Raw genomic sequence first — 267,965 nt, 5'->3', positions numbered from 1 at the left:
ACTCAGTAACTTTGTGTTCTTGTGACAAAGACTGCTTTGAGAGAAAATAATTTAGGTTCACCACACGAATAATAATTGCAGTAACGCTGGAGTGCTACATTTGCGTTGAATGAGATTAAAAATAATATTTAAGCTTAAAGAGGGGCTTGAATTTATTTCTTTGAGTTTACAAATACTTAAGTGCAAAAATGTACTCCTCCTACCCCCAGTGCCCCAACAAACTCATTCATTTTGTGTTCAGAATCAGCCTCTGCTGGTTTTGAATAATTTTAGGTTTACACAAAGAAAATCAAATTAATTTGGTATTTTTTAATTGCATTTGTGAACAACTAACATAATTTGCATGTGTTCTTTGAAAGGAGGACCTGAATCTGTTTTTTGAGTGAACTTGTGAAACTCTGCAGCTGAAGTGTTAAGGCAGTAATCATAAACTGCAATGACCACTGTTGGAGATTGCATGGATGCCTCATTCCCTAATTTGTTGTCTACTAGCATCTAATGGAGGAATTAAATGCCCAGGAGCTAACCAGGGGTCTTCAAAAGACAGATTTCTGTGTAAGGGATGTGCTACCTTTCTCTAGAGGTGGTCGCTGTTGCTTCTAGCAAACAGCAAAGAAATAGTGAAGCCAACACATTAAGTGTGTTGCTATGATGTACATGCATTTCTGTTTTAATACTGGTTCATAGGGGTTTTTATTCAATCAGCATGAACAAAGAAAGTAATGGGCAGACACAAAACTAGATATAAATATCATCACCTTGCTAGTGCTGGGACAGAGGCTGTTGGAGGCTATTTGAATAAAATGAACTCACTGTAATGTTCAAGGAACCAGTCTGAGATGATTTGAAGTATGTGACATCACTGTGGTCATAAAGGGATAGACATAGACAGCAACAATACTCAGGTAGGCTGTCATTTTTAAATGATACTGAACGGGTAGTAAGGTGTCCAATACAATATCCCGCATACCATTAAATGCTTGAACCATTGATACAAGGCAGGATGGATTCGTGCTTCCGTCTATGTCAAATTCTGACCCTGTCATACGAATATTAGCAGAAATCAAGACTTGTGTGGTCCTACAGTGCAGACTGTGGCTTCAGTTTATGTTCTGAGGTGACACCCAGTATGGTCTTCTGCTGCTATAGTCCATCTGCATCAAGGTTTGATGTGTTGTGCATCCTGAGATGCTTATCTGCATACATTGGTTGGTTATTTGAGTTACTGTTGCTGATCTCTGACATCAACAAAGCATTTTTCCCCAGAGAAACTGCTCACTGGATAGTTTCTCTTTATTGTGCCATTCTCTGTAAACCCCAGAGGTGGCTGTGTGGGAAAATCCCAGAAGATCAGCAGGTTCTTTCAATGGACAAGCTTTTTTTTGTTGAAACATTTAATGCTATAATAAGCAAATATCAAAAATAAGAGCGACAAACAGAACACTTGTTATGTTATATTAAAGAAAAGATAACATGTGAGATATGTAGGGGAGGATGAACGAGGTTCCCTGAGACGGCACCCACACAGATTGAAGCACAATTTAAAGTCCCTGCGCAGTAGTCACTACTCTGTTAATAGCAGGCTGCCCCAGCTTTTGCCCAGCTGCGGCCCACTTTCACTTTCATGTTGCGCAGCCACACAATCCGCGAAGCCCCTCCATCCATCCATCCATCCTGCATCGCTCCCCGTTTTTCTCTCTCTTCCATTTCATATCTCTCATGTTTGATTTCTCTCTATCTATCTTGCTCGGCTCATCTACCTCCTCGCTACCTCCCTCTCCCGCTCTCCCTCTCCTTCTCGACTGATCAGAGAGTTGGTTGATCTCATGTTGGTTATGAGACAAGCCTGCAACAAAGCGCTACAGAAGAAAAGGGAGCCATTGTATTGTAAATACAATGGCTGACACAGCCAATATGTGTTGTTTAGAAGAGACAAGAACATAGAATTTGGAAACTATTTGACAAATAAGCAACTACAGGCCATAACAATCATCCTTTGTTGTCTTCACTTTATTACAAATGCCCAGGACTGAACTCACTGGTGTGATAGCAACCACACAAAAGCAAACAATGACTGGCATGACAATATCCAGCCACACAAAAGTGAACATGAAATATGAGATGATAAATGATTGTCCTGTTATTATTACAGATGTCAGGGCAGAGCGAGCTGATATTAAACCGATATGCGCACACAGAAATGCACAGCGCTTTTGTCAAATGCATTTTTTTTTTTATTGAATTAAAATGCAAATGAAAAAAATGTGTGAATTTACTGTATATGTGATACTGTTTTGAGAAATGCGAAAAGTATATGCAGAAAAATGTCCATGTTATAACCTCTTAGACTGATGTAGAAAAACAGAGGATGAAACAAGTAAAAACAGCTCACTGACTCATTGTGTTCTATCACAGCTGCCAAGGAAAGAGGTAGGAGGGCTGGAATAAATGATCAAAGGCCCCGTGGATTCACCTGCATTCATTGCACAATTTGTCCAAATTTAACTACATAGGGTAGTGGGATGATGTTGAAATTATGCACCCCCAGTTTTTTCATCCAACAAAGCCAACTGACATATACAGTAAACTGTCAAATCAAAAACATGTGAAATGTTTGTGTTCGCACGGCTAGTTAGATATCATATATTGTTAGTGGCGGGCACAGTGGTGCAGTGGTTCGCGCTGCTGCCTCACAGCAAGAAGATGTAGGGTTCCAATCCACCAGCCATCTGCCACCCCCTCCCCCCACCCCCCTGCATAGAGCCTGCATAGAGCCTGCATAGAGCCTGCATGTTCTCCCTGTGCCTGCGTGGGCTCTCTCCAGGTACTCCGGCTCCCCACCCCCACAGTACAAAGACATACATGTCACCATGTGACAGCTGGGATAGACTTCAGCCCACCTGCAACACCAAATACAAAAAAACCCAGCATAGATATAATATTAACATTTATGGTTGCATTCATAGCTAAGTTAAAGCTTACTCAGCTTGAAATGAAGGAAAGAATGTTGAAGTGGTATTTTATGTAAACCTTCAGGGGATTTTTTAAGTTATAGAAAGGAAAGTCAACAACTTCCTGAACTGCATCCATAAAGTTTAAGGATTTCCTGCAACCTCTGGAAACAGTCCAACAACCTGTTCTTACAAAATAAACCTTTGGGAAGATGTTGTTGTCTCTCTCTGCCTGAGATGTTACAGCTTCTCGTCTCTGTAAAGTTCTTTTCCCCCTCCTGTATCACTGGCTCTCTAAAGTGAATGGCAATGGGCTGATTGCTGACCCTTTCTATGACTCATCCCTAATCTGTTAATACATGAGGAAGCAGCTATTTAAATATCAAGAGGCCAACATCCTGGGTAATAGATGTTCTCATTGATCCTGATGGAAATATAATCCTAACTTAAGTATGCAAAGGCTTATTAAAATCAACTAAATATAATGCATTATTTCATTATGTCTCTCCATCTGGACTATATCAAACAACAAAAAATAAGTGATTTATTCATAGTCAAACACCATGTTAAGTTTATATTTTCCCACTTTTCATATCAAAGCTAACTTCTGAGTCAGCAAACAGACAGCAACACTGAGCATGGTCGACTCAAAGTAGTCCACAGCAACCTGTAGTAATTAGAGACCACAGCAGAGGGCTCTGTTCCTACTAAATGTCTGACATGTATTCATACTCATATGCACTATAATATAATTGATGTATGGGGTTGAAGAGAAAGCCAACAGTAAAAGTTTTAAAGTCAGTCCTTTCAACATCAACACAACCTACAGAGAGGCACATTTATCTTTACAGCATAATTTGGGAGGAACCTGCTGGTCTGATTACTACTCTAAACAAATTACCAACTGCAAACAATCATAGAAAGAGAGTTTAGCATCTCAGGCATAATTTTGTCAATGCAGCAGTGCAGTAGTGAAAAACAACATGTGACAGCCACAAAATGTTAAGCTGTCTGTCAAGGTAGGCACCAAGTTTTTTCCCATCACTGGATGAAAAAAATCTTTTATAACCTTTCAGTATGTGCCTTTTGTAAATCAAGTGGTTTGAGGAGTAGCTAGATTCCTCTACTTCCTTGGGGCTATATTTTCAAACTTTAGAACATCTACACAGTGGCAAGAGACTCACTCATTCACATGTCTTTTCAGAGCAGCTCAGAAAGCAAGAAATGATGGTACAATGGGTGTAGCGCGGGCCTTTCATCTAGGAGAGCATGGCGTGAATCCTATATAAAGCCATAACTCAGAACTAACTTATTAGACTCATTATTGGCTTTTTACCTTACCCAAGCAGGTGCACTGCTGCACTCAACTGGTGGCTGAGCAGCAGGATGAGAGTTTACTATTTTCAATTCTGGCTGTTTTTTCTAGCTTTCTGCCTACTGCAGCTGTAAGATGAATATAGCTGACGAGAGGGTCCCAAATGGCGTACCCCGAGGAGAGCGCTGTTAAGCCTCTTTAAAGCCAATGTAAAGCCTACATGACAGTATTGTGCCACCATCCTTTCTTTGTTTAGGTTTGTGAGGATTACAGTCATCTAAAAAAGATTTTTTTTGCTATAGGCCAGCAATGCTCCACTTTCAGCTTACAAGACTTGGATACAAATTATAACACAAGAATGGCAGAGACCAGGTATTATTCACAGAAATAAAACCTACAATATACGACACAAACAGAATGCATTATAATCAAAGCTGCATTAGATAATACCTCTAAAGTGGTAAATCCTCAGAACTCATTTTACTTTAAGCTCTTTGTACTAAACCTATTCAAGTACAATATAGGAGTTCTTTGATCAGACGTCAAATGAAAAGCGTTCATGAAAGCAACAACAACATAACTACCCGCCTAGCTGAAATTTATAGAGCAACAAATTGCTTAATAAAAAAAACCCCAAAAAACAAATAAAAGACAAAGCTAACATAAGTTACTGAAATTTCAACAAACATTGCAAATATGCTGATCATGAAGAATGAAAATATAGGCTTTAAATGATTTGCAAATCATCTGTTTTCACATTTGTCACAAAAAAAGAAACTTTTTTTCCAGAAAGAATCACTGTAGAAAAATTTCCCCCACTATGCTTAATTATATTTATACTTGTGCAGAGTTCTTTTTCACTAAGACCTCATGATGTGGGGTAATAGTTGCACAGTGACTGTAATTACAGACTATAACTGGATTGGTCCAGTGTATCATGAGGACATTAAGCTGAATGGGAAGGATTACATTTGAGGGAAATGTGTGTGCTGTCACGCATTATATGTTAAGCACCCTGGACTTTTAAATGGACCATATAATATGGAGAGAGGAAGAAAAAACTAGGAAATAGATTCTATGGGAATAAACACTGACAGACTTACAGTTTCATTAGACTGTAAAAAGTTCAGAGATTTTGAGGTTGTACAGACCGTCCTGAGAAGGCTGGATAAGTAAGGCGTAGGTTTTTAGGAGGACGCTTTAGAGGAAATGTGTTGGCACGGTGTTGAGTTGATGTCATACCCAAGCTGAGCCTTTTTCCTGAGTTTTATAGACATATGGTTGATTGTGTGGATGATGATACAGAGGTACCAAACACTAAAGCCCAAGATAAAGTTAAAGCAATCTAGTGGGTTGGCCTCCTTCCTATTCCAAGGCATCAACATTAGGATTTGGCATCAGCGACATGAGAACATGGGTCCAGGCTAGTAGTGATGGTGTAATGTGTGGGGGATATTGTGGGCATCTTGGTACCAGCCAAGCAGCATTTAGAAACCACAGTCACAGCCATGCTCTTAAAAGTATATCTGAGTATTGTTGCTGACCATGTCCATCCTTTTGTGAGGACCCATCACAAAATTCATCCTGCTTCCAGCAACATCATGAGCCACAAAACTCAAATCATCTCAAACTGGTTTCTTGAACATGACGATGAGTTCACTGTACTCACATCACCTCCACAGTCACCGATTCTTAATCCAAGAGAGCATCTTGCATGCTGGGGAGCTGAGAAATATGGAGTAACTGTGTGATGTTAGCTTATAAACCAGCCAATGAGTGTATGGTGACCTTTGCCAAAAAAAAAAAAAAGTGGTCAGTTATAGTATGTAACGTTGTAGCACTTTCAGCCGAATTCTGTTTGTACCTACCTTCACCTTCATGTCAAGGCCAGCTACACACTTACGTTTATGACTGATTATGCTGAAATACTCACACATACAAATACAGAGGTACATACAGTGGTGTCTTTAATCATTTTCATTTTGCAACTTTGCGATGAATAACAGTCCTTTGGAAAACTGCTTACTCTATGTTAGGCCATCTGTTTATGCCTGAGTGTGACTTCTATACTGTGTGACTCTTGCTTCAATATAGAGCCCAAATAAATTACCAGTTTATATGGGTTTAAAAAAATGCTTTTATGTCATAAGTGCTGAGGTCAATGGGTTTTGATCTTACGAATGATATTGTACCAGTATTGTACCAAAATATAGTAAAAAGCAATTTTCCTCTGTGTTATGGCCATTCATAAGAAAATAATCACAGAGTGTGTTCTTTTTTTTCTAATTAATCAAACACACACACACACACACACACACACACACACACACACACACACACACACACACACACACACACACACACACACACACACACACACACACACACACACACAAATGAAGTGATCCTGAAAGGTAACAATAAAGCTGCCAAGGCAGGTGCTAAACAATCATTTGCTTGCATTGACATAACTGCTGGGATTTGAGCCACACATGAAATGTTAAGCCCACTGAGGCTGGCTTCAATTTACAGATTATCTCTAAGTGTTGCTGAAAATGGCAGTCCATTTGGAAATTACTAGGTTTCATGTGAAAAAGGTGGGAATGTAAGACTGTGATCGCGTGCAGCTGGTTCACAGCTGCACAGCAAAATCTCCAGTGTTAAATTAACACTGGAGAGTGTCTATATGGGTCCACACCTCTGAGTGTTAAATACAACACTGTTGAGTGTTAAATTAACACTTTTGACAGTGTTTAAAAGTAACCTAGTCAGTTTTGAAGATTAACAATGGCTAACACTGAGCAGTGCTGATTTTCTAACACTGGAATATTTCTAACATTTTTAGTTATTTTCCAGTGTTAGAAAATCAGCACTGCTCAGTGTTAGCCATTGTTAATCTTCAAAACTGACTAGGTTGCTTTTAAACATATAACACTGTCAAAAGTGTTAATTTAACACTGGAGATTTTGCTGTGTGTATACTTGTGTATATACAGTACATGCTAAGGGCTACGTAATGAGAAATCAGTGTTTCGATGTGTCTTATGTCATCATAGCTGTTGAAGAAGCCACTTTGAATTATTTTTCTGAATGAAAAAAGAAGTAAAAATGGACTGCTCTTTAATCAAGTGCACATATTCCACTATTTGAAACACACACACACACACACACACACACACACACACACACACACACACACACACACACACACACACACACACACACACACGCAAAATAAGGTAACCTGAGAGGCTGCGTGCTAGGGAAGCCTCATTAATCATGCTGAGCCAATGAGGAGACAGACAGCATAGAAATATGTTAAATAGGAGGTAAGTTCCTTCCTTGGGTTTTCCCAGACAATTGAAATTGTGACTATGATTGAGTGTGTTTGCTTGCATGCGCGTTGGTGGTAAGTGAACTCCTTTGAGAGACCCTCTGATGTGTTGGCATTTACCAAGAAAGTAACACTCCTAAACATCCATGCCCTTGAAGTAGTAGCGTAGAAGAGCGAAGAGAAACGTGCATCAAAACTGATGATTGACTGTATTACTTTTTAATACATAGCATCTGAGAGTTTATTAATTTCCTTTGTCTCTTAATCCCCTTTCTCTTCTATGCTGATTTTGTTTTGTCATGTAGAATATAATATTTTCAGATTATTACTAGAAAATTGTTTCCATTCAATAGTTTTTCCTCCTCAGCCCCTTTTCTCTTTTCGCCCTAGGTCAGAGAGGTGGCTTTGTTTCTGGGCCCATCTTTTGGTTAGCAGGAAGGAAAGCCATCTAACCCAAGCAGCATCCCAAGCTACTGGCAGGAGGGAAGAAATTATGTACCCATAATTTGCTTATGCTTTGCAAATTGAGGGGTGAATTTGCTTCTAGCTCTATACTGCATCTGTCTCTTTCGTTCTTTTCCCTATTCTCCTCCTTCCACAACACCGCTATCCCTTTTTCCTCCATTTTTTTTAAAGAACAGTTGTGAGGAAAGTAGGCTATTAAATCCTTGGATATATGAAGCAGAGAGGGTATCAAGAGCTGATGTAAATTATCCCAATATTTGCATCTGGGTTTCCTTGCAAAAAGGTCCCCATCACTTTTACAACCCAATTCCAATTTCATCTAGCGGATAATTGTCAATTCAACCAGGAGTGTAAATTCTATCAATACGTCCCCCATCAATCGTCCCTCTCACATATACGCTCATATTTCCTCTCGCACATTGGTTTTCCTGAATTGTTTCAGAGAGAAGGAGAGAGGTGATCCGTTTTCTGAATTTGCTCTTCTCATTGCTGCTGTTGTTATTCCTCCTTACTTACATATGAGAGAAGACGATAGAAGTGGAGGGTTTGCATGTGTTTCTAAATCAACCCAATATAGCAGTGTCAGCAGGGCATGGAGTATATTAATATCTTTGCCATGAGGCTTTTTTGTCTTCCCCTGTCTCTGTCCTCTCCTCTGTTAAAAAATAAATAAATACATACATACATGCTTACCAGCCAACAGATATACAGCTATAGCTTGGGTCCACTGTATTACAAGAGTATGACAGTCTAAATATAATATCTACTGATGTCCTTCTGCTGCATCAAATTGTCACATTGGCAATGACACATGCACACCCACACTCACAAACACACATATGCATTCCTAAGAGCAACATCCTAATTGTCTGTCTAGCCAGCTGACCCTGAATGCTATAGATAAAGTGAGGGAGGAGTGGCATGAGGAGGAGTGAGTGAGATAAAATGAAGTCAACTGCCTGGTCTATTGGGACCAGACAAATGGGTTCACTGGGATGCACAGAAGTCACAGAGGATTCAATGACACTTATGGGCTAAATTTGCAACGGCTGCACCTAATGTAAGTGATGTGTCTGACTATATTAGATGTGATGTTTGGTGTTAAATTAGTAAAGGGAAGGAAATGATTACTCCAGATGACAATACAGTGGGGAAAAAAAGTATTTAGTCAGCCATCGATTGTGCAAGTTCCCCCACTTAAAACGATGACAGAGGTCAGTAATTTGCACCAGAGGTACACTTCAACTGTGAGAGACAGAATGTGAAAAAAAAATCCATGAATCCACATGGTAGGATTTGTAAAGAATTTATTCGTAAATCAGGGTGGAAAATAAGTATTTGGTCAATAACAAAAATACAACTCAATACTTTGTAACATAACCTTTGTTGGCAATAACAGAGGTCAAACGTTTACTATAGGTCTTTACCAGGTTTGCACACACAGTAGCTGGTATTTTGGCCCATTCCTCCATGCAGATCTTCTCGAGAGCAGTGATGTTTTGGGGCTGTCGCCGAGCAACACGGACTTTCAACTCCCGCCACAGATTTTCTATGGGGTTGAGGTCTGGAGACTGGCTAGGCCACTCCAGGACTTTCAAATGCTTCTTACGGAGCCACTCCTTTGTTGCCCGGGCGGTGTGTTTTGGATCATTGTCATGTTGGAAGACCCAGCCTCGTCTCATCTTCAAAGTTCTCACTGATGGAAGGAGGTTTTGGCTCAAAATCTCACGATACATGGCCCCATTCATTCTGTCCTTAACACGGATCAGTCGTCCTGTCCCCTTGGCAGAAAAACAGCCCCATAGCATGATGTTTCCACCCCCATGCTTCACAGTAGGTATGGTGTTCTTGGGATGCAACTCAGTATTCTTCGTCCTCCAAACACGACGAGTTGAGTTTAAACCAAAAAGTTCTACTTTGGTTTCATCTGACCACATGACATTCTCCCAATCCTCTGCTGTATCATCCATGTGCTCTCTGGCAAACTTCAGACGGGCCTGGACATGCACTGGCTTCAGCAGCGGAACACGTCTGGCACTGCGGGATTTGATTCCCTGCCGTTGTAGTGTGTTACTGATGGTGACCTTTGTTACTTTGGTCCCAGCTCTCTGCAGGTCATTCACCAGGTCCCCCCGTGTGGTTCTGGGATCTTTGCTCACCGTTCTCATGATCATTTTGACCCCACGGGATGAGATCTTGTGTGGAGCCCCAGATCATGGGAGATTATCTTGTATGTCTTCCATTTCCTGATGATTGCTCCCACAGTTGATTTTTTCACACCAAGCTGCTTGCCTATTGTAGATTCACTCTTCCCAGTCTGGTGCAGGTCTACAATACTTTTCCTGGTGTCCTTCGAAAGCTCTTTGGTCTTGGCCATGGCGGAGTTTGGAGTCTGACTGTTTGAGGCTGTGGACAGGTGTCTTTTATACAGATGATGAGTTCAAACAGGTGCCATTCATACAGGTAACGAGTGGGGGACAGAAAAGCTTCTTACAGAAGACGTTACAGGTCTGTGAGAGCCAGAGATTTTCCTTGTTTGAGGTGACCAAATACTTATTTTCCACCCTGATTTACGAATAAATTCTTTACAAATCCTACCATGTGAATTCATGGATTTTTTTTTCACATTCTGTCTCTCACAGTTGAAGTGTACCTCTGGTGCAAATTACTGACCTCTGTCATCATTTTAAGTGGGGGAACTTGCACAATCGGTGGCTGACTAAATACTTTTTTGCCCCACTGTATGATGAATTATTTTGAAACTTGATATATCTTGGTGGAATGATTTGTGTTGGGTTTACTTCGCTTTGGACTATTAGTAATACATAACAAAATGAATCACCATTCACCATTCAAAAGGTTCCAGTTGATCTGTTTCCCAAGCAATCTAATGTTTCAGCAATTATGTAACAAGAAAATAATGACTCGGTGGACTGTTTAAACAAATTGTCACTCACTTGACACAAAGGCCAGAAAAAATGGTCTAAAGACAGTCAATGGAACAGTCAGCAGAAGGCTAAGTGACACCTTCATGTGATAGCGTCTAACTCTACTGGAACACAGTTCAAGCCTTAGTTGTTTCATTTAAACCTGTCCAAAACACATGCAATTCCTTTGTGTATCGCAACACAGAGGCAGGGGCAAGACACTGTACTGCAATGAATTTGTGTCCTCTGAATGAAATTTTTTTTTTTTTTTTTTTTTTTAAAGGTTAATGTGCTCAAGAAAAGCCTTAAAATCTTTCATATCCAGTGCTGGTAATAAGATTTGTTCAGTCTTTTCTCTCTCTCTCTCTCTCTCTCTCTCTCACTCTCTCTCTCTCTCTCTCTCTCTCACACACACACACACGCACACACACACACGCACACACGCACACACACACTTAAGTTGCATTTTTCTTGTTTAACCTTGACCCTAACCAGGGTCCCTCTGGGGACCTGAAGAATTATTTACTGCTGGAAGCAACTATAATAGCAAAATAATAACAGCAAAAACTATTTATCCTCGAAGCTTTATTAATAATGTGATTCATATGCAAAAGAAGACGTCACACACAACGCTCTCTGTTTAGACCCAGACCAAACAGCATATCAAGATTTGTTTCTGACTTTACGTTAAGTTATAAAGTTATTTTGTTAGTTACATATGGCCTAATAATGATCCTTATTGCCGTTTTAGAGAGGAGCGGTGCTTCAAAGAATCGTTGCAGATTTCTGTCAGAATCTGCAGATTATACAGTACAAGTAAAATGTTCCCGTTACTCCGACGTTGTCTTCCCAACAGTTTCACTGGATGGCCAGAAAGCGTTCACGATGTCTTCTCAGGCGCTTCTCCGGAGCTGATAATTGGCGTCTGTCTTGTGTCAGTGACGTAAAAGATGGATTTAATGCAACATGACCATTCAAACAGCAGTCGCTTTCTAAAACATCAGATATGTATCGGATTCAGTACCACATACGAAAGTGACCCAGATCGGATTTGAAAATATCGGATTTGTGCTGTTCACACCGTCATACCACGATCGGATATGGGTCGCATGGTCAAAAAAGTCGGATTTGATGCGCTTTCGCCTGCAGTGTGAACGTAGCTTTAGACTCCAGTGGGATCCCAAAATATTTGTATTTAAACAAACAAACAAACAAAAAAACACTAATCCGAGCAGAAATAGAAAGATGTGACATCATTAGGAACAAACTGACTAACAGAGTCATAAAAAATAGTGACGGGGAAAAAACAACCTGACACGACCTGCCCAGAATCCAGTCGGTAGAATGAGATTTAAGGCACGCTGGGTTGTATATTTCTTTTAATTTAACTTCTGATATCGTTTTGTTTTTTTGTTCCTACATAAAACAAATTACATGGAACCAAGACCACATCCAGAATTTTTTCATAGGCGTGGCCATATGGGGTCCACTAAAAATATTGGAGTGGCACACTGTTACATCCCCCAGGAGGATGTCTCTTCTCCCTACTAACCCTTTGTTTTGTCCAGGCTCCACCTCCTCTGTCCTGATTGGATGCTGCGCAGAGTCCGGCTAATTGGTAATCAGCAGAGCACTATTTAAGGCCTGTGGAGCTGTGCTTCTGTGCCCTCTGGCCATTTTGGTTGCCATACTTGTGCAGGCTTGCATGCCTTTGTATCTTGTATGAGCATTGTTGTTTTCATGTTCGGACTGCTTGTAGGGGAGAGCTGCCTTTTGTTTTGACACCCTGTTTTCTCCTGTTTATGTGTTGTTAGGTAGGTTATGGTTATAGGTTGTATATTTTGTTTCTTTGGAGTTAGGTAAGTTTTTTTTATTTCTACATCAGGGATGTTTTGTTTGTTATGTTGGCCTTGGCTCTCCCTGACGTTATACCTCAGTCTGAACCCAAATCCCATCACCAGTATTAAATAAACCTTCTAAAATTACCATCTTGGCTCCTCCTTCTCTATCCACCTTTATGTTCGTCCCTTCAACCCCCTAGACTAGCCAGGGGACGTAACACACACCAAAAGCAGAATTTCCAGTTTTATTATGCTGGTGTCAAATATAGAATTATATTTGACAAGTGAATTATATGCCTAGTTAATTTCCTGCTATTAAAGTTGATATCACTGAAAATAAGATTTTGAAATCCATAATAATCACCACTGTATGTTGGTCCTGAGATACAACAGTGATCTGTACAGGGATTGGCACCAGCTTATTGTTATTACTAACACAGGACAGTCTTGCCGGGGGGATGGCCAGTTCCCCCCCTTTGGTAGTGCCCCTGCTTGGAACTAGTCATGGCAATGGGAGGATCCCAGATATTAAATAACTTTTTTGACTTTTATAAGAAAAAAAAAACACTTTCTCTCAACAAAGTTGACAAAGTTTACAACCATACCATAAACACACTATTTAAAGCCTGTTTCCACTGCAGCATATTATGTATCATCATCAGTAGTGCAATAATGTTCCAACTTTGTCATGGCTACTTACCTCCATTTTCTTAAGGTCAGTGAAAATTGAAACAGTAAAAGAAAGACTTATAAGATTGGTTTTTTTTCCTACAAACAATCACTGTGGGTTGTGAAGGGGAATGATGCATGCCTTTGAAGCCTATCAGCATATACTCTACTTAGGTTTGGTCATTTGGATGAACTGGCCCTTTAAATAGCCAAAATGGTGAGATACCACTGTTTATTTGATAGGAGATGTCACTTTTGTGAAGGGAGAAGTCCAGCATACAGTGACAGTGCCCAGTTCAGTCATTCATTCATTATTAACAACCAATTTGTTGCATGTTTTAACACACTCTTTATGATAAACACTCATATGCACAACAATAATAACATCATCACTGCTGACTTTGATTTCAGGAGGAAACCACAAAAAAGAAAATTAATCTTGCTAGTTTTTTTTTTCTTACCTTAGTAACCTTTTCTTACCTTAACAAGAAAAACTTAGCTCAGACTTAAAATAACTATCCTGACCTTTGAAAAAGCAGCCAAAATGTGACAAAAGTGTAATTTTACAGTGTGCATGTGACAGTTCAACTGTCTGAGTTACTCCTGACTGATCCAGGTTGATCCTCCTGACTGATTCGACTAATTGAATGAATGAATAAAGTTTTTCCACATGTTTAATAAAAAATCAACATGATCTAGCAATCCTGAACTTGTTACCTGAAATTATTAAAAAATAAAGTCATGTCTTCTTCTGCGTGTGGCACAGTAAGACTCACTTCACACATTTGGAGAGTCTCTTCATAGCTGCCATGAGTTGTGCTGCACCCGATCTTTTAAGAGCAGGACAGAAGTAAAAGCTTTCTGTCTTCTTTGGATCTTGTGGTTTCCTTGTAAGACCAGAGGGGTGTACTATCAAACGAGATTAATGGATTAACTGGGTATGTTGAGCTCAAAGTTACTGTTTGCAGTGCCAAGGAGGATAAGTCTGGATAGATCACCATGGTAGCTTATTGCTGACACCTAATCTGGTCCAGAATTTGGTTTAAAATTTGCTGCGAGAACCACATTTTCACCGATTCTTCTGTAATATGCTCTCTAGCGTGTAATAGACTCTCTGCTGAAGCACTACAATAATGCATGCAACAAGCTGACATGTACCTCAATAATACCACTGAATGAATCCCTGAAGTAAAGTTACAGCAGATGTGTAGTAGTTCATGTATTTTATGTATTTCATTATCACAGGAATTTACTTTTACATAGTTGGTGATGCAATAAATTTTAAAATGTTTTCATGCTTGGTCCTAGTGCTGCTAATTTCCACTCTGAAGTGAGAGCATGTGATCGGTTCAGATTGTTTGTCCGTTAGTAGTCTAGTATCCAGTTTTGATGCCCTACAAAGGCATATCAGTCATTAAATCAGGCTTTTTACAACAGTTCTCAGAGCAAGAGACTCAAGAGTTAATTCAGATTGTTTTCGGTCTATGAATTTAAACGAGAGGTGAACTCTCTCACTAAGAGGGAATTTGTCTTAACAAGTGATTGTCTTTGTTTCTATATGTTTTCTATCTGTAATACATCTGCTTATATTGGTCAATAGACTATAATCAACAGGATTCATGCAGGGGTTACATATATAATGAATTAATTACCTTTTTGACAAGTATGAATCTGCATTATTGTCCCTAAGCTATAGTCAATCCAGTCTTTTTGGCCACTTAGGATACCTTAATAGAACTTTAATGTTATATTTGTTAAAATGTCTGTTTTTATGTCAACGACACTTTTTACCTGGATAAATAAAGGTCACTTTAAACTGATTGTTGCTTCAACCTCGTAAGAGGAATTTTGTTTCGGGCTCAAAACGACTTGATATAACACGTAAGAGACATGTTTGACAGATTATATGTTGAAGTCATACGTTTGAAATCATTTCCGACACTTTAAATAGGGCCAGTCTTTTTTTGGCAAATATCAGAAATCACTTTTTGGCAGACGATCACTATTTGGAACAACACCAGTACTCAGACCTTAACTCCCATTCCAGAACATAAGTCTGTGATCCCAGGATTGAACAGCTAGGCAGTTTCCAGGTATCGTATGTGATGGGGGAAAAGCTTCAGCATGTAAGATGTAAGCAAACAGAAACCGAACAAATGGCGAACACATGCTGTCAATGACTGTCAATGACAGGCTGGTGGATTTCCTGATGGGAGTAACAAGACTGCACTGTGTCTTTTTTCTGATTATGTGATATGGGTTGGGTGTGTATGTAATGTGTCATGGACACATGTGGCTTCAAACTTACAAAACACAGTACCTATTCATTTACTGCTCTGTTTTGTCAATGCAGTCTAAAGTTTGCTGCCACATGTCGTGGTTTGTCTGGCTGGAGTCAAATGCAGGGCTCAGGAATGAAAGTTCAGTGAGTTTATTTACAGTATTGGTGCAGATAGTGCTATATACAAAGCCTTTGTGAAGTGCTCAGTCCAAAAGTCCAGACGCACAGGAAGACTGGAGTAGCATGGCACAACAAGAAGCCAAAAGGAAGGGACTCCCTCAAACCAACAACTGAATATGACTAAGTTATGGAAGCCTTAAAAATCAGGCTTTCAGGATAGTTTCTAGAACTTTGACTTACTCCCAAGTAATTTGACATTCTAACATGTATATTAACAGAGAATCAAAGTCTTCTTGGTGCCAGTCAGATGTGTTAATCATATTTGTATAATCAGCATGATATCAAAATTTCATATTTTAAATGTCATGGTTATAATCAAAACCACTATTATATTTTTAGATATCATTGGATTGCACATGAGCAATATTTTACATAGTGACATTTGCTTTTTTTATTTTTTACATATTGATAATATCTATTTATGCACTTGAACTTTGGCACTCTATTTCCTGTCTGAAAAAGGTTCGCTAGATGGCAGAAACTGAGCCCAAGACAAATATCCCCAAGGAGCAGCATAACATCGGTCTTGATAGCAGCTAATAAACCCGTCTGACTTAAGAAAACCCAACAAAAAACAACACATTACTATAGCTAGATTGGCTGTTGAATTTCAACTTTACACCTGGACTAAAATTAATAAAATGAACTAAAATTTTGCTTCGGTGGTGAGTGAAAGACAACACCTTTCAAAAGAATAAGTTTACAAAACTGCAAGATCCAAATGCATCAGCAGCAGGGCACTGCAAACACACAAAAAAACATACACACAATGACCAGCATAGGCACTCGGACACACGCACGCACACATATGCGGGCAAAGATACACACAAACACTAATTCAGTCACTCACGTAGACACACATCAGATTAGTGGAGCCACAGGCTCTAAAGCCACAAACAGCAGGAACTTAATTGAAGCAGGCAGGAACCAAAGAATGTCCTGAGCGTGTCAAATGCGTTCTCTCACCACTGAGATTGTGACACAGACTTCTGAACCAATGGGTCATCATTATCAAATAGAGGCATGACTCACATGCTTACTCTCTCTTTCTGTATTACTCTCTCCATCCCTCTCTCTCTCTCTCTCTTTGTTTCCCCCGTCTTTCATTATCAATGAGACACATGACTGCTCACAGCTGCAATGCATCGAGGGAGCCATAAAACAGGTCAAAATAAATATTCTCTAGACACGCTTTAGACTCAAAATAGGATAGGCTCTGATGGACTAAGGAGAGAGAAAGGTGATGCAGAAGAGAAAGTTTTTTGTGTTGCTGTGTGCCTGTGTACACAAAAGAGGGTTTATTGCATATCTCAGAGGTTTTTTTCTTTTTAAACAGCTTCACTGTTTAAGTTGAGGGTTGCATATTTGACAGGTATACAAATTCAAAATATTCAAATCATTGACAGCACAGAGGTGCTCTGTCAGTATTTTGTCAGCTCAGTCTGCCAGGGTACAAACCCAGAGGTTGTTCAGATTTTGGCCGATGATGTACCCTCGGATTTCTCTCCTTCCTTATTTCTCCAGGGAAAAGTTTATCATATGCCATGTAGTTACTTATTGTGTCTTTTCATACTTTTTACTTATCATTTGCATGTTTTCTTTAGATTTCACTTGAATGCATTTATTTTGTAATTTGTTTCCATAAATTTTTACTTCCTACCCGTGTCTTCCCAATCAACAGATGAATCGAAAGACATACACCATGAGGCACACAGTAAAGCAAGAGGAGCTGGACAGCAGAGCAACCCAGCAGGGAGCCTAACGGAAAGTGGATGATAGCAAACTTTAATCAGCAGCCATGGTGGAGTGGCCATGGAGGGGTTCAGTTTAGTGAAAACGCCATGGAAACAGGAGGAGGAGCTCAGAGAACAGCCAGTTATTGGTTATGATGGCTGTGATACTGTTTTGTTTTTGTAAATATTCCCTCTCTGTCTAGTTAAGTTACCTTTTTATAATTTTATCTTGCCTATTGCCTATTGTTTTTTGTATGATTATTTTAATTAATATTATTAGTATTGATTTATTGTAAACAGAGATTCTTAATGTCATTAATTTAGCCTGCGTCAGGCCCCCCGTTGGCATCCCTCTTTCTTCCTGCTCCCCAGCTGCTTAAAATAAGTTGTGCAATTTTTATTAATATTACACTAGCCCATATTACAGTCCCATTTTGATTGCTTTTGATTGTGTGTGTGTGTGTGTGTGTGTGTGTGTGTGTGTGTGTGTGTGTGTGTGTGTGTGTGTGTGTGTGTGTGTGTGTGTGTGAGTGAGAGAGAGAGAGAGACTATTGTATGAGGTAACCACAACAACAGACAATATGTCCTTTACATCAAAATGTAACACTGTGAAACACACACATTCATTTTGTCATTGGATTTTATTTCATTTTATCTGTATCAAATTGTGTATTGTGTAATTCTACTAGTGGTGGTATCAACTAGAAAATCTCTGGTATTGTGACATCTCTACATTGTACAAAAAAAATAAATAAAAATGGCTGATCATTGTCAATTTTATATTGGAGTCACAGTCAAAATGAAAACACAATGCCACCGCCCATTGCATGAAATTACATGTATCAACTGTAGACCCCAGGGCTGGTATGAAGCATCACCATGCAGCTCTGCAGAACACACACAGTGAAGTACAACCATTTAAAGTGTCTGTAGAGACAATAAAATATTTGTTTGCTTGCTTATGGATTATCTGCCTTCATAAAAGAGCTGGTCGATGTTCCACCTCATGTTTCCACCTCTTCACCCTCCTCTTCACCCTCTACACCACAGACTTCAGCCACTGCACAGAGACCTGCCATCTTCAGAAGTTTTCTGATGACTCTGCGGTGGTTGGATGCATCAGCAGGGATGATGAGACAGAGTACCGGGCTGTGGTCGACTCCTTTGTCACGTGGTGTGAGCAGAATCATCTGCAGCTCAACGTGGCAAAGACTAAGGAACTGATCGTGGACTTCAGGAAGACCAGGAAACACTTGACCCCTGTTTCAATCCAGGGGGTCAGTGTTGACATTGTGGAGGACTATAAATACCTTGGAGTACACATTGACAATAAACTGGACTGGGCTAAAAACACCACAGCACTTTACAGGAAGGGCCAGAGTCGTCTCTATTTTTTGAGGCGACTGAGGTCCTTCAACATCTGCCAGAAAATGCTGAGGATTTTCTATGAGTCTGTGGTGGCCAGTGCGATCCTCTATGCTGTTGCATGCTGGGGGAGCAGGCTGAGGGTCGCAGATGCCAACAGACTTAATAAACTGATCCGTAAGGCCAGCAATGTTGTGGGGATGGAGCTGGACTCCCTCAAGGTGGTGTCGGAGAGGCGGATGCTGTCCAAGATAAAGACAATGTTGGATAACACCTCCCACCCACTCCATGACATGTTGGTCAGTCACAGGAGCACGTTCAGTGAGAGACTGAGATTACTGAAAAGCACCACTGAACGACACAGGAAATCATTCCTGCCTGTGGCCATCTCCCTGTACAACGCATCCACTTAACACACTGTTTGCTGCTACAACTACACATGTTTCTTTTCCAAATATTTATTTATAAGTGACTTATGTATGTATGTATGTATATATATGTATATATTGTACTATTCTTAGTTAGCATATTGTCTGTCTTGTCTTAATGTTGGTTTAAAATGGAGCACTGTAACAAAAAATAATTTCCCCCAGGGATCAATAAAGTATTCTGATTCTGATTCTGATTCTGATGTTTAACACAATTAACTGTGAATTTCACACTTAGACGTATAACACTGAGGTTGAGTTGCTCCTGTTATCCCATCTGCTGGAATCCAATCTAACATTATGGTGGTCACTAAAGCAGATATTGTAGATCATCTTCAGTAAATCTCTTTACAAAATAGATTAGTGAAGAAAACTAAAACAGCTTGAGGTGTGGCAAAATTATATAACAAGCAATGTAGAGTGTTACTGCTGCTGTTGCAGAGTAATACAAATCTAATAATGTTTTTTAATGAGTAGCATGTAATAAGACATTTTTGTTGTTTATCACTAATAATGTTCCCAAATGACCAGTGCTGCAGGAATACAAAATGATGGTGCAGACACAGATATAATTTTTATCCTAGAAAGACCATCAGCATTAGGAAATAATAATAATCCACAGAAGCCTTGCAGTGCCCCATTTTCAACAAATTCAAAGTAGGCATATATTATATGAAAAAAATGAAATCAATTTTGGTTAAACTCCAGACTAGAGATTCCCAAATTTAGCACCAAAAAGTCATATTTACTCTACAATAACTGTTTATTTCTGGGTCTGTGGTATGTGTTGACATGTGTTTGTCATTTACTATGATACTTAATTGAATTCAAATTTAATGATAGGATAAAGTCTGTTTTAGCAGTTTAGAGCCTGGCTGATATATTGGTAGGCTAATATTATCAGCTCGTGTAAGCTATTTACCGATGTGCCGTTATCAGCACTTAGACGACAAATGAAAATGTAAAAAGTAAAGAAGAGATGAGAGAAACATCCTTCAGCCCGTGTTGAGTGTTGACATTGCATAGTTTATCTATCAGAGAAATCTCTGATTAAACACCAAATATTAGTGTTGGTGTGAATAATCCTGTATTGGTCAGGGTCTATTAGATACGCTTGTAAAAAAGCTCTGAAAATCTGTTGATAGCTGCATGATTAACAAACAAAAGACCTAGATTTACTAATCAAAGCTAACGATTATCATAAAATAAAACTGTATATTGTGACTACTTTACACAGTCATTAAGGTACTGAATGTAAGAGACACAGCAGCACAGAGACATTCACTCTCATCATTTGGCAGCAAGTGAACCTTCACTCGAGGTAGGGACAATTTTAGGTCGTTGGAAAAGTGGCAGGTACATGTCCATACTAGAGCTACCTAAAATTACACTGCTGATTGCAGCCAGTGCCTGCGGGGTATATGAAGCAAATGGAGGGTGGTGGAGAGTAGTAAAGAATGTGTGGCACAGGGTACCTTTTGTTAGACTGCCCAGCAGGGTTTTACATGATGTATTTCCTGTTTCTTTTCTAACAAATTGATATTAAGCAGAGAAAAACAGAAATAGATATTTCACTCATGCAAGTTGGCTGAAATGTGTGATTGCATGACATGACAACATCACAAATAATCATTAAAGCAGGAGGATTATCAGAGAAGAGGAGATATATGATGAAGTTTTATCCCTACATAATATCAGTTGGTACCAGGAATAAGAAAACTATGAGGAAAAACTACCAAGCTGAGCAGAATCCTTAAGGTCAAACATGATTATACAGGGCATAGCCTGTATCAGACATGTGGGATCTCTCAGAATATAAATGCAAAAGGGGAGCATACTCAGAAATTCTTGCTGATGTAGTGCATGTTAGAACATTTTTTTCACATCGAGAAAACTAACTATTTAGGTGAAGTGACCTTCACCTGACAAGAAAGACACTTCATCTTTTTTTGCATACTTTTTTCCTTTTTTTTGAGTTGAAATAGCACGGACAGTTGCTTTGATGATGCAAGGACACTATGTGCCTGAGCCCTGCACTCTACAGTGGTCTCAGGGACCCATCCAGCTCTCACTGTCCTCGACTAATGCCGTCCTTAAGCATATTTAACAAGAAAGTGACGAGGATAGATGCATACAGACATAAAATTAAGTGCAAACAAGACTTGCTGATTAACTAATAAAAGGGCAAAAGTAGCCAGTTCAGATCCACTAAAGATAACTTTGTTGACAGTATTTATTGCCGCCGTGACACAGCCTACTGCACTGCATACTAAACTCCTGTCTTTACAGGGAGCAGAAGGGCACTGCCGGGGCTTTACAAGTGAGCGCAAAGACTAAGGGAATAAGTTAGACAAAGGAAGAAGTAAGGATGTTTCCTTCTGAGCATTTTTTATTCTGTTATGTAACATTTTGGCTTCTAAAAAGGAGATGAGTGGGAAACCACACGTAAGATTGGTATACTGCATCAGCCAGTAGTCCATCTTCATAAGGCTGCAAAAATTGTATCTTCAGCCAAACACTCAATAGGCTGTAATGTTGTTTTATTATTTTCACCTTCACTTGGAAACATTTCACTTCACATATTAGTGAATTCTAACAGCTCAGCATGTGGCATGTGCCTACATGATGTTTTGTGCTGTACTTGAGTAGTGTGTGTGTGTGTGTGTGTGTGTGTGTGTGTGTGTGTGTGTGTGTGTGTGTGTGTGTGTGTGTGTGTGTGTGTGTGTGTGTGTGTGTGTGTGTGTGTGAGGAACTACTTGCATGATCTTGCCTAAAGCACAAACATAACTAGGACCACAGCATGGATGGTGGTACAGGTAGTTTAAGCAGTGTATGGTGTCGATTATTACTTCTCCAGTTTTTTTTTGGGCTGTGCAGGCTGTAAAGTAGTTCTGGATTTATAAGGTTATTTAATGGCCCTAATTATACCTCACATCTATTCCACCCATTGACATCTGTGTCCTGTGTCCTGAGGTGTTTATGAAGAGTTATTGGTCTTCTTTTCCATTTTTTTTAGCTCTGCAGATAAGTGTTTTGGCTCGGAAAATACCAATAATCATCATTATCCAATATCACAGACACGCAAACCCATGTCAGACTACACTGAGTCACAATTTAGCTGCTAAAATGAGTGGTTCATCTACACCCATTCATTTGCTTAATTTTCTTCGCTGGATACGGTGACTGTCGGAGGTTGGGTGCCAGATCTGTAGGCTGTCTCAGTGGTAGGGTTTTCCAAAGCAAACAAATTTATTTACAAATGCTGCAGAATCACCTATCAGCTACTGAGGTTGAATTTTCTCTTGTTTCCATACTGTTATTTGCTTCATGAAATATTTAGTAAAACACTTTAATACGTTTCCATCGAATTGTCTTTATAATTTTCAAGTAATGTAACTCTGAACTGTAAAACTGAAAACAATCAAATTCATTCAACCAAAATCATTTATTTCCATTAATAATACAATGTACTTGTTCTTTATACTGTGCCGAAAGATAAAAAATAAATAAATTCAACATTTTAAAAAAAATAATCAATGCACTGGGAATCACAACACTAGACCTCAGTGACCTAATCAGTCCTGAAACGTAGTTCTGCTCCAATCACGCACCTCTGTCTCCAATAACAGGTTGTGTTCCAGGCCAGACATTCAACTTGAAGCAAGAACATCTCCAAAAGAAAGAAAGGCAGATAAAACTTTAATAGAAAAATATGATGCTCTGAAAAACTGCAACAAAACAAATCTCATATCTATAAATGGGTCTGCTCTGAAATACATTTATATTTACTGGATTTTAGAATTTCACAAATACATCTTTTCATAAATGATTTTTTCCAACATGTCATACTTTTGAAGGTAAACATTTGACTTAAGAGGAGTAGGAGTCCATTTCTCCAGCATACTAAGATTTTATTTGTGGTGACCTGTATACATGTGCAAAATTAGACATATGAGCTGCAGAAAAGAAAGAACTAATTACTTTGATAAATAAAAACATATTTTAAAAAAAATCAGCTGCCTTTCCAGACAGTCTTTTATCCCACAGATGACCTTCAATTCTATGGTCTTAGAGTGCAGCTGGCATCTGTGGTCCTTGTTCTGCTCTACAGGCTCGGTGAGCTTGCTGCGGAATAACATAAAACAGTTTTCCTACTGTTTAAAGTGGCCCTCAACCTTCCAGCAGATCTTCAGAGCAGGACAAGGACTATCGTCACCAGCTGCAGTACAACTGTGGGAGGAGAGACTCTCTAGAGAGGCAATAGAATGACACTGACGATTGGCACACCAGCGATCGAGCCACTGAACTGGAGAAAGACGAGACAAAAAGACAAAAGACAAAAAAACCACTAACTGGTTAGTGCTAACTAAACTTTTAAGATGAAAGTGAATAGATTGCTTATTGAAGGGATAAAGCTTCTTATTATTATTTTTAAGTGATGCAACACGAGAAAAGCTGGCCAAAGAAGCAATCTGGCTTCATACAAAAACAACTAAGTAATCACGCAATTACAAACAACAGGACTTTCAAATATTTCCAGTGTTTGTTATCTTAACTTCACTTTTGGCAATATCTCTCAAAACTATGCCTAAAACAGTTTCCTGAATAGTTTCTCATGTATAAACTGCAAATAGAAAGCACACTATTTTGCCCTAAATCCTCACCCAGCAAACCTCTCAGAGAGCAAAACCCCCACTGAGTGGAACCACGCAATCCTAGTGCTGAAAATTTGTCCCCTTGGTGATGTTAGTGATACTTTTCAATCTTTAGCCTGTTACAATAATGTTGTGTGGATTGTGATCTGGCAATAATTTCGTTGAAACCTTGTTAAGACTTTATCAGAGGCAATGTATTTGCTCGAAAATTTGTTAGAAAAATGACCATGAACTGATGGGATAAAGCACACAAAGGAAAGTTCTACAAATATATTCAAACAGCTTTAGTCATACTGTCATTACGATCTGATCATGTTAACACATTACCATGCATGTATGTAACAAAAGAGCTTTATGACCTTCACACTTCAGTATGTATGAAAAACCTTCTACAACATGGGCCTTTAATGTGTAATCTTTTCATTATGTGTAGCAAAGGCTATGATGGCGTTTGACTTTGAATTTTTTTTTTAGTAAGTGAGACAAGGCCTTGCGCCTTATTGTTAATGTGGAATTTGAATTAATGTGGAATTTTATAAGAAGAACATTTCTTAACTAACTCCACTGAAATTCTAAGGGGGCTTTTCAAAAGTGTCAAAAGGTGGATTTCTAATATTTATCAAATAACGGAATTATAATAATGGAAGAATGAAATCAGTCCACTTAGAGTAATGGGGGAAATTTAAACACCTGTGACTCTGTGCCTGCCGAGCGCTAATGTTTTTCCGTGAGAGGAGTCAAGACCCTCAATCAGACACGCACATTTTCCTATGACTGGAATTGTATCTGTCACAAAGTCTAAAAAGTTAAGACCGTCTTGGACTTGCTCAACTGACCTTAATGTCACAATATCAAAAGGATGCATGTGACCACACTCACACATACATGCACACAGACATCACACTGTTTTACACACATCAAAGCAAAAGCACAAGAGCCTGCAGACCCTCTTCTTCTAAGGCTGGTGCATACTGATGTGTGTGTGAGTGAGTGTGTGTGTGTGTGTAGCAGGTTGGAGAAGGTGTGTGTTGTTTTATTCTTTTTTCTTTTTTCTTTTTAAACTCTGTGGTCTTCTTAAGCCGGGGGTTTGCTTTTCTTTTCAACACATCAAAAAAAAAAAACAAAAAAAAAAACAAAACGAGTGGGCAGTCCATCATCTCAGAGAATTTCATGGATTCCCCTTAGTGTTACCAGAGGTAACGGTCATTTTTAATAGCCAAAAAAACAAAACCAAAAAACCCAAAAAAAACCACACAGCAATTTTAATTATTTTCTTCCTTGAGATGAAGAATAAATCAGATTTATTTGATAAAACAGCTTAAAGCCTCATTTTCAAGAACAAAGATGCTGAATTGCTGGTGATAGAAAGTGCTTTAAATGAATATGTCTGTGATAGTTCTCAGTCATCCAGGTAATCATAGTCTAAGCGACTCTTTTTAGTTGCTTGAAGACGTTTCACCTCTTATCCGAGAAGCTTCTTTAGTTCTAGATGATCAACTGGGGGTCCATATCTCTCCCATAGGGCTTAAATCTGATCTGGGACTTTCCACCATTTGACCTTAGAACTGAAGAGGCTTCTTGGATGAGAGGTAAAACACCTTCAAGCAACTTAAAGGAGTCCAGACGCTTTTCTTTCAAAGCTCCTTGGACTTTAAATGAACTAATAAGTGTATAGAAACTAATAAAATAATAATATCAATAATTGTACTGGCCCATGTTGCAAAAATATAAAAATTCTGGTATTTTCTTTTTTTTTTCTTCGCTTGTTGTACGCTGTTCTCAGATCTGTGTGACAACAAAAGACCAAATTTACTGCTGAATTGTCGCTCAACTAAACAGTGCAGCAGTGTCCCCATGTGACATTGCAGAACTTTCCAATCCATTAATCCACAATGGATTATTGTGGAGGTAGTGCTGATATCATTACCCCAAATTGAAAGCACGTTTTCCTACTTACGCCCTTCAGCTGATCTGTGTATATAGGTCGCTGAATGTCCGTCAGCCATACAAAACAAATTCCTCTTTGACCAATGTTAAAGGTCATAAAATGGAAATTCATGAAATACAAGATAACTGAGAGATAAATAAATAAGTATGTCCTTTGAAGCATCATCAACACGTTACCCCAGCAGTTGCCTAGACAGTGCTAGACTGTTGGCACTTGTTAAAATTTGTCTTTCTTCTTCATCTGCTTTGTGGCCTTAGGCTGGAACCGACTTTGTGTTACAATGACACCATCCGTGTCCACGCAATCTACACAAATACAGTTTCTGAACTAGCAGCAGCCATATGGCAGGTTACTGGCCTGCATAATTGGCTTAAACAAGAAACAGAGTGTGCAGTATCTGTGTGTGCATGCGCGTGCACGCATCACAGGGAGTGTGTGCGTAGGCAGCCTTTCCTCTATGTCGCAACAACTCTGTCGATAATCATGCAGCAAATGAGCCTGCTGTCATTGCTGTGGTCCCTTGACATAGCTGCTGCAGCCAGAGAGCACCCTCCTCTCAGAGACACTCACGCCCAAGACACACACTGAAATCTGAACACCTAAACTTCTTTATTCGTGATGCCAAGTCATTACGCATCATCATCATAATCATGGCGTATCACTTTTCCCCTTGAAGTTCTCTACTGGGGTATATAGTATATTCTTCTTTCCCCATCATATTTTTTCTTCTGGAAAAGCCCAACCCATCATCTCCTAACACATCTCCTGTCTATGTTCCTGTCACTGACACCGCCTCATCTCTCAGATGATGAGAGCGTCTCTCACTTTCTCACTATCCCGCCATATTTTTCAGTGGGAATAAACTCAAAGGTGGCATTAAGAATTGATACAGAATAAATGTGTAAATGTATAAAAATCATTTTAGATACACTGCATAAATCATGACGTACTTAAGCTCAGTCAGATTTTGGAGAACCAGATAATTTGATGATGGAAATGCTATTTTTAAGTTCAGACAAATTTCAAAATGAAACTATGTAACAATGTAACAAATGAAATTTCTAGCTGTTGTTGGGTTTTTTTTAGCTTTGACTAAGATGTGGACCTTTTGTGTCTTGGATCCAGGCCAATGTTGTCAGATCAACTTTTAATCACTGTTCCAGTTTCCAATACGTGGCTTTTCTTGTACAGCTGTAATAGAAAAAGAAAGAAGGAAATCTATTTTCCCAAAACACTGTGAGAAATATAAATATAACCAGATGTGGTGTATAATGAAATAAGGATATTGAAAATGGCACAAAAATAGCAATTTATGATATGACTGGATATACAACGGGTGGCGTAATGTGCTTTAGATGTGGGAAGTACTGATAGTACAGATACTTGTGTTAAAGAAAAAGACTCCAGTCAAAGTTGAAGTACTGATACAACTTGTTTACTCAAGTAAAAGTTAACAAGTTCTCTACCAGCGATGTTTTTACTAACTAAACCTCATGTCATATTAATAGCATAATGTCACCATCCTGTTACAACCACAATGTACCTATCTTCAAGATTACCACAAAAATTCACCTCGAAATGATTTCTTGAACATGACAATGACTTCCCTATGCTCAAATGGTCTCAGTCATAAGCCCAGTCACTCCATCTCAATCTAATAGATTGATTAGATTTTGGAGTGCGGTGAAGATTGCATCATGCGGTGAAGATCAGCTTAAAATCATTTTTGGCTAATTCAAATTGTATGATGTCAACATGGTCAATTTATGATTCAAACCATCTACTAAAGAAAAACAAAGGTGCAGTGAATGCAGTAAAGTGGATAATGGATATGAAAAAACAGTAAAATAGCTAGCTAGCATAGTATAGGGTCCTAGCTAACCTAACCCTACTATCATCTAAGCTGGCATTCATGTTCGCAGGCTAACATCATTAAAGTGTCTAATAATGTCCACTGTGACAGTCACAAATCTACAGATGGTATCACAGCATACAGCACTCAACAATGTACATAAACTATAACGAGTGTCAGGAAGCACTAAGTCCTTCACTATTCGCCAAAATAGAAGCAAAATGTTTGGTGTAAGTTACCCAGCTTAAACCTCAGTGGCAGCTACCTTGTCTTGCCGGTAAAAAGGAATCCACCTCAAATGCAGCTCTTTTAAAGGATCTGAGCTGGAAAGAGTAGGTATTTGGTAGGTCAGCTTTTTGCAGAAATTTAAAATAATTAGAAGTGTGAAATGACCTTTAAATTGCATTAAATTGTATATGACATGTCTGCTTCAATTTTTGACAAGTGATTGATAATGTTAGGATTAATTGTGAAAACTAATCTTCTTTGTTCTTCTTTTCCCTCTCTGGAAGGATTATGTCATAGGCCAGTTTGAATTGAGAAGGCGTGGTAAGAGAGTATATAAAGCTTAGAGAGATGGATAGGTGGCCATTTTGGAAGTTGCTGTGTGTGTGTGTGTGTGTGTGTGTGTGTGTGTGTGTGTGTGTGTGTGTGTGTGTGTGTGTGTGTGTGTGTGTGTGTAAAAGATTGGCCAATAAACTAAAGTTGTTCTCTGTTCAGTCAAAACAGAGTGATGTCTGCTGTTTTCACACCACACCCCTCTGCGTAGCACGGGGTTAAGAAATATATATCATAAAATTAAAATATTACACTATAACAAAACGCTTACTTGACAAAATTCACAGAGGAAACCTCTGGGGTGGAATAGTGTCATCTACCGAAGGATCATCTTCCTGTCAGCTGTAACATACATAATACTCAGTACTGCAACTCACCAAGGAAAAAGAGCTGAGGTGATGTTAGTGGCCCTGAATATGACTGGGTGTTTAGTAGGAAGGTCTTTGTTGTTGTTGTTGTTTTTATCCAGGAACTTTCTTAGAAGATTCAACTGATCAATAATCTGGTAATTACATTTATTTCAGAAGCTAAAAGGGTCAGAAGACTGGAGTGGTGAGTAATGACTGTATCTGTTGAAAGGTGACATTTACAATGAAGTCTTCTTGATGAGTGGGGGATTATGACTTTTTCTAAGTTATGGCTACAGCTGGGAAAGAGACCAAGAAAGCCTGAGTTTCATCTAGATTCTTATTTCATATATAAAGATTGCATCTTCTTTCTTTGGCTGCTTACATAAAATTCCTGCAGATGGAAACCAAACAACACAAGCACATGATGGTAAATGAAGGAGCAATAGAGATCTGTGTGGCTGAAGGAGGAGAGGGAAAGTGGAAGAAATTAAAAGAGAACAGTAGAAAAATTAATCTCAGTGAATTTCCTCTTACAAGCCAAAAAGGCCCGTCATATTTGATATTTTGCATCTCGGTGGAGGAGGAAAAGAGCAGAGATGCTGAGTGGGCTCACTTGAAGAGTCATCAGTGGCAAACAGTATCGCCAGTATGATACCATACAATCTGCTTCCAGTAAAAGCCCAGGCTAAATTTGTCTTGTGTTGTACACATGGTAGTCAGGTAGCAGAAAAGCGGAGAGACACTGAGTGGGCAACATGAGCCCCGATGAGTATGCTCGCATAAAGCTAAGCCAACTGTTACGCCAACTGCCTAGTTCAAACACAAAAAAGCCATTCTAAAAATGTCAGCTGAAATCGAAATCGACTATCTGCTCATTTTTTTTTGGGAAGACAGCGGCGTAGTGGAGAGTCAAACGATGCTTCTGTGTTATGAAGTCAAACCATATCAGAAAAATCTCTGGCTTCACACGCAGGACCAGAGAGGGATTTCAGAGAAACCCACTGCAGGCTGACAGGCTCTGTGAATGTGAATCATGATTAGAGGACGATGCAAGCCAGCACATGCCCTAAACTGAGCGTTCAGGCTGGTGAAGGATTGCTGAGCTTCCATGTGACCTTAAGCAAGGCATAAAGGCCTCCAGGAGTTTACATATATTTTCAGATGTCTACAAACCTGTGTACTATTTGTGTAGTTGTACAAGTGAGTTTATGTGCTGTATGTATGAGATACAGATTTGTGTAGGGAACCTCGAGTGACCCAGGAGCAAAATTCTCCGCAGACTTGAGTTCAGGGTTCATTTCCCAACATCTGTGCCTTCAGCTTGGTCCTGTGGTCCAACAAACAGAAACTGGCAGTGTTCCAGTGTGAGCAGCCAATAAGGGATCGTGTCCTTGTCACTGAACCACTGACTCCTACTGGGTAGGTTAAGGTCTTCTAGAAATGGCTGTGTGGGGCACTGAATCTGAAACCTCTAGTTGCTTTTGGTGAGGCTCTCCACTAGAAGCAAAAAAAAACAAAACAAACAAAACCCACTGCATGTGAATCCATTCCCAAACTATCTGGAGAGTACATTATGCAACAACAATCACTGTATGTAACTGAGGAAAGGAGGATAGATAACAGTGTTAAACAGTATTCAACACGCTTTCAGGACTATTACAATTACTCATTGAACTGAGTCGACCCAACATTTTCACTCATCTCAACATTTGAGCCACAACCCAGCAAAGATTCTTGAGGCAGTGGTGCTGTGTGCCTGGACAACAATAGCCGGGGGCAGAAAGCATAAAATTACAACAACGTCATTATTACCAGAAGGGACATTGGTCCCACTTCCACTGGTGTTCTACTCACTCACTCTCTGTTCTGCAAAAGCAAATGCCACTGTGTAACACATGTTTTTGTGGACTAAGAGAAGGTATTCAATTACATCCTTCACGGCTTTTTGATCCATAAAACTGTAGTGAATTCTTGGTTAATAATATTAAATAAGTAATATTTAAATAAGTAATAATCATTAGCTGTGGATCTTAGATTTGCGAGGACAAGGACTGTCCATTGTCACCGAATTGGTTCAAAATCTTTTAGGAGCAGCCAAAAGGATGGAGAGTGAACTGTAAAGGGCGAATGGTGGAGGGTTCAGTGGTCTCAGGATATTATCTCAGCTTTTTATGGACAATGCAGTGCTGCTGGCTTCATTGAGTAATGAGCTCCAGCTCACATTGAGGCAATTTGCAGCCAAGTGTGAAGCAGTAAGGAGGGAGAATTAACACCTCAGAGTTTGGAGTTTCCAGTTGTCAGCAGAAGAAAAGGGTGGACTCTGTGCTCCAGGTTAGGGATGAGTTGTTGCCTTGAGTGGAGGAGTTCAAGTATGCTAGTTTCCTGTTCACAAGTGGAAGGAGAGTAAAGCTGGAGATTGACAGATGAGCTCTAAATCAACGCTGTTAATTTATCAGTGCTCCTAAACTCACCTGTGGCTCTAAAAGAATACGATCACAGATACAAGCAGCAGGTTGCTCCAGTGGGTGGAGTAACACAGAAGACCCACTAGTTAGTCCTCCACATCAAAAGGAGCCAGTTGAGGGGGATTGGGCATCTGCCTGTGCTTCAAGGACACCTTCTGAGGAATTTCACTGATATTCAAATGGATGGAAAGAAGCTCTTTAATCAATGTTTCTCTGGAATTTAAAAGCAGAGACAAGATTTGTAACATTAATTTTGCCCATTACCCACTGTCATTAGATGAAGAGCAGCAGGGATGTTTAAATTAATTTGTCATAAAATGAAACCAAAAGCAAAACTAATTTGACCATGACGTTGGTAAGAAAAATATTCTGCTGATAGCACAAAAGTAAGTGATGGCGAGAAAGGGAAAAAAATGAGGGAAAAAAGGAAAAGAAAAGCTTCCAAATTGCTACACAACTCTGTAAAAGCTCCTCTGCATGTGTTCCCACTGGATGCAGAAGGAATGATTTCTGTAGAAAACTCTGAAAAACACTTTTCCTTTATGCACTGCATGGTAATTTTTATATGGCCAATAATGACTGAAATGATGGGGAAACTGTTCCAATAATCACCATTATATTTAGATGTCTGTCTATGAATCATCTGTCTTGAACATCAGTGAGATCTTGGCTCAGCGTAGCACGCTTTTCTCTCGCAAGACTGATGGATCGCTGTGGCTTGCATGTGTAAAACAGCCAAGATTACTCATGTGGACTGCAATCATCCAGCTCCACAATAGGCACGTTAAGGACAAAATAATCATTCACACTTCATCTTCGTCTTGGATCAGAAAACTTAGCCAAGAGCTTACAGATGGGCATCTCCTCCTGTTTGTGACTGACAGAAAAAAGGCAGCTCTCTACAACCAAATGGCCAGTGAGCAAAATTTTAAGCAAAACAAATTGTGAGTCAAAGCTTAAAAGGGAAAAAGATAAAGTGATTTTGAAAATTATTAAGCTCATTTTCAAATTCTTTTGGGCTTTTCTCTTCTAATCTAAATGGACCAGGACACAGCTACAGCAGATATATGAAGTCGTTCTTTACCAATATTTTTGTTTCAAAGCAACCTAAACCCTAAATGAATAAGACAAATGGAGAGGCTTCAGGAATAGTTATCCAGGCTTCTTGAAGGACATTTAAAGCTCTTCTTTGGATCTTGGCTGCCTTTTGTTCCGTTTTACCTCAAGGTTATCCCACACTGGTTCAGTAATACTGGAGGTTCCATTGTGTGTTTTTATATCATCATGCTTTTACTGTATTGAGTGTGTTTGAAATCATTGTCATGCTGAAAAATTAAGCCATTAAGAAGGAGAAACTTTCCAGATGGTATTTCATGTTGGATCAAAATCTGACTGTGCTTTTCTGTGTTCATAACTCCATGAATTTTGACAAGATCCTCAACACCACTCCAAACCATGACAGCACGCTGGAGTCTCCAGTGTGCTTTGCAGATGGCTGTAGGCACTCAGTGTTGTACCTCTCTCCCGACGTCCTCTGTACATACTCACAACAATTTGAACCAAAAATCGCAAATTTGGATTCATCACTCCATAAAATCTGTTGCCACTGAGCTTCAGTCCAATTCTTGTGTAATTTGGCATACCTCAGTCAAGAATGGCTTCTTGACAGCCGCCCTTCCACTGAGAGCATTTCTGATGAGGTTTCAGTGGACAGTAGATGGTTCAGATGCATCTCTCAGGTTGTGTGACAGGTTTTTGCTGCATTTTTCTCTCCATTTCTTAAGGACATGACATTCAGTGAATGTTCATTGTGAGGGGTTTTTTTTTTTTTAGACAGACAGACAGACAGACAGACAGACAGACAGACAGACAGACAGACAGACAGATAGACAGACAGACAGACAGACAGATAGACAGATAGACAGATAGACAGATAGACAGATAGACAGATAGACAGATAGATAGATAGATAGACAGATAGACAGATAGATAGATAGATAGATAGATAGACAGACAGACAGACAGACAGTGTATGTGTAAATGAATGGTTCTAAATGCTGTGTATTTATAGTGTATGATTAATCTCTGTGAGCCTATTTTTCCTTTTCTTTTTTTAAGACTGTCACCTACGGTACAGTGCATTGGTGTGAACTGTGTCTGATTTTAGTTCTCTAATTTATGGGCAGCAAACTAGACAAGAAATAAGCTTGATTTGAAAATAAGGGAGCTGAAAAGATGTGTTGTTTTGTACGCACACACGTGTATGTATGTGTGCATAATCTCTGTAACTTCAGGGAAGAAGGTTGTGACTGAACACCAAATGTGACTGGCTGCACGCTGCAGTCAGTGCATGTCTCAGTGCCTTTGTGTCTCAAGTCTAAAAGTCTTTTGGCCATGAAATACAATAATAAAGTTTGCTTTAGACAGTTTTGGGGGACAACCCGAGTTATTTGCACAGACAGACAAAAAGAGAGAGGGGGGGGGGGGGGGGGGTTGTTGCACACAGACAAGATGGAGGAAGAAGGAGCAGAAGAGCGAGCAAGAGACAGATGGGGGACAAAGCTAAATGGATCCAACACATCCCCACTGATTCTGACAAATGGCAGAGTGACAGAGTGAGGCGACTGCAAGACACACGCGCTCTCTGTCACAACTACAGGCATCAATAGTCGCGTGTCACAGTGGCAGTGGTTAGAATCCAAATAAGTTTAGCCAGAAAAAATAAAACCGATTCAAGTAGCAAATAATTGAGAGCAGTCTGAGTCACACACATATATACCAACACATACACAAACACCACCCACCTCTTTTACCCTTTCACTGCAGGCTTGCAGACATAAGGGAAGCATGCCTGTCACAGCATACTAAGCCAACAGCTAGAAGCGACAGTCTGACTGAGTGGTCTGGCAGCGCTTCAAATGCTGTTATTGATCTGTCTAGAAGTCAAGTTATATTGAGAAATGCAAAAGACTTGACTAGTTAACATCAAATGCTGCTCCTGAGCATATGCTACTACTGTATGATGTATGATGGACATGTGATGACTACAAAGTGAACAAAACAGCAGGCATCTTCTGACGTTTTCTTGTTTTTTCTTTCATTGCTGATGTCGGAGATAAAACCTCAGTCCTTGACAGGTCTGTTCATTTTGTTCACTTTACACTAGAATATATATGTTGAAGGTTAAAAAAAAAAAGAAAAGAAAAGAACCATATAAAAGACACGCTGATGTAAGATTAATTACACACAAATAAAAGTATTACATAGAGTCTGACTATATTAGATCACATATAGATTATATTTATTTATTTATTTACAAAAAAATAAATGTTCAAAATCAGTCTTTATCAGTAAGAAAAACTGTAAAACCTTTGAATTCAGGTAAAAGTCTAAAATGTATATCCTTCACATTTTTTAGTTGTGTCCAGTGGGCCAGATTAGAGTCTTTGGTGGCCTGATTTTGACACCCCTGATCAAGAGTTTATTTCCCTATTAGATGACTTTCTCACATCAGATCTATTGCGAGCAGTAGGAAGAACGAACTTCCTTTTAACACAAAGTGACCTCCATCTGAACCAGGCTCAGGGAGAGTCAGCCAGGCTGGCGGTGAGGTGAAAGAGAATCACATAATAAGGAGTATGGACTAGCTATATCACAATCACTTAATTTCTTTTAGATACTATGTTCCTAATTTTGGCACATATGAAAAAAGGAGCTCCAGAGATTTTTCGAATGTGTGAAATGAAAGACATACCCTGGCCAAACATTAGTCTAACATTCTGGACAGCATTATTGCAGCCTAAAGGAATGCTAAATACAATAAATGTAGTTTTGCCTGAAGTTTATAAAGTAGGCTTTATATCTTTAACACATGCTCATACTTTAACTGATTTGTGTCATGTGGGCTAATAGTTAAATATACCTGGGTGGATATCCACTGGGTGGAAAAGTCTGCAGTGGGTTTTTTGTTTATTTGTTTTTAAAAAAAATATTGCCTAATGGAGTTTTATATTTTTCCAGGCTTCCCAGCAGTTCTGTCAGTCAGATCAGTTTGTTCCTGGCCTAATTTCATAAAAGCATGGGTGCATTGTGTTCTTGGCAACCTCTAAAGTCTTTTGTCTCTTACAAGTTGGGCTGATATTCTGAGTTTCTTTTTGTTTTGACTGGTGGATAAAGTGTGATGGCCTGGAAAGTTGTTTTCGTGAGTCCTGATCAGCGACTCACAGGTTTGTGAAGTGGGAGGCAACAGTGAATAAAACTGCAGGATTAGTTTAGCCGCCTGTGCGTGTATCCTTGTTGCTTTTCCATTCATCTTCTTAACTGTTTGTTCAGTTCAGGATCACAAGGGGGGCTGGAGCCTGTCCCAGAGTTCAGGGGTACACCCTGGACAGATCAGCAATCTGTTGCAGGGCTAATACATAGAAAACCATTCACACTCACACCTAATACCAATTTAGAATCAAGATTAACATAATGTAAAGTCTTCGACATATGGGAGGAAGCAGAAGTATCACCCAGAATCTTCTTGGTGTGAGTGCTGGGCTGAGTATCTGACTTGTGTGTGGGTATAATACCATATGCTCCTGGTCTGAAGTATGTCCACACCCTTCAGTGGTCATTACCTACAATAAGGTGTGAGGAATTTTGATCACATGGCATTTGTGGATGTGTATTTGGTCCATGGCGTCTTTCCAACAACTGTGACATTGACTGTACATCTGCACAGAAGTTTTCAGTGCGAAAAGAAAAACTACTAAAAATTACCAGAACTAGTAAAGACAGTACAACGTGTGCACACACCGCGCTTTAAGTGGATTATAATTGTAAAGAAAAAGGAGATTCTTGGTTACCTGCAGGCCAACAGTGCATGTAATGCAGGCCAGTCATTTATTTATTTAATAGTTTCACCAGCTGCTGTGTGCTTTTGCACAGATTATTATCCTGTATTTGATTTAATTCACAGTTTCCAGTGCATTTTAGACAGACCTCATCTCACAGTTGTTTGCTCCAGTTAAACAGAGACATACACAAAACACAGAACAGATCAATACCTTAATTAATATGAACACTAAGTCTGTGTAAGACAGTGGTGTGGGTGCGTATTTAACTTTAAAAGGGAAAAAACAAACAAACGCTAGCTTCAAAACAACATAAGATCAGTATGGTGCGATCAGATAATTATTTATTGGTTGGTATTTAATGTGTCTTTTTGGATTGGTAAGTCTGTGCTTTGAAGCAGGATTTTATATTATCCACGTAAGGTCAAGTTTAATCCTGGCTTTTCCGTATTTCAAAGTATAAACAGAGAACAAAAAAGTATAGACACGCAGTATATTGCCATATGTTACATTTTAGATTAGCAATCAACAGGTAAAAATGACAGCCTACTCACCAATAAATTCTCCAGAAAATAGCATCACCATTCCTAGAAGATTCCTCAGACCAGTGAAGATTATCTGATGTCACCTCATTGGTACTCTAACCCAGTGTTTCCCAACTTTTTGGAGCCGCGGCACATATTTCACATTAGAAAAATCACAGGGCACACCACCAAACAAAAATGTCACTAAAATCATATTGATCATTTTCCCCTGTGCACCAGGCAGAGCGGAATTGGCTGGATTTGTCCCCAATATACATTTTTTGCTTTCCTCTGACTACTACTCATGATTGGGCTTTCATCTGGCTCGAAATTTTCTCCAGGTCAGACTGACTACTTACAAAAAAATCTATTACTATTTCGCGCTGCGTTGTCTCACTCGCAGCATGACGGGATAAATTCTTCTTCGTCTTCTTGTTATACTGGCAGTTAGCGATACATTTAATTGGAACAATAAGTTGTATCGCCCTCTAGTGGAAAAGAATGTAATTGTTCTGTCCGTTACTCACGCCGGCCGCTGGGACGCTAAGCGACTTCTTGCTCCAATTAAATTATTCACTTTGTTGCCAGTAGAGCTGTGATTGGTCAGAAGATACCGATGAGCAGAAGAAACCCTGGTTTACTTTATAGCCATTTTTGTGATCGCCAGTTTTAGGGTAAGTGAATCCATATAATTGAATTATACTCTGGATATCTTACAGGTGACACTGTCCAAAACATCCCACATATACTTCAGTTGTGAGGATGGAGTGAGTGAATGAATAAACGAATTCATGAACAACCTTTGCCCTGTGATAGATTGGGATAGGCTCGAACCACCCCGTGACCCTGAACTGGATAAATAGAAGAAAATGGATGGATGGATGGAAGGATGGAATGGAAGTCATTTAAATGTTTAAAAAAGACACATTTATCAGAGGTTAAGGTTCAGTTACATTAGACTACTCTTTATAAGCCATCTATCATGTTATACGTTAATGTTTTTGTGGAAATACTGCAGAAAAATTCAAGCGAAGTCAACAAGAATGTCAGGAACCATAGTTTAACTTTTACATCTTCTGTTAATCATGTTAATAAGTCTGATGCAACTATAATCCATATTTTCCTAATAGCTTAATCCAACTAGTGTTACGTCAGACAGTTTGCAGCCTGGACAGATCACCAGTCCATCAGAGAGCCAACACAGAGAGACAGACAGCCATTCATGCCCACATGCATACCTACAGCCCATTTCCGCACACAGAAATGCATACGTGGGAGGAAAGTGGAGTACCTAAAAGAAACCCACGCAGTCTAAGAGAGAGGTCCACACAGAAAGGCTGCCCGCCAACAGGAATGAACATTCTTGCTGTCAGGAAACGGCACTGACCACCACAAGCCGCCCGCGCACACACACACACACACACACACACACACACACACACACACACACACACACACACACACACACACACTAACTAATCAGAATACAAGTGTCTTAGATTTATGTGCTTTGGCACATGGCTAAGAAAACAAGCAAGACATATTTAAGGGGTTATCAGTTGTCAATATTAGCAGATGATTCATTTTCAGCTTTTCGGTAAGATCAGTCATCTAAATTTTTTGAACTGAATATCAAACACCAGAAAGGCTTATTGCACAGCCTCCGGAGGATTCAGCAGCAGCCGCAGCCGCACAGATACACATCCTGTCAATTATGTGAGCTCTTTGGACTTCAAAGCTCTGTTAATCAGTAGCCTGTTTACTGATGTGCTGACCTCCTGTCCTATCAATTACAGCAAGTTAGTATCAGAACTGCTGTCTTGTGTGTGTGTGTGTGTGTGTGTGTGTGTGTGTGTGTGTGTGTGTGTGTGTGTGTGTGTGTGTGTGTGTGTGTGTGTGTGTGTGTGTGTGTGTGTATACTCCTCAACCAGTCATAACATTACCAACACTAATTGAGTGAGTCCAGAAATGAGGAGCGTGCACAGGTCCTCCCTAAGGGGTAAACAGTAAAAGCCTACATTCCCCCCCCCCCCCCCCCCCCCCCCCCCCCAAAATAAAAAAAAACAAACCCACACACACACACAAACTTGTGCTAATGTAATTGATTTTCTAAACACTTCCATACTTTACGGTCACTGTCAAATGAAAACTTACTCAGATAGGTTGGAGGCTGATGTCAAATGAGGTAGAATTACTTCTGTCTGCACCCACTGCCGTGCACAACTCTTTAAAAGTCCACTCAAATGTTGTTGCTGGAAAAGTTTTTCCTCAGTCAATCTTGGCGAGCGATGGCCCCTAAGATTCTTTATTCATTGCTTTGTTGTATGTTCTACTTTCAGTCTTTGATTTCATTCATTCTTTTCTTTAGAGATTTGTGCAGCACAGTCTACCCAGTCTGAGAGAGGGAACATAGGTCCCTGAGATTTATTGCTTTATTGAGATGCACTTTTTAATGGAAGCAGAATCCATCACTCATTCTCACAGCTCAAGTGCATTCCAACCTTTCTTCAGATACAACTGACTTTGCACCACTGGTAATAGAAAATGGAATGAAAACATAAAACAGTAACAGATTCCACCATTTCTTTTTACTCGGCAATTTTAATTATATTAAATATTAACAATAAGGACACAGTGGACAAAAAATAGTTCTCATATGAAGAAAGAAATGTGAGGGTGTGGGGGGAAGAAAAATACTTTGGGTAAACATATACAGCAAAGCATACCGACCGCCAGTTAGTCCTTTAAAAGAAGTCCTTGTTAGAGAGATAAAATTCCTAAACTTTAAAGAAGGATCAAGCAAACTCTGAAGAGTTTCTTTTTCTTCTTCCACATCCATGTGGGTGGATTATTTCTAATAAATTGGTGGACTAACTGGTCAGGGGTTCACAGCACGTGTCTACCCGAGAGTTTTGTACACTTAAGACATACATGTGGACCTGAAGAGGAAAAAGCAGTTTTAACAGATTATCATCGTTCACTTTCTGGAGCAAAAGGCTGAAGCAGGGAGAGAGAAAGTAGAATGGCCTTCACACTTATTAAAACTGTCACATTTGCTTTCTGGCGTGTAACCAATAGTAACCTCTAATTACCTCTCGTTAATGTAAAAACAAAAACAAAAAAAAACAAACAGTTTTTGTTATATTTTAATCTTCTGTGTGACAGCAAACAACACATTTGACCCCTGTTATCAATAGTGATCATATGAGAACACAAACTGTTCGTGACAAATCACTAATTTATGTACAATTATTCATTCAAAAAGAAAAAAACAAAACATGATTTAAATACAATAAGCACATTGAAGAGCTAGGACAGCATAAAAACTCTTTAATTCAATAAAATTCTAACAAGGACAGTTTTATTATTACTGTAATGTCCGTTGTGGTTATTATCTTCACTAATATCTTTATTTATTAGTGCCAAGACACTTCTTATTAAACTGCTCCTATGGTGATAAACAGATAAATAAGGCAAAAATACCCAAAACAATAAATTACTGCACAACAAATGTTTGTAGTGTCTTAAATCCACAACATGCTGCTAGGTGAAAAGAAAAAGATATTTAGAGGTACCACTTTTGCTGATTCTAGTTTCCTAACAGTTTATTCTTTTAATCTGAAAAGGAAAAATGTCTTCACATAAGACAGGCCCACGCCACATTTCAACTGCTGTCTTGTGTTTTCAGGCATTGACATATGACATTAAACAGCAGAGTACCTCTGTGGCAAGTTTTAAATTCAAACACGGTGGAAATGAGCGCAGCTGTGTGTGGAAAAAAATAACACCTGAGTGGGCAGTGGAAACGGGGTTAAACACTCTCCTAAGACGTTTCACATGCCCTCAGCTAAATTATGATCCATGCATAGATGAGGGATGTAAATAGAATTTCTTAAGAGGTCAGCCAGCGACAAAACATTGTTCCCCTCCACCTGTAAACAAACCGAGCAGGGAGTGTTTAGATCGCATTACAGCTGCGGTTTTTCAGTCCCGAGTCCTCAGGAGCCATATTACTGCCGCCTGTCTATCCTACCAGGTAGTTAATTGCATTTACCATGTGTAAAATTACTTCCCAACTAGGAAACTGGAATGAAAATCGGCAGCGCCGCGGGTCCCAAAGCTCAGGACTGAATGCCACTGCAACAGAGTCTGTAACAGACACGCTGTATGACAATACAAGCTGGGCTAGAGGAGCGAGCTAGAGTGGAGAGACCAGGGGTGCGACAGAGGGGCAAGGAGGATGAAAGGAACAGAGAAATAAAAGCAGCTACAGATCACATGCTTCACGAGAGGGACGGAGGAGAATAAGCAGATTGCATACATGACAAAATAAGAAAATATGTAGAAGGTTGGAAAAAAAAGGAGAAGAAAAAAAACAGACAGGAAGGAGAGTTGTAGCTTCCTGGCTGGGAGCAGAGCTGCCATCCTTTAGGCTTTTCTTCACCTCTACCAGCCCCTTGACTCATGAGGTGTACATTACAAAACACACATGATTTATACAGCTACCCTACAGCCTGGTGCTGGGACAGGAACAGACAAGGTCAAGAACTTCTCTGAAATCTGTAGACGCTGGGAGCGGTGAACTAACCGTCTGCACTCGGCAGATGTGCAGGCTCCCACCGCCCGGCTAACATTGTGTACTCCAAACCTGTCGGGAGTGGCAGGGCTGTTTGATAAGTCTTGCCGGCAGAGCAAATATATGCACCAGCGGCAGACGGAACAGGTCGTTATGCAGTGCAGTTGTAAAAAGTTTCATCACTTATTAAAAGTTACATGTCTTGTCCCCAAACTGTGAATAATGTATGACTCAGCAGGTCAAGGAGGTTTCAATTAATATCAATTTCAAAACAAAATGTGTGTGTCGCATTGTTCAAAACAGCTAAACTGCCGTTATACCAAAAATGCCATCTCATTAGGTCAGTTCTTTAAAGTGTAAGCAACAGAACTGAGATCAGGAAGATCTAACAAGGCTAACATATGAGGGCTGGGTATCAGAGGAAAAACCCGGTGCTCGTGCTTCTGACAAATGAGTTTGTAAAACAGATTTTTGTTTCTTTCCTTTCTTCACTTGATCAAGTATATACACTTCAACACCACATTTGTTTCCTTATCTGCTTCTCTAAAAAATAATCAGACTGTTTGATTCCATCAGTGATGTAGTTTTTCTTCCTGAATCCCCAAAAACTGAGAAAGCACCAGTAAGTTTAATACCCAGCCCTGAAGAAGACTTGAAGGGTTTCATTCCAAAAACTGACACCTTCTTCCCTCTCATTATTTGAAGAAATGCATCAAATCGCTTGTGCCAAATTGAAAAACCGCGCTCTGTTTGAAGACCTCGCTGGGATTTTGCGAACTTTATATAGGTGTCATATTGTTCATGTCGCAGGCATCTCGTTTTTAAATGAAACCCTTCATTTCAGCTTTTGCACTCTACTAATCTAACATTGTAGGTACATGTTGATTCTTGTATATAATGCAAGTAACATCGCAGCATGGTATTTGCACAAAAACAACAGTGGTCCAGATTGAAGCACAGAGTAAATCTAATTATTTATGTGAGCAGAAGGAGGGACGTTTCTTTCTATACAAACGGGGCTCTTATTGGTTATGATTCACTTCTTTAAACACCGACATCAATCTCCACACCAAGAAATTGTTATGAAAAGACTTTAAAAAGTCGCCCCAATCCCGGTTTTGTTGCGGTACAAAATGCTCACCTGTATCGTTTCATAAATCTTAGAAAGCATGCAGTAAAAGGGTCGCATCTGTTCGTCTAAACATGTTCCTTAATCTGGACCTTAAGTGGACGTCACGCAATGAGGATTTGATCTGATGCAGGATTTGGCAATGTGAGAACATATATATATATATATATATATATATATACTTAGAAGCGCAATTCATGGCAAGTCCCATAGTTCCTTAAGCAGCAGATGGTTTTCACTTTAAAAAAAAAAAAAAGGTTAGATAAATGGATAAAAAATACAATCTCAACAATGCACACATCTCATCTCTGTTCACGTTCACCACCCTCTTATGTGTGCAGATAGTGAAGCGGAGATATCACAGATGATGTCTCTGTGTGAGGAGTGTGTATTTTAATGTGTGCATGACAAGATTTGCGTATGTGTGCATGGATTTGAGGTTGTGAGTTTGTGTGCACTTTGTGTGTCTGTGGGCGTAAGCACATCTAAACTGTCAGCATGACACAACGTGGGAGGTCTGACAGACGGGTGAGTGCCTTTTTCATACTCACAGCTAGATGTGTGTGTGTGTGTGCACTTGTAGCTAAGTGTTTGTTTATCAGAGCAAATTTATGAACAAAATGTCAGCAAAGGGCTCGTCTGGATTGCAAAGAGAGACAAATGTGATTGTAAGCGCGCACGGTTCGTGATTCAGGGCGATACTGAGGCAGTGAAACATGGACAACTCGTACTGAAGGAGCAGCAGTTTTGCTTTTAAGTCACTATGTTGTCACTTAGGTTGATGATATGGCTGCTTATAGGTGGAATAGTGTGACTGTGTGCTCTCAACTGTCTCTCTGTGTCAGAGCTTGCAGTTCGGCAGTATGTAGGGAATGTTGGAGGAAGACATTTTTGCGACTGTAGCTATGCAGAGACAGCGGGCCTCGAGGTGGTTGTCCCAAACGGCCGGTAAACGTGGAGGATGAGGAGGAAGAAGAGGAGGTGGAGGAAGGAGTAGGAGGCGGAGGGGAGACTTGCTCAGATGAAGAGATGCTAGCAGAGGGGCTCCCTCTGCTCACAAGACTGTGGAGACTTGAAGAAGCACTGGCCCCGACTGCACGAGGGATCTGGCTGGGGGGATGGTGATCTCCTCCTCCTGCTCCTCCTCCTCTCCTCCCTCCACCTGGCAGACTTGCTCCTCCTCCTCCTCCTGGAGTTAAGGACTCTGCAGAAGAAGAGGATACCCCCTCCAGTAGCTTGGAGGACAGTGATGTAACTGGAGAATGAGTACCGGCCACCGAATTGGACACTGGGCATTGATTCTGACTGAGGCCCGGGTGTGAAACTTGGAGCTGGGCCGGTGTGGTAGACGAGCTTTGGGCCGACGCTGCAGAAGTGGCAGAGGACAGGTTAGAGGAGCCTGGAGCCAGGTATAGAACAGGGTTACGGGCCACCGACTGTGCCAAGACCCCCTGGTGATGGCGCTCCTCCCTGGCAGTGTGCCGCTCAGAAGCAGAAGGCCGGCTATGCAGAGGTGGATAGTGTTGTGGGAAGTGCTGGTTAGAGAGGTCCCCTACGAGTGCACCCCGTACCACCCTTCGGTCCCTTGGGGCCAGACTGGTGCTGCTGCTGTTGCCGAGTCCTGACCACCGGCCTGGATGATTGATCTGAGAGAGAAGCAGAAAAAAAGGGAAAGGGCAGAAGTTAAACAGACTTTATAATTTACTCTGTCAGGGAACGTGTGATGTGAATCTGCCATTTTCCAAAAATTATTTACTGAGCATGTCTCGAGTGCAAAGGAGAAGCAGCGAGTAAAAACACAGACAGACAGAGACAAATAGTGAGTCAGGGAACACGAGACAAGGAGAGTGCTGCTGTGTGCTCAGTATAGATTGTTAATTGGGTGACATTTGGCGAATGATGTCTTTGGGTTCCTGCAGCTTCATCTAATTGTTTCTAAACGAACCGGAACCCTGCTCACTAAAAAAAGTGAAGAACAGACTCACAAATACCACTGAGAGACACGCACACATTAGCACACAAACAGGACGCGGTAACGTGTGGACGCATGGAGATATCCACTCGAGGTATGTGCAAATCCCCACTCACGAAGCAATGTGGTGCCATTGTCTTTCTATCACACGTACACACACACACACACACACACACACACACACACACACACACACACACACACACACACACACACACACACACACACACACAAGCTCAATGGGGAAGATGGCACATAAAGTTAGATGGCAGAAACAGAAGCCACCTGTTTTCTTTCACACTCCACTGCAGCCCCTTATGCAACATATCTCATCACTGCCCCCTTCTTTCTCTCTCAAACTCTCTCTCTCACACACACACTACTAAAATAACACTGGGACTAAGTGCGCAATGTTCACTATAGAAATGCAATCTCATCCGACACTGAACCTCAGGAGAAAGTAAGCAGAGTTGACATTTGCCAACACGATGGTTGTGTGTGTGTGTGTGTGTTTTTCCTGTGTATGGCATGCATATGCATGAGCGTGTGCACGTGCGCACGTATGCCTGCGCAACATGACGTGCATGTGCTTTCCTCATATTTCCACGCAACCACACACGCAAATTAACACTAAAAGAAATGTAATTACTGCGCCGAGGTTGTCGACAGGAATTTGGGGTGAAAGGTAGAAATGCAATTAGCCAGAACATAGCTAACCGAATAAATGCGGTATAACAATGGAAACGCTAATTCAATGAAACAGTTTTCATTCATGAGCTAATACGGCCTGAAATGAAATTTTTAAAAATTAAGGGGGAGCGAAAGTGGAGTACTTTCTAAGAAAGTGAGAAGATGGAGGTCCGTGTTACAAATTGTGCTTATTAGGCCGCTGTTGGTTATAGAGTATAGAACGAAAGAATGAGTAAAAACTGTGAAATGAGGAGTCTGTGTAGGTTTATAGCTGTGTCTTAGCAAACTCCAGCCAAATTAAAATGTAAGTCCTTAATCAAATTTAGGAGATGATCGTAATCTAAATGTACTATTATGATTCTTACACACGCTGGGGCAAAAGGTAACACATGCCAAAGGCCACTCACCAGCAGTGTCAACACAAAGCCTTTCAGGTCAGTCCCACTGTCCTATTTTCCAGCACTGACATGCATCGACGATCCAGCAGAGCAGCAATTTTAATCAAATTTACTCCCCACACATTTGACCACTGTGTGTCCACAGTGTGCCATTGGTGTCAATTTACATCCAATAAAGCAAAAGTGTGTGATTTTCACTAAAATAACATATTATTGTAGTGCTGATGTCAACTCAAATACAAATTAAGGCACTGGCTTTACTAAAAGCACATGTTGGGTCATTAGTTTAAAAAATCCAAACCTTTTAGCACATGGTACATACATTTAATGAGTATTTAGAGAGACATAATTAATGAAGTAGCCCTTTTATAACAGCAAAAAAAATGAAATAGCCCTGATTACAATATGTTGTTGGAAATTTCAGCTGGTGAAATGGCATGTGAAAGCCTCCAGCTACTGAACATCACCAGATTTTTAATATCTTACTTACTAAGGTGCTATATCTAGCTTCTTTTTTAAATTTCAAAGTATTCTATGAGGATTTAGTTGTGACTGTGCTTGGCACTAATTTAGTCTGAGGGGGTGTAGAGTATGATGTGGGTTAAATATGATAAGAAAACAAATTCCTGAGGGGGGGAAACTGAACAAAACTGAAGTCGACCTTTCTTTGAACGTGTTTGTTCTTGCTACTGATTTTCAACACTGGAACTTGAAGATAATGTAAAGTGAATTTCTTTCCTTTTTTGGTTTTAATAATAATTTAATTTTACTTGCATATACATAACAAATGTGACACAGCCACTGCTTTCAGAATAGATGGGATGCTTGAAAACAAACAGCATGTAAAAATGTGAAAATCTTTAAATCACACATTTCAATCACAGTTTGTCTTTCGTACTGACTACTCTCCTGAGCTTGGTTCTGCTGGAGGTTTCTTCCTCTTAAAAAGGAGTTTTTCCTTCCCACTGTTGCCAAATGATTGCTTATAGTGGGTTCTTGGGGTTTTGTCTCAATTAAGGCACTTTACCTTAGAATACAAAGCATCTTGAGGCAAGTGTTGTGAGTTGGGGCTATATAAATCAAACTGAATTGAATTAAATGACTATATTAAATGAAAGCAGTGCAAACCAATAACAAACAATAGATTTTGTCAGTTTCAGTTGATTTTTTTTTAACAACTTTCAATTAAATTCTGGGGAAAGAGTCACAGCTTGATAAAAAATGTTGACTACAAAAAGACTGTTACACTCTTAATCTGTCCATGCGGCCTGTCTCTAATGCTTGTAATGCTCCACCTACAGTATACAGAAACATAAAAGCAGTAGCTGACAGACTCACTGGGTTCAGAAATCAAAAATTGGAACTGAAGCCAAGCAATCTCCATTTTAACGGTTCCGTCTATATGCTTTCATGTCCAATGGTGAAAAAAAACTACAACAACGCTCAGCCAAAATGTCAGACGCTGTCATTGTCTATACAACTTACTTAAAGAGCTTTGGGAGTGGATCGCAGCTTTCTAATGGGCTTTAATGGGTGGATAAATAGTACAAGACTCCTTGTGAATTCCTTGATCTAATTAAGAGTGAGAATTTTCATTCCAGCCAAATTTTCTACACGGGGCGCTGTGAAAAACATGAGGGAATTGCAACAGCGTTGAATCTCTACTGTGGTGTTGCAGGTTTATGTGGGACGACTTAATTAGGGCTAAATCGCCAATCTTATAAAAAAAAAATCTGTAGTGTTATTCCACCCTCAGTCATTTGAGAAAACAACAGAAGGTAAAGCGAGAACAGTAAGATAAAAATTGGCAGGCAACTTTAAAGGAAATAATTACCAGGCACAGTACAAGAGTTAGTTGTAGAGACATATGCTCTCTATCAAAGAGACTTTTCTTATCCAAATTAGAAGGACAGACACTTTAGAGATAATCAATGACAATGACTCAAATAAAAGCAAACTGGTAAAAGTTGGCTGTATGTGAGTGTACAGGAGGGACATGCACGGGGGGGGGGGGGGGGGGGGGGGAGGTCAAGCAAAAAAGTAAACAAAAGGAAGGAAAGGGAAGAAATGAGAAGGTGATTGAAAACAGAGATAAAGAAAAATGAGACCAAAAGTCGAGTGGACAGGAAAGTGCACAGAGAAAGTGAACAGGATAGATTTACAAACTCAGGTGTCCTTTCTCAAGTACACGCTCTGCGGCAAGCAAGCTACCTCTTTGCCACTGACAGAACAGCCTGTGTGCGCGCAAACACTCTGGAGAGTCTTTCTTTCACACACTGTCCTAAAAATACACATACATACACCCACACGCACACGTACACTAGTCATTGGTAAATCAGAGTGATTTAAAGGGGGCCCTCTCCTGCGGGCTCGGTTTTTATTGGGCAGTGAAGAATGGAGCAATGTTGTAAGGGCCAAGTTTGCATAAAAGACTTCCTTAAAACCCTAAAACAACCCTATACAATGTTTGCTATCTCCTGTCTTGGTAATTTTTATATTGGGAGAAGAGCCAGTGCGGGAGATTTATTTTATGACTTTTGCTTGCCTTGCAGCGCAGCAAAGTAAAAGCTAAATTCAGGTGTAACACAGGCCCAATGTGAGGAAAATACTCCCATGTAATTGCCATCAATCACACACCACGGCCCAGTATCCCGACACCCACACGCCTAACTCTAATGAAGGTCCAGGGGGATGAAATGCATCGGACCCCAAAACTTTGCAGCTTGAGATAAGAGAGGCAAAACTTTGTCACTGTGATTTCTGTATATTCTGTGACACCCACATACTTTGAACAAAGTAATCCTGTGGTTCTTTGGATGTGTGAAACGCTGGGGTGTTTGGTACAGATACAAAAACAGTGCAGTACACCCACATAGATGGTACTCTAAATCCTATTTAGACTATAACCAAATACATTCTCCAATTGTGATGCAGTAGCCGAAACCATCCAACCTTTCCTGTGCTGCATGCTCGACAGTCTCATATATATTTGCTTGAATATTTATGTCCAGCGTGATGGAAAAGTAGAGTTGGAAACGTGCAAAAAACAGTCAAATGGATCCTTATTATGGGATTTTAGAAAGCGAAATAAAGTGCACCGAGGCTTACAACAAACCAGTCCTCATGCACTAACAGTACTACCCACAGGTTTACAACCATGTTTGAAAGTGGAGTAGTAATAGAAGCAGGTCAGACAAGCTGAGAAACATGATGTCAGCACTCGTGAAATCCCACAAAGCCCTAACTAGCATTTCCTATGCCCTGATAGAAATATTGAATATTCACAGACAAGGTGTGTGCAAGAAGAGTCTCCGCGGGCACTTTGCTGGATAAATAATCAACAATCAAACGAGGGGTGAAACTAAGCCTGGGCTGGTGTCTCAAGGCCATAGCCTACCTTTACTTTGAAGATGCTGGTTTTCATCAATACACACCCCCCTAAGGAGGTGAATCTCTTGCACAGCTTGTAGCGGCAAGAGAAAGCCTTGCTTTCCCTCACTCAGATTAGTCTTCTTTCTTTGTCTCACCTCTGATCCTCGTCTCTCTGCACCAGTTCTCTATACAACTTTACCAATTTCGAACTGCTCACTCGCTCTGCAGCTCACCTCTCTTGAACTTTTATTCAAAAGATGGGCAGTAAATCCACATAATCATAGCAGTAAGAACAGCAGTGGACATGGCAAAACGAGTAAATAAGATTTTATAGGTATATCGCTTTCGTTGAAATTAGTTCAGACGAATCATAAAACAGGAATGGAATTTTTCTGTTGTTGGAGTCTTTTAATTAAGCTATAAGTTTTAACAGTTGAACATTTAATAGGTTTACCCAGCATTTGACTCTTTGCCAGTGCCTGCTCAGGCCCACGTTTCAGTTTAATTTCTCATTCAGTGAATGCTAATGCTTTCAACTGTGTGATTATTTGCATTTTGGAGGTTACCTCTCTGACAGCTTGCTCTGGACTGCTGGCAAAATACACAGAGTTTGTGGACCATCCCAGGATGCATGATAATAACCGCCAAATATGCTCTCTTTCCACGCATTGTTATTCTTTACTTGTCTCTCACCTTTTGTCCCCCCTCTTGACCTCCCTTCTTCTCTTATTTCTCACCTTATTACCCACTCTGTCCTTTCTTTTGTCCCTTCTTTTCTCTCTTTCTTTTGTTATGTAACTTGCTGGTTAAGAGTGCCAGTGGCAGCCAGGCTGAATAGGACTTGACAGCCGGAGGACTGATGGTTTGCTACAGCAGTCTGGAGACCACAGCGACAGAGAGAGATTGGAGGTAGGAAAAGTTTTCTCCCCCTTCTAGGTGGTGACAGTTGGGGTGGGTATGGGGCTGAGATGATGAAGAAAGATGGAGAATAAGAGGGGACTAAAGTTGAGCTGTCACTCCAACCCACACTGCAGCACACTGCCAACCAGTTGGCTGAATGTCACATCCTGGACCTTCCCAACAGAGGCGCATACTGAGAGGCAGACCACTAATGTGATGCACTGCACAGCTAATCGGCTCACAGTGCCACCAATCTTCAATGCCGTCACAGTGCTTTTGTAAAATTATCGACTTTAGGCTGATGTTATATTGAGTAACAGCATCCCGACACACTGCAGCCCATATCAAAGAGGGTTGTCTGTCGGTAACTTGATAAATATTTAGATTTACAATATCTTAGGCAGGGCAGCTTCACTGCATATCAGTGTGGCTGAAGGCCTGAATATATTACAGTGTCTAAAGCTTAGTCATCAGTTGCCTATTTGCAAATTTGGGAAAGAAAACAAACTTGGCTTCAGGGAAAAGTTGCAACTTGTAACCATATCTGAATGCCCCATAAACCATTACAAGTACACAACTACTAGCTTGATGCCTCTGTAATATTCAAGATTGTCTGTCCACTGGCTTGCTTGTCATTATTATAGTGTTAATGCACACAAAGAAAGTTTGCTTATCTGATCTAAAAAATTGATGTTAATCAGCTGGAGAGAGCAGGAGTAGCCATAAACCATTTAAAGCAACTAGAAACATTGATAGAAATGCTACAGAGAGAGAAACTTTTCATGAATGCACCAATTGGATGGATTTTTAGATTCGTTTGTTTATGGTATTGTTAGGAAATGCCGCTGCTTGTAATAGTTGACTGACTGACATTATGTGTTGCCTGGCAACAGAAGGGCTCATCTCACTGATTAAGTGATCGGGATCACTGCGGGGAATGGGACCATCAACATTCACATCAGTTTAAAGACCTCCGATGTGATCACGGTCAAATACTGGAGTTGCTGAACAAGCGTCTGATCAGTGATTCTATGTCACTACTTATGATTGTGGGTGTTGAAAAGTGCATAGCGCTAGGTCTTCAAATTCCTCTCAGGGCAAAAAAAGAAAAAAGAAGCGGGTTGGCGAGTACCGAAGCCAGTACCATGCTGCGGACAGGAGGCCTAATGAGGTTTCTTGAGCAGCTCTGATAGGCACGGATGCTGAGAGTCTGGCATTGCTCATCAACCACCATCTCCAACAGGTCTGTGCGTGCAGGCACATAGGCATGTGTCTTGCGTGTGTGTGTGTGTAATCATGGCAAAACTCATCGACCACCAGCATGTGCCAATATGCTTGGTGAACACTGCCCAGAACCACAAGCAAGAGGAGTGGGATGTAAAAGCAAAGGGAGTGAACAAGTAAAGATGAGGGGAGGAAACGAGTGAGGGGGAAAAGTGGGGGTGAAGAAATGAAAATGAAACAGTGAAGTGGACTGAAAGGGTAGAGTGGAGGAGGAGATGTAGAGGGGAAACGAGGACAAAAATGTGCGAGGAAAAGGTAAAAGACAAAGATAGAATAAGGAGCTAAAATATGGAGAAAAGAGGGGTCATAGAAAAAAGGGGATGACACAGTGCTAAAACAGGTGGTGAAACAACAAAGGAACAGAGAAGAGGCCAAAGTGTAGATGGGTCAGATGGATGAGAGGTACTCTAGGGGACAAAGTGAGAATAAAAGGTGCCAGCACTGACCCAAAGTTACAGAAGACAATTGAGATAATTAGGAAATGCAGAGACATGGTCAATGTTAGAACAGTGGCATCGATATGAGGCAAGAAAGCAACGTGGTGGAGCAGAACATTCACTCCTCAACAGGAATTATGTGTGAATGCCAATTTCTAGTTCCCATTGGTATCCACACAAATAAAAGGCTTTATTTCCCAATGAAATGCTTCAGTAAAAGTCATAAAGGCTAGCCCGTGTACACCAACACCTCAACATATATCATGTGGTGGTAAGTAGTGGTTTTAGTCTAAACAAGAGCACAATTATATTTGAAATAATTGCTGGGGCATGCATGCTCGTCATGTGCTGCTGCTATTAATTGTGGCTCAGGGAGGATTATTTTGTTACCTTTTTGGTTGCAAGCAAAAAAAAAAACCAACCAAAAAATCCACAACTGACTGATTTTTAGTTTCTCTCCTGTATATGAAAGTATCTCTCCTTATGCTCTCCAGTTGGATTGATTGCTGCACTTGGCTGCCCCCTCCGGGTGTCAACATGGTCCCCCCTGATGCTGTCTAATTATTGCAGAGACTGTGATCTATGCACCATTACTCTGTGCCTAATACGTTCCTGTAAGCTGTCACTACTGCTCACTCTGTAAGTGCACAATACTTACTGACTGTGTACTTCGCTGTCAGTGCTAACCCACTATTCCCAAACTGCATTTCACTGAACTTCTATCCGGTTGTCAAACTAAGTTGACAGCATTGCATTACCAGGGGCTTTCCTCAAAATGAGGATCCCTGGCCATACCTAAAGCTGGACTCTTGGCAGTGTCCCTTCTGTTGGCCCCTCGCTGAGACCTGGCAGAAGACCTGGGATTATTCCACCTTAATCAGGCTAGCACTGTAGGCTTATCATTCTTCTATCAGTCTCACCCTCGAGGCTGCGGGGGTGTGAAAGCCGTACTGTCTTCCTATATGCCCAAGGCTTGTACTGTTACCCTTAAAGAGCCTGCGTGCATGGCGATTAATCACTACACATTTCATTGCACTGCTCAGTAAGCTCTGTAAGCGTTTAAACTTGGCTATTTCACACCCTTACATCCGCACAAGAAGCATCTTCAGGACGGCAGATTTAAATTCTCAAAATGTCATCAGGCTAGAATATTTCCTCCTCCGGCCAAATCACACAGACATAAACACCTATCTGCCTAAATGCTCACTTATATGTCATTTCCTTCAGCATTTACAGAGCATCCATCCTCTCCCAGTTTCACTCAACAGTCACTGGATCAAAAGAGCGTTAGTGCTGCTTCAATTACATATACTATCGACCTATTTGGCAACGCTGGCAATGCTTCGATTTAGCATAAAAGCAAAGCGTCTCTCGTCTTTTACTCCAATAATGTAATTTATGCATGGGAGACCTGGCAAAGTGGTTGGTTTTAATTTTTCCAGGAGTCATTTATCAATGACTCATTGTGCATGTGATGAATGTAGACAAACAGAAATATGAGTTCTAAAGTCTGCAATAAAGAATGGTGGCTTGACAGCTTAGCAGAATAGATCAAAGAGTGACAGTAAGGAAAATAATGAAGACTGTAATAATGACAGTGTGCTGAGGACTGTCAGAGCGATACATCATGTGGGAGAACTTAGCGGTGGTGCTGAAAGTGTGTGAGTCTGGACATCTTTACAGAGATGTGCACCTTTATAAATATTGTGTGAGGCCGCAGAGTGGCCTGCAACACAATTGTGGGCAGTAATGGAGTATGAAGATGATGGCAGAGGTGTGCACCAAGCCACACTCACACAAACACACACACACACACACCCTCCCACCCTTCTGTCAGTTGCTGCTGCTGCTGAGTTCCTTTCCCAGTTTCTCATCTTGCTCTGTGTGACAACCCAGGTGGGCTGAAAGAATACAGGAAATCGGAAAGGTGAGGGTGAGGGGGAAAAATGATGGATGAAGAGAATTCCAAACAGGAAGAAGAAACAGGTAGATTTTCCATTAAATGTCTGGGAGGCCTGATGATAACAGTGCATCTGCCACCTGTGTCATCACGTTGAAAACAACTGACTGCCCTGCTGCTCCCACACTCCACTCGATGAGAGAGAAGGAAAAAGGAGGGCGATCGAGCGTTCTCCCATCACATATTTACAAAGGTTACTTAGCTACTTATCACATTTGCCAAAAAATGCAGAATAAGGAGGCAGATTATTAGCACGCGGAGCTTCAAAGGATAATAAAAGCTTTATAACTGTGCAGTGAACACCCGTGCTTTTTTTGATTGTTAAAGACAGATGCCACAGACTGGCGTACTGTGCCTGACGAGCTGGAGCAGCCACACGCTGGCAGAGAACCAAATATTGTTTCACTGGCAGATGTGGGAATGTGGCCACACCGACAGGAAAGTAAATAATTAATGCTACCGATTTTTGAGAAGAGATTTGTGGTAGAAATTTGCGTCTGCAAAGGAACTCTTAGCAGGATAAGCGGAGCAGAATTGCAATTCCAGAGCTCCTGGAAAGAATCCAGAAAGACATAATTTTTCCAAATGAGACACATTTTCCAAATGAGGTTGGGCACAGAAAATGAGTTTGCAAAAGTTATTTTGTTCTAATTATGTTTTAATGAACTATTTTTGTTCTGAATAATTGAATCTTTTCTCCTATAAAAGCCACAGAAATCATTAGCCTACATTCTACATTGGTGTTGTCATTGTTTCTGCACCGTGTCCCATTTTTAGTCTTGTTATCAGCAGATACATTAAAAGGCACTATTTAAATCACTACCCATTCCATAGCAGTTAGACCAACCAGCCTCACTGGGAAGATTATCTGCAGGGAGCCACAGTACACCAACCCTAAATTTGAGGAAAACAAGAGCTGAATTTGAAGCAGCTAGAAAACATAAAATGCACTCTATTTATACAAATGTGAAAAGACCGAGCACAAAAATAAATAAATACATTTTAAAAATTGCACCGTTTATTTGCTGCCTCAAAAAATGCCATTTGGCTCAGAAATAACCTTATTTGAAAAGAAAATGGAAACAGAGCTATATTTTAGAAATATCTGCAAAACTGAAGGAAGCTGACAGCTGGATGGTTAATCAATTTATTATCGCATATCAAATATCTCAGTGGATACAAAGAAAAAGTGAGGGGAGACGACTGAGAGAAGAAAAACACATGTGGCCTTCAGTGACTCCTGGTGTTCATGTATTAATCGTGAAAGTTCTGCATTAGATTTGTGCAATCGTGAGTCTGCGCTGTGGAGGCTAAGTATGTTTGCCGGTTCGTGCATCAGAAAAAGGTCTTGTCATATCGCTCCGAGTACCTGAGGGCCTCAAATCCAACACTGTACGTCTCTCCTTAATTATTAAACATAAGGAGAAAGAGCAGCAAAGAGAACACAGAATGAGGAAAGAGGCAGAGGGACGACACAAGCAGAGGACAATAGAGGACTTGAAAGGGAATGGCTGTCCGTGAATACAACGTTACTGGTGTAAGAAAAAGAACAAAGGAATGAAAGGACAGAGATTCATTCTGTGATTAATTATCCTCATTGTATTCTCAAAAAGCGCTGAGGAAAGAGAACCAGAGGCACGCACAGAGACACCGACTGACATACACAAACACACAATCGAGCAAAGTTTGAACAACAGTGTTTCTGAAAAGTCGTTAGATTCCCCTGAAGTTATGAGGACAGGGCTAAAATTACATTTTAACTGAGGTGGACTGCCTCTCGGTTTATGAAGTTATTAACTACAGGCTGTGTGTAAACACTTTCACTTTCTCGCTCTACAACTAGAGTTTGAATTCTGTAATCTTTTATGAAAACAAATTAGACCCATATTTGATTTTTGATGAGACTGCCCTGGAGTTTTAAAAAGGCTTTAAAAGTTTGATATGTGAAGGCTAAAACAGCCTGCAGCACAGAAAGACAATTTCCCACATTTGCAACTGCCATCAAATAGAAAAACACACACACACACACACACACACACACACACACACACACACACACACACACACACACACACACACACACACACACACACACACACACACACACACACACACAGAAAGGAAACATTCACACAGCCACAGTGGTTTGATGGAGCACCCTTCTTTCTACTTATTTCTTTGACAAGCACCAAATTAACTATGTAATGAAACTTCCATCACTTACGGTTGTCTGTATACATATGAACACAAACATAATAAAGCCCAGATTAAAATGGTCGATATTCAGGTAACAGCTCTGCATTTTCGGAAAATGTGCCGCTGCCTTGGCAACCTAATGGTGAAAACATCACTGCATCATCGGAAAAAGTCCCGTTTAAAACCCCGCCGTGCCACTTTTGCTCTTTGCTTTTTGTTCAGATTAAATAAACATGACAAAATGAGTTAATTAGTGAGATTTAAAGGTGCTGGGAAGCAGGTGGGCCGCTTATGTGAGCAAACAGACATGAAAGTGGTATTGATCTTTTTCATCTAATTTTAACCAAGAAAGTCAATAAGCACGCTTCACAAAACATCAATTGTCAAATATCATGTGTGTGTGAATAATTAAAAAAGAAAACAAACAGCCGTGTGAGCGTACCTAGAATAAAATGGAAGAGAGAGAATTACACAAATTGGAGTGTCTTTGTGCCGTAAAACAAAAGAAATAAATAAAATAAATAAATAAATCACACATTAATTGAGTATTGTGGTGGTGGTGGTTGGGGGGGGGGGGGGGGGGGGGGGCTAATAATGCAGCAGTTCTTTTTATTACTTCTGGGTAAAGCTGATACAAATACAAGTTGTGTAGGGTTCTTGGACCAATGCTTACAACAATCTTTCTGGTAAAATATGGAAACACGAGACAAAAGAGAGCAACACCTGCATTTAGCTAGCTTGCAGTGCATTATGCTCCAGTCTTGCTTGCAGGGCAGAGCACATCCTGATCTTTGTCTTGGCTATCTCTACTTCTAGAGCTTTAGCCTGTTATTAGTTATGTTCTTATGAATGCAGACAGGCCATGAAGGTTATAACCTCCAAACTCCAACACCAAACTGCAAACTAACTTCAGATAACACACGGACTGGATGCCACCTTCTATCTAACATCAGTCTTTCAGATAACATTTAGTCACAGTTTTGAACTAATTCCAGATGGAAATCATAAACTGAAACTCAACATTGATTCAGTATTAAATTAGCTGCACTGTCAAAAAAAACAAAACCCACTGCACATTCAGGGGAAAACATTATTAGATTTAGGGATAATAGAAGATATAAATCTTTAAATCTACATTTGGTTTCAGTCACACAGATCTGTCAGCAACTACTTGTGTCAACAAGTAATTTATGGCTGTCTCAAAGTGAACTAAATGACAAAGACAGGGCTGCACTAAAGATCTCCTTCTGATTGCTTTGGTTGCTGGCACATCACCATCCATTTCCAAGTAAAAGTTATACCTTACCTCTGCGACCAACATGTTTCAAAATGAGCAAACTTTACTTTGAAGGTTGGGACCCAAGGCAATGTCAATGATTTTGGTATAGCAAACACTTGCCAACCGGTTATGAGATATACATTTTTCTCTATAGCACCTTGCTTTAAGCAGCAGGTTGCTGAGTGACTGGTCAGGTGGCTACAGGTTGCTAACTGTATGATTTTAGATGTACAAAATTTGAAGACAAAAGAAGCAGTTAATCACAATTAACAGCACCATTGTTCACTTAATTTTTTTTATATTACAAACACTACAGCAGGGTGCCGGTTTAGCTCAGTGTGTTGAGCAGTCGACTACATGCCGTACAAAGAGCAGCCAGCCCAGGTTCGAGTCCAACCCGCGGCCCTTTGCCGCATGTCTGCCACCGTCTGTCCTCTGTTCACTGTATCTATCAAATAAAGCTGAAAAAAGCCCCCCAAAAAAGCGGTCAAAAACACTACAGCTGACACTAACACCTAACTTTTCACTGAATACGATTCTTCAGATGAATGGATCTTTCAGACAAATAAAATCAACACAAAGAACAGGAAACACAAGGAGGGGACATTAAAGGACAAAAAAAGACGACAGCTATGTGCGAATACAACACAAACTGTAGCTATCGTATGCGTGTGTGGTTACAACTAAAAAGAGTGTATGTGTGTTAAAGTAGATAGAATGGCCTTACTTAGAGTTGGAAGACATGAGAAACCCTGACAACTTTACATTCCATGTCACTAAATATTAATTTGCAACATTTGTCAGTGAAATATTCCATCTTTTGTGGGTTTGTGCATGTGTGTGTGTGTTTGTGAGGGTGTACGCGTGGATGTGTCGTACAATTTTGCCTTCAGGCCATCCGGAATGTGCAGATTGCAAAAGAATAGCTCATCAATATTCATGTGAGTTTATGCTTTCATTAATGTTGCAGCAAATTGTCTCAGATCAAACTCAGGGCTTGTATATGCGTCCACTAGTGTATCTCACAGACTGAGAAGGAAAAAGAGTGAAGTGAGAGAGTTATCAGAGGGGGATGGAGCTGGAGAGAACAAAGAGAGGGCTGGAGCTGCTACAGATGGCCCTATGTTTCCAGCAGATGAAAAGGAAACTTTGAAAAAAGAAGGGGAAAAGATCATACACATGAGGGGAGAAAGAGAAGAAAAAAGTGGGAGGTCAAAGGAAGAAAGAGACAAAACAGAAGAGTGTAAAAGAGAGGAGGAGAGAATGAGTAGGAGGGAGGAAGAAGGAAAGAGAGAAGAACAGAGGAGAGTTAAGTTCTAAAGGTATCTGTCCTACTTTGGTCTGACTAATGAACCTGAAGTGTCCCGAATCTGTCCTGAATCACCGGAGGCCCGGTTAGACCACCCTGTGCTCGGAGTGAGTGCACTTTTATTTTTTCTGGCATGGGTGTAAGCATGTGAAACATCTTGATGTGTGTTTGAGCCAGCGCGACACTGAATGTGCACTTGATTTAATATGCTCTCTCTACTGTACGCTGTAGTTGCGTGTGTGATCTCATTGCCCTGCCTGTGTTCAACGAACCCCTGCACCTTCTAGTCATTTGACTTCACAGCGACATGTGTCAGTGAGAAACACATGCGCGCACACACTCTTGCGCAGAACGGTCATGTATCATCTGACGACAGATTGTTGTACAACCTAAAACGGCAAATTTAAAGTTGCGGTGCCACAAACATACACGCTGTTTGGAAACAAAATTGTACAATTGTCTAACATCAAGAGAAAGAGGGAATACATCAAACAGCAGACACGTCCTTGTGATGTGAACATCCAGCAAATGTTTTGACGTTGAAAAACCATTGCCTGGCGGTTTTTACTTGACATCTAGTCATTGCTGAAAAATAGTTCCAAGATTAAAGCTGAAATATTATTTGTCTTTTCTTTTTTTAAACAAAGACAAATGCTCGTAATTCCTACTTTGCAAAAGTATGATCTATATTTCTCACTTTGTAGGAGACTGTCTAACCATCGACATCCATCCATTAACAGTCGGGTTTTTGGCATCCAAGGAGAGAGCGTCTGGGTTTCAACCAAGTTTTCTGGGTAATAGCAATAAGATGGGCATAGACACTAGCTCATAGTTCAAATCTCATTCTGATTCTCTGGGTAAGCAATATCTAGACCCTTTACATGTCTCAGCCTATGTGTTATCATGTTTAATCTCTATCCTCCTGCCACTTATGCATGATTAAATATGCTCACAGGAGACAACTATGAGTAAGCAGGAGTCATTAATGGCTTTCAGTGTGCTACATGAAGGTGCGATCCTCCAAGAAAGAAACATAACAAATGAATGTATGACCATATGTTTAGATATAATCGCTCGGAGATAACATTGGCCTAATGTTGGCCTGGTTTTTACAGTTCATTCTCTGAGTAAAGTTGATGTAACTGTCTCACAGTGCTAGAGCCAAGTTGCTATTGTAGAAAATGCTAATTACCATTAGCAATTTTCATTTATTTTCCCTACCAATGCAGGGATGTGTGGGTAGGGAACAGGAGAAAAGTGGAAGAAGAGACTGTAACAAAAAAATACAAGTTTTTTTGACAGTATTATGTAAAATGTATAAAGTGAGGTATCTAAAAGTTGCCAAGGTAACATTTTTTATCGTTTCTCCAAGAGAAAAGCTTTCACCTGACATTCTACTTTGTATAAATGTTTGAAAATTCTTTGATTTGAGAGGTCCTGGGTTTTTTCTCCTGGTACGCCGGCTTGTTCCCACTATCCAAACATGGGACAAAGAAAAACTGACCCTTAGCCCTGTGATGGACTGGTGGCCTGTCCAGAGTGTAACATGCCTCTAGCCAAGTGACACCTGGGAAAGGCTCCAGCTTTAAGAGGACAGATGGATGGATGGATGGATGGATGGATGGATGGATGGATGGATGGATGGATGGATGGATGGATGGATGGATGGATGGATGGATGGATAAAGAACACACTATGGATTCATACAAGTCTACATCAGCACTGCATATGTGTCTGCAAAATAGTCTAAAAAGAGACACAGTTAAAGCAACTTTCATCATCAAATCTCCTAAAGAACAAATTAATTATCATTAAAACAAACAAGTGAGGTGAGGCACGGTGCTGACGTTCACGCTGTTCATGCTGAAGTCAAAAAATTTCATTGTTTCAGTTCTTTTGTTTTCTTAAATTTTTAAAACTTCCCAATTCACTTGGAAAAAACAGATTTGATTTATCCATCTGTGTTTACTTTCTAAGGTTTCTTGATGTCGAACTGTGTCCGTTCATTAATTATTAAGGTTTAGACAATACTTTAGACAGACTCACTTTTAGCATGTTTGTAAATGATTAAACATCTGACAAAAATCCACTAGGTTTACAATCCAAACAGAATTCTTGCCACAGGCTAGAGACCAAAAAGTTGCTAGCATCAGAAAGGCGGTAAATTTCTGTGGCTGACAGGTGTGTGGTGTGTGTGACTGTGCTGAGCAGGGTTTTCTCTAAAAGATGAGAATTTTTCCCAGATGAAGATTTGGCAGAAAATAGTTTGCCCCAAAAAATGTATGCACTTTATGCAACAGAAACTATTTAATAAACATTTTTGATGTACCTTTGAGAGATATTTGCAGACAGTGATGTTAAGATATTTGAAATACGTCTGGTTGTTCTATACTGCATTACTGCTTGGACTTTTTTTTTGCACAACTGGGATTTTCAGTTTGTGTCTTAGGTGAGCTTCACTCTTACTGGCTTTACTCGTATTTTAGATATATGTAAAAATGTACAGTGCAAATTCAGAGTTAATACTAACTGAACCTTATCTGGCTTACATTCAGCTTGGTAATATCGTAATGATAGTAGTAAAACAATGATAATTAGATTAATAAAGTAGTAACTACTTAATTATTACCTTTTCATTAAGCATTTCCAAGTAATTACACAGTAATAACCAGGTATTAGCTTGTTATTAATGATGACAATTTATTTATTAATAAAGCTAGAAAATATTTGCCAATATAGCAATAGTCTGGTAAAAAATATGAAAACCTGTCACGAGAATAATAGTTTAATATCAGTATTTGGATTGTAAATGGTACAGGGTAACATCAAAAGGGAAAACTGATCCTAATGAGGTAATAGCGGCTGATGTTTTTACATTTGCACCAATTTCCCTCAGCCTAATAACTTCAAAGTGACGTGAAAATTTATGGAAGTCATAATTACCATAAAAATACTACAATAAATAATTCCTTATGTTCCATTTACACATGCTTCTGTTATAACCAAACTGCTCTGCTACCTGCTTCTATTAGAATTCAGAGTAAAAATAGACAAAACCGAATGTGGAGAGACATAATCACTGAAAAGAGTGCTTCCAGGTAGCAACTTTCTTTGTAATCCCAAAAGTGTTTGGCACTTATTGAACGATAATAGAAATGTAATTACATCTAATTAGACTCCATGAACCCTGTATTTAAAAAAAGAAAAGAAAAATGAAGGGTAAAAATGGATAAATGAATAACAATTTCTCCTCCCACATTACAGGCACTGTAGAGGTAGATGTGCTTGCAGGTGACAAATGATCTAAACGCTGTCATTATAACTTATTCACTACATCCACTAAATATTGATTTAATTAAATTTACTACTACATTATCAATTCAGTCTTTTAACAATTTAAGCATATCTAAATTGTCCTTTGGCCACCAGAAAGAAGAAATGTGACCTTAATTTTATGCTGCAAGGCAGTTATGATCAACATGTGAAAAGCACGAAATACAAATACTTGTCCTTTATTGTTTGTCTATAAAAAGCTTCCAGTTCGGAAAACTGGATCTGACTCTATTTAGCAATAACAGCCCATTTACATTCCTCTATGTATTTTATATATGGATTAAATAAATATCTTATATCTCTGTCCTTTCCAATAACACAGCCTCCTGTTTTTATTATCTTCCTCTTCTTTCCACATATAGTGGCACAATCTTCACAGCTCAAAGCTGTAGAGGCTATATTTTCCCCTCTCTCCTTCACAACCCTCTGCAGACCTCTCATTCTATAATCTACTTGATTCTCACGTATGAAGCCAGGAACTAATTGCTTTTTTAATAGCTTGGATCATGGTTTATTGTGTGCCAGTGTGCGTCCCCATGCGTATTTGACTGTATAGCTGTGCACACGGGCATTCGTAGAGCGATGCGATGAGGAGCGTTCTGCAAACGTTTTTCTCTTCTTATCAATAAAGATATTTGATGTTGGTCTCAAGCCTCACTGAGATGTTTCCATCATTCATTTACCTTATTGCAAGGACTAACGTGGGAAAATATAGTTTTTGTTTTCCCACATTTTTAATGTTATTGAATGTAACTCTTGGGCATGTCTATATATCATCTGTTGGATGAAATAAAGCTGAATAATTATTCCAATCATGTTTGTGTTCTTTACAACTCTTTAGGGAAATATAAAATTGGTTACTTGTCTTAGCGCATGTATCTACATTTCAATAACAATACAGCACTTGAATAATTATAGTTTAGCTAGCTGGAAGTGAAGTATTTATGTAAAAAATAACATTTGCACCAGTACAACATGCACCAGGACAATGACGCACAAGGCAATATCCTTCTAAAGTAAGAATGAATATATATATATATATATATATATTTTTTTTTTAAATTAAGCCAAATTTCTTTTTAAATGACAAAAGGAAAGATGAATATGGTTTTAAGCAGTATGCAGAGAAGTGAAGATATCTGATATGGGCCTCTCTTCAAAGGAAAATGACCTTTCATCTCAGCTGCTGAATTTCACAAGCATTTCTGGGCAGGCATACACACACGAACAGACACGGTTCCTAAAAAAAGAAGTATTCATCCCCTTTGGACTTTTTTTCTATGTTACTGTTTAAAACTTAATCACAGGGAGTGTAATTATAGGCTTTAACAAAAAAAAAAAACATTAAAAAATAAAAGAGTCTTTATGTTGTGGAAACAAAAAATATACAAGTCAAAGGAGCTTGCAAAGAAAAGTGTCTGGACTTCTTTAAGTTGCTTGAAGACATTTCACCTCTCATCCGAGAAGCTTCTTCAGTTCTAAGGTCAAATGGTGGGGAGTCCCAGATTTAAACCTAGTGGGAGTTTCCCCCCACAGTGGGACAAAAGGACCCCCTGATGATCCTCTAATCGCCTGAGCCAAGGTGTGAAACTGGGTGTGGGTCCCAATCAGCCAGGGTTTCGGGTGAGCTCATTGTGAAACCTGGCCCCACCTTATCATGCGAAATGATAAGGTGGGGCCAGGTCCTTTTGTCCCTCTGTGGGGGGATACTCCCACTAGGTTTAAATCTGGGACTCCCCACCATTTGACCTTAGAACTGAAGAAGCTTCTCGGATGAGAGGTGAAATGTCTTCAAGCAACTTAAAGAAGTCCAGACACTTTTCTTTGCAAGCTCCTTTGACTACGATGACCTGGATGACCGAGAACCTTCACAGACAAAAATATACAAGTTAAGTCAATGAGAAAAACAAATAGAAAACATAAGATAATTAATTGATAAGTATTTGTCTTTTTAAAAATGAAACACCTATCCGTCTTCCACATATAGGCCATCTGTCTACTTTTATGCCCATAATAATAAGTGTGTGTGTGCCATCAATGTGTCGGACCTTTTTTATGAGTCCACGTTACAGTGATGACAGCTTCCATTTTGCTGTATCATACCACGTCTGTCAGTTTCTCATTGTCAGTCATCGTTTCTTCTGTCTCTCCATTACATAGACCATCAATTTCTCTTTCTGCCTATGAGTCATTCAACCCTGTATTTCTTTCTACCTTCCTTTGATGATCAGTAAAAGACTGCTTTGAAATATTCTTCAGGTAGTATGAAAGTAAAAATGACGTAAAGTGATAAAGTGTTACACTGTACCGTATAACATTGATATAATGCATTGTAGAGACTCTATGTAGAAAATATAAATAAAATTAGAATATACACACACTGGCCACTTCATTATCTACACCTTACTAGTACTGTGTTGGACCCCGTGTTGCCTTCAGAAATGCCCTAATTCTTTGTGGCAAGCTTTCCTCAGAGATTTTGGTCTATATACAAATGACAGTGTCACAGACGATGTCCAACTCCACCATATCCCAAAGATCTTGTATTAGACTGAGATCTGGTGACTCTGCATAGCATTGGGGTACAGTGAACTCACTGAAACACGACAATACATTACACCACCACCTTGAACTGTCGATAGAAGCCATGTTGTCAGGATTAAGTCAAATTCTGAATCTAACAACTGAATGGCAGAGCAGAAATTGAGCCCAGGCAACTTCTCAATACTTTTCTGTTTTACAATTTTGATGAGTCTGTGGAAATGGTCGCCTCAGTTTCAGTCTGGCTATTCTCCTCTGCATTTTTCACTCAATGGATTTTTTCTCTTTTCCAGACCGTTCACTTTAAACCCTTGATATGGTTGTGTGGGGAAATCCCAGCAGATCAGCAGTTACAGACCAGTTACAGACCACTGGTCTGAGTATTCCGTTTTGACGCCATCAAACACGGCATGTTCAGTCACCTTTCTCTGTCATTTTGACACCTGATTTGAACTTTAGCAGGTCATCTTGATAAAAGCCTACAGTGGGGCAAAAAAGTATTTAGTCAGCCACCGATTGTGCAAGTTCCCCCACTTAAAATGATGACAGAGGTCAGTAATTTGCACCAGAGGTACACTTCAACTGTGAGAGACAGAATGTGAAAAAAAAATCCATGAATTCACATGGTAGGATTTGTAAAGAATTTATTCGTAAATTAGGGTGGAAAATAAGTATTTGGTCACCTCAAACAAGGAAAATCTCTGGCTCTCACAGACCTGTAACGTCTTCTGTAAGAAGCTTTTCTGTCCCCCACTCGTTACCTGTATGAATGGCACCTGTTTGAACTCATCATCTGTATAAAAGACACCTGTCCACAGCCTCAAACAGTCAGACTCCAAACTCCGCCATGGCCAAGACCAAAGAGCTTTCGAAGGACACCAGGAAAAGTATTGTAGACCTGCACCAGACTGGGAAGAGTGAATCTACAATAGGCAAGCAGCTTGGTGTGAAAAAATCAACTGTGGGAGCAATCATCAGAAAATGGAAGACATACAAGACCACTGATAATCTCCCTCGATCTGGGGCTCCACGCAAGATCTCATCCCGTGGGGTCAAAATGATCATGAGAACGGTGAGCAAAGATCCCAGAACCACACGGGGGGACCTGGTGAATGACCTGCAGAGAGCTGGGACCAAAGTAACAAAGGTCACCATCAGTAACACACTACAACGGCAGGGAATCAAATCCCGCAGTGCCAGACGTGTTCCGCTGCTGAAGCCAGTGCATGTCCAGGCCCGTCTGAAGTTTGCCAGAGAGCACATGGATGATACAGCAGAGGATTGGGAGAATGTCATGTGGTCAGATGAAACCAAAGTAGAACTTTTTGGTATAAACTCAACTCGTCGTGTTTGGAGGAAGAAGAATACTGAGTTGCATCCCAAGAACACCATACCTACTGTGAAGCATGGGGGTGGAAACATCATGCTATGGGGCTGTTTTTCTGCCAAGGGGACAGGACGACTGATCCGTGTTAAGGACAGAATGAATGGGGCCATGTATCGTGAGATTTTGAGCCAAAACCTCCTTCCATCAGTGAGAACTTTGAAGATGAAACGAGGCTGGGTCTTCCAACATGACAATGATCCAAAACACACCGCCCGGGCAACAAAGGAATGGCTCCGTAAGAAGCATTTGAAAGTCCTGGAGTGGCCTAGCCAGTCTCCAGACCTCAACCCCATAGAAAATCTGTGGCGGGAGTTGAAAGTCCGTGTTGCTCGGCGACAGCCCCAAAACATCACTGCTCTCGAGAAGATCTGCATGGAGGAATGGGCCAAAATACCAGCTACTGTGTGTGCAAACCTGGTAAAGACCTATAGTAAACGTTTGACCTCTGTTATTGCCAACAAAGGTTATGTTACAAAGTATTGAGTTGTATTTTTGTTATTGACCAAATACTTATTTTCCACCCTGATTTACGAATAAATTCTTTACAAATCCTACTATGTGGATTCATGGATTTTTTTTTTACATTCTGTCTCTCACAGTTGAAGTGTACCTCTGGTGCAAATTACTGACCTCTGTCATCATTTTAGGTGGGGGAACTTGCACAATCGGTGGCTGACTAAATACTTTTTTGCCCCACTGTACATGCAGGAAGTTGCTGCTGTGTGATTGGCTCATTAGATATTTGTTTTATAAAGCATTTAAACAGGTATACCTAATGAAGCAACCAGTGAATGTATATCTCTTGTTTTCTTTGGACTGGTTTAATGAAATATAGGGTTAAAAAGACTTGCAAATCATTGCATTCTCATTTTAGTCTAAATATTGGCCTAAATTCTTCACTAAATAGTTTGTAGATGTAGATAGAAAACCAAAATTTCTCAAGGGCACAATCCCGCAGCCACACCTGTCCATATTTTCTAACTAGACTTTTCCAAAATTTATTTTTAGGAAAAGTTCAACACATTTTGCTCCTTTTTTGCTCAATGAACAAACGCTACCCTTTTAAGTCAAAGACACTCTAAATGACCACGAGGGTCTGAATCTGCCCGTTCAACCTCACAGTTGTGGATGGCTACTCGCTGCTTTTCACTTGTTTGGGCTATTCCACGATACACTTGACTCACAATGATGTGATACAGCCATCAGTCACGCCTTCATGTGCACTGATACCATTACTGATGCTGATTTAAAGGATGGACAAAGGACATCTTGACCTCAAAGCATTTAACATGGTTACACACAAATTACATTGCTGCATCACCCTTTCCTGGCTTTCTAAATAAGCCTGCTTCCAACAATTAACGGCAAATTCCTCAAAATGCGGATTAATGAATTCAAGCAATTTTCTAGTTTATTCCTCATTAAGGTAACAAAAATTGGGCGAAAATCTAGCAGTGCACAGTGAAACTATCAGGGCTAACATTTTAAGTAAACACGTCCAATTAACACTGACTCATTCGGGAAACTGTGAAGTGATGTAACAGTACATTCAGTGGCTCCTATCATTATCTGTATTGTTGCACATTGCAGTGCCTACTGGAGGAAGTGTTCCTGACGGCCTTCGGGTTAAACGCCTTGGAGAATTTTACAAGCACTGTATGCTTACACTGCAGGGACTCCTGTTTCCTCTCTGTTGGTACCCATGGCAACTCTGAGATATTCTATCTATGTCCCAATTCTCCAGCTCCTTCTAAAGAAATGTCCTAAATTCTCTTCCTTCCTGACAAACTGTTAAATTACCTCCACTGCTACTGTATTTTATTTCGAATAAATGCACCCCCACGCTAAAAGTCAATGAATGTGTCAGACATGAGGAGCCACGGCCATCTTTGGAAAACTCTACGGTAAAACATAAAATGCATCGGAAAGTCACATGTGTCCAGTTATCCTAAAGATAATCAGATGCTGCTGATGTATCACACACACACACACACACACACGCCTCGCTGTCTGCAATACATGCAGTTAAAGCTAAACCTAAAATATCTGGATGCACTTCTGCAGGGGTCCATTTTTTACTTATTAGCAAATACAGGCTTTGCTTTAAATAGAATAAAATGCATCCTAACAAATCAAATATTTGCTCGCCATATTCACCATTATTTCAATAAACATATACACTTTTGAATTTATCAAAGCTGGAATGTGAGGTACACTATTTCTCAGTATTACGTTGGTTGCTAATTCAGGCATAGTATGATGATGACATAGTAGTATAGCTTTTTAAAGGGCAGCTATCTAGGAGCTGCTTTTTTAATAACAATAGCAGTGATGAGCTGACCTTTTGCATTTTTCTTTGTCCATTATGGAACAATGAAAAACTCATTAAAGCTGTTGAGGCCCATTTGAGCTTAATATACAGAGACCGACAGCAGCCGATCTAAAACACAGAGAACTGACTCATTGTAGTAAAAAATTTCATCATTTTGAGTCACGCAAATAAATCCCAAATCATGCAAATTTAAAAGCATCCATCTTTCCACATGGCAATATGAAGCTGTAAATGGATATATGCTACAGAGGAATACATTTTTTTAAGGCCATAGTGACTATTTTAGGAATTCTGACTGGGAAAGATTAGCACAGCAAGATTTTTTATTCATCACCTCTCATAGTTTTCTCATTTAAGCAGAAGTGTCTCACCTCCTCTATTAGGCAAGTCTCCCTCGTTGCTTTATTATACTGATTTGCATCAAAGTTACTGCATGAAAAGAAAAAAGACTCAATGAACTCGATAGACAAGGTCACACCACGTATAACGCTCATTAGAAAATTATTAGGTGACTCAGATGGATCAACACGACTTTTAAAATAGACTTCCTGATGTGTGGACAGGTCTGTATATAATAACCATGGCGACGTAATGCAAAATAGTATATAAAGTCCAGTGAACTCTGGGAACCCTAGAAAGTTTAGGCAGAGCATCAACTATTGTCTATCAGCTACACAGCAAGCTAGAAGGCAGAGCTGGATGGTTTTTGTTCTGTGACGATTCCAATAAAGTTTAAGCTACCAAGGTGACTGTGGCATAATTGTGGACAAACAAAGATATGGGCAGTGTTATTGCATTGATTAACATTGCATAATATTTAATATTTGCCTGGTTTTTTTTTTTTTTTTGCTTGTCTCCGGTTTTACAGCTTTTCATCTGTTCGTGCATAAAAACACAGTTAAGAGCTGGCTAGTAAGACACACTGGCTAACTTCTGTACGGTCAGTTTGCAGAAAATTGACAGAAATTCTGAATGTGTCAATTTGAATGTTACTAACCTTGACCCTAAAGCCACAATACACAACTACAAACTTAATGCGTACCTAAAATATATATATATTTTTTATTCTCTACTTTTCCATTAGTCACACATAGTCCGGCATAGCTGGCTTACTTATCTTAAGCAAAGCTGCACCAATATTATATAGCTAATCCATCCACCCACCTAAATCCTCCCCCGTGAGAAAAAAAGAAAAAAAGTTTAAAAGCGACTAAGAAGAATGACTAACAGACTTCATGTTGCATTTTCAGAGAGCGATGCAGAGCAGCTTGACATCACTTCTTTAACTGAAGCAACTGCCTGTTCAAGGATTAGTTTACAACTCTGTTTTAGACCCCTCTTAGATTTAAGCAAGAGAGAAAAAAAGCGTCATTTTAATGTTATTTGTCAGATGTTGTAAATATGCATACATTATTTGCATGCATCTCCCCATGAAAGAAAAACAACATTTGCATCAACTTTGTTGAAGCATCAAATCATCAGTTCCTACTTGTGACAGTTTTAATTCAGTCAGTGAGCTTCCACTTCAGACTTAATATGAAAGGACCCTAGATGGTAATACATGCAGTGAATGTGCCTTTACATCAGTTAAAGGTCAGCTGGCACATGCGGCTGCACCGACCATTTATTAAATGATGTACGTTTATGTCCTGTGTAAAAACTTATGGCTCTTCCTTTTCTCCATCTCTTGTTCTTGCACTCTATTTCACAATTCCTTCTATTCCGCCATTTCTTCTCCCTTGTGTCTGCGCGTCACAGTCTTTCACTCACATGTCATGTTCTTTCATGTTCTTTAGTTCTATCAAATTTAATTCCATATGAAGTCAGGCTGGGGGCGAGTGAGTCACTTGACTTCACGGTGCAGTTTGAGTAGTTGCAAATTTAGCTTAAGACTATTTATAAAGGTGCTGCATTTGTGGTTGATTTTTGCACTTAAAACACTGCTGACACAATTTCTTTAAAACCAACTAACAAGTTAGCCTAAGGAGCTTGGAAAGAAAGCGACTTCTTTACATTTCATGAAGATGTTCCACTTCTCATCCAAGAAGCTTCTTCAGTTCTAACATGTTAGATCATCATATAAATAGACACTTGTTTTTAACTTCAAACTTTCTTTCAATTTCATTTTTCATCACACTGGCATAACCCAGTAACTGTTGCATCATTTATTAAATTAATTGCTTGGCTGGAAAAATATCAAGAAAACTGTAGAAAGAAGCTCAGCTGAAAAAGGTAGAACCAGACAATATTAGCATTTGTCTTGAATGGCTACTGTTACAGCTAATTAATTAGCGCATTTGCTGTTGGAATAACTAGGTAATCAGTTCAGATCTAGCAAGTGTGGCTAGTTTGAGATTAGAGACTTGCAAACGCAAGTTGAATGCATACTGAGTGTTGTGCTTAAAACTGAACAAAATCTGAGGCAGCACAACAGGCTATTCGAGACTGAGTAAGGGTGTCTAACAGTGAACCTGTCTGACACCCATACCTCTAAGGCCTTTCTTATATATATTGTAAATGCGGTCTATCTGTCTCTCCATCATGCTCTCACTAATTCACCCATTGTTCCCCTTAGTCTTACCCTAATTAATACTCTTTATCTACCTGTTTCTCTTTCTCTGCCTCATCCATCTATCCTTCCATCCATCACCCTCGCTGGCCTGCCCAGGTCATTACCCACTGTGATGATGGTTTTGTTGCACTAATTAGGCTAATTATAGTTGTCAGTTCTAACCTGGTCCTCTGCAGGGACTTTGTGATCCTACTGTGACTCGATCTGACCTTGGCTATTGACTGTGTGTGCATGTGTGTAATACCGCTGTTGCCATATCTGACCTCAACACTGCACATGTTGCCCCCGTTTTCACTTATTTTAAATTCTCTCTTTCAGTTTGTGTCTGTTTGTTTCCCTTCTAACCACCTCCCACTTGGTAACACTTACACTAGTTTTTTGGACCGTTCTCACCCTTTTATACTTTACCTGGCACCACACACATAAATCGCCCCATTGTGAGAAAACAACATGCAATTTAACTTTACTATTTCATGACCAGTCCACAAACGTCTAATGTTTTATTCTTTCAGTTTTAAGACGACACTAGATCTGAAGTTGTCGACCACCAGTTCAATTCCATTTTACTCGATCAAATAAAAAGCAAATATAACACACTCTCTGCTAGGCAATGGGAGTTGCTCTGAACCTATTTATGTGCAACAAGTATGAGCTTTATCTTTTTTTTTTTATCATTAAAAGTGCAAATTGTCTTTGTGTTTTTCAGTTGGTGCAGTTATTTTGGTGACTAAGTTGTTTTAAAATATATATACTAGACAAACATTACAACCTAAAATCTACAAAACTAATCAAACTCATTATTAGACTGCTGCCAGGGTCCAAATTTGAATATTTAAAGGTAAAAGTCAAAGTAAAGCCTAATCTGTCAGGAAGGTAAAAACATGTGTCACAATAACTGTGTCACATGACAAAAGTTTGACACCACCACTGAAACACATCAATATGTGAAATTTATTGCTATAAGTAGTTATTATTGGAGAGCGGCAGTATTTAGGAAGCAAGGCGAATCAGTTGAGCCACTGACTGTTGAGTAAGTTCCAAACCTCCACTGGTGTTAACATCAGCATACAAACTGTACGCCAGGCCACATAGCCTACCTTGGAAATTTGTTTGCTGTTTTTACATGAAGGTAGTGCTGCTACAGGAGACATGTTCATATAAATGACATAGAAGATGTCACCTCATCTGTTCTGTGAAAGCAGTGTGGAGTCGTGATGCCAAATGAGAGTAAACGCATTTGATTTAACCTTCCCTAAAGAGTAGCCATGAGCTAAATGGTTGCTCCAAGAATGACTATTACTCAGAAGCCAGGTATGCGGATATAAGGTGGAGCAATACTTCCTATGGTGAACATCTGTGGCTATTTTAATTATGCACATGAACACAAAGTCACTGAAAGATTATTGAATGTTTATCACTCTGAGAAGAATAAACTCTATTAGGTAAACTGGTTCTTTTTGAAAAAGAAGATATGTGTTGTGTTATCATTTGGTGAGATATATTACGCCTGACACAGATAATTAAAGCAATAGGATTTACATTGTCCTTACACACCACGTCTTTTGGCTGCCTGCACTTTATGTACCTCAAATATTATTTACCACTTAAATTCCATCTTTTATTGAAGTGTTTGTGAGTGCTTGACCTCTAACTGTTTTTTTCTTTGGGTTAGCATCTTGTAGCCTGGAGCAGCCAGGGACTGAACCACCATCCTTCTGATTAGCAGATGACCTGCTCTACCACCTGAGCTACAGCCACCCCTTAGTGGCTCCAGGAACCCCTGGCAACCACTGGTCGCTAGCAAAAAATATGTATTCTCCAATAACTAACTGGGGAATTCTTGGCTGTTACTGGGTGAACTCAGTCACAAGACGTGTGCTGTACCAAAAACCTTCTCGTGAATGCTTTGATCACTAGCAGATTTATGTGGTCACCCCCAATATGCATGGAAGATGCCAACTTGTCTGCAAACAATCACTTACTAACCACAGAGCGGTAAGCAGAATAAAAGGTGTTTGGTAACAGTGAAACCGACACATTTTAAGGAGAAGTTCCAGCAGACACTAAGGGTTTTAGCGAGTAGTTATCAAGTGTCGGCGTGTTCCATGCAAACTACAATCAATGAGGTTTTTGGTGCAGCGCCGTCTTTGCGACCAGCATCAGCCTGCAACCTCCAGGCCCAGCATTAGTTCTAGTTACATGTATTTCTGAGTTAATTCGTGTTTTTACGATGATACCTGATGCGATCTGTAGAAGTATGTATATGGGTGTAAAAGCTGGACTCATTCAGTCTCAGTAGGAGCATTCCTGCCTAAGGGTCTGACATCTCTTCCTAATTTTTTTTCTTACATTTCTATTTCAGGTTGCCTTTTATTTCCACTTTACTCAGCCTCAAACCCCCTGTAACCACAAAGCATCTCTGCATGTCTGGTCCTGTCTCATTCTGGCTCTCAGCATGTGCTCCTCTTTAGACCGCTTCCATCCCTCCCTCTCCCAGGCATCTTTCTGCTTTAATGAAACAGATGTCCCTTCATTAATAAAGACCTGCTCTAACATGATAATGAAGGAATGAGCAAGCGTGCACAATAGACGGGGTGAGGACGCATACAAATGGATAATATTTAACATATTTGTCCGCGTCATACTACGAGCGAGAACACATTGTATTACATCAGGAACACATAACCTCACAAAACACACACAGACTGTTACGTGATGTTATCAAAGTTTTTCCATAGGCTACTGTTTTTTTAAAAGTCACTATTGGTTAAAAACACAGATATCGTGCCATACGTTAAGTCACACATGAAATGCTGGAAAGGATTTTTACCGCTCAGCTGTCCATAAATTACGCAAAGAAATAGAGCATTTACCTGAGGCTGAAGCACAGTGTGAATCCCCTCATGCCCATGAAAGAGTACGGTAGCTAAAGGAAGTGCTTGGTTAGTTTCAAGGAGAATTTAAGTAGCTTCCTGTTGTGCTCTCATGTCTTTTCCCCATTGAGATTCCCATGTGCTGAGACATACCAGCTGTTCACAAAAGCTCTCATCACCACTCTTCCTCAAATACAGATTTGTGTAGCATAACCGCACGTGTTCCTATCCACTTTTTAATACTCAGTCATGGGAATTATCTTTTTAAAGCTACCGATCTTCTGCTTCTTCTACTACCACTACTACAGATCAGTTAATCAATTTTTAATGTCCAAAATACTGCCTGTCCAAAACAAATCAATCAGCCAGTGAACTCTGGAGAACGGGGCAGGGGAAGGTGAAGAGACATGGGAATTGGAGGGCTCCAAGGGCCACCGCGCTCTCAACTTCACACAGCTGGCCTCTTCGTTTTTGCCTCCCTGTGAACCACTAAAGGAAGGAAATGAAGGACCCCACTCCACTTTCAAAGGGAGAATAACTAGCTTTAAGGTCTCCAAGCTGCCTACCATTGTTTTTGTGCTTGACGCTAAACACTGTTCTGTTAATGTTTCATATTTATCACAGTCAGACAGAAACACCTCTTGAAATCATCAGCTGTGGAAAAACATGTCACATCATTAGAAAAGGGCAGACAAAATGTTAACTTCTCCCTGATAAAACACTAGAGACAAACTGAGCGTCGTGGCCTTCCACTCAGTGGTGAAATACTGAATTTCTTTCAGAGGCCGATTCAGTCAGCTCCAAACTGATTACGCTAACAAGCCTCCGCGTTTTCTCTTCATTAGACCATTTGCTCAGCCTTGTCCGTACTGGCCAATTTAAAAATCTAATCAGACTAACTCTGACTATTTTGTCCAATACAGGGTAATGCACAGAGAGGACGCTGTTATCTGCCTAGGCTCATTGCTGAACACTGTCTCTGTGAGCTGATGAAAATATCATCACAAATAGCTCTGGATCTAATAGACGACACACAAATACAGAGAAGAAATATTTAGTTAGATGTCAGCGTTGCTTTTGTATAAAAGCCACAGACTGACCTTTTATAATGTACCTCTGTTTAAACAGGGATCTACACTAAAAACAAAGCATCTTAGGCCAAAACAATAGATGGAAGAAGAATCCAACCGGTAAAGGAAAACAAAGACATCCATGTCCACTTCCACAGGAACAAAACTTCATTCCTATGATTCATTTGTGCCTTCAGGTATATCAAATAAGCATATACATGCTGTGCGATGTGTATAACGCAGTTCGATTATGTGACAAATTTGATTTGAGATGAGTCTTGACACTTAAGTCAGTCAAAAAATGCAATGCAATCACAGCTATGCAAATCACCAGCCATCAATCAAAATGGCCAACCGGTAGCTTCCCTCGGCATAAATTACTTGGCGACAGGTAGTTTGGGCATGCAAATCAATAGTAAGTCAAACTGGTTGATTTTTTTATAGCTCAAACAAGAATCATGTAGAGTGTACAACAAGATTTAAAAAAAAGGCTGATTAAACAAGAAAAGGAGATAATGAATGTTGAATTTTATGGCTATTTTAGGGACATCAAACTTGACATAATAGGATTATCAAATCATCATTCTCACATGCCATTATGAGAGATGGGTAATGAAACTGGTGTCGGAGTTAATAAATTGTCCTGTAAATCTTTTCAAGCTGGAGAGAGATATCTTTTAATTTGCTCATATTAGTACAGAGCTTGTCAAAGAGAAAATTATGCCAGAAATCATCATGCGAAATTAAAGAAGTTACTTCTTTTATTGTGTTACAGTTAGAAACTATCCTGTTAAATTGATCTCAAGTCAATGAATAGTGAAAATAATGTCTCAGCAGTCTGAAGTGGTCGTCCTGCTACAATCAATCACTGTCTTCTTTTTTTCCCCTTTTCCTGAATTCTCACAGATGCTCACAGGGCTAAGAGAGCCACTTGAGAGCACTGAGACCTACATAGAATTAGAAGGCTTTGGAGTACACCCATGAGGTCACATTTACTATAACGAAGGTAAATCAAATGTTCAGCTGTCTTGATTGGAGAGAGAAACAGGCTAAGCAATGAACGGTTAGAGAAATGATGGATAGATGGCAGATGGCACACACAAACCTGGGCCAGTTGTGAGCTTATCTCTGCCTAGAGGGCGAACAGACCATTACATAGTCTGTGGCCTGCCAGATGAGATCAATCAATTACAAAAAATAATGGAAAGATTTAAAAAAAAAAGGAGTGAGATATCCACATAGATTTCATGTCTTTTTTTTATATGTTGGTGCCCTTCACAACAGATGTGGTATAAAATCTTGAATTTATAGCTGGAATGCAATAAAAACAAATAGTATTGGGGCAAAACAATTTTCAGACCCAGGATTGTGGTGTCACCCAACTCACGCACCCATACCTGTTGCATTCCTCCGTCATACCATGCTGCTTACTGCTTCCGGACAAATGGAGGTAGACGCGTATGGATGGACAACATAAGAGAAGACACAAAAGACATGGTGTAGTGAGACGAATGTAGTTGAATATGAACATGGGATACACACAAATGAATGCAAGAACACGAATGAACGTAGGCAGGGAGGTGCACGGAGAAGAAACAGAGATGAGCGTGAGGGGATAGGAAACAGCATGTGTGAATGTGGTCCCAGTGCAAAGCTGAATATTATAGTCCTCTCCATGTACTAAGGATCAGATCAGATCAGCTCCTTTACTCTAATCAGATCCTTTACATGTAGATTATGCACTGATATTAAAGTGTAGTAAAGCAAGATAACACCAAAGGTCCATCAAAGCAACACATGAGTCCATAAATAAACATATATGCTCTCACAACTGCAATAAAGCTGGCCTTAGCAGATGCAAACCTTTTTCTACAATACACAACAACACATCCACTAAGAAAACATGCAAGCACACAGCACGTTCACACGACAAACACTCATTCAAAATGCACCATAAGATAAGAAAACTGTGTCAGTAGAAGTAATGAGGGCCTAAAAATGAAGGGGGGGGGGGGGGGGGGGGGGGAATGAAAAGGGAGGTAGACACACAGAGATAGAGGAACTATGAAAGGCAGCAGCACCTGAAGAGGATGCCAAGACAGTAGGAGGTCTGGAAAAGGGACAGTGGCGAATGGAGGAAGATGAGAGGAGGATCAAAGAAGAGGACAAAGGGATAAGGAATGAAGGTGCCAGTTTAAATTAGGATTTAAGAAAATGCCCTCGCAACCTATTCTATAGGTGAAGGCTGTTTTTATCAGTATTTTAAACTTGCAAATGGTACAGTAGCCAATATTTTCTTTATCAGTTTTGTCGTGCTGTACACTGCTGGCGCAAAAATCATGGCGCCTGGGCTCGAACGTGGCTATACCATGCCAAAACATACTGCCAAGCGTTATGTTAAAAATAGACGGAAACATGTCTGCTTAAGTTGGTTTGGCAACAACAAATATCAACACAAAAAATATTAATGAAGGGAAATTTTTAGAAATGATCAGCGCTTACAACCCTAAGAGCATGAAGATGAAAAGTGGATGAACAAATTTAAAAAGAAAAAAAAAAAACCAAGGGAAAAAAAACACTGTACTGGCTTCTATGGGTATTTTTATACCTGCAGAACTGGGTTAGGGCTGTGATCCATTGCAAGTGTTGGAACGCCAAACAGACTGCAGCTGCTGTCTTGCTCAACAGAGAAAGCTAAAACCTTTATACTTTACTTTAAAGATAACAAACGTCTGATACTGAAAACATAGCTTTTTGTCAGACAAGATTATATTCCCTGTCATTTGAAAGCAAGTAACTCTCATGTGGGACACCGTCCCTCTTACTTGTCATTGCTTCTGTGTGTGTGTGAACACAAACTGTTGCAATTTCTCTGTTTTTTTCTAGCGGAGAAGCCAAGGCTCCTTTTAGCTTTACACACCAAATAAAAGTGTGCCCTTTTCAATACACCTATGTGCAAGAAAGCCAAATGCCCTTTAACATGTACTGATTATCTACCAGCTGGAAGAGCTGGCATAACGTAAAAGACATAGATACAATTGTATCTCAAGTTGGAGACTCGCTACATATGCGGCCATTTCCCGACAATCCTTGTTTCTTTGATCGTTTCGAGCTGAAGAATAGCCAATGAGGATGGGAGATGTTATGAATTAATGATGAATTCAAAGTGAATGCTAAGAGGGCTGTAGAAAGCAACATGGGAAATAAAAATATGGCATATAGCTAACTTACAATACAGTAATGCGCCGTGGCTGTGACTGTCAATGCACTGGCTGTGACTGTATCATCTATTATAGGAAACACTATATATGCAAAATGTGACTTCCTGTAGCTAAAAGAGAAAAATGGAAATGAGCAAGGAGCAAGGAGCTAAGAAGTCAAGGAAGGAAAGGGAGGATTGCATCTCGACGCCCAAAGTTAAAATGTTAATTTGGTCTCGACCTTTTAGAACTTATCTAATGTCGATGAGAGCCAGCAGGAGCACCGGCATCCACCCACGAGCCTTCTGCAGTCAAACTCTACACCCCTAATTATGTTAACCTGCTACTCAAATATATTAATAAGTGACCACAGATAGGGTGTTTGCGGCGGAAAGCTTGGAGAGCGGGGAGGTGCCGGAAGGAGAGAGAAAAGAGAAAAATGATGGGGAGACTAAAGCGACAGAGGTGAAGCGAAACAGGTACTAGAAAAAGAGAGCGAGATGGAGGGGAAGACGGCATATGAGGAGGAGAGAAAGAGCCAAGAGGCCCTCTTGTCATTCATTACAGATAAAAGCAGTTATAGGTCAGCGGACGACACACGCATGCAGGATTGCATGCATGATGTGGCACACACTGGGCAAGAAACACACACTCACACACACCACTAGATGCTTTGTCCACCTAAAGCCTCCCCTCTGACTTGTCACTGAACAGCAGAGTATTGCTTTCATCTGCCTTTCAACGTAGAGTAACTGACTCCCTCTTTTCCTGTCATGTTTCCTCAATTTTCATCCCACTTCGTCTTTACCCTCGCTCCCGTCTTGTCTCTTTTTCTTGTCTGATGTTGAATCCTTTCCCACTGCTCTCTCCACCTCTTATTTCCTTCACACGGATTCATACCTGGCTTTTCATCTCTCTATTTTGTTTTCCACCATAACTCCTTTATGGAGTTATAGACGCAAAACTAAAAACGATTTTGCCTTTGAGGTTTTAGCTTTTAAACTCTGGCACTCCAGCTACTACGGCTTAAAATCTCTAGATAGTGAAACGGCAGCTTTAGATTCACTTGCTCAAACTGTGTTAACTTATACATTTTTAAATAAATATCAATATCAACCGTTGTTAATATTTACTGGAGCTCTCAAACACAAACACTCAAACACACACTTTAGTCTTCTATCACTTTTCTTCGTAATTTCATATTCTTTCTTCATTTCCTTTGTCCTTTACTTGACAGATTCTCCTGGTTTTCTTTACTCTTCATCCTCTCTCGCACCCTTTTATCCTGCCTCCTTCCTTTACCTCCTCTGTCACTCTTTCTCCCGGTCTTCTCAAATCCTTCTTTGTCCATTTTCTTCACGTCCACCCCCACCCGTCTCCTTCTCCCCTCCTGTCCTGCAGTTCCCCCTCCCGTCAACTCCGCTGTACCCAGTGTCATTGTACAGATAATTATTTATTAACGTGTTTATATCACCACCGCCCCTGTCTGTCTGTCGCTGCCATCTGTGCCCAGTTAGGTGCCCGCCTCCCTGTGCTGTTATGCCCTGCCCGGGGGGAGAAAGCCATACATGAGGACACAGATCAGAGACTCCCACACAAACACAAGCACACTCTCTCTGTTTCTGTTCCTCTTTCTTAGATGCACAGTCCCACACACAAGCACACCTTCTGCTGTCAGCCCCCACTCTCCCCTGCACTGCCCCTGGGGCCAGGTGGGGTTAGCCTGGATGAGAGGCACGCAGCAGTAGCCACCACAGTCCCTTCTGTCCCGTCCTGCTTGCTTTGTTCCCTTCTGTCAGCACTATGTATAGAGAGAGGTGGTGGTGGTAGCAGCGGTGTTACCTTGATAAAGTTATTTAGAGGACGCGAGAGGAAGGCGCAGTTAAGGCACATAAGTGAACTAACTATGCATCGCCTGGGAATCTTTCATCAAGCTTTGAGGGGCATACAAAGCAAGTTAAATTAATTGTATTGTTGCCTCCTGCTCTTGGAACACTTTTAAGAAAGCTGTGCTGGGAAACTGCAAATAGCTCCTTAATGCACAGACACAGGAAGTTATGTGGGTGACAAACTACAGGGGAGAAAAAAACAACACAAAGTAAGAAAGGCCAAGAACGACTTCAGTGCATTCTGTGATTGATTTTACTAGGCCTCTCGACAAGTCACAGGATAAAGGTGAGCTCTCAGGACAGCATCATATTGATTTGCACTTCCCTCTACGGAGCAAGTGTACCCAAAACATGGCACCAAAATGCCCTTCACAGGATAACATAACAATCAGATAACATCAGTGTGTGTAAGGTTTAAGGGTTTGATTTTCTTCTTTAATATGTCGCCCAACTGTAAGTTGCCTTCACCCAGACAAACTGGCACAAAGCCTTCAGAGTTTTTATCGAATATATCATATGGCACAGTGACTTATCATATGTTAACGTATCCTAACCCAGTCTCGAAGGATTTAAGGATTTGACTGGGTGCCATTCTCACTCTGCTGTAACATGACAGAATGGGGGAGGAGGAGGAGCACAATGAGAGAGGAATGAAAACGACCGAGAGGGATAAATGAGGAAACAATGAGAGGAAAGGAGATGTAAAGATAGAGGGACAAAGAGAAAAGCCTCTGGGACTGTAAAAGGATTGTGATCATGCATCTTGGATCTCAATAAGTAAACAGAACAAATGTTCTCCATCTCTTCTCCTCCTTCTCTGCTCTTCTCGCAAGCAGTTCCAAGTCCCCCGCTGTCCGTTCCCTCAACATGATCTCTATCTGTTGGCTTCTCCACTTCTTGGCAGACGTTCTCAGTCTTCCCCTGCACTCCCCATGGCAGCTTTCGATCATCCCCTCCGTTTTGCTCCACATCTCACTGCATTTCTATAGTTATCACTGCATTTGTATTATTCGTTTTCTTTTCATTCCCACTTCTGTCTGACAAATGGCGTACACATGTTGGTAACTTTCTGTATGAGTAGAAAGCTGAGAGGTAGGCTGCAAGAGGAGGTGGTCTTGGTGGCCTCCATTAAGGAGGAGAGAGGAGTGTGGCTACTTCCTCAGGGAGAGTGCTTCATTAGCGTGAATGGTACACAGGAGAGCATGTAGAAACTGTGTGTATATGTGTCTGTTTGAGTGCCTCTGTCTATAATTAGGAGTCACAGTGAGTAGCACTGTGGATCACAGTTAGATAAGTGCTCTGGCAGCTAGCCAGCATTGGAGATTAGCTCATGCGTGCGCACACACACAAGCATGCACAAAGACAGCCCCCACTTCTTTAGCAGTGCTGTGTGGTTGGTGGTTGGGGGCTTCTGCCGTCTCTGAAAAGTACCACCTGCGCATGGACGGGGCCACTTGGAAGTATCCAGTTTTAGCTTGACAATATGTGTCGCTAGCTGGAAACCACATCCACAGATACACCAACCCACCTGCGCTTTCTCATCTCCCTTTCTCATTTTAGGTAGTCAAAAAGGGACATGCAATAGGAGCCCAGAATAGTGGATCAAAGATGTGACACAGCCACGTATGCGTGCAAACGCTATGAAACACTCAAAAAAGGGACTTTTCTTCTTTTAACCTCGGGACAGCTGAAGGCACCCGCGTACTGTGTTGTTGGTGCTATAAAAATGCAGTCTTCCTATGTAGCTGTCTGCTACCACAGATATGTACTTTATGCACTTTTGTTCATATTTGTGATGTCGCTGCTGGTAATTTTGAACAGAAAGCAAGTTTTAAAAAACACAAGATGAGAAGTGTAGAGGATTTTTAGTTGTCGCCAACCTTTAAACCAGTCAGCCGTCACTTTGTTCATATAGGTGGTTTGACAAACTCACACACATACTCCACAAAGACAACACTTCCTCCAACATGCAACCTCCACCTGGGTAGAGAAACCTTTCATCTTAATGTGACTGCCACTGGGCAGGCGGGCAGGCTCGAACACCCCCACGCACATTCATGCACTCTCTCTCCATCGCTTTCACTCTCTCCACCTGCTGCCCTTTTTCGCTATGTTGATGTCAGCGCAGCAATGGCACACACATTAACACAAGTGCTAACTCTGCTAGTTGACTAGTAAATGCAGATGTATGTTTTACAAGGCACTTAATCACAAAGATTCAATGTATTTACAATTCAAATGAAGTCATGGAAGCATTGTTTCTCCTGTAGACTCTTTTGCTCAAGCCTTTATGAGACGCTGCAAAACATTTCATCCTAATGTCATGGTTTACAACTTCAGTCAGAACTTTAAGACTGCGCATTTGATATAGTGCTTCTGACATCATCTCCAGTTTTATTTTGCCTCTGCTTCAGGTTTATCACTCAGTGCCATGCTGTTATTTGTTTGGAGGATAAAAAATTCACATCTTAGAGCATGAAAGGAGCTCAGAGTGAGTGGCGAATGAGTGGGAACCAATACACAGGATCCCTTCTAACATTTGCTAAAACATTCAAACTGTAAATAGAAACATTTCCTTACCTATATTAAATAGGGTAATAAATACTGTGCAGCGTGACTCAATTTATGTTAGTCGTGTAGGTTTATTTACATTTTTAGTTGACACGCCGTTTGTTAAGTACTTGAGCATAGACAGTTCTGTAGTGTAGATGTTCAGTTGAACAGGAACCAAAAAAGTTAGATCTCCAACTACCAACACATAAATATGAACATTGTGTACTCTTTTTTACAAAAAAAATCTGAAAATAATAAATAAAATAATAAAGCATCCTATTATTTTGGGGTTAAGGTGCCAAATTGCATTTATTTACTTGCAGCCTTGAACAGAAAAATTAGTTTTAGTGGTTGAATGCTTTGAGTGATTAATTTCAGACTTCTCAGAGAAGTCCAGTGTGCCGGCTCAAATTTGGGTATAAAAACTTTAACTTAGTTTGCTATCCTAACAAATAACAATATTTAGATAGATTTATTACTCTACTTGTGCTTTCTTGCCTTTATTGCAGTTAAATTACATTTTTCATAATTGCAGATGATTATATATCAGCGAACCTCAGGAATATTAAATCAGTTTAACTTAAAGTTAAGGAAAGCTCACTTACTGTGAAGTTGTATAATTACACTAGGACGTTTTTGCAAGACCTGCCTCCCAAAAATTTAAGGTCTTTTCCACCAAAGTGGACATTATGAGAACTGCGTTAAGAGGAATCTGTGCCTTTAGCCTCCTCCGTTTTGGTTTCCACTTGGTTTGACCTTGCAAATGAGGTTTAGCTCATTATGTTGTTTTCACTGCAACAGGTCCAGAAGTGACTAATAATTCAACATCACAGCATTACTGTCAGTTCTTGAGGAGTTTAATGAGAAAAAAAAGAATCATCACCACATGCACATTAGCACACAGGCACACACAAAAATGATGAGGTATTCTTGCAGCAAACCTGTATGTTTGGGTAAAAATAACTCAACTCCACACACAGAGGCAAACAACCGTATGCACATACAAAGACGTGGAAGTGTGTAGGTGCCCTTGTATAAATGGGGCACCGATGGCTTTTACAGTCTCTTTGTGCTTTAACCTTCAAACACGGAGGTTATTTACCTCAGAAGCAACAAAAATGGTTCCTTTGTAATTGATGGTTAACATAAGACGTGTCCTTGAAAACTCAAAGGTCTTCATGTGCAAGCGTTATACTGAATCAATGCCTGTGTCTATCAAGGCTTGTGTGTATGTTATGTAATGCCAGGGTGGGCTGAGTAGAGAGGGGAGGGAAGGATGAAGCCTGTCTGGGGAAGGTCACAGGTCACAGGCGTCAATAAAAGGCTTGCATATTGTGACAGCTGGGATCGCAGTTCATAGTGCAATGACGGGGAGGGTTAAAGTTCACACAAGAGCAGGAGAAGAGAGACCGGGACACTACATTCAAGCACTGGTGCTCTGAATCCTAAAGCATGCTCGACTTTAGTACAGTGCAGGAAGGTAGGCAGGGAATACACTTTAAAAAACAAAACACACAAAAAAAACTACTTTCTTTAGGTCCCCAGAGGAATTTTCACCTTGGGAAGTTCCTGAACTTCCCTACAACATAATATTTTCTGTGCAGCGACTGACTTCACAGCATGTAAACTTTTCATACAGCTCGCGTGGAAGTTGAAATGAAGTTGATGAATCTTTTGAAGTGAAAACACTTAAAGAATATTTGATAAAGTGGTCCACTTTGAACAGTTTCACTTTGTGGACATCTTCTGGGTTGTTAATTTGTTGGGATGGCACGTCCCATTCTTTAAAGCGCTTAACAGGGAAAATAAGACCCTGTAAATAACATGTGGATACCGAGAAAAGATATAGATTTAGATTTCTTCAAATGGGCTAAACTCATGATTTGGCACTTGAATGCTTTGTGAACTTAGAAACGGAGACTACACTGCACACTGTTCAATATCTGAAACCATGCCATTTGTCAAGCTCACCGGCTTATAACAGAGATGATCTGCACCATCGAATTGCAGTATAAGAGAAATTATCTGTACCACTGTCTTCTGCTTGAACAGATTTTTCCCACTCTGACATAAACCACAGAAAATATTACATTGGCTTTTTCAGTGAACTCCAACAGACAGAGCAGCTCAGTTACATTGATTTAAACAAGAAAAGAGATGATCTTGGAGCCAAGATCTTTCTCGGTCACCATCCCTTTTAGGCAGGATTGATTCACATAGGTATAATAAATAGGCAGCATTCTTGTCTACGTTACAGGACAAGGCAGTGCAGGTGGCATTCATTATCGCACGGAGGGTCTCCACACTGGGGCTTGATTGATTCTTACAACTGGTTCAATGTACTATTTGCCATGATTTTACTTCACAAAACCAGCATCCATTCTCCGATCTACTTCAGTCTGTAGTGAGACAGTCATTCCAGATGTGGAGTGCTCATAATATAACTGAACAGTTACGTGAGTAAAGTCAGGTTAATCAAAGAATGTAATCAGTTCTAACAGTGGATGTCAAGAACTGGATTAGCTCATTTTGTGAAGCAAAACAAGTGAAGATCAGAGTAGAGCCGTACAGATGAATCAAGCCCTAGTACCAAGACCCCCTGTGCTTCCATCTAGTACATCAAGATAGACCACTACATAGACACAGTCACGTTCAGTCAGGTGATAGCAGAACAGAGACACTCACTCAGTTGTCTCCTTGTTGACAAAGTAGTGCTTCCATGGGCCTTGATGCCCTGTAAACAAAAGAGATGATGACACAAAAGAACAAGCAGCCAAAAAGAAAAAGAAAAGAAGAAGAAGAAGGGGTCGGAGACAAAGAGGAATTGTATTTAGATCAGAAGAGGGAAACATAGTTTTCAACTTCACAGCAATCCTAAAGGAGCCTCTAACACTTCCTGCCAGCTTAATATGCATGACTGTAACTTCTCATTACGTCTAAACACCGCTAACAGGTCTTTCCAAACTGAACAGGAATAGTCATTGATGCAAAGAAGCTTACAATGCTTAGAAAGCTGAATCCTTGTTCCTTCTGTTGGACCGCATCATGTCTTGCACTACAGTTCATTTGTTCATATCTCACTCACTCATAGCGACTCTATACATGCGCACCTGATACTTTCTTTCCGACGACTCGGCAATGCGAAACGACTGCACACTCGCTTCCTTTTTATACTACTGAAGAACTGTGTGGTGTTTTGCGTCAATGACATTGGTTTTTGATGAGCAGAAGAAGAAAATAGAGCTAGTGGGTGACACCACAGCAAAGTAGAGGGTTTATAAATACTGGTGCTTTGTTCTTCATGTTCCCACACATGCTTGTTCTTTCCTGTACCCACACAGAAATTCTCTTGCCAAAAACTACAAATGTTATAGCAATTCCACAACAATGTGTTTAAAGCCAACAGACAAGGACATCATTTTTGGGCAATTGTGTAAACATGTAGGAACAATACCCAGCTAACAGCATTTCCATGGCTTTTTCCCTCCGCAGTTACCTCCGTTATCCATATTAATGATGTCCCAGCTGGCAAGGTTATATTCCTGTTACTATAATTATTTGAATTTTTACACTGTGAAACAAAATGTATGAATAAATATGATTAGTTAACACTTCTCTTAAGATACCAGAGGAAAAACACTGTCTATTTATAACATAATCTTAAAGTTTGTTATTTTTTTTGTCACGCTACAGTAATTTTTTTAAATAGAGCCCAACGTGTTTTCGGTTTTGCTGACTGCATATCATTACTACTTAATATAATGGTCAGCTCAGGAGCCCCAAATGGACTACTTAATGCGTCCAGGCTTTGTAGTGGTAAAATGTTACATAATCTCCTGTTAACAAGACTTTCGACTGTTAAGGAGGCCTTAATGGTGCCAGTAAAGTGTTAGCCTCACCAAAGCTGATTCTAAATTGTTTTATTGTTCCCTTTATTTTACTGCATTTCAAAACATTATGAAGACAGCAGATGAGCTATATAGCATTTTAGATGGTAAATGGTAAATGGACTGATTTTTATATAGCGCTTTTCTACTCTCCTGGAGTACTCAAAGCGCTCTATACAACACGCCACATTCACCCATACACACCCATTCACACAACCACTCTATGCTTTGTCAGTGCTTTTTAACTAACATACATTCGTACACATTCATACTCTGATGGATGCATCGGAGAGCAAGTGTGGGTTAGTATCTTGCCCAAGGATATTTGGCATGCAGACTGAGGGAGCCAGGAATCGAACCACCAACCTTCTGATCAGCAGATGACCTGCTCTATCAAATTTACCTCACACATACGAAAAAAGAAGGCACAGACACCCGACCTCTGCGACTATTAAACCCTTCCTTTACGACCCCCAAAATAAAACATATAAACTAAATAAATAAATGGCTGCTTGTACTGTGCATTTATTATTACTGAGCTGCTGCACACAATCTCTTCAACTTAATAAGCAAATCAACCTCTTAGAGGTATGACAGGATTTTATTATATACAAACCCCATACTAGAGCCTGACTGATATCTGATTTTAAAGTTCGATATCGATACCGATATTCTTGTGATTTTTTTTATCTTTCAAACGCTTGAAGTATAAACTGATTCCCTAACAGTTTTGTGTGTGTTTACTTATGATTCATTACCAAGATAATATAATAACAGAATATAACAAAAAATAAATAAATATTGCCAGTCTTGGTAGCCAGGGATCGCTCCGCCAGGATTATATTGCTCAGCTGGCCTGGGAACGCCTGGGTGTTCCCCCGGACAAGCTGGAAGAGGTGGCTGGGGAGAGGGAGGTCTGGGCTTCTCTGCTTGGGCTGCTGCCCCCGCGACCAGGCCCCAGATAAGCAGAAGAAAATGGATGGATTGACTAAAAAAATATCAATCTTTCATGGATTACTTTTTTTCAAATTTGCCCAAATTTTTGTTCGTCGCGCGTTACCAAAAGCTGTAGAGTGACCTCAGGTGGACAAAATATGCAACATCAATAGCTACAACATTTTTAACTGGAAGTTATAAATGCGATACCCGTGTACTGGCAAATATTTAATGTCAGCCCTGTCAATATATCAGCTGACCTCTACTCTAAGACGTGCAGCCAGCCAACCTCCGAACACATGCACCCATCATGATTTTGTTTGTCTTCATCTGTTCAGCTTGATCCCAAAAAAATAAAAAAAAGAATACAAATAAAATCACTAGACAAATATGCCTGCACTGTGCAGCAGAATATCAGGAACCAGAAATATAAGGCCTGTCCTCTAACACCTATAAGACCCTAAACCAACAAACTGCCTGCAGTACTGAGAAAAGGGTACCAGTCTTGGAGAGCTCAGACTTTCATCAGCTTAGTAAAACACACAAAGACTTCTTGCTTCATGGTCATTATGCCCTGTACTGTATGCCTACATGTAGCCTCTTCTGCAGTTCTCTTCTGGGAGTTTTGCACAGCAACTTCAAGCCTCCTCTAGAAACCTTGTAAAACAAAAAACAACAAAACAAAACCACCTTGATTCGTGAACACCTGCTAAATGAGAGAGAAGCTTTCTAAGGCCTTCTTCTTTGAAGAAGTCTGGTATTTTGATCCTTGGGTTGCTCCGTAAAAAGACCAGGATGACCACACTTCACCTCCTACAGAATCTTCTCCAGAAGACACTGACATTTAAAGTTTCTTAGCCTGCCTGGCCAGCTGGTCTGAGGATTATCAGCACATGGTTAGAACTGAGAATCCTCAAAGTCAGTGGGTAAAACAAAAGTTACTCCCAACAGTACCACAGAGTTTAAAACGCTGTCTGAGTTGAAAACAGAATTTAAAGTATGGAGGACTGACTGGTTAAAGAGGAGGTCTGTTGAGTGTCTACATCAGCCGGGGATAGAGGAACCAGACCAGATCCTTTTTTCTTTTTATTTAATCCAGACCTGTTGCTTAAGGTGAAGAAACTCTTGTGCAGTTTGAAGACAAAAGGCTCTGAATGCTAACCAGTCCAGTGAACTGATAGGTATGATGAAAGGATTACAAGAGGTACCCGTTTTCCTAAAAAGCAAGTCTTTGAGTTATTACCAACTCAGCCTCAGGTACATGCTACTTAGTTAAGCCATTTTTCTTCTCTATATTTACTTTGTTTTAACCAATTTATTTGCTGTCTGAAGCATCTCTTTTAGGCTAAACAGTTTCTTTTGAGTTGGCTGTTCTTGACTAGCCAGCTTTCTAATCTTTACAAAAGAAATATAACAAACTGTCTGCCATTTTCTAGGAAATTACCGATCTCCTCGGGTGAATATGACTACTGATCTTATTTTTGAGACAATATCAGAGCACTGAGACAGGAAGTCATCTTCTAAGATTTCCACGTGTATATTTTCAACATTTCTGGTGTTTGATTCACTTGATTTGCTGTTTTTTCAGCCTCGGTTGTCAGACTTTCTATCTAGCGCACGGTTCTGTCTGCCTACTGCTTATATTTTTCTCCACAGCTTGTCCCTCAGTATTATCAGAGCTACTGTCTATCACCTCACTGTTATGCCTCACAATTCGTTCATTGTTCAGTGTTTTCTGTGCCCGGTGCCAGTGGGGGCCTTCCTTGTTCCATGCAGAGCTACCTGTGGGTTGCAGCTGACCTGTTTTGTGCATACCATACCACACTCAAAGCATGTCATGTTGCTACATTGACATTTTGCATTTAACTTCTAAAATCTGTGCTGGATCATTCAGATACATGAAAGGCTGTCTTTGAAAAGACTAAAAATGCTGCAGTCGTGCGAGAGAAGACACAACTGCCTCATTCATCCGAGAGCCATATGAAACCTTCTCATGGCCCACTTGTTCTTCTGCAGCCAAGACAACCAGCTAAGATAAGGGAGGCGAACCCTTCTCAAATACAGTCAGTATAACTTGGGTACGAACATTACCCAAGATGCTTAATCCGCACAGTAATTTACTAAAATAGTCTTACCTGCACACACGGGTTGATAAATAACATTTTTTAAAAAGCCTCAATGAAAAACACCAAAGCATCAAACTAAATCAGCAGCTTCACACACTCTAGCAGCTACTAATGCTCTCAAACTCCCAGCATGCAGTTAGAGGAGTGGAGAGGATGGACACAATCATTTGAGAGGACAACATGACTTGTCTGTGATGACAGAAGTGTGCACTCCATCAATCAAAATAACTTTTCCTTTTTCTTGACCTCCCTAAAACTCAGCAATACGTAATGCAGCCCAGTTAAAGTGGAATAAAAGAGGAACACTGTGAAAAGTTGGCCCTAAAGGTGTGATGCTGTGGGATGGAGACCAGAAGAAACATGTAACACAGCATGAATAGCGACGAGGAAGGCCAAGGCAGGGTGACAGCGTAACGGTAATAAAGGAGTTGAGAGAGACGAGCGAGAGGGACGGACTGTGAACAGAGGGGTACATGGGTGGAAAGGCTGATAATAAAGATGAGAACAGAGGAAGAATAAAAGGATATTAAGGAATGGATGAGAAATGTGAAGAGGATGGAAAGAAAAGAGTAAATAAAGGCAAAAGAAATGCTTGGAAGTTTATGGACAGATCAGACTGAAGAAAAGTGATGAATGTAGGAATAGGAAAACCAAAAGCAATGAAGGGGCACAAACAAGGAAGAAACAATTAAATTTCAGACAAGTAAGTAAGAAAGAATATGAAAGGACACGACGTGAGTTGGATATAAAGTAATAAAAAGAGAAGAATTTATGAAAACTATAAGTAGGACAGAAAGCTGCATCTCTCACGCTCCTCCTCGTTCTCGCTTCCTTCCTTTTCTCTTTTAGCAGCACCATTACTCAGTAAGGACTAGGCTGTACAAAATGATCTACTTTACAGGAATAGGAGTCGGAGACCTACATAGTCACAATCATCACTGGACCCTCCATCCTCTGGCTTAAACTGGCACAGACGTGGAGAGCACTAATGCTGGAGATCTGTATTAAATACTGATTCAGGATCCCCAGCTCCAGGAAGACACGGATGGATAAGTTAGCTGTGATTTTTAGGAGCTCGCATTGAAAACGGGGGGTTCGCTGAACATGATCTGTGTAACCATAGCAGTAATAGGTGGCTATAAGTACAGGAATACTACACTAAAGGCTTCTTTTCCCACCGGACTCGATTGATCAATAACTCTAGACAAAAACATCCCCAGAACAAAGGCAAAGAAAAAGGATGCTTTAGTTCGTACAAGTGTCGGGGCAATCATTTCACTTGGCTAAAAGGTGGCTCCAGTTTGCAAGCATCATTACTGCAACTGATCAGTTAACTGGGGACCTTTTTTTTTTTTTACAATCAGTCTACTATTAAAGAGCTGACATGGAGAAAAACAACCTAAAGTTTTGAACACATTTTTGTGGAAATGTGATGATATGCAAACAAAGATCCTTGAAGTAGTTGCTGTGAATGTCTTAATGTTGTAATTCAACCACAAGCTGAAAGAGAACAACAATGAAGAAAATATTGTCTGCTCGGTTGGTGAGGTCACAGAAGAAGAAGAAATCTCTGCCCCAACCATGATACACAGCCGCTGAAAAAAAAATATCAATCTGTACTTTAAAACTTAAACGGTACAGGAGACTATACGTGCTGCTTTTCTCCACAAAATTGTTTTCTCAGAAAGAACTTTAAAGGGCTGTCCCCACAGGGAGACGTGTCAGCAGAATAAACTTGTCCTTTGCTTCGGGGTTATGCACAGACATATATAAATATCTATTTCTGTTTTTGCTGCCCTGCACTGACATTAGCTGTCAGAGTTTTAGTTATTCAACACATCTAATTATGTCTAAACATTTATCTGCTAGTCTTGAGCAGCAGTGAAACCACAGAAACTGGAAAGTATGCTATTTTGAAAGCAGAGTGATTTCAAACCTAAGTCTAACTCATAAAAATACAGGCTTGTTATGCTTTGTGACCCATTTAAACTCATGGACCAATTTCATTAGGTACACCTGTTCAACTGTTTGTTGCTGTAAATACCTAATCGGCCAATCACATTGTAGCAACTCAATGAACTTAAACATGTAGACACAAACGAGATGCCACGCTAAAGTTCGACCCAACTATCAGAATGTGGAATAAAGGTGATTTATTTGACTTTGCACGTGGAGTGTTTGTTGGTGCCAAACTGGCTGGTCTGGTATTTCAGAAACTGCTGATCTGGGATCTTCCTGCATAGGCTGGTCAGATGATTCTCGATTTCTGGTGCAACGCTTGGATCAGAAATGGCACACTTGATACCACATGACGCGACAGTCTGCCCTAGCAGTTCTGCTATGTCCATCCCTTCATGACCACAGTGTACCCATCTTCTGATGGCTGCTTCCAGCAGGATAGCACACCATGTCATAAATAAGGCTCAAATCATCTCAAGCTGGTTCAATTCAGTTTCATTTATACAAGATCCAGTCACAACAACAGCAGTTGCCTCAAAGCATATATATATATATATATATATATATATATATTATGGAATGCCCTTTAGGAAAATATTATATATATATATATATATTCCAACCAAAGTCTGAATATATAGAATGAAACTTGAATATATAGAATGATCTTCTGAATATATAGAATGTAGCTTGAATATATAGAATGATCTTTTGAATATATAGAATGAAGCTTGAATATATAGAATGATCTTTTGAATATATAGAATGAAGCTTGAATATATAGAATGATCTTTTGAATATATAGAATGAAACTTGAATATATAGAATGAAACTTGAATTGATAGAATGATCTTTTGAATATATAGAATGAAACTTGAATATATAGAATGAAACTTGAATATATAGAATGATCTTCTGAATATATAGAATGAAACTTGAATATATAGAATGAAACTTGAATATATAGAATGAAACTTGAATATATAGAATGAAGCTTGAATATATAGAATGAAACTTGAATATATAGAATGATCTTTTGAATATATAGAATGAAACTTGAATATATAGAATGAAGCTTGAATATATAGAATGAAACTTGAATATATAGAATGATCTTTTGAATATATAGAATGAAACTTGAATATATAGAATGTATGAACCTCTTTTTTAGAGATGATGTGTTTCTGAATTCTCTGCCTTTACAAAATGGCATCAGCTGAACTATTTCAGTACTTTTTAGAGCTTGACAACTGTTTTGCGACAGCTGTTCAAATTGCAAATTTCCATAGTCCACTAGTTGTATCCTGTGGTTGTACAGTGTTCCAACATTTACTGACAACATTTGAGATATGGCCATCCAACTAAACCCCAAGTCTCGCATGTCAGTCAGCTGAGTAGCTGGTATGTTGTACCTAAAAGAGTTAGAAACAAAAGAAGAAATATGTTAACTTCTTTCTTATTTCTTGCATTCATTATCTTGTTTGCCATCTCTTGACTCTTTCAAGTGCCATACACATTATGAATGAATTTGTTTCCATTTTTATCACTTACCTTGACCTTCCTCTTTGAGATGTAGAATGATATAATGAGCCCATAACATGTGCTTCAGCTTCTGCTCGAAGTGTTAGCTCAGTTGACATCTCCATCAGTGATTGATAAATTCCCTCAAGAAGTGTGCATAATCTTCTCCCAGAAACATTTTGTTGAACATTATTCATGAGCACTAGAAATGTTGCAATAATGAAAACGTGTTCTTCAAGGTGACGTAGTATAAATTCAAATTATTTCTACCATTTGCAGTTTGAACAGCTGTCGCAAAACAGTTGTCAAGCTCTAAAAAGTACTGAAATAGTTCAGCTGATGCCATTTTGTAAAGGCAGAGAATTCAGAAACACATCATCTCTAAAAATGAGGTTCATACATTCTATATATTCAAGTTTCATTCTATATATTCAAGTTTCATTCTATATTTTCAAAAGATCATTCTATATATTCAAGTTTCATTCTATATATTCAAGAGATCATTCTATATATTCAAGTTTCATTCTATATATTCAAGTTTCATTCTATATATTCAAGTTTCATTCTATATTTTCAAAAGATCATTCTATATATTCAAAAGATCATTCTATATATTCAAGTTTCATTCTATATATTCAAGAGATCATTCTATATATTCAAGTTTCATTCTATATATTCAAGTTTCATTCTATATATTCAAGTTTCATTCTATATTTTCAAAAGATCATTCTATATATTCAAGTTTCATTCTATATATTCAAGAGATCATTCTATATATTCAGAAGATCATTCTATATATTCAAGTTTCATTCTATATATTCAAGTTTCATTCTATATATTCAGAAGATCATTCTATATATTCAAGTTTCATTCTATATATTCAAGTTTCATTCTATATATTCAGAAGATCATTCTATATATTCAAGTTTCATTCTATATATTCAAGAGATCATTCTATATATTCAAGTTTCATTCTATATATTCAAGAGATCATTCTATATATTCAAGTTTCATTCTATATATTCAAGTTTCATTCTATATATTCAAGAGATCATTCTATATATTCAAGTTTCATTCTATATATTCAAGTTTCATTCTATATATTCAAGAGATCATTCTATATATTCAAGTTTCATTCTATATATTCAAGCTTCATTCTATATATTCAAGTTTCATTCTATATATTCAAGTTTCATTCTATATATTCAAAAGATCATTCTATATATTCAAGTTTCATTCTATATATTCAAGTTTCATTCTATATATTCAAAAGATCATTCTATATATTCAGACTTTGGTTGGAATATATATATAATATTTTCCTAAAGGGCATTCCATAATATATATATATATATATATATATATATATATATATATATGTATATATATATATATATATATATATATATATATATATATATATATATATATATATATATATATATATATATATATACACACACACACACACACACACACACACCCATATGACAGAGACCCTACAACAATACAAAGAAGACTCCAACAATCAAACAGCCTCTGTAGCGCAAGCACTTAGCGACAGTGGGAATCGCTTTTAATAAGAAGAAACTCGCAAAATTGGAGGCAAGAGGAGGTTCAACACTGTAGTAGCAATTTCTAGAAATGAAAGTATCGAGTAAGTATATATGGGTTTCGCTTCCATCATAAGGTACATTAAACTCTTATTAAATGTGTTGTTTACAATCACTTTGGCTTTTAACAACAGCCACCAACTATAAGCACTAACACTTTTATTTTCTAAACCTAAATATGTATAAATGATTGTGTTTTATCATGATGACCTGTCAGGTGGTGTTAGTCTGTGAGTTTCAACATTCACTCAAAAAAAAAAACGCCGGCACATTTTCATTCGAAATGACCCACCAAACTCAAAAAGATGCTCCTTCTCCTCATTAAACGTGGGAGAAAAATGTACTCCGTAGCACAGTGTACTGCTTTTGAGACAGTAAACCAGAATGATAGACAAAGAGGAAAGAATCTGCATGATCTTCTTAAATGTTTCTTTATTCAAATGTAATGGCCCACAAACAGACCATAAACGAGGCGCTCCTGTCATTCTTTTTAGATGCCACTGAGGCGATAGGGGATGAGGAGATGGGTGGGAATAGAGCAAGGGGAGAAAAGGAGAAAGAAGTAGGAGGCAAAAAAAAGGAAAGTTGCACAAATCTACTGAGAATACAATACGACGGAGTAAAGGAGTGAGGGGGACAAAGTAAGAAAGGGAACAGGAAAGAGTGAGCTAACTATCAAGAGCTTTTGATCCCATCCATAAAACGTTCCTTTTAAGAATGCCCATGAAATTAGCTTGGTGAAAGAAAGCAATCTCAATTGACTGAATCCGCTCTAAGAAACTTTCAAACAGCCACCACATCTCCAGCTCTTAAGAGTCTCCGCGGACATAAAATAGCTCCTCGCCTTTTTCTCCAGGCACCTTCTTTTTTGTACTCTTTCTCAGTTTCCCTTTCACCTTACCTGCCAACTCAACATTGGCACAATCACAGAAAGAGAAATCTTTAAGTGTACAATAGAAAAAATGGGGTCAGTTGACACTTTCCAGTTTGTGTTTGACTAAAGCTAGGATGCTACTTGTCAGCTTAAGGATGTATAGAAATCAACGGGGGAATTCTGAAATGCTAAAGCCAGGTCAACATCTAAAACTAAAACACTGTAATCAATCATGCTGTGCTGACACATTCACACAGTAGACAGTGATGACCGTTTCCGCTTTGTCAGCAAAAGTGTATGTCCATATTGAAAAAGCAGTGCCGGTGCATTTTAACTTTTTTAAATTTACTGTATCCGCATGTTTGATTCGGCCACAATTTTGCCCTGGATGCTCTTCCTGACCCAACCCCCCTGTTTTATCCCTGCTTGGGGCAGCACTCGGAGTACACTGGCTCATGGCCTACCCTGTGGCTGGGTCGGCTAGAGCTGCCAGGCAGGAGGAAAAGAGGAAGACCTCAGAGGTTTATGGATGTAGTGAAGGAGGACACACAGAGGGGTGACGTGACAGAAGAGGATGCTAGGGATAGGGTGAGATGGAGGCAGATGATCTGCTGTGGCAAACCCTAAAGCGAGCATCCAAAAGAAGAAGAAGAAGAAGAAGAGTCTCACTGCATCCACAGCACGGCCTTGTTTCGAAGCTCTTGTGAGACAATCAGAGACACTGTTTGAACTAAGCTGTTACTGAATCTGTTGTGAACTGTTTACATGATGGGGAAAACAGTCACCAGAGTTTTTAAATGGTGCGTGCTGGATTTGAATGCTGATTCCATGTGTTCTAGTTACCACTGTAAATAAAGTTATGACGCTTTACTGTAGATAGATAGAGGCTTCAAAGTAACTGTCTCGATTCATTCCAAGTTGGCTGCTGGGTTGTGAGACTTTCTTTCATAGCTCTTGTGATAAGGATCCAGAATACCAACTATATGACACATGTCTAAATCTGTTTTAGTACACAGAATCCAAAATCACACAGATTGCAATACAAAAAAGGCAACTGGACCATAGCCACTTAATGAATAAACATATCATATATGCAGACATAGGGCTGCTCGATTATGGCAAAAATGATAATCACGATTATTTTCACTGAAATTGAGATCACGATTATTTGACGATATTTATTTAACCCTTTAAGACCTACCATAGAACCAAGTCCACCAGAGCTTATATTATTATTTTTTTTACATGTTGTAGTGCCATTTGTGGGAGCATTTCAAGTTGCTATACATCAATACAACTGTTATAGCCCATATTTTAATAATATGTATGCATTAAGTCCATAGTAATTACATAAATTGCAAAAAAGTGCAATAAACTACAAAAAAAATTGAAAATCGCTTTTGTTTTGTTTACATATATTTCTACTTGGAGAAATTTAAGAGGTTTATCCCTCAAAACTTTAAATACAATAAAGTTGCAAAAAATAGTTTCCCACCACAGGAAATTTATTTTGAGTGTCTTCATAGTTTTATTTTGGAGATACAGCAATTTTTATATACTGCAGGAAAAACAAAAAACAATCCTATGATGCAAATTTGCAAAGAAAACAGCAGGTGCATCATTTCACTTTGGGAAGTGTTACGAACAGCTGATAGGAACGGCAAAGCGTGTTTCTGGAATATTATGTTTTTGTTCCTGCAAGCGCTTTTTATGCAATTTTTGCAAAGCTATATGTGGAAGGAAACCGTGACCGAGGACAAGCTGATGGCATCAGATGTAAGTACAACTCCTCCGGTTTCATATGCAAAACAAATTATTGCGCTAGCTTACACGGTTCCGGTTCTACAGGGATTTAAAAATAGTTACGCAAAACGGAGCGTGCAGCTCTGACCGGCTTTAAAGGGTTAACAATGACTTTAAAAAAATAATATAAAATAGTGTGCAACACCACTGAAGTTTTTTTTTTTTAAACTCTCTTTTCAACCAACGGCAGTCACTCTCCAAATAACTTCTGCTTAGCTTTCCGAGCTTCCCTCGGGTCCTCTTAATCAGCGGTCTCCAACCTTTTTTGCGCCACGGACGGTTTATGCCCGACAATATTTTCACGGACCGGCCTTTAAGGTGTCGCGGATAAATGAGGGAGGGGCTAATAATCGGCTCAGTCATTTTTAATGATCGTTGAAAGCCCAGATCGTAATCGTGATTAAAATTCGATTAATTGAGCAGCCCTATGCAGACAGATTTTTATTTCATTAGTTACACATCAAATTCACATTTTTATTGCACTTTTACTCTTTTACCGAGGTCTCAGTTTTCCCATTATTCTTGCCAATTTATTCTGGCAATCTGTCGTCACACCAAAGCTTAAATCAGCTGAAAAAGGTCACTGGACTAAAATGTGCTTGATTAAGGGTCTTGTTTTTTAAAAAATTATTATTACAGCATATTAAATTTGCCTAACTTTGCTCGTTTTTCCAGCTACAACAGTAGGAAAGTAACAAGATGAGTATCTTTAATCTAATTGGACTCAAAATTTATGCAATCAATCACCTGAAAGGACACCCTGTACTTGTCAGTGAGAAGTGAGGCATACGCACGTGAAATTCAAGTAGCTCTTCTCTTTCTGACCTTAGTAGAAGGTCAGAAAAGTAGAATACAAGTGGTATAATGTGAAATGTCAGCCTGAAGTTGTAGATCTGTTGAGTACGGGGCCAGGAGCTGTCCCTGGGACAGAGTGTCAGAGGCAGGGAAACCAGGGCAGGACAATCCCACATGAATTTCCTGAGCTCGGAGAGGAGAGCTTCTGAAAGCTAACTTCTGTGCTTTCGGGGGGTCAGCGATCAAAAGCAGGATGGAAGAAAGAAAGGACGAAAACCAAGTGAGGAAAAGCAAGAGGACGTTCCAGAAAATAGGGAGCGTGAGGTAGAGAGAGAGAAACGGAGAGAGTGAGATGGTCGACCCCGCGAAAGTGGTAGAGGCAGTAGAAATAGCTGCCCCACTTGTAGACACACTTTCTGTTGCTAGCAGACTGTCCTTGATGCACTGGGGTAGCTAACCTATATAGGCTTGCTCCATGCTGTAGCAATGCACTCTGTTACTCTTCCCCTCGCTTTTATGCACACATGGTGGGGGGTGGGGTGGAGCACGGCATAAAATCAGGCCACACATGCTGAAATCTACTGCTGAGTTAAGTCACCTGCATTGCTAGCCTAGCTTGCTAGCGGGCAACCAGCTGCTCCTCTAATTAAGGGACCATCTTCTCGAGGGGCTTGAACATATGGAAGGCTGTATAGCCAGGTAATATTCTTATAATAGACACCAAAGCCATACTCTGGAGTACTGACCAGACTTCTTAAAGCTGGATGGACTCTATTAAGATGAAGAGATCGCTATATGATCCACGCCTATATTCCTTCCTTTACAGCGTGGTAAAAGAGTTTTTTGGAAAACTGCATACGTCCAAAGTACCTTCGATACTTCAATGAGCACCTTCAACGCCCATAAGACTTTTGTCCTACTGCTGTTAAACAGACCAATACAGCATGCTAACATCACTGTTTTCCACCTGCGGAGCAGATGAGACAATTAGTGGCACTTCTTGAATTAAAATGATTACCCACCAATTAATCAAACCACTTCACCTCAGAGAGTGGATATAACTGAGTGAATCTTTAGAGCTTGAATCTCTCTTTATATGCACTACATCGCAGCCGAACATATTTTTCACTACCTGGTGGTCCTGGTGAGGCAAATCAAAGTGATTGTCTGAAATTAGTTTTAATGAAAAGAATTAAAAGCAATCAGAAAGTCAGGGAGGAAAAAAATATTAGAACTTAGGGTATCAAACAACAGTAACTGCTCAATATGCAGTCCCTTCGTCAGGACAAACAATGAGTAATAATTCAACTAAAGTCATGTCCCGTTAATGGCATGGCCATACTGATACTGACAACACATAAAACACACAAACAGCAGCATTAATGAGTGAATTATACTGTATGAGGCATAACGCAACCTATTTTACTGAAGTTACTCTGACACTTCCAACAGCATTTTATTGACACCGCTGTCCAAGGCCAGGACTAATGGCTACTTCGCAAAACAACCATACACACATACACACTTGCATAGGCAGACACATGGGCATGCATACAAATTTGCACACCAATACAACTGCAAACAGAGCGCCACACCTTTATTTACTTTAGCCTTGAGCACCAAAAAACTGCACATAGCTACTTCAGACTACGTTTTGAGAAGTCCATTAGCCAGTAATTGCAAATGAAGCCAACAAACAGTGTCAGTGTGTGTAAAAAAAAAAAATTGAAGTGAAGTAACCAACAGATGTATACGACAAACAACTGATAGGGAGAATGATTGCAGGTATGGTAAAATTATAGGCTTCAGGATTGTATCATCATACATATGTAGCAGTAAAGTAGCATTTTTCTGAGGCACAGCAAGGTCCCTGCCTTGCCTGCACCTGTTTTGGTGACTCACTGTGCATCACAGAGAAACAAAGTAGGGGGAGTGTCACTAGCAATCCTGCACTACACTGCAATTTTGGTGTCAAGATTCACAGAATTTTTCTTCTCTTAAGCCTGCCTGTGTGGACCTGGTCAGAAATGCACTGCAGCTACTGTAGATCTGTGCTATTTTCGATAGCTAATGTGTGTGACAGACCTTTCAAAACCCTGTGTGAAAAAAGGCATATTTGTCTTGTCTGTTTCACATTTACTTTCCATTCTCCCGACAACAGAAACATCTACTAGCACTACATGTTCATAGCCCAAAACAGCTCGGTTTCCAGTCGGGTAAAGTAAATATTAAGGTTCTCACCAGTTATTTTGATTAAAGGCGTATCCAATTACCTGATTACTTTACTCAGCTGGCATAAAAAGTAGGCATGTGTGTTCAATCTCTAATTTGAGTAATGACATTGTTAAAGCACAGATGCACAAATTATGAATGCTTTGTGTTTTTGTTGGACTACACTGTATCGACACAATAATCTGACCAGGTAGCCCGGTCTGAACTGTGCGGGGTGTTGATTTGGGTTAGGCAGGAAAATGGGGATCAAGCAAGACAATGAACCATTTTATGTCATAGAAAAGTGAAGTTGTATACCAAAGACATACAAAAATTAAAACACGCAGCTCTGTGGCTTCTTTGAAGTTCTAGTATAAGGTTCACCAGCTATCGTAACTAGCACGTTTAGCTGTGTGGTAAACACATAAAGCCTTGGTTGCCACTATCTGTTTAAAGTCTTATCCCAAATCACCAGCTAGTGCCTTCTTCCAGATCACATTATAAGTGTCAAGAAAGAGGGAAAGCAGGACTGAGTGAGGAGCAGTATCTCTATCAACAGATTCAAGATTTTATGATTCTATAATCACAAAATCTGACACTGCGACCACTGTAACGGGCAAAAAATATATCGTCCAAGCACAAACAGGATCTTGATCCGCCGATGCCAAGATGTTACAAAGTCGAAATAAATTTCATAAATCTGACTACTTTAATATTGTAATATTCTACAGAGGCTTCGAGAGAACAGGGTAAACATGACAGACTTTTGATGCAAAGCTTCTTAGGTTGATATTAGGTAGTGGTGCAAAACCATATCTGTTGATTTAACTGTGTTTGTTGACTTTATAGCTACAGCAAGTGACTCAAGAGTCTGCACTCCACTGTGTGTTATTTATTATTTTTAGCCTTGATTTAACAAGTAGATTTTTCAATTAACATTCCACTCTCTGAGGTCTCTGCTTCCGGCTCTCATCTCTATGACTGCCATGTGTAGTAAGTGACAATAAAACTTAATAAAAATCAACTGCTTTAAAACTGATAGCTCTGCATGATATTTTTTCTGTTGCTGAATACGTGGAGATGAAGGGACACTGCTGCTCATGCAAAACTGTTGTTTCTGTTACAATGTCCAAATAATGTATTTGATTTGCTCTCAAACACTATCCTGTGCCAGTGTGTGTTGGGAAGTCAGTGCGTTGGTGGGAATACTGTGCACCTACTCACTCACACAAATGCAAAGCTTTCTCTCTTTAACAGTGTTTCTTGCCAACTTTATACACAGCAGGATTAAAGACATAAAGGAACCTTGAGAGCAGCAAAGAAGACGAGGGAAAAAAGTGTTTTAAAAGAAAGAAAAGAGTGACAAAGAAACAGACCCCAAAACTCTGCTCCTGTTTCCACAGGCAGCCATTTTTAGACAGTCATCCATTAAGTCTGCTATGTTCCCATACTGTCAGCCCCTAGTGAAGCCAAAGAGGCCATGTCAGCTGAAGGCGTTAGGCAGCAGGCAGGTAGGATGCATCACAGCACTCTGAGCACTGTGGGAATTGGAGGAAGAAGGGGCGGAGCAGGTAGTGGACTATAATATGACTGTCACTGCAGGAAAATATCTTCAGAAAAAAGTAAGATGGATTATAGATTTAGTTCAACATGAAAAGATGGTTTTTAAGAGATGGGAAAAAAAGGAGGGGCAGAGAGACAGCTGCTGTGACGCAGCATAAAATGCAATGATATACATATGAGGATAGAAAAATAGGGAAGGAACGAGTTTGCACTGGAAAGTTAAAAACTGAGCCTAATTTTGTGACTCAGGTGTCTTAAAAGATAGTGTACAAAGCCCTGTTTGTGTGACAGAGCCTCACAAAGCTAAAGTGTGCCTACTGTCTGTGAGTGACTCACCTCTGGCCCCATGTGTTCAGTCTGTGTTGTGCGGTCAGTCATTTGGCAGTCTTTCATCTTCAGGGCAGCTTTGGCACTCTCCTGCACAGAAAACAAACACACACCCATCAGCCGTGTCCAAAATTTCACAAAAAAAATAAGCGAGAGAAACATCAAATATATATAAATGAGAACAAGTACTCTCCCAGCAGACTTACGCCATTTCCTCCACTCGCAACAGTTGGTACAGCTGGCTTGCATGCTTAGTTAGCTATCAAAAGAAAAAGAAAAACTGCATCTCTGAACAGCCTTAATCATTTCTTTCATTTGGCTGCATTTTCTGGAAATCAAAGAGGTCGTAAAAATGGGCTGAATTGCAGGAAAACTTTTCTCCAGCCAAATATTGGAGCATGGACCTTCCACAAAGTGTACCCTCAGAGAAGAATTCATAAAAATTGACAGGTAGCACTGTCCAGCTCACTAAAAAGGTCCTTCTACTGGATAATTAATAGGTTTCCTCTGGCAGATTTACAATCAAAGGATAGAGAGAAAAGCTTTGGCTCTTTTTCTTTAAATGCAGAACTTTTACCTTGACCGGGAGGCTGCCAACAACTCCGGTGTTACCCCTGTATGATTATTTTGAAAAAAGCAGGATGCGAGTCCTCTGAATGAAAAGAGCTGAGCACTACTTCCACCGGGAGCACTTTATGACGATGTCACTAATCATTCTGACATCTCTGCCCTACGCTGCTCATGGGTTACAGAAGAGAACGGTTTGAAAGGTGCAGTGGCTATGAAATATTGAGAAATTCATTAACCTTGATTAAAATTCATCAACCAAATTAGGACTAGGCGTAAGGACGGGTTCATGGTAAGTACTCTAGAATAAAATGAATTTATGTTATAGTTCTTAACTCAAATATATACTGTCTACTTCAGAGTGAGCACAAGTAAGCTGACAGATTGAGTTAAAAATCAGTTTTCATTAATCATGCCTTCAAATGCATAAAAAGAAAAGGAAGGCTTTCTGCAGCTAAATGCTGCAGTTGGAACACGGTCCTTCAACAAAATGCACCAGCAGAGAAAAAAGTGACAGCTAGTGATGGCCAGCCAGCTAGCAGGACCTTCTAGGAGATAATTAATAGGTTTTCACTGGCAGATTTACAGACGGAGGCAGAGCGAGGAGAGCTTTGGCTATGAGCTGCCCTTTCCTTCAAATGCTGCACATTAACTTAGCTGCAGCAGGAAAGGTTTCCCTTTTAGACTCTCTTACACAAAGACAGGTACAGATCCTCTGTAATGTTCACGCACACAAACTGCACAACTTCATAAATGTGAAGCAATGCCAATGCCCAAGGGCGTATGGGGCAGATAAAACAGGGCTAGGCTGTGGATGCAGTGCGGATGAGGCCTAGAGTTAGATTATTATTATGCAAACAAACACGCAGACTTGTTCTCGTGACATCACACAAGCTGTATATGTTTGGAAATCGTATCCAGCTGGTTGTGGGAGCCAAAACATCTCTGTCAGTGAGAAGTGCCAAGCAGATGAATACACACTGTCAGCGGTGATCAGCATCTGTGTGTGTCCGAGCATGCAAAAGCAACTGCATACCCTAAACTCTGAGTGATAGAACCATGTGTGATCTAGGAGAATAAAATGAGAATGAAAGAGAAGAATTTTGATAATCCCAGCAGGAAAATGTCCCCATGTAGAAGCAAAGGAAAGAGAGAGAGAGACAAAGAGTGAAAAAACAAGCAGAAAAGAACCATAATTATAGATTCAGGTGTAAAGTAAATACAAGAGGAATGTGATTAAATTAGATAAAGACTTGGACTGTTTTATGAATAGGTCAGGTGATATTCTATATTTCCGTTAGTATGATAAGTAAAACTCAAGTAAAACTTTACCCAAGTTGAGACCTCAAACTTTTGCACACGTTTAAGTCACAGCGGGAGTGTTTCAGTAGCAGATCGTGAAGTTAGCATAGGGTAATTTCTTTGCCGGGTCTTAAAATTTGGTAAGTACAACCTCAGATGAATAAAAGCACGTTGAATATTACACTGTGTGATTATTTATTCAGAAAATTAAGCATGTGAAAAACTATGTACTCCTTCAAAAGGAATTATGAGGGTAAGTAGCACCCAGGTGCTGCTAATCAAAGGCACCTGATTAACTGATCATCACCTCTATAAAAGCACCAGTTTTGCCTGTTTTCTGGTCTGCAGCATTCAGGTGCTTTAACATGATGCCAAGAAGGAAAAACATCAGCAGTGATCTTGGAGGAGGCAATTGTTACTGCCCATCAATCTAGGAAGAGTTATAAGGTCATTTCCAAACAGTTTAAAGTCCATCATTCTACAGTTAGAAAGATTATTCACAAGTGGAAAACATTCAAGTCAGCTGTCAATCTTCCCAAGTGGTCATCTCAGTGCATCCACCCCAAGGTCAGACCTGCTGTGCTAAAAAAATAAAATAAAATAAACACCCGAGAGTTACATCTTAAGGTGGATTTATGGTATTGTGTTTGTGTCCGTTTGTGCCTATACACAGCTTTGGAGACCATTGTCTACGTGTGGTAGCTGTTACCAGTGATCAGCGTCACAAACAACTGGTTTGTGGACTACTCTTGCTTTACACAAAGAGCTGAAAAGTCCACTGCAGACACTGACTTTGCCATGCTGTTTATTTTAATATTTGATGTTTTTCACACTACTTCCGTTTAAGCTGAAGTCTTCTTCTACTCCATTTCCTGCTCCGGCCTACTTTTAAACCAGTCAGCACAATTTGAGAAAGACTAGACGTATGACTTGTGTGGAAGGATTGTTCTGCGAAGTTGCATCTGAACGACTCAGAAGATACAGTGGGGCAAAAAAGTATTTAGTCAGCCACCGATTGTGCAACTTCCCCCACCTAAAATGATGACAGAGGTCAGTAATTTGCACCAGAGGTACACTTCAACTGTGAGAGACAGAATGTGAAAAAAAAATCCATGAATCCACATGGTAGGATTTGTAAAGAATTTATTCGTAAATCAGGGTGGAAAATAAGTATTTGGTCAATAACAAAAATACAACTCAATACTTTGTAACATAACCTTTGTTGGCAATAACAGAGGTCAAACGTTTACTATAGGTCTTTACCAGGTTTGCACACACAGTAGCTGGTATTTTGGCTCATTCCTCCATGCAGATCTTCTCGAGAGCAGTGATGTTTTGGGGCTGTCGCCGAGCAACACGGACTTTCAACTCCCGCCACAGATTTTCTATGGGGTTGAGGTCTGGAGACTGGCTAGGCCACTCCAGGACTTTCAAATGCTTCTTACGGAGCCGCTCCTTTGTTGCCCGGGCGATGTGTTTTGGATCATTGTCATGTTGGAAGACCCAGCCTCGTTTCATCTTCAAAGTTCTCACTGATGGAAGGAGGTTTTGGCTCAAAATCTCACGATACATGGCCCCATTCATTCTGTCCTTAACACGGATCAGTCGTCCTGTCCCCTTGGCAGAAAAACAGCCCCATAGCATGAGGTTTCCACCCCCATGCTTCACAGTAGGTATGGTGTTCTTGGGATGCAACTCCGTATTCTTCTTCCTCCAAACACGACGAGTTGAGTTTATACCAAAAAGTTCTACTTTGGTTTCATCTGACCACATGACATTCTCCCAATCCTCTGCTGTATCATCCATGTGCTCTCTGGCAAACTTCAGACGGGCCTGGACATGCACTGGCTTCAGCAGCGGAACACGTCTGGCACTGCGGGATTTGATTCCCTGCCGTTGTAGTGTGTTACTGATGGTGACCTTTGTTACTTTGGTCCCAGCTCTCTGCAGGTCATTCACCAGGTCCCCCCGTGTGGTTCTGGGATCTTTGCTCACCGTTCTCATGATCATTTTGACCCCACGGGATGAGATCTTGCGTGGAGCCCCAGATCGAGGGAGATTATCAGTGGTCTTGTATGTCTTCCATTTTCTGATGATTGCTCCCACAGTTGATTTTTTCACACCAAGCTGCTTGCCTATTGTAGATTCACTCTTCCCAGTCTGGTGCAGGTCTACAATACTTTTCCTGGTGTCCTTCGAAAGCTCTTTGGTCTTGGCCATGGCGGAGTTTGGAGTCTGACTGTTTGAGGCTGTGGACAGGTGTCTTTTATACAGATGATGAGTTCAAACAGGTGCCATTCATACAGGTAACGAGTGGGGGACAGAAAAGCTTCTTACAGAAGACGTTACAGGTCTGTGAGAGCCAGAGATTTTCCTTGTTTGAGGTGACCAAATACTTATTTTCCACCCTGATTTACGAATAAATTCTTTACAAATCCTACCATGTGAATTCATGGATTTTTTTTTCACATTCTGTCTCTCACAGTTGAAGTGTACCTCTGGTGCAAATTACTGACCTCTGTCATCATTTTAAGTGGGGGAACTTGCACAATCGGTGGCTGACTAAATACTTTTTTGCCCCACTGTATCTGGAACAACAGTGGAGATGTTTAACCATAAATCACAGCACTACATATGGCCAAAACAGAAGAGGATATCAACGCCATGATACATTGGCAATATCAACATGTGGAACAACTAACACGCAGAGTGAAAAAACAGACCCCCTTTTGCTACATCACGAACAATTAAACCTATAAACAATCTAGAGTACAAGATTTACCAAAAGGTTTTTTTTATTTATCTACTTATTTGATCTATTTAATCATAACACATCTTAGCTGTAGGGGAACAGACTCATTTTGGTAATATAAATTTTTTTGTAAGCAGCAAACATTTGACCAAACAGTTAAACTCTAATTTATTGAGGTCAGTTGTCCCATTATCATGACAGAGGGGGGGATATGAAGGAGGATGTAGATCCCAGTGCAAAGGCATTCAATAATAGGGTTGGTCCAAAAATAATGTATGGGAGAGGGAGTGTGAAACACTGATGCACAGAAGAGAGACCTGTGAATAAATGTGTTTTATTTAGAAGCTGCAATGTGAAAAGGCTTAAAAGGGTGTTTTAATGTGTGAGTGTTAAGTCTGTTACACTGCCCATCAACACGAATTTCAGAGAGGAACATTGACGTTACATGTAGCCTACTGCCTGTCTGCCTGCCTGCCAGCCAGGCTGCCTGAAAATTGCTCAATTTTGACATTAATTCGACATTAGATGCGCACAGCACTGAAAACAGCACAGTGAGAAAGAGAAGAGAGGGGGATAGGTGCTGCTGACAGAACGGCAGAACGCGAAAGGACGGGAGTCAAAAAGAGAAAGAGTTGGGGGGGAATAGACGCATGTTCCAGAGAATGATCAAACAAACAGATGCCACATGAGACTCAAGTCTGGGTTGGACTGGCATCTCTTACAATACCGCTACAACATTGGCACATTATTCTACTAAAGCCTGGCACAATGTCTGCATTGCATTACATCGACAGAATAGGTGACAAATTGCAGACATTTTAATGGCATTTCTGCAGATGATCCAACAATCACGCTCCAGAGGACGAGAAGGAAAAAAAAAGAAAAAAGGAAAACACTGTCAAGACGATACATTTTGCATTTACATCTCTATATTTCAAATAAATGGTGAGCACATTTAAAATGGAAAAGTCGTTGCTTCGCATCTTATATCTCTCGTTTGGCGGGAGTCCCAATAATTTTTTGTCATTACATTAAGCTGGCGTGAACGAGCAGTTTACATTAACGAAGACAGGCTTTCTGCTGTTGATGCTGTGACTTCAAGCCAACTATAAAACCATTCTCACATAATGTACTCTCTCTTTTATGGTCAATCTTTTCTAGAAGATCTTAAGAAGATGATAAACTGACAAAGCGATTTTAACAAAAGTTACACTTTCTAGTCCTTTGAAATCCATGTGTTTTGGTTTGTTGTTTTTTTTAGTTAACATTTCTTTTAAAAGTCTGAACCCTTAAAATGTGCTTCAAAGAAAATTTGTCTTTAATTTATATCCTTAAAACAAATAATTCAAACACACTCAAGCTGTTTTAATTATTCATATCAAAGTTCCAAAAGACAAAGATGAAGAAAAAGACACTGTGATAGAGATAAAACACAATATATGAGCAAACCTTCCATGTCTCAAACTTTGAGTTGCTTCTCTTATCACCTACAAAGACAGAGTATTTTTTGGAAGGGAAAAATAAATATTTCACCTCACTGGATTCATTTATATTTACTAAGGGATTCATCAGAAGCTGTCACTTACTGTCATTTTATTTTACTTTTTTCTTGTGCAAAAAAGAAAGGGAAAAAAAAAAAACATGCCACATTGCAAAAGAAGGAACTCGGGCATCATTATCATCAAAAGTCTACATAATGATTTGAATTACTTTTAGAACTAAGATCTTACCAGTTCGCTCTGGAGTTTCATAATCAGCTCATCTTTCTCTCTCAGTTGTTGCAGCAAGGCTTCCTCTCTGCTGGGATCCTGAACACAAGAAACAACAAACCATGTTTAACATTACAGTTTTATCTAAGGGACCATAAAGCCACCAAAGCAATGCATGCAGCCAAAAGTACATTACAGGGATGCTTCTGTGTGTTTGTCTTTGTATGTGATTCTCTGAGAGTTTCTGTGTGTGTATCTGCAGGTCTTTCACATGTACTTATGAGTCTGTTGAGTGTTGTGATTCTTGCTGAGCCCTGTGTTTGTGTAATAAAGTTGTCATGCGGTGCGTTCTGCATGACTGTGATCTCCTCTTCTCTCTACATCACAGCGATAAACTCGTTGTGTCCTGTGGCAGCGCCCCAGAGCACACAGCAGTTTTTATTTGACCTTGTGTTGTCAGGGGATGTTTTTTTTTTTTTGCAGGGAAGATGAAGAGAAGCTCCAGAAGACATAGAAAATAATTAAACTAATGAAAACAACTTTATTCTTATGGCACCTTTAAAAACAATTTACAAAATGCTTAAGGGCAAAAAAAAAGAAATTCTAAGTGGTTGCGAACATGTCTTACATTAAAATCTGGTTGATATTTATGTTAGAATTGTGCCGCTGTCCTCATTTAACAGTGTTAGTCTCATTTATCCAGTGCAAAAGTAAAAAAAATAAATAAATAAAAACAATTTTTGTCACGTAAAATTAGTTGACGTGGAATCTTTTTTTTTTAAAGCAAAAATGTAAGCGTGGCGCCTCCTTTTCACTGTCAGTGTTTTCAAATGCCTAGTCATCTTCAGACCCTGCCTGCAGTCAACAGAGAGCTTTGAGAGGATGGCTCATGGGGAAGTCAGAAATAAGATATAAGGCACAACAGTCTTCGCTAAAAATATTCAAGTTAAGTCTGCAACAGGCAGTTAGTTAAAATGTGGACAAAGAGCGACGCAATGTGAAGAGAGAGGGAACAAGAGAAAGGGGATAAGGAAGTGGGAGGAAACGAGCAATAAGATAGAGAGTGCAAAATGACAGGCAGATTGTCATTACCTCTTCAAGGACATAAAAGCAGAAGAGGAAACGAGGGGCAAGATAACAGGAGGAAAATGAGGGGGAAATGTGAGAAAAGGGGGACATTGATAGAGGAGAGGACAGAGAGGCCCCGAGGCTGAGCATGATGGTCTGAAACCACAGGGAGCCATCTAGCTAAAGGACACGCAGAGTCAGAGGGAGACCACAGGGAACCATATAGCTACATCGTCGTCCTTTAAATGACCTCTGTGATGCAAAAAAGACCCATCGAGCCTGACAATTTTCTTCAAGTCACTTCAAAATTCAGAGAAGTAAATATGGAACCTGTACGGTGAATCAGTACAGAACACCCCCGGGGATCGAGGGCTAGAAAAAAATATTTCTGTAAGTCTGAGTCTGTGTGAGAAAAAGGATTGTGAAACTGTAAAGATTCAACTTTCTCACCCTTTACGTGTAAACCATGAGGAGGTTGTAATCTGCCTGATCACTGTAGAGTACAAAGTTTTGTATTGTACATGTTGACACTTATTCATTCAGTAGCTTTGGTTGACCCTTTGAGACAATTGTGACTTAATCAAGGGGAAGCTAGATGGATGGATGGATTGATTTTTGGCTGACAGACATTTTAAAAATAAATGAATGAGTGTGCTGTATCAGTGTCGTCTATAAAGTTTTTTTAAAGTATGTATAATATCTGATTGTTTTGGCTTCATGGTTTATGGTTTTCTGGCAATAATTTCTGGTTCAGGGTAATATAAAGGAATTTTCAACACCATATCTTTAAAAAGGGAAATAATTTAATGTTAATATAAAGTTTACTATGTAATGTTTTGTTTCGACATCCAGATAATATTCTTGCAGTAGTGCAGAAAAGAAAAAACTGGCATGTTATCTTAGCCAGTCTGTTTTTCTGATTGGCTATAACACAAAACTGAACTAGCAATGGTAGAAGTGCCAGACTAAGCACAATTTGTGCTGTTGCACAGTGAATAAAGTTAAGGATATTATGATGTACGCGAGGTGTTGTATGTAGATGGGTGATGTATGTGTCAGTGGATGTACGTGAGGGCATAAGGAGGGAGAAGACTAGGCTGCTAAAACAAAATTAAAGAAAATATAAAAGGAAAATAATAGTAAAAGGGAAAAAAAACTAAAACTATTGAAATGTGATAAATCTTTAAACAAAAGGATCGTACCAAATGCTGTTAATCTTTTCAGGTAACCATTCACGGTGTTCCCTTGAGGTGTTTCCCATTGAAAAGTGCCAGAAATTGTGGTGAACAAAACAAAACAAAAAGAAATTTCACAGCATTCTTGCTTCTTCAATTATAAAAACTTGGCCAATCATGAGAGGTTGAGTCCCACCAATTTTGGCAATTAAGCAAAGTGGGGGGAAATCAGATGTTGTTTGATCTAAGCTTACAGTTACAGAGGTGGTGAGAAAGTTTCACACTGTCTGCAAAGTTTTTAAGGTGGTTTTTATTTTTTAACGGCTTCTTTATTTTGCAAGTCTAATTGATGTTGAAGTGTATGCAGGGGCCCTTACCTTGGCACACGATAATGGTCAAGGAGGACATAACTAAAAGCTTCACTAAGTGCTTCCACGGTAATAAAACCTATAAAAGAATACATTTTCCACCAGGAAATAGAAAAACAATTAACAAAAACAAAACCCAGTGGTGTTAAATCAGAATGCACTCTGTTTCCCTGCCTTTGCAGGGGAGATAACAGTATTTATAGATAATAAGGATATTATTTTCCTACTAAAGAACACACATACACACACACACAAATTACTAACATGAGATTTGGATGGGACTGAAAAATCACTAACATGCTGTGACAATTACTACATTAGTCAGCCTCTAAAATTAATCTCACCCGAACAGGACTGAAGGCTGCACTAAATGAGCTGTCTGGCTACAACGGCACAGTTGGTATCCCTCATTGTCTTGTGTGTGCATTTCTATGTGGCTTATCTGCAGCTTTTAAAAGTGCATGTATAAGAGTAGTTATATGAAATGCTGAGAACAGGCTAATGACTAAATCCAGGGACACTTTATTGACTTCGTCGGTTTGTTTACGACCCAGAAAACACCTTAGGAGTATAAACTGAAGAAAGACATGCGAGAGGGTATGTTAGAGAAAGATAAAGCGAGTGATAAAGAAATACAGCAGCTTAATATAATCTGTTTCAAAACTCTCACGATATTGCATCTTAACCGCTGAAAAGAGCCGTAGAATGCTCTGCTCGCAAAGAGGTGACCAGAGCATTAAAGTCAAACGCGCGTGGAGAGTTCCTCTAAGAAGATCTGCCTTTTCAGTTCAGGCCATGAATGAGTGTAACAACAGACATGACAGTCTGAAAAGATGGTTTGATATTCAAATGTATTTAATGTGTCATGTCCGTACTCAAATGGCCAGCACAGTCACCAGATCTGAATTCAATATACAATCCAAGGGATGAAGTGGAACAGGAAATTTGCATCGCAGATGTGCAGCAGACAAATCTGCAGCAACTGTGCGATGCTATCGTCGTGGTGACGTCAGTGTTGAGACTAAATCCAATGCTTTATTGACCTAATGGGTTTCTTTACAGGACAAAAAACACCTTGCGAGTATAAACAGAAGAAAGGAGTTATTGATGAGAACAGGCTTATGATTAAATCCAGGGACACTTTACTGAACCAAGATCTCTGAAGAATGTTTTCATCACATTGTTGATTATAAGCCACTAGAATGAATGCATTTCTTAAGACAAAAGGGGTCCAACCCAGTACTGGCAAAATGTACCTAATAAAATGTCTGGTAAGTGTATATTGCACTTATAAATGCAGCAATAAATTGATTTAGTCTACAATAATTCGTGGACATAAGTGGATGGCTATTGGCTGAACATGTGAAATATGTTTATGCAATATTATCTTCCTGTTTCTTTATTCCCCTTTTAAACTTCTTTATAGTAAAACAAAAAAAAAAATCTATTTTCATTTTATGTCTTGGTGTGGTGAAGGTGATGGCATGGCATAGTTCATACAGGCCATATGTTTGGTTGATCAAATCATCCAATTTGTATCTACTACCTTTATAGTTTGGTTTGGTCATTTTTGAACAGTTATACAGTTGTCACAATTCTTCTCTGTACTTCTACTGGAAGGCAGACCTCAGCTTTACTTGAACAGAAATATTGCATTAATCCCTGAGGAATTACAATGCAATGCAATTTTTATCCACGGCCCCTGGACATGCAGAGCCAAGCAATGCCAGGGCAGTGCACATACAAATAAGATCTCAATGTGATGAACACATTTAAAGCTAAAATGAGAAATTTTATTCTGCTCGCTGAAAGAAGCGCCATAAAGTGCATTCAGTCACCCATCAGGTGGCATTCAAACCAATTTTTCAAGGCAGAATAGAATGGAGAACCCATGGCAGAAAAGTGGGGCATACAAATTTATTTCTAATGTGAACAGAACAGCCTCAGTGGGGCTAAATCTGATCAAAATCATTGGAGTGCATCCACTTTTGCAAAGAGATGTGATTTTGTAAAGCGTTTGAGGCTCTCTATGCATGTAATCAGCAGTCATTTGAAGAGGGTATGGGGATGAATTTTATTCCTCTTGTTACGAGAAATGATTCAACTTTTTTCTTCTTTTTTTTTTGGGAAACATCATTGAGAAAATGTGCTGGTTGTTTGTCAATTAGTCAACATCCAATTTTCTTCAATTTCTTTAACAAATTGGATTTTTCTTGATATTGATGAAATGGGTGTAAGCAAGAACAACATGACAAAATGCCTTCTCCGTGTTATCTTTATACCAATTTATCCAGCATTTAACCCTAACCTTGCACTTTAACTATGAGTGTTGGAGAATTAAACTAGCTAAAATGTCAAATGTAATAATAATAGTTGACCACACCTGGAGTCTTACAATCGCACCACAGTTAGAGGGTCTCCCGGACAATTTTACTTTTAGCAGCACTGCAGCATACACATGTTGGGAAGGGACTCAGAAACCCTAATTTATTAAACTTTGCTTTTAGTACAGACAAAAACAAAACACAAAACAATAACAGCTAATCTGATTTGACTTAAACGTTTCAGAAGCGTCCATAAATCTTAAACCCGCAGGGAGGCACTTCCCGTATTCTCGGCAGCTGTTTCAAATGCTCAGCCACCCTTTAGCTTTAAATGGATTCTTTAAATGGAGTCTCAGTCACAAACCGACTTCTTGATGCAGGTAACGCACGGAGAAAGCCTAATGTGTCATCACAAAGAAAGACATGAACTAAATTGTGAATCTATCACTCAAAAGCCGAGATGTAGTCTCTGAGATACACGCGATTTCTCGTGAGAGATGGACTGAACATTCGGTTTTATCATTTTAAACCTGAAGGTTAAACAGGATGAAAAAGGAAAAATTCTTTCCTTTATACATATTACATCCATGCAAGTTTTTAAAATAAATCTTAATTACGCAAATGACTCCTTGTTTCTTACTAAAAAGTACATCTGTGGAAGTTCTGATCACGTTTTGAGAGTCTGATATGGTCACAGCTGAAAAATTACAAAATTAAGTACACTGAATGCCAGCTTAAGACTCCATGATTTATGTCCACATATCGAATGCTTTCTGTTGGTAAATCATTTGCATAAAAACTGTGTACTTAGCTACGCTGTGTGGAAGCCCCCCCAGAAAAAAGCGACAAAGACATGCAGCACAATGTGGACTCCTCAACACAAATGAACGGTCTATAAAAGTGATATGGCACAGTGTACCAAGACCAAATATAATTCAGGCATCTCACATATGGCTTCTTGGAGAGTCCAGTACAGTTTGTCCAACCTCACTTTTCATTTCGTCACCAAAAAAAAAAAAAAAAAAGGATATCACAAAGACAAATGTGCAAACTGATCCAGCATAAAGTTGCTTGCCTCACGTATTTAATATTCACCCTGTATCTGAATCCATCTTCATTTCTATCTGCTGGCTGTCTCTGTTTATCTACTTTATGTCTGCCTTGGTAACTATATTAATAGCTTATTTATGCACATTGAAAAGGGCAAGAGAAAAAGCTTATATCAACAGCCCTACAGATTAGATGAAAAATATGTGGATTTGATTTTGTTGTGAACTTTTCCGTTTAACCTCCTAACACCCGAACTCCTCCACGGCATGCATTTTTAATTTCTCTTTTATATTTGGGCACATTGGGACCTGATGAATGTAAAAACAAAGAATTACCAGATTTTTTTTTTTTGGCCTAATTTTTGTTTCTGAGAAAAATGAGAGCCACATATGAGGATATTCATTTAAAATTTTGATAGAACAGTAGCAGCATAATGTCCTCATGAGTGGACAGTTCCTTGTAGAGCAAAATTGAGTATTTTGGTCTAAATAACCCCAAATGTGATGTCCACATATGTGGAGGCCAGGTCCTAGGAGGTTAAGTTAAAAACAGAGAAGAGGTGATTCAAAATGTGTGATCTGCATCACATTATCAAGTCTTATCAAGAAAGGATAACAGGTTACTCTGACCTCGGTCAGCTGTCTTTTCAAATTAAATTAACTGTCAATAGCAGGTCACCATAATGTCAGTAGCTTTTAAAATAGATTTAAGTGGCTCTGGACACGCCCATACACAATGGATATATCTGTAAAGTAAAGTCAAATTTTATTTATATAGCACCTTTCAAGACAAGGATCACAAAGTGCTTCACAACAAATAGCAACATAAAAAAAGTTAACTAAATCCAAGTCTGAAAAAAGACAAGAAATGTGCTTAGTAGACATCTAAAACAGGAGTCTCCAACCTTTTTTGCGCCATGGACCGGTTTATGTCCGACAATATTTTCACGGACCGGCCTTTAAGGTGTTGTGGATGAATACATCAAAATAAAACCAGTACCAGTACCAAAAAAGACCCAGGGAATCAGAGTTATAAAAAAAAAAAATTTTAATAGATAAAAACACTAAAAAACCCTAAAAACACCGAAACCCATAAATTTCACACGCGAGCCTCAACTCTCGCAGCCCGGCACCAAACGACTCATGGACCAGTACCGGTACATGGTTCAGGGGTTGTAAATATACTCACTACACCGGATCGACTGCTTGTTCATGCTGTCTTTAACAAGCCAAACACGTGGTAGAAACTTAATGCACTTAGGCTTTGGGACATGATCAAGACAACCTCCTGATATTCAAACCAAGCTGAACGAATCAGAATAGAGAAGAAAGGTGATTTAACTTTGAATTTTGCATGGACTCGTCTAAGTAATTCAGAAACGGCTGTTCCACTGAGAATTTTCCCACACGATCATCTCTAGGGTTTACAGAGAATAGCCCAAAAAAGACCATCCAGCAAGAAGCTTTTCTCTGGGGTAAAAAGCCATTTTGATGCCATACGGCAGGAAGACTGGCCAAACTGCTTCACACTAATAGGAAGGCGACTAAACTAACGACTTGTTAAAACCAAGGTATGAAAAGCATCTCTAAACGCACATCATGTTGAGTCTTGTAGCAGATGGGCTACAGCAGTAGAAGACTACACCATGTGTCCCTCCTGTCAGCTAAGAATAGAAAACTGAGGCTTTAATTTACACGGACTCACAAAAACTGCCCACAGAGGATTTGAAATATGTTGCCTGGTCTGATGAGTCTCAAGTTCTATTTCAACTTTCAGATGGTAGGCTCAGAATTTGGCAGAAAACAACATGGAAAAGGATGGATCCATCTTGCCTGTATCAACGGTTCAGGCTTGTGGTGGTGTAATGGTGTAGGGGATACTGTCTTGGCACACTTTAGGCCTCTTAGTACCAAGCAAGGACTGTTTAAATGTCCCAGTCTACCTGAGAACTGTTGCTGATCATATCCTCCCCTTTACAATCACACTGTTCCCCAGTATCGATGGCTTATTCCAGCCCGATAGCTAAGCATGTCTCAAAGCTCAGATCATCTCAAACTGGTGTCTTGAACATGACTGTGATGTCAGTCCAACAGAGTACCAGAAGGGGAGATTCACATCATGGATGAAGCAACTGTTTGATGCTATTGTGTCAATATGCACCAGAATCTCTGTGCAATGTTTCGAGCACCTTGTTGAATCAGTGCCACAAATCATTAAGTCAGTTTTGAGGACAAAAGGGGGTCCAACGCTGTACTAGCAAGGTTTGGCTAATAAAGCATCCAGTGAGTTCATATCTGTGTAAAGTAAGAACTCCACATCCATTAAAGCTGAAAGAAAACATTTGGCTTGTAGGGAAATTTTCAAATCATTAAAATGTTTTCCTGTGCAGTCCAAAAGTTGAGTGCTGTGGTGATAGAAATAATATAATATATACAGTATCTGTACTTCCGAGGTTTAAAGCTGTCTCTAAAATATCACTTCTCGATCTCTGACCCTATTAGCAAATCACAAATAATGAGCCATGGTTTCCTCCTATCAGCAGGTGTCGTGGAATCAGAAACACAGCTGTCTAGTTCTAAGGTAGCCCAGGGGCAGGGTGGCAAACTTTTCAGGCTTTATCATAGCACACAGTAAAATGGTCTAATTTGTATTTTTTTCTGACAGCACCCCGCACTGAGCTAAAACGTAATGAATAATTTGAGATGTAAAAAGGCGAGTTACAATTTCACTAATAACGGTTTTGATTTTAACCCGAGAACTCATATCACAGGACCACTGATGCAGAGGAGCAAAATTTGAAGAAGAAAAAAAAGTGGAATTTGATGCCTGAGCCTCACAACAATTACTAAACGCGAAGTTTCTCACGTAGTGTAACAGAGATAAAAGGTTATCTGGAAAGAGAGATTCAAAAACGAGACAAAGGATGAAACGGGGAGATGAGAGTGGCAGTCTGTTCTGTGCTGCGGCTTAAAGAAATGACATTTTGTGCATCTCGATATAGCTGCGTGTTGTCTGTGTCAGAAAGGTGTGTATAACGCACATAGCCGCATATCTCCGTGCTTTCCTCAAAGCATGCATCCTTTTAACCCTCTCGCAGTGATTAGGGCATCACTGTGGGGAAAAGTCGGTAATTATAAATTCACAGTCATCAGAATTATGCATTATTAATTTCTAATTACGCTGCCTCTGACATGATGATAAGTGTTCCACTATAAAAAGAAGTTCACCGTGCTGCTGAAGCAAAGGTGAGTGTACACAAAACAACATTTCATCAGGTGCAAAACTTGCTGCCCTTGACATTTTTTTCTTTAATGAACACACTGGTGGAGTACACCTCTAGCGGCAACTCTAGCGTGATTTCTTTTTTCTGCTACTTTCTTCTAAGATACAGTAGAATACTTTAACTGGGACAAAATCTGGTAAAAATCATGTCATATGCATTGGGTCTAAATTAAACTAGGTCGCACTGTGACACTGCAGCCTCTCAGGTGGATACCGTAGATTATTTTTACACATGCCGAGTCGTTTTCTAGAGTGCCAGGGCAAATTCTCTTCTTCTCAGCCCTCCCTCTTGTTCTTCTTCCATCTTCACGCAGTATTTCTCAAACACCGGCTTCTTCTCTATCTCTCATTCATCGCTTGGTCTCGCCTCCACCTCTTGCACTCCGGTGTTTATTTCCTCCCCTTTTCCTTATCAAGTTAATGTCATCAAACCGAATGCTTTGCTCTTGAATGGCTACACTTCAGCTATAGCTCCCACACTTTTCCCAGCAGCTTTTCTCCCTCATCTCTTTTCTTCAGTCTGTCCCAAAGTAAGAAATACAATGTCCTTTTCTCAACATTGAAACTTTTTCCTCATATGAAGCTTCTACTCAGGTGATATACCCTCTCTGTATTTATGTTGTTTTCAATTCATCTAGCTCTGTGAAAAGCTCAGCCTTTACCACCTACCTCTCTCCTATATATACACTTCTCTCAATCATCTACCTCTGTCCCATATGGAAGCCCGTTTCCGCCACTAAAAAAAAAAAAAAGCTAGTATCCATAACTCGAAATTTCGAGTTATTTTCTCGAAATTTCGAGAAATATAACTCGAAATTTCGAGTTACTTTTCTCAAAATTTCGAGTTAGCTCTGCCAATCAAAAATATACGTGAATGAGGTCGCTTTCTTGTTACACGGAAGCATATGGCGCAGGACCGCGCACTCAAAAACGGATCCCAACAAATTAAAGTATGTTTGCTGATAGTAACACCATGTGATTCAGCTAATAACACAGGGATTTCATCATTTGTGAAGCCAGGCTGAAAACACTCAGCAATCTGTGCATTCACGACTGGATGTAATACCGGTAGCTTAGCTGTAGCATTTGTAGCTGAGGGCTTCAGCTTCCGGGTAACATGGAAATGACGTCATTCACGTAGATTACTGATTGGCAGCGCGAACTCGAAATTTCGAGTTGCTTTTCTCAAAATTTTGAGTTAATATGTCGAAATTTCGAGAAAATAACTCGAAATTTTGAGTTATGGATCCTTTTTTTTTTAGTGGCGGAAACGGGCTTCCATAGTCCCATCTTCAAGTTAAACTCATTTCCTGCAATTCTTGCTGCTTTCTCCCTGATTTGTTTTTATCTCTATCGATCGTGACCCTTTCCCCCTTTAAGAAAACTCTCCTCATCTGATGACAAGCACAGAAAATCTGCTGAATGAGTGTTTCATCTCTCTCTTTGGCTCTCTCCCAATCTATACACACATGCTCGTGGCCACTTCATTAAGTACACCTGTTCAACTGCTCATAAACGCACTTATCTAATCAGCCGATCACCTGCCAGCAACTTAGTGCATTTAGGGATGTAGAGATGCTGGACTTCAAACCCAGCATCACAATGGGGAAGAAAGGTGATTTAAGGGGCTTTGAATGTGCTATAGTTGTTGGTCTATTACTGATCCAATGGGATCTTCCCACACAACCATCTCTTGGTTTTGCAGAGAATGGTCCAAAAAAGTGTAAATATCCATTCCTCTTGATGAAAAACTGGGATTAACTGGAAATGTTCTGTTTTTAACTGAGGCACGATACACACTTCCAAAGTCGAGATAAAATCAAACGTAGACATTCTAACACAAATCTACAGTACTCTGATTGATCTGTACATAGTAGCACTCCAATCTTTTTCCACAGACGGGAAATTACAGCTTTTAGGATTGAAAGCCTAAGCCAGATGGTTAAAGTACATGTCACATAATCCAAATGTCCACGGTTCAATTCAATCCAGTGACATTTGTGACATTCTTCTCTGCCTCCTCAACATCCACTGTCACATCAGATAAAATTACCCCCAAAAAGAAATTTCAGGTTTCCCCTGTCCAGTCAAATAATCTTTTGATTATAGTCAATTGCCTGTCTCCAAGTCTGTTTTGGATAGTTTACTGAAACCATTTCCTACTCTTTTCTACCCCATTTGATCCCTTCTTTTCAATGGGTCCATGTTCCCTGTCTGTCCATCTGTACTTTTCAGCCAGAGCTGCTGTCAGCATGCAGTGTCCCATCCTACATTTTTAATTTTTCCTTATCGTCCAGCTGCCACTGATACAGCATGTAGGTCAATAAAGAGGGCATACACTCACACAAACATCCACTCTTTGTGAAACACTAACACGCTGTGACAACTATACAAACACAAAGTCTATATACAGCCCTAAGATTAAGTGGTGCACACATACAGGTGCCCTTAGTGACAACCAAACGCAGTATTTGTTGGCAGTGTGTCAGTATTTTGTGGGTAAGTATCACTAGACTGTATTTTAAAAGACCTTTACCAGTGTGTACATTCATGTATGTAAAGGGAACTTCATTATGTTGCAGTTTAAAAAAAAACACACACACACATCAAAGATGAGAACCACAGAGCTGATGGCTCTACTACGCCTCCCTCCTCCAACAGGCTAACAAGACCTCTGATGTGACCCAACTAAATCCAGGGGGAAAGCTCGACAAAAGACCTCCCATGGCAAACTTAAATCCCGCTCACACACAAGCATGCACTTGAGCAATGATGCACATGCTCCCTACAGAGATTAATAAATCTCATCCAGATCGCACGGCTGGGATGGACAAGGTTGACAGAGGGCATCTGGAGCCTGTCAAGACAATCAAAACACGTTGCCCCTCTCCCATTCTATATCTGCAACTCTCCTGCTTTTAATCATCCTTTTTCCAACTCTTTCTCTCTCTCTCCTTCACTCTGCCTTCCTTGCTGCTCTGCTCTCTTTCTTCCTATTTGATCTTTTCGTGATTCATTAGAAGCTGATGTGAAAAAAAAGTGTTAATTGTTCTGATATGGGTAAAACTGAACGAGACACATGGATCAAAGGAAGATTCAGTTTTATATTTTTGATCACACCGAGCCTGCTGTGTTCTTTTAATTAAACTAGCTGGCTAATTGAAGTGAAGGGTTGGCTATGGAAAAAGAATAACAAGTGAGCACTACAACTTTACTGTGCATGTATTAAGTGAAAGCATAAGCTCTGTTTTTGTAAGATATAAAGCTGGGAGGACATTTTTATTAATATTTTTCATTGCCTCACACTTTTAATGCATCTGTAAATTTGATGCTTGTAATACAGCCGTTCTCACTGAACAAATAGCTAAATTTAGTATAAAACAGACTGCTCCGTGTTACCTTAAACGGAAGAGATTTTTCACTGCAAGGGCTGATGGGTAGAGACTGAAGGCTGCTGGCAGGACTTGTCTCTGTGCTCTGCAAAAAGACAAAAACACGGCTATAACCAGAACATCACGATGAGGTCTGCGTGCTGTACTGTGCTGAAGATAAACCAGTCAGATGCTTAAAATGACAACATTACAACATTAAGGAATTTTGTTTTTACTCTTCTTTTTCTGCTAAATATATTCACAGTTAGGCAGTATTACAAAAGCCTCGCTAAACATTCAGTGTGAAAAGAGACGAAGGTATAAAAAAAACATTAGTTCTGAAGACAGGTGCTCATTTTCATCCTTGACTTTCCTTTTTTTTTTTCTTTTTTTTTTTTACAGAAAATCTGATTCATCTATATTTGAATGACATCAAAAATGTAAATGTAGGTAACATGTCTGTATCAGAACAATTTCATGTTGCCAGCTGCATTATTTTCACCTGATTTCTTACAAAAGCTCTTTTTTTCTGATGACAGTTGTGATTTGACGCTTTTTGGCACTGCTTCTCAGCACAGTTATCTAGTGGGCAGAGAGCAGAGGCAGCCAGAAGGGGATCCAAAATGCACATGCGTACACACAAACACACAGCCTGTTTTCATGTGACAAAAGGAGCATGTGCAATCACGTACAATCTGCACACAGGTGCACAGAAACACCGTCCCTTAAGAAGAGCATATGCGGGTATATAGATCACTGCTGAGGGCTCCTGATGGGTCATATGGGAAAGCAGAGAGGAAAATCGTGTCTCAAGCTAGGACTGCTGCTATTGGTGTACTTTTGCATGGTAGGGACATGACAGTACACAGATGGAAGATATGACAAGATACATGATATAACAAGAGAAGGAAAGAGGAAAGGTAAAAATAAGTATCATCCAAAAAAATAAAACATTATCTCCACTTGAATATTCAGTGAAGTCTATTCCTTGCCATATTTTGCCCTTTAGGAGATTTATATGCCAACTAACCCCACTGTTGTTAGGCGAAATGACCAGATACAGTAAGAAGTCTATAAAAATTGGATTTTTAGGCTGAAGTTTAATCATATGTGCATAGTGTTAGCCTACTTTCAGCTTTTAAATAACCTAATTTGACAGATGGTTTCTTTCACAAACATTCTGAGATGATGTTGTCCGTGGCTTTCATTTTAAAAAGGGCAAATACTTAAAAAAAAAAAAAAAAAAACATACTTGGCAGGTGATTTGGTGAGTGTCTCCCTATCATGACATTTTAGATCACATTACTGAATCATATGAGGAAGTAAGAGAGCATCAAAGAGGAAACACAACATCCTGCTCTCTAAAGATCTTTGAAAGATAGAAAGCACTTGGCTTGCATTCTTTGCTCTTCTCTTAATTAAGATAATCTCCACTTTTGACAACACACATGCTATAGAAGCGGTTACACTAATCTCCTAAACAATCACACTTAAAAAGCCAAGTTGGTCTGCCTGCAGATGCACAGCACAGCCACTACAAAACATGACATGCCCACTTCACTGTTACAAGGTTAGGTTGGGATTGCAGTTAAATTCATTTAATGATAATCTTAGAGTAAGGTTAGATTAAAGTTATGGTTACTTGTAGTCTGCAAGTCTCTCGGCACAGCTGCCAATGTTTCCTCCTAAGATGCTGACTTGGTCTGATCAACTCAGGATCAGACACTTAGCTTGAAGCCTGACAAGATCAATTTCCTTGCGATTGTGATCTTGCGAAACTCACAAGATTCCAGCTGTCTCATTGGTTTTGAAGGAGGTTCTGAGAAACACTTGAGCCCAAATCTTTGCACAGCATAAACTTGATGCTTTATTGGTTTGGCTGACCTTTTAAAGAAGCATGCCTCCCTATCAGAGTTATAGGTGTGCTGTGGCGTCAGGCCCTCAATGTGTCATTGGTGATCAATGCCTTTTCCTATGTAGACAGACAGGCGTGTACTCAGTGACACCCCCCTAAACACACATACACACTCTCACTCTGTCTCCTTCTAACACATACCCATCCTCTTTAAGGTCACCCCTGTCCCACAGGCCTTAACACACAACTGTCCCCACAATTAGACGTGGCTCAGTAAAAAGGCTCTTAGATTTAGGAATTGGCTGCCGGGGAGCCATGGATTTAATGACTGGCACTACACTGAAACTAAATGTCTACAGATGATGAATGGCCTAAGAAAGGAAAGCAGGTTTTGTAGTTTGATGCGCACCTTTAATCACATCCACACATGAGTTAAATCAAGAAATGAAAACCTTCAAATAACTCACGGGGCATTCATACCACCTCGCTCTCTGACAGACATTCGTCTTTTTTATAGAAATTGCTTTAAAATACTCTCATGCGATTAAGCGAGGACATTGAATTACTCCGCTTTGCTGTGTTCCACACCTATCTGTACAATCCAACACAAATTTATTTGTAGAAGTTCATCAGAACTTTTGGAAATGCTGATGATTCTGAATGACACTGTTCTTTCCAAAAACTGTTTTAACAGATTTGGATGGCACAATCGGAACTGCAAGAAACACCATTTTCAATGTCATTCTGTTATATCCGCATTCTAACAACGTGGTGGAGGAAGCAGTCTGAGTGTAAGCCGTAACAAAAAGTCAGTCACGGTCTTCCTAGAATCCATCGCTGACACTGACAAATGGAGATCACCATAGGAAACATTTCTGGACACAGACAGTGGCATTTTACAAATGTTCATCCATGCAGCCGACAGAAAACACTGTTAAAAAAAAATATATCTGAAAGGAGTGTTCATGGTTCAAATTGTTTGTGTCTGCATAATGATAAGCATCTTTTATTTGTATAGGACAATCCTTTGTTATTATTTTTGACATCAAATCTTACTGCTTGTGCTAGTATTTTGATTTTTATTAGTATCGTTTGTATCATTTCAATTTGAAATCGGAAGCTATATAAATTGTTTTTCCTCAATTTTTTGAATTTTTGGTGCCATAAGAAATTTTTATCCAACCCCACTGGAAAATACGTTCCTCTTAACTAACTGATGAAAAGAAAATTCTTTTAAAACAGTTGTTAATCCTGTTCTACAGATATTATAGTCTATATGTTTATAAAGAATGGGAAACTGCATCAATTTACATCAAATAAGCTCACAACAGCTGTGTGCAGCCCAGTCGTGTCTTGATAATTTTTACAAGCTCCTGAATTCAAAGGTGTAGATCGCTCACAGATAGGCTGTCGCAAAAATCAAGGCTGGATTCTGGATTAAAAGGTCAATGTTAGGTGTCAATGTAAACTTTCAATTATGCAAATCTATTTTTTCTGAGACGTGATGCTCTCACATTCAAATCTTTTAATGTACTTTCAATGTTGGGCTTTTTGATAAGCTCTCCAAAGATCTTACTGTTTGGGAGTTGATATCTAAATATGTCGGTCTCTGGGGCTTTGAGAGTCTGCTCTGTTAATCTCACCCTCCATCTTCCATGAATTGTTGCGATGTATCAACTAGGTTCTTCAGTAAGGTTTCTGCAGTGGACCACTGAGGCCTACTGATGAGCCTTCTTTTTGGGGGGAAAAATTATTCTTGCAAAAACCCGCGCATGGCAGGGAAGAAGATATGCAATAGTGTCTCCAGTCTCCTGGGAACCCAAGTGAAATCTGTTTGATGTCTCTAGAGCCTTGGGAGCTGAACCACAGGGAATTCTGTGTTTTGTTTCCACCTGCCATAACTTTGACATAAGGTTAAGACGTGGCGAGTTCTCTTTCCTTCAAATCATTAAAGTTTAGTTCATAAGTCTATAAGTTTAGTTCTGCAGAGAATTTCAACTCAAGTAATCTCTGAAAGCACCTAAATTGAGTGGTTTTGCATGTTTTTGGGGCACTTGAAAAAACAATGGAAATTAGACAGAAGTCAAAAACACAGTAATCTGAATTATATGGTCAACGTTAAGTAACTGTAAAGATTTTCCAGAATTTCAGGCTATGGTTTTGGGGACTTGAGGTTTTCGGTTTGAAATACATTATAAGTGAATTTCCATAACTTTCCATTTATTTGCAATTCAAAGAAGACACTGTAGAGATGTAAACCCATGATAGTATCACTCTAACATACCTCAAAGCAGCTGAAAATAATGACCAAAGTCCTTTTCAACAATCACAAACCTATGGATAGTTGAAAAATAAAAATTATAATTTTCAACCCAGACTGATGAAATGCTCAAAATTTGGGACTAATTTTTTAACATAAGTGAAGTAAGTGAATTTTGATTAGCTATATTTCAATTCATTGGTGACTTAAGCTCAATTTAGGGTTCTTATTGAGCCTCAAAAGTCCCCTAAATTGATTAACTAGTGTGTTACTTCAGAGGGGAGAATTCACAGGTCTGCACTGAAAGCTTGCAAGTCAATAAGCATAATTAGGTGAAAGACAAAATCTTTGGGTATGTTATGGCCCTGTCCATAATCTGTTTTGGTGGCTGTTGTTGTCTGTTCCTTTAAGTCTTTGCAGGTCCCGGAGTGGATGAGCTGACGGCTGCTGATTGGTCCCCTGGCCATGTGATCTTCTTCAAATCCCTCACCAGCAGTTGTCCCGGGGCAGCCACTGACAGCAGCAGCAGACCTGACCCTGGCCTCCAAAACTTGAGACTTTTGTGCTTGTGATTTGTGCGGCTTCTCTGAGTTTTGTATATAGTGTGTATATTAGCTTTCATTGTACATAGCACATTGTAAATAGCACTGCAACAGAAGGGGTGAGCTGCCGTATTGTTTTTCCTTGCACTGTTTTCTCCTGTTTATTTCAGTTAGGGAGTTAGGTGTAGCGCTTGTCTTTTGTTTGATGTTTGATTTCACATAGGGTTTTAGATAGCACCTCCTCCTGACTTAGCTTGTTTTGTTTGTTATTTTGGCCTTTGTTCACCCTGGAGCTTCATTTTTGCAGTGTAGATAATAAAACACGATTCACTAAGGAATTGGTTTCCCTCTGTGTATGGTTTTGGGGACCAGGGCGGGGCAGTCTTTTCAAACTTATGTTGCGTTCCTGTACCCCTAGACTGGGGCGTAACATAAAGTGGGGGCTCGTCCTTTTTTTTTCTTTTGCCATTCTTTTTGCTCATTGTATTTTGTGGGTTGTCTGCGGTTTTTGGTTGGCAGTTTTCTTGTAGTGTTGGGGGTGGTCTAGTCACAATGACTTTTGATGTGGATGATTTTGCACTACAACCCACCGTGGATAAGTTGGATCGATGCACAAAGGCGGATTTGTTGTTGGTGGCAGATTTGTTTAATGTTAGTGTGCCTTTACATGCTAAAAAGGCAGAAATTAAGCAGTGCCTGACAGCTCAGCTGGTGGATAAGGGGGTATTTGCGAAGTCGAAACCTCGGCCGGTTGAGGCGGCTGGAGGTTTGGTGGTGGATGCGGGAGCAGAAGCTGCTGCAACCATCCCACAAGCTGCCAGTGGACGGGTGTCGCCAGGGGCGGAGGCTCCTGCTGCCATTCAGATCCCAAACGTTAGCCCAGCCGGACAATCAACAGGATTGGTTACGGAGGATCTTGGGCTCGCCCTTCGCCTGAAAGAGGTGGAGCTTGCGACTAAGTCCAAAGAAGTTGAGCTTATGCATCTCCGCATAAGGGCTATGGAGCTGGATCCTTCCCGACAGCGCAATGTTACCTCTACCCCAGTGAGTAAAATTGTGAATAAATCTTCTGATTCGTTCTCCTCTGACCAATTTGATGCAAGCAGGCAAATTGCTTTAGTGCCACCTTTCAGAGAAAGTGAAGTTGACTCTTACTTTAATGCCTTTGAACGCATCGCAACCACTTTGAAATGGCCCAAGGATGTGTGGAGTTTGTTGCTGCAGTGTAAATTGGTGGGGAAAGCACAGGAAGTGTGTGCGAGCTTGTCTATTGATGACAGCCTGGATTATGAAATTGTGAAATCCACTATTTTAAGGGCTTATGAGCTAGTTCCAGAGGCATATCGCCAGAGGTTTCGGTCGTGTGAAAAATCTGCCAACCAAACACATGTAGAGTTTGCCAGGGAGAAGACTCTCTTGTTTGATAAGTGGTTAGCCGCAAGTAAAGTGAAGGACTTTGCTCAGCTAAGAGAATTGGTCCTGCTGGAGGAATTCAAAACGTGTCTTCCAGAAAATGTTGTTGTATATATCAATGAGCAAAAGGTGGATTCGTTGTCTAAAGCTGCTGTTCTCGCAGATGAGTTTGTGTTGACCCATCGTGTTACGTTTTCAGCTGTGCGCCATGAATGTGCCCCGTTGTCTAAACCTGCGAGGAGTTTGAGGGTTTCTCCCAAGCGTCAACCGCGCCCTGATCAGGTCCCCATGACTGTCCGAGAATGCTTTTATTGCCATGATACTGGCCATCTCATTGCCAATTGTCCGTCGCTCCGTCGCAAAGAGCAATCTCACACATGGAAAAAGCCAAAAAGCATTGGTTTTGTTCAGTCAGTTTCTACTCCTAATCCCGTCAGTGATGAACCAGGAAATGACAGTCTTGACAGCAGTTACCGACCTTTTATTTCACAAGGGTTCGCCTCACTGACTGGAATAGAGGAGGATCGCGTGCCAATTGTAATTTTGCGCGACACTGGGGCTGCCCAGTCTCTCATTTTGGAAAGCGCGTTGCCTTTTTCATGTAACTCGTTTTGTGGTGCTGATGCTCTCGTGTGGGGAGTGAAAATGAGTGTGTTACGAGCTCCGCTGCACAGAGTCTTCCTACAGTCGCCTCTCGTTTCGGGCCCGGTAACAGTTGGGGTGCGCGCTCGCTTGCCCGTGCAGGGGGTTACTATGATTCTGGGGAATGATCTAGCCAATGGGAAAGTTTTCCCGATCCCTGAAGTAATTGAAAACCCCGTCGATGATTTTGATTTTGTTTCTGAGCCTGCTGCTGACAGTCTGTCCTCTGTGTTTCCTGCCTGTGTTGTCACACGCGCCCACAAGCGTAAATATGGTGATGTTGACTTGTCTGACTCTTTTCTATGTTCTGAAGCTGTTCCTGAGAAAGCTGAACTGCCTGTGGAAAAAGCTGAAAAATGTGTGTCTGATAAAATGCTACCCGCTACACCTGACCTGTCTTTTGAGGTAAACAAAACAGATTTCATTCATGCGCAACAGAATGACCCGACTTTGGCCAAATGTTTACTCGCCGCGAATTCAAGCGATCAGAATCCCCGTGTCTACAACATTGAAAATGATGTGTTAATGCGCAAATGGCATCCTCCCTCATCTAGTGATCTTGGCTGGAATGTATTTCAACAAGTGGTTGTACCGCAAAAATTCCGACCCCAAGTGCTCAGCCTCGCACATGACAGTTTCTCTGGACATTTAGGAATTAGGAAAACTTACCATCGTATTCTGCGTCACTTTTTCTGGCCAGGTTTGAAGTCTGATGTGATCAAGTATTGCCGTTTTTGCCACGTTTGCCAGGTCAGTGGAAAACCCAACCAGGTTATTCCTCCCGCTCCATTGCATCCAATCCCGGCTTTAGGGGAACCGTTTGAGCACATAATCATCGATTGTGTAGGTCCGCTTCCAAAAACAAAGTCAGGACATCAGTACCTCTTGACTTTAATGTGCGCCGCCACACGCTTCCCCGAGGCTATTCCGTTACGCACTATCAAAGTCAAAGCCATTGTCAGAGCACTAGTAAACTTTTTCTCCACTTTCGGTTTGCCGAAATCAGTTCAAACGGACCAAGGGTCTAACTTCATGTCCAAGATATTCGCTCAAGTCTTAAAATTGCTATCCATCAAGCATCAAAAGTCCAGTGCGTACCACCCCGAATCACAGGGTGCTCTTGAGCGTTTCCACCAGACTTTGAAAACCATGATGAGGAAGTTCTGTCTCGAGTCAGGAAGAGAGTGGGACGAAGGTCTGCCACTTCTCCTTCTAGCGGTGAGAGAGAGTGTGCAGGAGTCCACGGGTTTCAGTCCCGCAGAGCTGGTGTTTGGACACACAGTGCGTGGTCCCCTACGGCTGCTTAAAGAGAGATATCTGTCCAACACAGCTACCCCCGAGCAGAACGTATTAGACTACGTAAGTTGTTTTAGGGAGCGTCTGCATAAAGCATGCGAAATTGCACGCGAGGCTCTTTCCGCGTCTCAGGAAAAAATGAAAAGGAATTTTGATAAAAAGTCCGTGCAGAGAAAATTTGAAGTGGGTGACAAAGTGTTGACTCTCCTATCCGTTCCTGGATCCTCTCTCCAGGCAAAGTTCTGTGGGCCCTATACTGTCCAAGAGAAACTGAGTGACACAGATTATGTTATAGGTACCCCAGACCGTAGGAGAAAGCGTCGTGTGTGTCATGTTAATCTGATGAAGCCTTATTTTGTTCGTGATGCAGGTGTAAACTCCTCCTCATCCCCCGCTGCGCTGTCTGCCGTGTCGGTAGTTGTGCCAGCATCCCCGTCTCAGTATAGCCCAGAAAGTGATGGCTTAGCTTTCGTTTGTGCTGAGGGTTGCTCCCGACTCAGAAACTCTGAAATATTGGATAATTTGAAATCTCACCTAAGACATTTAGATGAGGCTGCCCAGACCGATGTGTGTTCTCTGATCAATAATTGCCCATCTCTGTTCGCTGACACTCCGTCTCGCACTACTGTCCTCGAACATGACATAGATGTAGGTGACCACCCTCCGATCAAACAACACGCTTATCGTGTGAACCCTACCAAACGTGCACTTTTTCAGCAAGAAGTTTCCTACCTGCTGGAAAATGGTCTTGCTGTCCCTAGTTCGAGTGCCTGGAGTTCCCCATGCCTTCTTGTGCCGAAGGAAGACAAAACTCCACGTTTTTGTAGTGATTTTCGCAAGGTGAACAGTGTGACCAAACCCGACTCCTACCCTCTTCCCCGCATGGAAGATTGTGTGGATAGGGTTGGCTCCGCAAAGTTTGTCACCAAACTGGATTTATTAAAGGGTTATTGGCAAGTTCCCCTCACTCCGCATGCATCTGAAATTTCTGCTTTTGTCACTCCTGATCACTTCCTCCAATACACCGTCATGCCTTTTGGCCTTCGAAATGCCCCTGCCACATTCCAACGCCTTATGCACATTGTCTTAGGTGGTGTCACAAACTGTGAAGTGTACTTAGACGACATTGTAGCCTATTCAGAGACTTGGTCAGATCACCTTGGAACACTCACGGAGATTTTTGAAAGATTAAAAGAGGCATCCCTTACCCTAAATCTTGCCAAATGTGACTTTGGTAAGGCCACTGTGACTTATCTAGGGAAGCAGGTGGGTCAGGGACAGGTGCGCCCCCTGCTGGCTAAAATCCAGGCTGTCCTAGATTTCCCTGTGCCTCGCACTAGACGTGAGCTTCGCCGGTTCCTTGGTATGGCCGGCTATTATTGTGGCTTCTGTAAGAATTTTGCAGATGTAGTTGCACCTCTCACCAGTCTCACAAGTGTATCAAAACCATTCGTATGGTCCCCCACCTGCCAGAATTCTTTTGAATCTGCCAAAGCTCTCCTCTGCAGCACACCAGTACTTGCCGCTCCTGTTTTCACACATCCGTTTAAACTTGAGGTGGATGCCAGCGCCAACGGTGCAGGTGCGGTACTGTTGCAGGAGGATAGGCAGGGTGTTGATCACCCAATTGGTTACTTTTCGAAAAAATTCAACTCCCACCAACAGAAATACAGCACCATTGAAAAAGAAGCTCTCTCCCTATTGCTTGCTCTACAGCATTTCGAGGTCTATGTCGGTTCCAGTTCAGCACCTGTCATTGTTTACACAGACCACAACCCCCTCGTGTTTTTGACCCGAATGCGAAATTCTAACCAAAGGCTCATGAGATGGTCCCTCTTAGTACAGGATTTCAATCTGGAGATCCATCACAAAAAAGGGACAGAGAATGTACTGGCAGATGCGCTGTCACGTGGTTTTCGGAACCCCTAAGCGCCAAACATCTTTAGGGGAGATGTTTGGTCTTGGGAAGGGGGGTGTTATGGCCCTGTCCATAATCTGTTTTGGTGGCTGTTGTTGTCTGTTCCTTTAAGTCTTTGCAGGTCCCGGAGTGGATGAGCTGACGGCTGCTGATTGGTCCCCTGGCCATGTGATCTTCTTCAAATCCCTCACCAGCAGTTGTCCCGGGGCAGCCACTGACAGCAGCAGCAGACCTGACCCTGGCCTCCAAAACTTGAGACTTTTGTGCTTGTGATTTGTGCGGCTTCTCTGAGTTCTGTATATAGTGTGTATATTAGCTTTCATTGTACATAGCACATTGTAAATAGCACTGCAACAGAAGGGGTGAGCTGCCGTATTGTTTTTCCTTGCACTGTTTTCTCCTGTTTATTTCAGTTAGGGAGTTAGGTGTAGCGCTTGTCTTTTGTTTGATGTTTGATTTCACATAGGGTTTTAGATAGCACCTCCTCCTGACTTAGCTTGTTTTGTTTGTTATTTTGGCCTTTGTTCACCCTGGAGCTTCATTTTTGCAGTGTAGATAATAAAACACGATTCACTAAGGAATTGGTTTCCCTCTGTGTATGGTTTTGGGGACCAGGGCGGGGCAGTCTTTTCAAACTTATGTTGCGTTCCTGTACCCCTAGACTGGGGCGTAACAGTAGCCTGTGGACAATCACCACCATAAAGTGTCTTTTGATTTCATAACCTCTGATAGGGTGACACAGCAACAGGGAGGTCTTCTCAATCACCAGATGTAGGTTAGATTAGACATTAGATAAAAGAATCTCTATGTGACCTTGATGCACGTAATGCATGTAATACAGTATGTAATAATGATTTGATTTGAAGTTGAATTTCCAATAAATAAAGTAAAAAGTGAACAAATTACAGTCCGTGCACCTTTGCACACACAGAGGACTGACAGCAGGAATTCTAATCCCAAAGTTTCACATGCCAGGTTCCACATACTGCAGAGTTATGACCCTGTCTACTTGGCTGAGCTTCGGCCCAGTGATAGGACGTTTGAAGTGGACAAAAGTGTTTGACAGTGAAAAGTGTTGGCACCTGCTATTGATTGGCAAAAGCTTGCAAAAGCAGACACAAGTGTACAACGGCAAAGGTGAACGCAAGAGGCTATAAGTTAAGTTAAACAAAGCCAAAGACCGGGGCTCAATACCAGAAGGTCAAGCAAATGAAATGCAAAGAAAACAGACATGTCGAGTCACCCTCCCCTTGTTGCAGAATGGTTTATGTCTGCTTTTGGAAGGTAACAAAATTTGCAAGTTAATGACACAACAGAGCAAGCAAAGAGGGCAAAGAAATGCCTCTTTCATATTCATGTTCTGCTGCTGTGTACCCTCTCTCTCTGTTGCACTCCTTTAGTTTTTTTCCATCACCACTTTAGTTTACCTCTCTCTCTACAAATTATTATTTCATTTACATGTCTCATGTCTCTCTCACAGAGGTCCTGGGAGAAAAACAGAGATATAAGCAGGAAAGAAATCAGGAGAAAGCTATATATATGCCTCTGTGGACTGTAATTCACAGCAGGCTTTGATCTTAGTTTAGAGATACTAATGGTGTGGTTTTAGGGAAGGTCTGGTCACCCTTTTATCTTTTTGTGTATTTGTATTTTGAGTACGGGTCTGTATAATACTTCCATATATGGCTGGGGTCAGTCACCCATGTAGATTTTAAAAAAAAAAACCAAAGCATCAGACAATCAAAGCTAATGGATGTTCTTTCTAAGCTTATGCTATTGCTAACATCCCTTATTGGTATGTTGGCATGTATTATACACTGCCAAAGGGTATTAGTGAAAATATTAGCACTTTCACTCTAAAACAAAACATTCACCGTATATATTAAACACCATCAACATCCCCTTCCAAATGACTCCTACTGACACTGTGCTCGCAAAACTTCAGAAAACAATCATTTAGGCATCTGTCATTTTCAAGCAAAGTGTTATGATCTTTCTGGATCCTGATTTGGACTAAAATGTAAAACAAAAATTTGCATCTGCATCTTGTAATTACCCGAGACCCCTCAAAAACGTGTGGAGTCTGGCATCTAAAGAGGATATGTAAGTGCAGAGGATGGCAGATAATGTGGCTTCCTGGTTTATATTGTTAGACCTTGTAAAGGTATTCCAACGTGTCAGTGCTTTACTAAGTGACTGTTTCAGCTAATCATGTCCAGAATGGTTTGGATGTAATTTAAGTTGGTTCCAAACATTCACACTGAGACACACACATAGCCTGGGGTGAAACGTTAGCTTTAACCAGGCTAAAACATTTAAAGAGGAGATTTATAGCCTGAAACAGGAGGGATAATATGTGTGGGACGAGGTGCGACCTCTCACAACGAACGTAATATGGTCAACACCTTGGAGACGCTTACTGCTGCTGTGAAGGCTCAAAACAACACCATTGAGCGTATGAGGGGAAACATCAGAGAAAGGCCTGCTCAAAATGACACCCTTGAGCGACAGTTGGAAAACATCGCGGAACGGATCACTGCAGTTGTGAAGTCTCAGAATCAAAAGACTGACAACACCTTGGAACTGAAGTTTGATACCATCATGGGGAGGCTCGCAGCTCTTCAATGCGAAGTTGAGGGACCTGTCTCAGAGTGCTAAAATTCGAGCTGCTCACAAAACAGAAATTAACAATATTCAACATTCGGACACCACGGCGCCAGCTGCAGGCCCAAGGCTGGAGCCCACCAAAACAACTCCCTGATAACGACTGTGTGATGACTATTCTTCCCGTCCCATGAAGGCCACCTGGGTTGGCTGGCAGACTGTTTACTTAGCCTGATAGAGCGAAGGACACTGTCTCCGCTGAACTCTGGACACGCACACACATACACTTACACTGATAAGCACACACTCATCCCCCCTCCCTTCCAAACGCCTTCGATGCTTGTTTCCTGAAGGGGCAGCACGGCGGGTCTGTGTGCCGCGCTGGAATGGTAGCGCTGTGCAGGGTGGCTGCTGTGTTCGCTTCGGATTACTCCTCAACCCCCACCCACCCCTGTGGCTTGTCATGTCTTCACAATGTTGTGCTGTGGACATTTATGTGCTTCTTGTGCAGAGGAGTTTTTTTGTTTCCTGTTCTCATGCTGTCCTACCATGGAAGCATAGCATGAGTAGGGGTCTCTTTTTTTCCTCTTGTACTTTCCCCAGTGTAGTGTACATTTCAATGTTTTTTTCTGATTCTACCAATCTCTGACCTGTATCCCCATGTAATGTTTGTGCTATATGTGTAAGGTCGGGGGGGGTCCTATTTCACTGCAGGGCAACCTGCATGTGACGAATAAAGCTTTGATTGATTGATTGATTGATTGATTGATTGTGTGTTTGTGTACATGTAAAGCATAAACTGGCAGATACTTAAAGTCTCCCAGTTTCCCCCTCTAAATGTAGAATCTGATTAAATTAACAAAACAAAGTGATTAAATGGACCTTTTAGAGACGGGAAAGCAACCACTTTGACCAGATTTCATGGAACTGAAATAGAGCCTGATTAAAATAGGGGGTGAAAAATTCGTAAGAGCAGCGTGGTGCACAGTGGTTCCAGATGAAATTGCTTTTTATTGTTTGCTAGACCCTTATCCTCACTGGTTTAAAACAATTTGATGCGTTTCAAACTTGATAAGGGCTGTCGGTGTGGTCTACCTTATGTGCTCTGTAGAAGCCAAATATGCCAGACTCACTAAATGTAAAGCTAATCTTCCTTCATTTGTTTGTATGTCCTTGTCGAGAAGAGCTTGTGTGCTGCTGACTGTTAGCCATGTGCATTATCTCACCTCCTGCAGTGTCCGTCTCAGCCTTAGAAGCAGGGTTTTGACAGCAGTGCACTCCTGCTGCATGAGTCTTAGTGGAAGGGTTTCCAGTCCCAGAGGTAAAGGGTCATCTTCCTTCCCCGTGCCCAACCCGGCGCTCCACTCAGCAGGCAGCAGGCTGGTTGGACGGCAGGGTTCCCTAGAGGAGAGGAGGGATGAACAAAAAGAGAATAGTACATTTTTTTGTCTATGAGTCAGCATGAAAACTTGATCATAAACACGTCTTCCCCACTGTTCTCCACTTGTGGAATCTCATCATTGCCTTCGCTGGTTAGCGATTATATAGCTGACCCATTACACAGTAAAGTGAAGATGCCAGCTGCTTCTCAATACCCCAGTAATTCCTTGAAATCTGTGTGATACCATGTGTAACAAACTAAAGTGCACAAACATAGTCCGAACAATAACTTGGCAGAATGCAAAACAATAATTTGTAGCAATTAGATGCAACGTAGTAAACTACTCCTTCTACACAACCTTGCTGCATAGCATAAAGCTGTTATTCACAGTATTTTAGTCTGATTGAAACCCAATGTGAACATTTTGAATCTTTGATCTTTATTATTTCAGAGTCATTGAATAAAAAAAATAGTCCATTGCTGCAAAAAATAGTTGGCTTTAAAAAACACAGAATGAAAAGAAAATGAGAAAGACAGAAAAAAACAAGAGAAGGAAAATTAAACCAAAAAAAAAGTGACAGTCAGAACCGACTGTCACAATACACAGCAGCTACCCCACAGGATCCACCGAGGACTCGATTTTAATGACAAGTCATTTCTACAATAATTCTTTTTAGAGAAGGTTTTAAATCAACAACGTGAGGCGATAACAAACTACCACACAAAACAAAAGGTCCACCTTATCATCCTGTATAATGAAGTCAGGGGGACACTTCACTACCAAGAGATTTGTGGACGTCCACAAGAAAGTTTGAATGTTACGTGCAGCAGAGCTGACCGTAGGTAGATGCTGTTAAAAGTCCCAGTTTAAGGCTGGACTATTAACTATTAGCCTCCGAAAGAGGCAATGTTGTGATGGCACAGGATTGGATTCAAACACACACAAACAACAGGGGGGAGTTCAACCAAAGCCTTCTTGTAATTATCTGTCCCATTTGGGAACACACTCCATTAAACAGTAAACAGGTCTTTGTACCAGCATGTCTTTGGTCTCCGGTGCGTGGCCTCTATTCCTTGTCTCACCTGAAAGTCACAGCATTTAGGAAAAAAGGAGACAGATTTTTGGAAGGGATTCTTACAAAGAGCCAGACCTGCTTGGAGCATCTTTCTTTGCCTTCCTAAAGCTCAATCCATGCACCTCGGGCTCTTATATTAACATAGTCATTAATTGCTTGGAGTCTGCTTTACTCCTTTTGCCAGTTTGCCACATTTCCCTGCTCGAGATGTCAGACTTCTCTATAGTCCACCAGACATGAAAACAGTCTCCGAACAAAGATCAAGACGTTTTTATTCTATTTTGTGGCCGTGTGTGAAAAGCATCGGGAAAACAAAGCACATCAGTTTACTTTATGATAGCTCTGCACAAACATGACGGTAATTGAATGTCTGTGGGGCTACTGATGTGGTTTGTAATTCAAATACTTTTTTATTGAGTGGTAGAAAAAAAAGATATATTTTCTAAACAGACATTTTAATTCCCCGGCATTCTCATTTTGGGATTAGCACTTACCTGAGGTTAACAATTTACTTTTCAGACAACAGCAATTACACAAGCAATTAACCACAAAACACACTGGAACACTAACTGCATTCATGGGCATAACTTTGTAACCTAAAGGGTTACATGATCCGTAGATAAACATGATCCGTGGATAAACCTTTTGTTCTGTTTATGCACTTCTTTGCCTTTTAAAATGCAAGCCATCATCAATCCACTGGCAAACAGTCACAAACGTCTCTGATCAATAAAAATGTGGCGCTGACTCTGACTTGGACATTTCGCCAAGTCTTCACTCTTAAAAGTTCCTATTAACACGACTACACAGAGCTAGATTGTTTGCAAAATAGACTTAAACTATTTCAACTATTAAACTAGAGTTGACGTATTTCACACAGAGAAATAACACCGGAAAGCAACTAGAATAATCAAACTTGTTTCAATAAAGTAAATTCCTGCATTAACATTTCTCTGCCAGGTTGTGATATTTTGACAGAAGTGCATAAAGGGGGATTGTGTATCTCACCTTCTTTATGACATTTTCAAAAGGTGAGCCGAGAAATACCACCCTCTTGTCTGAAAACCACACAGACAACCTCAGAGTTCACAGGCTGCATAACAAGAAAAGAAGAGGGATGGAAGACAGTGGAAAGGCAGACATGGTAGCAGAAACAAGAAGCTCTTAATCATCAAGAGCCCATGTTCACTTTCACAGATTTAGAGGGAGGTTCTAAAAGAAAATCACCAAATAAAGAGCAGCCATGAGCATTAAGTCAGCCAGAAAAATCTACTTTTTTTTTATTCTCTTTTCTTTCTAAAATAAAAAACATCACAAAAATATCGAACAACATAAGCCATTCTGAACACAGCTCGGTGAAAAGGTCAGGCTGAATCGCACCCTCGTACTTTCTTCTCTGACTGTTCAACATCCCACCCCTCTTTTGTCTTTCTTCCCCCTCCTCTATATCTGTCTAACCCCACATTGTCGTGCTTTTTCTATTCTTCAAACCTTCGTCACTCTCTCCAGGCTCCCACCTCTGTTACTTCTCTTTTGTTCCCCTGCCCTTCCCTTTCCCACCCCCGCCATACCCCTCACCTGAGTCTGCGTCTTCCATCTCTACAGCTCTGCCCTTGCCTCTTCATCTTTTTCACGTATTCCTCTGACAACCACTACACTAAACTGATGCAGTATCAAAGCCTAGGTGTCCCCCTGGGGATACTGCTGAGTACCTCATACAAATGTCGAGGAGGCCTGCTGTCTTTTGAGGACAGGTGAGCGCTGTCTGTCAACTAGTCAGATGAGATTTTTTTCCCCCCTCTTTCTTAAACTGAATTATTTGCAGCTTTTTGTTCCTGCCTGGCATCTCTGAAAAGAGTGAACTTTCTCCATTTATTTCTGGCTCCACTCTGCTATTCAGGTAGGATGAACAGGGGGTAAATAAACAACAAATGATCAATCGTGCAGTCTCTGATGTGTCTCTGATGTGTCAAATGGCACAGTGCGGTTCCAAAACAACATTTTTGAGGGGGGGTCTTCACAAGGACGTTTTCTTTATGGTTCTCTGCATCTGCGCCTTACTCCATGCCTGACAATCTTGCCCTTTCTCTAGCTTTCACCAGGGTTTCAGGTTTGGATTTTTCTTTTGGTGTAGCTCAAACAGAGTGACAGGAAAATGAGTAGGAGTAGGGTTCAAAGAACACTTGAATCACCCATAACAACAATCACACATCAGGTGCAGGTATGCACAGTTTTACTCTTTCAGGGGACTAGAAGTTGCTGCTTGAACTGAGCAGCTGAGGGCTGTAAACACGTTTCATTGTGGACACTTTTTAAACACTTTTTAAAAAAATGTGCATATCTTTCAGTGCATGTCTACACTCTTTGTAATGCTGACAGGTCCAAAAACATTAATATATATACTTTAGGAAAGTTTTTGATATAATTAGTAGACATCAGGAGTTATACAAACATTTTATCTCCAAAAAGCTTTGTAAATGCAATGTTTGATGTACAGGGTGGGCAATTTATATGGATACACCGTAATAACATGGGAATGGTTGGTGATATTAAAGTCCTGTTTGTGGCACATTAGTATATGTGAGGGGGCAAACTCCTCAAGATGGGTGGTGACCATGGTGGCCATTTAGAAGTCGGCCATCTTGGATACAACTTTTGTTTTTTCCATAGGAAGAGGGCCATGTGACACATCAAACTTATTGGTAATGTCACAAGAAAAACAATGGTGTGCTTGGTTTCAACATAACTTTATTCTTTCATGAGTTATTTACAAGTTTCTCTTTGTTCACAGCCATTGACATGTCGAAGAGGTTAACACGTGAGGAGCGGATCGAAATTGTGTTGATATCTGGTGAACGCAGTAACCGGGTCATTGCAGCAGATTTCAATGCAAGACACCCTACGAGACCACCCATCTCCCATGCTACAGTTAGCAAACTGCTTGCTAAGTTTCGTAAAACTGGTTCAGTGTTGGATTTGCCAAAATGTGGATGCAAGAAAACTGTCACTAATGAAGAAACATCAGTGGCTGTCCTAGCTTCATTCAGCAAGAGCCCACAGCGTAGCACTCGCCGCATGTCACTGGAGAGTGGCATTAGTCGAACATCCCTTCGGCGGATATTAGCTACTCACAAATGGCACCCTTACAAACTCCAGCTACTGCAGCATCTCAACGAGGATGACCCAGATCGGCGCACAGAATTTGCAGAATGGGCAAAACAAAAATTGGAACAGGACCCTCAGTTCACGCAGAAGATTTTGTTCAGTGATGAGGCAAACTTTTATGTGAATGGTGAAGTTAACAAACAAAACCACCGCTATTGGTCTGACACTAACCCACATTGGATGGATCCCTCCAAGACTGTTGGAACAATAAAAGTGATGGTTTGGTGTCGTATATGGGGTACAACGATAGTGGGTCCATTCTTCAGCAATGGAAACCTCAAGGCCACTGAATATTTGAAATTGCTACATGATGATGTGTTTCCCTCTTTATGCACTGAAGCTGGACCGTTCCCTGAGTTTTTCCAGCAAGATGGTGCACCACCACATTATGGGTGCCAGGTCCGAGCATTCCTAGATGAACAGTTTCCTGGAAAGTGGATTGGTCGTCGTGGGCCACTTGAATGGCACCCAAGGTCTCCCGATCTGACCCCCTTAGACTTTTATCTTTGGGGTCATCTGAAGGCAATTGTCTATGGTGTGAAGATACGAGATGTGCAGCACCTGAAACTACGGATACTGGATGCCTGTGCTGGCATTTCTCCTGCAGTGTTGCTATCAGTGTGTGAAGAGTGGGAGAAGAGGGTTGCATTGACAATCCAACACAATGGGCAGCACATTGAACACATTTTATAAGTGGTCAGAAACTTGTAAATAACTCATGAAAGAATAAAGTTACGTTGAAACCAAGCACACCATTGTTTTTCTTGTGACATTACCAATAAGTTTGATGTGTCACATGGCCCTCTTCCTATTGAAAAAACAAAAGTTGTATCCAAGAAGCCTGGAGAACGATTCCTGAACACCACTTGAAAAGTAGAAGTAGTTTTTGCCTTACAAACTGTATGCCTATGTGTTTTTGCACAGCTTCCATTAAGTCTTTGCACCTATTTCCCATTTTCCTAGCAAAATATGACGAAATAAGTGGAAGCTCAAGACTTTTGTACGGCACTGTATGTGGGAACGCAGATGAATAAGCATGTCAGAATGCATACTTTTGCTGCAGTTAAACTGCAGTTACAGGCCAGACAAAGTCATTTCCAGCTAAGCATGAGTCTCACCTGCAGGTAATTACTGCACGCGCACACACACACACAGACACGCTCACGAGCAAGCGCAGGGCACAGTTGAAGACAAGTCTGTTCAGTGATGATAGATGTTACACAGGCAGGGAGGCCGTTCCTCTACTCAGGGTCATCTGTCTTTTCACTGTCATGAGCTGATAGCCCGACACTCTCACTCTATTTCCCTTTTTTATAACTCTCTCTCTCTCTTTCACACACACACACACACACACACACACACACACACACACACACACACACACACACACACACACACACACACACACTGCCCCTCTGAACAGCTTATATGTATGTGAGTGCAGAGAATGGGACCGTGTGATAGCAGTCAATTAGAAGATTACCCAAGTGGACCAAGTTCTAATTTGAATTGATAAAGATGTAGTATTACACCAGCTAGTGGTAGACAATGGCACTGCATCGTCAAATAGGGCATGTAAATGGGAAGATGATTACAAACAAATATATGGATTAAAGCACAATTAAATGTTTCCAAAGAGATTTTCCCTCTACTGTCTTTTCGGAGTAATTAAACAGAAAAGGAAAACACTGGTAGAGTATGAAAACTGCCCCCCCTCCTTTGCATTATGCTCTTGTTTTCTTTGTGCCTTCTGTTAAGTCATTTCTCCTCCTTTCTCTCCTCACTTTCATTCCTTTATAATCCATATCCTCCCCCCTCGCTCACCTCCTCTCTTTCTCCTTTGTTTTTTTCTCCTCCCTCTCACTTACTCCTCTCCATCCTTCTGACATTCCCCTCTGCTCTAAGAAGCCATTTCTCAACAGCAGCGTTAGAAGTGATCCATTTCACCGACCCGAAAAAAGCCAATTATCTGCGTTTTTATGACTTTCATTATTTTAGCACTCACACGGGGTTTTATGACTGGGTTGTTGACTACCAGCATCTTGTACATACCTGCACACACACACACACACACGTTATCCACATCCACACATGCAGCAAACAATACACGCACACAGGCGAGGAGAGACCTGAGAAGCATGTATATGAAGATTTAGATGTCTGTGTTTACACGGTGTTCGGTTTGTGTGTCAAGTGACGAATAATGACTCCCGGTCAAATAAATCACGTGGGATTCAAGTACATCATCTTGAGCAGCCGTGAGAAGCGGTGGGCTGTACCCTTGTCAATCAGCAATATATAGAGACGGCATTGTCTCAGGAATAATAATAGTAAAGGACACTTCAGCGCTGAGATACGGCGAGAAAGCCAGTCAGTCCCCACTGCCAACTTTTCCATCATTAAATTTTTACTGACGACAAAGAACATGTTTATGGGAACAATCCAATATATATGAGTGTCTACGGCTGCGTGTGTGTATGTGTGTGTGTGTGTGTGTGTACTGCAGCCATCTGTGCGTCATGTGTGCTTGCTTGTCTGCACATGTGAAGTACAACTGTATACCACAGCTAAAAGAGAGTGATCACCATCATTTGTCACTGCTTTCCACCTGACAGACACTGTGTACTCATCTGCATTCAGCACCTGAGGCTACGGATGTTTAATGCTACCATTAAACTCATCTCCGACATAAAGTGCATCTGTGACTAAAGAGTGAGCGCAAGCCAGGCTCCAGGCAGTGAATCTAATGGTGAATTCAACTCTTCAGACACAGAAAGGGGGAGAATATAAAACTAATGTAATATGGCAGGGGTAACTTTCTGATTAACCCAACTGTCCTTTCTGCTTCCCTTTGCACTCTGCACTCTGAATGTGTGCTTCGTTTGCAAGAAATCCGTGCTTTTGCTTGACTCTTGCTTGTTTCACTCCCCCTGACTTCTCTAACCTCGATCTATTGCTGTCTGCCACTGCCCACTCACCGCTTCCTTGGCATCTGTGAGGTTAATCCATAAAAGGATGGGAACCACCACATTAGCTCTTTGTGGATGGTGGTGGTGGGGGAACCTTTGGGGAGTTATCAGAACATACTTGCACTAATTACTATCACAACTTATTGTTGCTCATAGAGATCTATTTAATATCGGTCCCATGTGTCGCATTACATTTTTCATTTTCCGTGAATATTGTCATGCCAAGTTGCCAAATCTTACCCTGTATAAAAGCCTCCAAGCAATATTCCATTAAAGTGGAACAGTTTCAATTTTTAGCACAGAAACCCTGCTGCGAGTCCACTACCAAAACGTATTGCCCAAGGGGAATCCGAGACATTTCTCTCTCTCTCTCTTGAACTTATGTTGTTATGCAAGCATGAAGGGATTTCTTCTATGATTCACGTTTTAAAGTAACTCTGTCAGGTTGCAATTTTTAGCGAGAATCGCATAAAAATGCCCGAGTGCCACAGGTGACAGCTGATCACAAAAGCAACCACTGGTTGACTAAGCCCGATTTTTATTTTATCTTTTTTTTTTTTTTTAAACTCCAGCCAACAAATCCATGTTTAAAATGCAAATTCTGCACCCAAAGGGAGTTTTTATTTAGAGGACACATTAATGCTTATCCAGTCTGTTCATTACTTAAGGACATGATAATTTTTGCATTATTTATTCTAAATCCCTGATAATAAAGGACCAGAATTTCAATGACCTTATAACCGTGTTGCCACTGCACAGCCTGATTATCTTCTGCTGATCCCGCAGTCATAAAAAAAAAAAAAAAAGCATCGAATTTCAGATAAGATTTTGACCAGAAATGTAATAAGTGCAAATTAATGTGATCTTAGCTGCCAATGTGTGACTCAAAGCTCATATTAATAAGACAATAAGACACGGAGGAGCAAGCTTGTGTTGTAAATTCCCAGTATAACACATGTTGTTTGAGACAAACACAAGTGATATTTTATGACAGAGAGTAACAGCATCACAAGAAATGTAAATGTTGCCTCTCTCCTTTTCATCTAAATTTCCTCTTGTCACTGTCAAACTGCCCACTTTCCTTTCAGAAAGCCATATATTGTTTAAGATGAGTCACAGTTTTGATTTGTTGTGATTTTTGCGGTGGCACTGTTGTCATCGCAATGACAAAATAATAGCACCTAAGAACAAGTTTCCATACTGACTCATGCAAAGGAAACATTTAAATGACAATTATTGTGCCTGCATGTTTATTGCAACAATCTCTGCACTTAGATCAGATTCACGTCGACTGCCCACACTTCCCATATTCTTGTTGACATCATTTCTAAATAAATGTTTCTCAGCATTCCCCTCATCGATCCCTCATTTTAGGCCTAATCTTATCGAGACTGCCGACATAAACATATTTCTTCGTCTGTAATCACCTGCAAAAGCTCTGATCCTTATTAAATAAGAAAACATATATAAAAAGGTACCACAGATAATCCTCTCCGATCAAGAACATTAAAAAGCACATATGGCCATCATCCTCATTTCTTTAAAAGCCGTTGTCATGGCAGTAGTGAAATAAGACTATGAGGTGCCTAATAAGATATTATGCACACAGAAAGCGACAATTTTGCTTTGATTTTGCACTCTTCGTGTAATTTTGTGGAGACTTACGCAAGTTGACAACAGAGTCTGCAAGTATTAGATCTGTTTGTTTGAAACATGATTTACCCATGCTGGGAAAACGGCGAAGACATCACCAATTAACACGTAATATCTACTGTTTTATCAAGAGTTCCACACTGAAATTGTATTTTGGATACACAATCTGCCCAAGTGCTTATGTATAGCATCTTCAGTTTTCCTAATGTGGTCAAGTGTGTTAAGATTTTCATTTTGGTCGCTGAATATGAACAATGGCACTTGGGCTTTATATCTTTTTCAGACTCTGGTGCTTTCATAGTGACCAACACTGTGTTTCTGTCTGATTTGACTGTATATCTGCAACACTGTGTGACAAAATTATCACGCACCTAAGTTAAAGATATTTACAGTTTTGTGTTTTTTAATTTTATTACGTTTTTTTATGAGGGATAAAAGTTCGAAGCCAGACGCTGGAAGACAAATGAGTCTCCAAATAGTTCAATATTTGGATAAAACATTAACCTTTAGAGAGAGTGAACAGTCACTGCATCCAGCTGTTGTTTGACATAGTTACAGCACTCCCACTGAACCTCTTTTTTTCACCTTTCTGCACCAAGCCAAGCTACCACTTTTTTGAGCCCAGCCTAAATATAATATATGGCAAGCTGAGTTCAGATAATCTCAGCTTGCCAAAAAACAAGCACTTGGCAGTAATGGGAAAAAAGTTTTTGTAGGACTCTCTGCAGTCCTGTGAAAATATCAGTAATCCCCATGATTCAATAGCTTGTAAAGCAGCAATACCTTGAAGTACTTTAGTTTATTTTATCAGTCTTTCACATCATTGTGGAGAAATGTTGGCCCTCTCTTCTTCACAGTGTTGCTTCTGCTCTTTGAGGTTTGCAGGCGTTTCTTTTTGCACACCTCTCTCAAGATCCTGCCCAAGCATTTAATCAGGTTGAGGTTCTTTTCTTTATTTTTCAGCAATTCTATTGTAGATTTACTAGCATGCTTGCCCCAATGTTCCACTGAAAGACCCAATATAGGCCAAGCCTTAGCTATCAGACAAATGGCCTTGCACTTGACTATACAACACTCTCCTCCTCAATAGAGAGGAGTCTCAGAGATTGCAAGGTGCCCTGAGATTGCCCAAGCCTCCACCATGATGGTATGTATAATGGATTGGATTTATATAGCGCTTTTCAAGGCACCCAAAGCACTTTATAATGCCACTATTCATTCACTCTCGCATTCACAAACTGGTGGAGGCAAGCTAAGGTTGTAGCACAGTTGCCCTGGGGCAGACTGACAGAAGCGAGGCTGCCATATCGCGCCATCGGCCCCTCTGGCCAACACCAGTAGGCAGTAGGGTAAAGTGTCTTGCCCAAGGACACAATGACCAGGACAGAGAGCCCGGGGATTGAACCGGCGACCTTCCGGTTACAGATACGCTTCCCAACCCCCTGAGCCACGGTCGCCCCATGTATGGATGAGGTAGTCTGAGCTGATATGCGGTGTTTTCTCCAAACATGGTGCGGTCCTTTAAGGCCACACACATTGGACTCCTCTTTCTAAATCAAATTCTCCAGAAGTCTGTTGGTTTGTTAAGATGCAAATTTGCCAACATAAGCTGTGCTGCCATGTTCCTTGACTAGACTCGACTTGCTCAGTTTTTTTCTAATTGGACTTTCATCAACTTTAACATTTAACATGCTAACTTAAGCCTGTAGAGTCTGACTCATGGCTTCTTTGCAGTTGCTTTTTTGCTGTGATTAGCTGTGATGTCCACTCCTGGAAAGATTGCAGGATTTTGTTAGCACACCTAAATGGTGATGATCATTTAACAAGCGCAATTTACTCTCTTGATTCTTACCAAAGCAACATGGGTTGACTTAGTTTCATAACCTCTCTCCAGTCCTTGGATAGCAACCTTTGACTAAAACATTCACTAATACCCATTGTAAAGAGTCCTTTCCTTACCTGGATGATTGCATCAAGCATCAAGACTCGTGTAAAGAGGTTTTCTATTTCAAACTCTAGTTTTTTTTTTGTTTCTTTTTTTTTTTAGGGGGGGGGGGGGGGGGGGGTATCCTTCTTAAAGCGAGGTGCACCAGACAGCTACAAAGACCAAACATCAAGAAGAACAAATACAACAGTAACATATTCTCATGGGAAATATTCAGCATTCACAAAACATTTTTTATCACTGACAACAGCAGAAGGAATGTGTTTGAAAAAGCAACAAAACGGGGCGGGAAATATCTTCTTGGAAACAGTCTCTAATCTCATCCTGTTGTATTAAAATAGATTTAACATTTGCATATACTATACTGTGGTCTGCAACAAATTGAGACAAGATAAAGAGAGCCAAAGACAAAAGTGCATTGCTATATTTATGATAAAAAAAAGTCTTGAAATGCTGGAAACGGTGGCACTAATGCCATGTGTCTTACAATCTGTTGCCGTACGATTTACAGTGAACACCACTTCAGCACTCCCTTTTATTTCTGGAACACACTAGTTGATTAAGAAAAAGGTTATTGGAAGCACAGGGATGTCTTATTTATTGCCAATCTACTGTTTTTCTTTGCGTTACAAATCAGGACAACAAGTTCCCGCTCGAAGCAAGTGGGATAAAAATGAAAGCCAATACTAATTAGTCTCCTCATGCTGAACATTTAATAAACCCTATAGGGTGATGTGAATTACAAGCTAAACAACAATTGACAAAAGAAATGCACATGCCAACACATGCACACTATAACGCTTTTAACAAGTTTAGAGTTTTAAAAATTAAAAGCTGTCAAGGCATGTAGCCAAAGCTTCTCCACTGAAAAACAACAGATAAAAACAAGATAAAAGACCGAGTCTTGTCGCTGCTTGTTGGATTAACAAATTCTGCATCGTTATACACCAGGAACTGAAAAAAAAAAGAGGGGGGGGGGGGGGGGGTCTACTTTGTGTTCCCTTCAACTCCCACTGTATGCTGTGTTTCTCTGTGTCTGAAAATCATGTTGCAGGGAATTTCGTCTGTCCTCAGCTCCACTCCTTAAACTGGATTCTTTATGCTTGTCTATTTTTATGAATGTGCATGCGCTTAAATGTTTGTGAGTATGTGACTTACGGTAGAAGGAGATGCGTGTGCTACTTTTGCAGACTATATTAAGTCTGGAGGGATTCGATTACAACATGGTCGATATACTTTGTGAGTCGTATTAACATTAAATAAATGTGTTCCTTCCTGTTTTTGTGCATATGCGAGAAAATTCTATAAAATTACAGATTACAGGCCTCCGTTTGAGACTACAGGATATATACAGGAGAGTATATCGCTATGTAGCATTCCAACCAAATGTGAGAGAATTGGTTTTTCTCTGAATTACAAGACACTTTCTCAACACTTGGTCTTTCTGCTCAGCAGTATCTTAATACCCAGCTGCCTCAATGAAGACAGCTATGAGTAGGCTGTCTTTTCTACCGCCATCTCACTGCTGCCATTTACACAGCATTCAGTTCACGAGCAGACCCAGCTAACTCCTTTCTCAACACATTCAACCAGAGCAAAAAAGATTTTTAACCTCTATATACGAATAAGGGTCAACAGGGTGAATTGGGACCTGCACGCGAATGTTGACATTTTTCTGATGCGCCTCATTATGCCGCCGCAAGAGCATGTGAGTGTAATACCTACACGTTTAATCTTCAATTGAGAAGCGAAGATATGGGAATTGAGACTTTTGTGATCGTCCGCTGCATACTGACAGATAAGGACACCTCTGTGTTTGCGTGTCCTCTGCTCAGATTGCCCGTCTTCCGCATAGCAATCAACAGCAATGAAAACAGAGAAAGGGGAAAATGAAGAGAAGAATGGCAGGGGAACACTCAACAGGCAGGCTGCAGTTACCATAGAAACAGGCAAGCTTTATCCCAACTGTCAAAATTTAATTTCCTCTGCATCTTTTTGTATAAGAGACGGGAGCAGTTCACGTCTTAAAAGAAAACAGACAATAAAGATACATCACAAATGGAACCAAAAGTCTCTGAGGGACATTTGGTATTGTCATGCTTTGATGGCAGCACTGCTACTGGCAAAAAAAAGAATGCACTGAAGAGATCTGTCTTATTTTATTTTAGATTTCAAGGCAAATGTAAACATGATAGAAGTTCAAAGACACAATATCACACTGACCCAAACCTATTATACTCCAAGGGAGGTCTTCTGGTGCACTGCGAGGCAAGGACAAAGTCACTCGGGCGGAAATGTCTAGAGCCGAGGCACCTGGGTATTAATCGATTAGTCAAATATTTTTGTTAAGCCAGAATGTAAGCCATGTGCAGGTTTAAGCTGTGGAAATGGGGAGGATTATTCTGCTTTTCTTGATTTTCTGTGACAGTAGAGCTATCTTTTTGTTTGGAATTGTTGTTGTTTGGTGTGGCAAATTTGTTCAGAAAACTGGATGAATCTATAATGAATTTAACCGATTTCAGAGCTGGAAATCTATCTAAAGTTGCATCTCTAAACTTTGTATTGTACTCTCCCTCATTCTCATCAATAACTAAAAACAACAATAAATACCGTATTCTACGTTGCTGAAAGCTGCTACGCAAGGTATACATATAGGGTGATATTGGATGCTGTGACACTGACTGATGTGTCAGCCCCCCCACCCCACTCTCTCTGTCTCTAAACACCTATGCAGCTGCAAAGAATGGAAATAGATTTTGAGCACCTGGCTGTTCGCTGACATGGCTTTGTTACTGCGATATTAATGTGTACAAAGTCATAAACATAGACAATTAAAACCCTGCCATCAAAATCATTCAACTGCCATACATCAAAGAGGTTGGAGCTGTGCCTGCACGCCTGTGTGTGCGAGTGTGTGTTTGTGTGTGCGTGCATGCAGCAGATGTTCTGTGCAGCCTGTCAGACAGCCAGCAGTATCCTGCAGCTGATACTCTCTCTGGACAGCCTGACTGACTGACAGGTGTGTGTGTGCATGATCCTGTGTTACTCATACTGTGGGGACATAAATCTGTTTACACAGTCATATTCTGGGGACCGGCTGTGGCTACAGGGGACAAAAAAACAAAGTAAAAATGGAAATTCAGTTTTATTACAAAGCCTTGATTTTAGATTAAGTTAGGTTTAGAGTCATGGAGGGTTAGGTAAGTTACAGCTGTGGTTAGCATTCCAATAAGTCTTCAATGTAAGTTGGTGTAATGTCCTCTGAAGTGATGGAAACACAAATGCGTGCGTGCATGTGTGTGTGTGTGCGTGCGTGTGTTGTGTGTGAACAGAAAGGAGCTTGCTTTGCCTCCAGCAAATCAATGTCCCCTCGAGGGAATGTGGAACCTGAGACAAAGAGCAAAAGCAACTCCAAGAGAAAGAAAGACGGTGTGTGAGAGAGAGAGAGAGAGAGGAAGCCCTGGGCAAACAGATTTTGCTCTCTTCCCCTAGTTCCAATCTCAGGTTCTTCACTCGCAGACTTAAACATTTGGGTGAAAATATTTTGTTGGAAGAAATCAGCGAGGATGGTGAACTCAAACTGTAGGAAATTAACACCTGCCAGCAGCCTACATCCTGGTCAGGCTAAGAATCATACACCTGGTTTCATTATCTAACCAGCTCCGGTGTTTCCGAAGCCAAAACAGTATGTTAAAACTGTGACACTAGCACCTGATTTCCTGCATTTTAAAATGATGCTTTCTGAAATGAAACAGAATCTAAATTTACTCTGAATCCAAAACAAGTCGAGTCCACAAGCCTGCAGTTTCCTCTAGTCTTTTTTAGTGTTTACTGTTCTGCTTCTCTGCACTTCAGCTAAAAGAACTGCTCCTTTGCTGTGGAGAAGTTACCTCAACACACACTTCTCTCTAATCCCACTATATCATATCACTGTCTGGCTGTCAGGAGCACACTCACTGTTAAATTGTGTAATGTGTCTACAGTTTTGGAGGCTTAAGTCATTCTGGAGTACAAGGTTCAAGACTTCAGCGCGGACTGTCGAGTTGTTATAAAGGTTGGCATATAAGCCATTACTCAGACGCAACATGACTTGAATGTAAAATTACTGCATACACTTTTAGCCACGATAGCAGCATGACTCCTAGGATGGAAATGTCAGTCTGATGGTCAGTTAGTCTACCACCTTGGTCCAAAATAAAATATGTATCTCAGCAAGTCCTGGATGGATCGTCTTGACATTTGGCACACATATTCACGCCCCGCTGCACCCACACCTCCACCCAGGATGAATAAACACTTTGAGGTGTACCAACATATTCCCTATCACCAGATAAAATGTTTATTTTCCCACAACTAACCACTTCTAACAGACTTGCATTTAGAGTTAATTTAAACATAAAAAAGTAAATCAAGATGAGAACATGGTATATGAACCATTATTGTAACAGCTGCTACACATCGCTGTGTTAACATGGTGATGTTAGGCCCCAGTCACATAGCGGAGAGACCAGACGGCAACAATCCGAAAATCACTGGTTGCAAAAATAAAAATATATATTCTCCATCCAGCTATGAGTGATTGCTGGATGTTACTGGAAGCTGCTGGTAAGAAATTGGTCATAAAGAGGTAAATGGTGCTTCTTGCGCTTTCTTTAGCAACTAGCACCTTGCCCCAGTCACCTATAGTTTGCACGAAAGGCATCAATTTGTCTGCAAACTACAATGGCCCTGAAAGGTCAAAGGACTGCAACTTAAGGAAATGCCAGCAAATAGACAAATGCTCCAAAAACACACAAAGCAACAGAAGTTGACTAAATAAACAGAAATTGTTTCTGGAAACACAAAAATGTTTGGAAACGACAGAAATCTAAATGTTTTAAGAGCACTAAGATAGACTTAAAAGAAGCAGAGCGTTCATCAGTGTTGCAAGGGAACCAAATCTGTAAGTAATGTGTGCCTTAATCACATGATTCAGATACATGTTTGCTATTAGCTGTTTACTGTTAGCTTTTGTGATGCTTTTCTCTAATTCCAGACCATATCACCTCACTGTAAAGCAATGACTATAGAAACCATGGACGACGCGACAGCTTTTCGAAAATGAAGCCAAAACGTCTCTATCGCCCCCTGTTGTCTGGCTGCAGTATAGGTCATAAACCCCGCCTCCTCCATGTTAGCGGATGGGACGGGGATCAGACTAGAATAAATTAACAATTTTTTCCCAAAGATTCTTTCTTTTGTTATCAATAGTTCTCACCACGCTGATTTATGTCCACGGAGATGTTAAATTGCGATGTAATGTCATCACAGCAGCTTTGACTGGCAGCTGCAGTCACGGAGAAACTTGCGTATCTCTGTTCGGGAATAGCAGATAGAGCGTAGGCTCTGAGAGGAGGGCCAGCGTTTACGTTACGAAAACACGATCGACTGTTTTAGCCTGACAGCCTGAGGTGTTCTTCAGTAAACTGGACTACCGACAGAAGGACCCGAGGCCCCGCTGCACTTTTTCGGTAAGTTAAACGTGTTTGTAAGCTAATCCGTAACTACCGTCCTTAGCTCGGTGCTGAGACCTAGCTAGCTAAGATGAGCACTTAGCTGTCGGGGAAACTTGTTTTCGTTCGTTAGCTAACCCGTGCAGGTGAATGAATTTACCCTGACTAAAGAAATCAAGAGAAACGCTCCGGGCTGCTCAGTCACTAATTATCGTTACTGTACTTTTATTACAAGTGTTATACTGTAAAAGCAACAGGTTGTACACTACTTCAGCTCCTGTGCGGAGCTGATTATTAAATATGTGCAAACAACAGCATGTTTTCTGTCTCTTGCCACATCTTTAAAGACGGTAACACCATTTTTTTAAAAAGCTTGTACTTCAGTAACTCCTCATTAATCAGTAACTGTGGATTAAACTGTAGAACTGAAAAAAATGTAAGAGAAGAGCTTCAGATCCTGAGTGTGTGGGACAGAGAAGGATCAGCTTTATTTCAGACTTGAGAGAAACTTTATATTTCAGTTTGTTATGGTTCTGTTCTCTTTGTGATTACAGGAGCTGCCCTCAGATTCAGACCTCAGCACCACCCAGTGACAGCAGACAGATCATCCAACATGTTCACATGTCAACTGCAAAATTAACTGATGAAAACAGTACAAAGGTTAAAGTACCACATGTGCTGTCAGTGAAGGCTGCAGCTGTTTATTGATAAAGTTAAAGACAAAAAGTCAAAAGGATTCATCACCAGCAGTGCCAGTATATATCAGCATTAACAGGACCTCAGTTTGGTGTTTTACAAAGCTGCTCATCTCAGACCTGTACAGCTTCCGTTTTAAATACTTTATGTACTCAGCTGCATGAAGAGCACATTTGATTTTCTCTGACACAATTAAATAAAACCTGATGAAGGTCAAAGGTCGCCACTTGGATGTTTAACTGCAAACTTGTCATCTGGAATTCTTTCAGTTTTTTGCAGATAGTGTGTCATTTACCATAAAGTGATACAGAGTTATTCATACCAGAGTAACCAGAGAGGATCATATATTTTTAAATATATAACTTTCTACAGGACTGTAGCCTCTGTGGAGTGTGCAGCTGATCTCATCACTGTCTAAAAATTGAAACAAAACCTAAGCAGTGCTGAATCCTTCAATAATACAGACTATTAAAGTAACAGGTGTGTAGCATTGCTAACTAGCTTTACACCTCCACCTCAAGTCACTACTGCGCAGACTCTGGCTCCAACAATGCAAGATGGCAGCCTCCACAAGCTGGATATTTTGGCTTCATTTTTGCACAATGGGTGGAGGCGCTGTCGCATCGTCCATGTTTTCTACAGTCGTTGCTGTAAAGAGTGCAACACAAACAGAAAACTGAGAATATTCACCTTCAAAGCTGAACCTTTAGAAATGGCGATGTGCGATTGTGGCTCAAGAGTTGGCAGGGCATCTTGTAATCGGAAGGTTGCCGGTTCGAGCCCCGGCTCGGACAGTCTCTGTTGTTGCGTACTTGGGCAAGACACTTCACCCGTTGCCTAGTGGTGGTCAGAGGGCCCGGTGGCGCTAGTGTCCGGCAGCCTCGCCTCTGTCAGTGCGACCCAGGGTGGCTGTGGCTACAATGTAGCTTACCATCACGTGTGTGAATGGGTGGATGACTGAACGTGTTAAGCGCTATACAAATACAGGCCATTTACCATTTTAAAGTTTCACTACGGCGTGGAGATTAAATGGTGAATGTCTGCTGATAAGTTGGCATCTTCCATGCATTGTGTCAACTAAATTGGCAACCAGTCTGGTGAAACACATTTTCCCTTACAACTGTTAGTTACCCAGGGTTCACGGATTGATCTCTAGGCTTGTGTGACTGAGACCTTACATTTTTAGCTAAAAGCACCAGCGTATTCATCTATTCATGCTTTGGTTCATTCATCTGCTTTCTCTGCTAAAGGGATCCTGTCAAAACACCAAGTCATGTCACTGTTTTGATCAAGAGGGATCGAACCAGTTCCTCAAGTTTTGACATTTCCAGGCTAAACATCGCTGGCTCAGTTCAGACAAGCTCAATCAAGCCAAAGAAGGTTTCAGCAGAATGTTATTTTTGCCATGACCTTGTACACAGAAGGCAATAATGTAAATATTTTTGAGCGTGTCTCTATGTGTGCGTCTGATATGAAAGCTCCTCCACTGCTTTTCAATGATAAGTGAGACTTCACTATAAATGAAACAACCAATGAGTCTGACAAAAACCTTGGATGATTTGAAAAGGTTGACTCCCGACTTGCATGATTCACTGACACTGTCTAGACACAGAATGTCTCTCTATTCATTGAAACTTTCAAAGAGAAGCGTTAGAAGCGTGATAAAAAAAAAAAAAAAAGAGGCCCCGGTTAAGTCCAGTGACTCAATGGTATAGTATAAATCTCTACTTTAAAACCACTCACACAAGTTGATCTGCACTGTCTCCACAAACAGAAGATCAGAGCTAGTTTATTCAAGGAAAAACACATTTAGACAGACACAATTACTCTGTGGGTTCCAGCAGAGATAAATTCAACTAGTGAGTGGAGAAAGCAATACTGAAAGGTAAAGCAATAATCATCTTTATCTAGCCAATGGTGCTACAACCCCTTTATTACTCAGTTGGCTCCATAAAACCCAAATAAGCCCCATCTGAAAAGCTGCACTGTGTGTGTTTGTGCTTGTGTATCTTTATGCAGACAAATGGCTTTGCATGCAGGTTTGTGTGCGTCCAGTAAGACTTGTCCTGGTTCTGGGCAAAAAGAAGCAACAAGTGGGCAAATCTAATCTGATTTTGAACTGTCCTTGGCAGTGGAGCACATGTGTAAACAGAAACTCTTAAGTGTTTTGTTTCAGTCGCTGGCTACAAAGGGACAGAGGAGAGGAGGACAGCTTGCATATTTATTCAATCAGAATTAATTTATTTATATTCCTTCTTGCTGTCTCATCTCTAAGAGAGGAAAAGATATAAAACATGTTTGCATGCATTTACACAGAACATTCAACATCAGCAAGTCCCAGAATAGACAGTAACCGCCCAGCTTTCTCGCTCTCTTCTAACATGGATTTTATAAGGTAAAATGAAAAAAACACGCCCACACACACACACACACACACTGTGCATGGCGACATTTTTTATGTGATTCTGGTTCTATTATCCCAGTCCGATATAGTCCTGGTTTAAAAAACATCCAAGTGAGACTGGGATTTCATTAACAGACATGTTAACAGAAAGTGAGAAAGAGAATTTTGACAAGTTCTCTAAGGTGCTGGGAACACCCTACCTTCCAAATACCTTTAAAAAACTGTGTGCAAGTTCACCTCCAATAACTTGACTCACTCACTGATGATTTGGGCATATTTTTACTTTTGTGTACTGCACTTACAGGTCGTTGCAAAACAGTAACACTGTGGTATTATTTTTTATTTCAAAAGTGTCCTCACCTTACTTCAGCGTGCATTGTTCAGGGTAATAATACACTCACTGGCCACTTCATTGGTTACACCTTGCCATCCCTTTGTTGGACACCCTTTTGCCTTCAGAACTGCCTTAATTCTTCATGGCACAGATTCAACAAGGTAATAGAAACACTCCTCAGATATTTTGGTCCATTATTTGGAATGAGTTGACTGTGGAGGCCGTTTGAGTCTGATGAATCCATTGTTAAAGGAACAAGAGTTTGAAATGATGTAATCTTTGTTATGTTACTTAAAGTACCCATCAGAAGATAGCTACACTGTGGTCATAAAGGGACATGGTCAGCAAGGAAGGCTTTGGAGTTTAAATGGTGCTCAACTGGTACAACGGGGCCCCAACATCATTACATCATCACCATCAGCCTAAATCGTTGATAGTGAGCAGGATGGATTCATGTTTTCATGTTGTTTACACCAAATTTTGAACCTAGCATCCAATTAGCAGCAGAACTCAAGACTCTTTAGACCAGGCAACACTGGTTGGATCTTCTATTGTCCAATTTTGTTGAGCGTGTGTACAATGTAGCCTCAGCTTCCTGTTCTTAGCTGACTGATCTTCTGCCACTGCAGCCCATGTGCTTCAGGGCTGTGCACTCAGAGATGCTCTTCTGCACACTTTGGTTGACACACGTGATTGTTTAACTTACTGTTGACTTGCTATCAACTTGAAGCAGTCTGGCCTTTCTCCTCTGGCATCAGCAAGTCATTTTCACCCAGAAAACTCCCATTCATTGGATATTTTGTCTTTGTTGGACCATTTTCTGTAAATCTCAGATATGGTCAAATCTAAGTTGTTGAAATACTCAGACGAGCCCAACAACCATGTCACATTCAAAGTCACCTTTCTTCCCCATTCTGATGCTGTTTTTGAACTTCCAACAGGTCTGGATGCCTACATGCTTAAGTATATTGAGTTGCTGCCATGTGATTGACTAATTAGATATTTCTGTTAACGAGTAAAAGAATGGGTATACCTAATAAAGTGGCCCATGTGTTTTAAAAACTAGCTGCTGTTTTCCCTTTTTTTAAGAAGCCAAACAACTCTGCTCTTTATAAAATTACACTAAATGGACTTAAGAATTTTTAAGACAGTCCCTATAAACATATGTATAACACAAAGCACAGAAAAGCACTACAATAAAAACACACGTATTTATTACCTCTGAATATTTTCTTTTCCCAAAACGCGATCTCCAGATGGGTCCAAAGGTGAGGGCAGCAGGTTCAGACAGGAAGCTAGAGACTGGCTGGAGTCTTCTCTGGACACTGTGCACACAACCAAACAGACATGTAATGAATTGAAGTTGTTTTCTCTAACCCCAGGTGACAATCTGACTGACAACATATGTTAGCCTAAGAAGAATTCACAGCTCTCTGTTTAAATCTTCTTTTGAGATGAATTAGAGCTATAAAACTTGGATCAAAGAGGTTATTAAAATTCAGTAGTGATCCGTTGGGATCATCATACCATCAGTTGTTGTTTTTTGTGTTTCTTTACAATTATGCCTAAATATTCAATGGCACATTTAACAGGCCAATATAAAAGACAGTGAAATAAAAGTTGGATATAAAGCCAAGATTTGGTATTTCTTTATGTCTTTGCAAAGGTCTCTGTCTCTCACACTGTCCCTGTGTGATTCCACAGGGCATGAGTCACCATAGGAGTGAGAACGCAGAGCCCTGTGGGCCATAAATTGCTGTGAAACTGCTTGCTTTTTAATAACGGCTTCAACAAGCCACCTGAGAGAGGTCAAAATGAGGAGTACCGATGAGTGCGTGGGCGTAAGGGATTGTGAGATGGGTGTGCATCAAATTGTGTACGTATACATCATATACATCTTTATATGAACCTGTGCATGGATCTGCGCGTGTCTGTATTGTGTATTCTGCGTGAATGTCTGTTACGGTGTGTTTAAATGAGTTCCTGTAATTTGAGTTTGTGGAAGAACCTTACTCTTCTAATGCCAGCACAGAGTCTTAGTCCCTTGACTTTATGAGAACAATTCATCAAACCTTTAATTTCATGCTACAGTCTGCAAACCATTAGGTCTAATGACTAAGCATGCACGCTTGTGTGCTAGTGTGTATATTAATGATGGTGCCTCCCTTAGCTCTGCATCAGCCAGTGCCTGTAGAGATCTTTCCAGTGTGTGTGTGTGTGTGTGTGTGTGTGTGTGTGTGTGTGTGTGTGTGTGTGTGTGTGTGTGTGTGTGTGTGTGTGTGTGTTTTGACTGGCTGTGTGAGTGAACCACCCAGCCTCCCAATGCTCTTCAAACCCCATAAGCATAGGAAATTCTGTTTATTAGCGCTGAAGCTTCCATTGTATTCTTTACTTCTCAGTGCTGCTGAGCATTTTACTTTATTTGACTGCAACTGCAATATTCTAGGAGCCCATCTGGGACTTAAATATGGCCTAGAAATAGATGAATCCAACCTCACATTAACATATAATTTCACCGATAGATCTGTTGATAAGAGACAAAGCTAGTCGAGCTGACATAAACGCACCCCGTCGCTGCATTGTTGTAGTCCCTGTGTCTGAGCAACATGAAGCACAGAAATGGAGTATGATCACAAGCTCATGTTTACCTCGTTGAGTCATTTTCTTCGTGTGTTGCACTCTACCACACATCAACTATGTATATCTGTCTGGTTTGACGCATATTAATACGAACTAAACCTTTGCAAGCACAGGTCAGAAATATAATCAGTACAGACAGTAACTGCAAGAGCTTTCGATTTTGCTCAGTTATGTCTGCGCAAAAAAACAGCACTGCTGGTTAAAAGCTAACGATTTCACTGTAACATTGACTCATAACAGAAAAATCCCATTTTTAAGACATGGATGCAATAAAAGCCAATACATGAGCACACACAGAGTTTCTCTTAACAGATTTGTATGTTTGGTGGTTACACTGCACTTTTTCAGCGCAATACTATTCTTATGTGTTGTATGAGAGGAAGCTGGGGTTCAGGGTGTTTGGCACTCCTATGCTCTACCGTGGCAGGGCACGAGCAACGATTTTCCTCCGACAGACACTTTTCAACTGTGACGCATGTCAGGAGAAGTGTGATGGAAATGCCAGAACAACAAAGGAGATGAATTGGTGTAAATGAGGCAGCCGCATCAAAGTCCCAGCACGTGTTGAAAGAAGCAGGGAGAACACTGGTTTCATGCTTTAAGGTGATGAGGGAGAAGTGTACTAATAAAGGAAAAAGAGAGGCAAAGATTGAAGCAAAACCAGACAGGGGAGCGACTGTGACACCAGAGAGGAAGGTGAGAGAGGAGATATTCCCTTTAATTAAAAGAGATACAGATATAAAGGACATGAGTAATGTAACCTACAAACATGAGTCTGGGGGGTCAGAACTGTCCTCAAAGAGGGTCCAATCTGGCCCCCCAGACTGGATGGATTACCAAAGTGTAAAAGTCGCAATGAAGTCTTTTGTCATTGTAGTAAATGGGAGTGCAAATCATGAATCATAAAGAGTAAAAGAACTTGTTTAATTCCAAAAGATATCTCAGGGTTTTAACTTATGATGCAATTGTTCATCATCCAGTCACATGTCCATTAACTCCCCTACACAGAGTTCTTCTAGAAACAAGTCCCGCTGCATAGGAGGCATCTTGAAAAGCTATTTTGAAGTATTATCTAAATGAACTTTGCATGTACAGAATCATCAGTGAAATCTGCTAAGAACTGGTTAAAAAGATTAAAAATGGTTGCAGAATTCTCTCACCGATTTCCTACAATGTCACCGCAAAATATGCAAATGTTTATTATGGCGGAAACAGCAGAAAAAACGTTACCATGTCGGTGTCGCTGATCATCGGAGAGATCCAGATCTAACATGAGGTCGTCTTCATCCAGCTCCGAGGAACCCAGGTTGTTCAGAACATCCTGATGAGAAAGAGCAAAAACACAAACATGAAACAAACTCCGAAAAGGTGAGCGATAAAGCAACGACTAATTATTATCCTCACAATAACATAATACACGCTGGTGGTTTTTTTCCTGCTTTTGTAAAATGAACAAAAATAAAAGAGAATTTTTTGCCTGATGTTCTTATGATAGATCGTTTTAATACAATTTCAGCGAGGTAGTCATTAATCAAAAAGGTTCCGAAAACAAACGCTGAAACGCAGAATACTAATTACTATGTGACAACTTTACAAAAAATTATGAAACGATTCTCATCAAAGTAATCCAGGTGGGTCAGAACAATCAGAAGAAGAATCACTTAGCTGAAGAAATTAAACGTTATAAATATTAGAAATGATAATAATGCAGTTCTTTTTAATAGTGCACTGTATTTCTTCCCCCATTCTGCTTGCATTTAATAAGATATTTAGTTCTTCATCATTACATCCAAACTATCGAGAACAAATTGCTCTTCTTGTTATGCAGGGACGATTAATAAAGGGTTTAGTTTGAGAAAGCGAGAAAGTGCTCAATGAGGCTGTAGTTTGGTGCAGCCACTGTCAGCTTTTACCATGCTTCACAGGCTAAAAATTGCTGATGAATAAACAAGGGGAAAAAACAACTAGAAATCATGACAAAAAACGAGCCAGTGCCTTCTGATTACTGAGTTTAAATTAATTCTCTTATGTAAAAACCAGTGTTGTCCAAACGTCAACAATAATAATCCAACAAGAAAACCTCCCTCCACCTTGGGTGGCCTTGAAATATCAACATTATCTTCACTGACGTTACGGTTTTAAAATTTCTTACAAACTCTTTCAATTTCAGAAAATAACTGATAAGATTTTCCTAATCCTTCGTCTCTTAAATGAGCTATAGCCACAGCAGCGCAGTGAGTCATGCTTCATCACTTAACAGCAGATATTCACTTGTAATCTTTCAGCAGAAGCTTCCATGTTCTTGGCATTATGAGGTTATAATGACGCAGTAAGATGTGTTTCCTTTACGTTCAGGATTTTAAAAGTCAATACTGCCATCCAATGGTTACAAATGGGTAAATTCACTGCAAAAAAACACACAGAAGTATAGTGTGGCAAATACATGTATTAAAACACTGCATATTCCTGCCTAACAGGAAGTGTACTTATAGGCTTTATTTACCAGCTAATGTAATATTTATGAGACACTTCTACATAAACTCATATATGTCAACCTCCCTGGGAACATGTTTTTATCATCAGCAGGTCTCTGTTGACTCAAATGAAAATCACAACCTGCATGTCAATGCAGTTCTGCATCAACATGTAGTGTAAGTGGGTAGCATTCCTGTCCTGGTTGTACTGGTAGAAATATCTTCCCTGAACTTGTGTGCACTAAAAAGTTACAAACCAAAACCAGAGTGAAATACCAGCATTCACAAACTACCAAGTACCAGTCTGGCACAACATCTACAGATTAAAATGCATCAGAAAATCCAATAACCATCTCTGTTCACCCCTCATCACTGTTGTTTGGACATAAACTGCCTCCGAGCAACTCTGTATCGATCTCCTCCCATCTGAACCTCAAAGCTCAGTGGCATCCCTGACCATTAAACACACCTCTGAATTTCAAATCAGTTGACTTTATGTTCTCCAAAGCAGCAGTTACGTGTTTATGAACAGTCAAAATTCTATCCTTTCCTTTCCCCCTCTGGATGGCGGTGCGGTAAACATCAGAAAAAGCTCCGAACGCATTTCAGTGTGATGCGCCTGAACACGTAAGCCCTCATTTCAGGCATTAAAGCTAATAGCTAAAAGGTATTGGGAAAAGAAATGAAGAGCCAGACTTCACAGACTTCATTTGAAGCAAAATTACCCATTTTAATGTGCCCCTCCAACCACAGAAATGTGTTAATACGATTTTACAAGCCTGAGATGTCACCTTTTTTACATCACTAATGTGAGTTGAATGAGTATAATCCTTGAGTTAATAGAGATAATATCAGATTCTGCTCTCGTCAAAAAATGGCTCCATCTCTTAAATGCCTAGCAGAATGACATCCAAAACAGGGATAAGAGGAAGCAAGAGATTCTCTCTGTCCATAAAAAGCCAGAGGTTTCCATTCGCACTCTGTAAAAAATACCACATATACAGTCTATGAAAATTACATTTATTCACTTCTTTAATGTGGTGAATGCATTAGTATCGCAGCAGAGCAATTTGGCTTTGCAGCCAGGTATTATGGCTGCAGATATTTATGGAGTAAAAAATGACTTCCTTTCTGTCTGAGTCGACGATTCGCAGCCAGTTGTGTTTACAGTGCGCCTGAGGGCATGAAGGATTGAACGTCCAGTGAAACTTCCGTTGAATAACACCTACTTGAGGGGAAAAAAACCTTGTTTCACAACTTAACACCTGACATTTGACATTTTCTAACAGCCATCACTCAATACAGAAACACCAGTCGTCCAAGACCGAAGCAACCCGAGTAAAACGTTTTCATATTCAACGGGCGATTCGATAAGAGAAACAAATCCAGATATTTGCACCGCTGACGCTGTAAGAAACTCGCTCCGAACGCGTGGCTTAGACTGACAGAGCTACATTTCTAACTTCGGAAGCATGAAATCTTTCCGAGAAGATTAAGAAGATATCACATATTGCAGGTTAAGATTTATTTCAGGTCATCTTGGAAGGCCTGATGAAAGTTTGCAAGCATTTTGACAAGTCAGAGCAGGAACTCACAGGCAAATTTAACAACACAAAAAACAACTTCAACTCTGACACGAGGCTTTCTCAGAGAAAAAGTGTCGATCAGACCAGCTTTCAGATCCTCTTTACAGTGAAACAAGTATTTATTTCCAGTATCAAATCTTCATGGTCTGCGACGTGTACAGTCGGGGGAAATTGCCATGGAGCACTAATTCAAGGATCAGTTTGTTTCCATATAAATAGCTTTTATCATTATTATTATCATTATTATTATCATTATTATTATTACAGACTACTCATTCTCAATTTGCAATAAATAATAAAGAATATATTTGAATTTTCATGAGCTAGCTGTCAGACTTACATATAAAGAAAGCTATTGCAATTTGTTACTTTTTCTTTTAAATTCATTATTAATTCTTGTCTTTATTCAGCTGACTAGATTTGCTTGTTTCAACATAATTTTTAATAATTCTAAATGTTAAGTTTTACCACATTTTTTTACTGTTTTTTTTGTTACTACTACAATAACTGAACAACACATTAGAACAGTCTCAATAAAATATGCGCACCAAAGCCTCTCAAGTGCTGACAACCAGTTAAATAAAACCTAATTAATTAACAACAATAACCTTACTTATAATAATAATAATAATGATGATGCAATAATTTACTGCTGCCTTGATCTCAGGTACTTGTCTATCTTATCTGAGTGAATATATTCAAGTCTGAGTTTTGTTAAACAGTCGATTCTTGTTTTGATTTCTTGTGATGTTACAGATGTTTTTGATTCCTGTTGTCATCTCGTGGTTTTCTTGGTATTCATTTTCTCTGTTAGGATTCGGTGTTTTGGATCACGTTCTCAGTGATTGCCAGTTGTTTTGTATTGCTTGAGCGCTGCTCTTTATAGTCTCCTGGTTTTTCTATTATATTTCCAGTATCTTGAGCACGACTTCCTGGTTATTCTGGTTACTGTTTAGTGTTTATGGAGTCTGGATGCCTGTTAAGATGAATTACTGTTATAATGTTTAGTTGTTGAATTTCAATTTCTCTTTTGAGCTTGTTAATTTTCATGAGTGTAGTTGTCTTGTTTTTCTAAGTTTATGACTTTGTCCTCTAGTGTTTCCTTGTATCTGTCCTCTTGTTTAGTCCAAGTCTTCTTACGTCCACATTTAGTTATGTGTCTTTGCCTTGTTTGGGTTTCATTTGGCATATGTTTTCTGTATTGTCTTGCCTTGAATGTTGCTTAGTGTCTGACTCCCATGATTGCCCTGACTGTGTGTACCTGTCCCTTATCCCTAACAGTCCTTGTGTTTATATACACTCTAGTCCTCCTTATGTCCTTTGTCCTGTTGAGTGACTCTCCGTGTGAGCTGTCCTTCGCTTGCTCAGGTGTTTCCTGGTACTTTCTTGAATTACAGTCCACAGTTTTGTAGTTTAGGACTCTGATAATCCACAATAAAGTTTTACATTTCCTTTAGTGCTCTGCCTGCAGCGTTCTGTGCTCGGGTCCTCTGCACGACAATCTACACACTAAATGTGACAACTGCATACTTCAAAACCACCTTAAATTCGTGTTTATTTTGCAGCATTTTGGCTCATCTAGTCATTGGTGCGTATAAGTTGCAAGATCTTTTCTCCATAAACCATTACTGTCAGGGCTCTGCAGTATAACCATTGTGCATTAGCCTCAGAGAAAATCATTTGATTTGAACTTTCAAGTATATCATATTTGGTACTGCTTTTATGTGCTGTCTTGGGGCCAAGAGAGCATATAACACCAGTATGTGCGAACATCCTCTCTGTTTTTCATTCCCAAACCAAACCATCTGCTTGTGGTCATTACAAATTCTGTCTTGGAGAGGAAGTGAATCCTTATCTGTGTATGATTAATACAAGTGCCATTTATGCTATCTAGCCTGCACAAGGCAACAATCAGACTGAGAAATATGAAAACAAGAGCCACTCTGTATTACAACACTGTCTAGCAATCAAGAGACTGTCGATAGTTGATATACATAAGTAAAACAGTCAATGTAAAGTGAATTCTGCCATATACATATCCATCAAACTACAAACTAAAATCCATGTTCAAAGTTGTTTGTTCTCTGAGATAAGAGACAATTCCCCAAGAATGTTTTTTTCAGCCACTTTTGAGTGTAATCATTGTCAGACTGTCACAGTATTATCACAGCTGTCATTGAGAGACTTATGAGCAAACAACACTGAATATGGTGACAAAATAAATATCTCACAGCTTCTCAGAGGGATATCAAAAAACAATAACTACTGGAATGAAATCGCCAAACGGCTCAAGCAAACATCGGCTTGCTTCAGTCCACAGCGGCGCGTCACAGTTTATCTTTGCAAATTTAACAAATTAGTCATTTGTCACTGCAAACTAAATCTTTAGTTTTTTGTATTGTATCCTTCAGCCGTTCTCTGTTTTGCGTCGCATAATCACTGTATCCCACAGGCTCTGTAACACATTACCACCATAATCATCCGAACAGTATGCGTATAAACAATAAGCAAACCATTTGTATCCCAGTCATGCCCTCACTAAGTTTAGTTCTGTATTTAATTAGAAAGCTCACACTTAGGTATATACCTAACAGCTACCCCACAAATTTACATGACGGTAACAGTGGTGATGCATAATACACACTCCCAGGCTCGTACCTTTCCTTCATGACTCAGGCCCCTGACGGGCCCTTTATATACAAAGAAAAGGGAAAGAAGACATTCCTTCATCTTTACTGAAGTGTGCATCATGTCCAGAGACAGATGCAATGAGTAAGGTATAAAAGACTTGTATTAGGGGTTGGAATCACACAATCCCTCATAGTATGATACAATACCATAGCAATGAGGGATTTGGCAATACACTGCAAGACCATCATCTACACCTGACATGCACTCACCGACCAAGAATTAGAGTGCAGTAACCCTGCCATATTCAAATCGGCACGGTGAAACTGCTGATCTATTGGCAATTTCCCATACAGCCATCTATAGTGTTTACAAAGAATGGTCTAAAAAAGAGAAACTAACCAATGAGCATGCAGTTCTCTGAGTGAAAATGCCTTGTTGATGCCAGAAGTCAGAGGACGTCTGGCTTCTTATCAGCTGGACTGCTTCTAGCTGATAAAGAAAGCAACAGTAACTCACACAAACACTCGTTACAAGCCAGGTATGCAGAAGAGCATCTCTGAATGTACAACAGCAGAAGACCACTCCGGGTGCCACGTCCTGTCAGTTTAAGAGCAGGAAACTGAGGCATGAAATCATGGATCCATCCTGCCTAGTATCAAGAGTTGGGGGGATATTTTATTGTCCCACTTTGGGCCCCATTTGGGTACCAATTGAACATCATTTAAATGACACAACCAGCTTTGCTGAGCATGTAGATCCCTTAGTAATAATCTGTGAGTTGATGAACCACTTTTCCCTAATCCGTTTGTTAAGTACAGCTAAAAAAAAGAAGTGGTGACCCTCAATAAACTGTTCCACCTCTACAGTGTACACTTCTGCATTCACCATTTCATTTACAGTCGATTCAACAGCGTCTCATTTCAAAATGTTACTTCCTGAGATTATCAGGACACTTACTCACCACCAACATACCATCACACCAACAATTTACAACTTTTTTTTCTGAGTCAAAGCTGAAAAAGTAAACAGAGCTATGTCTGCATTGCTGAGGGCATGCTGGAACATTTAGTGTTTGCATAGCCAGAGGCATGAGCACTGAGTGAGATTAGGCCGGATCCTTTATTACATTACATATTAAATGGCATTGCATTAGTGGTCGGCTATGATTGAGGCCAATTACATCTTCTCTTTTTATTCCCTTTCAAAAGAGACACAATTTTATACTTGAAATGACAATCAAGTAATCAACTAAAGAGGGTATTTTTCCCCTCATTATCTTTATGTGTATTGTTGAAATTAAATGTAATCATTTAAAAACATGGTTTTAAATAGCAAACCATCTTCATCCAGACAAGGTTTAATTTTTTTTTTTTTAATTAAGTAGTAAGTAGTACTAGTAAGCCTGTAAATGCATTTCAAATAACCCTTCATGTACACTGAGTAGGCGTGCCAGTATGAACAGGCAGTACAGTGTTTACACCATTGCTGTGTTTGCACAGCAATGGCAAAAAGTAAGGTCAGAGAGTCGTAGCACTACTTTAATAATGACTTGATGTTGTTAGTGAAAGTGACCAAACCCAGCAGCATTTCCACAAGTATCCTCTTTAAGGGTACTTTAGCCAGCGTGAACGTTTTACATTTAGAACTGCACAACTTTTATTCAGCACCAGTATACCCCACCCTTAGTGTAGTTTGTTTGTGCAGATGTTAATGTGGTAATTCCACTCAGGTGTGGATCAAAACAAGACGCTTTGGAGAAGGTGGTATGAGTCCAGTTCCAGATAAACTCCAGTGGGGTTTGTTTTTGGCATAAATGTGATCCGACTTTGATCCGATCCAACTACTGTGTGTATGCTGAAAGTTGGAGCTAAACGCCTTCCTGTAGCCAGCTATGTGGCCCATTCTGGGATGCAGCAGAGTATTATAGACATGAACAAACTATAGCAACTACCTGCAAAATTAACCAGTAGCTCACTTGGTATGTTGCCTTATTGACAATTTGGTCAAAGGACTACATTTTTTATCTCCTTCTGTATTTATTTAGTTCACGTGATTTGTAGTGATGCTTTTGGATTTGCTTGAATTTTCTGTGTGAAAAGAAACAAAATCACAAACTCCATACCAGAGTAAACAAACCGTAGGCATAAAAACACCTTAAATACCTGTAACACTGTTTCCACAATTGGTTGTTACAGCATTTATCACAATAAAATCAATTGTCCCTTCATGTTAGCTATGTTTCTGAGGAGAATTTCTTTGAAGCAGGGCCAACAGAGTGGTGTGGCCAATATCTCATCTGAGATGCGTGCATTTAATAAAGTGCCTCCATCACTGACCAAAAAGGCAAAACTCCCGTAGACACCTCAACACAAATGAGTATATATGCATGATATAAAGCAACACAATACCACACAAATAATAAAGCACAAAAGTGCTTTAAATATACAGAAACACACACAAATGATATATTTTTAACTTTTTTTTTCTTTACACTTTTGTGCTTTATTATGTATTATAACCTCACAAAAATATATGACTAGCTGATGTAAAATATATACATAAATAAAAAATAGTTTACCGCAAATGTGCACAAACAACTACTGATGACATAATCATCAAAGGGCACTGCTGTCGAATAAACACACAAACAAACACAGAAAGCTTAAGCCCTACCAGGCTCCCGAGTTTAGACGATGAGGAGTTGTTTCTGTGTTTGAGCAGACCACATCCCTCCATGCCGGGGGCTTCTCTGTGGTTTCCATGAATACGAGGACCACCAGCCCCCTCGGACGAGGAGCGCAGACGTCTTTCCATCCGCATCACCTCGTGGTAGGGGCTGGCACTGCTGCACAGTGAGGCTGGAGGAAAGAATGAAACAAAGAGAATTACACAATCAGACAGATGGAGAGAAATAATGTATTCAGGTGAAACTGTTATAACAGTGATTCCACAATCATGTTTTATTGTATTACTAATGCAGTCAGCCCTATTTCCTGTTAGAAAGGGGCTTTTGTTTCATGAAACTAAATCACAATGTTTTATATATTCAGCATTTTAAACGACATTCAATCTTCCATTTACAAAGCTTTTCAGCAATATTGCTTTTGGTCAAATGCTATTTATTGTTTTCAGGGGAAATACTCCTTAGACAGATAAATGAAAGATTGTTATAATTGCTCTATTTTGATCTCCTAGAAGATTGAAGTGAAAACAGAGAGACAATACCACATCCTGTCACTAAGCAAGAGGAGACACACAGACACACAAAAACAAGACTTTGTATGAGCCATTTTATCTTCCTTATTTCTTGCTACACTTGCACACTGTTACCTGAACCTTTACACGCGCAAACAACAGTCATGTAAGTCGGTAGTCTTCATGCAAGAACTAAGCAGACATGAGAACACTGAAGAAGTGCCATGATTGCATCTGTAACTACACATGGAGTTACAACACATTGGGACCCTTATTGTAGACTGTTCAAATGTTTGCACAAAAAATTCCTTTTTTGTAGAGTCAACAGATGAGCTTATTTGTCTCAGTGATAGTCTGTCAGTAGTTCTCACTGCCTGGAAGCCAGAAACTCAAAGTGTAAATCAATATTCAGCTATTTTCCTTCAGGAGGGATTGCAACATGCTGTGTGTGTCTGTGTGTTGCTAAAATAGGCCATTAATACCATGTTACGTGTTCGCTTGCAGACAGTCCTTCAATCAAGCCATGTTTCGACTGCACAACAGCATGCCTTGAACAGTTGCAATAATCAAGGTTACAGTCCTTCTAGAGTTTCTAACAGAAGGGGGAAAAAAGGCAAATCGGGAGCATCATCAAAGTGTATCAATGCCCACATTTTATACAGGAAACGTTTTGAACATGACTAAACCTCGGTGGATTATCAAGTTTCTTATCAGTCTCTTCAGTTTCAACTGTGAAGGTAACAAAACAACAATTTAGCGCTACAGTGGTTAACACATTTGTCTCACAAGTGAAAGATCCTCAGTTCAAGACCGTGAGGAAACACAAATCCAGTCAGAAGGCGACATAATGCCAGCACTAAGCCCGGATAAAAGAGAGGACTGCATCAGAAATGGCATCTGGCATAAAATTGTGTGAACCAAATCAAACGAGTGGATCCATCTGCTGTGGCGAAGAAAATAAGGGAGCAGCCAAAAGTGCCTGTACTGCCGGTATGCAACTGACCTCTGATTCCTCATCAAACAGTTTAGACAGTCCTCCCAGTGAAACCCTGGACTTCATGTTTGAATGATTCAAATTTTCTTCTTCTATCGCCTGGTGCCTTTAGGTCTCGCCACAGCAGATTGTCTGCTTTCATCTCACTCGATCTCTAACATCCTCTTCTGTCGCTTCTGTGGTCTTTCTCTTGTCCTTCTGCCTGGGAGCTCCATATTCAGCATTCTGTGTCCAGTATATCCACTATACTTCCTCTGCACATGTCCCAACTGTCTAAACCTTGCCTCTCTAACGTTGTCTCTAAACCACTCAACCTCAGCTGTTCCTCATTTCTTTTCCATTCCAGTCAGTCCTAACAAAAATCTTAGCATCTTCAACTCGGCTTCTTGTCTTTGTTGTAAGTGCCAAACCACACATCATAGTAGGTCTCAGTACCATATTGTAAACCTTTCTTTTCACTCTTGCGGATTCCTTCTGTCACAAATCACCCCAATAGTCGTCACCAACCGCTCAACCCTTTCTTCTTCGCCTCTCTTGAGCACTCAGCTGCTCAAGAGAGCCGTTTTGTAGGCATTTTTTGTTGTTACCAGAGAAAGTCTGGCAAGAAGAAAGTGCGCATTGTGTTGCAGCAGCTGGAGGTGAATTAAGGATAGCATTAACAAATCAGCTTTATTTAAGAAAAACACTTTCAATGTGACACTTACTGTTTCAGTCAGTCCACAGCTGCCACTAATTTAATATACTGAAAGGATTTTTCCAGATTAACTGCCTGAGCTGCTGCAAGAAGGACTGACAGCCACACGAGTTTCAAATCTGATTTGAAATTCATGTTGCCGATTTCCAGCCCTAATTCGTTTATTGTCTGGAAACATTCTCACTCCCAACTTTGAATTAGCAAACAATTTGGAAGCAAACAATGCAAAGGCATTATGCTCCGTATGTCAATACAAATCATCTTGTAGTCTGCAATCATCAAGTGGGAACAAGCTGTGAGACATGAGAATAATATCATTTTAAATCTCGATTATGCCAATTTACAGCACCTCCACTTATCAGCTTCCTGGGAGAATCTCTTTGATAGGCTTGATAATGAACTCTCAAGATTTTTATTGGCATTCTAATTCACACTTGTACAATCACGCATAGGGAAGTAATAAAACCAAACAACACTGAAGTAGCAGGAGCATAGCATCACTTTAACTTCATAATAAATGTTTACTGTCAAACTCATTTCAGCAGAGATGAATGTGGATCTTTTTTGATGAAAACGTAACAGTGACTATATTAACAGCAATTTGTTCAGATCATACTTACAAATGAACATCTCCAATAATACAATAATACTGTTGCCATAAATTTTTTCATGGAAAAACAACAATTTAGAATCCGACAATGATTCACGTTCAATATGTTTGCATGCATCAGCATGTGACGCAGGTCCACGACATGTTTGAGGACAGTGAGACAGTGATGAGGTGTATGTTAGGAGTGACAGATGAGTTTAAGGTGGGGTAGGATTACATCAGGGATTGGGCCTGATGAGCCCTCGTTTGTAGTAGTAGCGCAGAATTCTCTATCGACTATAACGTTTGATGACATTGCGATTGCCCCTGAGAGTAAGTAGCAGGTGGAAGAGAAACAGGTGGGGTGGAGGTATGCTCTAGAAAGGAGGAATGAAAGTTAGAATACACGTCTGTGAACGAGAAGGAGACAGGTGTAACAGTGACCATTCAATGAGCAGAAGGGGTGAAGTCAGATGAGTTTAAGTACTTTCGCCTGTCTCATGCAAATCCGAAGCAACAAATGGTGCTTAACAGAGATGAAGAAAAGAGTGCAGCCAGGGTGGAGTAGGCGGACAAAGGTGTTAGGGGTGAGTTGTGATAGAGGATAGCAGCAAGAGTCAAAGGTAAGGGCTACAAGATGGTAATAAGACCTGATATGATGTATGCTATACTGCCATAAGTATTTATGCACCCACCCAAATAACTGAGTTCAGGTGTTTCAATAACCTTTATAGTCACAGGTGTACAAATCAAGCACCTAACATACACACTGCTTCTGAATACCTTTGTGAAAGAATGGGTCGCTCTCAGGAGCTCGGTGAATTCCAGCCTGTGCAACAACTCCGGTATTCGACAGTCAACTATTAGTGGTATTATAACAAAGTGAAGGTTATATATAAAGTGGTAGGCGACATAAAATCACAGAGTGGGCTCAGTGACTGCTGAGGTGCGTAGTGCGCAGAGTCAGTTGCTACAAACTTAATGTGACCTTCAGATTAGCTCAAGAACAGCATGTAGAAAGCTTCATGAAATGAGTGTCATATCATGATATCAATGATATCAATCAATACAGCAATTCCAAACAAGACAAGCCCAGGCATATCTGACAGCAAGAGCCATGTGTCAGCTTCTCACGATGATGATTTAGTACCAAATGTGTTTCGCCACTTGAGGCCAAAACACACCATCAGAATCCACACGACGTGGAGATACTAGCAACTGGTCATGTGCAACCAATAGTAAACAAATGACTCCCCCAAGCATGGCTCGGTGTGACAGGACGAGCAAACAGTGGAATGAAATTACTGATTTGGTTTGCTGTCTCACCACTATTGTGCTGTAAAGCTGCTTCTGCTGGCACCTTGTGGCAACAGATTTACACTTTCAATTATGTAGTCTGTCATCACTGACAGTAACTCGCTGGAAAAGGAGGACAGAAAATGCCCTCATTTTGTTTGCAGTAATAAATGCTGCTCTCTGCCGCTGCAATTACAGATAAAATGTTGTTCAGTAGCTTTTTCTCTATATCTTGTAAACTGTCATCAAAATCATGATCGTAAGTTCCCTTAAAATGTTGTGATATCGTTTTGAGCCTTTTATTGCCAAACCCTACACTGGTGTTTTGGAAATGCCAGTCAGTACAGTGAATCTGTGTGTTTAAGTCATAAAGTGTGGAAAGAAGTACAAGATGATGAAAGTGTCAAAGTGAACTAAGTGTATGTGTGAAGTTAAAGGCTTAGTTTCCAGCAAACGTAACGTGTGTACATTTTTTTCTTGGTGTGTGTTTCTTACATCATGGGATCAGCCCAGCTCTATGACTCACACTGACCACATAGGCTGTATACATTTGTATGCCCGTGGCTTTGGCTTTGCATGTAAATATGTTATTTACCTGCAAGCATTTGCTTGAATTTGATACCTGTGTGTGGTTTCCTCAAGTGAGAGGGTCTGGGTTCATGGCAGCCGCAGAAGCTTCCTCTTTCTTGAAAAGATCGCGTGGTTCTTGCCCTCCTCTCTGACTGCTCAGGGTTAGAGTGGCAGCCCTCACTGCGTACGACGCACGCCTCGCTCTCACTTGTGGTCTCTGTGTGGTAACCTGTCTTCCTCTCTAAGTCCAAGTCCTCCCTCTTCTCTGCTGACAACTCTTTCCTCGCTTCCTTCCTTTCCTCCTCCCTCTCCTTCCTCTCCTCCAGTGACTGTTCCCGCAGAGGTAGGCAGGGTACGGCCGTCTCAGGCTCCGAGACGGAAACGGCAGTTTCATAGTCCGTGTTGTTGGCTGTGCTGGTGTCCGGGAGTAAGGGTTTTTCAGTGCTTGATTGGGCAGGAGTGAAGAAAACCTGAGGAGAAGGCATTTTATTTAGTATGTGCAAAGTTCAAATTTCTCACTGGCAAGATAATGAAGCAAAAAGCTAACAGTTTACATACAGAAGATTGCCCTTCAGCTAGCATTTAAAAGGTGGATGTTTGTGTTCTCATGCACCAAAGTGCACATGTTTAGAAGGCAAAATAATGCAGTCTTTACTACTCTAAAGCCATAAAGGAAAGTGAATGGTTTCATTTTTTGAAGTTCCCTCAGCTGGCAGTAAAACAGAATAATATCTCTGAATAAATGCTTTGAAGGAGGAAAAGTTGTGAGCGTAAAGGTGTGAAATGCGAAGGGCAGAATTCAGACATGCACTAGTCTTCTTTTTCATGCCTAAGCTCTTTCAATAAAATGATTTTTTATGCCCGGTGCTCAACTTTTATTCCATATTTCACACACTCCAAACAGTGGTCACAAATACTCGTCCTTTGTGCTTGTTCTTGTTTTTGCATTTAACGGCAACTGCAGCTGTATTCCTGAAGCCCTAACATTTTTTGATCTTTTTAAGTCTATTTGGTTACATGCAGACCGATTACTTAGTAAATGTGGTGTGTTTTTATCATAAAAGCTGTTATGTGTTATTAAACTCATTGTTAGTCTATACTGGTTAACCCCATTTGATTTTAAACCTTCTTCAACAAAACAAACATGATACCTGGGAGGTAGAGACAGCCACGCTGAAGTTTTCTGGAACAGGTGGATGATCGGGTGGAGCAGCTTCCTTATCTACCCCTGGTGTAGAGGCCGGTTCTGGTGCTGAACCCGATCCGGGGCTCGGAGCTGGCAGCGCATCTACTTCAGATACAGAGTCTTCAGTGATTGGAATGAACTCGGAAGGAGTGATCGCTGTGGTTCGATCCTCTGATATCATAGGGGACTGGAGTGAGCTCTCACCACCAGCACCAAGTTCACCAGGCCAGGATCCTGGGGTGAGCCCTCCTGCCCCTGGAGTGATGGTAGCGGTGGTGCTGGGAGGCTCCAGCTTCACTTCAGGGGGCCTGTGATGATCAGATGTCCGGGAGAAGCGTTGGTGAGCTGAGAAAGACTTCGGAAGCAGCTGTTTCTTCTGGCGTGATGACCGTCTGTTGTTGTTACTGCCGCCACTGTAGTCATCGAGGATCCCGGAGTCATCGCCCTCATTGGTTCCCGAGCTGCTGATGCAGTTGATGAACACATTTCGATTGGTCGTAGAGGACGATGATGAAGCCTTGTCAAAGTCCTCAGTCTGAGAGCGTGTGATTTTCTTTTGCTTGTGGCTGCCAAATCCAAATGAGTGGCGTGACTTGGGCCGTCCGCCGCCATCGCTGAACCCCGTTGACACCGACGTGCTTATTGCCTGCTGATTATTTCCGTTGGCATCGGTGCCCTGTGTCAGCGGCGGTGTGAGGTTGAGGTTGATAGGCTGGACACGTGGATCGCTGTTCCGTTTACTTGCGAAGCTGAGAGACGGCGTGCGGAACAGGCTCCGCCGTTTCCCGGTGCTGCCGGAGCTGGAGTTGGTGCTGGAAGGCGAGGAGGTGTGGACGCCATTTCCCACTCCGCCTGAAGATGGAGAGGAGGGAAGGGACTCCTGCCTCTTGCTGCTGCTGCGGCGGAAGATTGGCAGGCGGGAAACAAGAGTTGATCGCCGTGAGCCTGATTCACCCATTTAAAAGCTGAGGCAGTGGGCCACTCTGAGAGAACAAGCAGACAGAAACATTTAATAAATAAACCATTCATCAACTCCTGAATACTGCATGGCATACACCACTTCTTCTCTGGTGCCAAACCCTTATGTGGCTAAGAACTCTCAAAGTCCGGTCCATTAACCCTTGGAGCACAATTTTATTTTTCAAAAATGGAGTTTAACTGCACAAACTGCTCACATTTCCCACTCTTAAAGTTCCTGCTGCATCTTTACCCATTCTGATATGGAAAAAGTGTCATACTTAAGAGATTTTTCCCAAATCGGGCATGTGAAATGACTCCTTAAACCAAAACAGTGTTGTTTACACCATTTCTCCTACTGTCTATGTGTGAACTTTCTCTAATGGAAAAATTTTATCAAACACCTGCCTCAAAAGAGCTCAAAAGAGGCAAAAACAGAATCTGATTTCACATTTATTCCATACAAATAAAGTGGTTGTCAAGTCTGAATACACCCAGCATACTGAAGGGGCTTAGCTGAAGTGTACTTCTGTATATTGTACATCATTACATGTGAACAAAGACGGATCTAACACTCTCACAAAGGTGTGAGATCTCACAGAATGAGAGGCAGTATTTTTCATTCGGTAAAGCAGGTATTCTGGGTGTAAAAGGCCTTTTTGTCTGTCATCAGCCTGTCAGATAACATTCAGCGCTAGCAGCAGTCGATGTTCATCTGTTGAGCCACATCAATTCAGGGCTTGCTAAATGTCTGAAGACAGGAGGGATGAAGGGGTGAAAGACTTTAAAATAGTTCAATTATTTTTTTATAATGAGAATTTCTTTGTTTCTCTCTAGCACAAAAGTGGATTAAACTAACAAGAAAACCAAAAAATAACATCTGTTTTGGCATCGGCTACTGGACAAATTGTTTTTTTAAAAACATCAATACTAGCCGAGAACTTCACTTTTAGCGCATCCCTATTTTAAGGTCATCTGGCGTGTCTCACAAAAAAAACTGCTGCTCTGATACATCTCATATTTCATAAGATCAAACAGTAAAAAAGGCTCTTTATTGCCCCAAAACGTCATTTTCACTTGGAAGTGCATGTAAAGAAAGTTTTTACGTGACTATTATTAGATCTGCTATGAGACCTGGAGGGTTGATTTCTGTTTAACATTTCACACATTGCAATTAACATTTACTTGACAACTAAATTGTGCAGACAGACCTAACCCAAGGGGAGAGCCAGACAAACACAGAATGGAAAGAAGTGAAGAAGAGAGAGTTACAAAATATCCTAAGCGCTCTTTCAGGGGTTTTTTTTTGTATGGATGTACTAGAAAAAGATCAAATCTTAGCACAGTTATTTACAGATACAGTAAGTTCATTTTTTAAGGTCATTTGATAGAAAAAAGAATGTTGTACTCATAAATATACACTTTCCTTCTAATAAACAATTTAATTACGTTCCCACATTATACGAGACTTTATCCACTAAGTATCTCAACTTTAAAAAATGTTTCATTAACAGAGACTAACAGCAGCTAACAGATGCTAACAGCAGCTAACAGAGGTTTTTCTGCGCTTAACAACAGAAAAGTTCAGCGTATCCTCAAAGCTCACCTCGGTATCACAGAAGCAAGCTTCACTTAATTGTTTATCCTACATTGACCACCATAGCTAGGATTCTGCACTTGAATTAGGAGGGGTAAGGAAATGACGTCCAGTATCACCTTCAGCCATACGCAATATGGTTGAAATGACCTGTGGCTCTTTAGTGGTTCACTGTGTGTGTGTTCCCCTGGTCTTTCTCCTCTCACTATTAAATAAAGGGGAAAAAATGCCCCTAAAAAAATTCAGTAATGGATTTATAGATTTTACGCGCTGAACCTCTATGTGTTTGCAGTGGTGCAGATTATCCATACATTATAAACTACTATGTAGCTTTCACAAGCACTAATAAATCAGCCACTGACTGAAAGCACAACATGGAAAAGAACAAAATAGGAAAGACCAGAATTTTGGAAAAAAAATATAACAGCACCAGTACAACTCATGGCCAACCATAACTTCCTGGCCTATAGCTCACCCTCTCACCTGCACTGGCTGTTGAGAATACAAAATTAGAGCGTCAGCCTACAACAATGTTCCTCACATGACCTTACAAAGAGAGTCTCTGAGTAAACACAATGCCCCACTGCTAGTAGGAACTGACTAAAGTTCCCCTTTTTGAGTCATAAAGGAAGGCTTTCATTTGAGCAAATACTCCTGTCATTGTTTTTTTGCACTCAGTAAGCGTAACAGTGACTATGCAGTCCCTGTACTATTGAAGAGCCGACCTCTCTAAGAGCTCCTGAAGTGTTTTGTTTTCAATCTCTGCCTAATAAGCTTACATTAACACTCTCCACTCTGAAGTGGTGTATTATTAGTGTCACCTACCTGAAAATAAATGTTCTCATATTCTAAATGTGATGCAAATTTTAAATTACAATTTAACTCAATGCAACGTATAAAACAGAAAAAGAAGAGAGAGAGGAAGTCAATAAATAGTACTGCCAAACAACGGCGTTAATATCACACGCACACGTATTAGGCTAGGGTCTGTCCTCGATCACATCTAGCTGTTCGTGCAAGTCAAGACACAGCGGTCACCAGCCGTATCAAACGCTTCCTTTTCAGATTAGCCAACAGTTTAGTAGCTTTAGATTTTCAACCCACCACACAGCCATTTGACCTGGTCATAGTACTCTGGGCTAACCGATTAAGACAACCAATTAGACAGATTAAATCAGATTGAGAACGCCTCTCTCATTTAACAATAAGGGCAAACAACCTGTTGTCAGACTTTACAGGGGCTGAAAATGTCAAATATACACTCACTCAATACTACCTTTGGAAGCATTGTTTTATTATAATCATGCTGTCATCTATAATCTAACATAAAATTACATTATAGGCTCAAAAGAGCTAACAGACACTCAGGCATTTGACTAAACTCATCAGTAACTGCTCATGAAGCGAGGTTACCTACAAAAAAGGAAGCAAAACCTCACCTAATCTGAGTTCCCCTTTGCTTTGCAATTAGTCTGAGAGCTGCTGAGCTGAATGCAAAGTGTTCGTTTTGCTGTGAGCTGGCGTTGCTTCTATATAACTGTCCGCTTAGATGTTCACTTAAATCAAGAATTACTTGAATTGGAGAAGAAAGATTTCTAAGCACGTTTCTAGATCTCCAGCTCTAGTTTTCCCAAATTAAACACATGACAGGTTACGTTTTCTGTCATTGCGGCCTTCACTCCATGTAACAATAGTGATGCATTAAAATCACAATCCTCAAATAAACCAAAACAGAATGAAGAACTTTACTCATGCAGCGCTCTGTGGTTTTTGGCATCTTATCGACACACCCTACAACAATAGTTAACAATCAGCAGACAATGCCACAAAGACACCCTCCCATCTCAGAGTAATTTTACACTGATACTCTACATGATCATCGGTTTGAAATAATAGGTGTGTATAGGGTGTGAAAAATGGGTGTTTCCTATAAAACAGGTTCTGGGTGCGATAATTTTGAAAACCATAACCACATGTTAGAGTTAATGCAAACCATACTCTTCTATTCAATGTAATGAAAGATTGCAGGGAAGGAGTGCTATTTGAAAAGCGTGTGTTTTCATAGAAGGAGTAAGCAGGCTGCAATGCTGCTGTAGACAGTGTTATCAAAGAAAAACATTCCCATATTTTTTAGCAAATACCTCCATGCTGAAAAACATAAATACTACTGGATTTGAACTACAAGCTATAGTGCTACATTACAAATAATCTAGTGATACAGCCAAGGTTATAACTAGTCTTTTATCAGTCTATCTCATCTAGCTTCTTCTGACTGTCTGTGTTGATAATATTTAATAGACGCACACACCTCTTTCCCACAAGCCAGGGCATGTGGAGAAAACAAAAAACAATCTTAAGCGATAGGATGCCAATTTAACCATGAATGGAACTGAGAACTGTAATCCGTCACCATTGCTAGAGTGAATGGAAGATTAGTAAAGTGCAGTCTGCAAACATATCCTAACATAAACTAAGCAACTTGTTATATAAACGTCAGCCTGATATTTGGACAGTAAATGTTTAAATAGGGAAGACATGTGAGTGTATCGTGGATAGAATGCAAACAGGATACATATAGGAAACTTGAAGGATTAATGAAGCATAGAAGTAATATGTGAGCAAACAAATCGACTGAATGAACAGCAACAGAATGATGTTATAACTGTGTCACTCACAAGCAACTTATAACACTTTAATAACCCTGTAATATCCAGCAGTTCAGCCGCAACACACTTACACTCTATTACATACATTTTTATAGGAGTGTGATACACTGCACCGGGATCACTGGAGCCATGATCACAAAATACTGTTGTAAACAGTGCTGCACATCATGCCAAAAAAAGGATTTTTCCATCTACCAACACAGACCATCGCTGTGTGCCAACCACGCACAATAATAAAGCTTCTATTAAGGTGAAGCAGCGATGTTAGATAACCCTGAGGCCACAGGAGGCATTTCACAACTGCTTTCATGAGCTCCAGCAATGAATGCTGTGGTCCTTTAAGCTTCTGCTGAATTACATGCTTCTTAGATCTGCTGCTGCTGCTGCTGATGGGCTCAAAATCACAACAATGAATGGGCCTCAGCGTCTGTAGTTACAGTTTAACCTGCACTTCTCACAACTGCTCAGAGCACCCTGCTCATTTATTATTGTGCCCGTGAATCAGCCTGCAGCTGCTTCTGATTGTAAATTATTTGCATTAAGATAAGAATTGTGGATGTAAATGAGTGAAGCCAGCAGGTCCTCAGCGGGGCGCCGACAACTGTCAAACCGAAAACGTCAACAACGCTCTGAAGCCTTGTGAAGCCTTAAATCCCGACTAGCTAACCGAGACCGGGACACTGAAGTGCTGGCGCTAATCGCCACCACGACGCTGAATCGGTAAAGCAGTGGGAATCGCTTTCTCTACTCCGCAATGGTCAGCGGTGTCCGGAGGAAATACAGCGGCAGGCTCCGTCCGGTGGTTCCGGTCAGGCTGGCTAGCAGGTAGCGGACAAACACACAAATGTGCGTATTTTACCTTCAGAGGAATCCCGGAGTCTCCACCGAGGCCCCCCTCCGGCGCACAAACAGATGGATATACCTTCGCTTTGTGGTCATACGAGTTATTATAACCTACATGAATGACAATATCTGGGATAGGTAGCACCTTGTGTTGCACTGACGCCAATATGACACCTCAGTGACGTGGATTCGCCCTTTCCTCGTTCGTCGCTTCCGCGTTGCGACGACGGGCAGCGAGCGTGGACAACGTGACGTCCGTACTCCTCCTCCTCCTCCTCCAATACCCTCACAGACCAGCATCCTCCTGCAGGTGGATGATTGGACGATTCAGTCTTTCTTTGGCGAATTCAACCACAAGAAAAAGAGAAAAGAATCCTGATGTGTGCCCTTATAGTCAGAAACCACTAAATACCAGGATTGCAGGGTTCTGGTTTCCTAAATGACTACTTGTTATTTTTTGTGTGCTAAAATGTGAAGGCTATGTTTTGTTTTTTCAATTTTATTATTGCTAACACATGGGAATTGAAGTATCATTGCACAGATAAGACAAAAGAAAAGACTGAAAAAAAGAGAAATGCACGACGTTTACAAAATAAAGCATTTCGAAATGAGGGTAAAGGCCACTAAAAATATATTTTCAGTACATCTTTGGATACAGCCCTGCTTGAAAATTCAGAAGTGAAACTGTTAGATACTGGAGAATGAGCTGATCAGTTATTATCATCATCAGGGGTGGGCCAAAGTGTGCAGGTTATCAAAAGGATTCACACATGCTGGCTCTGACACATACCTTGCTAGTACTGGGTTACACTTTTTTTTCTTCTTTTTTTTTTTTTTTTTTTTTTTTAAATAAACACACCTGAGCTTTAATTTCTTGTGGTGTACCTTCAACAAGGTGCTGGAAACGTTCCTTGAGAGATTTTGGTCCATACTGACATGACAGCAGCGCACAGTTGCTGCAGATCTGTCGGCTGCACATGTATGATGTTAATCTCCCGTTCCAAAGGCGCTCTGTTGGACAGATCTGGAGACTGGAGGCCATTCGAGTACAGCTACCTCATTTTCACATTCAAGAAACCAGTTTCATCGAAGTTTCTGTCACAAAGCTCAAATTAAATGTACACATCAGAAAATGGTTAAAATGTGGCCATAAAGACGTAAAGATTGTCAGCAATAACACTCTGATAAGACTGGTGTCTAAGTGATGTTTAGCTGATACTAAGGGCCCAAAGTGGACCGAGAAACCCCAACACAACGAGCATGATGGATCCATAGTTTCAAGTTTGTCATATTCTGGCCGTACTATCCAAATTCTGTGGTTCAGTCTCAAATGTTGATTGCAATGCATACTATATCTAGATTAACATAAAATCTTGTTTGCAGTATGATTGTAAAGTATGAAGACTTAACTGTAACCGGACTTGTGATGATGCTGAAGAACATTTTAAGTCTGGTAACTGGAACAATGTTCGATTCATTCAGCAGTTGTAATACGCACAAGTAACCACACAGCTGTATAAATACATAAAGATCACAAGAAAATCTGCTTTTAAAAACAGCCTTTATTTCATGAAATCCCCACACAAGAAATTAAAGTGTAGCCTTTACATGAATCAGAGCAAAGTATGACAAATCTTTAACGTGGTACACACAGAAATCCACCATTTACACACCACATACAGTTCTCTAAAGAAATGCACTGTCACCGATATACAGGATAGAAAATCTCAGTGTTGCACTTACAAAAGAAAGTTTCAACATTTACTTTGCATCAAGCTAAAGCCCAATTTCTTAAAACCACAAAACCTAGAAAATGTTAGCAGTGCAAATTTTAGTGTTCTCTTCAGTTCTGCAGCCCAATAATATTGCACACCCATTATACACACACACACACACACACCCCTACCTGCAGAGCCAAACATTTGCTGACATGCTACAGATTTTTAAAGTGCTAGCTTGGAATTAGATTGAGAGCCAGCCTTCAAAAATATTTGGTTCTAAATTTGTAAGCAAAAAGAACAAAAAAAAAAAAACCAAAACAAAAAAAAAAATAAAAAAAAAATAAAAAATAATATCTTATTTAGGATGCAGTTTAATGTAGAGTCAGCTGTGGTATTGCGATTACAGGTCTTGTATCAGGATGCTATAAACTACATGAGTGTGCTGTGACCCTCAAGTGGAACAACTACATACTCAGGAAAAATTAAGAACCTGAAGACATTCAGTTTGTTCTGTGATTAAGAATACATTCTGTGATGGAAATAAAACATAAAAGCTGCACTGCCAATTCATAAATGCATAGAAGTGTTTTACAAAGATGTTGAGGACTCAAGTGAAAATAAACATTTAAGGGGGGGGAATTTAAAAAAAATTTTTATATATATATATAAAACTTTGCACCATAAGAGAAATTAAATATTTCACCTTGAGACTAAAAATTTCTATCCAGATAAAATTAAGAGCAAATTTCATGTTTTTAAGACCCAAAACAAGAATGTCTCCCAAAAAAGGCAACTGAACCAGGTAACATCTGCTTACAGTAATTTCCATCAAAAGTGATCTACAAGCAAAACACCAACCGATTATATGAACATTTGTGTACTTAATTTCACCCAAAATAATATACTCTTGATTAAACTGTACATGGAATTAAAAAGCAAACACAAGCAATCAGCTTATTACGTGACATGAAAGAAGGCAGATACTGCACTGTTAGGTGGACAGCTGTAAATCAAATCAAACTAGTTTCTGTAAGGAAAGGTACAGTAGTTAAGGTTTTCCAGGCCTGATGGACAGAGGTAGGTAGCATTGAGCCTCAATCGAGGCCAGAAACCTGAGAAAACGCACACACACCGACGACCCTAACCCTCCAGAAATCAAAATATATATACACACATGTACAAGCAAACCCAGGTGCAACCACATACAGTATGCGTGTATACAAAAAACAAATGTGGTTTCCTATTGAACAGTCTAGTGTGCTCTTTGAAAAAAAACAAAAACCAATCAGCCACTCTGGCATCTGATAGCGACACATGCTACACAGCATAGCTACTAAACAGTGCAATTTGTGATAGCACTTTTTGTAAGAACCTGAAGAGCTAGGTCTTTTTTTTTTTCTGAAACTAAAGGCTGTGAGGCCACAAAGATGTGGGTTGCAATCAAGTCAGCACCAGAACCAAAAAAAAAGCTTTGGCTAATATGCTTTATTTCCACCAAAGCAGTGCCTAGTCTACAACTAGCTCCATGCCTTTGAATTAGACAGCACTACTGGGTCCTAAAAGCTAGCCCCAAGTTTGGATTCATAGTAAGTGGCTACAAAAGGCACTACTGCAAGAAAGTTAGGTGATTCACAGATGTAGGCTGAAAAAAAAGACCCAACTTTTATGTAATGCCATGCAACATTTGCATCAAACATGTCAAAGCTTATGCTGGTTCTCAAAAGCACCAAAGTAGAACTGGCACTGCATCAGTGGTGAAGAGCCATTTGTGACTTTGCAGCTGTCAAACAGTAAGCACCTGGTGTTCTGATACCTTGACAGTTTTATGGTGTTTAAAGTCAAATTGTGCTGTGCAACAGAAGTGAAAGCAAAAAACAAAAAACAAAACAGGAAACACAAAAAGTCTCAAATCACAGTAAATACTCCAGGGTTTATATCTGTTAGTGAAGGTAGCTGTGAGAGTGTACTGATAGCTGTATATCGGCAACGTCTACGCTAAGTAGTGATCCAGCTGTGAAGACTAAAATTTATTGTGCAAGACTCATTTTATTGTGCAAAAACAGCTAAACATAAGTGTGAGGAGGAGTAGCGTTTGTGACAAAGAGTAAATAAGTTCTAATATCTACGAGGCCAGTGTCTGATCCAACTGTACCGACACCAAATCCTCACATCCAGTATTTAATGTCAACATCTGGTTGCTAGAGAGAACTAATTCATCCATTTCAAAAAAAAAAAAAAAAGGCACAAAGGCGCTAGCTTCAGTTAGCTACCAGGCTCTCAGGTCCACTAATATATCTACACCTATGCTGCTACCTTAACGTAAATGGTTACAGAAAACAAGCAAATACAAACCACCCACTAATTGAAACAAACACTATTTAAACCGAAACCTGAAAAAAGAAAAAATAAATAAGGAAAGGAAGATCGAAGGCGTTTAATGTTAAAAGACTCAGTTTGAGCAGTTCATCATAAAACCAGGTCCAATACAATTACCAGATCCAGAGACTTTGGTATATGGAGAAGACCTTTTACATCTATACGGACTACCGAAGACCTCTGTATGCAGACACTGATACTCAGCGTAATTATCTTCGTGTGGGTAATACATTATACATGCCAAGGGAGGGGGGGGGGGGGGGGGGGGGGGAGGGGCCAGTCCCTGGCAGGGATCCCATTTCCACATTAGGACCAAGTGCCCTAATCACATCTGCCTGATTTGACCTTCAAAAATGGTCTGAATTGTATTCCATCACCCTGTCAATAAAACCTGTTCTTCCCAGAACACACTAAAGATGAAATGGATTCCAGGCTTAATGCACTCCTTAGAAGGCCAGTCTCTTACTGGCTAGGAACTCTTCCAGCTGAACCTTGCCGCTGCCCATGAGGCCAAAAGCCGGATACATTGTTCCCGAACAATCCACCTGCCTCTCGTAAAGGCACCTCATAGTGTCGGCGTCGTAAAAATACACTCGGCACGCGTCATAATCAAGGCATATGCCCAAGCGCTGGGGCATAGGAAGGATGCGGCTGCCGGGGTCAGCTGACTGTGCGTTTGCTGTGGAAGAGCTAGACGTTGAAGAAGACTTCGGGATGATGAGTTTGCCCATGCCCAAGGTGACGAGGGTGAAGGGCTGGGAGAGCTCATAGCATGCATCTTCACTGCCGCTGTCGTGCCCGCTGTCGTGGTCATACCTGGTAAAAGGAAGGTACCGGTAAAGATTTGTTTTGCACTTGGAAAGTTTATGCAGAACTTTATTAGATGAACTTATGAATTTCAGGCAACTGATCTGGAGGAAACATCTAAGCATTGTCTGAACACTGCCTGGTCCTTATCAATTTGCATGCGTCACATAATTACCATAGAAGTCAAATTTATTTGCATTATGTAATGTTCTCCTTTACATGGGCTAATTTGCTGAAAAGGCCAAGCTTCGTCTCAATAAGCTCTTTAAGAGTTTATACTGGTTCTCTTGCGTCACAGGATTAGGTATGGCTCAAATACACTTGGCGCTATACTGCATTTGTTATGGTTAGATTTGTCACCTGTAGACCACATGCCTATAGATTATAGAAACATAAGGGGGGGATATGGCTGCACATACCTTGGGCTGCTTGTATCTCTCGGATTGTGAAACCATTCAATCAGCTTTGTGTCGGAGGCCACGCCAACTTTAACCATGTAGGAGTATGGTTCCACCTTAAAGGCCCAGTAATGTCTGCAAAAAAAATAAAAATGCAATTTTTTCACCTCAGAAAGAGGAGGTTATGATGACCAGTTTGCCCATTCATTCACTAATGGGCTCATTTGTACCAAACCTGGGAACTGGCAGAAGATTTTGCAATTAAACCTACTTTGCACTGACGAAACAAAATCTACTGCTCAGTGAGATTTTTGTATCAAGTCCCAGTGTTGGTTGTTTGTGTTTTGCATACCTTCCCTGAGAGATGCCCGTGTCCCCAATTATGTAATCTAGTCCAATGTAGCTGCCTGTCTGCACACGTTCGGCTGCGAGCAGGAAGGCCATGCCGGCTACGCTCTCCACAGTATCCCGTCTCTTATTTAGAATGAGCCTCTCCGTGCTGAATCCACACTTGTCACTGAACAGGAAACCAAACACTGCATGCAAAAAGACAGAATAGAAGAATTAGATAAGCGGGACATAAAAAGGGTGAACAAAGAGGAGTACATGGAAATCAGAAATATGAATGGGACAAACAGACCCAGTTTCAGAAGAAGAGTCCTTATTGAGCATTTAGCTCACATAAAAGGGAATATTTTCTCTATTCTGTTACTGGGTAAGTGACAAAGACTGACACAAGAGGGTGCTATAATACAATCTTAAAATGTACATAAAGAACTACAAGTACCACCATCATCATAACACCATGACAGAGAAGTCTAATGAAACCATGTCCTATATTTCTCATCTGGCTGCAAATGTATTCTATAAATAGTCTGAAGGCCAAAGGCCATGATTACCATGCACCAGGATACATACAAGCTAACATGATTATGCCGGTTCACTCAGCCATTCTCTCCAATCTGAGGCCTACACTGGGGAAAACCTAGTTAATTAGCATGCGTCTAGGGAAGTCCTTTAAACAACTAGGGCATGATGATCATGTTTGTATAAGCTAACCCAACGTGTGAAAAGACAACGAGACAGGAGTTTTATGCAGTCTTATTTAGCTTTGCATTTGTTTCAAATATTGCACACAAGCTGGTAGATTCCCATTTTCAAGTATGATAAACTTTGTATCGCTGATGTTGAAATATGTATGCAAAGTGACCTGAGCTGTTTCCATTCTTTAGATTTTATATAAAGAATTCAATATTCTCTGTGCACCCTGACATCCAAGAAATTCCACTAAAGGGTTATACACCAAAAGTTCAAACCCCTAGGTGAAATCCTTGTCTAGTTATCGCATTCACTAAACTTTCAGATTCTAAACATCTGACCTTAGCCTCAAGTTCACTGAGATGCAGATTTGTCCAAGACTTGCAATAGAAATGCCCACGGTATCAACTTATAAAAAGGTTCTGTGTCGCTTCATTTTCAAGTTATCGCATTCACAAACCTGAGTGTCCATGTTTCCCACCCATCCACCGACTGCAATACCATAGCCTTTAATGGCTGAGGGGTTAAAAACTAAAGACAGTCTGTAGACTATACATCCATTACACACACACACACACACACACACACACACACACACGATATCAGATATTTACATCTGACATTATTTGAACTACTGATTCCACATACACAGTGACACAGGGTGACTTTTCCCTCCAGACATTGGATGCATGAGTCAGAAGCATCAGGAGACCATCTGTTAAATTTGACTGCGGTATTACAAGTCCTCAGCAACTATTTGTACTGTAACGTCAACAATGAATGTGACATCATGCAGAAGTATAAGGCTGTGGGGGGGGGGGTTTGAGGAATTTGTCTGACATAAATGGTCATCTTTAACCATTAGTACAAATCCTCCCCCCCCCCCCCCCCCCTCCTCCACACCTTCTCTAACCCAGATTCTGAAACCACCATCTGTTCTTCCAGCCCTAAAGAATGCACCACCCCATAATGGGGAGGGGGGGGGGGGGGGGGGGGGGAAGGGCCAATATGCTTTGTGCTTGTCCATACCATTTCTAAAGAAACAGTTTGTGCTGTCCTCATTAAGTACAGTTTTAGTGGAAGATACGGAGGAAATATTGCAGAACATAACAGCTGCAACTCCCTCGATACATAAGGCAGGTGCAAGAACCCATGTCTCAGACTGGATTTCTTATTTTTCCCCAAGTCGATTTAATTAGAAAACTCAGTTAAGTAAAAATGTAAAAACTTATTTCTACTACTTCCAATCAATGACCAATTATTATGTTTGTTATCGATCTGGGTATCAGTGGGTCTAAGGTTTCCCTGATCTCACTAAACAGTTGAATCATAAATCAACATAAGTAAATTTTTATTAATAAACAGGTTCTGTAACTGGTGTCAATGGCTCATCCTTCTTTAAAAATATGATGCAACACTGATGAGTAACCAGGTAAAAAATACTGACAAGTCAGGTTTGCTAAGAACAACAATCATGTCATTGGTTTACAGATATTTTATGCTTTTGCTCCTGAAGCTAGATGTCCGACAGGCCCGTCTGCATTTTTCTTGCCACAGCCAGGGGGCAAATAGGAACAACACTGGATGGAAGCATTATTCAAAATTCCTAATAAAACATGGATGCTACCATCCATTTATTAAATCTTTAAAGAAACGATAGCTCATACAATTTATGCAGCTTGAAATTAGTTTCCAGGTAACCATTTTTTAATAATCATTTTAAATCAAATTCATGTAAATATCAACTTATGAGCACTTAGAACAGGCAAAGTTTAAGCCAAGCCAAGTTTAAGCCAAGCAGGTGACTGACATGTCAAACATTGACATGTCAGTCACCTGCTTGGCTGGGGGCAGAGTGTTAGCATCTCATAGGAACATCAGGCTGTCTTAAACTGAAGCTGTTACATCATAAACAGCTCCTTGCAGGAGCTACAAGGGTGTAGGTTTTGTCTTTTGCATTTTTGCCTCCCTTGCTTGAAATTCCACCTCATTACTGACGCACACAGAGTCCATCCATTCAGACTCACACGAACCAGACAGCACAGGAATGTGGACGCTCCGATCGCACAACAAAACACCACAAATAACAACACTTATCCGCAAATCAAAACGCAGGCCTATCAGATCACAGGGGGATGCAACATGTTTACAGCTGATTTTGATACAGGCTCCTGGCATGACGGAGTGGTGGAGCCTGGAGATTATCAGATTTTAAGGATGACTCATTACAAAAAAGGCTCTGCAAACCTCCTGAAATTATAGCATACACCCAGAGAAAACAGCCAAAAGTGAGGAGACTAACACCTTCCAAGCAGGATGTAAATCAAAGTGATACAGTCCCTTACTGGGAAGGCTCCATTTGAATTCAAGCCCAGCAGATGGCTGGAAATGATAATCCTTTTTAATGAATTCCACCTTGCATCTTTGAGGAAAGCTTAAGAATGCCAGCAACAGATGCAACTGCAGGTTTCTTCTCCAAGCTGACATGCCATCCACTCCCACGCACACAGACAAAAGCTATATTGGTTTCAGCAATCTGAAACAAAAGCCATTACTATGGTGATAAACTGCACTACCACTCTGCTTCATTACCTCCATCCTGCATGCTGTAAGGAAATTCAAAAATGTTTTAAAAACAGTGGAGCATCCATCATTTTATAATCTCCCTAAAGTCGAGCACAGCATTCAGCACAGACGTGCTTTGAGAACTAGAGGGGATAGAAAAAGCTTAGCTGCTGCCAGAAAGAGGCCCAATAACAGGGGTTGGTCCTCCAGTAGTCAGCGTGGCAAGTCATTAATGAGCTCGGCATCAACAACAAACAACAGCTTGAATTGAGTAAGTCACCACATTCTTTAACACTTTTACTCTTCTGTCTCCAGCAGAAGAACCAACACAGGATTGAAGGGGAAATGCAACTAATTTTTAACTAATTGGAATAAATCATGCGTCTCAGGCTTACCGGGTGCAGGTGGCGTGTGGAAGGTGACCTCAGGACTGTAGGGGCTGAACATGGAGTTCCTGCAGCTTCGTACTCTGAAGGAGTACAGACTGTCAGGCTCCAGGTCACACACCACGGTGCTGGGGCCGTACACTCTGTCTGTGGCCCTCCAGACACCATTGTCCTCACCATCTTCCTGGGATGGGGACTGGCCTGGGCCTCCAAGTCTGGAGAAAAATTATATTTCTCCTTCAAGTATCTGCAACTCATCCGTGGCGCTACACATCCCTCTACTCCCAAAGTCATGCTTGCACTCACCTGCGGTACTCAAGCATGTGGTGATCAGTAGGTAGGTGGTCATCAGAGAGCCTCCAGCAGATTGAGGCCTCATTATAGACTCTGCTATTGGACAGGTCAATCAGAGGTGGGTCTGGAACTGGAGAAGAGGAAGAAAGTGTAAAGAATAGAGCAAAGGAACCAGTCAGTATAATCAGGTGAAACAACAACTAAGGCCAAACAACAAGTAAACAAACTGCAACCAGGAAAGCCTGTAAAATATAGCATTTAACATCTGTTATGAAGATTTTCAAAACAATGACAAATCTGGGGAAGAGCTTGTTTTGTCCAAATTTAAAAACAAATCTCACATGGCAGACCGTAGTTCTGGAAGATTTAGGATTTGCAAGACAGACCATTCAATTTTATTTAGATAACAGCAACTTACAGTCACCTAAAGAGATGAAAGACGCATATGAATTTAAGAAAATAAAAATACACAGCAATAGCAGCCAAATTACTTTCATTCTAATCACGCTGAGCCCTGTATTTCAGCTACATAGCTTGGGCTTAAGCAAATGAAGCAAAGCAAGTATAGCTAAGATTAGCTTTGTCGGGATCAAGACTATCCACTCAGGACAATGGACTATCTTGCATAATGAAGCTTAAGAGTTTTTCCCAGACTCACAGCCAGGAAATGCACTTACACCCAACTCAGCTTCTTTCCCTTACTGCACTTTGTTTTTCCCCCATCCATTTTCTCAACAGTCATTTCAATTTCCTGCTTGTGTTGTTAACCCATCTCTCCATGGCTTTACATTCACCTACATATATACTGCCTCTGGCTTATGCTAGAGGACAAACCCCTTGAAGGATTCCCTCAGTTACACTCCTCAGCTAATTTATTTCCTCCAGAAACAATCAAATTACTGCATCCATGTAGGTCACAGCTCCTCTCCAAGATCAAAGCATTTCTCTGTATACTTCCATCATCCTCCCAGTGAGAGTTCCCTTCATCCCTTTGGTTATATTTTTCCCCCTTCTAGTTTTCAATCCTTCCCATTTTGTCATCTTTTCCCCACAATAGTAGATCCCCCTCACTGACCAGTGTCACCACTGCTGTTAAGCTTTCAAAGTCACTTTGCTAATCCCGAGTCCCCAATTTACTTCTCCCAGGCAGCTCTCCTTTATGAGCTTGTGTAATCTTAAAGCACAATGTATTAAGCATTCTTAATGTAGATTAGCATTAACTAGGGAAAGTAAAGAGTAACCACCACAGGCCCTCTTTTTTAAAAAAAAAAAAAAAATCAAAGCCATCTGCTACCCTGACAAATAAAATTTTATGTTTTCACCTGTTCAAACAAGTGAGGACCAAACGGGGCAGTCAGCCATCCGACTCAGCAGGAAGCCCTCGTTCAGTGATTCGGAAGAAACACTATTGATCATGTACATTACAGCTTACACTGCAGGGAGCTGCTCCGACTCATATTCTTTATCATTCCCCTGCTCCCTGCACTGGACTTTCAACAGCTCCCACTTCAAAATCTTTAAGCTTTGACATGAAAAACATCCTTTAAGAGACATGACATGTTGAGACCTCTGATCATAGTCTGATGTTTAGCAGAAACTCCAGTTTGAAGCTGACCACAAACGGGCATTTACACTTGAGACAAAGCAGTCTTTCACATCCTCTTAAGCAGAGCTTTTTTCCCTTTGGGGGGGTTCATACGCCACAGTATGGCCATAGCTGGGTTAAAAGGAGTGAGCACAAACGCATCGTTATCCAAAGGATGACGAGTGCACTAGAAAACATGGACAAGACACAAGCACTGAACAAAAAACACTTGTCAGTCTCAAGTTTTTAAAAACGCAGTCAAGTACAGTACAAGGATGAAGGAGAGGATCCACCAATAATGCAGTCATTTTTAAACCTCCTTAAATGTAATTACTGCAGTATACAGGCGCACTCACAGCTTATTATCTCATAGGCTTGGACTAAGCTGGCTCCTGCAGGCCTTTAGATTAAAAGGCTGCCGCCAAACTGCTGCATGCAGCACTTTTCTAAAAAAGAAAATGCATCACTGCTACACAGGCAACACTTTATACAAAGAAAGTCAAATCTGAAATTTAAAGGACGTTTTTAAATCAAGCCGAGGACTAAGCAAGTAACTTCTTTAAAAATATAAACTCGCTTAAGTCTTTAAACAGCTTCATTGACTATTCAAAAAGAAAAAAGGTTTTCCAGCAGCATTACCTTCCCCCCCTTTACTCCTGTAAAAAACAGAATCCACAGCTCTCTGCTCTTGTGGCCTTTGTACAGAAAGCTTTTCCTACACATTTTTATGTATCCATCGTTTTTAACCACAGTAAATTAAAGATGGCCTGTAATCAGATTATAGAGGAGATAATAACTAGATCGTTATCCAACCGTTCTTCGTGAGTCACAGAAAAACAGACCATTTTCCTTCAGTGTCTACACCGAGCCAGCGGTAGCCTTTGAGACGTCTCACATCACTGATTTTCAACAAACCGAGCGGGGCTGCTCTTCAGTGCAGTAACAAAAGCCCATAATCACAAATTCATGTCACCAACGGTCACTGGAACAAATGCCAGCTATTTAGTTGCACTAAATAATAATGTTCGGTTGCCGTTTCACTGAACAGCACCGAGAGACCTCAGTGCTGTCTATAAATATCAACATTCAATCCCTCGATATTTACCATCTAGTGCTTTGTCTGAAGGAACATCTGACAGAGCTAAAGCCTTTACTGCCACCGAAGCAGCTTGTCAAATAACTGCTATCAGTTTTCAGGATGGCCTCAAACACCAATCAAGTGTCACTGCATAACTATGACTGAAAGTCCTGTCACAACTAACCATCACTATATGCGGTGGAGAATATCAATACCACCTTCTCTCAGTCACTAATACGTATTAAGTTGTCAAGTTAGATTAAAGAAAGTAAAGCGCATGAGGAATGAGCCTCTCCCAAACAGAGCCAAATGTCAAAGCATGAGTCACAACATGGCTGTGTTGAACTCCAATTTGATTATTAAGGAAAGTCAGACAACGTCTGAGCTGGCTACCATGACGACAGCTATTGGTCTGTGCAGTCTGAGCACTTTGATGGCTGCTTTTTTTTCTCTCCTTTTAAATAAATAAAATGTGGCTAGTTGTAAAGTTGACAGAACCAGAGATGATTATATGCATACAAAAACTATTAAGTATGTTTCTGAGAAATCAGGTATAAGACAAGACTTTATTGATCCCACAGTGGGGAAATTTTTGCATTAACTCAGCTCAGGTATAGATAGAAGGAACATACAAATAAAATACCAATAAATATAAAATAAGTAAGATAATGCACCACACACACACACACACCATCCAGTATGTGATTATGGATATGGTTGTGGAAATATGCAAGACAAACTATAAAGTTAACTATTCTACCACTACTATTCCTATGGAAGTCATAGATATTGTACAGTAATGCCACTGTTTTGCACATGTCTCACTCTGTATATTTTATTTTATATATTTTATTTATTGTTTACTCTATTTAATTTGTAAAATATGTGTACACACACACAGAAAAATATTTAGTATACACATCCAGAAATGCATATACTATTATATATTGTACATATATTTATTAGTTTCAGATGTAGCCATTCTTGTATTTTGCTTGTGCAAAATACAATAATGTAAACAACTCTGTTGCTTGTGAAGCTCGCACACAAGAATTTCACTCACGTGCTGTACCAATGTACCTGCACATGTGATGTGACAATAAAAGTGATTTGATAAGTACAGACATGTACACACACACTTACACACTAAATATACCTGCACATGTCCAGACACATAGAAGGTCCATTATGCATGAAGTGGTGACTGTGGATCTCCACAATGTCCAGTGACTTATGACATTGTGATTGAGGAGTTATAGAGTAACTGCTGTTGGGATGAATGATCTGCGAAAGCGCTCCTTCCTGCAGCGTATGAAGTACTTTTTCTGCCCAACCAGAGGTCATTCGAAAGAATGCAAGTTTGCAGTGCTTCTAGTCTTCAGTACGAGTAAAACAGTGTTATACAAGTACCAGTCTATTAACCATTTACTGCTCAGATACACAGGCTGTTTCAATTATACAACTAGTCTCCCTGGGCATGTCTATGATTGGAGCCAAATGCCTGGAGCTGGGCCTTCTTATAAACAGGAGACTGGGTTCCTAGGTGACACCCGTGTCACTTTTCCATTCCTTCAGTTTTAGTGACAGTTCGAGGGAGGCATTGAAGCCAAAGATGTCCCCTTTGCTTTTTCAAATCTCTGGATATACTGATGTAAATTGTATAAATTAGGACGACTGACTGAAACGTATGGGGTTGAACCAGAATTTGAGTTTGGAGTGCAATTCGATGTAGCAGTTGAGGCCGGAGTAGCTTCTCCAGTTTTTCTTCACATATTGTGTGTCAGATAAATGTCAAAGAGCATCATCTTTTAAGGTTCTAGCGTTGCCTCTGACCGGCCTTTCAGTGAGCTTGTGATGACTTGCAGTTCCTTAGCAGGACATTTTTGCAACCTGCACAATAACCTGGATGCACTTTAAATAATCCAGGTCACTCCTTCACAGACCTTTGAGTCTCAAAACGGGTGAACAGATTTAAAAACAAATCTGTCAAATCAATATAGAGAGGTTAAGTACACATAGCTTGTTAGATAATGAACAGTTACGTACCTTGATCAGATATTTAAGACATTTTTTGTTTGAGCGCTTTATGGTCTTGCTTTGAGATCAGTCTGCTATGACTTACTGTTTGCTCATTATTTTGAGGCTGTGGGAAGACAAACCTGAAATAGGTCAGAATAATGCAGGTTGAAGAAAGCATATATATTCTCAGCCCTGGGAAACTTCTACCTGAGCAGCTTTCTGACAGAGTAAACGCCTTTATAAATCAGCAGACCAGAACAAACCACCAACATCCACAATCTGTGTAGTCACGGCTCTCATTTTGGTTGCCTACAAATGACCTCTGACCTCTTAGCATAGCACAGTTTGAATGGCTCTGCATGCAACAACAAAAAATAACTTATTCAAGTTTTAACCAACTTGATTTGTAAGGAAATACAACAGCAGGGCTCTACATCATATTGCCACATTTTGTCATGATCTGGACGAGCCACAAACAAAGCCGGTCTTCATGCTCACAGATGAATAGAAGCATAAATGTCACCATGTTTTCTTTCATGAACTGATGGGATCACTTTTTCCAGCTGAGCACGATAAAGAAGCTCGCTGTTTACCACCGTTTTTCCAGAAATGAGTTTGACTGAGCACACCAAACCCCTGAAAACAATATTTGCAAACCATCCTCTAAACAGATTCACCTTTTAGTGCATCAAAGTCAACTGAAACAGGGTTTAAGTCAGAAATGATTCAATAAATGACATTTCTGCCAACCCAAGTGTTGCCTTTACTCTGAAATCATTTACCTCCACCAAAGCACATCTCTTTAAGCAGCATTTCTTCTCTGGATGTGTCCAGGACAAACTCATCAAAGCAGGGGTCAGCTGCAGGGTGAAAGGTCCTCAGAGACTCTGTGGCTTTCTGGATCCTAAAACATAATAATAATAAAAAAATAAAAAAACCCTCATCATTAAGGTAAGATTTTTAATTATAGACTTCTGTAAGGACACAAAACAGCAACACTATTCACAGCAGACAGAGTGCCTCCATTGCCCTAATGTATTTTCAATCAGTCCTGTACTCTGGGGTCATCTGGCTATTTTTTAATACAGTCTCTCATAAGCACAATGAAGGATTAAAGGCTGAATCTTTGTCAAGAGTAAACTGGACAAACCATCCTATCATGACTGTAAGAGAAAAAGGTTCTAGCTTACAAAAGCTGCTCAAGGAGATCAATTAGTGAGCTTAAAGGAGAGGATACTGAGATACACAGCACTGACTTGGCACTGTGGCACAAGTCTTCTTTAAACTGTCCTTGAGTTTGGTAACCTGTGGTTCAGTAACACGTGGCTTTGTGACACATTTTAGTCAAACATTTAATCTGATTGAATGCAGCACAAAAATAAACCAAATCTAACATAGACAAAATCCTGCTTATGGCATCCAGAGAATAATAAAAACTAATGATTCAGTTCAGATTTCAAACTCTAAAGGCTAAAGTTATTTGTAGTTTTTGCGATTAATTAACTATGCACAGTCATGCGACTCAATATTGTAATCGTTGGACAGCCCTAACAATCATATTTAGCTTCATTTTTTAAAATGAATGTATACTTGGTTACTTTATTCATAAATTGTCACTTTGACAGTATTTAACGTCATAATTCTGTAGCTCATATTTGCTTTAAGTGCACTGCTCAACTATTCCTTCACAAAAGTGCAGCTTTCCTCACGAATAATACAGATGATTATATACGGGCAGCTTTTACTGCTCACCATTTGCATCTCTAAGCTTTGTTACATTATCAATCATTTCTATTATTGTACTTTTATCCTAAATGTTATCATTTTAAACAGATGACTGTAGTGAAGATTATAGTTTTCTGGTTTCTGAACCTTTCCATGTGCACCTGCTGAGGGACGTGAATCTCTCTACAGATGAAATATAGATGTATATCTCACCAATTTGCATACCTGACATGCAGCTGCTTCGCAGTCTGCACAAAACAGGATTGATCGGTTTCCTTCAGCACCTCCTGAGCATAGCCCACCAACCCACTGTTCTCCAGCATACCTTGGTACTCTTCCACCTGGGCAATACCATTTATAAGTCAGTTATAAGTGTTTGTTACAATTGTGACAGCATCTTGAGAAGTCAGGCTAGTTTTTAAACATCTAGAAAAGTTCAGAGTACTTATTATGGACTTCATGCAAATATGACGCATGAGATAGAGAAATCAAAGTCTCACCTGGCCTCTGAGCTGCTCCATGCGACGGTTACGAGACTGCTCGATTGACCTCAGCATCTCAGATTTTCTCTCTTGCAGAGTCTCAAACAGACGCTCAAAGTGCTCGTTGGCTTGACGCTCTGCTAACTGGCCATTTTCCTTTAAGAAAAAGACAAGTTTCTCATCATCTTAAACTAACAGTATTCATTAGATGCAATAAGCAGACATTTCTTTAAGCCAGCCAGAGTGCAAGTCATTGCCACTATGATCATTTAAAACAAAGCAGTGGGCATCGATTCCTCACTTTTTCCACTCGAGACTGTTGAATGAACCTTGACGGTACGCATTTCATTTTATTGTAATTCAGCTGCAGACATTCAACATTTTAAACTCATCTCATCTAAGCCATTGTTCGACACATAAGTAGCAAACATGAATGAATTAAGGCCTCTGTTTAGTTTTGAACAACAAAAAAGTCACTCCCATTTATACTCAATGAGACAGAAGCATCAATTGCAAAATGAAAAATTAAAAGCATAACAATCACCTATTGCTCACACACCCAGTGCCCTTTACAAAACTGAAAGCGTGGGTATGTTGAGCGCTCGCCATCTATGACCAACATCAAAGTAAAAGAGGAACCAGCTGAGACACTAAAAACCCCGACTTGCGTGAGGGAACCAAATCCTGCGTTTCCTTGTTTGTGTGGTTTGCATACTGCTTGTTCAATGATGCTGCTTACTCTTACAAAGACTGTAACTGTTCGACTCAGGCTGCTTTCTACTGAGCCGTATTAAAATTTCTTTTCTGCAGCTATCAACGGGAATTAACAGATGCATTTGTTTTGCACCATCTCATTATCAATTTGACTAGATTCAAAAAGGTTTAGACAGAATAAAGCTGCTCCTTCTCCTCAAGAAGGAGGAGCAGCTTTATTGGCACAAACTGATTAGAGGAATGCTAAAAGTGTGAACAAAGTTCATAATACCTTCATAAATGTGATAAAAAGCAGTATAGTGATAACCGGCCCTTTTATTCCATCCTGAGTTACAGATTCTTTCAGCTGCTTCCTCATTGGGTCACCACAGTGGCCAGATCTACATGTTTGACTTGGCACAGATTTTACACCACATGGCCTTCCTGATGCAACTTTGCCAATTTATCCAGGATCCAAATTTGTTCTCCTCTCCTCCCAGCATCTTTAACAAGTAAGTAAGTGAGTGAGTCAACCACTGCACCATGTAGCCACCTTCTGCTCCTTATAGATTTAACACCGTCCAGGGATTTTGCAGAAGATGATAAAGTCGGAATTGTTGATATGGACATTTTGTGTGCACTTTGACGGTCAAAGAACCTCAGAGATGATGCAATAACCATAACCCAATTCCAGGTCTTTCAAGTCCAAGTTAAACTAAATCAAATCAGGTCTTTTGCCTCTGACTACAACTGATGATTAAGGGAAAAAAAAAAAAAAAAAAAAAAGTCTGCAGAGCATACAGTAACATCAAAGGATGTGAGAGATACAGCAGCATGAGTCAGCTCTCTCACCTCAGTCTTATTGATGAGCACCTCAAGCTCAGTAATCTGAGTCCTGACCTGGTCCTCTTTGCTGATGAGGTAATGGATACTCTTGGCCAGCTTCTCCTGGGGAGGGAGGAAGGAGAGAAAAAAAAAAGAAAAAGTGAGCAGCATTTCAGTATTTACAGTGAGCTTCACAGAGCCTTATACTTGCTGGCACATACACAAGGCATGAGACTAATAACACAACCTTAAAATACATTTTCTGGGAAAGAAAACCGTAACAGGCACCACTTTAAAAAGAAAAGGTTTTGTAGTTTGAGACGTTCATCAAAAACAGGGGTCCAATATATCAGTTTATTACTGATGGACATCTCCGGACACAGTGACGCTGCACTTCTGTTCAAAGAAATTATAACTGACATAGGTTTCTGGGACTGATCAGGACATCTGATACTCCTCCCAAGAACTCAAAGGCAGAGCACACAAAAATCACATGGAACAAATGGTCTCATTAAATATTAAACACCAATATGTTTGTATCCACAAAAACCAGCATATAGAATTTCACAAAATCTGCCTCGACTTGCTAAGCCCTGTTAAATAAATCCCTCTAAGCAGGATGACGTTCAGGCCAACAAAACAATTACTATTAAATGCATTTTAATTAAAACCTATTCTGCTGATAGCCTCATTGTGCTTTAGGAGTGTGTGGTTGCTGTGACAGCAGCTGCCAACACAATCTCATGACATTTTCGTCTCCACGTGAACTAAACAAAACACTAAAATGAATTAAAGGTAATCATGGTGAAAGGGAAAGCTCTCAAGAGGAGTTTGAACTCAATTAGCCAGCCTGGGTTTAAGTTTCCAAACAGTGACTGACATCTACAGTGTGCTTGCTAGCACTGGAACAGGTCAAGCATTAATATTACAACAGCAGAGGAGATGAAATCCAGGAACAAGTCGGTGTGTGGCCCACTACAGAAAAAAGCTGCCTCTGAACTTCTTTTGTTGCATACTTCAGCGATGACGGGGAGCGTGGACAAAAGGCTTTTACTTGAGTCCAATTATGCTAGCACCAAACTTCTGCACAACAATCTGCCCTTAAAGGATTCTCAAAACCTCAAATCATTCGTTTTATCTTTCACTACAGTTTACCTAGTCATTACCAGTTTTTAAATAATACAATTTAAAGTGTACTGACTGTGTGGGGGAGAGAAGAGAAAAAAAAAAGGAAAGGTCTGAATGTGTTACCTTGAGGATCTTGTATGCACTGCCCATGGAGGTGACTTTGTGGTTAGCATGGGATCCTCCAAGCTTGCACAAGTGACACACGGGACGCCTGCAGACCTCACAGTACATGTTCACCTTCTCCATCTCGTGCTCTGGGCACATGAGAACCTGCGAGATTAAGGAGAAAACATAAATTATCGCCCCCGAGGACTCACTTTGTCACAAGTACCACTTAAGTCCCAGTTACATAAGCTCTGAAAAACAAGGACTTAAAATTAATCCAAAGAACGCATGTACACATTAAACTGCACTGTGTTAGACTGCATAGAGCTACACAGTGTTGATAAAATGTTGACAAATGAAGTGAAACAGGAAGATGAGCTAAAGCCATTTTAAAAAAAAAAAAAGAAAAAAAAAAAGGTGGTAGACAGCTCGATGAACCATTTCCTGATGGGTCTTAAAATAGAACTCAAATCAACGCTCCAAATGCCAAGATCCTCATCAGAGGCCAAAACAGCAGATACACCACTCCTCAATGAACATGGAATGCAACAAATACACAAAAACCAAAAAGAGAAAAGTTTGTGTTTCCAATGGACATTCTAGACAAACACTACACAATAGGAATGTATAGACATTTGAAACAAGCTCTGGCTTGACCCAAACAGGACTCCAGCTCTATTGCTGAGGAACTGTTCCCCTTTCCTGGATGATTGCAGCTTGCTCCGATGAATACATTAACCCAGAATGTCCAGGTCACATTTAACAGGAGACATATGGGGTCTAAATGCTAGCCAGGGAAGTCTGTAGATATGTCCTGATCCAGAAAGGTCTATGCTACTCTGGCACGGTCCCACTATTAAAAAAGAAAACCCCAAAACAAACAAAACAAACAAACATCCACAGGGCATAAGTACAGGTAGGAGCACATCATCTTAGGTCCTCTGTCCAGTCAGATTCCCACTGAGAACAAGCAGATCAGAGATGGTGCTCTCGTGGACATGGAAGTCTGCAGCAACAGCTCGGACAGATGCCAGCATCCAGCGTGGCAATAACCTGGCCTCGGCCAACTTCACTTAATCACGCGAGTTTGTGTTCAGCAAACAAATTACCAATCCCCAGACTAAAACCAAACAAGAATTGAAGACTAATTACAGAATTTGTTTGGGTTTTCACATGTAAAAAAGATAAAACTTGCACTTCTGTTTTTGACTAGTATATGACACAGGAACCAATTTTATAGTTCTGCTGAGAGTAAAGTATATTTGATTCTGTTTCTGAGTTACACCATGCGTCACTGACCTTTCTGAGCTTCAGAAAGTGATTAAATATAGTTTGATCAGCAAAGTTAAGTTTTAAGCCAAACTTTCTGTATAGCAATGATTAGAAAACCAACACAGCTGGTAAAATTCACCATGCAACTCTCATACCACCATTCAATCAAGTAAGCAGAAATCTATCAACTAATGGTAAATGGCCTGTATTTATATAGCGCTTTACTAGTCCCTAAGGACCCCAAAGCGCTTTACATATCCAGTCATCCACCCATTCACACACACACACACACACACACACACTCACACACTGGTGATGGCAAGCTACATTGTAGCCACAGCCACCCTGGGGCGCACTGACAGAGGCGAGGCTGCCGGACACTGGCGCCACCGGGCCCTCTGACCACCACCAGTAGGCAACGGGTGAAGTGTCTTGCCCAAGGACACAACGACCGAGACTGTCCAAGCCGAGGCTCAAACCGGCAACCTTCCGATTACAAGGCGAACTCCCAACTCTTGAGCCACGATCGCCCGTTTAATGTTTAACTCTGTGATAACATATCTTGTTAACTGTTCATAGTTCAAAGTTGTTTTGTTTATCGTTTATTACTTCGTGAGAACAAACTGACAGCTACTGAGCCACACTCACCTTGGGCCTAAAATTCGTCGTGGGACCAACATACTCGTGCTGGGCTTTGGGTGTGCCCCAGGGGTGGTGCAGCTTAAAACACTCGTTACAGTAGCTCGCCTTGCAGTCCATGCAGCTCTTTGTTGCCTCCTGCTGTGGAGGCTTGCAGATGTTGCACATGATGGCGACGGCTGCGCGGGCAGCCTGCCGGTAGCGCTCCACGATGCTCTCCAGGGTGAAGTTTCGGAACAACATGCTGATGCCGCGTTCGCCCAGATCTATGTCATGCTGGCAGCCTGGGCACGGGATGGCGGTGACCCGGGGAGTCACAGATCCTCTGCGCCATCCCGGAGAGGAGATTGAACCTGGAGGAGAGCAACGAGGGCAGAGCACTGAAATGAGTGTCAGGAATATAGAGTCACAGCCTCGGGACACCCATTTTCCAGTCTTGCCTGAGGCCCTATTTTATTATGTGAAGAACAATGTCCTCTGATTTCTAATTACAGTCAATTAACAGCTTTCAAGAGGTTCCAGCACAGTTTAAAGACAAATAGATTCGTTTTGAAAAGCAAATTCACAAATAGAGCCTCAGCATGTCTCTCTTTGTGCTTCATTTCCACAGTGACAGCTGCACAATTGAGGCATGGCTGTATTGGGGCAATACACCCAGCAGCTGTCAGGGGGGGGAAAAAAAAAAGTCCACAAAGAAAGACCATCAAGGGTACTGGAACAGGTTAAGGAGTGACGTTTGGCAGGAAAGTCAGCATCCTTGGAGCTTATACACAGTCTTAATAAGAAATGCATTTCATTCAACACTTACTACATGAAGGAAGAGTATTTTAAGTGCTCACAATGATCTGGACAAAGGAAATAATTCAATTTCCCTTAAATGGGTGATTGGCAAAATAAAGATGAAAAACAAACCACATGATTTAAACAAAAATAAAAAACAAGCAATTTTAACTAAAGTGCACTGTAAGACAAAGAAAATAAGCTTTCAATAAAAATTTCAAGCAACTGACATGTCCAGTTCAATGCAGGAACACTTTTCACATAGCACATCTCTTAAAGCGACATTGCTTTCAAGAGTCTCACAACATTGTGCTTGTTACTGATGCGGCAGCATCAGAACAAGGCAGCAACACGGTTACACGAGATCACATCACAGACACAAGCAGGGTCTGTCAAACAAAACATCGTCACCACACTTAAAGCCAGCAAACTGACGTCAGAGCACGCAAAAATTAATATATTGCTTCACGTTTTTGAGGGACAGGGGAAGCGAGGAGTGCTGGATTTATCTCTGTTTGCAAGCCAGCATTTCCGCTCCGTTTCCGAGGACCTAAAAAATTAAATCAAACACTCCTCAGGTAAGCAAAACACAGGAAAACGATTTTAAAGCACCACTTCAGCAAAAGAAGTAAGGAGGGGCAGCTGAGGGAAAAGCAGCAGCAGAACAGCAAACACACTGATGTGATGTGTAGCCATGCTGGGTTCTCAGATGTATCAGTGAACACTGATGGTGCACCTCTACGAGGTCAGATCTGACTGACCACAAACTATAGAGCTTTGTTCACCACAGTTTTTTCTACCTGAATTTATTTAACATAGGTGAAGTTAAACATTTTGCTATGATGTTACGATGAAAATCTCAGGCTAATGATGGAAATGAAGATGGCATGGTCTTATTAAAGACAAGCAGAGTCAGTGGATGACAAGTCTGGCAAAGAAAAAAAAATGTAAAGAAAAGCCTTCATACTTAAACGAATGGTGCTGAAGGTCTTTATATCCTGCAAAGACTGCACGTGCGTGTCATGCAGGCACTCTGACTCAGGTTCTGGTCAGCACATAAGGTGTGAGCAAACAAGGCCCACAGAGCAGATGCCTGAAGCAAAGCGTGTTTGTGTGTTGATTTGTGGATCTGCAGAGGGAGCAGAGCCAAAGGCAAAAACTGACAAGTCATTGCAAAGAAAAACTGACCTTTTCTTTTTCCATCCTGTCCAGACCTTTAGACAGTATAATGCAGAAACCTACCATTTCTTCCCCCCCCCCCCCCCTTAAAAGGCTTCAGATTATCAGGATACATTCTGGATGTTTAAACTCACTGGCAACTTTATGAGGTACACCTATTTAACTGTTTGTTAATGCAAATAGCAGCAATCCAGTGCATTTAGTGTATGAAGACATGGTCAAAACGATCTGCTGAAGTCCAAACTGAGCATCAGAATTTGGAAGAAAGGTGATTTAAGTGTTAGTGTAACGGTTTTTGGTGCCAGATAGTCTGGTCTGAGCATTTCAGAAACTGCTGATCCACTGGGATTCTCCCACAAAGTTATCAGAGTTTACAGAGAACATAATGTTACAACGGTAACTCAAATAACGCAATTTGTTACAACCAAGGTATGCAGAAGAGCATATCTGGATCTTATATTAAAACTTAAGCAGCACTATAGCTACTGCGTGCCACTCCTGTCAGCTAAGACAACTTACATACGCTCAGAAGACTTGGGGTGGGGGTGACCTGATGGGTCTCAATTTCATCTGCAACATCCACATGGTAGGGTCATAATTTAGCCCAAATATTAAAACAGGTATAATGGCTTGGCACACTTTTGCTCCAAACGAGCATCGTAAAAAAAAAAAAAAAAAAAAAAACCAAGTAGTATTTTTGCTAACCTGCTAACCACGTCCATCCCTTGATCATATTGCACCACATCACAAAGCATGATGATGAGTTCACTGTACTCACTGTAGTCACCAGATCCCAATCCAACCTTTGGTCTGTGGCTGAACAGGAGATCGTTGTGCGTGTGGAGCCTGTATGGTACCATCATGTCAACATGATCCAAAAATCTGAGAAGGATTTCCAGCACCTTGTTGAATGCCATGGAGAATTAAGGTAGTACTGAAGGCAAAAATGGGTCCAATTCAGTACTAGCAAGGTGTACTTAATAAAGTGGCCAGTGAGTGTATACTATAAAAATGGTTAAGTCTGCAGTTTATGAAATATTTACTTCTATGAGCAGATATCCAAGGCAGATTAACAGGACTCCAATTAGTACAACTACACTTTGTTCAATATGGAAATGTAAAATATTAACTTAATACATGTTCTCCAAGGCCAGAAAAAAAATATAATATAAAATCAAGTCAACTCCCATTATTTTTTTGTACTTTTGGGTTTGTTTTTTAAGGGCTTTGGGGACACTACATTATTTTTTCAGTGTTCAAGAAAGAGACGCTGACTCTGCTTCAAAGCTGAGAAAATAATTGCACCCGATTAAAAACATCCACTGAGCATGTTAAATAAACTTCATTAGTTAAACTAAAAGGGCTTGTGTTAGTCTTGTTTTACTTTGCTGGCAATCTGACACTTAATTCATCATGCTTAAAATAATTAGAGGTAGGCTCAAACAGGTTTGTGTTCCTATAAGTGGTTTCTCGAACACTCATTGTCAGGTCAAGCATAACGAGCAAATTAAAGGCAAACATATCAGGAAATAATGACAGTTAACAAACTTGGCAAGTCCAAACATACTGTATGCTTTTTTTTTCCCCCACTGTGTGTTTAACTTAAGAGACCTACAGTTCTCCATCCCTATAAAGCTGCTTTAGTTGCTACTGTGATTTAGCGAATAATGTAAGGCTTAGTCCACACACACACACACACACATTCTTGTTCCACTTCAACTCCTAGGAAACTTCCTTGCCCCATTCTCACTAATTTGAGCTCCTTTCAATTCCTTTTTGGTACGAAGCAAACTGTCTGGGACACTACCTCCCTCCCTCACTCAGGCACTACTTTCTTTTACATACCGACTCATCGTTGGAGCATTTCATACCCATTTTAACACTCAGGTTTTATGCTCAGTGGATATTTTTAAGGGTCTTTTAAACCAGATATTAGTCATTAAGTGTCTAACATAGAGTTAAAAGCCTACTTTATGTATTAATCACAGAAATTCTTCATAAGAACCTATTTTATATCTGGTGTGAGTCTGTATGGTCGTGTGAATAGGGCTAATGCAGACTATGTAGAAAAGAGGTTGAACCAAACTAGGGTTTCACAGGGGTTCTAGTAACACTGTACTCACTACTACAGCTACTCAAAACACGGAGCCCGCGTCTACCTCGACTTCCAAACGACCTTCGCACAGTGGCTGCAAGCAATGAACAGAGAAGTGAGGTGAGACAAACAAGGAAAAAAAAATCCTTTAAATGAAACAAAGCATAATGTGAAGTGATGCGTGAATAGAGATTTTTAATATGACACTGGAAAAAAAAGTTAACTTATGAGAAAAGTGACAAAAATGGTAATGCAGTTCAGTGTCATGTAAAACATTTAAAATACATTTTGAACAAAGTACAATTAACTCTTGATTTATGCATTATTACTAGACAACTTGTATTAAAGGAGAGAGAGAAACGTATACATGTCTGGACTAATAAATGTGGTCCTCATTTTATTTTTGGCCTAGAATGTGTATTAATAGCAACAGTTTGGCTTATGAGAAATGTTTGTCATGTTTATATGCCAAGCATAAAATTTAAAAAAGGAGACTGTTAGCTTAGCTCACCATTAAAATTAGGCAAAGCCAAAACCACTTTCCTACCAGCACCACTTGCAGCCTTTTGCACAGATTTAAGGGAGAAATCTTTTTTCCTTTTGATGTTCAGACACCATTTTGCTCTCAACAAATTAAACAGGGATTGTCAAAGAGTAAAGGACAGATATTTCATTCATCAAGATCCAATATGGGATTTAAAAGTTAGCTTAATTTTTGTGAGATTTATATTATAACCCACATTATATTATTTTAAGGTTTACCTTACAAAATAAAGCCTTTTGAGGCAACTGTTGCAGTGACTTGGCACTATATGAATAAAACTGAACTGAGATGTTGGCTGAACATTGATATAAACTGACTGATAGCCCTAATTATGCTGGCCTATTACCATGTAGAACATTTGACTAGGTTAATTGTCATTTACCTGTAGGCAAAGAATCAATCATGCATATGCTAAACAGATTCTGGACACCACAATAAATTAACACTGCGGAAGTTTGTTTATGCCACTGGAAAGAGAAGGAAAAAAATTATAGCCATAAATAAGACAAATTTTAGAGAATGTAAACTTTGGACTTATGGGTGGAAATCCCCCCCCCCCCCCCTTTTTTCCAGCGGCAGCTCAGAGCTAAAAACATTAGCATCTTTAGCCAACTAGCTAAAGATGCTACCAAAGTTGATGAGTTACCAAAATTAAGTTCGCTAAAGTCGGAAACATTTTAAATCTCCCTTAATTTTCGAAGCAAGTGTTTTTAAATTGTATAATAGGGCTGTTCGATACGTCTATCGTTTCATTTTACGCCATCATTTGTGTCGCAAAATAAATTGTTTACAGCAATATTGTTTCATCGTTTTGATGTCACTGTAGTGGCCATATTAATTTCTTAAAGTTCTCTTTCTCTTATATTTAATATAACCACACTACAGATGGATAAGCGCCTGTTTTTATGCCTTGTGGTTAGCAAAGACTGTGATAAAACCATCGGGTGTCCGCTTGTTTATGTTCCACATAAACCTTTCACAATAAAGCTCAAGATCCTGTTGAGACTTCAAAATAAACTGAATCACGTGAAAGATTATGCTGAGTATTTATGGATGAGAAGCAAAAAAAGAGCCGTCAGATGCTAAAAATTAAGACTTAGACTCAAACGTTAGAACAGGCTTTTCCCCGCAGCACGCTGTGTAATAAATACACAAAGACAACAGCGGCCTTTACAACTTATGTCTAAAAATGTATCGTTTTATGCATCAGTTAAAACACTTGACTCCAGGTACACAACGTGCAGCTGGAAACACTTCACGCAAGTCCAGCTGCCCATATTCACAGAATTTACAGAAAATGTAAACATTTTGTGATTTATATCGTTATCGGATGATAGATGTCTTATATCGGGATATGAGATTTTGGTCATATCGCACAGCCCTAATGTATAATTCAGTTACATTTTCCAATAAGAGCATGGAAAACATACTTTAATAGAAAGCAGGCAAGCAAAGCTAACCATCTCCTGGTTATAGTTTTGCATCCAGCATTTCACTTCTAAAACACCAACAAGAAAACAAATTTGCTTATTTCTCAACATGTGACAAGATTACTAAAGCCAACGCAGCCTTCGCCAGCTAACTCTTATTGAGGGTTAGCAGTTAAAGGTTAGCTGTGTTTATAGCCCCAAAACTGGGAAACGTCACGTTTTAGTAACTGCCTTTTTCAAGTCACAGTACAAGGCTTGTCCAAGCTGCACACTGATAAATATAGTCTCAAGTCTTTTCTTTCTCTCCCTTCATCTAATCCCTCAGTCATTCCTCTCAGGCAGGTTGCATCACCATGGCTACCAATGAGCTGAGCTCCCAGCAGTGAAGGCGCTAGGAGAGTTAGTTTGTTCTGTTGGGAGTTAGTGTTAATAATGTACTTCAAGGCTTCCTTCTTACACTCACTGGAAATCTGCACTCATGAACAGCCTTATTAAATATCATGTCAACCAAATGTCACTGAATTTACTGTACGTTAATGCTGTGCATTGACCTGAAAGGAGGCAGTAGTCATACTGAGTCCAGTGGCTCTGTGCACAACCTGGATTTTTGCAGGACCTCAGATTTGTTTACTCAAAAAGCAGGATTTGATTATTTCCTGCATCAACAGACGCGGTCCTGCCAGTAAGGAACAAACTTGAGCCGAACAGGGAGACTGTTCAAGAGCCCTGCCTCAGTGGTTTGGAACCAGCGCTGAATAACTTGCAAAGAGTTCACCTCAGTAAACTTCGGTTTTGTTAGTGCTACCCTTCTGATTTTGACAGTGTTCCAAGACAAGATGTTGGTTAAACATTACTCAGTCTCATACAGCACAAGTTACTGAATAGCCATAATTGTAAGAAAATGAGTGCCCACCTTTATGCACAAGTCTGCATCAGTTCAAAAATAAATAAATTAAATAGAGTCTAAAAATCAAGCACTGTAAACTTGATTTTAAATCAACTTTCACAGCATAATCACTCAACATGTTGATTTGGGGTCAGCCATTGATTATGCCCAAACGTCATCTTAAAGAACAAATTGAAAAATCAATTTAAAATGGAAAAAAAAAAAAAAAAAAAAAAAAAGCACAAACCTTTAATACCAGTGATTTAAACACATTACATTCAACACTACATCTCGAATGGTGTCCCAGTTCAATACAACACACTCATAAAACACTGAAATAAAAAAGGATTCATCAGCACAGATGTTTGGCATTTTAAGGCATGCATACGCTCTCTGGTAAACATCACAGCAGCAATGTCACAATTTACTTGATTTTTGTATCTGTCGTCTCCTTTTTTAAAAAAGGGGAAAAAAGTAAGAATTGCACAGAGAGACTTGATTAAACTCTGCAGATTTCAAATATGCACACACTCTTTCCCAATCCCATTATTCCAGCATGAACCCACAACCTGCTTGGAGTTGGTATGTAGCATTTAAGTCAGACACAGCCCGGGTGATGTCAAGGGAGCAAATGAGACAACATCTTTCAGAAAATGGCCTCCAGCCCAGAGCTCTCAGGAGCCACAGAGGCGGCCTTGTGTCCCACCATGACGCTTTTTTTTTTTTTTTAGGCTTAGACATTGACCCGCTTGAGCCGGACTGCAACAGTGCAACGTGCTGTGCAGAGAACATAAACATAATTTAGCCACCTGCGCCCGGACGAATCTCAACCAGCTTTCCTCCTCCCAGCTCAGCTTGGTTTTAAGAGTTTAAAATTACTCTAAATAAAAACGCAAAAAAAGGAGCTTACAGATCTCCTTTGTTCACCCGTGTGTACACACAGACGATACACACATATCCAATTAAAGGTGTAGTGAAAATGATAGCTGCTCTTCTTGTCATTACTTTAACATTTCCAAATTTGTTTGATGCCCCGGGGACCAATAGAAGGCAGACAGTGAGGATTAGGGCCTGATGGAGCTTGTCAACATTTCTTTTCGAAGACAAAACTTAAGCTCGTCGACTTACTCTTCTTTCTCTCTAATGAGGCCTGCAGAAGCAGACGGGATCAGAAGTAGTGATGACTGACGGTGTTACGGCTGAGGGGTAAAATGATTAAAAATCATTTCTCAAAGTTAGTTCTGCGTTATCTAGGACAAGAAGAGGGGAGAGCAGCGTCTGAGGCGCACTAGCACCCAAACGTCGCACAATACTTGGCCTATTTAGAGTCTCTCCCAGTTTCCACGAGTCTATTCACACTCAACCATTAATTTGCATTGGCTAAAGATTTGCTTATTTGTTCATGAAGCACTCTTCTCAGTTGCACTACCTTTTTTTTTTTTTTTTTTTTCCACCCAAGCCTTCGGTTTTTATTTGTGTCATACTTTTCCTTATTTGAGAAGCCTTCTTTCCCTTTCTGTAGAGGAAAATCCCAACACCTGTTGCATGCAGCCTTTTGACAAGAAGCAAAAGGTGAAGTTGAAGGAACAAGGAGGACAATGTTACAGGAAGTTGGCATTACCAATTCCCCTAGGAATCACCACAAATGGTCGAGCATTGCATTTTGTGTTCTGATTATTAGCTTCCATTAGGCAGTGCAAGAGCTCCCACTGTTCCTGCTAATGCCCTCGATACACAAGCTTTTCAAAACCTACAGAAATATGAGATTCAACTCCCCACACCATAATCCTTCCTGTGAAGCTCACTTATAAGTTAACAAGCTTTGGTTCCTTACCCTGAGACCCACCTGATCTCACAAGCCTGTCCAGCCTCTCCATGGAGGGGGAGGGCACCCTGGACCTGGGGCTGCCCGGTAGGGAGCACTCAGAACCGGCATCAAAAGAGTCCTCGTGGTTCAACATGAGCAGCTCTTTCACACATTTGTGGCAGACGCTGTGCTGGCAGGGCAGGATCAGCGGATGGGTGAAGAGCTCCTTGCAGATTGGGCAGATCAGCTCCCTCTCTATGTTCTTGATCGGGACCTGATGATGGAGAAGGGATATCTGAATAAACTAGATTTATTTTTTAACATTTAGAGGCGTTTTCAGACAGCGCAAGTGCTGTCAGGTACACAGAACAAGACAAAAATAACTTGGAAACAAAAAAGGTGAACAGAAAGACAGAAATAGCATCACAGCTCAGAAGGATACAGCTCTCTTTGATTCCCAGACAACTACTATAATGAAGATGCTGTCTGAAAATCTGAGCAGGTATGCTGTGTCACTGCAGGTGGAGAAATGCACTTTAAGGTGGGCACACTGGGGTGTAGGTCTGACGGACAGCTATACGGATTTCAATCACTCCCCTGACTATCACAATAATGGCCATCCGCAGTGTATTTAACATGTTAGCGATAGATTACATAAACCGGGATTAAGCCCTGCTAAATATAGAGAAACAGTGAAACGCATGAGCCCAGCAGCTCACGTTTCAGCACATTAAAGACGATTACGAGCGCCTCTGCGGCAGTCCTAAAGCGGCAGATTGGTGATTTCTTTCAGGTGGTGTGATGAGACATCCTGGCGTAATCAATCAATCCATCCTCCTGCTGGTGGTGGTGCTTGAACAGCAGTAATTTAGAGAAAACACTCACGTGTTAAATACCCAGAAGGATAAAGGGAAGTTTAAACAGAAAACAGTGACCAAGCCTGTTTGAAGCGAGTCACTACGCAAAGAAATAAGTGAAACAAACGCTGGAGTCAGCAATGAATGGAGACTGGTAACTTTTAACAATGCCCAGTCCCAGCAGCAGAGGCGAACAATGACGAGTCTCACACACACACACACACTACTATGAAACTCACTTTTCTCCAACTTACCCCGTTTATGCTGCTACGCCGCATCTCTGCAGACATCCCGGGGGAGAAAACGCTGTGTGAGAGACTTAAAAACACTTAACCCGGCGTGTTGGCTCGAGCTAAAATACCCGAACTTCTCCGACGCGACGTGAAGATGCCGACAGCGACGGATGAGTGAATTTAAATAGAGCGACGCTGCTGAGAGAGTCTGCGCCGGCCGCCCGGAGTGAATCAGCAGCCGCTTCTCTGCTGCAGGAGAGCAGGCGGGGGGAGGGAGGAGGGGAGGAGAGCCGTGTGGGAGGGGGGAGTGCGGATGGGCGGATCGAGCCGAATATCGGCAGTATCGTTACTGGCGCGATAGAATCGATATTTTCATAAGAAAATGTTCAAATACACGAAACGTTGAAAGGTTTTTTTTTTTTGTTGAATTAACTAATTCTTGTGAAAAGTTACTGAATTATGTTACTAGGTCATTGAAACACATGCAAACATAGGTGGAAATACAGTATATAAGGCAAAAACAAAGTTTGTACAATCCTAATAAGCTTGCAAGTCAATATTTGGTGTGACTCAATATTTCTTCAACAAGCTTGTAAATTCTTTGAGTGCTCTTCAGGAACAGTTCTCCGGGCTTCTTGAAGGACATTGAAAGCTTTTCTTTGGATGTTGGCTCCTTTCTGTTCTGTTGTTTGTCCAGATGATCCCAGTCAGTGTTCCCAGTGTGACTGTCAGTGTTCCATTGTGTGCTTTTCTATCCTGGTATGCTTTTACTGCTCTGGCAGTGTGTTTGGGATCATTGTCATGCTGGAAAATGAAGCCATTGCCAATGGAACGCTGTCCATTTGCATGATGGACTCCCTCTTGCCAACCGTTCTTTCACTGAGACCATTTCTGATGAAGCTTCTGTGAACATCCTAAGCCTCTCTCAAGTCCCGTGTCCGATATTTGCTGGATATGTTTTGTTTGTTTATTTCTTAGGGATATGATACTCAGGTGCTGTCAATCTGCTGTACATATGTTTTAATGCATACCATTTCCTTTTCTGTCCTCCAATTGTCCAGTTTCTTCAATTTTTTAAAGTGCACACTGCACACCATGCTGAGATATGCCAAGTTTTTGGCTAATAGCACCTCGGGAATTATTGGTGCAAAAATACTGCTTTATTTCTATCAAATTATATTATTTTTGGCACTTTCTATAGATTCAACTAAAGAAATGGGAACATATATGGGAAAGGCTGCCAGTAACAAAGTGCCTTAAGATGCAATTTAAAAGTGGTTCTGTTATGTGTTATGTGTAGACACAGCACTAATTCACCACTAATTCATCCCTTGAGTTAAGTTACCTTCTTATGTTTGAATTATTCATAGGTCAGTGTTAGGTAGCTTAACAAATGAAACATTCTTCTGAAAAAATGATTAGGTACAAGGACTGGACTGAACATGAGTGAAAGAAACGTCGGCTCCTTGGAAACAAAGAAAAAGAGAAAGAAAGAAGGGCGGGGGGCCTCAAGACTTTTGCACAAAGCTGTATATCAGGGTGACAGCCCAGGTTGACATTTTTGGGAGACAATGTTGAATGTTTGCAGTCATACTGAAGAAAAGTATGCTGTGTTTGCAGATGTTAGCAATGTGGTGTTTAATGTGTGAAGGCTTGTTGAGAACAGACCGGTAATTAAAGTGTCTTCATGTGCCGATCAGCACTTGAATTTGAAGTTCAAGGGAAAGCTCTCAAAAGCTTTACAAAAGTGCTTAAAATACAAAACAGCCTACCCTTTTCAGTATGTCCATCTTTACACCGGGTTACTACACTGACACCCAGAAGCAAAGGGGGCCTGTAAACTGAGACTGCCGTGCTCGTTACAACGTCAGGGTCCTTCCCATTACATTAGAGGATTTATGACTCTATAAATGCTTGCTGTAGTGATTATTGCGCAGGTCTGCAATTATTTTATTGAACACTAGGGTTGCCTGGCAAGTCACCCCAATAATGTTTCAGTTAGAGAACAAAAAGTGACCATAAAATAAGTTGGGTGCTTTGAGGAGGAGCTGTAATTCCTTCAAGAAGTAAAGTGGCCATGTTATTTGAATTGATTAACCGGCTTCTGCATGCACAGTCACTGGAGGCACAGAGGGCAACTTTAGGACTCTGTTTAGTCATTTGTTTGTTTGCTGGCAGACACTCGGGCCTTGCAGCGACACTGCCAGACAGCACTGTCTTGCTGCTGTGTCACATGATGAAGTTTCTGCCACTGTGGACTTTCACTGTGCTTCTGTTCCTCACAAAGTCCAAAGACTTGACAACATTAAATGTCCTGTATGATGTCATTATGTCATATGCTGTATGTCAACCTGTGACTGACTGACAGCCTGTCCTGAGTTTAACTTGGTCCTCTAGGATTTGATTCACCCTCCAACAGCCCTCTTTGATTGGATGGTGATCTATTAAAACTAAATTTAACAGTTTCACAGAGGTTGTAGAAATGTTCTGACACATTACCCTCACTTACAGCATTTTTGCACTGCTGTTCACAGAAAGACGCTCAGCAAAGAATTTCTAGTTACTGTTTCATTAATAGATTTACTGGGCTCCTAATTTTATTTATTCTCTGGTATAACACTATCACTCACTGTGCACGACAGGTCTTACAACAGCTTAAAATATAACAGAAATCTGCAACTGCGGCTGGCATGTGTGAGTCAGTCGCCTCTAAGATCTTCTCCTGTTTCTGTCACACACGAAACACATGTACAGCTCTGTGCACGCATGAACGAATGCCAGAGATTGTGCTAGCAGGAGAGATACATTTCAGCACATTCTGTCAGTCTGGAGTGCATGAAATGGGTAAAGACACCCACCCAGCCCTCCCCTTTTAGTCGCAAACACACCTCAGTAACCCAGTCTCACCAAAACCACAGCTGCTGCCAAGTGGCCCACATAAGTCGGTGTTCTCCCTGCAGCAGTAACCAGTAACACACCCAGAAAAACCTCTAATTAAACTCATCATGTTCAATTTTTAGATAGATAGATAGATAGATAGATAGATAGATAGATAGATAGATAGATAGATAGATAGATAGATAGATAGATAGATAGATAGATAGATAGATAGATAGATAGATAGATAGATAGATAGATAGATAGATAGATAGATAGGTGAGGTTAAATTAAGGGAATGAATCTCTACTTTTGAACTGCAATAATGTAAAGTGACAAATTTTCCAAGAACAGAATAAAATAAAATAGTTTGTGCTACAGGAATACAATAGGTGTGTGTCTTAATAACTCAGTCATGCACTCGTAGTGTATATAACGTAATATAATAGGATATTGTGTGACACCAACAAAGAACAGATTAGAATAGAAGTCTATGAGCATGCCTCTCCATCCTCCGACAGTCCTGCAGGCCGGCCCGGCGCTGCTGTTGCTGTCGGAGCATGCTGACAGGCAGATCGCCGCTGTCAGAAGGACCATAAATCATCCGAGCGGATGAGCCTCACCTCGCCCCTCTCGATCCGCTCCACGATGCTGGCGAACTCCGTCATATCCTCCGAGTCCGACATGGCTACAGATGATGGTGATGATGGTGGGAATGACGATGGATGCACAGTAAATAGAAGAAGAGAGCACCTCGATATTTAAAAATGCAGAAAAAAAATGACGCAAACAACTGCTGCGGCTTGTTAAAGAAACAGGATAAAAGCTTCACAGCTTCGCAGGGGAGGTGAGACAACACCAAGAGAGGAAGAGCCGCTCCTCAGACCATATCCACATCATCCATCCTCTCTCGTCCTCCCTCCCTCTTTCTCTCTCCGCACGGGTTTAGGTTTGTCCGTGGAGACTACAGTAGCCCACATATGCCGGCAGCAGTTTAATTTTAGTTAGCCTCATCTTGGAAGGAAAAACCCCGCCCTCCCTCCTTTGTAGCCTCCTGTGCCATCTCCCTCCTTATCCCCACATCATCCCTCGGCGGCGATGTCTCGCCTCACACAGCTCTTTGTACTCGCCTGATCTACCATTTATCACCCCCCGAGTGAATGACTTCCCTTAATCTGTCAATCACTACAAAATCATAATCATGTCAGCCTGAAGATTAAGGGTCGGGTAGGGAGGGGGGGGGGGGGTCTCAAATCAGTTAGTGCCGCTTATTCAAGTTTCTTTTACGCATGGCTGGCGGCGCACTCACGTGCGCACATGACGCTTTATGGGCCGACTTGTGGTCATTTAGCCTCACGTATGAGACTACAGGTAGCCTTTTTGTGCCACTATTTGGTTCATTTTGTTGTTTGGGAAGCTGAAAACCGCCCCTTGAATGTGACGAATCCAGACGTGTAGAGGTTTGGAGAAAAAGCCAGATTGTGAAGCCGGATTAAGTTCGTGTTTTTAATTTTTCTGGCAATTCCACTTGTTCCGCGTCGGCAGATGGCTGCACGGCTTCATGCAGATATATTCCACCCCATTGAGCATGTGGAAGGGGGACAAGCAGGCACACTGCCCTGACCGAACAACCGAAGCATAACAAACTTATTAAGTATGTTTCCAGTGGCTCCCAACCACGGATACGATCACAGTCAGCTGGCAGCAGTCGAAAAATCTCCTTAAAAAAACATTTAAAGATGCAGGTACATAACTTAACTTCTAATAGAATACTACAATAAAAAATATGAGCACCCCATCGTTGAATGATTTAGAGGTCACTAGGATCAACTTGTGGACTGAACAGACAGCAGTGAGAGGCTGCATTTAGCCAATGATGAGGACAGAAGGATAAATTGAGGGATTATCAAAGCTGAACTTCTGTCTGAGGGCAATGTGATTTCACCAGATTTCAGTGGAAAAATCTCACACCAAAACTAAATGTGGCCCTCATCATCCTGGCACAAGGAAAACCTGAGGGATGACCACACACCGTTAGTAAGAACTCATCGTGTAGGAGGCATTAATGTCTGGAACAGAGTTTATGGCCATCCATCACGTGCTGCTGCGATGCAGTGCTTTAGTTGTCATGTACATAAACCCGAGATGACACATAACTACCCCTTAAAATGCCACAGTGCTCTACACCTATTGCAAAATCAATATAAAGTACTGATTAACGTGTTTCACTAAGTAGGACTGACAGAGAATACATGTTTTATAAGCACACATTAGTTCACCTAAGGCCCTGTGATCGTTCCAGATGAGTCATTAATATCACATGAAAGGCAGAGTGGTAAACATGCTGCATTTCTTCACTTGTTTTAGTAGAAACAGCTCAGTTGGCGACTGAGTTTGCATTAAGCGATGTTTACCGACTCATATTAGGTCTTCTTTGCTGGCAGATATACATGTGGGAGCATGAGAGGTGTTGATGAACTCCACAGCTGCAACTTGCTGCCAAGGGAATATCTCCAGACATCACCAGTCTGGGTTAGGCTGTAATCACTTGGGTAAAAATACTTTCCTAACCTCATGTTTGTATTTCTATTGCTTTCTGTGGAGTGGGGGGCAAAATGTAAGATCCACTGCTGTTTAACATTTTATAATGTCCAAAGATTGGATATCAGTGCCACTGGGCTCCATTAGCCTGGCTCGTGTTATCCTATCAGTGCCAACAGTGAAGTCTGTGACTGTGCTGTGCAGCTCCCAGGTGGGACTCCATGTATGTTTGCACGTGTGATCTGTATCCAGAGGAACCCCCCACCTCCCCCACAGCTTTTAATGATGTTTCAGTTACTGACCTAATAAAGCAGAGGGGAAAAAATCATCTCCCAGCTTTACTCACTACACAAGCCATCCACACTGTAGAAACATGAAAGGCAACTGAGGCAAATTGAGGGAAAATACCGACCAGCTGTCATCTTTCGATGTAAAAATAAAACAACAACAGTTGAGTCACCGAGCCATATGCAGGACACAGTGAAAGGAAATAAAGCCTTTCATAAAGAAACTCAGCTGTTGCGGGCAGCATGAATCATGTAACACCCAAAGGAGCGAACACTTGCTTTGTCTCTTTTTGCTGTAAGGAAGTATTTAACATGAGATACTTCCATCCAGGAGGCATTAAGCAAGGGGAAATCCATCTTTGGCATGACAGCTGGGATGACAAGATTCACAATAGTGAGAATAAAGTGCCATGCCATGACCCGTCAGACCCAGGAGAAGCATTTTTCTCCCCACCACAGCAAAGATCGAAACTTTTATCCAAACTTGGTCCTGTTTTCATTCTGAGACTGATCCAAGACCTTTAAGGTGGACAGGTGAGAGTCCATACTCATGTTTTAGTGCAAAAAGGGGACAGGGACTGACTCTGAAAGGACTAGTTGAAGATCACATTTTTGATAGTTTTGTGTTTTAAGAAATTCGTGCTTTATTTCTTTCTGTGAGTATTTATTGCAGCTAATGATTAAAGAGATTTTTATTGTCGATTGTTTGTAATTGCTGTTGCAGTTGTGGATGCTTATTGTAAATATGGCCAAAGTTTCAAATAATGTCTCTGTATACCCAGGCTTTAGACTGCTCAAAGTGTTCACTTACAGCTTTTTGGGATCTTTATGAGGCCAAACAGGCTGACAGCTCTGGTGCTTCCACTCAGAATCAAGCAGAGCTTGATGGGAAAGACAGTTGCAGCGTGGATGTTTGAGCTGCTCCCATTTGAATCTCATTCATGTTTGGAATCTTGTCCTTTCAGTGATAAAGCCAAAGTATTTGTAGGCTTAGGTTTCCTTATGAAATGATTTCTTTTTTGAAGAAACTTGCCACATAGGAGGGTCTCAGTGGCAGGGAGGCAGGGATAGGATTTATTTCCTTATTACACCTTTGTGCAGATAAAGGCATTTCAAAAGCTACAGGCTACTTGCTATATGAAATTTCAATCTGTATTTTTCATTATAAGAGGAAAAGCCTTCTTTCCCAATAAAACAAACACATGGCATGTACAGTATGTTTTTTCCCCTTTTGGTGCACATCTGGAACATAATCATTTGCATTTTCGACCAATTTTGGTAACCCCCATGGCTTTTCACCTCCAGGAATGAGTCTGTTTTTAACAAGCAAAATCAATAATTTGTGCAGATGATGCACACTGGCCCCACGGGACAAAACTAAACTGTTTTTTTTCTGAATCTGAAGCTGTTGATACTGAAGGAAAAACTTCAAGAGGGGCCAGTAGATTTGTCCACCATCTCCCAGATTACAGAGTACCTGACAGACAGGCCACAGTTTGTCAGACTGGCTTATCATCGTCTGACATGGTGACGGGCTGTCTCCATTCCTGTTCCCTTTGTGCACCTCAGATTTTGAATACAACCCTATAGAAACACTCTGACGATTCTGCAGTGGTTGGATGTACTAATGATAAGCAAGAGGAGGAGTACAGAGCACTAGTGGATGATTTTGTGTGCATTCTGTGAGGAATCACCTGCTTGTGAATGCGAATAAGACCAAAGAGATGGTGACGACGAGCACAGCTACACGACCAGTGTTGGTCCTGGGACCGATTGTCTATTTGATGGAGGTTTACCCATGCAACCATGACGGCAACAGGCTGACCTGGAAGATGAGCAGGCTCTGTTTACTAATAAAGCTGCAAACCACAGCAAAACAGACATTATCAGTCTGCTGTAGCGAGCACAGTGTACGGAGCAGGAAGGCTGGCTCTGTGATTGGCTGAAGTAACAAACCTAACCACCTCTGCTGCACGCACTGGACAGCAGCAGAGAAACTTTCTCTAACAGGCTGATTCAGCCACATGGACAGATACAGGAAGTCTTTCATAGGTCATGTGACACATCTATCTGAAAATCATGTTTTCTCATGTTAATGGTTTATTCAAACCCTGCACCCAGGAACCAGACACGCAGCAAAAAAAAGGGTGGACAGATCTATATTTAAACGTATACTTTGTTTCCTTATTTGGATTTCAAATCAGATTTTACTTTAGTGAAATATGTTGCCATTTTGAATTTTATTTTACTGCGCTATACACTATTATACCTATATTGTTATAGGTTGTATTAACCTTTATTTTTAACTTCTGTACCGAAGAAATTCTCCAGCTTTTGAGGTTAAAGTGCGACTTAGCTAAAGTGAAAAGCTGCACGAACCCACCCACAGAAAACAATTCAGACAGTTAGTACAGGTTTTATTTACCATACATACAGTTTGCACTGCCAAGCCAGAGCCAACATCATTTCATTCAAAGCTATAGACAAACAGTACATCACATGCCAACATTTGCATATCCAGTTCCTCTAACAGTCTCACTCACGTCACCGTAAACCTGGTTCTCTCTTGCACGATAGAAGTCACATATTTATAGACATTTACATGTGTATCTACACTCAATATCTCTACAAAGCATAGAAAAAATAAATTTCATTACCTTTATTCTTACATTATTCATTATTACATTATGTATATTTATTGATGGCAAAGCAGGGGTTTATGGTTTGACCACATGTTGCTGGATCTCGGAAGGAAAACAGTTTTCACTGCAGCTTAAAGCACAAAGCCGTCGTCCAACTGTTTTGGGACAGAGTGGACTGCGATGCGACCGGGGGAGAGCACAGGTGACTCTGCTGAGACAGCCTTCATCTGCAGTCACGTGGCAGAGCCATTAATCCAATCTTTCATGCTTTTTAAGAAAGTGTCCACGGGGAGCGTTAGAGTGAAAAAACAAAACACCCCAACAACAGATTCCAGTAAAAAAAAAAAAAAAAAAAATCACTTCAATCAGTCAGATCGTACAGTCTGATTGTATAAGCACATTTAACAAAAATGGGAGGAGCAAAGAGTTTAGAGAGCAGTCGTTACCCTTCCTGTAAGTTTACATGCATTTAGAGTAGATGGTTCCTTCCTCTTTATTCTCCTCCAGGAAAGAAAAATATCCTGGGCGTCTGTTGACAGAAGGAGCATCCCTAACCCAGTTTAACTATGCTGCATGTACAGAATTGCAGTATTCACAGAGCACTGACCCAAAACGACGCTGCACGAGGCACATTTCAAAGTCAAATTTGAGCGAGTGACAGGCCGAGGATGGCCTGAGGAATCTGTATAGGAAGCAGAAGTGACGTCCTAAGATGCAGATCATTAAATTTCACCGGATCTGGCTCTACAGTGGTGCAGCAGAAGTAACAGTTTTCTTTCTTACAGAGCAAAGAAAATCACAACACATTGATTCAAGAATATAATGATGACTTTAAAAAAAGAAAAAGAAAATTACTTTTTTTTTCTGAATTCAGATCCTTTCTTTACTTATCTAAGGCTTAATTCAAGAACATCTGAAAAAGATGCACTGAAACAAAATCTTAGGAAAAATGATACTATAGTAACAACGAATAGCCACAGCAAAGCCTGTCGCTTTAGGAAAAGCATGCAAACATGAACGATAATAAAGCATTGGCTAAAAAGTAGCTGTAAAACCAGGCTATATAACACTGAGGGCTTTGTTGGGAGTCGAGGAGAAGACGTCAGCCTACATTGGTTTACTTTTAATAATAGATGGCTCAAATTATTTATTTATTCACCTCTTCTTTCCTCCGTCTCCCTGGTCTGTAACCTTAACTGAAAACGAGGTCAATTTGGAGGAAAGGGAGATGATGCCAGGACCGGCTTTAGTTTAGATGGTAGGATAAAAAGAAAAAGATTGTGAGAACGGCTGTTGCATGCAGCCTACAGTGAGGGTGCAACCACTGCAGGCAGCGTTTGCTTAGACGGCGACCCCGGTATGAAAGGATGTGGCTGGGAGAAGATGATTATTTGGGAATGAGAGAACCTCAGTGAGGGCAGGAGGTGGCGGCTGTGATCAACTCAGTGTCGTGTGTCACTCTAAGGGTTGTTTTTGAAATTTAAAACTCTCTGCCTCGGGTCAGGAGTAAAAGGTTGCCTAAACGACATGTGAGTGGTGTTCCTTTGAGCACCTGTGCGGTAAACCCTACCAGCTCTGCCTCAGTGATTTAGGGGTCTGGGGTCAGATCACTGCTAAATACTTTGTGATGAACATTTTCGGTGGGGGGGGATGCAAGTAGCTCGTTGGGATAACACTTGCTTCTGTTTCCTGACACTCTGTGGTCCATTCTGCTCACGCTCATTGTTCTCTGTTGTTACCTTGCATCCTTTCTGCACTGAAAATAACTGCACTGTTCAAAGGAATACATTTCCTCAAGCTACGGTGCTATTGTCTCATCTTTTCTTACCGGTTTGAGGCTGGTTAGCGCCTTGCAGGGAGCATGCAAGCTAGCGAATGAGCACAGGTCAGGATGCAGGAGTTGTGGGGTGTTAGGATGGGGTCTGCTGCTACAACCGGGAGCTACTACCTCTGCAGGAAAGAAGGTGGTTTTCCCCTTCTTAACAAACTCCCTGGAGAGGCTCAATCTCTTTTCTGTTAGCCGTCAGAGAAAAATGCAGACAAAGAATGATATTTTCTAAAATGATTTGCCTGCAGCTAAACCCATAACCACCTTTTCCATTAATTTCACACCAGGCGCTCTTTAATTTAAATCTTGATCAGTGCACACAGCCTGCAGTGGTGAAACTGGGAGATGAGTAAACCTGGCCTGGTATCACCTTTGGGACATGAGAGCTTGAGGCTTTAAACAGGTTCACAAGCAATGTCAGGATGGAAATGCTACAAGGGCAACAAAACAAAAAGCAAAAGAAGGAAAAGGAGACTAGGCTTCGAATTCTTTAAGTCTTTGAATGAAAAGGAGACCTTAACAGATCTCACATTTAAAATTTAGAGACATTACTCAGCAATAGCATAATCTTAGCAAATAAACCTGATAAAAAGACAGTGTGGATGATCCCAGCCCTCCAGGGATCCCCCCTTAAACACTTATTACAATGTTTCTCATGTACATTTAGAGTTTTGATCCTTGGCTATGAAGATATTGTTCACAATGATGATGAGCAGCAAAGCTCAAAAGGCCATTATCTAAAAACTCAATGGAACAATGGAGGCATCAGAAATTTCAAGTTTATAGCAGCTCAAATTTGACTTTCTGGCACGTTTTTATTCCCACGAACCACAAACCGCACCGTTATTGACTACTGTGCGAATAAAAGGCAGCAAAAAACGTGAGGCGTGTGGCTCTTAACGGAAGAGTTGCACTGGATGGATTTAAAGTGAGCGTCCCAAAGTTACTGCTTTTGTAAAGAAGAGCGTTCTTCAGTCCTCACATGAGATGGCCTCTTGGTAAGTGGCCAAACCTCTTCAACAAGTCCAGTCCTCCTTGACTGGTAACTGTTCGACGTTGCTGATAACTGAAGCCATTGAGAGGGAGCGCCGCGGTTCATCCGGCTTTCAGTGCTGACGTCCGCAGGTGTCGGTGTTGTCTCTCCATGTCTGCTGCAGCTGTTGGAGGTGCTGAAAGGCTCTCTGGGTGATGTTAAGACCGGGGTGGACCTTCTTCAGATTGGGCTCTCCAATCAGGGACAGACCACAAATCCCTAAATATGCATGAAGAGGATCTGACAGAGAGGAAGAGAGATTGAAAGAGTGGAAAGAAGAAACTAGGTCAGAGATGATAACATGCATCACAGCACAAACACCTGTATGTGACAGGTCTGTAGCCTTTGCAGTACTCGTACACTGACTGATGACGCCAGAGGAAAAAAATGGAAGCCATTTTTGCTCAGTCTCTTTCTTATTGTTGAAACATGAACTCTGACCTTAACTGAGGAAAGTGAGGCCTGCAGTTCTTTAAATGATGTTCCAGGTTATTCTAGGTTACAGAGCTCTTGGAACAAATTTGCCAGGTTGGCCACTCCCAGGAAGGTTCACCACTGTTGAAAGTCGTCTCCATTTGTCTCACTGTGGTTCACTGGAGTCCAAAAGTCTTAGGAATAGCTTTATTACCCTTTGCAGACTGACAGATGCCAGAGATTTTGTTTCTCAGCTGCTCTCGAGTTTCTTTAGATTGTGCCATGTTGTGCACGTTATTCGAGATCTTTTAACCTGCTTCACTTTGTCAGACAGCTTCTATTTAAGTGATTTCTTGATTCACCAAGAATCTAGCCATAATCAGGCCTGGGAGTGGCTAGTGAAACTAAACCCAGCTTTAAAAAAAAAAAAAAACGATTTTTGTTAAGCACATTTAATTTATTATTTAACAAAAGAGGGCAGGCGGGGCAGGTTAGATAACTCGAGTACAACAAAGCCATCTTTGTCTAATACTAAAATGTGTTTGATGATCTGAAACATTTAAGTGTGACAAATATGTCAAAGAATAAGAAATGAGGAAGCAGACACATAACTAAACAGATTCAGAGTCTATACAGCACCATGAGAGCTGTTGGCATTTTTTGCACCATCATCATATTCTATCTGCAGTATCAAGGTGAGCTGGTACCGTTACTAGCTTGAAATCATATTACTGGGAGCTTTCCAATTTCATGCTCAAGTCTAATGTAAGAATTCAAGAAGACTACAACTATGAAACTTGACCGGCCTCTTAAGTAGAGGAACAAGAAGGCAAGTAAGGTCTAGTAATGAAAAATCTCTGCATGGTCTTGAGTCCCGACGTCCGTCATAAACCCCAGTTTAACCACTGGATAAGATGAACGTGCTGGATGTCCCTTTACCCATCCATATGCAGTCAATAAAACAAAAACCTCATTTCACATAAGAACCTTCCTCCATATGGTTTTCTTGCACTGAACCTTTAAGTAGATATAAATAATGCATGCAGGTCGCCTCTGTGGTCGTTTCACCTCCCCTGGGACGAGAGTAAAAGCTGCACGAGCCAGTAAATGAGCAGTAATTGAATTATAATGAAATGACAGATGATTGGACACAGACATTAGAGTCAATCAAAGCACCATTAGTGGCATCAATCAGGAGTCAACAAGGACTCAAACTAAAGGCTGAACAGAAGAGACGTCTCCATCAGTCCAAGGTTTGAGGCGGTTTGACTGATAAGGAAATTATCAATGTCCATTTAGCAAACTGTCTACTGGGGCGATCGTGGCTCAAGAGTTGGGAGTTCGCCTTGTAATTGGAAAGTTGCCGCTTCGAGCCCCGGCTTGGACAGTCTCGGTCGTTGTGTCCTTGGGCAAGACACTTCACCCGTTGCCTACTGGTGGTGGTCAGAGGGCCCGGTGGCGCCAGTGTCCGGCAGCCTCGCCTCTGTCAGTGCGCCCCAGGGTGGCTGTGGCTACAATGTAGCTTGCCATCACCAGTGTGTGAATGTGTGTGTGAATGGGTGGATGACTGGATATGTAAAGCGCTTTGGGGTCCTTAGGGACTAGTAAAGCGCTATATAAATACAGGCCATTTACCATTTACTTACCCAGAGATGCAGATGAACATTAAAGCAGAGCTGTTAGCTCTGTTTTAGTTACAAATAATGATACCTCTATCTGGCTCTTTAGCAGCTAAGTGCTAAATGTGTGGGTCCGAGCAGGTAGCACAGAGAATTGTGTGACAGACAAATAGTATCTTTAGGCACTTCGTTACTAGCAGCCTGTCACAAACGCATCATTTCTTTCCGTTTCTTTCCATTTCTTTTCCGTTTCGTTACAACTTGGCATATCTTAGCATGCTGTGCAGCGTGCTCTTAAAAAGATTGAAGAAACTGGACAAATCTGAAAGTCATGTCCTTAAGAAACAGGAAAAAAAAAATGGCAAAAACCTGACACGGGACCAGAGATGCACCTGAACCTTCAGCTGATCCATCTACTATTAACATCAGCCGTTCTTAAGGAAGGCAAACAGGGAGAGACAACAAACAGGGCTGAGGTGTGCTAAATTACACAGCCATCTGTAAAACATGGTTGATCTCTGTCATGGTTTGGCACTGCATTTTAGCCAGTGGTGTTGGGATCTTGTAAAAATTGATGGAAATATAAATACAGAAAACTCTGTTTAGATTTAGATCCACATGAAAATGACCCCAAACACACTACCAGAGTAGTAAAAGCATACCTGGATAGAAAAACCATACAATGGGGCAATATCATAGATTGGTCTCCCCAGAGCCCGAACCTCAATATTATTGAAGCAGTGCGGGATCATCTTGACAGAGAACAGAGCTTTGAATGTCCTTGAAGAAGTATTTCCAAAGACTACTTAAAGAAATGACAACAAAGCTTGCCTAACAGAGTTCAGGCTACATTGAAGAATAAATATTGTCATACCAAATATTGACTTTCATGCTCCTCAGAATTGTACAGCCTCTGTTTTCCCCTTATATCTTGCATTCCATTTTATTTTTGAATATGTTTCAATAAATCGCTGCACCCATTTCCCGTTTTCCTAGCAAAATATAAAGAAACGAAGGGTGACTCAAGACTTTTGCACAGCAGCGTATTGATCAATGCCACTTCAAAGCACTTTCTCCAACATGAATCAGCATAAGGCTGCTTTGATCACTAAGCTACGCCTTTGGGCCACGAACTGTCTCTTGTAAGTGTTATAAAAGCAGAGACACGCGTATACAATAAAGGCAGGAGCTTTCTTTGTGACAACCATTTGGTTCGTTCAAATTCTGTCACGTCACTTACAGCAAAAAAAAGTTAGCTGAAAAGACCTGTGGATTTTATTTGATTTTGTTTTTTTTAATAAACAGCTGATATTTTGTTGGTTCAATTTAATCACTTTAAACTGGAATTTCAGCCACTCTTACCCCGTGTAATCTCACATATTCCTGTTAATCAGATTGTTAAACAGTACCTGTGGACAAACTTGGGCTGTGCCAAATGTTCAAAGTATATTTGGCTTTATTTGGTGCAGATCTGCTAAACAAATACACAACACCTTCTTTTGTTCCGGGCTATTGTTGCTGTCCCATCTTCCCAAGCCAGTTCCTTCCTGTGCATGACTGCGCAGCTCAAACACGCACACACACAGAAGTCCAGCGGTATCTGTTCCCATACTGCTGCAGTCTCTTTTATTTCCTAAAACTCTCCTTTGTACATGTATATTCACACGGCTTTGTCATCACACTGTCTACCTGCCCTGTTCACCTCATTGTTCCTTCCACCCTGTCTTCCCCTGCCTTGTTCCTGTAACGTGAGGAGCCCGATCTGCTGTGTCCTTGGCTACCAACAACAACCACCTCATCAATTACACATTACAAGGGCGAGGAAGAAAGCACAAATACGGACCAGACGAGCAACTAGACCATTGAAGTTTAGGGTTACAAGAGCTCATCCGCTGATCTCAAATAAAACCGGCAACCACAGCTCCACCCTGACCTCCCTGTACCTGTGGAGGGCGTGGAAACTGTTCAGTAAGAGAGAGAGGAAAATAAAGGTATCCTAACTGCTTACATCCACCACCTCTTATCCTTGAGCTATTTAAAGCCACAGCAAAGCATAGTAACCTAAACAGAGCTTCTACAAAAATAACCTCTATGCAAACAAACAGCAAAACTGATTTTTGTAAAAACTATGGGTGGAATCCACATTAGGCTTTTGAGTAGTCGGGTACTTTTTGCACTTTACCTAATGACTACATGTACTGTGAGATGCTTACCTGGATGGCTGTCTGGCCATTTGGCGAAGCCGCCCACCAACCGATCCTGCGTGGACAGGATGAAGCTCCGGTTCTTTTCAAAGTTTGTATACTGGAACACATCTAACAGCTGGAAAATAAGGGTAATAAGAAAAAGGAAAACATCTGCAAGAGACTCTAACAAAACAAATGCACTGGTATACATTTAGAGAGCGCTGTTTATTATAAGATTAAACTGGCTCAGTACACACTCATTTCCAAAGAAGCAGAGCAGACTGTGTTTAGAGAAGTCACACACATATGACAACATTTATTTCCACAAAGGTGAAAACCAGTGATTACACACACTTGATATTCTCCCTCTATATACAGACATCAGGGGGGAAAAACATCAAACCTCAGTGTGAGCCATCTGCAAATATTTTGTTTGACTGTGAAATTTTAATCCTTCTGGCGATTGACAACAATCTACTGTTTTCTTGCACTGGGTTTGCTTTAGCACGAGTGTGTGTGTGTGTATTTAGGTCAGGCTTTTAGCCTATATGGAAGTGAAAACCAACCTATGTATTAATTACCACATGTCCCGGTGTTTTATATGCTGTGCAGGCTGAAGGACAGAAATAACATGCTGGGACTTTTTCTGTCCCCAGCCTACTTTGTGGTCAGTTTTTCCCTCAGGGGCAAAAATATTTGTCCCTCCAGTTTGTCTTCATTGTACATTCCTTCACATCCACCCTGATAATTTCAGCAACTTGCGATTGAAAAATTCAAAAACTGTGGCAAAAAAGTAGCCGGAAATGCCACGGGGACTCAACGGCACCGAGCTGTTGTAATGTAACTAGATGATTACATTTCCGTGTCCATATCAGGTGACGCTGTAGGGTTTCAGAGGGGTTTGCGGCTTACAAGCAATTAAATCCCCCAGTAGACCACGAGTTTAGACGATGTGAGATTTTCAAAAATGATTCACATTTAGTGAATGCCAATATATTCTAAAGTGTAACATCTTCTATTCTGTAATAAAGAGAAATTTCATAAACTTAACTTCTTAAAAGGTTCTATAAATGAGACAATCGACAGGCCCACATTTTTCCCAGTGTGAACATGTAGGGTAATAGCCTCTGTAGGAGGAAAAAGAGCAGCACTTCCTCACTGTGTGCTGCAATCTAAGCTTCCCTATTTAGTGTTTCGGTATCCGGTTTGGCTGTACATCCATGTTGGTGCACAGGAATCACTTCCTCTTAAACTGCTGGTATTTTAATTGCCATTTAGTGCAGCACCCAGCTTCACTTTTAATGCATGCAAAACGGTGTCTCTATATGCGTGCACGTGTCTGTCCCACTGGTCTTTACCTCCAATGTAGCTCCCACCCAAAAGGAGTAGCATGTATCTACGGGTTTGTTTGGGCGGCCGTGGAAACCGCTCTGCTGCCTCATGATGCACCAGCGCCGGATCCGGTCCAGTTCCCGCTGACTCAGTGCCTCCTCCAGTCGACCCATCAGACACAGAGAGGCTATGGCGCAGTACGTCCAGCCGCCTAGAAACACAACACAGGCTCATTAAATTTGACTAATCTGACAATGTATTCAAACTGGAAAGCAGCGCCGGTGGTTCATATGTTTTGGTGACAAACAAGATGATTGCAGGGCACGGCAATCAAAACACAGATTTTATATCTGTGTGTGGGCTCAAATAACTCACAGGCTAAACGTAAGACGAGAAGAGAAAAACCTTTAGAGATGCTTTGTTGAGGGCTGAAAAACAGAGCATCATACAGCTGGACTAATACCAGCGTGAGAGTTTTGATTGATTGATGATAAGCTGTTATCAGAGCAGCCATAAGCAATCTTCTACAATCCAGCTGTCAACTGCTTTCATTATCACAGCTGCTCTAGCTGACCTCCACACATTATGAACATCACTGCCAGCTTATCTGTGTTTGTTTGAACGTGGTAACGTGTGAAGGGGAGACACAAAGAAAAGGCGTGGTGAAGTGTTTGGGTCACGAGTGTAAATCTGCCAACATGCTACACTTGCCTATAATCAGCCATGTCTAGCTCCCTTTCTGCTTGAGGCGAAGGAAGAGGAGATAAATATAAATGTCAAACAGAACTGAGGGGAATCCTAACCATTGACTCTAACCGCAGGGTTGGGAACAATCGGCTTTATAATAAAAATAGACCCTAAAAGCAGCTTTCTGTTTGGAAAGTATAACAATATTCACACCTGAATGTAACCTTATTTCCTCCTGTGCCAACATATACACTAAAGTCCCAAAGCTTGAGCCAACTTTCATTGATTTATTTTAAATAATCTGGGGAGTATGACCTTCTTGTCATTTTACTTACTAGTGGTCTTGAGCACTAGTTCTCCAGGCTTTCCCAAAATTAGTTTCTAAGTTCATTTTTGGACTTCGGCTGCTTTTTCCACTCATTTTCAGGCAAGTCCTTTGACCGAAACATTTTCAAAAGATGTAAAAAAAAAGAGGTGGCATGAAAATGAACCAAACTCACGGGATGAACTAGTGTTACAACAGACAACTTGGCAAGGAACTAATTTTAAATTGTAAATAAAAGCACATAATTTATTCTCATTTTAGTTTAATTTAGTTTAATCTTCCAAAAATGCCAAATATAACATAAATTGACAAGGATAAAATTGTATTTTTGGACCAACAAGGTGATTCCCAAAGTGCTACTAACCCAAAATAGGAACATTGCGGCATAGTGTGCGGTTAAAATTAGGAAAAGTGGAAGATAAAAGAAGAAGTGGCTTGCCTTAAAAAAATAATAATAATAATAACTATCTACAGGAGATGAAATTAATCTGAAATTCATGTCCTTATGAAACAGGACAAAAAAAAATCTTAAGGGAGGGGGAACAGGGAGAAAGGGCTGAGCTTAGGGCTGTGCGATATGACCAAAATCTCATATCCCGATATAAGAATTCTATCATCCGATAACGATATAAATCACAAAAATTTAACATTTTCTGTAAATTCTGTGAATCTCGGGCAGCTCGACTTGCGTGAAGTGTTTCCAGCTGCGCGTCCTTTACCCGGAGTCGAGTGTTTTAACCGATGCATGAAACTATACATTTTTAGACATAAGTTGTAACGGCCGCCGTTTTCTTTGTATTTATTACACGGCGTGCTGCGGGGAAAAGCCTGTTCTAACGTTTGAGTCTAAGGTTTATTTTTTTAGCACCTGGCGGCTCATTTTTACTTCTCATCCGTAAAAAATCTGTTCTTTCACGTGATTCAGTTTATTTTGAAAAGTCTCAACAGGATCTTGAGCTTTATTGTGAAAGGTTTATGTGGAACATACACAAGCGGACACGCGAAGGTGTTACCGTCGCTGTTGCTAACGACAACACATAAAAACAGACGCTTGTCCCTCAGTAGTGTGGTTATATTATATATAAGAGAAAGAGAGAACTTTCTCTTATATTAAGAAATTAATATAGCCTCTACAGTGACCATCAGAACGATGAAAAAATATTGCCGTAAACAGTTTATTTTGCGACACCATGAAACAAACGATAGCGTAAAATGAAACGATAGATGTTTTTATATCGTCATCCAATATATATCGTTATATCGAACAGCGCTAGCTGAGCTATACTAGTGAATAACCCAGATTTGACTTCTTTGATTCAAATCATCACCGAAATGTGTGGAAGTCAGGAGAGAGGTGCAACATTGTGTCTACAGCCACCTGTAAAGCAGGGTGGAGGCTCTGTGATTTGGAGCTGCATTTCACTCACTGCTGTTGGGAATCTTGTCAACATCGGTAAAATTACAAATGTGAAAAAGCACAATCAGCTTTTGATCCACCATGCAATACCATTTGGAAAGCACCTGACTGGCAGCAAATTCATGTGTCAGCATGACAATGAGCCCAAACACACTGATAATACAGTTTAAACACGAGGGGTGACATCTATGGAATTTCTCTGAGGTCTATTTATGACAAAAATGTTGTTTTCTTACCATCTTAAGAAAACAACCATGCATGGCAAGAAAAAGGAGAAAAGTATACCCTGCACATAGTTTTTAATAATACCCCATTTTATGCATTTAACACAATTATCAGCAAAACAGTGCAAAGCAAACAGCGTGGGAGGCCTTGCTGCTGAACAAACACACTTTAGGGATGTATGGGCATCTACTCTGCATCTCTACTGATGTGTAATCAGCCTTCAGACAGAGAGTTGGCATGCTTGCAGAAGAGAGCAGAGTCTCAATGAAGGCTGTAATCACAGAGGTCGAATTTATCTCAAGGAAGGAAATCACTGAGACACACTAGAATCTGTGCCTTTGAGCGGTTTCAATTTATGCGTTCACAGCGCCTCACAAAGCTACCACAAAATGATTTCTTCACTGTGCCAAGAAGGTGACAGTAAATGTGTTACTGAGAAGTGTGTGTATTTGTGTAAGAGCATGTAGGATGAAGGCTTTTGTGCCAGAATAACACGGTTTAATTTGAGCGGGGGAGAGCTTAATGAGGGCAAGGTACTGTATCTATAGAGAGTTATTTAAATGGCTAATCCTTTAAAACACTTAGCACCATCGGGGACGTTCATACCCTTTACTGCGACACAGGCATACACACCCACAAATCCTTTGATCTGATATGAACTCACAAATCGAATCATTATTCAGAGACATTTGTGCTGCGAAATGCGATAATTTTCTTCCTCAATGTTCACTTATCTGATAACATAAACAATTAAAATAATATCAGACTCACCATGTGACTCTCGCCCAGCTCCCTGGCCAAACCCGCTGTCATAGGACTAGAAAGAGAGAGACAACGGTTCAAATGTGAGCAAGGATAAAAAAAATCACCACATCAGTCTTCTGAATATATATTTATTCACACTGACACCCAATTTAGTAAAAAGATTAAATACATTTGTGTTGCAATCTGTTTCAGTTTTTAGAAACTACCGTATATAATCTCAGTAAAATACATAAACATGCTCTGAGACAGCTCGCAGAGCTCCGACTCCTTTTTCTTTCTTTAAAAAAGCCCAGATAAGGTTACCCTGTTGTTTTAAAAGAAGCTGAAACTGTCATGAAACACGACAGTTTTCTACACATATTTATGAAAAACCGCCACCTGCTACAATAGGCAGCTCATACAAAACTCACACTAAATGACAGGCGGTACGCGGGAAAGTCAAACCATGTTTTGTCCCTGTGTATGATCTGATCACGCCTCAACAATAAGGTTTGTAAATGTAAATGGCTGCTCATAAACAGGCCCTCTGATACATAACCACCCACCACCCACTGCTTCTGGCATACTTACATTCACGAATAATTAACCTGCTAAGCAAAAAAAAAAAAAAAAAAAATTGGTATCCATCCAAAAGTATGAAGCCTGTTATCAACACACCAGTGAAACAATGATAAACTATGTAATAAAAGCCTCTTGTGCTAACTGCCAAAATTATATGAGCTTGTCCTGATACAGAATCAATTTAAGGATTTAGTGGAACCCGCATTGCTTCGAGGACTTGAGCTCTTGATAAAAATATCAGTGTGGTGCAAAAAATGTGTTTTCCCTCCTGGTCGGGAGGGGGGAAAGAACACTCTGCTACAGCTTTAAGACCACACCGCACTGCTCAGCCCCCTCCGTTTATTATAAATGAAGTATTTCTCGGCAGAGTGCCACCTACTGAAGGTGGGTGGCCTGTTCTTCTCATTCAAATGTTGCCGCGCTGTGTTGTTGTTTACAGCTGCACCCAGTTACCAGGAAGCTACATTTCATATTTTTTAATTTTTTAACATCTACTCACCAAACTTCCTCGGATGTATTCAATGGCCTTTTGGATGTCCATGCCTGACCAGTTGTCCAGCATGTAACAGATACTGGCTGCACAGTAGATAAAGCGTATATCATTCTCACTTCCTTCTGGCACTGCGTAAAAACTGGAAGAAAGAGGAAGCAGTAAAGCCGGATGAGCTACATAAACAACTGGAAATAAGCCTGCTGTCCATTCTGAAGACGAATTTGATTTTTATAAAGCTTCTCAGATAAAACTGCTAAGGCATTGTTTGTGCCGCATTAGAGAGCTGGCAGTCGCAGAGTAAACACTTATTTGTCATGTGTTTGTTCAGAGGTTGCTGACTAATGTTGCTAACTGTCGTTTTTGACCTGTTTTTTTAATCATTAGTGAGGCGGCTGTTACTTTTCTTAACACCAAGTGAACTTGTCAAAGATACTGGCAGTTGTGTTGGCTACCGTTGTCGCCCTTATGAATGGTGGGCGTGCCAAAAGTTACATGTACATTGACAATAAAAAGCTATTCTATTCTATGCTACAGAGAGCACAGATATTTTGTGGAAAAAGTAAGATGTGAGATCTAAGCTCACGATCCATCTCAGGTCGCAGGTTATTGGCTGGAAAATGACACACGTGACCTCGGCCTTGACCGAAATTTGGTTGAACACCTAGTAGGTGGTCACTGTGTGCAAGTGTCACTAAAATCGGATCAATATTCTTGGAGGACTAGTGAATCTTCTGAAAATGGAAAAACACCCACAAGTTCGATTAAATTTTGGCCGACTTATAGGAAGAGTGGATGTTTGGCAGACGTCTGGCCACGGCACTGGCTCATCGGTCATTTGACCAGATGAGCCAAAATCCTCTCGATCGCTTTGTTGCCCGTTTCGTTTTCTTCTATTCTAATTCCCGCACTGATCCAGTGATTGTTTCTGCGTTGTGGCAGCACGCCTCAAGCACAGCTATAAATAGTTACAGGGATGTGGTGACGTCACAGTTCCCACGAGCAAAGACCAATGCCAACAATAATGCCGCTTTGGGAAGGTTTATCCTGCTGTGATGGTTAGAAGAGAGTCGTTAAATTTATAGAACATATAGGCGTCAAACATAAGGCCCTGAGTCCAGAATCGGCTCAGCAAAGACTCTAATTTGGCCCACTGGATGAAAGAGGGCATAAATTTTAGACTTTTAACTGTAGTTTTGCATCTTTTTTCCACTGATAAAGATCTCTCCTATGGCCATTCATACTTCATCAAGGTAACTAAATAACAGATAAACAACTGAATGACAGAACAGATTCTTTTTTCCACCATCTACTGTAGAATTGTCTGTTTCTTGTGTTTTTACAGTGGTTTTCACACTAAACCAAAACTAAATGCATTTTCTGGAAATGAACAAAGGCTTTCTGTCTTATAATTACAGGACATTTTCGGTAGTTTTATATGTTCGTTTCTAACAATGACATCCCAGGAAGTCATGCTGACTGATTCATTTCAGCAGCATTTCTTTATCATGTAGAAACACTGAGACATAATCATCAAACTGCACTTCTTTTTAATAATAACATAAGAAAAGATATCTCAGGGAATAAATGTGCAGCTGAACCTCTTTACACAAACAGAAAGGGACGTTTCACTGATCTACCCCACTAAAGATTTGCAAGCGTTGTATTGTTTTCTTGTTGTACAATCTTTTATCAGGGTGCCTGGAGACTTGCACACAGAACTGCTACTGCAGAATCAAATGTGAGTCAGTCCGTGTTAAGGCTGCTTGTTGTCTCCACCACCTCAGGTGTATTTAAATCGAGCTGCTGAAGGAAATCAGAACGTGTATGTGTGTGCGCTCTGACCTGCCATCCTCCAGCTGCAGCGCCCTCAGACCAGCCAGACAGGCCTGCTTGTTAACCCGGCTAAGGTCATCTCCAAGTATCAGCAGTGAGCACAGCCCAGTATAGGTCATAGCTACATGGCCACTGTCATATGGATGGAGCACACCTGGGCCCTGGAGAAAACATCAGCAGGAGATATTATTTTTACCACTGAAGCTATACGGGAAGAGATTGTAGACAGAATGGTAATAGTTCTGACTACTAATCCTTCAGCTGGAGGGAAGAATAACAAAATATTTGGAGCAGGATTACCATAAATATAGAAAACAACAGAAAAATAGGGATAATAGTAGTGAAGCCGCCTCTAAGACTAATGCAAAAGAAGGTGATGCTTTAGTTTTTACAAAACATAACCTCAAAAAACATGCTGGGGTGGGCGATGGCTGTACCTTAGTGCTGTAAGGGATTCCAATATGTGATGATCCCCGAAACCCACATCGACTTAGGTTGGATTCTGAAAAAAGACAAGAGCGGAAGGAAGAGCAGATATTTAACAAAAGGTCGTCACTCCACACAGGTGAAGAAAAACTGGGACAAAGAAAGCATTACTAGATTTTTTTTTTTTAATTCTCCCGAAAAATAATAATATAAAAAGAACACTGCTGCCATCTCCTGGTTATGACAGAAACACCACTTACAGTGGACAGCATGCTCCAGCAGTTTCAACATACGATAATTAAACAGTTGTTACATGTCGCACATTTATCACCATTACATCTACAGATCATTATGCCCTGAGTGGCAGGTGCTATTCGCACTTATTGTTGAGTTTATACTTGCTCCACAACACCTTTATCATTTTTTTGATGCATAAATATAAAGATTAAATCACTCGAAACATCTGCAGTTTCATGCCAGAGATCTATTTCCATACCAATGATACATTAGGAAATCTCGAGTGCCTCCTGAGTTGTGTTTTTCACACCTAATGACAAGAAATTTAATGTGACGCCAAACATATGGCAGCAACAAAACCGAGACCAATCAGGCATGGCTACCCCTCTGTAATTTCTGTTGATGGCTTGAATAATTAACTGAATGGGCATCTAAACAGATGGCACAGACTGGCTTGTTAGAGACAAAAAAACCCAAGTCATTAAAGATTTAGAGTCCAACTTTCCCTGACGAATGAATGAATGTAACAGGGTAAGCGAGGAGAACACCTGGAAGTCGGTATTGGTTTCATAATCCAGACTTTCAAGTTCGACAGCTTTGAAGTCGACAAACACGAAGAGAAAAACCTGAAATGTATCCTGGGGTAAAAATCTTAAAAAGGCAGAAAGCTGAACTTCTCAAGAGCCCATCAATCCCACAGTAACTCAGTCTCTCTGTAATATCCTGATGATATCTTAGGGACTGACACGCACTAACCCTCACCCCCTACCAGCATCCCGTTTGCTAACAGCACCAGAGATTGATGATGAATTCCATAATTTTCAAATCTTTTTGATTTATTTTCTAGTGCAGTTCAATTTAGGTACTAAACCAGTTAAACTTAACTGTGGAATCTTACACCAAAGAAACAGGGCACAAATGTAGGCAAAGATGCAATGCCTGATTAATGCATTCAGGAACTCTGACAGCTGTATTGCTCTACCACTTAATGTTAGCCTTTGTAAAAAATAATATTCCTACTGACAATGATTTTTTTTTTGCACTGCCAACTGCTAAATAGTTATAAAAGTAGGAAAATGTGTGACTTACGATCCTCAGTAGGCAGAACCTGTAGTGAGTAGATGTACTCAATCATGACGTTCCGATCAATCACTTCTAGGGCATCCAGCACATCCAGACCAGACAGGGCGAAAAACACGATGGTCAACCTAAAAACAAGGTGAGATTTACATTCATTTTTACTTATTACAAATATATTTGTGAGAATGCAAAAAATCAGAGGCAATGTAAGATGTGGTTTATTGTAGTGGTGTGCGGATACTGAAATATCTATTCCTCCGATACCAGTTATTTATGCTCTAGAATTGATTCTCATATTAAAATATTGATATTTTAGTAATTTGGGGTAAATTTGTAGTTTATCATTAACAGGAACACAGTGGAAAGAAACAATATCATTACGATCATCTAAATTGGAACTACTTTCTCTTCCGCCTTTCATAGTCATATGCGAAATACGGCTGTATAAATGTGTGGCAGCCCCTTGGCGTGCGCACTCACAACAATGGCTCATGTGTGGACGTATTTTACCTCCACAAAAAGCCAAGACACGGTTTGCGATACATGTGGCAAGACAGTGAGGTGTTGTGGCAACACCGCTAACCTCGTCAAACACCTCAGAGTAAATCATATAAGAGAATATGACGAGCTTATGTTGAGGCGAACGGAAGAGGAGGAGAGGGACAGGCGCTGCTAGGGCGAGACAGACGTCTCTCGAACATCTTAACACTTTCAGCTCCACCTCCTGTTTTCTAGTTAGTGCCACCGTTACTAAACCATATATCACAGTAGTTCTCATTACCATCTTGTAAACCTTACCTTTCACTCTTTCTGCTATCCTGACAATCACTCCACCTTGCCTGCACTCTCTTCTTCACCTCTTATTGGACGGTTCATCGCTTTGGATGGTTGATGTCAGGTACTTATTTTTCTTCACTGTGACACCTCCTTCCCTATCATTCACACACATTTCTGCCATTTGCGCAATATCTCCAAAATTAGAAACATCCTGTCTCTAAGTGATGCTGAAAAACTAGTTCATGGATTTATTACTTCTAGGCTGGACTACTGTAATTTGTTATTATTAGGATGTCCTAAAAACTCCCTGAAAAGTCTTCAGTTGATCCAAAATGCTGCAGCACGAGATCTCACAGGGACTAGCAAGAGAGAGCATATTTCTCCTATATTGGCTTCTCTTCACTGGTTCCCTGTTAAATCCAGAATTAAATTTAAAAACCTGCTCCTCACATACAAGGTCTTGAATAATCAGGCCCCATCTTAATGACCTTACAGTACTCTATCACGCCAATAGAGCGCTTCACTCTCAGACTGCGGCCTTACTTATGGTTCCTACAGTATTTAAAAGTAAAATAGGAGGCAGAGCCTTCAGCTTTCAGGCCCCTCTTCTGTGGAGCCAGCTCCCAGTTTGGATTCTGGGGACAGACAGCCTCTCTACTTTTAAGATTAGGCTTAAAACTTTCCTTTTTGATAAAGAATATAGTTAGGGCTGGACCAGGTGACCTTGAATCCTCCCTTAGTTATGCTGCAATTGATGTAGGCTGCTGGGGGATTACCATGATGCTTCTTCAGTCATCTTTTTCACTCACTGTGCATTTATACACCTCTGCATTTAATTATTAGTTATTATTAATCTCTGTCTCTCTTCCACAGCATGTCTTTCTCTTGTCTTCATCCATTCACCCCCAACCGGTCATGGTTCTTTGTATTATTGTAGGGTCTTTACCTGACAATATAAAGCACCTCGAGGCAACTAGCTTGGCGAGCAGAATAAATAAAACTGAATTGAACTGAAATATTCCGCCTTGCTTCTGGTGACTTTCATTACTTTTTTATGGATCTCTCTCAACCACCTGCTTCGTGTTCTTACTTCAGATCACAGCCTAGTTAGCCAAGTAAGTACTAGTTAGTACTTACTTTTCATTTCATTTATTCTGCTTAAATTATGGTAAACCTCTCAGTTCGTTCTACATTAGAGACACATTTTCTTTATAGCGAAACACTAGTTTATAGTTTGTAAAGCGGCGTTTTCCGTTAATTAAATAAAAAAGTTGAAACACGTACAGTTAATATTCAAATTTACAAATTACAGTTCGCTGCAACACTTAGGTGAGACCAATTCCCTTGATGACTATGATAATAACATGACCTATCACTTAATAATAAACACCTCACTGCATTGTGTTAATACATCTGTTCATCTGCCATAACTTGGCTAAGCTGGTGCTTGCAGTTATGCTATGCTACTAGCATTAGCCTCCATTCAAAACTGCTTGTGAAGACCACCTAGCTTAGCTGCTAGTGAAGTTCTTCCACAAAACACACAAACTAGAGCATCTTTGTTCATTTCGGTGAACTGACCTGGTCGTTTCCAGCGAGGCGTATCTCTCAGGTAACACCTGAAGTGTTCGCTGAAAGAATCGTACATGTCGATCTCTTAGAAAGTCTATTTGCTCAAATTCTTCAAACTCGTTCTCCTCTTCCGCCATCTTTGCTTTCGCACCTATGAGAATCCTTTTCCGGTACGTTTAAGTTTCAAAATAAAAGCTCATACTACTTCGATGTACCTAAAGTGTAAACGGCACATCACAATAAAAATCTTTATTTTAAAAATAACAGTTTCACAGTTTAAAATTGAACTGAATTGCACCTTAAAAGTTATATGACAAATTAAAAAGGGACAATTCGGGCGGTGTATATCTTTATTTTCTTTAAAAAATAGAAAGGATTCTGAACACAATGCAGGACTCTTCATCACAGGCCTTGTCTCCAAGTGGGAACAGCTCTGTAACAAAAAGAACATTTCAGTCATTTAGAAATAAATTACTCATTATTACCAAATGTTTCTTGACAGAAACTTGAAAGATTTACAGAAAAAAGTTAAGTTTAGGAGGCAAACCTGTGAAACATTTGTAGCATTGGCCCATCTCCCGACGGTCCAACGTGTTTCAGCCGCTCCTCCCATCCCTTCGTAGGGCGGGTAAGCCTGGACGGGTCTCTGTTGACATGATTGTCCACCTGAATGTGGAAAAAAAGGACAAAACGTCAACCTTTTTCCCACACGCAGTTTAATCTTCTTATTTCAAGATTTCACAATGATGATTTTCCGATTTAGTGACTTAACTGTTACTTTTTCCACAAGAAAACAAACCTCTCACCTTCTCCTTCAACTTGGCAGCGAGTCTCCTCTGCCTTTCCTCTTGCTCTTTTTCCCTCAGCTGTTTCTCATGACGCTTTGCCTCCACCCTATGAAGATCCTGCAGAAAGGCAGAGACGAGCCTTGTATTTCTCAGTGTTTTGACATCACAACCTCGCCTGATGAAAACCGCGCTCTTATCTAGAGCAACATCCTGTTTAACACCAGAAATCTGAAAATCTGGCATTTTACAGCAGTCACTTAAGGCATCTCAGTTTAAAACACGCAAACATCGCATCTTGTGTTTCCTTGTGTCTGTAATTTTGGCATTTTTGTACCCTTTCATTAAAACGCCTGATGCTCTTTGTCGCCTCCTTTCTCCTCTCTTCTCTTTCTCTCTCTTCTTCTGCTCTCCTCCTCCTCTCTTGTTCCTCCTCTTCTACTCTCCTCAGTCGGAGCTGCTCCTCTACGGTTAGCTTCACTTCCAGCTGCCGGCGGCGCTCCTCCTAATAAAAAGTATGAATACATTATTGGTTAAAGTAAAAAGCAGTTCAGGACACAACATGCACATATTTACTCCTTGGTTTTACTCTGTATTTTCATTTTTACATTAAATGAGTGCATAACTACACAGAAGTGCTCCCTGACTAAACTAAACTACAGCGACAGTAAAATGACACCCGAGCACAAAAGCACCTTTTCCCGTTTCCTCTTTTGAATCTCTTCAGCCAGTCTTTGTTCCTCTTCCTGCTCCTCCCTCCTTTTCTTTTCTTCCCTCCATTCCTCCAGACGCCGTGCCATCTCGCTCCTCTCCTCCTCAGTCCTAAAACAAATTATATACCATGAACAAACGACACCCCCAAAAATCCATCAATCAACTGGGTGCTCATAACATGAGGTGGGATTTACAACATTGGGTTGAATTTAACCGGCATAGCTAGGAGATCAACCCGCCTGCATCATCTCCTTTTTATTTCATACTAGTGTGTCACACTCCTGGCTCACCTGTGTTGCTGGGCCTGGCTTTTGGCCTCCTTCTCCCTCCTTTTTGCCTCTTCTGTCTTCTCCTGAGTCTGTATCCTGATCTGGTGTTCCTGATGCTTGCTGGCTTTCCAGCGCTGAATAGCCTGCATGTGGCATAAAAATAAGCAGTGACATAAGAAACCACAAAATACTTAACAAGCAGCAGCACGGGTTGCAAACAATTCTTATGATGTGCTGTCTATTTAATGTTAACACATAAAGAAAATGTGAGGTAATGTTCAATCATCGCCATTTTTCCAAACGAATCGGGGGGGATATGTAGTGAAGATGAAAATCTAACTCTTTATGATTGCTTAGTTTTCAGTTAAAAACAGTGGACTGTCAGCAGAACTTCTGCGCTGATGTTTTAAGTCTCCCCTCATAATAAATTATTAAAAGCTTTTTGTAACTCTGTCTGAAAACTCAAAGGTCAAACTGGCTCACCATCAATGAAACTCAAAGGTTATTGTAGGATGAGCTAAAAGTGAAGTTCACAGGTGCTTTTTCTCCAACCTCACCTTCACGTTTGTCTAATGTGCACATATATAGATAATAGTTGGATTTCTATGCTGCTCAGACATGTTTTGTCATTACCTCTTTCTTCCTGTCCTGCAGGTAGATGAGCTCCTGATGCCATTCCTCGTGTTGCTCTATCTCCTCCATTGTTCTACCAGGCAGATACAGCTTGGCTTCTTTCCTGTAGCCCGGCTCCCCACTGTGCTTCACCCAGACCTGTGAGTCAGATTACAGACAGACAACCGCGCTGAGGTCACCAAGCTTTGGGCTGGCAGCTGCTGAGTCTGCCCGTTAGTTTAAGCAGTAGTGTTTGACCGTATGACATGATCAGCAAGTGAAAGGAAGAGAAATAACAGTAATGGTTTACTTGCTTTAAGAAAAGCTTCATGGTCATATTGGTCCCAGCCACCATAAGAGCCTCCAGTCTTCTGCAGGAAAACCTCCAGCACTCTGACTTCTGCTGGCAGGTCTCTGTCGGGTGGTTTGGTCTTATGGAAAAGAGGCAGCTATGAATTCAGGGTGCATTTTGAAATAAAGTCAACTGCCACTGTGTTGGTTAGAGAGATATTTATTTATCTTATTCTAATTCTGAGACTTCTCACTGAAACTCATCTCTCTAATATTTTACCACCTAACTGACAAACACGAGAGAAAGTTCAGAGAGGAGGAAGACGAGACAGAGACACACCCTAACAGTGGGAGCTGCGGGTAGTTTGGGATTCGTTTTGACAGCAAGGCTCCAGTTTTCAATCTTCTTCTCATAAGCGGTGATTTCCTGTCTGCATGTCCACTCTTCCTTCAAAAATTCCTCAAAGCTGAACGAAAAGCAAATCAATTTTAACAAAATATTGACATCAGTACAAAAGTTCACCCCCAGAAAATATTAAACGGTGGCTGCTCTTTCTCTCCTTTAACGTACATAAAGCTGGAATCATGTGCGAACGAATGCAACATGTACAAGTGCAATGTACCTGCTTGCTTCACTATGTTAAATATTATTACATTTTAAGTTAAAGGTAGTTTACTTTAATATGGATGACATATTTTAAAATGGATTTTAAGCCTCTACATTTAACTCAGCTTGTTTGGTTTATGCTGTTACCGTGAGCGCTGTTCCTCCTTCACGCTGTTAATAGAAATTTCCACCTCTGACATGATTTCCTTCAGTTTTTCAATCACTGAAAATCCAAGAAATGCAGAGACAATAAGAACTCTATACATATAACAATGCAGACAACTTTGTTGAGCAGTGCACTACTCAGATGCATCGAGTATTTCCTTTTCAGTCACTTTTCTCACTCAACAAGTGTTAATAGACCTCTCTGCTGAATCACACTTGTTATTAATCTCTGGCTCTCGTCCACAGCATGTCTTTCATCCTGTCTTCCTTCTCTCTCCCCAACCGGTCGCAGCAGATGGCTGCTCCTCCCTGAGCTTGGTTCTGCTGGAGGTTTCTTCCTGTTGAGAGGGAGTTTTTCCTTCCCACTGTCGCCAAAGTGCTTGCTCATAGGGGGTCACATGATTGTTTTTTTTTCTCTGTATGTATTATTGTAGGGTCTACCTTACAATATAAAGTGCCTTGAGGCGACTGTTGTTGTAATTTAGTGCTATATAAATAAAATTGAATTGAATTGAATACTCTGCAATAGTGGAAATTAAATTAAAGAGGACCTATTACATTCATTTCCATTTCCAGCTATTTACTCTTGGATCTTTACTACATCAGCTTTGCATGATTAAAAGTTCAAAATCATCCCCATTTACTTCATAGTAAGTCTCGTTTACTCTGAAATGAGCTGTTTTAGCTCCTTGTCCTTTAAGTAATATTTTTATGACTGGCTGCCAATCGAGAACAGAACGCTTAAATAGCAGCTGGAATAAGATGTCCATATTAGGGATATCCCATCTCTTTGACATCATCCAGACCCAGGAGCAGAAAAAAACAGTCTAAAGGGGAGCTTTAAGCGAGGTCTGAAGCCTGAGCTTGTGGCTCACAGGGATTTCTTGCACAAATACCAGCTATTACTAATTAAAACCCTCACTCTGTTTAATGTGAGCATTTACCAACAGTATAATATATATGACTGGAATAAGGAAAAGCAGAAATGGTCCACTTTAACATAAATGAGTAAAAACTTACACTCCGGAGTTGGTTTCACATCAGTTAGATGTCTTTGAAATTTCCTCACACCATTATGAATCTTCATGAGCTGCTTTTGAAGATTTATCTCTGAAGAAAAAAGAACAGGTTAATGAAAAGCAATATTCATCACAAAGGATGGATGCTTCTTCTAATAAATGTTTATTGCTATGCCTCCAGTTCCAGAGATTCCAGCCTCTCTGGATCTGATAATAAGTCTTCCCAGCAGGGTATTTTATACCCCACAGAAAAAATGCCGAGTGAGATGCCCCGTCACCTCGCAACATTAAAATGTCAGGTGAAAATGTTAGTATATGTAAAGAAAGACCTACTCTCAGCATTTCTTTGTCCCTCCAGCACATTCTCGTACTCTTCGATCTCTCCACTCACATCCGCCCAGCCATTCTTTCTGCACTGAGAAATCAGCGTCCTCTCTTTCTCCAACTTCTCAATCCTATGAAAAGTTCAGCGATTCATTTGATCTGTTACACATTATTACAAATAATCTGATTTCACCTTATTAGAACAATTAAAATTACAAGTAGACATGGTCAAGATGACCTGTGATTAAAATTATCTTCAGGGTTTAGAGAGAATGGTCTGAAAAAGAGGAACTATCAAGCAGTTCAGGCTGCTGGTGGTGATGTAATGGTGTGGGGCATATTTTCTTGGGACACTTTGGGACCCTTAATACCAACTGAGCATCGCTTAAATGGCACAGAGTATTATTGCTGACTGTTTCCAACTCATCTTCAGTGAATGAGAAATCAAGATAACATCGATATGAAACTTTTGACGATGTAAATAAAAATATGTGTTAGAAATTCAATTTAAACGCAGAAGAAGTGACAGCAGCAGTATTACTTACTGCCTCCTGTTCCTCTCAGCCTCCCTGAGGAACTGTGCAGTTTTCTGTGTGGCCAGTCTGTGGTCCGCACTTTGACCGCTGAGCAGGGGTGATGTGCATGGCTGCAGGACACTAGGCTCTTCCTCCCCCTGCTCATATTCAGTTAGTGTTAGTAAAACACAAGTGCTGCTCATGCCAACAACCTCAGGTGTAGATTTTTTGCATTTTCAAAAGTCCAGAAGTTCTGTCCAATAATAAATTCACAGTCTACTCAACGACATTGGCATCTGTAACCATGTTATTTATACAGCATCCATTATCGGACAGACGCAAATTTAGCAACAAAAGCTCTGAAAAACATTTCAAAAACAATGAAACTATTAATGGCGCGCGTATGTCAGAGTCCTGCATACTACTGATTAGCGCAATAAACAAATCTGTAAAATTACCAAGCAGTTTCGTCTCTTAAAGCTAACTTTGCTACCTAGCACTGACTAACGTTAGCTCTTTAGACTTTCAGATGGCCCGAAAACTGAAAGTAAAACGCGCCAAAAAGAAAACAAAACATATCATTCAAATACAGCCGCCTGACTAATGTAAGGCAGTTTAGGAATAAATGAAATAATGAGCACTATGACAGATACCGAGTAATGTTTATCATCCTCCCATGCAGTTGCTAGGGCAGCCATGTTTGGAGTGGAGTACTTCTGCAGTCACTGGTTTGTACCAGCAGAGGGCGCTGCTGTCATTAAGGGACTGTGGTATAACAAGTGACTGTAGAAGAACCGTTGACTGCACGTAGCTGTGTATGACTGTATGCATGTATATGTATATGTATATGACTGTATATAACCACGAAGAAAACCTTACACAAACATGTTTCATCCTTTCAGCCAGTGTGAAGCTGTCACATGGATACCACGCTCACTCCTTAAATGTTTTGTTATTCATAACCACAATCTTTTCCTGCCACTGCCATGTGGTTTTATTCCCAGCCTTGTAGTTTTGCATGTTTTCTAGAAGATACGCAAAGTCAAAAGCCAGAAAAGTCAGTGAGCCAAAGAAATATTGAAATCTTCCTTGAATTAATAATCTTTCAATTGCTGAAAGTTGATTTTAGTGTGGCCCAATAAAACTTACGAAGTATAAAAAGTCTTCAAAGAGTATTATTCCGTGTTTTCCTTTCAGTCTCTGTAACCCAGTTCTCGAGTTATAAAATCTGACGGTACCCTGCAGCTTGATAGTTAAAGTTACCTATATGCCTCTCACTCTCTAAAATAACCGCCTGCGCAGTGTACCGAGGCCTCGGCTATTTCTGTAACAGCTTTTTCACGATGGCCAACAGCTATAATTATTATGAGTCTTGCCAAAGTGACAGTGACAGAGACACTGAGAGAAAGAGAGTGAAGGCAGTATAAATAGAAACCTGAATCCATTATTGAGTGCAGATATTGGGGATGGTCTCTCCCTCGGGTGCAGAGGCAGAGTTGTGATCGCAACATAAATAGCAACCGCTCTCCTTAATGGAGAGTGTTACAATTTCCTGTCCTCATCCTCAGCAGAGGGACCCACTTAATTTGATAAAAGAGGCAATCAGATGACTGGTTGGCATGACAGATCAAACAAGTGGGTACAGCAGGGGATTTCCAGACCACATAGTTTGTATCTGCATACAAAAATGTAAATGTCAAGGAGAACAAATGAAAGCAGCTTGAAGATGACATAACTCGTTCCAGTGTTAAGGCATTAGCTCGGCAAAACAACTCATAACTCAAAGTTCACCTACTACCACGTGTCTATATCTGGCTGTCATAAGTTAAACGTGTGATTAGATATGTGTCATAGCAACAGTACAGGAGAAATACTCAATATAAAATTAGCAGTAGCACAGAGTGGAAGTTAAAAAACAGTTGTTTAATTCAACATTTTATTCAATAAATCCCGTGCACCACCACCGTCCTGAAATAATGTTAGCTGAGGGAAGTTGCATTAAATCAGCTCGACTGAAACACCATCCAACACTGGACACAGCGTGATATTCTGAGCAAGCTAATGGCTCAGCCACAGGAGTAGAAATTGCGCAGCAACCTCCTTGCAAGTATAAAAGAGCATTAAAAAATAATATTTAAAAAAAATGTGAAGTTTCTTTTAAATGAGAAGCACCAGATATGAGATTTTTTTAATGATTTATCATAGTTAATTGCTGTGTTATCAGAAACAGATTGCATGCAGTTGCCACCTTGACCCCATTTGTTTGCAGACTGATAGCAGAGTGACTCCAGCTTCTGGAAACATTTTATGGCAGGCTTTAGTGAAAGCGTTTGTATGCTTGACAATCTTATTGGATAAAAAAATAAAGACAAAATTTATTTGTCTTTATTTAAAACGATTTTTATAGTTTCAAAATAAAGTGCAATATTCAATATTCACTATAATATAGTTTCTAATGTTTTGAGTCCTAAAATCCTGCCATGATGTTTCTTTACCGCTTATCCAGCTTAGAGTCCCCGGGCACTGGAGCCTATCACAGCTGTCTCTGTGTGAGGAGTAACTCAAATAAATGACATACAAAGAACTCAGAGTAAATGCACTTTTTCTTTTTTAGAATTAGGTCACAAAACCGATTAAAACTTAAGTCAAACTTTCGTAAGTCAATGTTAAAATCATGTCTTAAAACTGGAAGGCATGTGGATGAGGCAATACAGGTAGGAGAAAGAATGAAAGAACCTCTGACATGACCTCTGACCTCTTACTTAAGAGCCAATGAGTTATTTGGAAATGTTATGACACACGATCGCTGTAAACTGAGTGGACAGTTTTGCATTCTTGAACGGTGGAAGTATCAGTGTCACTCATGCCAGATCTTTAAATTGAAATTTATGCCATTCTTCAAACTGTGTGTGTGTTTCCCATAGGAAAGCATGAACACACACATACATGATGGCTGTTTAACAATCTATCTAAGGGGACTCCCATGCCTCTAGTTTTAGTTTTAAATGTATTAAGTTATATCTGCTACCTGCAGGTATAGCGGAGTCTTGTGGAGGTGCCCAGCTAAGATATTTATGGACAATAAAGATGTGAAGTTTTCTTTATGCTATTACCAAAGACATCCACAGTATTGAGGAAGTTGTCTGGGCTCTGGGGCACAGCAAAGCACATCTCATCCCCTCAGGGGATGGGAAAAACTTCTTACTGATAGAAATAATGTCAACTAAATTTTGTTTTTGAACCCTTTTAGGTCTTGGAGCTCTTTCCTTCGATTGCATGCCTGCCAAAAGTTCAGGCTTGTTTTACTTTTAGTCTCTATTCCTGTCCCCCTTTTTATCTTCTTTGCCTTCTCCAACTGCCTCTTTTCTTTTGCCAAAAATGAAAGAAAAAAAGCCCAATGAGACCTACTCCAGCTGTCCCAACATCCAACTAACTGAGAAAAGGGAAAGCGACATTTCTCCTGTTCTCGTTTCGTTGTAAGGTTGTGTCTTAATTTTGCACCCAGATGTAGGTGTGACAGTGAAGCTTACAGAAAAGTGTTATTTAGCTAATGCAATAGCTTATCTGTTGCCCATTTAACAGGTTCATTTGACCATGCATGCGCAGGCAGTTGCATATCCATCACTGTACCCTAAATCTAAATCTTCTAACATGTCTTCAACATAAAAAACTGAGTGATCTGCAATGTAGTGGAGTGGATTTTTGTCCACTTAAGACAGTTCCAGTCTGTGATGTGACTGTCTAAACAGATTTAGGTCCTCACAACATGAGCAATGCCGTGCACCCGCATACGCAGAGTTTGTTCTGACACCTGCTGTAATTGTATACAGTGCTACAAAGCAACACGATCTGACTGTGCCCTGCGCATGTTGAGCATGTTAGACCCATACAGGATGCCAGCCGGGGCGGACACATGCATTTCTGTATGTGTGTGTATGTGTGTGTTTGTATGCATTTCAGTAAATCACTTGTGTTCTAAGGACTTGAGTAGGCAGTAGGAAAGTGATCAGTCTAATTGCTTTTCCCGCTGTGCTTCGTACTTGTACGTCCTCTCTGACGTCAGCACATAAATGTTTCTGCAAATGTTTCTTTCGCTCTGACCTTCTGGTCATTTATTGTGAGTGTGTTAATGCCTTTATTTCTTTTATTCTTGCCCTTAACATAACCATATTTATCGTCTGCAGCCAGACTTTGTAGGAACTCTTGCTTCAAAAATGTCAGTTTTGCACCTCTTTCAGTGATCAGAGGAGACGTCTGAGGAGAAGCGATATCGACTTTTCTCTTATTCTTACTTTTGGACAGTTGACAGTTAAACAGTTGCTTTATTTCACACAGCTGCAGGGCATGAAATGGGGGTAATGACTGGTCTAGAAAGCAATAATGCAACAGCTTGGACAGGGTGAATGTTTGGCATGCAAACCTCAGCGGTCTCTGGAGTCCTGCTAACTTCAGTCATCCTCTCTTCTGACCTTTCATTCAACACCACCAGTGGGCCGTCGTTTCTGCTCATCCAGCACTCCGCTCTATGCAGGATGGCTGAAATCAGCTGCAGTATCATTGCACCTTTACTTGTTAAATAAGTGGCAGTTTAATAAGAATCATTAAAAGGAGAAAAACCTGGTGGCCTTAACTTTTTATGAAAGGTTGGAAACATTTTAGTAGCATGCTTGCTGTGAAAAACGTATGCGCAGCGTATTTGAACTGCTGATTTAGCCCTTCCTTTAGCTATTTTTACTCTCTGACCGCATTGCTAATAAAAATCATGGTACAAGTTCCTGAATGAAATACTTAAAGGAAGCTATATCAGCGTAGGCAGGAAGTCACACAAAAATGAGTAGACGCTTGAGAGATAACAACCCTGAATGTCATACAGGGACAGTCACAGCCGCACTTCCAGTCATGCCGAAAGCTATACATTCTGCTTAGCTTTAACAAAAAACTTTATATTACTACCAACACTTAGAAACAAATCAGGTTTTACTGTTTGCCTTCCTTATACTATCCACTTTTATGTGAGAGAGCCTCTGGATAAGAGGCCCTCTCACATGACTCTTTACCTCAACAACCCTCTCAGATAAGGGATGTACAAGCAAGGCTTTTCACTGCTGACCTCAGATAACCTGTAGAGAGGGTTATGTTGTTAGTCTAATGCTTTATATAGAGTGGCGGGGCTCTAAATCTTACATAATATATACACACATGCACCGCACATACCTACGCCCAATGTGCACTTTTATGGGTTTTAATGGAAATATCTAATCAGCCAATCACGCAACAGTAACTCAAATAGTTGTTACAGTGAAGGTGTGCAGAAGAGTATCTGTAAATGCATAACACAATGGACCTTGAAGCAGACTGACTTCAGCAGCAGAAGAGCACACCAGGGGCCACTCTTGTTAGCTAAAAACAGGAAACAGAGGCTAGCGCTAGCAAGGCTAGGTTTGGTCAGAAATTTGTGTAAACAACGTGAAGCGTGGCTCCATCCTGTCTTGTATCAGTGTTTCAGGCTGTTGATTGCGATGTAATGGTGTAGGAGATATTTTATTAGTATGCCTGTAATACCAGCTTAGCACCATTTCAGCACCACATCCTACCTGAGTCTGACCGTGCCTTTATGACCACAATGTACCCATCTTCTGACGCTTCCAGCAGGATAACATCCCGTGTCACGAAGCTCAAATCATCTCAAACGGGCTCCTTGAACACATCAGTGAGTTCCCTGTACTCAAATGGCCTTTACAGTCACCAGGTCCAAGTGTAAAAGAGCACCTTTGGGATGTGGTTGAAGTACCTATGATCTATGCATATCTAAAGCTTACCCAAATAAAAGATACAACAGAAGGAGCTAACATTACTTCATATGCAAATATGAAGTAAGGTTCCCTGAATGGCTGTCACAGAACTGTTAATTTCATCAGCTTGGGAGTTTTGACCATTAGTCATATAATTGGAGGCAGTTAAATTTCTTTAAAGACTTTAAAGACAAGCTTTATGGAAGTGTAAAGCTGCCACCCAGACAAAAGAAAAATAGAGCCATATCACGTTATAAACAGGGGTGCACATAAGGAGTCCGCAGGTGCGCCTGGGGTGTCAAAATAAAAGACGCGCACCAGATAAGAAGTTGCAATGTGCATTTGCGTACATATAAAAGGCACTGTTTTTGTCCGCTAGAGTGGGATTTTCATGGCATATTCTGCACCACATCTCAGTGCGTTCATCATTTGTTTGAAGCCAGCTCACCTCCTGCAACCACTTTTCCGAGAATAAGCGCTTCTTTTGCGGTTCAGAGTCTTTCTAACATTTCTTTGGAGGTGGAGGAACACCAAAGTAATTGCTTAAAGGAGCTTGCTTCTTCGACATCTTCTAAACAAATGTCTGTCCTCCTCCAGAAAATCCTACTTACGCAAACGCGCGTTGCAACTTCTTATCTGGTGCTTTTATTTTGACAGCCCATGCGCACCTGCGGACCACTTATGTCAGGGGTGTCAAACTCAAATACGCAGTGGGCCAAAATTCAAAACTGGAGCAAAGTCGCGGGCTAACATTAATATTTATTGGAAAAAAAATCTTCCTCCAGATATAAGAATGAATCTTTTCTTATGGACTCAAATAAGTTTTGCTGGAAAACTGAATATGGAACAAGCAAAGCTTAATACTAAACAATATATATATTAGCTATATAATACCAGTAGGCCAGCTCTGATAGTAATTTGGTATGGCTTCGCGCGCCAAATGTAATTAGGCTGCGGGCCAAATTTGGCCCGCGGGCCAGAGTTTGACACCTATGACTTATGTGCACCCCTGGATATAAAGTGAAAGGTTTATTGTTCTAACAAAATACTTTTCATGTTTTTACAATATACTATCATGTTAGTACAATATACTTTTCACGTTTGAACAACATAATATCTCGTTATTACAATATAATATTTATATTGTAAGAATATGAAAGTTTTTTTGTCATAACGTGATACTTATTTTCAAATGTGAAAAGTATATTTTTAGAAAAATAAACTTTTCACGTTATAACATGATATAGCTCTTTTTTCTTTTGCCTGGGTGGCAGCTTTATGCTTTTGTTAGGTTTTGTATTGTTCATTGTCATTTATGCTTAGAAATATTTACTCATATATGCTTAGAAGTATATAATCATTTGTAGACTGAAAGAATGTCTCATCCTAGGAGGTCTGTAACAACTCTGTGTAGCATGAAGAGGGGGGTGCGTTCACTCCTCTACAGAGTGTTCTGGCATAGATCACACACCTCCTAGGAGAGGTCGTATCTTCTCTTTGTTGATATATGGCATAGCAAACACACGTATATATCTCTTTAAGTATAAGAGCCTTTTGTTCAGATGGACCCGCTGGACTCCTGGCACCAGCTTTGGGGAGTCTTCACAGGGTCACATCTTGACCTCACACACACACACACACACACACACACACACACACACACACACACACACACACAAAGGCAAGGTACTCTTTGTGTGTATGTAGACGTCATATGTTAATGAACCTATGCATATTCATGTAACCTCAATAAAAGAGCAGTGTTACGGGAGAACGGACGAGAGCAACTGGAGTCAAGCGAAGAAACGGCGTTTGTCCGGTTTTCTCCCGTGCACGAGAAACATGAAGAACTTTGCCTACTCGTGTCTTGCTTTGCTGTGTAATTATATTGTCTTCAACGTTCCAGCGGATAGGTTCAAGCTACAAACCTATCAGCTTTCTTACAAATATGATGAAAAACCCTATTAAGTTCTTTTAAAATGGAAAACTGAAAATCAACCAACTATACAAAAATGTATAGTTGGTTGATTTTTTTTTAGTCGGTCCTGCTTTCAAAACCTCTTAACTTGTACATTACAACTGAAATTTAGATTTTACTTTATTACTTAGTATTGCAACTAATTATCCACAATCTAGTTTAACGAGAAAAATAAAGTCATATCACACGGCTCAGCCCTCATGTTGGACATGTGTGTGCTTGAGCTCTGGCTAAAAGGATGCTTTCCACAGAGTATCCTCATGGGATAAACACGATCCGGCTATATGCAGCATGTGTATGCCAGAGTTTCTACCTATAAGTTTAACTCTGTTAGAATTTCACATCAGTGCTACTGCTAGCAAAGTTTGCCTGACAGCCTGCTGAGGTTAAAACAGCAGAGCTGCACTGTTTTATTTTAGCTTTCCTCTTATACCCCTTTTTAAAAATACACTTCTAAAACTAAATGTTAATGATGAAAGACTAACCTTTTTCCTTATACACACAAGCAGATCACATAATGAAGTGGTGAAAAATATGCTTTTGTGTGTTGGGATCCATTTTTTGCATCTCTTCAGTGTTCATGCAGCCCTCTCATATTAGATAATTAAGGAAGTTTGAGAGATGACCCAAAAACAATGTTTCTAACCTCATTATTAGATTAACTCAACATTTTGTGTGAAATGTTACTCAGATAACTCATTCTGAAATTAAACCAACAACACAGGATCCTGGAGCTTTCTTCCCTTTTCCTAAATTAACAAACTTTTACATTAAGAAAATCCATAACTAATTGAAAACTATGTTTGTGATGTCAGCAGACTCTTGCTTCTTCTTTGGAAAAGTAAATTGTGTTGGAGTAAAATCTTGTGGCATCTGTGTGTTTTCTACAAGCTGATTAAGCATTAACTGGAAGAAAGTGAATGAAGACTCACATGGACATTGTTGTCATTGACCACACGCACAGTGTGTGTGTGTGTGTGTGTGTGTGTGTGTGTGTGTGTGTGTGTGTGTGTGTGTGTGTGTGTGTGTGTGTGTGTGTGAGAGAGAGAGAGAGAGAGAGAGAGAGAGAGAGAGAGACAAGTGTTAACGTTACAGAGATGACCCATGGGGCTTATAGGAGTTGATTGCAGAGATGCCACTCAGGGTTCAGAGAGTGTGCTTGGGTACATTTAAGTGTGTGTGTGTGTGTGTGTGTGTGTGTGTGTGTGTGTGTGTGTGTGTGTGTGTGTGTGTGTGTGTGTGTGTGTGTGTGTGTGTGTTGGTAGTTTACTATACTTGTGGGGACAAACAGCCCTCGTGGGGACCAAAATCCCGGGTCCCCATGAGTTTGAAGGCATTTTTGAGACTCAGAATGTGGTTTTGGTGTCAGGGTTACAATTAGGTTATGGTTAGGTTTAGGGTAGGGGTCAGGGTTAGGCATTCATTTTTGATGGTTGGGGTTAGGGTAAGCAGCTAGGGAAAGCATTATGTCAATGAGATGTCCCCACAAGGACATAAATACAAATGTGTGTGTGTGTGTGTGTGTGTGTGTGTGTGTGTGTGTGTGTGTGTGTGTGTGTGTGTGTGTGTGTGTGTGTGTGTGTGTGTGTGTGTGGTTTAATGAGCAGTCTGTCTGCTCTAAAGTCTGTGGCTGCTGGTGTCACCCTACTCCGAGAGTTTTATTACAGTTTAACACAACTACTAAGACACCTCTCTTAAAACTTTCTAGCTTTTTGTCAAAAGTGTGAATGCAAAACCTCCAACTGATCAGGCAAGTTGCAACGCTGCAAACAGACAGCTTTTTGTTTGGGGAAACTATTTCCACAAACTCATGCACAATGATCACATTTCTTTCATTCAGCTTGTTTTGTCCTTCTCTTCTGGGTCATGGATACTTTGAACAGAAGCTCGCTTAATCAGATTGTTTAATGATCTACGGGCTGATTGGTGAGTCTCAGCAGTCAGCCAGAATCCCTTTAAAACAGACACTTAGATTTGGTTTTCTTTGACCAGCCTTTGCATGGTGAGTTTCACTTTCTTCCTTGTGGACATAGGCTTATAGTAACAACAAGGTATAAAAATAGATTTGCTGCAGGAGCCATCACTCAAATAATTTTCCTCTGAATTTCCCTATTAGCAAAACCACAGAGAGTCTGTGGAGACTGAGTTGAACAACTGCTTCTTGTCTTGCTCTTCTCATCCTCCTCATCCACTAGCTCCCAAACACACACACACACACAGTCTTCCCACTCTGCCTCAAAGACTCAGCAGATCCACATCTTGGTTTCAGTGCACACCACACTGTGCAGTCTGAGCTCGTACTGTTTATAATGCTTTCATCACTTTCATCATTAGATACAAGCCAGAACAATCTTTAGTACTTCTGCAAGCAACAACACCCAAGCTGTGGTTGAGTTTAGCTTCTGCCATCTGCGGTTACAACTGTGCATCACATGTGTTCAGAGTAGTTGAAAAAGAGTATATGAAGTCTGCAAAAAGTGTTCAATTAGGTGATTTCTTTATTGAGTTTAACAGTGATCGATTAAAGCCTTGAACATTTTGCTCAGAGAATGTGACGTGAGTCAGACTGCGCCACTATCACAGCTTTTTACTGCTTAAAAATGGCTGTCAGTAGGAAATAAGAAGACTTATCTTTTCATTCTGAATATAAACCCAGCCTCTTCACATCTCTGCTCCTTTGAACTACTGGTGCTTATCTGGAAAGGCCTCTGGAAACCCATACCTGAAAGATTTATGAGAGGCTTTAAGTTCAGACACAGATACAGATGATTCAATAAAGAAAATGTATGCATCATGAAGCACACTGACGGGCTATTTCAGGGCAAACTGGGGTTTCTGCTTTAATTCTGGTATGTGACCACATTATTTTTTGATTTCTCCCCTCCCTTTACCACACCTGTGGGTTTCCCTCAGAGTTTCATAGCCTGAGAGAGGAGAACAAAAATGAGCAAACAAAACAATGCTGTAATTTCACACACCACCCTTCATAATTGTGGATTGTTCTCAGACACTCCCTTATTTGAGATGTAACGTCATAACAAAATTGTCGAAGAAGTAACAGAGATATGATGTAAGCTTGAAACCAGGAGTAGAACTACCAAAGAAAATTCACAGATAAAGGCAGTGGACACAGACAGAAAAGAGAAGCCGTGAAAGCTCGGGGTAAGGTGTCGGCTGCACCAGTGAGATCGTGAGTAATGGACACCAGCAGGCTGGAGCATCAAATTTATCCTCCAGACACTGGATCTGTCGCCGCCTGTGCCCAGCAACTCAGGATCAGAGCGAATGCTGCCGCCACTTTTTGGTTAGATTATCAGCTACTGATAGGTGCCGAGGTCGGGAGTGAGCGAGAGAGAGAAAGCGAAAGAGACAATATATGTGTGTGTGAGTGTGTGTATGTGTGTGTGTGTGAGTGTGTGTGTGCACACTTTTTCACACGTGCAAATCAGTGTAAGCCTGAGCAACAGAGGCATGACAGAACAGTCCAACAAGTGAACCAGACAATGAGGCATAAAGCTGAATGAGTGGGATAGGTTTGACGTGTGTGATTGGAAATAACTGTGAGGTTCAGGAACAGGGCTGCACCCATCCTGTCATAAATGCCTACCTTTGCCTCTCCCTCTTCTTCTGCCTGACACTGACTCACATTGATCCTCGAGCGAAACCTTTCCCAAAGCCCATGTTCTTCATCTAGTCTAGTCTCCATCTAGCACTCCTTCTCCTGGTGCTTGCTCGTGAAATCTGGATGCCCCCCCACCAACCCCCAGAGTTATGTATTACTTGCACAGTTGCCTCACAGCTGAGCTTCTGAGCCACGACTGCTCTTTTATCTGCTGCACTTCTGCACCCACATACTCAGGTCTGAGTTCGTTTCAGCGCCGCAGAGCCGCAGAGAAACACCGGGCAAGGTGCAGTACATTGTTACGAGACAGAAAAGGAGGTACCTTGTGGAAATTATGGATTCTCAAAAGAGAGCGCAGGCGGCTCTGATGAGTCAGTGCTGCTTTGTGGCAGATGGTTTGGCATTGGCAACAAATGTGGGCGCCGCCAAACAATTTCACTGATCAGGAGGAACTGTTGTTGTACAAGCTGCATTTTAATGGAAGCACTGAATGGAAATGGAAGCATTTCTTATCTCGGGAAAACGCTTTTCTGTAATGTAACCTGAATGCTTTTCATTAGAGCAATAGAAGAGGAAAATATTCTGACTGTAATAAACATCCGAAACCAGAGAAACGCTTTCAGCTCGACGTGCTTTCTGTGAGGCAGATAGAATTAAAAAAATAAAAATAAATGTGAGCATCTGCTGTAGCAGAACATGACTGCCACTTTCAGATGATTCATAATGATAAGGCAGGGAGTGCAGACGCTGATATCGGTGTTTGTGTTTGCTAATTTAACTCACTTTCCTCTTATCTAGCCTGTAAAACTGCAGTTCTCTACAGTAAGTGGCAATAACAGTTTAATGTGCGTGACTGATAAATGAAAGCTCAACAACTTGCATCACAACATTTATAAAGAAAATAGGTTTAATTGGTGAAACAACAATATTGTGCTGTTCCACCTTTTGCTGACCCGACTCTATTAGTCCCCTGAAGGTGTGCTGTGGTATCTGGCATCAAGAAGTTAGCAACAGATCATTTAACTCTGTTTAAGTTGAGATGTGGGACCTACATCTCCGACTACCTCACCGACAGGCCACAGTACGTCAGGCTGAAGGACATCACGTCGGACACTGTGGTCAGCAGCACAGGAGCACCACAGGGAACTGTGCTGTCCCCTCTTCTCTTCACCCTGTACACCTCTGACTTCTGCTATAACTCTGAATTATGCCACATTCAGAAGTTTGCAGATGACACAGCCATCATGGGGTGTATCTCGGATGACCAGGAAGAGGAGTACAGAAGTCTGGTGAGGAACTTTGTCACATGGAGTCACACAAACCACCTGCAACTCAACACTTCAAAGACCAAGGAACTGGTTGTGGATTTTGGGAGGTCCAGAGCAGGTCCACTGCCAGTTCAGATAGAGGGAGAGGAGGTGGAGGTGGCCAACACATACAAGTACCTCGGGCTGTGGGTGGACAACAAACTGGACTGGTCATGCAACACGCAGAACCTGTATAAAAAAGGCCAAAGCCGACTGTACTTCCTCAGGAGGCTGAGGTCTTTCAACATCTGCAGGAAGCTCCTGAGGATGTTTTACCAGTCAGTGGTCGCAGGAGTCCTTTTCTATGGCGTGGTGTGCTGGGGGAGCAGCACAGCAAAGAAGGACTCATCCAGACTGGGGAAACTAATCAGGAAGGCTAGCTCTGTGGTCGGCATGAAGCTGGACACTCTGGTGACAGTGGCAGAGAAGAGGACCTTAAAGAAACTGATGGACATTATGAACAATGCCGGGCATCCTCTGCACACGGTCGTAAACAAACAGAGGAGCCTATTCAGCGACAGGCAGCTTCTCCCAAAGTCAAAAACCAACAGACTTAAAAACTCCTTTGTCCCACACGCCATCAGACTGTTTAACTCCTCACTGGAGGGGAGAGGGAGGAGAAACAGGAGGACAACGGAGGGCGGGAGCAACTGAGTTGTAGGTGCTTTTCTACACGGTGCAATATTTGCAATATTTGTTTTTTGTTTTTTGTCTCTTTCTTATATTTGACTGTGCAATAATCACTGTGCAATATACTCACTCAAATGAGCAATCCTATTTATCCATATTGTATATTCTGTATCTATATATGTGTATATGTGTATATATGGTGTATTTATGCTTATATCCTTACTCTCATTCCCCTAATGTATCTGTAACGTGCAACTTCTTTCGGTGCTTTGCTACTGGAAACTGAATTTCCCGGAGGAACCCACCCGAGGGATTAATAAAGTTTCATCTATCTATCTATCTATCTATCTATCTATCTATCTATCTATCTATCTATCTATCTATCTATCTATCTATCTATCTATCTATCTATCTATCTATCTATCTATCTATCTACATGGATCGGACTTGTTTGTCCAGCACATCCCACAGATGCTCGATTGGAGTAAGATCTGGGAATTTGGAGGCCAAGTCAACACCTTAAACTTGTTGGTGTGCTCCTCAAACTTTTCCTGAACCATTTTTTTTCTTTTCGGCACTGAACATTATCCTGCTGAAAGAGGCCACAGCCATCAGCGAATACCGTTTCCAAGGGTGTGCATGGTCTGCAGCAATGCTTAGGTAGGTGGTATGTGTCAAAGTAACACCCCCATGAATGACATGACCCAAGAATCAGACTGCCTTCTTCCTGTAGTGCATACTGGTGTCAGGTGTTCTCCAGGTAAGCAACGCACATGCACATGATGTAAAAGACAACATGATTAATCAGACCAAGCCGCCTCCTTCCATTGCTCCATGGTCCAGTTTGGATGCTCATGTGCCCATTTTTGGCACGTTCAGTAGGGGAGAGAGGTCAGCACGGGCACCCTGAGAAGCAGCACAAACGTTTTCAGCAACTTGAGCTAAAGTAGCTCGTCTGTTGAAGCACACCACACAGGCCACTCTTGGCTGCCCATGACGCTGTGACTGGTTCACCACTGTTCCTTCTTTGGACCACTTTTGATAGATACTGACCAATGCAGACAGGGGACAGCCCACAAGAGCTTCTAACACATCAACCTTGAAGACGAAATGTTCACTTGTTCCCTAATATATCCCACCTACTAATATGTGCCACGATGAAGAGACAATCTGCATTATTCACTTCACCCGCCAGTCATCATAATGTCATGTCTGATCAGTGTATACAGTTCAGCAGATTAGTCTTTTAAAACCTATGCAGCAGGATCCAGCACAATTGTAGTGAAAAGAAATATCATGAAGCCAGAGACAGTGATAAGGGGGATGAAGTCAGTTTACAGTTCTCTATATCAAATCATTCTGAGCTTCACACGCTATAAATGAGCAGCCTCTGGTCTCTGGAGACCGAAGTTTCAAATGCCTGATTAATCTCTGTGTAAAATGACTCCTGGCTCTTTCAGCGTCAGTGCTGCCAGCAATCGTTTACTTTGAACAATACTTGAGTTTCAGGATGCCCACTCTTGTGCATGTTCGTGCCTGGACAGCTACCAGTATCAGCTGCACCGGGCAAGCCAAATTAGCTACAGAGCATGAGTAGAAGAGCGATGAAGCAGATCCGTCCAAGAGTATCTTCAGAGCTGAGTGCCTGATATGAGCATTGAAATCACAAGGGACAGACACAAAGATAGAAAAATATCTGAAGTAAAGCTTTCAGAGCACACTGAGGACTGAGCATCCACTATTTCTTTTTTTCTTTTTTTTCTTTTTTAATAAATAGGACAGGGGGAATGAATGAGAGAAAGAGGGGGAGAGAAAGAAAGAAAACCAAAGGGGAGAAGAGACGGTGAGAAGGGGGGGGGAAGAGAGAGAAAAAAAAAAAGAACTCCTGGGTCACCTGTATGGAGAAAAAAAACAAACAAACAAAAAACAAACAAACAGAGGAGACAGCAAACAACAAAGAGTAACATAATAATAGAGAAAACAAAGCACCATCACAATAAACTAGCTAGTCATAGATATCAATATTTACTAAATAATAAACGATATTGTGCAGCACGCAAGATAGACAGCGCACAGTGTGCTTTGAGGCAGCAGCCAAGAAAGCTTTAGTCCGCGTCTGTGAATACCCATGTGTGCATACCTGTGTGGATCAGCATGCTTGCATTCCAAAGGTTTCTCCATGTAATGATCTGCTAGGGAGTGTGGGGGGGCCACAGCCCTGTCCTCCAGGGTGTGAAGCGGGTATGGAGGAGATCAAAACTCCAGACATCCAGAGGCCCCCAGAACACAAGAGACCATGGAAGACCAACAGAGGGGCAGCCGCGCCACTGTTCCAGTAAGAGCTGAGGAGAGTCCCAGATGAGGGCTCGCCCAGCAGCCGCGGAGCAGAAGTCAGGGGGAGTTGCAGTGACGCGCCCGTGAGCTCCGCCGGCCCCCAGCTGTGCCTGAGTGACCGAGCCCCAGGCCGAGAGGCCGGGGGCACCCCACCTCCAAAGGGGCCCGAGCGAGCCCCAGGCCCCAGGCCCCGACAAGCGGCCGCCAAGGAGTGAGCCGGTGTGTACCCGGACGCCCACCCCCAGACACAAAGAACCACCAACACACCGACACCTGAGGGAGTCCGCCACCGGCAGGGGAAGTGGTGGTGGGTGGAGATAGGCCTCCAAACCTTGGAGGGCCTGAGGTGTCCCCAGAGAGGTGGCGTCTGATACCCAACCTGACATATAGACACAGACATACAGGCACACACAGATACAAACATCCATTCCCACCCTCATGCTCTCATATGCACTCACTCCACACTCAACCAACGTGGAGACAGACATAAAGAGACGCTGTACACACAATCACACTCCCCAAGCGTACTCTACAAACCGGGTCTAGGTACCCTTGCCCCTGGAGGGGGGAATTGCACCCAGACCCAGGTGGTGTTACCCTTTTCCCTGCGGTGGGGAGAGGCAGACCACCCCGACTCCGCAGCAGCAGGGAGGCCCCACACCCCAGACCGCAGTCGGACGGCCAACTCCTCCTACTAGCCCCCCCGCTCCAGCAGGCCGCAGAGAATGGGGGTGGGAGAAGACTCCAAACCTCCCTCCACCCGCTCATTGTAGTGTTGATGCATATGTGTTCTAAGGTGCAATTAAAACCCAGGAGGGCATGGAGCTACCTGCCAAGGAGCAGCAGGTAAGCGCATAGTCCCTCCTGCTAACCCTCAATGACTAAGTGTATTTAAAATTGAGAGGTGGGCAACGACGTCAGGGGTGAGGTATACACCCTGATGGTAATTTGGACTCCGTGATTGTGCCCACCCCCAAGATCCTATATGTATGTGTAATGAGAGTGTGAATAATGTGAATGTCTAAGTTGTGGGATAAAATTGAGGCAGAGGCAGCCAGAAGGGGACGGGGGGGGGGGGGGGGGGGGGGGGGGGGGTAGCCTCCTCTGCACCCTGGTGACATACCCCCACTCCAAGGCCCTGCATGTGTGGGTGGTTGTGGAGGAGCGGGAAGAGGGAGGCAGCTGGAGATGGGGAGGGAAGGAAGGGAGGGGCAGGTAACCCCTCCCTGGGGCCAGCTCCCCCGCTGACCCCAGTAGGCACTCCCACCCTTCGCGACCCGCCAGGGAAGGGGGGCCCAGGCCCATCAGACCGGGGCCCAGTGCAGTAGCGCCCTCCGGCTCCACAGAGCCCTGGACAGTCCACCCAACCCCACCACAGAGAAAACTGCACCCACCCCAGCATCCACTATTTCAACAGTACATTTACAGTCTGACAGATGAGAAGCACTGAAGCCATACAGCCAAAACTTTCCCCCAACTTTCCAAAAGCAAATTTGGAAAAAATTTTAAAAAGCAGATCTCAGACTGAGTGGGACAGAGCTCTGCCTACTTCAGTTTTGATTGATGCACAGTCAGCAGGTACTGATCACATGACCTCTGGGGCCTGCTGCTAATGTATGTAAAAGTTTACTGATGTGTACCAGAGCTTGTCTGTGCAGAGCTCTAAAAGTCAAAGCCACCTAAAAAGACTTTGAGGTTAACGGAGAGTCAGAAGAACTGAATTAGCAGTGGTAGTCAGAAGCCCTGCAGCAGCTTTCTGAACAACCTGCAGAAGTATTTATTCACGAACCCTTACAATTGTTCTGGAAGCAATCTCGTCTCATAAACAAAGTCTGTACAATATTAATTTCCCTGATAATTTTGTGTGGGATGCGTGTCGGCCACAGTTTGGGCAGCACAATCTTAGGTTTTTTAGCTCCTATTAAATAGTCCTGCTAATAATTGATTACCTGGCTTGAATTTCCTCAAACATCACTGTGATCATGCCCTCCGAAAAGTTAGATTTTCTCTTTAGAGACCATCCAAATGCAGAAAGATACCAATTTAGGGTGATTTGAAATTTTGCGTGGGTTCTGTTTGGGTACTCCAGCTTCCTCCCGGAGCCCAAAAACATGCAATTAGTGGGGTTAGCTCAAGTGGTCACTCTAAATTCCCCATAGGTGTGACTGTAACTATGAATGGTAACACCGGGCTCTCCGCATTAACCCTGTCTCAGATTGCCGACCTGTCCAGGGTGTATCCCGACTCTCGCCCTATGGTAGATGGGATAGGCAAAGGTGTAAGCGCCCTGTCCCTGTGACCCCGATAAAGAGAAACAGGAGAAAATGGGATTCACACAACCTGTTAAAGCATTTTTTAGAAATCAGTCCTTAAGTGCACCATTGTGCAGGAGTTCTAGTCTAAATCTACTACTTTTTTAAATAACTGAACTACCTCCAGATCAACGCCAGTAAAACCAAGGAACTGGTGGTAGACTTCCACAGGCACAAGCATTCTCCACTGCAACCACTGAACATCCAAGGTATGGACATTGAGGCTGTGGACAGCTACAGGTACCTTGGTGTTCATCTGAACAATAGACTGGACTGGACTCATAACTCAGACGCCCTCTACAGGAAAGGGCAGAGCAGGCTGTACCTGCTGCGGAGACTCAGGTCGTTTGGAGTGGAGGGCCCACTCCTGAAGACCTTCTATGACTCTGTTGTGGCTTCTGCTATCTTTTATGGTGTGGTCTGCTGGGGCGGCAGCATCTCTGCTGGGGACAGGAAGAGACTGAACAGGGTGATCCGAAGGGCCAGCTCTGTTCTAGGATGCCCTCTGGACCCAGTGGAGGTGGTGAGTGACAGGAGAACGGCGGCTAAGCTGTCATCCCTGTTGGACAACATCTCCCACCCCATGCAGCAGACTGTGACAGCACTGAGCAGCTCCTTCAGTGGGAGACTGCGGCACCCACGGTGTGGGACGGAGAGATTTCGCAGGTCTTTCCTCCCCACTGCTGTCAGACTCCATAATAAAGACTTTAACTGATCAAGCACACACATCCACACATATGCAATAATACTAAGTGCAATAATCCTTTCTGTCATCGTTGTATTTTTACTCAGTTGTATATAGTATTTGTATTTGTATTCTATTTTTATCTTATTGTATATTTATTTTTATTTTATTCTACTGTATATAGTATTTTATTTTATTCTATTCTGTACAGTTGTGTACTGTATTTATTCTTATTGTATTCTAATTTTTGCCTCATAACTTTTGCACTGTCCACTTCCTGCTGTGACAAAACAAATTTCCCACGTGTGGGACTAATAAAGGTTATCTTATCTTATCTTATCTTATCTTATCTTATCTTATCTTAAATAAATAAATAAATAAATGAGGCATCAAATATCAAACAATTAACTCAGCAAACACACAACACACAACATACAACATACAAACAGGAAACCAGGTAAAAATCTCAAATCTCAAAGGCAATAACAAAGCAGAAAGCAGAACAACCGCACCAGTGTACTATACGTGGCAAGCGATTACAATATAAAACAGGAAGTGATCGTTGGGTTGCCAATAGGGCTGCCACGATTAGTCGACTAGTCACGATTACGTCGACTATCAAAATCGTCGACGACTAATTTAATAGTCGACGCGTCGTTTGAAGCTTTGTAAGATCCCAAAAGACGCAGGAATTAGTAGGATTTAAGAGTGTAATAACGGACTGAAACAGAAGATGGCAGCACTGCATGTACAAGGATGCCAGCTGCCGTTAAACCCCGAAGAAGAAGAAGCTCTGTCCCAGAATTCATAGCGCGGCCCAGCCCAGTTTCCAACAATGGCGGCAGCTAGTTAGTTTTAATGTTACTCTTATTATTCTTTCTGGGTCACAAAATAAACGTTTAACATATTTTCAGGCGAGAATGTAGCTGTGTAAACCTCAAATATCTGCTCAGTTTATCAAGACACCACATATTTTCAAAAGCGCTCCGACGTTTTCGGAGACCTCTGTTACCCACTAGCTCGATAGCGAGCCGGGGGCTAGGCTCACTAGAGCTGTGAGAACACCGGACTCCCGGCAGATCGTTTTCAAACCCACTGCCGTCTTTCGCTACTCAGGTTAAATATATATAAGTCACTTAGATAACTTAAAATGTTATTGTTTGGCTTTTTTTAGTATTTTATTTGTTCCTGAGTAAATCGGTTTGGCTGAGATTAAAGTTATAGTTCTTACACAGCTGAATAAAGTCAAGCAGACAGCTGATTATCAGAAGTGTGAGATGCTGGAAAATTTACTCCAGTGTCCCGTTATATTTTAGATAGCAAGGAGTTGATTAAACTTCACCGAAACAATCTGCAGATTTCATTAAAATTTAATAAACTATCATCTTGTCTTTATTTTTAGTTAGCACAGACCTTAAACACTTAAAGCTGTAAGCTAATGATAGTTATATAAGAGCAGATGCTGCTGGTGCAATAAGCTGTAGTTTTACGTCCAATGGATGATGATCTGATTAGTCGACTAATCGCAAAAATAATCGGTGACTAGTCGACTATCAAAATAATCGTTTGTGGCAGCCCTAGTTGCCAACGTGGATGTAACCACCATAACGTCACCCACAGGTTTTAGAATCCATATTCTGAGGTTTCACTTTTAGTTTTTTTGAGCTATGTGGATAAAACACTGCAGTGTTAACTTATCAGCAAACACAAACAAACTTGGTTGGTTAGAATGCTGCGTTCAGACTCTATGGGTGGACTTATTAATGCAAAGTAAAAGACTATTAAACACTAGAATTTGAGTCACCGGGTCACGCAGAAGAGCTGAAAGCACGGCCATGAAACAAAAATAAATAAATGAATAAACAATAATATACTGTAGCATTTCCCCTTTTTCTTGTTTCACAGGACATGTCAACTAATATTAATGTGACAGATTGCAGAACTGCATGAAAGGCTTTAACATAAACCTTAGCAGAGCTGCAATATTCATGCTTGTAATCAAGCCACTTATTTTTGTTGCTCCACATATTTTTTTTCTTAATTAATTCATGAATTTATTTATTTCTTAAGTCCAATAAAGGCAAAAAATCAGTGAAGATAAATACAAATATTAAAAAACTTGGCAGGAAGGACACGTGCGTGTGTGTGTTTGCGGATGGTGTGTGTGTGTAAGTGCAAGTATGTTTGCTTAATATTATTCCTGAAGATTTAACACTGTATATTAATGAGCCCATCTGAGTGTTAGATCCTCTGTCAGAAGATGACCGGCCTGTGTGTCTGTCTGTTGTGCGCATGTGTGTTACATTAGTGTATTTGTTGTGCTAATCACTGCCATGCCAGCTAATTCCTCCTCTATTTATATGAGTGTTATTTTGACAGCTGACTCAAAGCGGAAAGTTTTAGTGCCAGTGAGCTTGGAGAGCAGAAAACTCTATCACACATACACACAATAGATCATTTATCCCTCACAGTCACCCACACACAATTAGCATTGCCCCATGCTCCAATCAACGACTATGTGCGCAAGTCAGAAAGAGAAAAGGCGATGTGGAGACTGTGTCCAGGCCACACCAGTGTCAGATTCAGACCACAGTGATCCCCACATTAATACCCTGCCAATCTATTTTAGCTGAGGAGTCTCTTATGTAATCTGTCACGTTTTCCCAGCACCCCTTTGTCCGTCACCACATTGTCATTTAACAGTCAGCAGGTGCTCCTCTCATCCAAAGAGATGCAATGTTGGACCATGAAAGTAAACAGCAAAGCAATGAGTGACCCTCTGGTGAATTGATGCAGAGGATAATCTCCATATAAACTCTGTTTAAAAGGGACGGCGATGACAGATTTACTGTCCCAAAGTTGTGGGGCTGCGAGCAAACACAGGAAGACAGCCAGGAACACGAGCATGCAATGTGGTCTGCGTGTATCCACGCTGAAAGCTTCATTTGAAATATATAAGAGGGGAGATGCTGACATCTGGCAGCTAGCAGTTATGGAAAAGTCCAGATTATTGGAGATTAAAGGAGCTCCTGTTGCATTGAGTTTAGGACAGCACCTTACCACTTGCATCATTTATACATTAAGCTTGCCAGTTATTATTTTTAAGTCAGAGATAAAATGCTTAACCTAAAAAATGTCAGATGAATAATGAAAGACATGCTGGAAACATGCTGGAGGCAGGGTGAAGGTATGGGCACATATAGCTGCCAGTGGACCCGGGTCACTAGTGTTTATTGATGATGTGACAGCTGATAGACGTAGCAGGATGAATTGTGAAGTGTACAGGGATATACTCTCTTCTCTGGTTCAGCCAATTGCTGCAAAACTGATCAGACTTCACTGTGCAACTAGAAAAGGACCCAAAGCATACTGCAAGAGCAATTCAGGAGTTTCTCAAGGCAAAGAAATTGGATATTCTTCAATAGCCATCTCAATCACCTGATCTCAGAACAGCATAGCATGCATCTGAATTACTGAAGACAGAACTGGATGAGAGAAACCTACAATCAAGCTTAAGTGAATGTGGCTGCAGTGAAAGCAGAGCATCTTAAGGGAGGAAAACCCCAAAACAATCAATTCTCAATCACTAAACACAATGAAATCCATCCTTGAAACTAGAACCAGACAATGTTATTCTTAAAGAGATATTTTCTTTATTAGAGAAGTTAAATGACTAAGCAAAAAATGGAAACATTGCCTATTGTGTCATTGCATGAGAGCAAAGTCCAAAGAAAATTAGTTTCAAAAGCAGCAATCAGTTTGTCCCTGAACATTGCTTCTATTGATGCTTTTTCTGTGCAGTAAGTCAGACCATCTGACTAGAAAATCAGGTTTCCTTTGAGTCGTGACCGGAGAATTCATCCATTTATAAAGCTTTCGAGTCTCCTGCTGCTGTGGGGAAGGCCAGAGAGGATCGAAGAGACGGCAGACTGACAGCCACACACAATAACGCAGGCAGAGCTCCTTCAGTGACAGACTGCTGCATCCTCGATGCATGAAGGAGCGTTTCCGCAGGTCCTTCCTCCCTGCAGCTGTCAGACTGTACAATCAGAACTGCTCCCAACAAACATAGATGTCTACATCTGCGCTGTAACTGCAATAATTTAATCAACCGATTCAACCTGGTTCGCCTCTTATCTGTAGTTATTTGTATTTAATTTATTAACTGTACAGTACTCTGTTTATAGTAACCATTGTCCATATGTAAATATGTAAGAAAAATTGTGTATGTTTCTGTCCTGTGTACTGTTTGTTTGTTTGTATATATGTCTTTCTGGCTGCTGTTACAACCAAATTTCTCCTTGTGGGACAATTAAAGGATTATTCTAATCTAGAGAAAAGCAGTAAAGCGTTAAAAAAGGACAATAGACCAGATTTTTGTATTCATATTCATGTCTTGGTTTGTATGGTAGCATTATCCTGCTTGTCTTGGCACTGAAGCGAGCTGAAATGGGTTGAGTGGCACACAGAGACAGGCTGAGGCACGGGGAAAGAAAAGGTGTCTGGTGGTGAGTTCACCTGCAGGTATTCAGACAAGGAGGAGCACGGTTAATGTAGGACAGCTTTCCAGCAGGGCATTATTCAGCCCTAAATATAGACAGGGCAGAAGTAGGCCGAGCTGACAGCACTGCCAAAAGCCTTAAAAATAAGACTTGATGTGAAGCCTTGTGTACAGTGAGTGAGGACTCACGGTTACACGTTCAATCTTCACTTTCCGCTTTCTTTTTTCTGCCCTGATTGAATGTGCAAATGTTTAAATAAATTCAATTAGCTGCTATTTCTGAGCTGTACTGAGCTTGTACATAATAGAAAAAGGTGGCAAAACAGTGTCAAAGCACCGTAATTGTGAAAAAAATATATACAAAAATGTCATTTTTATACTGGAAATGGCAGAAACACATACCTGTATATACACTTTGCCAAAACAAAATCAGTCTGGAGTTTAAGTGACGCATCATAAGCATTGCTCTCAGATACAGAATATATGGAGCAGGTGATTAAAGCCTCCCACAGAGTCACTGATATCAGTAAGATGAGATGTCTGCGAAGAACCCAAAGGATACTAAAAGACAGTTCTCACCCCAGCTGCAGCCTGTTCACCCTGCTGCCATCTGGCAAGTGATACAGAAGTATCTGAAACCGCTAAACTCCAGACAGTTTCTCCTCTCAGGCTCTGAAAGTACTGAGCTCACCCTGTACACTTCACAAGTAATGGCTTTATTACTTTATCACTTGTCTGTTTATTCACTCATATTTAGTTTTCTGGAGGCATGCAGGGGCTTCATTGCAATTTCATTATGCAGCCTTGTGTTACACAATTAAAATGAGGCTTGAATCTCAAACTCCTCTGTATTAGCTCATTTGTATTAGCTCACTGATTGTTACAGCTGTAATCGCAACTAGAGAAACAACAGTCTTCAGAGAATTTCTCAAACATGTCACCAGCTCAAAATCATATTCCTGAGCAAACCTCACTAAATAGCTAACTGATCATCTGCAAGGGAACGGCTTATTCTGAGAGTTTCACTCAGGATTTAGAGTGTCACAGAAACAGCACTCGTGGGTGTTGCTAACAACCTTCCTATGGTCTGTGACAGTGGATTCATTTCTGTAGACCAGAGTGCAGCATTTGAATCATATCTATCTGTCAGACTCCAACCTACTCATGTAAATGCGGAGTCGTCTTCAAACATTAGGGTTAATTATGGAGTTCCACAGGGCTCTGTGCTTGGACCAAGTCTATTCACATGATACTTATTTCCTTTAAGCAGAATTATTATAAAATATTCATTCATTTCATTTCATTCTCTCCTACAGAGATTCTTTTCCTCTCTTTTCTTTCCTTCACCCCAAATGGTTGTGACAGGGGGGTAAGGGAGATTTTCCTTCTCACCATCTCCACGTGCTTATTAATTGGAGGTCATCTGATTTCTCTATTTTTGTCTTGTTATTTAGTTTGTTTGATATTGTAGGTTCTGTAGCCTGCGATATAAAGCACACTGAGGCAATAGTTGTGAGTTGGGGATATATAAATACAATGAATTTAATTAAATGAGGAAATCTTTTCCCTTTTTTTTTGGCTGATCCTTAAGGGGTCACCACAGCAAATCGTCCATCTCACCCTATCCCTAGCACCCTCCTCACACCAACCCTCTCCATCTACTCCTTCAATACATCCACAAACCTCCTCTGTGGTCTTCCTCTTTACCTCCTTCCTATGTACCCATGTGTAACTCTGCACCTTAAAGCAAGAGATGGAGAAAAATACATTTGCAAACACTTCAAAGTTAAGCAGTTAATAAGAATGTGTTGGTGGAAATAAGGGCATGTCACTATTTTAACAGAGATATGAACAGTTTCATCCTTTGAATAGGCGTTTTATTATAGTTTAGTGAGAAAGAATGACACAATTTTGAAAGCTGGTAGGGAGCCTGAATTTTAGTAAAAGACAGTTCAGCATGGTAGATTCTCATCATCTTCATTCGTGAGACTTCATGGGCATTCCTCTGACTCAGTACACCCCCTCCCTGCTGAGCTGACAATTCCTTTTCTAGAAACTCTGGCTTTTATCCACACAGCCTTAGTACAAACTTAACATCCTCATATCAGCCTTTCACCTTTTTTCCCCTGCACCCTTTTCAAACTCTTCCTTGTTGGACACAGAGCCACTTCTAGTGGGGCTGAGCGACGTAAACACCAGTACAGTGATAAGCCTCGACTTGTTCCGTGCACTTCGACCCAGAAACATCTAAACTGTATATTTCACAATTACCATCAATGAGGTATGTTAGCGTTCCTGCAGAAGGAAAAGAAGGTTACCTGAGCTTTGCATAACTGAGGCTGGAATGGAAGATGTGCGTAAAACCAAATAGATTTTCCAGCTACAGTTACACCTCACACTAAATAAAAACATGTGTCCACTTTCACCTCATGATACCTTTGCTAATTTTAGAAAGGTAATTCTGGGCGTGGTTGTGAAAATGCAAAACAGCAAAGTTCAATTGCACTTCTCAGAAAGAATGGCTGTAAATACTTCCTCAGAAAATTGATTTACCTGTTTATTTGTCTCCATTTCTCTTTTCAAGAGGTTTTTTTTTGTGTGTGGCTAGATCTGTTACACAAGAGTGACATGATTTCAGATGGCTACATGCTATAACCACTTATTAAGGAAGGCTGGTTGAAAAAGTCCCTGAAGGTTGCGAAATCCATTTTTATAGACCACAAAATGGTTGCAGGTCGTAAAAGAGATTCATACATATCTAACCAGACGCACTCAGTCCAGCCTCTGCGGCCTGGCGCACACACACACCTACAGTGATCGTGACTAATTAAGAAAGTCCCACTCTCTGCTTTACAGGAGATCCTGGCAGTGACTCATCACAGAACATTCAGGACGGGTTTCACATTTTGGGGATGAACGCTGCCGGCTCTACATGTGGAGGAAGCAAGGAATAAATGTGTATTCGTGAAGGTATCTGTCCGTTTGTGTGTGAGGAAGCTGCATCATCTGGCTGTTACATGACAGTTCTTTACATTTCACCCTTTCACTTTGTTAAACTGAAACGGGAGTAGCTATGATCACTCGGGAGATTAAACCAAGGCAGCGCATGTGGTGAATGTGGATTTTGTATCAATTAAGAAATCTAAAGTCATACTTTTAGCTGAGTGATGCCTTGAGTTTCTCCCAAATTCACCCATAAACCAAAAGTATAAGAACATCAGTAATTAACTGGCAGGACTGCAGTGTAGGCACCAGATTTTCTAAATAAAACCACCGAAGTTCATCCCGATATAAGACATCTATCGTCCCATAACGATATAAAT

At 40.7% G+C, this 267,965-nt stretch overlaps 5 protein-coding genes across 10 annotated transcripts in view; all 5 read right to left on the bottom strand.

Annotated features, from left to right (window-relative positions):
• The window catches only part of LOC308404162 (uncharacterized protein), a 2,374-nt gene extending 2,373 nt beyond the window's left edge, over position 1 (bottom strand). Inside the window, exon 1 of the mRNA XM_080894064.1 lies at position 1. This exon is cut by the window's left edge and continues 109 nt beyond it. The gene's annotated coding sequence lies outside the window, so the exon portion shown is untranslated.
• A 42,555-nt stretch (positions 2-42,556) lies between these two features.
• On the bottom strand, positions 42,557-178,277 carry ccser1 (coiled-coil serine-rich protein 1). Its single transcript, XM_080893181.1, has 11 exons — positions 178,093-178,277; positions 171,979-172,996; positions 170,880-171,297; positions 166,163-166,347; positions 158,029-158,119; positions 155,378-155,483; positions 134,270-134,444; positions 120,542-120,619; positions 107,897-107,974; positions 101,555-101,635; positions 42,557-44,029 (listed from the first exon to the last, which is right to left on the bottom strand). Exons 2-11 carry the CDS (start codon positions 172,969-172,971, stop codon positions 43,208-43,210), a joined length of 3,027 nt encoding a protein of 1,008 aa, XP_080749307.1. The 5' UTR covers positions 172,972-172,996; positions 178,093-178,277; the 3' UTR covers positions 42,557-43,207.
• A 1,353-nt stretch (positions 178,278-179,630) lies between these two features.
• Positions 179,631-212,813, bottom strand: trim36 (tripartite motif containing 36). Of its 5 annotated transcripts, none has more exons than XM_080893186.1 (13): positions 212,524-212,813; positions 207,973-208,207; positions 199,222-199,565; positions 197,320-197,466; positions 196,096-196,191; positions 194,569-194,706; positions 194,294-194,409; positions 193,126-193,247; positions 187,674-187,791; positions 187,377-187,582; positions 183,731-183,914; positions 183,400-183,513; positions 179,631-182,989 (listed from the first exon to the last, which is right to left on the bottom strand). In XM_080893186.1, exons 1-13 carry the CDS (start codon positions 212,584-212,586, stop codon positions 182,620-182,622), a joined length of 2,253 nt encoding a protein of 750 aa, XP_080749312.1. In that variant the 5' UTR covers positions 212,587-212,813; the 3' UTR covers positions 179,631-182,619. The 5 variants fall into 5 exon arrangements, with proteins under 5 accessions (XP_080749312.1, XP_080749308.1, XP_080749309.1 ...); XM_080893182.1 differs by lacking the exon at positions 212,524-212,813 and adding an exon at positions 209,045-209,253 and having other exon boundaries at positions 194,282-194,409; positions 207,961-208,207; XM_080893183.1 differs by lacking the exon at positions 212,524-212,813 and adding an exon at positions 209,045-209,253 and having other exon boundaries at positions 207,961-208,207.
• A 4,317-nt stretch (positions 212,814-217,130) lies between these two features.
• pggt1b (protein geranylgeranyltransferase type I, beta subunit) lies at positions 217,131-236,347 on the bottom strand. Its single transcript, XM_080892942.1, has 9 exons — positions 236,190-236,347; positions 233,841-233,959; positions 232,526-232,590; positions 232,098-232,249; positions 230,262-230,394; positions 229,208-229,253; positions 225,809-225,993; positions 224,478-224,586; positions 217,131-220,471 (listed from the first exon to the last, which is right to left on the bottom strand). The coding sequence occupies exons 1-9, from the start codon at positions 236,315-236,317 to the stop codon at positions 220,305-220,307; spliced, it is 1,104 nt and encodes a 367-aa protein (XP_080749068.1). The 5' UTR covers positions 236,318-236,347; the 3' UTR covers positions 217,131-220,304.
• Positions 236,348-236,516: 169 nt separating this feature from the next.
• Positions 236,517-242,196, bottom strand: ccdc112 (coiled-coil domain containing 112). 2 transcript variants are annotated; one of them, XM_080892941.1, is made up of 14 exons: positions 242,135-242,196; positions 241,512-241,639; positions 240,976-241,097; positions 240,644-240,733; positions 239,606-239,681; positions 239,192-239,318; positions 238,875-238,991; positions 238,582-238,719; positions 237,970-238,091; positions 237,661-237,787; positions 237,303-237,470; positions 236,987-237,085; positions 236,728-236,846; positions 236,517-236,613 (listed from the first exon to the last, which is right to left on the bottom strand). In XM_080892941.1, the coding sequence occupies exons 1-14, from the start codon at positions 242,177-242,179 to the stop codon at positions 236,583-236,585; spliced, it is 1,509 nt and encodes a 502-aa protein (XP_080749067.1). In that variant the 5' UTR covers positions 242,180-242,196; the 3' UTR covers positions 236,517-236,582. The 2 variants fall into 2 exon arrangements, with proteins under 2 accessions (XP_080749067.1, XP_080749066.1); XM_080892940.1 differs by having other exon boundaries at positions 241,512-241,642; positions 242,135-242,193.
• Between the last annotated feature and the right edge of the window lie 25,769 nt (positions 242,197-267,965).

Source organism: Rhamphochromis sp. 'chilingali' (assembly GCF_963969265.1).
Source record: "Rhamphochromis sp. 'chilingali' genome assembly, chromosome: 10".
Lineage (NCBI taxonomy): Eukaryota > Metazoa > Chordata > Actinopteri > Cichliformes > Cichlidae > Rhamphochromis > Rhamphochromis sp. 'chilingali'.
Note: the sequence above shows the minus strand (reverse complement) of the source record. Positions and strands in the feature narration are given on the sequence as shown.

Excerpts from the sequence above, each read along its gene's own strand:
- ccser1 (XM_080893181.1), bottom strand. The coding sequence starts at position 172,971 with ATGGGTGAATCAGGCTCACGGCGATCAACTCTTGTTTCCCGCCTGCCA. Across the intron at positions 158,120-166,162 it reads CGTCTAAACTCGGGAGCCTG|GATGTTCTGAACAACCTGGG; the intron begins GTAGGGCTTAAG and ends CTTTCTCATCAG. Across the intron at positions 120,620-134,269 it reads TGAGACGGACACTGCAGGAG|AGCACAGAGACAAGTCCTGC; the intron begins GTGAGATAATGC and ends GTCTTTTTGCAG.
- trim36 (XM_080893186.1), bottom strand. The coding sequence starts at position 212,586 with ATGTCGGACTCGGAGGATATGACGGAGTTCGCCAGCATCGTGGAGCGG. Across the intron at positions 208,208-212,523 it reads AGCGGATCGAGAGGGGCGAG|GTCCCGATCAAGAACATAGA; the intron begins GTGAGGCTCATC and ends CTCCATCATCAG. Across the intron at positions 194,707-196,095 it reads TGCTCATCAATAAGACTGAG|GAAAATGGCCAGTTAGCAGA; the intron begins GTGAGAGAGCTG and ends TTTTTCTTAAAG.
- pggt1b (XM_080892942.1), bottom strand. The coding sequence starts at position 236,317 with ATGGCGGAAGAGGAGAACGAGTTTGAAGAATTTGAGCAAATAGACTTT. Across the intron at positions 233,960-236,189 it reads GCCTCGCTGGAAACGACCAG|GTTGACCATCGTGTTTTTCG; the intron begins GTCAGTTCACCG and ends CCTTGTTTTTAG. Across the intron at positions 232,250-232,525 it reads GAATCCCTTACAGCACTAAG|GGCCCAGGTGTGCTCCATCC; the intron begins GTACAGCCATCG and ends TGTTTTCTCCAG.
- ccdc112 (XM_080892940.1), bottom strand. The coding sequence starts at position 242,179 with ATGGCTGCCCTAGCAACTGCATGGGAGGATGATAAACATTACTCG. Across the intron at positions 237,086-237,302 it reads TCAGGCGTTTTAATGAAAGG|GATCTTCATAGGGTGGAGGC; the intron begins GTACAAAAATGC and ends GCCTTTCTGCAG. Across the intron at positions 236,847-236,986 it reads CTGCCAAGTTGAAGGAGAAG|GTGGACAATCATGTCAACAG; the intron begins GTGAGAGGTTTG and ends TTCCACATTCAG.